Source organism: Phocoena phocoena, chromosome 6, assembly GCF_963924675.1.
Source record: "Phocoena phocoena chromosome 6, mPhoPho1.1, whole genome shotgun sequence".
NCBI classification, from domain to species: Eukaryota; Metazoa; Chordata; class Mammalia; order Artiodactyla; family Phocoenidae; genus Phocoena; species Phocoena phocoena.
The window spans coordinates 28,500,008-28,788,365 of NC_089224.1; the positions used below are offsets into that span (position 1 = coordinate 28,500,008).

At 38.5% G+C, this 288,358-nt stretch overlaps 1 protein-coding gene across 1 annotated transcript; it reads right to left on the bottom strand.

Moving 5' to 3' along the window:
* Positions 1-44,021: 44,021 nt before the first annotated feature.
* Positions 44,022-182,281, bottom strand: ERCC6L2 (ERCC excision repair 6 like 2). The gene is made up of 19 exons (XM_065878831.1): positions 182,198-182,281; positions 176,943-177,367; positions 148,794-148,916; positions 139,189-139,382; positions 132,196-132,357; positions 131,588-131,795; positions 125,687-125,827; positions 124,562-124,675; positions 123,580-123,699; positions 117,273-117,344; positions 116,509-116,654; positions 105,674-105,769; positions 94,582-94,681; positions 85,913-86,065; positions 81,437-81,517; positions 78,854-80,015; positions 73,369-73,523; positions 51,439-51,620; positions 44,022-45,099 (listed from the first exon to the last, which is right to left on the bottom strand). Exons 1-19 carry the CDS (start codon positions 182,274-182,276, stop codon positions 44,136-44,138), a joined length of 4,677 nt encoding a protein of 1,558 aa, XP_065734903.1. The 5' UTR covers positions 182,277-182,281; the 3' UTR covers positions 44,022-44,135.
* Between the last annotated feature and the right edge of the window lie 106,077 nt (positions 182,282-288,358).

Sequence of the window (288,358 nt, forward strand, 5' to 3'; positions counted from 1 at the left end):
TTCTGATTGGTGTTCAATTTTCTCTGCTCTTAAAACTTTAGTTTTAAGTTCTCCCAAGAGGCTAAGGTTTGGCAAACACTTAAACCTTCCAGGGGAACTTCTTAAAGGATCAGTCTAAGTGCAGGGCATCCTGTTTGCCACCTTCCCCCTCTCGCCATCCACCCTCACCCTCCCAACTGACCCCGTCCTAGGAGTCTGGCTTGTATGGATTGCGTTCTACAGCTGCCAGGTCCTCAGGCTTCTGGGTGGGCTTGGCCAATGGGGGCCCCAACAGGAGATCAGAGGGAGGGGGAGAGGGGTTCAGGGTATTCAGGGTATTCATGCTCTGGCTTCCTCCCTGCAAAGTCACCTCGCAGGAAGGCATCCTACTCACAACTCTCTCCTTCCAGGAGCCCATAACTTCTCCTTTCCTCATCCCATTGGGTCTGGTGGTAATAACAGCTCCACTGCTTTAGCCTACACCTTGTAAATAGTACCTTTGCAAAGGCACCCTATTCTAATTATTGTAATTTGAGTGTGCCTTCTCTTTCCTGTTGGGTCCCTGTCTGATAAAGTCTGCAGGGTTCAGGCATCATTTGACAGTAGATTGCATCCTTCCTTAATTTGGTGGCTAGAAGCCAGTGGAGGCTTTGCTATTTCTTTCAAGGGCTCTGTGAATTAAAGATAAGGACACACAAAAGAGGAAGGGCATCAAGGATCCGGGTGCTAGACAGAAATGGCAAAGCCATCAGCGATAGAAGATCATAGTGATTAGGCGTGTAAGCTTTGGTGCCACACTGCCTGCATTCAGGTAAAGCCCTGTGCTCACTGTGGTAACCAGACTCGAAGATGGCCTCCAGTGACCCTGCCTCCTGCATTCTTCCCCTGTGAAATCCTTCCCTTTGAGAGTGGGAGTGTGTGACTTCTAACTAACAGAATATGTCATTTTTGTGATTATGTTGCATTAGATTGTAACTTCTTTGCTAGCAGACCCTCTCCCAGGTGGGCTTTGATGATGCAAGCTGCCATGCTGTGAGTCATCATAAAAAGAAGCCCATGAGGCAAGGAAACGAGGTGGTATTTGGCCAAAAGTCAACAGGGAACTGAGGCTTTCACCCCAACAGTACTCAAGGATCTGCCACCTCCAAAAACCCTGTGAGTTTGGAAGCAAATCCTTCCCCAGTCAAGTCTCCAGATGAAACCCCAGCCCTGGCTGATACCTTGATTGCAGCCTCATAAGACACCTTGAGCCAGATCACTCAACTAAGCTGTGCCTGGGTTCCTGACACAGGAATAATAAATAATATCAGGTAATAAATGAGATAATAAATGAGCTTTGTTTTAAGCGACTGACTTTGTGGTAATTTGTTAGGCAACAAAAGATAGTGATATACTTACTAACTGTGTGACTGCAGGGAAGTTACTAAACCAGTTTATGTCTTAGTTTCCTCATCTTTAAAATTGGAGTTAGGATAATAATTATACACTTCTGCTTTGTAGCGCTGGGGTAAGAATGAAATGGGTGAGCTGTAACATGCCTAAAGCAGCACCTGTCATAGAGGTGGCTGATCACATAAATGTTGGCTATTATTTTTAGAGCAGACCATGTAGTCCCTTCAGGGATATGCCACCTTCCCTGATAATAAGATTCAGTTGACCCTGAGCCCCAACTTTCCTCCCTCATTTGTCTCTTTGCTAAGTCTGGCATTTAATAACAGATTTCCACAGAGCAGAAAGCTTTTGCAACTTTGCAGAGCCCTAGAGCATGAAAACATTGCCCTGAACTTTTTCTGAGACTCAGTCACCTGCTCTGTCATCCTCTCTATGGATTCTTCCCTGCTGTGATTTCTGAATTCCTTTGAAAATCAGCTGGAGACACAGTTTGGCTGACTTGTGGAGCTCTGGATCAGAGCACAAATCTGGATGTTTGTTTGGTGGCATTTCTTATAACGTATCCCTCTAGGGGCCAGCAGAGCATCAGAGACCCGTGGCATTTGGACACCAGAGAGGAGGGTCTTCAGCCCTGCATCTCCCAAAACAAAGTGTTCAGCTCCTAAAATGCATTTCACTGTTCTGCCCAGACCTTGGATCCTTCTCTCTTCCTGCGTCTGATAGACTTAAGATTTCAAGGATCTTTTCCTGTCAGTCCCCTTTCCCCATATCTTCTCTCCATACACTCCAAACTTTCAGATCCATCTTCTTACCCGAGTGAGGCCTAGGCCTCCAAGCTCCTTCCCTTCTCCTTGTACCCACCCATGCTCCTTTTTCTTCATAGAATTTTACCTTTCCATCCAGTAAGCCCTCTCTGATCCAGATTCACTTTTACCTCCTGTTCCTACCTACCTAGATTTGGTGGACACAGGTTTTCCTCATTGTTCCAAAAGCCACCCCCCCCAAATAAACACACATAAACCTATGCACATATGTGGGATATACTGCCCCACATGCTGTGGGAGAGCAAACAGACCAAAAGAGGAAAAATCACTCTTCAAATTAGCCTCCAGCTAGTGGTCATCACCCCAGGAGTAAAATCCAGGTGTCCTGACCCAGAGTAGATACTGTCAGACAACAGAGCTGACCTGTCAGCTGGGTCTAGTCAGCTGTGCGATGGTTTTGGTTATTTTTGACCCCATGAGGTAGGGGCAGAGCTGGATGTGGGCAACACTCAGGAAATACGGGCTGACTCAGAGGGCAGGGAAATTAAGTAGTTGGAGCTCATTTGGAAAAACAGCCCACACTTTTGGGTGGAGCCTTTCTGGGAGGTGCATTTCATGCATTTCACAATAGGTGTTTACCTTTTAGTGTGCTGCCAGCTCTCAGGGACTCCACTGCATGTGTTCTGTTTCAGTGCCAGGGAAAATGATTCTCTTCATTGCCAGTCGTGGTTTTTTATTTATTTTATTTTTTATTATTATTATTTTTTTGTGGTACGTGGGCCTCTCACTGCTGTGGCCTCTCCTGCTGCGGAGCACAGGCTCAGGACGCGCAGGCTCAGCGGCCATGGCTCACGGGCCCAGCCGCTCCGCGGGATGCGGGATCCTCCCGGACCGGGGCACGAACCCACATCCCCTGCATTGGCAGGCGGACTCCCAACAACTGCGCCACCAGGGAAGCCCCAGTCGTGGTTTTTTAACATGTGAGTAAGCAGCTCCCCTGCATCTTTTAAATCTCCCTTCACTGAGTGCTGGGCTGCAACACAGAGGAGAGAAAGGGGGAAACATAGAGGGGGTTTGTCCACAGGGATAATTTATTATTAGCAGCAGCACTGCTTTCTTCCTTTTACCACCCTTTTTTGTGGGGTGGTGGGTAGACACTACAGTCTTGTGTGTGGGTGGGCAGATGAGTGAGTGGATAGATAGACGGAAGAGGGAGTTTCCTTCTTGGGATTCTCATAATCGGTCTGTGGTTTACATCCCATTCATCTGGAGGGCACCGGGATTAATCAGAAACAGCTCGAGCTGAAACTGCCTCTACTGTCACAAACACGCTGAACTCCGGCAGGGTCTCTTTTCTCCTTCCCACCAATCAACTCCTCCTCTATTTTAAACAAAACTTCCTCCAAGTGTCCTTAATCTCAGGTAACCACCACGTACAATGCTCATTATTTAAACTAAAAGCAGTACGTACATAGAGTAACAAAACAAAACAGTACAGAGAAGTGTACGATAAAATCCCAGTTGTTCCCCCCAAAAGAAACTTTCAGAGATTGGACATTTACAGAAAAATGTCAGCTCCTAAACCAGGAAAAATTATATCCTTTTTATTTATATCAAAGGAATTTCTCTATATCCACAACCCTGGCCCTTGCTGATTTTGCTTTCTACACATTAGAGCTCTTTCAAATTAGCATGTGATCACTCTAGCTCATTCTTTATAATGGCTGTATTGTATTCCATCATATGGTTACATCTAATTTATTCAATCAGCTTTCTGTTTATAGTTGTTTTGGTAATTTGCAGTTTTCACATGGCAGCTTCAGTGGCCGAAGTCTCCTGACAGGAATGCGGGCCCTGGCGGTCACTGGCACGCTGGTCCTGCTTAAGGAGTCTGCCAGCCAGGCGCTGAGCCCACGGACTCTCAGAGATGTTCCCTCCTGCAGCGAGGCCTCACCACAGGAGGGACAAGGCCCAGGCACATCATGCTAAAGAGGTGCAGAAAAAGGTAATTGGGCTCCAACACACAAGACCTCCAGAGGGAGCAGGGAGAACATTCTCTGGGAGCCTGAGCCATGGGCTCTGGTCCTACCGCTACGGAAGAGTAAGAAACACAAGGGGCATGGGCCAGCCACTCATTGTGCTCTGACTCTGAGCCAGCCACTTTGCACAGGCCTTTCCTCCTCATCACAGGCGGAGGTATCATCAGCCCCTATGGGTGTGGGGACTGAAGCACCGTTGCTAAGTCGCCTGCCATGGGTCAACACTATTTTTGTCCTAGTGGCACATGCCAGGGATCGCTTCTCTGTTAATTCCAAGTTTGAAATTCTCTTCTTCCCAACCTCATTTTGCTCTCCTTTTAGCCACTCTTCTTTTCTTCTGCCCTCCCTTTTCAGGATAAACTAAATGAGGCCAAGAAGTTATTATTGAGCACCTACTCTTTGCAGAACACTTCTTTTTCTCCTTATCCTGTAGCTTTCCAAATGGGAGGCACAGTGGTCTAAGAGATTCCATGGTCTCAAGTCATGCCCATTGGGCCGCAGACTCAAGAAGTCTGTCTTCTTGATGCTCAGCATCACTAATTATCAAAGAAATGAAAATCAAAAGTACAATGAGGTACCACTTCATACTGGTCAGAATGGCCATAATTAAAAAGTCTACAAATAACAAATGCTGGAGAAGGTGTAGAGAAAAAGAACCCTCCTACATTGTTGGTGGGAATATAAATTGGTGCAGCCACTATGGAAAACAGTACGGAGGCTCCTTAATAAACTAAAAATAGAGTTGCTGTATAATCCAGCAATCCCACTCCTGGGCATATGTCTGGAGAAAACTCTAATTCGAAAAGATACATGCACCCCAATGTTCATTGCAGCACTATTCACAATAGCCAAGCCATGGAAGTAACCTAAATGTCCATCAACAAATGGCATGGATAAAGAATATGTGTCCATACACAAAAATAAGCTCAAAATGGATTAAAGACCTAAATGTAAGGCCAGAAACTATCAAACTCTTAGAAGAAAACATAGGAAGAACACTCTATGACATAAATCACAGCAAGATCCTTTCTGACCCACCTCCTAGAGTAATGGAAATAAAAACAAAAATAAACAAATGGGACCTAATGAAACTTCAAAGCTTTTGCACAGCAAAGGAAACCATAACCAAGACCAAAAGACAACCTTCAGAATGGGAGAAAACATTTGCAAATGAAGCAACTGACAAAGGATTAATCTCCAAAATTTACAAGCAGCTCATGCAGCTCAATAACAAAAAAACAAACAACCCCATCCAAAAATGGGCAGAAGACCTAAATAGACATTTCTCCAAAGAAGATATACAGAATGCCAACAAACACATGAAAGAATGCTCAACATCATTAATCATTAGAGAAATGCAAATCAAAACTACAATGAGATATCATCTCACACCAGTCAGAATGGCCATCATCAAAAAATCAAGAAACAATAAATGCTGGAGAGGGTGTGGAGAAAAGGGGACACTCTTGCACTGCTGGTGGGAATGTGAATTGGTTCAGCCACTGTGGAGAACAGTATGGAGGTTCCTTAAAAAACTACAAATAGAATTACCATATGACCCAGCAATCCCACTACTTGGCATATACCCTGAGAAAACCAAAATTCAAAGAGAGTCATGTACCAAAATGTTCATTGCAGCTCTATTTACAATAGCCAGGACATAGAAACAACCTAAGCGCCCATCATCGGATGAATGGATAAAGAAGATGTGGCACATATACACAATGGAATATTACTCAGCCTTAAAAAGAAATGAAATTGAGCTATTTGTAATGAGATGGATAGACCTAGAATCTGTCATACAGAGTGAAGTAAGTCAGAAAGAAAAAGACAAATACCGTATGCTAACACATATATATGGAATTTAAGGGAAAAAAATGTCATGAAGAACCTAGGGGTAAGATAGGAATAAAGACGCAGACCTACTGGAGAACGGACTTAAGGATATGGGGAGGGGGAAGGGTGAGTTTTGACAGGGCGAGAGAGAGTCATGGACATATACACACTAACAAACGTAGTAAGGTAGATAGCTGGGGGGAAGCAGCCGCAAGGCACAGGGATATTAGCTCGGTGCTTTGTGACAGCCTGGAAGGGTGGGATGGGGAGAGTGGGAGGGAGGGAGACGCAAGAGGGAAGACATATGGGAACATATGTATATGTATAGCTGATTCACTTTGTTGTAAAGCAGAAACTAACACACCATTGTAAAGCAATTATACCCCAATAAAGATGTTTAAAAAAAAAAAAAAAAAAAAAAAGAATATGTGGTACATATATACAATGGAACACTACTCAGCTATAACAAAGAATTGAAATAATGCCATTTGCAACAACATGGACGGACTAGAGGTTATCATACTAAGTGAAGTAAGTCAGAAAAAGAAAGACTCACAGGCATAGAAAACAAATTTATGGTTACCAAAGGGGAAAGGGTTTGAGTGAGGGAGAAATTAGGAGTTTGGGATTAGCAGATACAAACTCCTATACAGAAAATAGATAAACAATAAAGTCCTACTGTATAGCACAGGGAACTATATTCAATATCCTGTAATAAACCATAATGGAAAAGAATATGAAAAAGAATAGTATAGGGCTTCCCTGGTGGCGCAGTGGTTGAGAATCCGCTTGCTGATGCAGGGGACGCAGGTTCGTGCCCCGGTCCGGGAGGATCCCACATGCCGCGGAGCGGCTGGGCCCGTGGGCCATGGCCACTGGGCCTGCGAGTCCGGAGCCTGTGCTCCGCAACGGGAGAGGCCACAGCAGTGAGAGGCCCACGTACTGCAAAAAAAAAAAGAAAAAAAGAGAATAGTATATATATGTATAAGTGAATCACTTTGCTGTACACCTGAAACTAACACAACATTGTAAATCAATTATTCTTCAATTAAAAAAAAAAAAAGAAGTCCAACTTTCCAAGGTCTCCTTGGGAGGAAATCACAGGATGCCCTCCTGACGTATAGGACAACTGGCTTGAGGAGGGGGGCTGGTAGTGAAGTGGGTCCTCTCTGCCTTCCCGGGTCTCCTGCCAATGCAATGAGCCCAGGGCTTCTCCAGGCTGCACTCTGAGTTTCAGTGCTGAGTGTATCAGAGGCTGGGATGCTGGAGGCTGCACCAGGGCCCAGGCCACAGGGGCCTTGGAGAGGAGGGAACTTAGAGGTCCCTGGGGCAGGGTGAAGACAGCATGCTAGTTTCTCCAGGGGCTGAATCCTGAAGGAGGAAGGATATGCAGTCAGAAGTCAGACACCCACGTCCTGTCCCCACCGCCACCCCACCAACGCCCATGGGAAACGGACTCTGAGAGGTGGATTGACAGCAAGTAACACAGCCCCAGGCCCCCTGCTCCCATCAAACTCCTGGGTTGTTAGCAAGGCTATGGGAGCTCCCCAAAGTGCTTCAAAGTTTGAATGAGGCAGCCATTCATTGGGCAGTTTCTGAGGCCAGGCACTGTCTAAGCCGGGCCCTTTTCTAAACCCCATAACAGCCCTGCAAGTCAGCTATCAATACTCACATTTTACAGATAGGGAGACAGAAGCTAAAGTTAGTCAACTGTGTGTTCCAGAGCCCAGAGCACGTATAAGGCAGGCAGACAAACTGTGTGAGCCCAAAGCAGGGAGGAAACCTGGGTGGCAGCCTGCAGTGGACAGGAGGTGGCTCTGGCTGGGGCACGGGAAGCAGCGGCATTATAAGAGCCCTTTGGGCCTTGTCTTCCTTGAAGGGGGCTATTTCCCGGTGAATCCGTAACACTGGAGCAGATTGGATTCTGACAAATCCCTTGGCAGGCTTTCCCTAATGGAACATCCAGAGAGAAAAAGTCCCCTGTCTTTCTACATGTCCCTTGTAACCTCCTCCCCACCACAGGGACCTTGTTTGCTCTGGCAGACAGGGAGCCCATTCAGAGTCCTGGGGTGGCACAGGTAGAGTCTTTCCTGGGAGCCTGGACCCCACGCCTGCTTAGGGGGGTTGGAGTGGCCTCCGGAAGCCTCCTTTGGCTCGAGTGGGGGAGGGCGCTGACCTTATTCTGGCCGATGAGAAGGACTGACTTTACGGTTCTATCTTGCCCCATACACCAGAAAGCCACTTCGAGCTGGTGGAACGGGGCCTGGTGGGCGGGATGGTGGCTGGCTCGTGGGGCCGTGGTCTCTGCTGGCTGCAGGGAAGGTGATTCTAGAGCCATCAGCAGCCCCAGAGGGTGCCAGGCTGCGTCCACGGGGACAATCTTAGCTGTACCTACTTGGGACACCCACAGCTACCCAGTTTAGCCTTTTATTTACGCTGCAATCATAGAGCTTTCTTTCTTATACAAGGAGGGGCTTCCCAGAGCTTTTTATTTTTCCAAGGGTGGGAAAAACAACCTTACCTTAGGCTCAGACCACATCTGATTATGAAGGGGCTGTGAGTGAATTACACTCAAGCTGCCACCCAAACACCGCCCCCCCCCCACCCTGCCTTGGAGGCCTTGGAGGCAGGACAGGCCCTCATTCCCAGCTCCAGGCACAGGCAGCTCAGCCCCGCCCAGGGCCAGCCCCTCAGAGGAACGTCAAGGTCACTGTGAGGAAGGAACGTTCACAGCTTTTCCCTCTCCTGCCTTCTTGCTGGCCACAACTGTGCACGACTAGCTGAAGCTTATTATGTTTAAATATTCGAAAATGCTTCACTAAATACGGCGGCTTGTTTGCTTTTGCTGACAGTAACAGTCTACCCACAGAGCCCTTTCAAACCTCAGCGGTGTTTGGGAAAGTGGACAAGGGACTCATTCAGTGACGCACAAGTTTGACCGGAGCCAGGAATGAAGCCTGGATTTCATGAAATGAGGAGTAGCCTCAGACCACACACAGAGATGGTTCTGAACCAGCGGTGCTGCCCTCCCCCCTGCCCCCATCACACACACACACACACACACACACACACACACACACACACACACACTCCCTCCCTCTCCTCGCCCTGACAGAGGGCCCCAACTGACAGCGGGAAAGCTCATTGGCGTCCACAGCTGAATGTGAAGGGGTGTCCTTGGCTTAGGCGGCCCTTTGTTAGCAACAAGCTGATGAGAAACATGGATTACTACAGTGTGTGCACCCCATCCTAAAGAGAGCTCACACAAAAGCCAGCGCCACCTAAACACAGCTGTTAGAGAGGAAAACGGAGCCGAATGGAGTTGTTGAAATCAATTTTGTGTGGGGAGTCAAGAAACACACAACTTTTTCCCCAGAATGAGGTCCATCCTGTGAAAACTTGCCCTGTGTTCAGCGAGTCCAGGGGATGCCCCTTCCCCCCGGCCCCACTTCCTGAGATGTGGGCCCACCCAAATGAGATTATGAGGACTCTAGGAGTATGCTTCTTGCGGGAGACATCAGGGCAAAATTATTGTTGTTTCCCTGTCACTGACTGCACACTTCATGCAGGGTAAACTGAATCTGACTAGGGCCCTGCTTGAAGTTTAGAAGATTTAGGCTTTCTTTTTTTCCCTTTTGAACTTTTATTTAGACATAGGTTCCAATGCATCCAAGGAGCACGAGGCAGTTACACCCAAGAAGTATTTATGGCGCTTCAGTGAACGGAGTGGGTTAGAGGCAGAGCTGGGCAGGGTGAGGGAGGGCAGCCCCAGCCCCCACCCCTAGTCCTGGTCCTTACGAAGGGAAGCTGGGCCCAGACAGACATCACTGCCACATCTAGCTTGGCAAAAACTGCCACGCTTTTTCACGGTTTTTGTTTTTCCTTCACCATCCACTACCCACCCCCTCCCCTCCGCACACTGTGGAGTGGCTGTGCCGGGGGCGGCGTGGGAGGCAGATTGCTGGCGCCTTCTAAGGTTGTCCCTGCTTGCCTCTCACTAGGGTGCTTCAAGGAGAGTGACCTGGAGAGAAGACTTGTGGACTGCCTTCTTTCTTCTTACACTCACACTTTCTGAAAGGAGAAAATGATTTTGCCAAGAATAGGTACGAAGTTGGAAGCCCAGGGGTTCTGGTTTGGTTTGGAACGGGAACCACACAGTTCCAGGATGTCTTAATGGGGTACACAAATTCTTAACCTCAAGCAGTGCAGACAGTCAGGAGAATGAGTTCTCTCTTCCGAGCTTCCTTGGGGTTTTCCTGAAGCTTCCTCTTAGTCTGTGACCATGCTAGTGAAATGACTGACCTCGGTTTCCCTAGCCCAGAGCACAAACCACAGAGATGGAACAAGGGCCAAAGGTTCCTGGCTGAGTGGTCACTTCGCATCCAGGAAGGTTTCCTCCCTCCATCCTGGGTTGTTAGAGCCAGCTACCACTTCAGGCCATGGTGTCACCTCCCACAATAAACTCACTCATATTTTAACTCAAGAGCTGCTCTTTAATCCTTCTGCTCTGTACCGCTGGGAATTCACGTCCTTGTTCCCTTGCTAAATAGACACCCAACCTTCTACTCCCCTGGCATCTCTGTTCCTGCACCTCCACCCCTCCCATTCCTGCTGCTGTTGCCTCTGGAACACCAGGTAAACAGGGGGCCGGGCCTATAGCATCCACATGTCCTCCTGGAGAGCCAGCCTCTCACCTGTGGCCCAGGGTGTCACACCCAGGTCAATCCTCCTCCACAGGCCTCCCAGGAGGGACAGAAAAATACAGCTTCCCCGAGCAGTAAAATAGAGATCATGATTCTGACCTTGCAGGACAATGTGAAAAAAGTAAGATCCCCCCTTTTTTAAAGTCCACCAATATTTATCAAATATCTATTACATTCCAGGTACAGAAACATTGCCAGCTCCCAGTTATTTGGTAAATACTCTGGAACACATTAGCAGAGCAAGGAGTAACAGTTTTGAACATTATAACTAGGTGTGGCAGAGACTGTAGCGCTCACCAATCAATACCTGATTCCTGTGACCCTCTCTCCCCGCTGCGCACACCACTGGAATACAGTCTCCGCCTCCCTTGCTGTCAGGTGGAGCCATGTGACTGGGTCCCAGCCAATGAGATGTGAGCATGTGATGTGTGCCAAGTCCAGGCCCAGCCCACAAGAACTTCCCACACTTTACAAAAATGAACTCAAAAGTGGATCACAGACTTAAATATAAAATTATAAAACCTTTAGAGAAAAACATAGAAGGAACTCTTTGGAATCCAGAGCTAGGCAAAGAGTTCTTAGGCTTGACATAAACTCACAAACCATAAAATGAAAAAAATCCTTTAGACTTCCTAAATTAGACTTCATCAAAATGAAAGCCTCTGTTCAGAGAAAGACTCTGTGAAGAAGATGAGAAGACAAGCTACAGACTGGGAGAAAATATTCATAAACCATATACCCATATGTCTAGAATACATACAAACCTCTCACAGCTCAGTAGTCAAAAAGCAAACAATCCAACTAGAAAATGGACAAAAAAACATGAAGAGAGACATTTCGCTGGAAAGGATATACAGAATCAAATAAGCACATGAAAGACGCTCAGCATCATTAACCATTAGGGAAATGCAAACTAAAATGGCAATGAGATAACCATACCAGAAAACAGTTTGGCATTTTCTTAAAAAAACAGAAACAAAAACAAAAAAATGAAACATGCAAAGATCTTCTACCCCGGCGATTACACCCCTGAGCAGTTACCCCAGAGAAATGAAGACTTATGTACTTATGTTCACATAAAAACCTCTATACAAATGTTTACAGCAGCTTTATTCATAGTAGCCAAAACTTGGAAACAGCCCAGAGCTCCTTCAGTAGGTGAATGGTTAACAAATTGTGGCACATCATACCATGGCACACTGTTAGCAATAAAAAAGAACAAACTATTGCTCCATGTGACAACCTGGAAGACTCTCCACAGGAATTATGCTGCTGAGTGAAAAAAATCCAGTCTCAAAAGGTTACATACTGGAGCTTCCCTGGTGGCACAGCGGTTAAGAATCCGTCTGCCAATGCAGGGGATACAGATTCGATCCCTGGTCCGGGAAGACCCCACATGCCGCGGAGCAACTAAGCCCGTGCGCCACAACTATTGAGCCCGCGCGCCACAACTACTGAAAACCACATGCCTAGAGTCCACAATCACAACAAGAGAAGCCACCGCAATGAGAAGCCTGTGCACCACAGCAAAGAGTAGCCCCCACTCGCAGCAACTAGAGAAAGCCCGTGCACAGCAACAAAGACCCACTGCAGCCATAAATAAATAAATAAATTTTAAAAAAAGATTATGTACTATATGATTTCACATATACAATATGATTGAAATTATAGAACTGGAGAACAGATTAGCTTGCCAGGGATTAAGGAGGGGATGAAGGTGGGAGGGAAGCAGGTATGGTTGTGAAAGGGCAACATGAGGGATCCTTGTGTGATGGTACTGTTCTCTATCTTGACGGTATTAATGTCAGCACTGGCTGTGATATTGAACTAGAGTTTTGTAAGGTGTTACCATTGGGAAAAACTGGGTGAAGGGTCCATGGGTTCTTTCTGTATTATTTCTTACAACTTCATGTAAATCTATGGTTTGGTTACTGGACCCCCCAAATAGCCCTAAGACACATGATCCAGTGATCTTTCATCACTGAGAAAGATTAACAGAGAAAGGCAAACCCCAAAGTGTCCCTGAATGGCCGTGTCCTGCAAAGTCACTCCCTCAACCTCCCATACTGGGCTGAGACATAATCAAGAAAAACTTTTCTTGTGTTAAAGCACTGATGTCTGGGGATTTTTGTTACTGCAGTCACTTCTACTTACCCTGACTAATGACACATTGAGGATCTGGGACTTTAACCCAAATTCGGGTTCCACAGGGAACTGACAAGTTGCGCTGACTTTCCCATGAAACTATTTTGGTCTCTAGTGCTGAGAAATTACCCCATCTTTCTGTCTGTGTGAAAACCAGGGATCGACTCCCACTTCGGCACTTACTGGCATTTGGAGTTTAAGTCACTGGACTTCTCTAAGTCGCATTCTCCCCCACTGCAAGACTAGGGAGCAAAGAAGTGAGGTGCATATACGTGTACTTACCTGCGCAACTGAGACTAGGGGTTGTGTGTCCAGCAGCCTCCTCCTTGTTCTTTGTGATCTGACTCTTCTGGTCTCCCGGTAATTCTCTGTCTTAGCTCCGGAGGGACCTTTTCTAAAAATGGACCTGATCATTTGCCTTGGTTAAAAAATAACAATAACGACAATGACAAAATGGTAGTGATGCTGTTATTAATAATGATAGCTGGGCTCCCCTGGTGGCGCAGTGGTTGAGAGTCCGCCTGCCGATGCAGGGGACACGGGTTCGTGCCCCGGTCTGGGAAGATCCCACATGCCGCGGAGCAGCTGGGCCCGTGAGCCATGGCCGCTGAGCCTGCGCGTCCGGAGCCTGTCCTCCGCAACGGGAGAGGCCCGCGTACCACAAAAAAAAGAAAAAAGAAAAAAATAATGATAGCTGCCATTCATCAAGCACTTATTATATTCCTAGAGACACTCATAAGCGGCCTCAGCCTCCACCCTAGGGTTTGTGCTGGCATTTCCAAGCCAGCACCTTCTGAACTGCTCTTCCCCCAATCCTCCTGGGCAGGTCATGCTCCACCAGGCAGCAGTTCTTCCCCTCAGTCCTCCACAACTTGCTCTTGGGGCATCGTGTCCCTCATTTGAGGCTGTGATCTCGGAAACACGTAGGTGGGGCCTGGGCTTTACCTGCTCCAGAATGGCTTTACATGCCAGGCACTTGGCAGAGTTCTCGTGTACATCGTCTTACCTGGTTATACAAAATGTCCTTCTGTAGAATGGGAAATTCTGACAGGCTCTTTCTAGGATGGGCTTCTAAAGCTAGGGGGCCCCCAGACCTCAGTAAGCCATGACGAAGTTTCACTGGTTGTGCTAGTTTTCTATTGCTGCTGTAACAAATTACCACAAACTTAGTGGTTGAAAACAACATGAATGCATTATATCTTGCTGTAGGTTCCAGGTCTCACTGGGCTAAAATCCAGGTGTCAGCTGGGCTGCGTGTTTTCCTGGAGGCTCTGCAGGAGAATCCCTTCCCTAACCATCTTTCCAGCTTCAAGAGGCCGCCCTCCTGCCTTGGCCCACGGCCCCTCCTCTGTCATCACAGCCACAGCAGTGGGTGGAGGCCTTCGAATATGGCATCACTCCAACTTCCTCTTCTGCCTCCTTCGTCCATTTAAGATTACACTGGACTTGTGATTGCATTGGGCCCACCTGGATAATCCAAGATAATCTCCCCAGTTTAAGGTCTGTTTGGGAGCAAGCTTAATCCTATCTGCTACCTGAATTCCCTTTTGTCAGATAAGGTAACACATTCACTGGTTCCAGGGATTAGGAGGTAGCCATCAGACCTAACACACTGGTCCACAGCAAAATGAGAAAAATAACAATGTAGTGATTTTCCTATGAAGCTATTTTTTTTAAAAAAAAATTTGTAATTCTGAACGTATGCCTTTGTAATTTGAGGGAGAGGATGTTAAACAGTATGAAATGTCCTTTTGAGAAGAAACGAAAAGTTGGCAAACTGACATTTTCCTGGTCCATGAAGTTCCAACCTGTGGAACTAGTAGTGGAACCTGTGGAAATAGCCCCATGGACATGCTCCCCCAGAGCATCGTCTGCATGGCAGTCAGAGGCTGGCAACCTCAGGGTGCTACTGAGGGGACCAGGTGTCCTGAAGGATGCAGCCCAACTGAGAATCATGGAGATGTGAGGGTGTCAACGACAGGGGCTTATCATCCCATTCAGATGGGCTCCCTGATTAGTACTTGGGTTGGGCTGAAGAGTGGGGGCCCCAGGCTGTGAGCAACCACGGGATGGCTGCAGGAGGCAAGCTGACATAACATGTGTCACGATCCTTAGCTGACAGGTGTTTGTCTAAGGCTAACGTGGGTCCATGGATGCAATCAGAGGGCTGTGTGGCTTTTGAGAAGCCACTCAACCTCACTCAGCCTGTTTCCTTGTCATCAATTAAATAAAGAGCATAATACCTTCCTTCAGGGCCTTATGAGGCTAAATGAGATCCTATACAAGAGGAATATGTGTGGTCCACACACTTATACTATACAAGCAAATAAACAAATACCAGTTTTTACCTTACCTGATAGAGAATACTCTTGATAGTTTTGAGGGTTAAAGATAACTGTAATCTTTAACAAAATGTATTTCTTGGTTTTTGCCGTTGTCATTTGTCTTCAGAGAAACAAGTTAAACCAGACAACTTTAAAATAGCTTCTAAGGCAGCATTTCAGTTTCAAGATGTTGGGAGACAAATTCACTCAAGAGATGGGATAAAATCCAGCCATTAGCAAGCAGATGTTCTGTGTTTATAATATTTTGAAAATGTTTAATGGTCTATTAGTTGCGCAGGTAAGGATTTACCTACTGGTGAGGGCTTTTAAAATATTAGCAAATGATTTGAAAGATTAAAAAGAAAGGAAAAAAAAAGGAGAAAAAAGGAGAGAAAAAGTTTGGTTTTGGTTGATTACCTTAAAAGTCATATAAATGGCTTTTTTACAGATAGTAAAATTAATATATAGATATTGATGGATATATAAAGAGATTATATAAAGGAGAAAATAATAGTCACTCTTATTCCTGTGACCCAGAGCCTTGCTAACATTTTGTTGTATTCCATTCTGTTGTTTCCTTTTTAACGGGCAGGAATAAAGTGATTTTCATACTGTACTGCTATCCCACAGAATCCTACCAGCATAGACAAATGACTTTAGCTCAACAACAGAAAACCTTGGGGGTTTTTCTAATTATGACAGAATCTATATTTACCCTCCAATATTTCTAGATGTCCAGCAATATCTACTTGGATTCCCCCTATATTTTCCATTTTTCCTCTCTCCTAGAAATTCCTTGAATCTTTCAGTACTCTCTACAGCACTGGTCTAAATGAACACAGCTTTTAGAACCACACTGGGGTTCATCCATGGCCACAGATGCTGAGGAACCCAAGGGGAAGGAAGGTAGGGAGAGAAGGAGACACAGGTCCCGTTTCCCTTCTCCCTGTCCTTAGGCATTTATCTCATGACCACCGTGGTAGCATGGTGGCTGGGGCTTGGCCCTTTGTCCCACCTTCTGCTCACTCCTGACCTGCTGGGGCCGGGGCACTAAACAACTTTACCAAACTCTCTTGTACCTGAATGTTTTCACATGAGTTCGAGTTGACCACTCAGATCCATCTGTGACAGGCTTGGAAGCGAGGCAGGGTTGACGTCTGCGGTTTCTGCAGGCTTGTGGACATCAGGAGCCATGGGCACCTTCCATTTAGCTGGGGTAGCTGGTAGCGAACAGGTGTGATTTCTGGAGCCTGCCTCTGTAGTGGCTGTTTCTTGATTACAGAAGAGGCAGCAGCCTTTTGGTGGCTCCATTCTGCAGGGTGGCTTTGAGAATCACCTCTGAAATCTCTCCCTAGAGGTGGTTTCAGAATCACCTCCCACTGATTTTACAAGCCATTTTGCTTAATTAAGCCCAACTCACTTACACTAGCTAGAGTGGATTCTATTCTCTGCATCTGAGCCCCCACTGGTACAGCTATTCTACAGGATCGATCTATTTTGAGCATCTGCTATGAGTTCACATTGAACTAGGCAAGAAGGAGTCCATCAGAGAAGCACTAGAATGGTTCGCAATGTGCTGCACCAAAGTTACGTTAATCCTCTCCATTGCCTTACGAGCAAAGTACAGGGCTTCCCTGGTGGCGCAGTGGTTGAGCGTCCGCCTGCCGATGCAGGGGACACGGGTTCGTGCCCCGGTCCGGGAAGATCCCACATGCCGCGGAGCGGCTGGGCCCGTGAGCTACGGCCGCTGAGCCTGCGCGTCCGGAGCCTGTGCTCCACAACGGGAGAGGCCACAACAGTGAGAGGCCCGCATACTAAAAAAAAAAAAAAAAAAAAGAAAGAAAGAAAAAAAAGCAAAGTACTATTATCACTCCTATCATACAGAAGAGGAAATAGAGTCACAGGTGAATTAAATAACTTTCCTGAGAGATTTTGAAACCTGAACTCAAACAAGGGACCATAAATCTCTCCCATTATGTTTTTCCACATAGTCGGGCTCTTTTCCACCCCTCCCTTACACCATCCCCCAGCAGAATGATATTCCACAAGATGTCTGTTTAGCTCTTAGAAACTGATTTCTTTATGTCCTGCATTTGAAGTCTGGAATATTAACCAAATAGTGCTACTGCAAAAATACATTCTCAGTCTGTTCCTAAAGGGGGCTGGAGTGTGCACTACATAGTTCTTGCTTTCTTTGTAGGGGAGATTAGCAGAGGGGGATTGCTCTTCTTTTCACTCCTCCACAGAGATAATTTATCACTATTTGAAGAATTGTATGTTTCTGTGGTTTCTTGGTTTGGAACTGCAACAGACACTGAGACTTCTGCAAACTTCCAGTTATTTTCTGCGTGGAATGCAACTGAATGCACTGATGTCTTCCAGAGAGCAGGTCAACAGGAATCATTTTCTAATAATTAGTCCTGTGAATAACACAATTCTCGGAGCCCACTTTCACTCAAGCCCTTCCATTGATGGTTTCAGTAGCTCCAGGTCAGGATTTCACTTTACACATCTAAGGTTCCCCGCCTCCCCACCCCTGTCCTGCTCCATCCAGCATGCAAAGAGGCAATGCGAACTTGACGGAAATGAAAATGCCAAAACCACACATAAGAATCTGGCTTGGGTGTAGCACTTATCTGCTAAGTAAGAAATCTTTCCCCTGAGTGAGTCCTCCACAAACAAGGTCAATCGCAAAAGCCCACACTACCTTAGCCAGGGAGGGGCCAATGGCGCCATTAAAAACTCTTGCCAGCGGGTTACCTCAGACAATGTAAATACAAAACTGGTGCTTGTGTTTATTTAAAGTCACTGGCATTGGGCTCATTCGTGGTAGACAAGGATAATCTTGTTTACAGCAGCATCAGATGACGGACACGACTCTGTATAACATAAATCAAACGATGCGGGGTGGTGTGGGGCGCATAGTTTAAACGTGCCTCCCCCCCCCACATAACAACTAGGGGCATAAACAACTTCCCTCAAGCAAAACAAATTCTGCCAAGATCAAGCTGGAATTCATTTATTATACAGCTTCAAGTTGACTCGTTTCAACATTAAACAACTGCAAAAGCAGAGGGAAAAGAACTGATATCCAAGACCATTACAAGCCTGTCATTTTACTCCTGACATTTTTTGCAAAATGTGTTTTTGGCTTTGCTGTGTGTTTGTTTGGCAATATTCACTTTCCTGAAAATGCTGCCACTCGTGTCACTTCACAGGGGAGGTGTGGCTGTGGACTACGCATGTGCATAGACAGCAGAAAGGGGCAAGGGGGCCACCCGAAGAGTTGCCATTGTCCTTTCAGAGGCATTTGGCCTGGCGGATAAACCTGGACCTGGGAACCTTAATGAATTTAACGATGTAGAGACAGATATTAGGATTTCAGGGCAAATGTACAGAGCTCAAGTAGGGGTCAAAAGTTGGCGATGAGCTCTGCCTCCTTCTGGGGTTCAGACCTGCTAAAACTGATGGCGAGGTCTTGCTGAGATTTACTCACATGAGGAACTACAGGGCCTCCTGGGAAAGACTCATGTCAGTGAAGATGGAATCTAGCAGACAAGCCAGTCCAGAGAAAAGAGTGGCCTACCTGGTGACTCAGTAGCACAGACTCTCAGCAGGAGGTAGTGCCTGGGGAGCACAGCAACCCCCAGAAAAAGAGGGTGTGGCCAGGAGAAGGAAGAACAGCAGTGGTGGTGGCACACGGTGTGGGAGGGGCATCCGGAGATAAAGAAACACTGTGTATGGGAGGAGGAAACAGGATGTGAGGAGGAAACAGGATCCTGCCTCTGTAGGGAGAACAGTAAGTGAATGAAGAGTCCTCTCATCCCAGCACAGCACATGTGACACAGGAATAGGAGGCAGACCAGCTGGGAGGGGCTGGCGGGACTTTGTTTCTCTGAAGCCCAATTCCCATTCTGGGTTTTTCTCCCTTTGCTGTCTGTTTCTCCCCTAGGTTAGGACACGCCTTCATCTCAGTGTCCCTGGTATCCTGCAGATGGTGGGATTCGACACTGGGGATGACTCCATGCCCATCTGTGGCCTGCTCTCTCCTGGCCGCACCATCTTCCTTGCAGCCCTCTTGGGGTGGGGGCATCCTGAGTGCCATCCTTGGCTCTGCACAGGCTGTTACGGTTCCACTCTTTGGAAAAACCTCCCTGAAGCCTCAAGCTACCCAGAGATGCCACCTTTATCCCCTGTCACCTATTGGCCTGACACTCTGGCATGCATGTTAAGATCTTTGGCATCTGAAGGTAGGTCTTCCTCTCCACCTTAAGTCCTGCTTCTGTCCTGACTGCCTTTGCTGTCCATGAACCTTAACTCCACTGTCCTCAACTTTCCTTAACCTTCACCCTGTCCATCTGAACATGTTCTCCTCAAACAAGAAATCCCACTGTCTGACTCCCCTACACCTCACCCCCTCACCCCCACTCCTATACATATGCTCTTTGATTCCTCCAGGCCTGTGCCTTCTCCATCACCTCACCTGAGAGGCGCTTCCCAACCCTACTTCATTCTATTCTCATGCCACTAATGACCCTATTTTCCTGCCCCTTGACCTCTACCAGGGCCCACCTGCCAAACCCTGACCCTGGATCCGTCTCAGTGTCTGCCTTCTCTGCTCTCACACTTGGGCAATATATTGGTTATCAATTATTAATAACAAATTACTCCAAAGCTTAATAGCTTAAAATAGCAAACACTTAGTTTTCTTTATTTAGTCTCTGTGGGCTGAGCTGGGTGGCTGTGGTTCAGGGTCTCTTGGGAGGTTGCAGTGAAGATGTTGGCCAGGGTTGCAGTCATCTGAAGACTTGACTAGGGCTTTGGGGTCTGCTTCCAAGGGCTCCCTGTGTGGCTATTGACAGGAGGCCTCAGCTCCCGCCACAAGGACCTCTCCATAGGGTTGCTTGAGCATCCTCAGGACATGATGGCTGGCTTCCCCCAGAACAAGTGATCCAAAAAGGAGAAAGAGAAAAGGAGAAGCCACAGGTCTTCTGTGACCTAGAATTGGAAGTCACACACTGTCACTGGCACTTCTGCTACATTCTATTCCTTAGAAGCAAGTTGCTAAGTCCAGCCCACCCTCAAAGTTAGGGGAATTAGACTCAACCTTTTGAAGGGAGGAGCGTTGGGAGCGTGTGGACATTTTTCAAAAACCACCACAAATCACTTCATTCTTTTCCTCTCATGACAGCAATCACTCCACTTTCCTGCCCCCTTGACTACAGTCAGAGCCAACTTGTGGAACCTTAACTGGGCTCAATCTTGTCATCCACCTTCTCTTCTGTGCATGGGCAACTGAGCCGTGATGAAGAAAAATCTCACAAATGGGCGATGGGGTTCATGCTGACGCATTTTCTCCAGCCTCACTGGGCTCTTCCTGCTTCTGGTGCATCTTCTCTGCCGCCCTAGGTGACTCTCACTGCTGTTTCTTGGTGGCACCTCCAAAGTCTGCCTCCCTTCTCCGGACCCTCACACCACACGCTCTCAACAGGCAGTTGTCACCAGCTTCATTGAGGGCATCAGCTTCCTCCCTCTTTCACAACTGAACCTGTATCATAAACTGCCTTCCCTCCCTTCTTAGGGGAAAAGGGGCTTCTCTCCCTATTCAAGCTTGACCATTCCCAATCCAATGCCCTATTCCTCCAGCGATCAGCACAGATTCCTCTCAATCTTTCACCTTCCTACTGGGTTCCCCTGCCCCCCTCACCCCCAAACTAAGAACAAACTCATGTTTGTTCCAACCTTTTTTTTTATAAGTTGAGACAAAATAACAATCCACCCTTGGCCTAGTCTCTCCCCTACCACACAAGACACCCATAGTTGGACGGTCTTTTGTCTCCTCTACCTCACAGTTGAGCTTCTAGAAGAGTGGTCTTCACTCTTGGTCTTTTCTTCCACCCTTCCCACCACCACCCACCTCTCAACCCTTGGCAACCTAGCATTCCCCTCCCTGGCTTCCATGATGCCCTGGGGGCCACCACACAGCCAGCTCCACAGATTATCCTGTCTTGTGTGGCCTCCACGTAGCCCTGGACTCCCTGTTGATATGTCGTTCCCTCTGACACTCTCTCCTCATTCTCCTCTGGCTCCTTTCTTCCTAGAATGTTCCTGGTCTCTCTGAGGTATCTCATCAAACTCACGTCACCTTCGCCCTGGCCTTCTGTAGCTGCATTTCTAGCCCTGTCCTTGTTACGGAGAGCACAACTTACTGCCCAGCAGTCCATGGCCCTGCTCCGCCTGGATGTCACATGCGAACCTTAACCTTGACACGTCCAAACCTAGATTGATCACATTTCCTCCCAAACTCGGCATCCCTGTCCACCTGGTCACTGAATCCAGAATGTGGGAGCCTTCCGTCTTCACCCCCATATGACCAATCAATTAAGTAATCTTGGGAAACAAACAAAACAATAATAATTACAAAAATGGCTGAGGCCATACTGCTGGGGTTCACAGCTGCCTCGGCCACCTCCTGACCTGCTGGCATGGGGCAAGGCCCATCACCTCTGTGCCTCTGCTTTCTCCTCAGTAAACTGGGCATAATAACAGTATATACTTCATAGGGATGTTGTGCTGGTTTTCGTGATGAATACACGTAGTGCCAGAGAGTAAGAGCTCAGTAAAGTTTGACTCTGACCACCACTGCTCTTCACCCCAAGGGATAGACATGGCCTAGGAGTGCTACTCAAGGTCTGGTCCACAGACCGGGGCCAGTTTGGGAAATACTTGTCATTGGTTTGCAACGAGATGAGTTCAGAAGTTGAGAGTAAGCGTGTTAAACTGTTTTAAACTCTTTTAACCCTGAAGTGTTCTAAACTGTTATAGGGTCTGATGGCTAATTTTATACAGGTTGAATCTAATGATGAGAAATTGGGGCTTCATCTCACACCCATTGGGGCCACTATCAAAAGACCAGAAGAGGGCTTCCCTGGTGGCGCAGTGGTTGAGAGTCCGCCTGCCGATGCAGGGGACACAGGTTCGTGCCCCGGTCCGGGAAGATCCCACATGCCGCGGAGCGGCTGGGCCCGTGAGCCATGGCCGCTGAGCCTGCGCGTCCGGAGCCTGTGCTCCACAACAGGAGAGGCCACAACAGGGAGAGGCCCGCGTACCGCAAAAAAAAAAAAAGACCAGAAGATAACAAGTGCCGGTGAGGATGCGGAGACATTGGAACACTGTGCACTGTTGGTGCAGATGTAAAATGGTGCAGCCACTGTGGAAAAGAGTATTGCAGTTAGTGAAAATATTTTTAAAAATTACCATACAGTGGCAATTCTACTTCTGGGTATATCCCCCAAAGAATTGAAAGGAGGGATTGAACAGATATTTGTACACCCATATTCATAGTATCATTATTCATTAGCCAAAAGATAGGTGAAACCCAAGTGTCCATTGTAGGATTAAAGGATAAACAAAATGTAGAATATTATTCAGACCTAAAAAGGAAGGAAATTCTGCCACATGCTACAACATGGATGAAACCTGAGGGCATTACGCTGGGTAAAACAAGCCAGACACAAAAGGACAAGTACTGTGCCATTCCACTTGAATGAGGTACCCAGAGTAGTCGAAAGTAGAAGGGTGGTTGCCATGGGCTGGGGCAAGAGAGAATACAAGGTTGTTTAATGGGTAGTTTCAGTTTTGCAAGACGGAAAAGTTCTGGAGATTGGTTGCATGACAGTGTGACTGTACTTAACACTACTGAACTATATATGATGAAAAATGGTTAGGATGGTAAATTTTATGTTGTGTATATTTGATCCCAATTTAAAAACTGTTTTGATAAAAAATTAGGGCTTATAGTTTGTATGTTCTTTTAAAATTTCACTTTCTCTGGTAATATGTTTTATAAAAGTATCTGTCCAAGAAGGATTGGAAACAAAACAAACGGGTCCTCCAGTGCATACTACAGATGCTTCCAGAAGTTCTGCCCTGGGTCAGGTTCTCCACCCTTCCTTACTGGTTTGCCTGCCTGCACGCTCACCCCTCTCCAATCCATTTCTCACCCTGTGGCCACACTGATCTTTCTAAAGGGCAAGTCTAACATCGTGTCTGTCTTGGGCAAGATTGTTCAGTCATCCTCTGCTTGCTTTGAGAAAAACCTCCAACTCCTCAGCTGAGCATACCTCTGGGCTCCAGTCTGTGCCCCTGCCCAGCCCCACCCATGGATGGACCTGCCAATCATCTGAGCATCCCAGGGGGCTCTGCATCTCCTGGTGGGGGCACTGGCTGCTCTTTTGCTTGTAATGCCTTTGCCTCTGTGTCCCATCCACCTAATTCTGGCTTGTCTGTCAAAGGCCATCTTTTCCCAGAAGCCTCCTCTGAAAGTCTAGGAAACCACCAGGAGTATGACTAACCGTAGGAAAATGAGCTTCCTTGGCATGGACACGAATTTAAGAAGCTGTAAAGTAAGAGGTCAGGCACTTTGATGTGCTATAGGAGGGAAGCTTTAGGCAAGCCACTACTTGACATTCCCCAAATGATGCCTGGAATGTCCTCTGCCACTTGCCATGTGTTTTTGTGTCTCTCACCGTTTCCTCCTCCAGATTCTTTAGCAAATCAGGGGTTCTTCAAAGCCAGCGGGCTCCAGGCAGGTGGATGGTGTCAGACAACAGGGCCCTGAGGGTGTGAACCTCTGGGGACTCCCAGCCGGGCCCCGCCCTGTCCCCACCCTGCGCCGCATGGAGAGGGCAGGCAGTGCAGAGTCCCCTGGGCCTGTCAGGCCCCTGAAGGTTGCTGTCTTTCCTTTCAACTTGGGAGAAGAGAGAGAGGCTTCAGGACAGGTTTCTGATGTGCTTCCCAGCAAGTGGGGAGCGGCCTGGGCAGAGCTGGCTGCCACAACCCAGCAGCTGGGCTGTGCGGACAGCTGGCCCTTCCATGGCTCCATCCCCCTCCACCGCCCCGCGAGGTTCTGCAGTGGCCTTGACCTCCCTGCTCCATCCTGCATGGGGGTTGGGGCTTCCTGCCAGTGCTGGCCCGCACCCTGCTTGGGGGCGCCTAGATTCAAACCATGTGCCCAAACCCACAAATACATTTTTGTAATCTGTCCAAATGATAACTGCAGACAGAAAGGGGCATCTCTTTTATTTTGTGATGGCTACAAGAAGGGGCAGTGTCCTCCCAAGGCCAGCATTCCTTCCCGGATACCTAGTTCCCAGCCTCTTCCTGTGTGGGATGATTCTTCAAATAGCAAAAAAAAAAAAAAAAAAAAAAAAGAGAAAAAGAAAAATTATTATATGAAGACCCAAAGTAGAAATTAGGAATTATCTATGGTTTCCTGTAATCCTCTCAGGTATAATATGTCAGATTCAAACTGGAAACTATGTCTGGGATGAAATCCTACTTGAAATGTTTTTTTGTGGTTCATAGTAATGACTAGGGACTGGCAGGTTTACACAAACAAAATGAATATTATAATTTTGTGGGTAAGCAAATAAATTACTTTTACAGGATTTAGGCACTTTCCATGGAAGCTTTATCTAAAAAGGCACTTATGCATAAAGGTTGCTAAATAGCCAACTTGTGACCCTTGAGGCCTGGTTCTTTGATTAGACAGGAAGTGGGGGCCGTGCCTCTGCAGGCCTTCTGATTAAATAGGGAAATACAGAATGCTTGACAAGTAGAAAGATTCTTGCTTGATTTGTAAGACAGCTGGGAGCCTTGAGACTTTGACCTACATACAAGGGAATTGCCCTTTTCACAGGCCATCAAGTACCTGATGGAGTTTGTGGAGGACAATGACATTTTAGAGGTGGTCAGCACTGTATCTTGGCCACAGAGAAGCTCTCTCTGGCTCTCCATGAGATTTCTGCTGGTTTTAAATTGCTGCAAGGTATAATGGGGTCCTTTCGAGTTTTCATAGCTCTGAAGCATGACATTACTGACATATAAAAAGGCTCCGGGGCTTCCCTGGTGGTGCAGTGGTTGAGAGTCCACCTGCCGACGCAGGGGACACGGGTTCGCGCCCCGGTCCGGGAAGATCCCACATGCCGCGGAGTGGCTGGGCCCGTGAGCCATGGCCGCTGAGCCTGAGCGTCCGGAGCCTGTGCTCCGCAACGGGAGAGGCCACAACAGTGAGAGGCCCACGTACCGCCAAAAAAAAAAGGCTCCGGAAGGATGGCTATCAAAGCTGAAGGGCTGTGTTTGTATGAGTACCCAAACAAACCCGCCAGGGAGATATATGGTGAGAGACAAACTTGGAATCTGAGGCAAAGATAAACAAGCCAGTTTCAGCAACAGAGCCCAATTACCGCCGGGGCTCCTAGGAAATGTTCTCTGAGGAGCTGTCACTGGCACAAACCCTCTGAGGAGAGAGAGGCTGTGGAAAAAGAGCCTGAGTGAGATGCTACGTGCAGGTTCCACTCAGCCGGCCTCGCTCGGCCCAGCTCCCGTTGCCCCAAGTGAAATGGACCTGCTCTTTCCTGGAGGCTCCAGTGGGAGGCATGCTCAGATCTGGGGTCCCTGGCTCTTCCTTGGTGAAGGGAGGTATGTGTAGCGCTGGCCTTGGGGCCCAGGGCATGTGTGGAAGGTCCCCAGTGCGAGATACCGAGGCCCAGCCCGGGAGCTTTGAGGAAGGGGAATGTGGAAGCCGCCAGCCCCTCTCTGTCCCCAGGCATACGCATCCCTTAGCTGCAGGCCCCTGGACAGACCTGTATCATGTCAATGACCCGTATTGTGCCACTGATGAGTCGAGGGCCCTGAGATTTCATTGTTCTACCCTTATTTGATTCAAATGTTGTCCAAAGTCAGTTGGATTTTAAAAAATAACTGGTGGAAATGTTGCTTGCTCTTAATGTGGATGGTGGATGGCCAGCCTGCCCTTCCTGGGGTGGGCCTGGGGCAGGGGGCAGGTGGGAGGGCAGTCAGGTCTGCAGTGGCCAGGGAAGGCTCTTGTCAGTGCGGAGCTGAACCAGGCAGTGGGTGCCCAGGGATGGAGAGCAAAGAGGGCTCAGGGCTCTACACAATTCCTTTCTATTTGCAAACAGTTATGTAAACACATACGCAAGCTGGTTGCTGCCCTGAGGGTTTGGGCAGCTAGCCCAACCATCCCCTGGGTCCTGGTGCTTGGGCACCTCAGCTTTATAGCATTTGGAAGGCAACTTGATTGGAGCAGGCTGTGGACGTTGCTGATGCAGGTACATTATTTTTTGTTGGATTCAAGCCCTCCTTTGCTTGTTGAGAAAATTTGTTCTGGATGAGTATTGGCAACAATACGTCATTCTGGTTATTTTCGATGACTCCAGGCTCCCATCACAGATCTCTGGGTGCCCTTGGTATACAATCGTCTATTCAGACTCTGGGTCAAGTGTCAGCTCCTTAAGGGGAGAACTTCTCTGACCAGTCTTCCTAAAAAACAAACAAACAAAAATCAAACAACATAAAATGACCCATCCTGGCCTATTTCATTCATACCACCTTAACTCTATCTGGAAATATTTATTTCTTTGCTTGTTGATTATCTCTGTCCCATTAGACATGAGCTCCATGAGAGCAGAAACCTTGTTTGTATGGTCACTGCTCTATCCTTGGCATCTAAAACTATGCCTGAAATATAGCAGGTGCTTAAAAAAAAATTGTGGAATGAATGAATGTGCTTTGAGATGTACACAGGATTTGTTTTTTATCAGGTCGGTAAGACATGTGGAAATGACTGCCATTAAAGAAGAAGTCTATACTCACAGATCCCTAGAAACTGGAGGCATAGCAGGGCCATGTGGGGGAGCACCAGGGTCCATCAGGAGGCAGAAAGAGAGGGTAAAGCATGGGCACAAGCCTTCATTGTGACTTTTGTGGGAAGGGATGGATGAGGTAGGGTGAACAGCTGAGCAGTCTCAAGATTGAATAGTTTGAATAATTTCTGTAGCTCTGGGCTATAGGGGTGGTCCCTCCCTGTCTAGTATTTTGTGATTAGGGCAGAGGATCTGGCCTCGAGGAGTGTAAAATCCAGATAGAGGAGGTGGTTTGGAGTGTGGGCTCTGGATGGGTTAGTTTGCATCTGAAAGATAATGTAGGCAAGTTGTTTGCTGCCTGGAGGAATTAGCTAATCCTGGGAGGGGCAGTCCCTCACTGGGTCCCCAAAGCCCTGAGATGTCAAAGTATCATAAAATATAGACAACATAAAACAAGATTAATACAGAATGACCCTTTGACATGCATAAAAATGTAAAAGTTATGGGTACAGATGTTTAGACAAATGTGATAACCAAACACAGAGTGAGCTAAGACAACTGGAGCTATCATATTGGAGCTATCATTTATATTGGTCCTGAAATCAACATGTTCCCTCTGGGTGGTTTTGCCAATGGAATTGTCAGTGGGGAACGATCTTTTCTAACAGCACCCCTCCAAAATTTTTTACTGGAGTATAACATACATACAGAGGAATGCATCCATCATAAGGTACAGCTCGTGAATGTTCACAAAGTGAGCACACCCAGGAAACCAGCCCTCTTGTACCCTGTTCATTTCCAATGGCAACCACCATCCTGACGTCTAATAGCATTAGTTAGTTTTGCCTGTTTTTTTTTTTTTTTCTTTGCGGTACACGGGCCTCTCACTGTTGTGGCCTCTCCCGTTGCAGAGCACAGGCTCCGGACACGCAGGCTCAGCGGCCATGGCTCACGGGCCCAGCCGCTCCGCGGCATGTGGGATCTTCCCGGACCGGGGCGCGAACCCGTGTTCCCTGCATCGGCAGGCGGACTCTCAACCACTGCGCCACCAGGGAAGTCCTTGCCTGCTTTTTACCTTCATAAAAAAGGATTCATATTATGCCTCACTTTTTTGTCTAATTATATTTGTGAAATTCATGAATATTATTGCCCATGTGGAAGACGGTCCATTCTCATTGCTGTACGGTGTCCCATTGTAGGGATACACCACAATTTATTTATCCATTCAAATGCAAGGGGTGTTCGGGAAACTTCCAGTTTGGGACTCTGGCCCCTCCACTGACTTTTTGCCCACTGGTGTGTCAGGCAGCATTTCAGTTTTGACCAACAGAACTTACACTGGACAACTTGGTTCAAAAAGGTGGGTTTATTGGAACCATTCTAAGGAGCTCACAGAATAGAAGGAAGAGAGGGAAAAGCCAGGCTTTGAAAAGGATGTGAGTCAGGTCTCCCCCTACTAGGGGGGGATTTTGGTAGGGAGAACTTGTGGATGACCTCTTTAGGTGGAATTGTTAGTTGCCCCACCTGCATAGAGCAAAGTTTTCTACCTGCCGTGTGAACACTAGTGGTCTACAGGAATTTTATAGCGTCGCATGGAAAAAAAAAAAAAAGGCCCTGTGGCTAAGGCAGCTGAAAAAAGTGGTTAAAAAGGTTATGCTTCTCGGGACCTTTAATATAAGAGAGTATATTTTAACTTTCCAGGAGAGCAATAGTTCTCAAACTTGACTTTTTTCATGGCGCATCAACTTCTATCTTAAGGGACACTAGTGTTCCAAGTAAGAGAGCTTTGGGATATGTTTATGCAGAGCAGAGTGTGAATGAATGGGGTAGTAGAAAATACAATTTGGGCTGAATTTTTAATGCAAAGAGGGATTTGGGTAAAGTTACATAAAGTTCTCTAGAAAATAGAGAACTTTGAAAAGTGTTATAATAACAACATTATTTTGTGTGAGTTTTACAGTTTACAGAGTATCTTCAAGTACATTACCCCAGTCAAATCTGAGGTGGGAGTTATTAGTCCAGATTAGAGAATTGATTATTGATGCAATGTGCTCTGAGGAAACTGAGGGTTGGAGGGACAGAAGAGGACTCAGGGTCATGTGCAAAACTGAATCAAGCCGTCCTCTGACTCTCTTAGAGTTGCCAATTTGAGACTGGGTTCTAGAGCAGGATTGTAATTTAAGTCATGGGTGTGGGTGAGATCACCTGGGAGAATGTGGAGCAGAAGACCTAAGAGTAAGGCTTGGACGATACCCATGTAGAAAGGTCACGTGGATGAAGATGAACCTGCCAAGAATCCTCAGAAAGAACATCTAGTGACATCTCAGGTAAACCAGGAAAATACTGAGATACAGAAGCCAAGGCAAGGTAGAGTCTCAGAAGAAGGGACGGGTCAAAAGTCTTGATGTTCAGAGAAGTCAGGTGAGATCAAGGCTGGAGGACGACCCTGGGTTTATTGCCACAGTGGCCATGGTCACATGTCAGTACACCACTCAGATCCCCCTGCCAGGGAGGACCTGGCCCAAGGAGTGCAGTTTCTGACAGCCTCTAGCTGTGGTGCCCTCAGGATCTGCCTCAGCATTTGAACAAGGCCTGTTCCTCCAGGGCAGCCCTCAACCAGTGGCTGACCAGAGTGGTAGTGCTAGGGCTCTGACTCCCCGAAGCCCAGTGTCCTTCTTACCCTCTCCCCTTCCTGCCCTCTCTTCTTTACAGGTGTCAGATCCACATCAAAGTGTGGTAGGGGGCTCTCCCTGCCTGCTCCTTCCCCTGCCTCCTTTATCTTTCACAGGTGTTAGCCCCAATGAAGCACCTCTAACCCTACAGGTGTTAGCCCCAGTGAAGCACCTCTAACTCTATCTCAGAGTCTGCTTCTAGAAGCACCTGAATTGACACAGTGGCCATTGGTGACTTCAGTGAGAGATGTTTAGATAGAATTATGAGTCTGGAAGCCAGACTAGGGTGAATTAATATTGAGTAGAAATTGATAAAATGGAACCAGAGTGTATAAACAATTTTAGGAGGCTTGGATGGCCCAAATGCTTTAGGCCATTCGAGGACAGAAACTTTTTGTAAGTATCCTGTAGTCCTCAGAAGAGGTGAGAACCATATAAAAGAAAATCAAAGTAATAAGGATGAATCATTTTCTCTTTTGTAGGTACATCTTTCTCAAAGCTGTATTTTTTTTCTTGATGTCTTTGCATAAAGGACCACCCAAAGAAAAGCAAGTTGATTAACATTGTCTCCTCTTTTCCATTTATTGGAAAGTCTTCAATTCCTCACTTTCTTTACCACCCTTATCAGATGATACAAAAACTGTTCAAAAGCCCTTTAGGATATGAAAGAATCAATAAGGTGCTGAAATCAGCACTTTTCAGAAAAAGATAAACTTAGGGTTTTTTTTTTTTTTTTCCCCCGACAGAAGCTAACAAAAGGAAATTCTGGGATGCACTTCAGATAGAGGGAAAAAGGGATGGACGGTCAAAGAAGCAATAAGGATTGATGAACAAGGAAAATAAAAATATGGGCATAAATGTAAACAGAATTACCTGTATCAAACCCAAACAATAATAACGTTCTGTGGGGTTTTTAAAGAGATAAAACATAATAAAAAGAGCACACTATTTGGGAAGGGAGACTCAGAGTTAAAATTTTCTAAGGTCCATGGATTTAAGGAGGAGGATGAAAATATTGATTACCCACAGATTTGGTCTGTTTAGTATGCAGGCTAAAATGTTTAGGGAAACAAAATAAGGGAAGTAGCGTGTTCAGCTTTTACCCAAGGAGAGATAAAAACAGAAATGATAAAAATACTCCACTGGGGCTTCCCTGGTTGGCGCGGTGGTTGGGAGTCCACCTGCCGATGCAGGGGACATGAGTTTGTGCCTCGGTCCAGGAAGATCCCACATGCCACAGAGCGGCTGGGCCCGTGAGCTGTGGCCACTGAGCCTGTGTGTCCGGAGCCTGTGCTCCGCAACGGGAGGGGCTACAGCAGTGAGAGGCCGGCGTACCGAAAAAACAAACAAACAAAACAAACAAAAAACACTCCACTGTTTCCAAGGCTCAGGCAGGTCTCTTTCCTGGAGCGTACACTTGATATATGGACTCCTGGGCCTGAGGGGTGGCCAAGGGGTATGTATTCGGTGGAACTAGAAGTTATATGCACAGAACTGGGATGTCCACACCACTGCATGTGAGGCCCCTCTCAGTGACTAATGGAGCCATGGGCAGGGAGAGAAGGAGGGTAGGCTGTAGGCTGGAGCCTCCACATGCAATGCTACCCAGGCCCCACAAGTGTTAGGAAAGAAAGGAAAGAAATAACGAAGGAAGGAAGGAAGGAAGGAAGGAAGGAAGGGAGGGAGGGAGGGAGGGAGGGAGGGAGGAAGGAAGGAAGGGAGGGAGGGAGAGAGGGAGGGAGGGAGGGAGGGAGGAAGGCCATCTAAGAGTGGCAGCTCTGAATACCACTCATCTTGACCTGGAATGGAACTGCAGGGTCAGCCATTGGTTAAGAGCCACAAGGGCAGAGGAAGGTCAGACACTGCTGACTCTGACTCCTAAGTGCAGGAGTACGAAATCCAGGCTCTCTGGCCTCAGGTTACAATGCCTGTGAGTATAATTTAGCCTCCAGAGTCCCCAGCAAATTCAGATTGAAGCTACATCCACTGGATGCAGCCTGAAATCGCATCCTTGCTTGCCTTCCTCCCTCTTCCCCCTCCCCTGGTGGCACTTCTTTAATATATCACATGCAGACCAAACCTTGTCCCAGACCCACTTCTGGGGAACTGGACCTAGGCTGAGGAATCTCATGAGCAAAAGCATGGTGTATGTGTGGTGTGTGTGTGTGGCGTGTGTGGCGTGTGTGTGGTGTGTGTGTGTGTGGTGTGTGTGGTGTGTGTGCGTGCTGTGTGTGGTGTGTTTATGTGGTGTGTGTACGTGCTGTGTGTGTGGTGTGTGTGTGTGGTGCATGGTCTGTATAGTATATATATGTGTGTGGTATGTGTTACTAAGTCTGGCGTGTGAAGTGGGAGGAGATGGGCTTGGGGCAAAGTCAGCCCATCTGACACTGTTTGTTTCAAGGGTATTCTATATTCTCTCCATTCGATGCCCCAGAAGAGGTGACTGGAGAGAACTCTCCCACCTTCTCCCATTGCTACGTCTCTTCCCCTGCTCGTGATTCCTGCTCCCAGTCTCCCTTCTCTTTGCCCTTTTCCCTTGTGCCAGTTATTAAGTTCCCAATCCACCCAACTCTGCTCTGCTCTGTCCTGTGGGACCATCATAGGACTCTGACCCTCCTCTCTGTCAGTGGCACCGTTGGCTCTGCCAATAGGGGGCACTAGAGGGAGACTGCAGAGCTGGAGCCAGAAGCAGACCATGCTCCCTTCCTTGTTTTTAATTTAAAAAAATATTTTTTTGACATCTTTATTGGAGTATAATTGCTTTACAATGGTGTGTTAGTTTCTGCTTTATAAACATGTGAATCAGCTATACATATACATATATCCCCATATCGCCTCCCTCTTGCATCTCCCTTCCACCCTCCCAATCCCACTCTTCTAGGTGGTCACAAATCACCAAGCTGATCTCCCTGTGCTATGCGGCTGCTTCCCACTAGCTATCTATTTTACATTTGGTAGTGTATATATGTCCATGCCACTCTCTCACATCCCAGCTTCCCCTTCCACCTCCCAATATCCTCAAGTCCATTCTCTAGTAGGTCTGTGTCTTTATTCCCGTCTTACCCCTAGGTTCTTCATGACACTTTTTTTCCCCTTAGATTCCATATATATGTGTTAGCATACGGTATTTGTCTTTCTCTTTCTGACTTCACTCTGTATAACAGACTCTAGGTCCACCCACCTCACTACAAATAACTCCATTTCATTTCTTTTTATGGCTGAGTAATATTCCATTGTATATATGTGCCACATCTTCTTTATCCATTCATCTGTTGACGGACACTTAGATTGATTCCATATCCTGACTATTGTAAATAGAACTGCAATGAACATTGTGGTACATGACTCTTTTTGTACTATGGTTTTCTCAGGGTATATGCCCAGTAGTGGGATTGCTGGGTTGTATGGTAGTTCTATTTTTAGATTTTTAAGGAACCTCCATACTGTTCTCCATAGTGGCTGTATCAATTTACATTCCCACCAACAGTGCAAGAGGCTTCCCTTTCCTCCACACCCTCTCCAGCATTTATTGTTTGCAGATTTTTTGACGATGGCCAATCTGACTGGTGTGAGGTGTAGTTTTGATTTGCATTTCTCTAATGATTAGTGATGTTGAGCATTCTTTCATGTGTTTGTTGGCAATCTGTATACCTTCTTTGGAGAAATGTCTATTTAGGTCTTCTGCCCATTATTGGATTGGGTTTTTTGTTGTTTTGTTATTGAGCTGCATGAGCTGCTTGTAAATTTTAGAGATTAATTCTTTGTCAGTTGCTTCATTGGCAAATATTTTTCCCAATTCTGAGGGTTATCTTTTTGTCTTGTTTAAGGTTTCCTTTGCTGTGCAAAAGCTTTTAAGTTTCATTAGGTCCCATTTGTTTATTTTTGTTTTTATTTCCATTTCTCTAGGAGGTGGGTCAAAAAGGATCTTGCTGTGATTTATGTCATAGAGTGTTCTGTCTATGTTTTCCTCTAAGAGTTTTATGGTGTCTGGCCTTACATTTAGGTCTCAAATCCATTTTGAGTTTATTTTCGTGTATGGTGTTAGGGAGTGTTCTAATTTCATTCTTTTACATGTAGCTGTCCAGTTTTCCCAGCACCACTTATTGAAGAAGCTGTGTTTTCTCCATTGTATATTCTTGCCTCCTTTATCAAACATACCATATGTGCATGGGTTTATCTCTGGGCTTTCTATCCTGTTCCAGTGATCTGTATTTCTGTTTTTGTGCCAGTACAATAGTGTCTTGATTACTGTAGCTTTGTAGTATAGTCTGAAGTCTGGGAGCCTGATTTCTCCAGCTCTGTTTTTCGTTCTCAAGATTGCTTTGGCTATTTGGGGTCTTTTGTGTTTCTGTACAAATTATGAAAGTTTTTGTTCTAGTTCTGTGAAAAATATCAGTGGTAGTTTGATAGGAATTGCATTGAATCTGTAGATTGCTTTGAGAAGTATAGTCATTTTCACAATGTTGATTCTTCCAATCCAAGAACATGGTATATCTCTCCATTTGTTTGTGTCAACTTTGATTTCTTTCATTAGTGTCTTATAGTATTCTGCATACAGGTCTTTTGTCTCCTTACGTAGGTTTATTCCTAGGTATTTTATTCTTTTTGTTGCAGTGGTAAATGGGAGTACTTCCTTAATATCTCTTTCAGATTTTTCAGCATTAGTGTATAGGAATTGAAGAGTGCATTAATTTTGTATCCTGCAACTTCACCAAATTCATTGATTAGCTCTAGTAGTTTTTTGGTAGCATCTTTAGGATTCTCTATGTATAGTATCATGTCATCTTCAATCAGTGACAGCTTTACTTTTTCTCTTCCGATTTGGATTCCTTTCATTTCCTTTTCTTCTCTGATTGCTGTGGCTAAAACTTCCATAACTATGTTGAATTATAGTGGTGAGAGTGGACAACCTTTTCTTCTTCCTGATCTTAGAGGAAATGGTTTCATTTTTCACCATTGAGAATGATGTTGGTTGTGGGTTTGTCATTTATGGCCTTTATTATGTTGAGGTAAGTTCCCTCTATGCCTACTTTCTGGAGAGTTTTTATCATAAATGGGTGTTGAATATTGTCAAAAGCTTTTTCTGCCTCTATTGAGATGATCATATGGTTTTTCTCCTTCAATTTGTTAATATGGTGTATCACATTGATTGATTTGCGTATATTGGAGAATCCTTGCATTCGTGGGATAAACCCCACTTGATCATGGTGTATGATCTTTTTAATGTGCTGTTGGATTCTTTTGCTAGTATTTTGATGAGGACTTTTGCATCTATGCTCATCGGTGATATTGGCCTGTAGCTTTCTTTCCTTGCAACATCTTCGTCTGGGTTTGGTATCATGGTGATGGTGGCCTTGTAGAATGAGTTTGGGAGTGTTTCTCCCTCTGCTATATTTTGGAAGATTTTGAGAAGGATAGGTGTTAGCTCTTCTCTAAATGTTTGATAGAATTCGCCTGTGAAGCCATCTGTTCCTGGGCTTTTGTTTGTTGGAAGATTTTTAATCACAGTCTCTATTTCAGTGCTTGTGATTGGTCTGTTTATATTTTCTATTTCTTCCTGGTTCAGTCTCGGTAGTTTGTGCTTTTCTAAGAATTTGTTCATTTCTTCCAGGTTGTCCATTTTATTGGCATATAGTTGCTTGTAGTAATCTTTCACGATCCTTTGTATTTCTGCAGTGTCAGTTGTTACTTCTCCTTTTTCATTTCTTTGCTTTTTTTTTTTATAAATTTATTTACTTATTTATTTTTTGCTGTGTTGGGTCTTTGTTTCTGTGCGAGGGCTTTCTCTAGTTGTGGCAAGCGGGGGCCACTCTTCATTGCATTGCGCAGGCCTCTCACTGTCATGGGCTCTCTTGTTGTGGAGCACGGGCTCCAGACGCGCAGCCTCAGTAGTTGTGGCTCACGGGCTTAGTTGCTCCACGGCATGTGGGATCTTCCCAAACCAGGGCTCGAACCCGTGTCCCCTGCATTGGCAGGCAGATTCTCAACCACTGCACCACCAGCGAAGCCCCTCCTTTTTCAATTCTAATTGTATTGATTTGAGTCTTCTACCTCTTTTTCTTGATGAGTGTGGCTAATGGTTTACCATTTTTTTAATCTTCTCAAAGAACCAGCTTTTAGTTTTATTGATCTTTGTTATTGTTTCCTTCATTTCTTTTTCATTTATTCCTGATCTGATCTTTATGATTTCTTTCCTTCTGCTAACTTTGGGTTTTTTTGTTCTTCTTTCTGTAATTGCTTTAGGTGTAAGGTTAGGTTGTTTATTTGAGATTTTTCTTGTTTTTTGAGGTAGGATTGTATTGCTATAAACTTCCCTCTTAGAACTGCTTTTGCTGCATTCCACAGGTTTTGGGTCGTCGTGTTTTCATTGTCATTTGTTTCTAGGTATTTTTTGACTTCCTCTTTGATTTCTTCAGTAATCTCCTGGTTATTTAGTAGTGTATTACATAATAGTTCAAGTATTACATAATTGTTCAGTTCACAGAAATAAAAAGCAGGGATTCACTGGAGCAAATGGTAATCAGATGGTTCCTGTTTACCATCTCGGGTGTCTGCCCATCTTACCTAGGTCATAGAAAGGCCAGTGGGGAGGAATCACCCCTAAGTCCTAGACAGGAAATGGGGGCTAGGGACTCTCGTGGTACCAATGTGGGTCCTGGAAAGGGAGCAGGTGCTGTGGGTCATTCCGTCCCTGATAGGAAGGTCAGGGCTTTCTGCAGTGGTGGAGAAACTGACTGGGGGCCGCATGGGGAGTGGGTGAGGACTGCCTGACTCCAAATTGCCTCTGCTGCTCATAAGCTGTGTGATCCTCTGTGCCTCAGTTTCTTCCTTCATAATAATAGATAACAATACTTAATAATACCTATCCGGAAGGGTTGTTGGACAGTCAAATGACAATATCCACTTGAAGTGTTTAACAAATGACATAGTAAGCGCTCAATAAATGTGAGCCAAAGTCCTCAGAACATTTATTCCCCAGCCCAAGCACCCTTAGCCTGCTGAACAGAGGAAATATGCGGTTTACCACCACTGGGGTCCCCTTGTGCTTCAACAGGCTCTTGGAAGCAGTGTGAAAAATGGATTAGGGAGGGAGGAGGAGCGAGACTAGGAATCCAGGGAGAAGTCTGCAGGCATCCAGATGGGAGGTGGAGGGGCGGGACCTCGGGTCCTTGGCAGTTTGAGTCGTTATTTTGGAGAAATAATCTCTGGGACTTGATAACAGGCAGGGAAAAGGCCCTTGGCCAAGCACCAGGCTTGGATGGTGGGAGGAAGATGGAACGTAGGGAGGGCAGGTGCAGGGACGATCTTGGGGCGGGGGTGGGGGGGGGTGCGACACGTGCGGTTTGGGACAAGCAGCGGGCCCAGAGGAGGCAGGGAGTGCAGGGATGGAGTTAGGGCAGGAGGTGGAGTATTTTTGCACGTTGGGGGCCTGCTTCCTGAAGCAGCTGGCTCTGGTCTAGGTGCTGTGCAAGTAGCTGCTAGGCCCGATTTCCTCCCCGACCTTCGCCTTCGCAGCTGTCGGGTGTGCCGGACGAGCTGCCCAGGAGCACTCGCAGGTACCGAGCTTGGGACCCGCTAGGAGGAGTTCCATCTAGCCGCTGGCTTCCTTCCTCCCTCCCTCCGCACCTCACCGTCCTCAGTCAGAGCTCCTATTCCGCCCACCCCCCCTGGCGTCTCCGCCCTCCTGCTTCGCTTGACCTCAGTTAGACGCGCTGGGGATCAAGCTGAGGCTGATTTTTCAGCCGGCCTCCAGCCAGACCGCAGAAACCGTCGCCCTTCACACCCGGTGGCCGCGCGCCCTCCGCGGCCAGGGCGGGACGGGTGCGGGCGCCGGGGAGGGGCCCCTCTCGGCTGGATCCCCCAGCCCCGGCGCGGCCGGCAGAGGGTCTCGCCTTTCACAGCCCGCAGAGTGCTGACCCCGCCGGCCCGAGCGGTGTCTGCGTGCTGGGCGATCGCAGGCTGCGCGCAGCTGTGGCGTGTGCGCGCTGGGGGAATTCACGCCGCCGCCAGCCCACATCCCTCGCCCCTCTCTGTCCCCGGCGGGGTCGCAAGCTCCCGCCTGGTCCCCCAGACCAGGGCTGGGGATTATCAAGCGCTCCCTGCACCCGAAGCTCGAGGGTAAGCAGGACCCCACAAAGGGCCGACCCTCCGCCTTCCTTGCCTCACTTTTCGCGGTGGACGAGACCCCGGGGCGCGGTGGACGAGACCCCGGGGCGCGGTGGAGATCGACCACCCATCGTTTCCTGCGCACAGAGGGGCTCGGGGACTTTCCTGAGGCTTGCGGCTAGTGGAAGATCACGCGACCTCGAGGCGCAAGTCCCTGCAGTTTGTTTTCATGTTTTCCATCAATACAGCCAGAGCGTAATTTAATTAGCTTTCCTTCTTTTTTTCCCCCCAAAGGAGAAGATAAACCTGATTCGGAGAAACAGATTGCCTCCCCTGCTTGGGGGCGGTGAATCCCTTCTCCCGTTTTGTGGCACTGCAGCGGGGGTTTCCAGCGACGATCCTCAGCGGCGGCGGGTGGCCTTCTGGAAACTCGCTGAGGAAAATTCACATGAGCTTTACTTGAAGCAATTTCTACATACACTGTCTAATATTTGCCTGCCGGGCGGGATGGGAAGGCGGAGCCGGGAGTAAGGTGGATTCCCCGACAGCGCTCCTGGGAAAGGGAGTGCAGTCAGGGGAAAAGCGGGGGCGAGGGGTAGAGCAGAGTGCGCGCTCGCGCTTGGGTCCGCGGTCCTACCCCGCACCGCAAGCCGCAGCGCGGCTCCAAGTGCCCGACACCATCCCACAGAGTAACAGGCGAGGGAGGAAAAGCCAATCAGCCTCGCCTTGCCCAGAGACGGAAATCTGCGAGGTGCTGCCAGTCCCCTGACACTCAGGACTTGCAGTCATTGACACCCGAGCTCTCAGTCTCCCCCTCCGCCCTTTTCCCCTCCGCCCCTCTTACATATTTTGGAGGTTAGGTTAGTCGTCAGAGCATTTTTATGTTTGGCAGTCCAAAGCTCCAACTTCTCTACTAGGCCCACGTTCCTGCTCATTTAGGGTTTTAAAGGCCAAGGGAGGAAGTGATGTTCTGGCCTTCCCATTCTTTCACGAGGTCTGGCCACCAACCCATCTCCAAATCATGCTTCACTCAGAGAGCACCCGTCATTTGTGCCTGGGTTCCTTGGTGGCTCTTGTTCTCTTACCCACATACCTTCCTAGGGGACACTCCAATCTTCCTGAGACCTGGCCGTCCTCCCCAACATCCCCCAGGACACTGCTGTGCTCTAGGGTGTCTCTTAGGACTATAGGAGCTGTTATGCCTTGCAGGGCAATGTGGCAGCTCTGGGCCATTTCAGGTGGTGAATGGCACCTCTGCAAGGGCCCCACTAACTGGATGGTTTTCCCTTTTCATGGGAGGTCAGTGAATTGCTGCCTCTTGGGTTGACTTGCCCGGTGATAGGGCCTCTGCAGTGTCCCAAATATGACATTCAGAGCTCCTTTGCTGATGGCATTTCCCAATATGTGAAGCCGGAGGGTGAGGTATCTACTAAATAGGGAAATTGGGGAGTTAAGAGGTCTGAGATGCAGGTTTGATGTAGTGTTTGAGGAAAGTGGGGAAAGCTGATTGAGGAGGGGAAGCTATTAGGTTGCTGGGCAGGGTATTAGGGGCTCCACTGATAACTGGTGAGCAGGATACTTGGGGGCAGGGAGGGGTGGGTAAGGACTGACCTGGAAAAAACCTGGGGTTTTGCCAGGCAGTGCTGAAGGGAGGCCACTCAGGGCAGTCACTGGGTCAGGAAGGCGGTGAGTACTGGCTGAGACAGTGAGACAGAGTTGACTGTTGGAAGCATAGTGAGGACGCTGGCAGATGGGCAGGGCAGGCAGACTCTGATCATGTAAAATCAGAAGTTCCCATGACCACATGTTGACATTTATGTTTTGAAAAATTAAGATATTTTGTTGTTTTTATCAATACTTTTATAATGGCTTTAGGAAAGAAGAAAATATATGTGAATTAGCTATTATAAGGCTTCTTTTGAAGTCCATCTTTCAGTCCAGAGGCATGCCTCACTTTACAAAAAATAAAGAAAAACCCAAAGTTAAAAGATATGGGGAGGGGGACAACAACTCATATTTGACAAGAGGACTCACTGGAGTTTCCTTAGAGATGTATAGGAAATTCCAAGATTTCCTATACATCCAAGATGCACACTTTCCCCCTTGCTTAAATATATAAACAATATAAATTGAGTTTCAGTTATTTCTTTCAATGAGAGGAAGGGGCCCCTAAAAGACATCTGTAGAAAGAGGCATTCTTTTTTTTTTTTTTTTTTTTTGCGGTACGCGGGCCTCTCACTCTTGTGGTCTCTCCCATTGCGGAGCACAGGCTCCGAACGCGCAAGCTCAGCGGCCATGGCTCACGGGCCCAGCCGCTCCGCGGCATGTGGGATCCTCCCGGACCGGGGCACGAACCTGTGTTCCCTGCATCAGCAGGCAGACTCTCAACCACTGCGCCACCAGGGAAGCCCTAAAGAGGTCTTCTTGATTTTTAACTATGAGAGAAAGCAGTACAAAACCAAGAATGTCCATTGGGCATTATCCATGTCAGTGACATACGGGCATCATGCTCATAGAAATAAGATTGGTCTTAAATTTGGAAATTTAGGGTATAAATATTACCACAAAAATTGTTAAACTACAGTAAAAATAAATAAAGTACTTTTGGTAAAGTTTAATCAGAGAAACAATTCTGTGTGTGGGTATTTTTATGGAAACATAACCACCACTTTGGGGCCTAGAAAAAATACAGGATGGCTCCAGTGTGAGTTCAGTTGAATGCCCACTGGCTTCACATGGGTTGGGGGGCTCACTGGAGAGGTCAGGTGAGTCCTGTCCAGCAACAAAGTCTCAGACAAAACAACATATCAGAATTATTGTGAAACTTTAAAAATAAAAATGGGTATCTATGCTGAATTCTAGACCTTCTGAACTAGAATCTTCTGGGGAGGGACCTGGGCACCCGTGTGTGGAAAAGCCTCTGCAGGTAGTTCTGACTTGCCACTTCAGGGCTGGGGACCACACAGACTTAGACTTCTGAAGGGAAGGTCAGTCTGAGTCTCTCCCCCTAGGGGCAGAGAGTAAACACCCAAGTGGCTGTTTTCATACTTAATACTCTGCAAGATCCTGTGAGGCAACGGTGTTCTTTCTACCTGCCACAAACACCACATGGAGCCAGCACTAGGGGAGGTGTGGAGACAGGGCAGTGCGTGGGGCTGTCACCCAGGGCAAATGCAGTGTCACCAGTGCCAAGACCTGCTCCTCAGCTTGCGAACCTTCCCTTTAAGGCCCTCCAGAAGCGCTGGGTGGAGGATGCTTTGCAAAAGAAGGTGCTGACAGAACTGGGAAACAAGACCACATCAGTGATGATTAAACGAGAATTAGGTGAGAAGCCTAAAAAGTGCTCTGCACTCTGGGCTCTTTGAAGGCAGATGCATCTTATAGGATCTTATAGGTTCACTGACATCTTTGGTGGGTTCTAGACCCACTGTTAACTGGGTTTATGACATAGTGACCGTGGAGCTCTATTGCCTCATATGTGAAAAATGACCTTTGAGGCCGACAGTGAACCCATTCTTTTCGATTTTATAGACTAGTAAATGTCAAAACTTGGGAACTGACATATGGTTATCAATTTTTGTATCAAGTAAGGACAATGAAATAGGCGAAAAATTATGATATGCTATCATTTCATAAAAGATGACTATTTTATATCATGAAGGAAGGATAACTTCAGAATCCTAAAACTGCACATTCAACTTTAAAAACAACCCTATACTGTCCTTGGCTTTCTCATTTTCTATGGATGAAAAGTTTATCACCAACTCATCTCTGCAAACTAAGGCTCTTTCACCTTGAACACTTAGGGGCAGCCGCACCGCTTGCAGATAATGTTAATTTACTCAAAGAAGTGGTTTCAGGGCTTGAAGATAACTCTGAAGAGTTCAAGTGCAACGGTCTCACAGAATCTTGCCTCAGTTTCCAATATTGATAATTATGTTTTGAGTGCCAGCAGCCAGAAACTCTATTGTTGCTTTGAAGAGAAGTAAAAAATACAGATTGTGGCAAATAGATTCATGGAATCTTGAAGTTGGAAGATTTTTTAGCAATGATCTCATCCCTGTCGTTTTCAAACTAATGCTCCATGGAGCCACAGTGGTGCTGCTTGAATCAACAGACCTCCATTTTAATTGTTATAAATAATTGAGCCTCTAATTATGGTAGAGTTCATTTGCTTAAAAAAATGAACACTAATGATCCAGTCCATCTCAAATTTAAAGGGGAAACTGATGCTGAAAGAAGCCCTGGGATTTGCCTGTGGTCACCTTGTTAGTTGGGAGAACTTGGTGGCGTGACACTAGTGGAGTGGGGAAGGAAGGATTCTTATGACAGTGTCTGTTCTCACATTCATCAATAGTTGAACCAAATCTTCCCACTGCTCCACTACAAGGAAGGTCAACCCTTACAGTTACCCTTCTGGAACGTTCCGACTGGCTCCTTTCTATACTGAACCTCATACTCTGCTTGGCAAACCATTCCTACATGATAATTATGACAAACATTTCACTGACATCTGTTGGAAACTAATTTTTAAACTCCAGATCTGTACTTCTGCTCCCATTTTGACCAGCACTGAGAAAAATCTAAAATTAAATAGCATTTAATTACATTTGAAGAGTATAGGGCTAATATTTGTATGAACATCATTTTATGTTTCTAAGGTCATGTGTATGTAAAAAAATTAAAAGGTACTTTATTTTATGAAAGATACACTTTGATTAAAATGACTGAACCCTACTGTCTGATGAAGATGCATCTACTTTCTTTCTGAGCTCCTCGTACAGCTGACCCCACAGCAGTCCAACAACATTTATATGTCAAGTCTATCACACACTGCACAGCACATTCATTTTGTAGCAAGATCCTGGTGGTGAAATGTAGCATCTAATAAGTCTGGACACAATTCAGCTGCGAGCAGCCAAAAAAAAAAAAAAAAAACTAAGTCTATATAACCTAAAACAGAGAATTTTTTGAACTGTGGTTCCCAGTCATTAGTGGGTCATGAAATCAACTTAGTGGGTTATGAAAGCATTAAAAAACATACATACATAAGAGCCAAAAGTACAATAGAAGAGAATATACCAAAATATGTTGCATGACTTAAGGGTAAATATTATTTCATAAACATTTTATTTCATTCATATATATGTATTAACACATGTACTGGGTCATGAAATAATATATATTTCACAGCTCTCAACACTGCCCTAGAGAAAAACATACTTGGCCATTCAGTCCCTTAAGAAAAGATTTTCTTTCTTTTTTCCCCATTTCTGAGCAACGGCTCCACACTGCAATGGCTGGGTACTCCAAAGGCCCCCTCCCCTCAATACAGTAACAATTCACAGTGATCTCTGAGCACCACCATTTCCTGGTTCACTGCTATTTTCTGGACATTTCCTCCCATCATACCCTGCCGGTTCAACTGAGGGAAAGTTGCCACAGTGTATCTGCGTGTGGGTCAGTAGAAGCCTCAGGTCCTGCTACCATGTGCCAGGCATGATGCCGGGGGCTTTACAGACCCGACTCTTTATACATATGGTTTCCTTTGTTTTACTGGTAGCAGTGCCTCACCTGTACATCTCGAGCTCCTAGCACAGCACCCATAGGGGCTGAGTGAATGTTTCCAAATAAGTGAATTCAACAACAAGCACATTCCATTGGTTATAAACTATATAAGTTAAGTTCAACAAAATATAAGAGTTTTAAATAAAATCAAATGTTTTCTCATTGATTCATACTTTAAAAAGTGCAAAAGTACTATACAAAGCTTTATATAGTTGTACAAAAAGTTGACACATTGGTGTTCTGTGGCTAATGATAATAATTGTATTACTTCAGCATCATATATCATAAAGTTATACAACTTACCCCTTTGATTTTGAGCAGTTTATAAGCTTACTATTTTAATATACATCATGTATTCAGTACTAGTTATTACTTTTGTATAAATAATTTCTTAATAGTAGTACATGATACTGAGGGAAAATAAAACAGTTAATAATTTTCCAAATGGTGGTAAGAAAGAAACTCATTAGTATACATTTGATTTGGGGGCTGAGTATAATTTGGGCTATGACTTAATGGAATCTAGGAGAGTGAAACAAACCTTTTTTAAACTGGAAGGACGCTCATGTGGATCAAGTTCAAGCCCTTCATCTTTCATATTAGGAAATGGCTGCACACCAGCCAAAATGACTTATCTAAGGCCACATAATTATACACTAAGAGAGATACCCCAGGTCTCCTGATAACAAATCCAGAATATTTTCCATTTCATACAAGAGGTTTATACTATAATACAATCATATTTTTTTAAAAGATCAAATCAGCTATCAAGGAAAACCAACACATGATAACATTTTAGACTTAAAAAGAAAGCCCTAGAGCAAGAGTTTATTAAAAATATATGTTGACAACTGTGTAACATAATTAGTATGGAATACGGTATTGTAAACATTGATGGCAGAAGTTCACTGGTTGTGGTAATTTATTTGTGTGTTTATGTATTACTCTTGGGTATTAGTTGTGCTTTCATCTGTATCACTGGAGTTAAATTTTTTCCACAAAAATTTCTCATTTGATTTCCAAAGAGGAGCTTCAAGATCCTCTTTCCTTTTGGAGGATGCAGCAGAAGGCACTTTTTCACACAGAGTCTCTATTACTGCCAAGTCGGTGAGTTTACTAAGACTCTCGTCATTCTGTTCATTCAAGATGTCCCAGAAATCTTTTGGTCTCTGTTTTGCTTTCTCCACGGGCCCTGAAAGAACGTTCTTTGGCAGTCGTGTGGGACTGTTCCCGTGACTTTTAAAGAGGTCATCAAGAATAGAGGTGTCACCAAGTAAGCTTACCACAGAAGTGTTTTCTAACACTGGATTTTCTATCTTTTTGTTTTCCACTTTGAAAAAGGGTCCATTTCTTGAAGCACCCAATCCTGTGAGATCCTGTCGGTTTTTCATGGTATTTTCCAACTCATACGCTCCAGACTTACTGTTCAGGAAACAGGATGCTACAGTATCTTTGGATGCTTGGCTGTTTTTCCCACTGTTCATCTCTTGGGTAGAGCTTACAGGTAATTTCTTAGTTTCCACATCATTAGAAAGCACCTCTTCTCTATGGAAACTGTGATTTTGAAACTTAGTCGATTTTTCTTTATATATTTTTGGGCTGCAAATTTGAGAAAATTTTTTGGTACAATTTTTAAATGACGAAGTTACAGAATCTGACACCCTTTCTTTTACAAGAGACTCTCTTTTTTCAGACAGATTCCTGACTCTCTCTCCTTCCTCATGGGCAGATTTAATGAATTCTGAAGGGGAATCCACAAAAAATTCTTTCACCTCTGGATAGTGAGAAGCGTAGAAGTCTCTTAGCATTTTCTGTCGTTCTTCTGAGGTGGCATTAGTTATATGTTTAGCAAATTCCTTTACAGAAGACAACTTAAAATAAGAAGCCATTTCTTCAAATTGTTTTCTGAAGATTTAATGAACAAAACCAGTGGTTATTTTTATTACATTTTATTTTTAAAGAGCTTGTCTTCAGTGTTATGCTTTGTAACAACAAAGCAATGTAATAGTATTCCTTTAGCATATATTAGCTTAATTCCATAATGAACATGCATTTTGCACTTAGGAGAATGTGATCTCTTTCCTTACACTACTGAAAAAAATATTCTAGCTCATGAAATTACCAGCTTTTTAAGTTATTCTGACTTATACTATCAGGTATTTCCTGGGAATTGTGTGATCCCAGCATGCTGCTACTCCAGTCAGCCAATTTATGACTTACATGAGAATCATAATTTATATAATCTGTATTTGGAAATCTATATTGCATTCAAGATCCATGAAATAAAACTGTCAAAGAAGGGTCTTAATAAATAGAAAAGAGAAAATGCTGAAAAATTAAGACAGGAATTTTTTTCATCTATCTCCTCTTTTCTCCTTCCACAAGTATCGATACAATATAGAAATTTCACACAACTTTTTGATGAGCCTAAAGGAAAGTTCTAAACTGATGAACCTAGATTCTTTTTCAGTATTGATCTGACTTCAGTATAGATAGCTACACTATAGTCAGATGCTATCTGAAGAAATGTGTTTCAGTCTTAGTATAAGATATTAATAAAAGCTGTTATATGCATATGTGAGGAAATGAGCCTTCCGAAACCCTGCTAAGATGGAAGTGGAAAGGTTGTTTAGGACCCCTGGGCACTAGACTCTGCTCCTTTCCCTTGGTGAGGGTTCTATGGACTGAACTGTATCCTCCCCCCAAATTCATAAGTTGAAGCCCTAAACCCCAGTGTGACTGTATTTGGAGATGGGGCCTTTAGGAGGTAATTAAGGTTAAAAGAGGTCATAAAAAGTCACCAGAGAGCTCTCCCTCTGCCATGAAAGGACACAGTGAGAAGGTGGCCATCTGCACGCCAGGGAGAGAGCTCTTGCCAGGAACCAAATCAGCTGGCACCCTGATCTTGGACTTCCCAGGCTCCAGTACTGTGAGAAGTAAATTTCTGTCTTTTAAGCCGCAGTCTGTGGTATTCTGTTACAGCAGCCCGAGCAGACTAAGACGGGCTCAGAGGGTATTGGTTTGCTGATGCTGAGTTTAGGCCGTGAGTCAGGAGAGCCCAATGCTTATAAATGTTCTTTTAAACAAAAGCCATAGATGGTGCTGCAGCATATGACTAAAGGTCCCCAGATTGTAGCATTATATCTATTTTTATATAATATTTCCTTACAACATTCATGTATCCACTCAACAAATATTTATAGAGCCCTCTTATTTGCTAGGCACTGTAAAAGAAACTATACAACAGTGAACAAACCCCAGTTCCCTGTTTTCAAGGAGTTTATAGTCTAGTTGGGGGAGACAGATACTTGAAAATCAAACCAGAAGGGAGTGATAAACCCCAGGATGGAGGTAAATACGGCACCCTGTTGGCATCCACAGAAGGGGTACCTAAGCCAGTGATTGGTAGTGGGCAAGGTGGCAGGGAAGGCTTCTCTGCTGTCACCACAAGCCAGTCAGGTAAAGGTGAGCCAGGAAGCCTTCTAGGGAGACAGGGAACGTGCATGGGCCCAGTTGCAAGAAGACTTGGTGCACACAGGGGCAGGAGAATCAGTCAAGAAAAAGGCTGAAAATCATGAGGGATCCGTATGCCGATTTCAGAAGTTTGAATTTTATCCTGTATACAACAGAGAATCCTGGGGATAAAAAATGATTGTTTTAAATGTATGTAATAACCAGGAGCTTTATTTAAAGCCACTGTTATTTTTGCCACTCAGACCAGGTTATATAAAGTTTGTGTTTCCTTTGATTTTAGTGGCAATCCATGCTGCAAATCCATGACTTTCTTTTGTGGCTTCAGATGAGTACCCCGGCTTCTAGTCCTCCCCACACTGGTCCTGTTACGTGTTCCAAATCCAGGTACTATCTATGCCTGATCAACAGCCACTCTCATTGCCAACAGAATAGTTAATAACACAAAAACAAGGTTCCAAATTTCTGTCCTGGATATGGCCAATGTTCTTGGCTGGAAAGCAACAAGTATGTTCTTAAAAGGTTCCAGTTTTAACTTCACATGAAGTAATGAAGTGTCATTATTTTGTTTATTAATCATCTCTGAATCATTTTCATGGCCTTTCTCATAAATATTTGTGCTGTGAAGATTAAGTTATTGGCAGGGTTACAGGCTGATGTCTTTTATTCATCCAAGACTTGGTAGTGTTTCAGCAGTTGCCAAAGTACTTTCACCTTTGCTGTGCTGACCTCACCCATGACCCTGAAAATCTGTCACCTCTGGGAGGAGAGGTGCTTCAGACCTTATTCTACCTGAGTAGTATGTAAGTAAACTGGGCTGTGTGGTTGCCCTTTACAGGATGAGCTATGATTACAATTCATTTTATTTTTGCCTTCTAAACTTGCTTTTGTAATTCTTGGTCTTTCTAAACACTCAACGAATTGCAAGGTACAACCAGGGGATACAAGCTAGCCACCACTTTGTGAAGAAAATTTTGTAGACACTCATAATCCATTTAGAGAAAGGGGCAGTGGTGGGGCAAAGGAAGTCAAAGTTAGGCATCTTTCAGTCTTTCAGCAAGTGCATCAAGAGTATTTATGTATCACGGAAAAAATTCAATTTTTCTCCTTTTTTCTCGAGGAACTGAAGGAGAAGGGATGGAACACAGCTAAAACCATGTTCTTTCTGTCTAAGCTTTCTGAAGTGAAGGTAGGACTGAAACTTCATTCAGATAATCCATGGGGCTACAGCATAGTACAAATTCTTGATTCACATAAAGTTAGGATGGTTAGCAGGAAAGAGGTGCTAGCAGTTTGGACACCGATCCCTAGTTCAGATGTTGGCATTCTAATATTAGACACCCTTCACCTTTTTATTTAGCATGAGGCATTTATCCCTAGGATAAGTAGAGGAAAAAAAAAGAGGCAAAAACTAATCACTGTTAATACTTTTATTTTTATATACAGTGCTAAAGGGGATAAGACACTTGTGCTTAAAGACTGGTAAAATGTATATGGTTGGTCTCCTAGCAAAAATAATTGCCCAAAGAAAATTACTCTCAATTTACCCAAAATCATTGTTGTAAATCTGTTTGTGAGGAGTTGTGTTGCTATAGCAGTGTGGGGTGTTCACCTTTGTGGGCAACGGTGGGCACCTGAGAGGCATGCTCCAATCTGCCACACCAGCACCCGAGGAGCTAAGGGACAGGTTGCCTGGGAGTTGCCAAAACCCGAGGGAAGCATCTGGAACACGCAGAGCAACCACCATTTTCCTATTGTCCGTAGAAGTCATCAGGACCAAGTGGACCACGCCTCCTCTCCCTGCTTACCTCAGTCACTACTTCTCAGTTACACATAACCACTGGCTTCTCATGCCCCTGCTAGTGTCTACATCCCTGATCTAATCCAATCCCCCATCCTTCCAGACCATTCCTCGGTGCCCCTGGAACCAGGCTATGATCTACTAACTCTCCTGTGTCTTCTGCCCAAGGGGCCCTCTGTCTCCTCCTGATACTGCCTCCCCACTGCAGCCCTCACAAGCCAAGATCTTATACCTCACATCCTTAAGCCTCAGGGTTCATGCTTCCCATTGCTGCTTCCAGATCGTTTTTTCTTAAAAACCCCTTCCCCTCTTTAAGGTTTATGCTATCCAGCTTAACCATTCTCACCCCCACCCCACCTTGTTAACTGACTTCCTAGTTGCTTCCTGACAGTGACTGAACACTCAAGATCCTGGATTAATGTTGTTTGCTTTCCCATCTCCTGCTATCATTCTTGATAACATCAGTATCCATGTGGATGTCCCACCCAACTCCTGGCCCACCAGTTTCTTGACCTCACCTCCACAGACTCGATTCCATGTTAGGCCCCATTCCCAAAGTCATATACCACTAATGTCATTACCATTAACTGCACAACCTCCAAACCCCTGAATTCAGTCATATGCTCCAGTTCAACTGCTCAATTATCCCAATGACAGCAATGCTGGAATATACCCTTCATCTCATCAAGTCCTCCAATTTGCTGACTCTTCTGCTTTCTCACTAACATCAGCCTCCCCCTTTCCAGCTTATGTTCAATTTTATAATCGCTTCTTTGCAAACATCCTTTAGCTTCCTTGCTTCTCTCTCCTTCTCCTGGTAAAACTCAGCTGTTTCCCTATTCTGTGTCGGCAACTGAACAACTGAAGCTTGCTGAATGAAGTCTGCACAACTGCACAGATGGTTTTACTGGAATTACTCTCAGATAGGAACTTAACGTCACCCAGGAAATTTAGCCCCACTAAGCTTGCTTTCCCACTTTATGACTTCCACTAATGACTTCTTTCATAATTTCTCTCTCCCCAAATCTCTTTCCCTCTGTACTGATGACTTTAATTCTCAATTAATTGAGGAACTATCACTGTATCTGTGCCCTTCTTTATCTCTTTCTCTTAATACTTCTCAAAGACTAGATCTTCCGCCTGTGGTCTGGATCCCACCCTCTCCTGCCTCCAGGACTTCACTTTTTCTGTTATCACCTCTCTGGCGTGATCTCGTTTTTTCCTATTAGTCTTTTTCCTCAACACACAAACAGGTTCTATTATCTTCCCAACTTAAAAACAAACTACACTTCATCCCACAATGCCCTCCAGCTACTGCTAGTTTCCACATCCAAACTTAAGGAGCAGTCCCAGGGGCTTGCCCTTTCACTGCTTGCCCACCTCACCCTGGCATCTGCCTACTTCTAGTGCTCATGGAAAGGTGACCAAAGAGTTCTTCAGCTCCAGGGGCTTTCCCACTTCTTCGGATTCTGGTTCTCAGCAGCAGTCAATAAAGTTAAGTGTTCCCTCCTTTTCGAAACTCTCACTTGTCTTGGACTTTAGGACCTTGCACTGGGGCCTCCTACACAGTAGGCCACAGTCACTCTCCAGGCTCAGTACTGGGGTTTCTCCTCTCCTCTCCGTGTTCTGTTCCTAAGCTGTTCACACAGTCTATGGCTATAAAAACTATCTGTAATCTATTTATAATCTCTATGCTGATAATTTCCAAATTTAGACCTCCAGTCTCCAAATCCCAGAGTAGCATATCCACTGCCCATGTGACATTTCCCTATATCCTCAAATTTAATATGATCAAAAGAGAACTCTTGATTTTTTTTTTTTACTCCAAACTTGTGTCTCTCCTAGTTTTCCCCATTCAGTGAATCCAGTCTGCTGCTTAAGGCAGAAAATTGGGAGTAATCCTGTCTTCTCCCCTTCCCAAAAAAACAGTTCAACATCAAACTGAATTTATCCATTCGGCTGTCTCCATGGCAACTACTCTATTGCAAACCACCATCACCTAGTTCCTTATGGTCTCCCCTAGTCCACTCTGCCCTCTTCCACGCAGAAGCTGGAAAAATCTTTTAGAAACATACATCAGATCATGTCATGCTTCAACAGCTTTCTACTGCAGTTGGAACAAAATCCAAATTCTTTTCTATAATCTACAAGGCTTGGCATGCTCCAGCCCCATCTATGTCTCTCCCTTCATCTCATGCCATTCTCTGCTTGATTTATTATGCACTAAGTACACCAGTCTTCTCTCAAAACCTCCTCCCTCTTCAGAAAGTTCTTACTTTGGTTCTCTGCTTCATTACCCTTCAGGTCTTAACTTAAATGTCACTTGTATAGAGAGGTCTTCCCTGACTACCTAGTAGAAAGGGAGTTATATCCCTCCCGATCCCATTACTCTCTATAAAGGAGGCCTGTCTACTTTTTTCCTATAACACATCATTTTATAACTATTTATTTATAAGTTTTTTTACTTTTGAAAATTTTATGGTTTTATGTCAACCCCCATCCCACTGTACTGTAAGCTCTATGTCTATGTCTCTTTTTTTACACTGTATATTTAGCACCTAGCACAGTGCCTGAGTGCATATTAGATGCTCAATAAATACTCAATGAGTGAATGAATGTAATGCACTTAAGTATTTCACTTATATAAAATAATTTCATTTTTTATCAATTTGGGGATTAGCCTTCTTAAAACATTTGGGAATTTTTTTCTTTTTTTGGCCGTGCTGTGTGGCTTGTGGGATCTTAGTTCCCCAACCAGGGACTGAACCCAGGCCACCGCAGCAAAAGCGCTCTAACCACTGGACCACCAGGGAATTCCGGGATTTATTTTTTAAAGTGTACAAATTCATATTTCTCTGAAATATTCAGATGCCACATATAGTTAAAATTCAAATAATTTGTGTATTTTACTAGGTAGTTATATTTCTTTTGAGAATCATTCATAAAGTCCAATGTTGTTATAGATGACATACCTGCGGATCCCTTTTGGTGTTTCTCCAATTATGAAGGTGGTCTGGCCTGTTCGGTAGACATTTTTCTTCTTCTGGCTTACAGGGTGTGAAATGTAAAGGGGAAAGGAAATGCTGCCTTCACTTGGTTGTTGGCATTCCTTTGTATGTGTCGATGTATCTCCCTTCATTTTTTCCTTATATGTCTGAAAAAAGGATGAAAGCAAAAATTCTGAAAAAACAGTCATTTCTGGTCAAATAAGGAGACTGTCTTACTTTTTCCCAGTATTCTTTACAATCTAGTATATCATATTCTCCAAGTAATATCATTGTCAGATCTTGTTAGACCTTTAAAAAGATATTACTTGTAGCAGTAATGCGATGTTTCTCTTTTCATTGTTTAAGATATATGCTAAAGATATACCTTTCTTAAAGTTACAATAAAAGTAATGGTAATATGATGTTTCTACTGTCAAGACTATGGGTATACTGATACACATGCTGGCATCCACTCTCCTAAACAAGGATAAAAATTAATGATTATATAAATAATGGCATAAAAATGGGATGTTTAAAAAAATTAATTCAGCAATTTCTCTCAATATTATTAAGCAGACTTTCGGTTATTTAATCTTATATAAGCAAACTTTTAAGAAATAACAACCTTTATATAATAATGCAATACACTAGTTTTGTAAATCCTACTTCAATCTCCAGTGGGTTGCAAGGATTACTTAGTGATTGTTAAGATGTTAACTAGAGGTGGTTGAAATTACAGATAGAATCACATTTATTTTACAGACTAAGGGTGTCTTGCATAATACAAATTGTTAAAAATAGTGACTCAAGAAAAAAATAATTTTAAACTGTATGGTTCCATTTTCCCTGACAAAATGGTAAGGTGAGTATGTGGAAAGTCCCCGTCTTATTCCAAAAACAGAAATATTGGATGCAATTTGACAACAACAACAAAATTATATTTGAGCTCAAAAGTAAGAAAGGAAAATCTCTAGATGCCAAAGCCAAGTAACATAGTGGTAGGTGGGAGCTGAAGCTCAGCAGTCCCAGGAATAGGGTCCTAAATTCTAGTCTGCAGGATTCCATGTGTAGAGGGGAAATGGAAAGGATTTAACTCTCTGAATTAAAAAACAAACAAACAAAATAAAAACACAGCAGGAATTAAATGGATATCCAGTTTTCAAATTAAAGCTAGGAAAGCCCAAACTGGGGGCACAGGATAGAAACAGGCTCCCTTGTTACTCTAGATAGAATCACTGGTGAAAACATGGAATGCCCAGCCTGTGCCATTTGTGGAATCTGATTTTGTAGCACTTGCATTGTATGGAAAAATCTAAGCTAAAAACCAACATAAAAAACTGGCCCAGAACCAGTGAAAACCATAGATCTCAATGAGGGGTGAATACAAAAATATAACATAGGAACACTTTTTAAATCTAGAGAATGCTGTGATTCCAATGTGGGGGGCGGGGGGGAAGCGTTCAGTTAAAAATTATAAAGAACACACAAAGCCCACTGCCATGAAAGTGGACAGATACAACAAATGTGAGAATCCATATCTGAGGAATTATAGATAACAAAGCAATCTGAAAGAGACTTTAACTCATTAGCATATCCAGAAAGATAAAGGAAGAACTGGGTATTGTAAAATACCAGATCTGAGAAAGAACCAAATACAAATTCTAGAAAAGAAATATAGGTTTGAAAAAAAATAGACATAGAAACAAAGTTAAAATATGGGTTAAGCAGCAGGCTACACAGCCTTACAATGACAGTTGATAAATTGGTAGAGTAAAATTACTCAGAATGCTAGGGGGAGAGAGAGAGAGAAAGGAGGAAAGGAGGGAAGAAAGGAAGAAAGGAAGGAGGAAAGGAGGAAAAAAAGGAAGGCAGGAAGGAAGGAAGGAAGGAAGAAAGAAAGAAAGAAAGAAAGAAAAAGAAAGAAAGGAAAGAAATAAGGAAAGAAAGAAAGAAAGAATGGAAGAAAGGAAGACAGACAAGAAAGAAAGACAAGAAAGAAAAATTAAGTGACAGAAGACATGGCAGAAAACATACCAAAATTTCTAAAATATTAGAAGGAGATAACAGAAAATGGAAGAGATAATGTCAAAGTAGTAATGGCAGAGAATTGAAGAAGGCATGAATCCTCAAACTAAAAAAGGAGAATCTCTAGTGTGAAAAATGAAAATAAATCTGTACCTTGTTATATCACAGATAAAGAGAATATCTTAAAAACTACCAGAGAAAAGTAAGCTATCCCACAAAGAAATAATAATCAAACTAAAGGCAGACTTCTCATTACCACTACCACCATCACCACCACCAAGAGAAGATAATGAGAGTATCTTCAACATGCTGGGAGGGAAAAACCATCAACCTAGAATTCTAAACCCAGTTAAACTATCACTTAAGAAATTTGCAGGCATACAAATACTACAAAACAGATTAGTAATTGTCAATGAGACAGTGATTTTTTCTTTTATAGGAGTTCAATGGGATTCAAGTGGCACAAATCACTGAATGTTGGTAGGGAACGGCTTTCATTCCACAAATATTTACTAAGCACCTATTACGTTCCTGCCACCGTGCTATGCAGTTGAAAAGAAAAATATTTACATATACAAAGAGGCCCCTACTCTTAAGGGGCTTAAAAAAGCTGAGCCCCATCTCCCTCCCATTTTTAGTTTTTTCTGTTTTTAAAATAAATCATTTATCTCTTTAATTTATATTCAAGTTCATTTCATTGAAATAAAATGAACAAAAGACATAATTATATGTTCTTTAATAGCAAACCACTTCTAATGAAAAGAAATTGACTTCTTCAAAATCTAGTGTGACTCACGTGGACAAACACAAAATGCCAGGTTGCCATTTTGAACCAGGGCTTTGCTTCAGTCAGTAGTGCTGAAAGTACTTTCCTCAAAGACATCATTTCTTAAAGCTTAAAACATTATTAATAAAGAGAGGAAAATGCTGATCTTTAAAGATAAATTTGAAAGAGATTTGATGCATTTATTTCACATCACAAGAAAACAAGATGAATGTTAAAAGTTTCTAATAAAATAGCTCATAATCTCTGATGATTCCCAAGAAATAATTATCCATTATTATAAGGAGGGATGGGAACGTTTACATGGGGATAAAGGGAGTAAACTGAAAGAGAAGGAATGGGGCCAACCAAGAACACTCCCTCCTCATATACTGCAATTTCTGAAGCCATGGAGAAAGCAGGCCAGGTCATGGAAATTTTCAATTATTTACATGATTACTCTGGGTCTTTCTGACCCTGGCAGCATTACAAAGCTCATATTTCGAACAGATACATTTTTTCTCAAGTTGGTTTTACAAATTCTTCAGGAAAATCCAACTTTTCTATTCATAGCTATCAGACAGGTGGATCTTTAATTTATGCCACATATTATACACTTAAAAACCTGATTATTTTAGATAATAATAAAAAGAGAAAAGCATTTTTTCTCTCACACTGGCTCAATATCCCATCTTTTACTTAAAAAAAATCTAGGTTCAGTTTTCCATTTTAGTAGGGTAGTTTAACACTTACTGAAACAAGGCTGTGAAACAAAATTTTGTTTACTAATTATTTTAATAAACATTTTGATGCCCTTCTTATAAAAGCTGGTTTCACTATAGTAAAATAGTATCTTTTACAATAGCTGATATAAGGAAAATAGTGACAGTGCAGTTGCAATTGAAGGGACGGTTATAATTTATTATAAAGCAAAGTACAATGCCTGTGGCCAAGATGAAAAGATTCCAGACCATGTGAAATTGGACGCAACCTCTTTCACTACCGCTTACGTCAAACTTGGGAAGTCATATGACACTGAGGCAACACTATGAAGTAGCAATAGTAATGAAGGGTCAAGTAATGAAAAATTCAGTAAAAATGAGCTGGACTAGGAAATTAAAAGATAACATTATCGCTCCTTAATATTATGGTAGAGGGTGAGATTGCTTGCTCAAGAAAGCAAAATAAACCCACTCTTCTTTCCACCAGAGAACAGAATGGCCAACAACTGGAACACTATGTCTGTATCTGATAGGAAATTTTGAGATCATAACATGAGGAAAGCAGAAAGCCCAGTTTCTGTAAAAGCCCCTAATTGCTCCTAACTTTTTCCTAGAAACTTTCTTCTAAATTATCCAAGATTTGCTTTGAGAAATTACTTCTATACTCCGTGATTCTGATGAAGGTTTCCTTCCTCTTAAGATTTATGGTTATAATGATAAGGAGGGAATTATGAAGACAAGAACTTTGTGCAGTATTTGTATAGTATAAATATGACTGCTAGTAAGTATTTTAGAAAGTTTGACACTGTTAGAGTTTAATTTATAACTTAGCAATTGCTATGTTCATGATTATCTTCATAAATTATTGGATATTGTTAGGTATTTCTACTATGGTATATTTATGAAAGTAATCAAGTTCAACTTATGGTATCTTTATTAAAAATAAAGTGTAAAGAGTATAGTAATTATTTCTAAATAACATAAACATACAGTTAAAAGATCCATTTGATGATGAGATTAATTGAATGGAAATGTGAGGTTACTTAAGAAGCTGAATTTATCAGAGGATATTGAAATAATAATCCTAATTTATGAGTGGTAATATGTCTTCCTCCTTTGCACGTATATGTACTATGTGGGGCAGCCAGCTGAATGTTGAAAAAGTAGAGGAAAACCCTCCCCCTTCAGAGTTAAACAGGTCTAAAAAGGTAAAAGGTCGGCCACGGCTAATTATGTTAAGTCCTAATCTGATTTATATAATTAAACATTTAAAACGTAACATGTTATTGTCAGAAAAGTAAACATTTGTCATTAAAAATAAAATTCGGAATATAAAAAATTATTTAATTCAACAAAAACATTAAATATGTATTATTTCTATAAGTGGTAATTGTTTTAATATATTTTGGCCAAAACAGTCTCCTCACCTATCCACAATCAAATGTTTAATGTGGAAATGGCTCACTTCAAAGACTTCATAAATAACTGCTTTTTTAAAAATTGAAGTATAGTTCATTTACAATATTATATTAGTTTTAGGTATACAACATAGTAATTCAATATTTTAATAGATTATACTCCATTATTCTTAAATTATTACATTATTATAAAACAAAGGCTGTATTTCCGTGTGCTGCATAGTAGTATATGATGAACATCTGTTTTGACTTAATTTTGATAAAGTTATAAAATCATTATTCATTTTTCTAATGTCTCTATAAAATATATTTAAAAATACATCATAAAATTACTATTTAAACGTGTATAAAGTATACAGTCTGTAAAATAAAAGCTGTAATTTTAAGTTGTAAAAGATATACATTAGGATTACAATAAATAAGAGGGCACTTTTGTAGGGAAAAATTTCTTCTTTTAGAGTAGCCAAAATGAATTTACACTAGACCTAGTCAACTGTACATAATCCTGTACAACTTATTTCTTACTGTAAACTTTTAGGTTTATATTGGTTCTAGAAGGAAAGTTTATTTTTAGATCAATAGTATGAGACATTCAAATGACCTTTGATAATAAATACTTTCTTTTTCCTTTGGACTCAAAGTGTACTGTCTGTATTTCAAGGCATTAGACCTAAGCCAAATAGCAATATTAATAGCAATAGCCAATTAAAATATTGAACCAGTAGTTATTTTTTAAAAGATATAACTGAAAAAAGATAAGGTATATATAGATTTTCAATATGAAAGAGTAAGAAAAAATAAAACTGACTCTTATAAAGTTTGCAGATAACAATCTTTGATGTCAGTGTACTGAGAAAAGGAAAAAAAGGAATATTCCCCCTACCTCACAGCCATATGATTACATTAGCATTTTTCTTTTTTCTCTGCTACATATGAAATTTATCTTTATATAATAGAAAACTTCATTGGAATAGTGCACAGAATGTTTAAGGAAAAATACCCTCTTTCTTTGAAGTAAAAAATTTTGGAGGCAAATTACTAAAGAACTATAGAGGGCGCCTAGGTAGGAACAGCAAGGAAATGAGAAAAGTTGATAGGAATCAGTTTTTCCCATACACACCCACCTGTGGGCAACAAATGGGGCAGGAAATATTACAATCCAGGAGACGGAGTTTCAAAAACAACCATGAACAGCCTCTAGTTCCCATTTTGGCAGGAGAAACACTATCGTAATCTCCACCATCTTTCTAAATCTCTTTGGGGCTAATTACTGGAGACACATCCACAGGTGGTACAGATAACGCTGATTCCTTTTCCTCTGCTCATCTGTATCCCCCACAAGTAGAGGAAGCTTGGAGGGGGACAATGTACAATGAAGAACAGCCTGATAGGACGGGTAGCCTGTCTATGATAGGCTACCAGGATGTAGTGAAATCTTTATTAAGCAATTTTGGAATGGATCTGTCTGCTGAGCCGGTTTCTCTAGAAAACACCTTACAGAGGATATACCAGAACAAAGAGCAATGTATATTTAACAGCCATATTCACTGTTTTCTCCATAACTGGATGATCAGCCTTGACTGGTCACTGAGAAAACTGGAAACCAGGGAGATTTTCAAAGGCAATGGAAGGTCCCAATGGTTCTGACTTGTTGAGAAGCCTGAGTTTGGATTCTAAGATCACCAGAGGATCTGCCCATCACAGGAAAGCTCTTTGGTTTACGCCTTGCTCCTGAGAATAGCACAGAGCTTCACAAGCCAGTCTATGGTCATGGCCACAAGTGGGCACACCATGTAGCCAAAGCCCCTCACATTGGCCTGAACACACCAACTTTGTCATAAAGATTAAAAAAAAATCAAGTGCTCTTTCATTTTTTTTCTTCATTAAACCTTAAATAGTTAAGTCTGAGAGGCAGCAATGCTTTTGTTTACACATCTGTTCAAACAAAAGATTAAAAAGAAATCTCCCTTTGGGTAAGGGCCAAACCCTATAAACACATAAAAAGTCATAAACTTGCTTGTCTTTGCAAAGCAGGGAATCAGGAGTACCATAAAGACATATAGCACATGTAAATAAATTCATTCAAATGGCATCTGAGAGTCTAAAAGGACAAAGACCTTTAAGGATCTTTGCGCAAGTGTGAAAACCCCTTATCTTTGAAGTAATCATTCAAGATTTCTGCCTGGAGGTAGGAAATATTACTGTAAATGCAGTTTTCCAACACTTAACAGAAACCTAAGGCAACTAAGAGTTACCCCTGAATTGTCTTCACTCAGCCTCTGGAGAAAAGCCAGCTGGTTAGAGGACCCACCACGAATATACACTGAAGTATAATTTTCTGCATATGTTTAAAAATGTCATTCAAGTCTGAAAAAACAAACACTTAGATTCAAATCTAAAACATTTTTTTTTTTTGGTGGTGAAGGGAGATTAAAGTTTGTAATTATGGTTCTCTTTTCCTCCTGGAAGGAGTAACCATTACAATTCAGTTTTTTATATATATAGATATGTATTTTCTTTTTTGATAGTACTTTGCTTGCTGAGTGAGCCACAAAAGGACAACTTTATACTGGCTTCCCTGAGCCTAGTTCCCTTTTTGTGTGCACAACAGTCCATTTCTCATTGTACAAGAAACTCATCTATCTAAAGGAACAAAGTGATAGCCTCGGGAGTGCAGGTGAATACTGTGGGGCACACACTACAAACAGAAATACAAAAGCCCTATCCCCTTGGGATTTGGGAACATGAAGGCAGTGCCACAGCAGTCAACCTGGGGGAAAAGGCCAGGTGAGATGGTGCCAACTACCTTTAAAAAAGCCTGCAGACCAGCAACAGGGAGTGTTGGCTAGTATTCCCTCAGTCCTTCACGGGAGGGTGGTCAGAGAGTAAATTCCCCTTAATACCTCCTACAGACAAAGGCAAGGCCTTTTGGGGTAGCTGTCTGAGCACTGCACTCAGCGCCACAAGCCCTGGTTTCTACTAGTCTTTTTAGGATCTCCAGTAAGTAGTAATGAATAGGTCCTTGGCATCTTGAGCCCTGACTCAGTTTTAAATCTTTACATATATTATTTATATTACTGTAAAAATGTCTCTAAAGACTACTTGAAGGTCCTATACTAAATAATACCTGTTAGTGAAAAGATCACAGAAGGGTGGTGCTGATGGAAAAATTTTAATTAAATTCTTTCTTGGCAGGCACCCGCCCCTGCTTGCCTTCCCAGTGGCTGGCACTTCCATGGGGAGCTTAGGCTCTTACTTCCTTCCTCCAGGCCTCCAGTTGGAGTAAGTGTAGGCTTCTATGCAGGCTGATTAAGTGACAAGGCCATGGATGGCTCTTCAGTGTCTAGGGAAGAACATTTCAAGCACCCTGCCACAAATAACACTGGGACATTGTAACTAGTTGTGAAGTTGGATGCAGATTATTGTTAATAATAAAGTACTGAAATCTGTGAATAATTCTCCTTTTTAGTAAATTAGAGTGGATTTCCTATAACCACATCATTTTCACTCTCTTCTATTCTGATATGCTTTCTTGAGTCATGTAGAAGAGGAAGTAAAGCTTTCCAACAGAGAAAGGCCAACTGAAAGTATGTTCCACTAGAACTGAATTTAATGATCAAGTGACCCCCTTCTTATGGTCTAAAATGGCAGTTCTGAAACCTTTTGGTCTTAGGACACCTTTACAGTTTAAAAATTATTGAGGACGCCAAAGAGATTTTGTTTATGTAGGTTATATCTATTGAAAGTTTAAAATAATTAAATAACTCTTTATCAGCAAAAAAGTTTATATTTTCCAAGGCAAACAAACAAAAAATTAGCCAGAAGAGCGGCTACGTATTACATTTTTGCAAATGTCTTTGATAGCTGGCTTAATAAAAGATAGCTGGAATCTCATATCTTCTTCTGCATTCAGTCTGCTGCAACAATGCTGTTTTAGTTGGAGTATATGAAGAAAATCAGCCTCATACAGATACATAGTTGAAAAAGGGCAGAATATTTTCATAGCCTTTTCAGATAATTGTAGATATTCTTTTCTGATACTTTAACAAAATTCAATTAAGGTTAGTTTCATGTAATATTTGAAACCATATCAGTGAACTTTTTATATTGTTAAAAGTAAAATTCATTGGTATATTTTGTACTTTGGCTGGATTTTTTCCCCATGCATGATTTTGTAATATCATTCACTGGTCATTTGGAAAATATTAAGTCAGTTATACAGATCTTCAAAATGTTGACACATTCAATTATACAACATTGGAAAACCATATTTGTTGTTATTACCACCTATGCATCAGAAAAAATCTTTTTAAATATTGGGAAGGGGTCATGGTCATGGTGGCAGACACAAGGTTTTCGATATTCTAATTTTCACTTGAAATCTTGAATTTTATCGCTGGCAACAAGAACTGTTGTCTTCCTTGAAGTGACAGAAAGTATCTACCAAATACACAAGTCTAAATAACCATAGTTTGTCAGTCATTCTTTCAAGTATTGATACAAATTGTGTTCCATAAAAAGAAGTGGCTACTTTAGTCCACAGTTCAATTATACAAGTGCTTGTGTACACTTCCTATTTCATCAAACAGAATACTAAAAAGATGAGTACCAGGGATTCCCTGGTGGCGCAGTGGTTGAGAGTCTGCCTGCTGATGCAGGGGACACAGGTTTGTGCCCCGGTCCAGGAAGATCCTACATGCCGCAGAGTGCTGGCCCGTGAGCCATGGCCACTGAGACTGCGCGTCCGGAGCCTGTGCTCCGTAAACGGGAGAGGCCACAACAGTGAGAGGCCCGCATACCGCAAAACAAAACAAAACAAAACAAAAAAAAGATGAGTACCAAAGGGTTGAGATTTAAGAAAATTAGTAATTTTTATTGATTCATCAAGGATATTCTTTTTTTTAAAGAATCAATTTTCTTTCTTTATTTTTTGGTTGTGTTGGGTCTTTGTTGCTGCACACAGGCTTTCTCTAGTTGCGTCAAGTGGGGGCTACTCTTCGTTGCGGTGCGCGGACTTCTCATTGTGGTGGCTTCTCGTGTTGCAGAGCATGGGCTCCAGGCACGCAGGCTTCAGTAGTTGCAGCACGTGGGCTCAGTAGTTGTGGCACACAGGCTGTAAAGCACAGGCTCAGTAATTGTGGCGTACGGGCTTAGTTGCTCTGTGGCATGTGGGATCTTCCTGGACCAGGGATCAAACCTGTGTCCTCAGCATTGGCAGGTGGATTCTTAACCACTGCGCCACCAGGGAAGTCCCCATCAAGGATATTCTTAAGAGAAACTAAAAGTAGTTTTCTTTTCCTGAAAGTGTGTGGTGGTAAATACTAGTGGCCCAAATAATTTTTATGAACAAAATGAGAAGTTCTTTCTCTTAAGGTATTCATCTGGCCACAGCAACGGGATAGCCTTAAATACTGAATAAAAGTAGGATATGGCTTTCAAATTCCATTTAGAAGCAGTTAATGCTAAATAGTCATGAAAGTTGTTTACAGATTAATTGAAATTTGATTCCGATAATAACTTGGTTACAAAATGACTGACACCTTTAAATAAAACATCAACCTACCAACAATTTTGCCGTAAATGCTGTGAGAGCTGACTCTGGTTATGTTAAGAGGGATTCTATCTTCATCAGGAAACTTGCAAAAATATCACAACTTCCATCTTAGATCAAGGATCATAGTTCAAACATATTTATCCTGCCTAAAGCTAATCTACTACAAAAGAATTCATGCTTATACTAATAAATTAGAATAATTCTCCACATTTCTCTGTATAGAATCTCTTTGGTATCTACTAGAAATTCAATTAAAATCAGTAAGCTCTAACTGAATATCTATGTAGCAGGTACTTTTTTTAGGTCCTGGGAATAAAAGATAGAGTAAGATTCACTTCCTAATGCAAAAGAGTTTCACAGTCTAACCAGGAATACAGTGCCAGACACTGTGGATGGCCTACTAACAGCCACTGCCTCCCTCTTTGTTGTCTGAACAAAACTGAGGTTCTCTTAGAAATGTGCTCAGGGAAGGTAGATTGCCCTCTCAGTTCTTAGGGGATAAACAAATTAGTCAAGCCAATTATGTTCTGCCAGAAAGATTTTCCTCCCCAATAAAAGGAGAGATACAGGAAAAGAACCACGCCTTCCTGTCTTTGGATACATTTGTATGAGAAAATATGTTCTTGAGATGCAGTAGTCATCTTGTAACATAAGGCAAAAGGCCTCATGGAACTAAAAATTAACTTACTGAGGATAGTGGGGCAGAAAATGAGAGAGCCTGAATTCTTATGATGTCATTGGACTGTAGTAATACACCTGGACATACCTCCCTCCAGATTTGCTGTTATGTAAATTAGCTCAACAGCCTATTGTATAGGCCATTTTCAGATGGTTATTCTATTCCTTGCAGCTGAAAGCATCGTGTAGATACTTACTTATAAAGTATCACATAATACAATGTGATCAGTGCTATAGCAGACATACATGCACACACATACACACACACACAAATAAGTAAAGATGAACTTGAGGAAAACATTTATACTGCTTTGGAGAAGACAGGGGACAACTGTCACTGATGATACAAGGAATAGGGGTTCAACAGGCAGACACAGGTGAAATGGAATTTTAAACAAAAGAACCACAAGAGCAAAGACATGGAAGAGTAAAAGTCCATGGTGTGCTTGGAGACTGATTTATAAACTGAAGGCTGACTAGGAAGAGCTCGCTCATCTTTCTATCCCCAGAGTCTAGCACAGTGCCTGGCACATAGTGTCAATAATTCTGAATGAGTGTCTCAGAATGAGACTGGAAAAGGAGATTAGCACCAAATTGAGATAGGCCTCATGTGCTATGGAAAAGAAACACAATAAGATATTTTACAGAACTCTGGAAGAGAGAAAATTATGCCCCAAAGTGACTGTTCAGATTTGTTACTGCTAAGATGAAGAAAGCTTACAAAGTCAAGCATGGGTAGGGATATCTTTCTGACACCATTCTCCATGTTCTCCCTTCTCGAGTGGGTGTCTTATACCAGCACTATGGTCAAGAGATGACAGATAATGAGTGAAGATGAAGAATACCAGCACTTATGCTGCTCTAAAATAAGTAACATCTTTACATTATCTGCCAGTATATCCCCTTTAACATTAACTTGTGGAGCTAAGAGTTAAGGAGCCTTTACTCATAGTGAAAATGGTTGTGGGGATCTGCCTTATGTAGTACTTTCTTACAGGAATTACCAGTAACAAATGTTTTCTGAACTTCCACTCTGTGCTGCCTGTTGCTAAGTGGTGATGCTTACGGACATGTATGTCATGTCCTGATCCTTAAGCAGCTTGCCACATACATGAGAAGAGAGCAAACATTAATACGGTGTCTGCCACGTCTACAGTGATGACTGGCACAGAGAATGGGTGTGAAAGGGGCTGGGAAAAGAGTGATCTCCGAAGACTGAGGCTTCATATAAGAAGTGGAACTTGAATTGGGAGTGGAGGATCAGCCAGTAGATGATTTACTTGGAGGTGCAGATTGAGTAAATTTATCGAAGACCATGAATGCCAGGCAAACCTGAGACTACTTCTAATTCAGATAAGGAGGGACTGTCTCCCTTGGCTAATTAAATATATTCAGTAGTAGCTCTGAACAATGTCAAGTCATTGCCAGAGGATTTTCAGGAAAACTATGAAAGTTGTTCATGGAAAAGACAGTTTAAGCCACTTAATTTTCAGAAGATAGTGATTGGGTTCATTATACGCTGACAACAACTGAAAACCTAAATTATTCAAAAAGTATCAATTATGTACAAGACACTACTTTAGGTCCCCAGAATTATCAAATGTGAATCAGAGATATATTGTGCCATTTTTTGAAGTCCAGAGTTTATAGAAAAGAAGAAAAAGATGTATACTTACATAACTATGATAAATACATGGAAGTCATATGTTAGAATAATAGGCCACATAAAGTACTATTGGGAGAAGCAGAAAGGGTGTAGGGAGAAGGACAGCTGAATTGGGGCAGACTTTGTGAAAGAGTGACACATCTGAGGTATATGCTGAAAGGTAGAGAGGTTTGGAGATTTGGGAGGTTAGAAAAACTAAGGCTGAAGGTTATTTGTGGTAGAGAAAAAGCATAAGTAAAGAGAAAAAAAGTAAAAAAATTATGTCTTTGCCAAAATACCTTTGGCAGAGTAGATATTGTAAACAGTCTTACTATATTTCTTGAGTACAGATAGTTTTAACTCTAAAAAAATATTTTTTAAAGAGAAAGATGCATTCAGTCCACCTGAATTTTTTGTTTAACTGCTAAAGTGATGGTAATTCTTCACAGGCAAGTTATCTTGGAAAATTAGACTGATTTGTCATATTGGAAAAGCAAAATGGAATTTTAAAAAAAAGTAAAAACCTTCAAAGTAAAATAGAAACAAAAGGAACTGAGGGAAAAGCACAAAAGAAGACAGAAAGATTGAAAGACTACAGGGATTTAAGCTGACTGCCACTGCTGAGCTGAGGGAAGTCACGTACCCTCTCATTTAAAAAATAAATCAGTAAAATATTATGTTTGCATTAGTCTCCAAGAATCCTTCACATTATGACCTTATAATTTTGATTTATTCGTCCTATAAAATTCAGAATTCATATGTATACAGGCAGGATTCTCAGATGGCAAGGCAATAGGTGTTTCCATTAAGTGGCCATGTCCAATTGATACCATGGTTCTCAATAGAGGGATAAAATACAATTTGAAAAGGGCTGTTAAGTGCTTAACATTCTCTAAGTCGCTAGGTGGAGTCAATCAGAGTTCAACGAGGCCTTATATCTTTAAGCTTTTATATTGTTACTTAGAAGGCATTATTTGAAGAAATAGTTTTTCACGGTACGCGGGCCTCTCACTGTTGTGGCCTCTCCCATTGCGGAGCACAGGTTCCGGACGCGCAGGCTCAGAGGCCATGGCTCACGGGCCTAGCCTCTCTGCAGCACGTGGGATCGTCTTCCTGGACCGGGGCACGAACCCGTGTCCTCTGCATTGGCAGGCGGACTCTCAACCACTGCACCACCAGGGAAGCCCGAAGAAATAGTATTTTTAAGCTATTTATAATCTTCCAACTATTCTAAATGGAGAAACTGTTCAAAGAAGCCATATCAATCATCTATGCAATTGGAACAATGACCAACTAGGAGAAGAGTTAGAATCAAGCTACTTCCTAATAAGCAAAGAATATTTTTGTCAGTCTAGGCCATGATCAAATTAGTTTTTTATAAGTACTGTCAAATACAATTTTTTTCTATAGTATATTCATTCTGATAAATCAGGCATAGTTCAAGGTGGGCCCTTCATCTATAAAATTTGAGGACTGGACTAGATATCTTTTATGGTATTCTAACATATTCTATTATTGGTACTATTAACAACAAAAAGAATAACAGGTCATTGCAGAGAATAACAAAGAGTTTCACTCATCACCCCTACTAATAAGCAATAATCATAATTACGATAATAAAAATGTATGCCTTTCTTGCAAGGAGTTGAATGTGTTTGTACACATCAGCTCATCAGTGGCATTATTAAGCCTGGTAATGTCACTGTGAGGAAGGATGCCACAGCTTCTCATTGCCACCAGCTACGAGGGGAACAGGTATAGGTGCTTATAGTTAACACCAGATTCTCATTCCTCTGACGAGGTAACAGGTGTTCTTCACAAATGACACACTATCTCTCTGAATCAATCCTAGTTCTAAGGATAGAAACACAACAGCCTTTTTCATGCCAGCACTGGTCACATAATTTCATACATATACACACACAACTTAAAAAATCCAATCTCTACTAAAATCCCTTGAAAGAATAACTTTCTGATACAAAAGCACCATAAAATTAACGTAGCTATAGAAAGAAAAATCATAAGACCATGAAAAATCCCACCCAGTAAGAGTTAATTCCGCTACATGCTGAAACCATAAACCTTACTTACTGGACTACTTCATAAACCAGTCATTTGTGAACAATTACTTTAAACCATCATGCCATTCACTATCCCGAAAACTAGGCTAATGGAATGCTATATCTCCCCAAAGTCTGCTCATTGTAAACAGTCCATCCCTCCTTGCTGACTCTAAAAGCTGTATAAACATACTGCAACTAAATCCACCATAGCTCATAGAAATCCTTTCTTTAAGTAATCTACAAAATGCCAATCTAATACAAATACAAGAAAGAGAAGTTCTAAGACAACATTTTGTATTTACAGTATTCTGAACAGTGCTTAAACCTGCACTGGTTATATAAAAGGCACTCTCTCCCCCATGCCACCCCCGCCTCCAGGCTGACGGCATGCTTAGTTCTCTCATTTACACCACACTGCAATAACATAAAGAATGGTTTACTATTAATCCAGGTTCTACTACAAAGCAACCCGTTATTTCTCTGTCAAACACTGGCAAGAGTGCCAAGTGTCTGTCATCCAATTCAGGGGATTAAGTCTTCTTTTATAGTCTGATACTTGTACCAATTTATAAAAATACAGATATAGTTTCTTCGAGTTGGTCACAGTCTATATTTTGGCTTGGATTCAGGCAGCAGAGGTTGACTATGACAGCTGGCAGGAAACTGAGGGGAGAATACATCCTCCCCCTTTCAGTCACCACGTCTCAGTTGCCATAGTGATTAATCCTTAATCAAATGCTGTCTTTGTACAATTCTTTTCAGAAAACTTTAAGTAAACTTAAGTTGAAAACATGCAGTTGATTGAAAAAATGAGGTACCATATCACACACAGGTATAGCTAAGTTTTATGACATACTTCCATATATTAAAAGAATAAATTAACTCTAATGAAGTTCCTTCCAATGCTTAAAACATTTCTTTTTGGTCTAAGCTTAAACCTAAATCACACAGGTTTTCCCCCTTGTTATCAAACATCTTGTCTTTTAAAATAAGCTGTCTTCAGAAATGGTTCTAAAATATCCAAGTACAATTGAAGGCAAAGCAAGTTCTTATTTTATATAGTTTGTATTGCTAAATTAAAAGGGTATAATTAGAAATTATTTTAGGGGAGATAGGTTTTAATTCAAGACATTTATCAAATATGTTCAAATAAGTAGAAATTATTTTATAAAAGTATAAACTATAAGAAACCAAAGGAAATATGGAAAAGATAGTATATTTTAGAACTTTTCTTAATATATGGGTGAATTCCATTTGATTCATAGCTTTTGTCATTCTGGTTACCAATAATTACATCAAAGGACTGAGAAACTCTGAAAGACCATAGTACGTTATCTATAATTGTAGTGTACATTACTTCTCTTTTGTAAGTTTTCCATTTAGTATATTCCTTTGTAATTTAGTTAAAGGCTCTTACTTAGACTCAATTACGGTATTCCTTGGAAAGTGAAATACTTGCATATTGTGGCCACTGTTAATCTTGTGTTGCCTTCATACAAATAAATAGGACTTGTTTTGTTTTCTTAGGAATTGAGGCAACACATCTGCATCTGGCTGCAGACACACAGACACACACAGAGACCACACACAGGCATATACACACACAAACACACAAAATCTTTTCAAACACAAAGGTCTCTAATAAAACTTTGGTGACAGACATGAAGCACTCAAAAGAATTCTCAGTAATCAGAAAGATGCTGGATGTGAGCCCCAGATGAAAGATACTGTACTGTAGCTGGGAGGTCTAGGGATTTCTGGAGATTTCAGAAGAAGAGGGTTGTCAATATTTCTAACACTATGGCTGACTCTTTCTGCCTTCATCTTGCTTCATTTACCTTCACCTTATTCTCTTTTCTTCCCATAACGGTTTAAAAGTTTTCCCCAAACTGCAAATCCACTATTGCCAGCCACCACCACAGGGAGAGCTGCAAAATCTCTCAGTGAGTGACATATATATCTCTAACCAAAGATGATGGTGTGGTTCAATGATTTACTCATTAAAGGTGTTGAAATAAATACTATTGACCAGATATGATGAAATCAGTGATTGTGATCATTTTTTTTCCTTAGAAATTCTGTGAATGGCTTTGACATGTCATCAATATCTCATTTATGTAAAATAATATTTTTAAATTTTAAGTCTTCAGAAATGCTTAATTTAACCATCTTTACAAATAGCTTTAGTAAAGAGAAACACAACACTACCATCATTCCATCTCACTGATATTATTAAAGTAGTTTCTAGTTTCCAGAAGAATTATAATGAGGAGAACCCAGAGTAATATGTATAGAGATGCAAAAGGACTAGTTTGATGGCAGAGTGCTCTCTCACTCATTTGAATGCCTGTCAGCAGCTATGGAGATATCATGAATTAGAAGTAGTCACAAACTAATGAATCTAAACAGAAAATAAATCTATCAGCTTTAAGGAGAAAAGTTACTAATAACTTCTACTCTAACACAGAATATCCTAAAATAAAATTAATATAAAGTATTGAGTGACTTTGTTTTCATAAACAAAAACAACCGTCACATATAAAAATTTGAAAAATAATCTACCATAAACATTCTTGTTTTGTTTTTAAGGAAATTCAAAGCCCCAGATGGACTAGTACCACCCATTCTTTTACTTATAGTTAAATATAGCTGCATACAACTGTTTATAGATTATTTGTTCTTGATCCTCACCTTCCAGGGGAGTTAGAGACCTGACATCAGTCTTATCCATTGGTTGTAATAACAATACTTATTATTCATTGAGTGCTTACTTTGTGTCAGGTACTGTTCAGAGCATTTTACAGGTATTATTACCTCATTTGGTCTTCACAACAACCATTTGAGGTAAGAAGTATAATTACTTGTATTTTAAGCACAAGGAAATTGAGGCACAGAGAAGGTAAGTAACTTGTTCATGGTCACACAGGAAGTATCAGGTAGAGCTACAATTCAAACTGACAGCCTGAATAGACTTCATGCCATAGGCTAGTTATAACAATCAAAAATTTCTTCTGCCTCTAGAATATTAGAGTTCAACAAACTGAACATGAGTCTTATTATATGAGTTCTTTTATTCATTTCTAGTTAAACTAAAAGGAGGAAAGCATGACGTATGTCTCAGGGGTTGCAGTTTTATGTCAAAAATGTAGTAGGTTTAGTTTTTGATGTTGGTGAAAAACTAAGAACAACAAAAATATGTATGATCACTAACTATTTTGAAAACTGATTTTTAAAAAAAATTTATTTACTTTATTTTTGGCTGTGTTGGGTCTTCGTTGCTGCGTGCAGGCTTTCTCTGGTTGCAGTGAGCTGGGTTGGGCGGGCTACTCTCCGCTGCAGTGAGCGGGCTTTCTCTGGTTGCCGTGCATGGGCTTCTCATTGCGGTGGCTTCTCTTGTTGAGGAGCATGGGCTCTGGGCACGTGGGCTTCAGTAGTTGTGGCATGCGGGTTCTAGAGCACAGGCTCAGTAGTTGTGTCACACGGGCTTAGCTGCTCCCTGGCATGTGGGATCTTCCCGGACCAGGGCTCGAACGCATATCCCCTGCGTTGGAAGGTGGATTCTTAACCACTGTGCCACCAGGGAAGCCCTGAAAACTCTGATTTTCATATACCAAGACTTTTCTTTTTATTTATTTAACTTTTTATTGGAGTATAGTTGACTCATAATGCTGTTAGTTTTAGGTGTACAGCAAAGTCAATCAGTTATACATATATTCACTCTTTTTTAGATTCTTATCCCATATAGGTCATTACAGAGTATTGAGTAGAGTCCCCTGTGCTATACAGTAGGTCCTTATTAGCTATCTACTTTATATATAGTAGTGTGTATCCAAGACCTTTCTTTTTTGATGGTAAGTTTATAATACCATCCCCAAGTGATTGTTGTTTATAGGTAATACATTTCAGCTTTCAAGATGCTAAAGTACAACTATATTATTAACCTGATGTATTAAATGATATAGGTCAAATCTGAGGGATTGAATCTTATTCTGTCAGAATTTTACTGTATCAAGTATTGATTTAAAGAAGCTAGCCACTGAAATAAGTATGTTTATATGGACTGTTCTATAATGCCTGCTAGCATTGGTGGCATGGGACTGGACTTCCTGCTTAATGGCTTTAAAACTTCCCTGAGTATTTTATACCCACTGTGATTTAGTCATTAAACACCAGATTTCTTCATATTCCCTGAAAAAGGTCTACGAAATTGGTCTATGTGTGACTGGGGAGATATATGGCCTCAAAGGACATATCAGAAACTCCAGGGGCTGGGTATTCCAATTTGTTTCCTGGTAAGAAATGCCCCTCACTCTGAAAATCACTGTGAAAAGACAAGGTTTCTGATGAGACTGTGCTGTTCATCTCAAAAATGCTGGGGCTGAAAAAGGTTGAAAACTACTGGCATTGCTAATGTAAAGATAAAGGAAATCCCTTCGCACACCCACCCCTCCCCAACTAAAGGCAAAGTATACTTCCAGCATTTTCATCTTTACAATTTTCCTTACGAAGGTTCCAAAGGTACTTTTTATTGCTTCTAGATCTAGGGGTTGCTTCTTGGGTCCGTTTTGGGAGGTATTACATGGCTGTAAATTTCTTCTCTGAGAAATATTTAAATAAGCTAGTGACCAATATCCAGTTAAATTATTGCATTAACATCTACTACAGAGTTTGCCAAATTTTCTGACCTTTCACATTAAAATTTGTTTGGAAAAGAGCATGGTTTAAAAAAAAGGCATGGTTTAAAAGAAAGAAAAACCTAATAAAAAATTAGCTGTCTGTTTAAAAGATTCTGATATGCTCTTCATTTTAATACAGTATATTTCTGGCAAACCCGGCACATTTCTGCCGACTTTTTTCATATAGCTCCCACAGGTAGTCAAACTATAGAAATGCTATCTACAGCATTGGCTGAGATATGGTATACTCCCAGATCAAATGAGAATATAAAAAAGTGGCATACTTGGGCCATGAAAGTGCTTTCATGAGTTGCATTTTGGAATTGGGCCTTTGGATTACACTGAAAACTGCTAAAAGCACAGCCTTTCAAAGTTCAATATTACATTTACTCTAAGGATATTATAAGACAAGTGACAGTTAACTAGATCATTCAGCGGTCCCCATTTAAAATGCCAGGTGACAAATTTCTTTCAAATTAAACCCTAGGAAAAGCTTTGCTCTTCCTTAGAAGAGCTGTTTTTCTTTTTTCTTAAGGACAATCATTTAGCTCAGTGTTTCTCAGCAGGGTGTCATGGCATTTTGGGCAGAACAATTCTCGGCATGTGGGATGCTCCCCCCACCCCCTAGGACAGCCGTTTAGTATCCCTGGCCTCCAGACATTAATGCCAGTCAGGCACTTGGTCATTGTGACCACCCAAACTGCCCAACATTTCTAAATGTACTAGTTGAGAGAACACTAAATACATTGTTCACTTCCTTTGTTTTGCCTACCAGGAAACTCAATCAAATTTGTCATTAAAAAAATGTATCTGGGAAAGTATAGTATATCCTATATACCTGCCTTCTAACTTTCTCCCAGTCTTGAACTTCCGTCTTAATTTATATTTTCCTTGGTCATGAACTTAATTTTGTATTCTGATTTTATTAAGACAATCCCAAATCTTTGTCAAACCAGATGAGGTACAAATAAATGAAGATAGCTTTGATCTTGGGTGGCCTAGGCCTGCAGTGGCTTGAAGCGGGGTTTCGGTTCCCGGCCAGTGACTGAGGTTGGGTCGTGCCGGTGAGAGCACCGAATCCTAGCCACTAGACCAGTGGTCAGTGACAAGGCCCTGGCTTGTACGGCTTTGCAGAAAAAGAATTCCCACAAAGACGGAAAGTAGTGAAACAAGTATTTATTAGGCGAGAAAAAGAGTTATGTGTGGATAGACACATGGGTGGGCTCAGAGAAAGAGTAGTGCCCTCGTGGCAGTTTGAATCACTTTTATGGGGCATTTCTTCAGGTTTCCTTTGGCCAGTCATTTTGATTTGCCTGGTTCAAAGTCCATATTTGGTATAGCTCAGGATTTTCCCATGTGTGCACATGCATCTCTTGGCCAAGATGAATTCTACGGAAGAGGCCTTTGGGTAGGTTTGGACACTTGGCATCACTCCCCTTTTGACCTCCAAGGAGGCTTTCTGTCCATGTGTAGTCTGGGAGGTCTCCTGACTTCAAGAATGAGGAATAAGTGGTCTCTTATCTTCCCTCTGGGCAGGGTCCAGCCTCCTCTCTCAATTGTCCTGTTATTCCCATCTCAGAGTACCGGTCCACAAGGAACAAACACAAACTGTTTGCCCTGGGGGCCCATCTATCTCCTGTCTCAGCTTGACAGTTCAGATAGCATTTCCCAACCCCCCTTCATTCCCAAAAGTAGCACTAACTTGAAACAAAGTGTCACTGTTATATACAATACCAATTTTTCACTTCTACACATAAAGTGGTAGAAAAACTACTCCTCAGACACCTAGCTCTAAGGAATTAAGAAAGAATAAGCCAAAGAGAAGAAAGTATTTTTTAAAACTTTTGACAAAAGTGTATAAATAAAATATCACTTTTATATAAGCCTTATTTCTATATAACAGCAAATGTAAATGAGAAGAGCCCATAGGAAGTATTACTTTTAACATTATAAAAATCCTTTTGTTAAAAATATAAACTCTATATGAAGTTAGTTTTTGTGTGTGTCTTCATTTTAGATGAAAAATTATGGAGGTAAATCTAATGATACACTTTCCTTTTTCCATATGAAAAGTATTTTTGGTTCTGATTTAAGTGATTCCCTCAGATTCCTCATTTTTGGCAGACTTTCACTGAGGGAAACTATTAAGCAACTCAACATTATTAGGCATTTAGATATAGATTTGTCTTTTAATATAAAACATTTTTAGTGGATATAGTGCCCCAAATGGTATTCTGTTTTTTATACTTATTTGTAAGTCATTTATAGTCTTGTTGGGACTTTTGAGGGAGTACTTACAGAAGATCCTATTGAGGAGCTTCAGTGAAAATGAGGTAAAAACTAGAGATACATTATCCTATGTTCTACTTACCTTAGAAGTACAAACAGCTATGTTAGCAGGAAGCTGGGAAAACTGCTTCAATTCAAATACATCACGTGCTGCCCATCGGCTCATGTGATTTTCAGCTTTGCTTGATCCAATCACATTCTGGTTTGAATGAATGTAAGCCACTTCCTGAACACCACCTAAGAGGTAATTGATGTTTATTAAGTGATGTCTCATAATGAAGCAATATGGTTCAAGGTATACTTTAAAAATTAGCGGCAACACATTAAAAACGGGTTACGCTTATTTTATTTTTAATCCTCAAGAAAAACATTGTTTGTATGTCAATATCACAATATTCTTTTTTAAAACAATTGAAAAGAGAAAGAGTCCAAATATATTGGTCTAGGTTAACTTAGAAATGACTTTTCCCTCTCATCAATATAAGAACTTCTGAATCAGGTAACAATTTTTAGATTTAAGCCTGAATGAGAGTTTTGGCTAAGAGGAAAGCCATAGTGGAAGGTTGTCTCTATGAATTTGTTGTCTCTGTTGATGTAAAACAAAAGTTTACTAATTTAAAAGCAGTGCTAACCTCACCTGTTCCTTTAAACATGTATTTGATTACAGTGACTAAGTACGAGCATGGGGTTTATGACCAGGGAGTTTTGTTTGGTTGGCTTTGTTCAGTTTTACTGTTTGTATACTGTCTTTTTTGTACATATGCCCAGATTTGGAGGTTTTTAGGAAATGAAAAAAAATTAACTTACACCTTTTATCTGAAAGAAGTTTAAAAAATGGCTACTTTTTTTAATTGCTTTGCTTCTGGGCACCTATAATTTACTTTTAAATTGCGGTCATAAAAAAGAAGGCTCAAATTGAGGTCTATAAAAGCTCCCTCAAACAGCTCTGGAAATGAAACTCAATTATGACCTTCAACACTTGTGCTGTTTTAGTCCTGAACCTTTCTCAACCAGAATTGCCAATCATGAGAAAACAAGATGTTGTTAAATAAGCTGAGTAAAAGAGTAACCAAGATAATATTCGCCTTAAATTTCAAAATATCAGTAGTAAGTATACCAACAGTTTTAAACCTTCAAAAGGATTCTGGTAGAAAATTTACTCAGATTTTTCTTAACTTTGATGACACATTTTATGCATTATTCAAAATAGAACGAGTTTCACACAAACTATTGACACCTTTTACACAGTAAAAAACAAAAACAAAAAACAAAACTTAGCTGCTCTTTTAAAAAAGTTTATGCAATAACTCCTCAAACCTAAAATCTAATTGTAGCACAGAAACCAAAGGATAGTCCAGTACTGGTATCCCTTAGTTCTTGAAAGTTTGCTTTACACCACTTAGCTTTTCCAAAAGACCTACGTTAGTACCTGTTTTCACTCTAACAGAAAGAAATCCAAAGAGAGTTTTCACTTTTGTGAAAAAGGGAGAAAAGTGAAGTGTTGCAGTGTTTGCTTTGCAGCAAGCCCTTATAGAGGCAGCACACAGCCCAGCCGCAAGCGTGGCACCACCAAGCTCCTTCCCCAGGAATGACACTCAGCATCTCAGAATCAAGCCATCATAGCTTTGGACTGTGTCTGTGAGCATCTGTGCTTTATCTGGATTTATTTTGTGTAACCATTAACAAGATGTGTCCTAAGGTAATTGCTTCTTTGCTTTACACCATTTCAGCTTACAAAGTTACACAGGAAGGCTCTACTTTCGGAGAGCAGGGTAAACCTGCACTTAATTACAAGGGTATCAAAATATATATCATAATGAACTTTTAAATGACACTACTAATAACCACAAAAGAAAGCTTATCAAAATAAAAGCTTGCTTACATATCAGATTCTTTCATGTAGTTTTTTTTGGAATGAGTGAGACACTTTTGAAGGCAATGCTAACTCTTAAAACTACTAATCAGATTCTCAGCAGATGGTGGTAAGGGGAAGCAGTTTTTCAATCTCTCTGAATCCCCACATGAGAACAACAACTAGACTGCAAAACCAAAAGCAAAGGACAACACTTACAACAAAATTAGATGACAAGATACTCCCATTAGCCCTAAAATACAAGAGTGTAGGTATAACCCACTAATAGCTACACACTCTGCATGGCATCAGGGTCTGTGTGAAGGAAGAAGGAAATGACAGGGTGGCATCTGGATCAGAGAACAGGAGACCCTAGCACAGTGGGTTATTTGGACATCAGTAGCTGGATCTGGGAAGGTTCTGCATTCTCTAAAGCTGAGTACAGCATACAGGAGGCTTGTGGTAAGAAGGCCTGAGGGGCTGGGGCAAGCTAGCCCTAAGGAACTCCCCAAGCTAACCCACCAGGGCTCCCAGGCCAGGGCCATACAGTGACGAAAAACTGCTGGGATGGAGTCAAAATGAGCAGAATAGGAAGAACAGGGATGAGGGAAAGAGATGGTCTAGAGCAAAGCAGTGGAAACAGAAACAGGAAATCCTATCATAGTTTTGAACACTATAGAAAAATAACAAATATGAATCTCTGTGAAATTAGAAAAGATGTTTTAAACTCTGCCTCATTTAAAAAAAGTCAGGGAAAAGAATTTCTATAAAAATGAGCAAGAGGGTCAAATCTCATAAAAATTATAAGAGTAAAGAGAATAAGCAGCAGAATAATATCCCTACAATGAAAATATGCCAGAAAGATATGCTTACAAAACAACAAAATTGTAATTGATTTCAAAATTAGGTAAAACACCTTAAGAAAATGATAAAATATAGGAACCAACAATATAAATCAGAATTAGAATAACTCAGAAATGAGTGGCAGAACTCAGAAAGACATAGAAATTTTAAAAAAAATTCAGAAATGGAGACTAAATTAGAAGGAACATAAGAGAGAATAAACACAATAGATATTGATTTAAGAGAAATAAAAGGACATTTTTAAAAAGCAAAAAGAAATGAAAAATAAATAAAATAGGATTTGGGAGAATGTGACAAATACTGAAGACAGGCAAGGAAGACTGAACACTTGAATAACATAAATTCCTGAAGAGGAAAGTCAAAGTAAAGGAATAGAACAAGTAACTAAAAATACTAGTACAAATAAGCTTTCCTTAAATAAAAACTGAGTTGAAACTACACTATGAGAATACTGATACAGACTACTATGGACTGAATATTTGTGTCCCCTCAAAACTCATATGTTGAAGCCCTAATCCCCAATGTGATGGTGTTTGGAGGTTAGGCCTTTGGGAGATAATTAGGTCTTAAGGGTGGAGCCCTAATGAATGAGATTAGTGCCCTTATAATAAAAGACATGAAATAGATGATTTCTCTCTTGACCATGTAAAGACAGCAAGAAGGCAGTGATCTGTAAACCAGGAGGAGGGCCCTAATCAAGAACCCTTCCTGATCTTGGACTTCCAGCCTCCCAAACTGTGAGAAATAAATGTTGTTTAAGCCATCCAGTCTATGGTAACTTGTTACAGCAGCCTGAGCTAAGACAAACACCAAAATATAATCTAGTAAAATTACTAGAAAATAAGGAAAAGAAAAAACACACTTTGGGCATCTAAGAAAAAAAAAAGAACACATAGCACAATACTTCATGCCAGAAGAAAATGAAGCTACATATTTAAAATACTTAAGAAAAGAAAGTATAAGCCAAGAATTTTATATCCAGAAAAAATGACTTTTAAGTATAAAGGGCACAAACTGCTATCAAAAGGATCTCAGGGAATATTACTCTCATGAGTACTTCCTGAGATCTAATAGAAATAAGGAATCTACTAGAAAATAAGCTTCAGACAACCAAAATGACTAGAGAGACATTGACATAAGAGACATTGACTAATGAGAAGCATTAAATTTATAGTTACCTGCAAACCAAGAATAAATGAAGTCTAAGAGGAGAGAGTATAATGCAATATTCATGTGTGTTGACAATGAAGACATAATATATCCATTTTAAAAATGGGCAGAAATGGGAGAGTATATACAAAAAAACCCACCCCCAAACCTTAATGTTTCTAGGAATTATATTATAATAATATTTTTCTTATTTGACTTTTGTGTAACATGGATAAAACATGAGTAATTATGGAACATTATAATTAAATCGTTCCCTATATGCCAAAGAACTGGTATTATCAGCAGAGAAGAAGTGGTATGTAAATATGATAGAGAAGAGGTTAAAGCTCTATACCCCCAAAGTAAGTACAAATATGGAAATATCAATATGAATTCATGAAATATTTTATCATATATAAAAATACATACATGTACATAAATACATATATAAACTCATAATATAAACTCATGTATACCTATATACACACACACACACACATATGTATAAACATACGTAACACAATTTATCCACCGAAAAGGCCCAAGCGAGTAGTAGCAATGATCATTCCTAGCACCAGACTGTGGTCTTGAAACACACTTTCTCACTAAAAGAAACCAAGACTTCTTAGAGAAATGACTGATTTTAGGTCTGAGGCAAAAAATGCATGAAGGAACATCCTGTAATACCTGATAGGTATCAAAGATGATTAGCATCATGTTAAAGATCTCAGGAATCAAAATGCTCATGTTTAAAGGCTCCCACTGTCCAAAGATGGGAAAATTGAGCCTCAATAATGATATTAATTGAAATGGATTTGGACTCATTAAATGTGTTTGAATCAATTAATTCATAATGATTTTAAGAAAAGAAATCGATGGGAAATCAATTTATTATACTAAAAGCTGTTAAATAAATTATTTTTCCTGCCTTCTCTATATGAACTGTACTGGGTAAGTAATAGTAGATGAGAGGAAGTATCTCCTTACAGAAGCATCCTAACTAACAAATGAAAAAGAAATGAGAGAAGTAGAAAATGTCATTTTGCTACTCTGAATGAATAAATAATTCTAGGCATTAAGCATCAATGGCTGCTAAGATCACAAAGAGAGAAACCAGCATACATTCTGTCAAACACTAACTTTTGTTTTGTCAAAGGGATTGAACCTGAACTTGATATAGTGTCAGACGCCAACTGCTCATTTTCAGGAAATATAGAGGGCGGAGAAATATGTTCAACTGCACCAATCCGTAATATGCAAGTTGCAGAAAACAACTGGCCTGGTTTCTTCAACAGAGAAATCATATAAAGGGATGGAGGAGGAATCCTATACATTAAGCTATATAAAATTTTTTTAATGAGTGAGGCTAAACTATAATGTCTAGGGATACACATTTGTATCAAATGTATATACATTTAATAAAGCCATAAAAATGCAAAAAAGTTAGAATAATTAGTGTATGGGGAAGGTTGTGATTCAGATGGGCCACATGGACGGGGTCCTGGTCTAGATGACAAAGTTCTCTATCTTGACCTAGGTGGTCTTCCCCTTTATCCTGCCACCACCCACTTCCTCACTGTGCCTCAATGTAGCATCTTGATTGCAGAGCTAATTCAAGTTAATTCAAGAATCTCTTGAGGAACTATTTGATTGCACGAAACAAATATGCAAAGAAAAGTTTTCAGAATATATCTGCAGTTACCTAAAAATTTATCCATTGATTCACACATCTGATCTTGATTGACAATGCTCTTATTTGGAAATTTCATCGGTTTTCTTGGTATGAAAGTGCTATTTTTCTCATGGCTAGGTAATTTTGAAGAGAAACTGATTCTATCTTTTATAGTTTTTGGTCTATGGCTCTGTTTAGAGACACTGATGTGGCTAACAGATAAATCATCATCTGAAGATGTAAAATCATCAATAGCCTGAGAGGTACAGTCTTCATCTGTTGCACACAGTTGGTTTGTTTTTTTCATTGTTTTTGGAAAAGTGTAAAGTTCCCTTTTATTTTCCTCTTTTCTCTTAAACCTCAGAGAACTAGTAGCTCTTTTCTTTCTTACTCTTGACTTGGAGGAAATTTCAATGTCATCAGATTCGTCACTAATATCACTACTGCCTTTTCTTTTTGTATTAGATTTTAGGGTCTTGTTCTCAGGATTTAATTGTTTTGAAATTAGTCCATTTCCTCTGACACTGGTCTTTCTATTATCACCATTATTTCTTATATTTACAGGGTTTTCTGTTTCAGAATCTTCAGATCCATCCACAGGTGGCTTAAACCTTACCCTCCTCTTGAGGAATCTTTGAGTTGTGTACTGTGTGGGTAAGATGATATCACTATCTTCTGATTCTGTGACATTCTGTGAAATGCAATGGTGGCCAACTGTATTTTTAAAATTTTTCTCATCATCAGACTCAGAAGAAATATTCTGTTCTAAAATCTCAGTTTTATCAAAAATATATTTTCCATTTGGATTTAGGATGTTAGTGAATTTCTGATGCTTTGAAGTACCAAGAGAGTCTTGACTTTTCCGACAACCAACATCTTTGGCTTCTGTTGAAAGGCATGTGGGCTGTTCATCAGAACTTTCATCGTCAGAGGTAATATTTCCATCACTATCCTCAACTGCTTCACATTTTGTCTCAAACAATTTAGAGAAACCACACTGGAGTAAGGTAAGCTGCCCAGGAGAACCTGAAGCTTTACTTGAGTCAGATGCTTTGTTTTTAGCAGTCTTTATTATTGAGTTTCCTACTGATTCATCTTCACTAAAATCACTGCAGAGATCACATGCTTCTTTTGCTAGTGGTTCTGCAGGCTGTTCTGGACCTTTGTGTTCTTGACAGTCAGGCTCCCTATCCTATATAGGAAGCAATGGTGGAAACATTAGAAAACGTCAAAATAAGGATATCAAATCTATCACACTGGAGGGGAATTGAATTTGGGCAGATAATTGATGTACAAGTATATTACCTGGTATTTTCTAAAAGTAAAACATTTATTGATAGTAAACAAACATAAAGGATTTAATATTACAGTCTGGTATACTCTTTTAAAGTTGACTAACTTTCCAAATAAATAAAAGTTAAAACTAGAATATCAAATGATCAAATTATAAGGAAGGAAAACACAGAGCAGAGCTGTTAGCTTCTAAGATGCAGACTGATTCTGGCCTCAAAGTGAAGAGCACACAACTTATTGCTTATGACAGTCCAGCAGATACTTTCAATCATGCGTTAAAAACACAACAAATTTGTAGGAGCTAAAGAATTCCCAACTGGAAAATGTTTCTAATTGATTAAAAACAGATTGGATAGGATCTTGACCACCATAAATAAAGAAAATATTGAAGCTATTTTGAAGTAAAATTTGCTACAAATTTAAATCCAATATTTACTTTTTTCACATTAATTAGAGCTAAATATATTCTCAGTTTCTGAAAACTGAGGCTTCATTAGTAAAACATTTTGGGAAAGTATTATCTGGTTATACTTCTGCCAACATTTGATACTCATGTATTTCTATAAATTTAGAAATATATTCACCCCATACTTGGTTATATAAATTTATAGGGGTGTTATAAATTTATAGTTATCATTGCATATAGTTATCATACAGTTATATGATATACTGTTATATCATATATATATGTTATATCATAATATAGTTGTCATATAGCCCATTATATCTTTGGGCTAGTACAAAATTACAGTTAAATCCCTTAAAAAAAAACAACAAGAAAAAAATAGCAACAACAATTAAAAAAATCTTCTACATATATTCTTTACTTTTAAAAAGACTTTATGATGACAATATAGATTTTGTAGTATGTGAGATGACAAACTACCACAAGACAAAGGACTCAAATGAAATATCTGCTTGAGTCAGAGAATGAGTTTGGTGTTTGAATTTAATAATTTTAAATATACATTGATTGCTATTTTTCCATCTAATTTGTTGTTTAGTAAAAAAAAAAATATTTAGGTTGGATTGGTTACCTATACAGTGCATTTAATTTTGGATTTACACTTTGGCATAGTTAAAATTCCAGTTTGGATGTAAACACCTGGTGACTGCTCCTGAATTTTTTTTTTATGATATGATATGAAATATTAGCCTATATTATTAATTTTACTGACAGTCCTCTGACTTTGTATCCTTGACTTTTTAAAAAAATTTTTCTTTACACATTGAAAAATGAAGGAAAAGGAAAAGAAACTTAAAATCTTCACATACATGTTTCCCAGGAGTTTCTAGGCTACCGATTCAAAGATTGCTTACTGTTTCTAGTTTGTGTACTGGAGGTTCCTCTTTCAACCATGTTGTAGCTGTCATGATCCCTGCTTCCACTTGGCCTTCTCTCTATAAAGAATGCAGATAACTGTAAAATATAGGGTAGAAACAACCAGATAAACAACAGCAATGGCATGCTAAAACTTAGAGTTAAGAAAATTGAGTCCAGGGAATTCCCTGGTGGTCCAATGGTTTAGGACTCTGTGATTTCACTGCCATCGGCCTGGGTTTGATCCCTGGTCAGGGAACTAAGATTCCGCAAGATGCGTGGTATGGCCAAAAAAAAAAGAAAATGAGTACAGCCTGCTTTAACTCTCTTAATGCTATTTTTCAATTTGCTAATTAAGGAATTCATATATATTTTTAAATGCTCATAATTCTTAGGTAGTATAGAGGCACAGTGGAAGCCTGCTGGGCTCATAAAAAATTCTTACTTCTTATCATAAGCTTACTTTTTCTGATAGAAAACTAATAACATTTTTCAGCAAACTCCACTAAAAGCCCTAGTAGGGAGGGAGAGTGAAAAAATGTTAAAAATTTACCCAGTAGTGATAGCCATAATAACTATGTCTATATGATAACTATATAACTATTGTATATGTGTAAATATTATATAATATTGCAATAACTGTAAGGACATATTATCAACATTTTAAATACCACAGATAATGTTGGGTATTGGGCACTCGATATTCTAGCTTATATTGCTAGTGTGTTTATAGTTCATATTCATTAAAATATGTTTATTGATTCCTTCAGTGTAGTAGACACCAAAATGAAAATATCCATCTAATATAAAACCAAAAAAATCTTAATTAGATAATAGGCTTGCTACATCTTTAAGGAAAGTATGCTTTTATAGCTTTTGGTATATCATTTAGCAGAGATATTTAATGGCCTAGATTCTAGAATATTAAATTCTTCTTCAAAAGGAAATAAATTTATTTCTCTTTTCAAGGCTTTATTTGTTGATAGAACAAGGGGAAATAATACTATCATCACCAGAGTTACAAATATCCAACTTACGAATACACCAATATTCATAGTATAGCAATGGCATGGTTTCAGTTACCTGGTATCCAGGGCAACAAGTGAGAATCACCCCTAAAGAACTTGAAAGAATGATAAAGAGTTCCTGAATTGCCATGAGATCTTTTCTTCCAGTGCCTAGAGGCTATTACTGTAAGGGAATGGGAAGCCTCTGTCCGAGAACTCCCTTTTATCTCTTCAACAGAATTCAAATGGCTACAACAGATGCAACTGGCAGCAACAGAAATCTACAAGCTGTCAGAACCCCTTTGTGATAGGTAAATGACAACCCCAGTCTTCTGTTGACTTGGAGTCATCCTTAACTCCTGTTTCTCATATCCTATCAGATGATCCAGCAGCAAATCCTGTCAGTGCTTCAGGGCATCCACCACTACCCTCTGGCCCAAACCACCATCTCTTGGCTGGATTGTTGCAGTATCCTCCCACCTGGCTTCTTGCTTCTGCTCCTGTACTTCTATAGTCCAATTCTTAACATTTAGAATAGATAGTACAGATCAGACTATGTCATTCTGCTGTTCAGAACTCTAATTGCTTTTTTTTTTTTTTTGTAGTACGCGGGCCTCTCACTGTTGTGGCCTCTCCCGTTGAGGAGTGCAGGCTCCGGACGCGCAGGCTCAGCGGCCATGGCTCACGGGCCCAGCTGCTCCGCGGCATGTGGGATCTTCCCGGACCGGGGCACGAACCTGTGTCCCCTGCATCGGCAGCCGGACTCTCAACCACTGCGCCACCAGGGAAGCCCTCTAATTGCTTTTGTTATCACTCAAGTCAAAGCCAAAGTTCCTGTAGGATCTGGTTTCCTGTCATTTCTCTGGCCCCATCTTTTGCTCTTTTGATTACTCCACTCCAGCCACTTTGGCTTCCTTGCCATTTTGAAATCATGCTGGGCATGCTCCTCCCTCAGGGCCTTTGTTTGCATTTGTTCCTCTGTCTAAAACACCTCTTCCTTTCTTGTCTCTTCAAAGAATCAAATGCAATCTCACAGTAGCCTTCCTTGGCTACTCCATCTAAAATTGTAATGCTCTTTCCCTGACAGTCTCCCTATTTCCCTTCCTTGCTCTATTTGGTTTTTTTTTGAGATATAATTTACATATAATACTGTGTACGTTTAAGGTCTACGAGGTGTTAATTTGATATATTTATATACTATAATATGATTATTATCATAGCTTTAGTTAACACCTCTAATGTGGCATATAATTATCAATTCTTTCATGTGGTGAGAATATTTAAGAACTAGTCCTTTAGCAGTTTTGAGGTATATAATAATAGTATTGTTGACAATATTCACCATGCTGTGTAGTAGATCTCTAGAACTTACTCAACAACTTGCTCTATTTATATCCTTAGAATCTATCATCATAATATACTAACTTCAGTTATATTTCTCTTTATTACTTGTTTCCCTCAAATAGAATGTAAAATTTTGTAGGCAGGGCTTTTTGTCTATTTTATTCATTTCTGTATGCCTAGTCCTATGATGTATAGTATTGGACATTTAACATATACTCAATAAATATTTGTGAAATTAGCTCTCAGTATCTATCTCTAAAGGGAAACCATTAAAAGAAAGTCAATGAAAAATAGAACTAAATTGCCCAGAAATCATCAGATTAAAAGTGTTCTATATATTCAAATTTCTACATCTTAAAACATTTTAAAAGTGATTTTTCTACAACCTTTAAAAATTAAAAATGTATCATAGGAAGTAAAATACTTCTTTTACTTTATAATGTATGTTTCCATTATGCAGAGCTTGGACTAATAATATTTTAAAACATCGTTTGGCCAAAAGCACAGTATGAATCTACCAAATTCTGATTGATAACAAATGAGCAATTTTAATTCAAAATTTAATTTAATAATAAGATAATTTAATAATAATTTAATAATAAGTAAGTTAATAATAAATAATAATAATTTAATAATAAGTGCCAATGATGTGCCTAGCAAGCAGTTAAGCATATTTTACTCTAAACAAAATATAAGATATGGAGGGTCCTGTCATTAATAAACAATCCTGGAGGAGAAACAACATATATTTAGGACAACCAGAGAATAAGAGAACTTTCCGTTTAATAACTTGTCATATGGAATGTCTTACCTAACACTTTTTAAACAGAGGAATAGGTGGCTATTCTGATAAAAAAAAGAGAACAAAACTATTTGATACACAGCAGAAAACAGGACAAGTAATATAATACTAATACATTTTACAGATAATGATTTGAAATTAGAAACATGAATATACCCAACGTCGGAGGTAGGATCTGAGGGGGTCCTGGAGGACAAACAAGGCTATTTACTGATTAGAGAAGAGGAATGGGAAAGAACAAGTCAATCAGAGAAATACCATATTCAAAACAAGAAAGAGACAGAGAAAGGGAGACTTTAAATAGGTCACTCAATTCAGAATCAAATAGTTACTATAAAATAAAAACTGAGCAATATACATCAGGCATTGTATAACAGTTGTAATATTCACAACATACAAATCATATATACCTTCCTCTTCCCCAACCACTGATGATCACGTTTGAACTGATACTAAACTTGCTTAACATATGCTTACTGATGTTACGTGTTCAGTATGTAAATGTTCTCTTCCACCTCCCATAAAGATGGTCTAAGTTCTTTAAGGACAGGGACCAATTGTTCCTTTAACTGTTTTTATGGTACTATTAAATAAATGAAGTATATTAAGGTTTTACTACAAAGTCCTGGAAGTTAAGGGAAATATCCTTAAGTTTTCCAAGACTCAATTTCCTCAACTGTATGATGATGGGATTGAAAAAAACGAGTCCAGGATTTTATAATACTGATACCAATATTAACTAAAAAATAGGTTAATATTCTTAGTACTCTGGTATATTAAAGAATTTTAAAGATTTTTTAAAGGATATAAATATCCTGTTAAGAATAAGAAACATCTGTATCCTGAGGATGAACACAACTGGGAGAGTTTGAAATATTGCTGTGGAATTTTTATTGGGAACAGAAAACAAAAATCTCCATGAGACATGAGAGTGCATCTCAGGGAGTATTTGGTAACTTTTAATCAAAACACATTTTATATTTTTGTTTATTTAGGAAAGTCTCTTTTTTTAGTTCCTGACTTCAACAGCTATTTTCAAAATAATAAATTTCTCTTTACCATCTGAAAATGGCCTTGGAGGTCATACTGTCTTGTATATGTATCTGAATTTGTGTATGTATATTATTTATAACTATGCATGGGGAAAATCTTAGTTCAGAGGTACAGTAATTCATTTCCTATTTCTATAAAAGTAGAAATTCTAAACATAAAACATTTTTTAAAAAGAAAACCAAAAATTTCTCTGAAAAGGCACCAGCAATTTTCCTGAGGGAGAAATCCATGTTTAAAATATTGAAAAAAATCAGAGAAAAATTTCACACCTCCAGGATGTCCCTTGTAAGACAAGACCCTTGGGATCTCAGTTTGAAGAGATTATAGACTCCAAAAAGCTCTCCTCGATGCTCTTTTGATCCTTGAACTGCTTCAAAATACCGCTTGGCATTTTCACTTCCAACCACCACACAGTGAAGTTGCTATAACAGAAAAAACACAAGATGTTTTGAAGTGTCCGCTCCAACAATATGTCAGAATTTCCTGGCATTCCCTGTATATACACAGCTTTAGCTGGAGCAGGCAGAATCTCCGTAGGGAGGAAATTTTATTTTAATTTCCCTGGCAGATGTTGCCATTATGGTGAAATAATAATAATCTGGCCAGTTTTATTAAAGAAGAAATCTTACATTTCCTATTTTATCTGTTTTCTAACAACTGACTCAAGATCATATCCGGATGGACTAGCCACCTGATGTAAAATGTAAAAGGCATACATTTGAATACACTTTTCTCCTTTCTAGACTCTTATTTCAATAGAAACTACTAAAACTGGCAGAAATAGTCGCTACATCACCAAAGTTAAATTATAATCTAAAGTAATTATATAATAACCACGTTGGTATCAAACTAATTGTGGCCATGGTTACATTGTCAACTAAGAGCAAAAATCCAATCATTGTTTAGCAACATTGCATCTCTGAAACAATTCTGAATACAGAAACAACACTGACATGGAACCCTTAAGGACATATACCACTTTAGTACCAACGTAATGTAATCTTTTTATTTACTAGATACTTTATTGTATATAATGTATATACAATTTGATTAACCCATGTACACTCTAACATTTCTTGAAACAAAGAATGAGAAATAACTTCCATCTATTGCTAATGGCAGGATTAGTAAGAAGCGATACTTTTTGGTGATTATCATCAGATTGATTTGCACTATAATAATTACTTTACGCAAATAAAATTATTCTTATTAATAATAGCTACTATTTATTGAACACATGTGTAGCATTTTTACATTCTCATTTAATTCCTACAATCCTATATTATCATCTCCCTTTTAGAAATAAAAGAACTTAAATTCAGAGAAATTAAGTGCCTTGTTCACAGCTGCCTCACTAGGAAGCATCATTTCTAGAATTTTTACCTGAGTTTGGCTGAATTCAAAATTTATACTTGTATCAATTTCTCATATCCAGATGTCCCTCTTAAAACAAGACCCTTGGGACCTAAGTTTGAATAAGTTATGGATCAACATACCAACTTGATTAGTTTTATATCAACGTCCCAGAAATATGGGCTATAGTCCTGGAAATACAGAATCACAATAGCAACTGATGTACTTGATGGCCCAGTTACCTATGATTTTACCCTCACTACTGACTCTTCCTTAAACACTGTATTGTCAGACTGCTATACTACTAAATATAATCACCAAAGTAATTTGTAAGCATTAATCTAAATCTTTATAAGTCTCCTACCAAAGTTTTGTCACAAAACTTATAAAAGGCACATTATTTTGTACTTAAGTTTTCCAAAGTGGCTCCAGTAAAAGTGAAGGCCAGATGCATCCATCTGTAGGGTAACTATAACAAAATCATGTTAGAATTCAAGAGGGTAGGGGAAAAAATCAGTATTTGGAAAATGTAGCTTAGTTTCTAGCTTAAGAAGAACCCATATAAGGCTATAAAATGCTTAGATTTCTTCACAATATACAAGATATGCAAGGAGCAAAAAAGGAATATTCATCATGTTAAGAGTTAATGACCACTTCCTCCATCTTCAAGGCCAGTAATGAGGCATCTTCGTATCATTCTCTGACCCTCTGCTTCTGTTATCACATTGCCTTCTTCTTTCCTTTTTCTGACCCTACTGCTACCCCTCCATTTACAAGGACCCTTGTGATTACACTGGGCCCACTCACATAATCCAGGTCAGTTCAGGGAATTAGGATGTGGATATCTGTGGGGGGCCATTATTCAGCCTACCACAGTAAGGAAGTGCAATAAGCATGATGAGGGCTTGTCAAAATGACGCAGAAGCCCCCTTGAAGGGGTTCTCACTGGTCAAAAAATGAGAGTTTGAACATAAAAATAATTGATATTCAGTGGGTTACTAAAATCCGTTACTAAAATACTATCTCATGAGTCCACACAGATTAAATAAATGGAAGAGAAGGGAAAGCTCTTTTTTTATGGTAGAATGCCAACAAATATAAAGGAAGTAATAATGGAAATAGAAAAATCACCGTCTGACAAACCATCATAGTAGTAGCCGATTCAGGCGGGAATCATCAATGAAAGCTAAGGCTGATGAGTACAAGCTTGATGAGGAACAGGATACAGCTGTCCGTCGTCCCTTGGTATCGGGGGGATTGGTTCCAGGATCCCCACGGATAACAAAACCCATGGATGCTCAAGTCCCTTTTATTAAATGGCATAGTATTTGCATATAAGCTATGCATTATTTCCTATATACTTTAAATCATCTCCAGATTACTTATAATATCTAATACAATGTAAATGCTGTGTAAATAGTTGTAAATACAATGTAAATGTTAGGTAAACAGCACACAGCAAATTCAAGTTTTGCTTTTGGAACTTTCTGGAATTTTCCTTCTGAATACTTTGAATCCATGGTTGGCTGAATCTGAGGATGCAGAACCCATGGATACAGAGGGCTGACTATATTAGCATAGTCTCTGATGATCTCCCCATAAAATATATACTATTTTACAAATGAAAAAAGTGGTGACTCTGCAGTGCAAAAAGCTGGCAGACACAAACTTGACAGGTGATCAAGGTTAATATCACCAGTGGTGGATCAGGTCACCACCAGGTGCCTTCTGACCAATGCAATGAGAAGAGCACAGCATTCTTTCTGTACCACTCTTGCCAAGGCTTCTTGTCTTGAGTTGGAAGATGAGGAAACATCAAATGGACATATGTTGAGGGAAAGCATACACTAGGAAAGGCTTTATTTTTTAAAACTGTCAAGGTCACGAAAGACCAGAAAAGCCTGGGTAACTTAAGGTTGAAGAAAACTTAAGAGACACAAAAAGAAATGTAATTATGATCCTGGATTGGATCCTGAGCCAGAAGGAGAAAGGAGACATTGCCAGGAAAGCTGATGAAATCTGAATGGGTTCTATGGATTACAAGGTGATGCTGTATAAGTGTTAGTTTCTTGATTTGGATAACTGCATTTTTTTTTTTTTTTTTTTTTTTTTTGCGGTACACGGGCTTCTCACTGTTGTGCCTCTCCCATTGCGGAGCACAGGCTCCGGACGTGCAGGCTCAGCGGCCATGGCTCATGGGCCTACCCGCTCCGCGGCATGTGGGATCCTTCCGGACCGGGGTACGAACCGGTGTCCCCTGCATCGGCAGGTGGACTCTCAACCACTACGCCACCAGGGAAGCCCATGGATAACTGCATTTTTGAGAGGAGAGTGGTGGTGGGGGGGGCGGTAAGGGAGAAGCAAGTTGCAGAACAATATGTAAAATTGAGTGTTTATAATGCATAAAGCTATTTTTATATGTACATATAAATAGGACGGTGTCCTTATTTGGGAGAAAACAAAGAATTTAAAGGTGATAAATCTTCAACTTCCTCTAAAACGGTTCAGAAAAAGAATAAAGATCATGGCTGAGAGAAAGAGAAAGCAAATGTGGTAAAATGTTAACAACTGGGGAATTTGGGTGACATTAATTGGGAGTTCTCTGTACTGATCTTGTAACTCTTCTGTAAATACATATTAATTTCTAAATAAATTACATATATATGAAAGATGAATTTTTGAATGCCAAATTTTAGATTACATGCAATGCTCCAAACCTAAAGGAGCGCAGTTGCTATATAAGCAATATTTTTAAAGTATAAAATATATTTTATGTTGTGAAGGCATTATCACAACAAACATAAACAAAAACATTAAAGGGCAAGTCCCCCTTGAACAACACAGATCATCCCTTATCAGTCTAACCAACACTGTAATGTTTAGGTTTATCCTTCCTAGATCTTTTTCAATGCAGTTAGAACTATTTATATATACATGTAGAAACAGTTTTATAAATAAACACAATTGATATACTTGTTCTGCAAGTTACTTTTGCCCCACTTAAAATGTCTTAAAGATTGTGCCACATCAGTACATTTGCTCTATAATCTTTAAAAAAATTTTTTTGCTGTATATGGGTATATCAGAATTTATGTTAATTCTGTTACTATTGGACATTTAGGCTGTTCCTTTTTTCATTTTTTGAACAAATACTAACAATTCTAAATATAAATCCTTGTCATCCTTCAATGTGCATATGTGAGAATATTTCTGCCAGGTAAATAGGGAGAAAGTGCATTTTAAAAATGCTGTTAAATTAGCTTCTAAAATAAGTGCACCAAGTTGTATTCTCAAAAATACTATATTAACACCTCTTTAAAAATATCCCCAACAACAATGAGCAACGCCAATCTCCTCACCTCCCTAAAAAACCCCCACAGAACAAAACAAAAAAGTCTTTTGCAGAACGTGCAGAACACGATCTTATTTTTTACTTCTCCATTACAAGTGTAGTTAAGCATCTTTTCATATACATGTTAACTGTTTGTATTTTTTCTTCACTAAAATGCCTAATCAGTCTTTTTATTGGTTTGTAGGAGTTCTTTATATATTATAGATGCTTATTATACTTATGGCAAGCATTTCCTCTGGTCTCTCCTTTAATTTGGCTTATAGTTCGTTTGTCATATAGAAGTTTCATATAAAAATGTAGTCAAATTTACAATATTTGCCTTAGAGGCTATATCAGTTTCCTAAGGCTGCTGTAACAAAGTACCATAAACCAGGTGGTGTAAAACAACAGAAATTTATTCTCTCTCAGTTCTGGAGGCTAAAAGTCTGAAATCAAGATATTGGCAGGGCCATGCTCTCTCTGAAGGTTCTAAGGGAATATCCTTCCTTTCCTCTTCCTAGTTTCTGGTGATTGCTGGCAGTCCTAGGCATTCCTCAGTTTGCAGCTTCATCACTCTGATCTTTGCCTCTGTCATCACATGGCAGCCTCCTTCTGTGTCTGTCTGTATCCAAATTTCCCTCTTATAAGAAACCAGTCATTGAATTAGGGCCCACTGTTATAGAGTATGACCTTATTTAACTTGATTACATCTGCAAAGACCTTACTTCCAAATAAGATTCCATTCACAGGTACCAGGGGTTAAGGACTTCAACATATGTTTTTTATTTTATTTTTTTGGGGGGGGCACAATTCAACTTCTAACAGAGGCTTTGTTAAAGACTTTTACATTTATGTTCATGAGACATATTTGTCTATAATTTTCTGTTCTTGTAATGTCTTTGCCTATTCTGGCATCGGGATTCTTCTATCTTTCTAAAGTAGGCTAGAATTGTTCCCTCCTCTGTTCTCAAAAAGAATATTAAATGTTTGATAGAACTCACCACTGAAGGAAAAATTTCCACCACTGTGGAAAAGTTTTGAATTAAAAATTCACTTTCTTTGACAATATAGAGCTATGATTTCCCCTCATTTGAAGTTACTGCTCCGAAATATCCAGTATTGCTATTAAGAAGTTAGCTATCTATTTAATTCTAGTACTCTTGTAGACAATTTTTTTTCTCTCCATGAAGTTTATCTCTGGAAATTTTAAGGGTTTTATAATTATAGAAAGACAATGTAAGTGTGGATCTATTTTCATTCATCCTATTTAACACTTAGTGGGGCTCATAATCTGTGGACTCTCATCCTTTGGGACTTCTTCCTTCTCTTTCTTCTGTTCCCTTGCTCCACTGTAAGACTGATATTGGAACTTCTACATCTAGCATTCATTTCTCCTAAGTTTTCTTACATGTGTTCGTTCTACCTCTGTCTTTTTGCTCTGTAATCTAGAAGAATTGCATGGCTCTTTCTTTTACATGAAAACTTTGTTCTTTGCTATTCAGCCAATTGCTGGAGTTTCTCGTTTTCTGGATCTCTAATGGATTTCTTTTCTAGTAGTCGTTTGTTGTTCCCAGGATCCTACAACCTCATTTACCTTTTGAATAGTGATATTTCTTTAAAAATCTTTTACTCTTTTCTATTAATTTTGTTTTCTCTGATGTTAATTCTTTTTTAGTGCCTATATGAGTTCCTATATCTCGTAATAAATTATCATAAACTTGGTGACTTAACACAACAGAAATGTATTCTCTTATAGTTCTTATAGGAGGCTAGAAGTCTGATATCAGTATCACCAGAATGAAATCAAGTTTTGGCAGAGCCATGTTCTCTTCATAGGCTCTAGGGGAGGATCCATTCCTTGCCTCTTTTCACTTCTGGTGGCTGCCAGCATTCCTTAGTTTATAACTACATAGCTCCAATCTCTTGTCTCTGGGGTTACGCTGGCTTGCCTTCTGTCTCTGTCAGATTTCCCTTTGCTTCCTACTTATAAGAATGCTTATGATTTAGGGCCCACCTGGACAATCCAGGCTAATCTCCCCATCTCAAAAATTCTTAATTTAATCACATCTGCAAAGACCCTTTTTTCCATATAAAATAACATTTATAGGTTCCAGGGATTAGGACCTGGTATCTTTGAGGGCCATTTTCATAGTGTTTATTTTCCTAAACTGTTCAATACTAATTATTGTTTTGGAGGGGTGGGGGGGAATATTCATCTGTCTTCAAATGCCTAACGGGCTTATCTAGGCCTACTGCAGTAATTACTCAAAGCAGGCAGCAGGTGGAGGGGTTTGCAAATATTTATTATCTTGGACTTTCTTCTTGATTTCAGCAAAAATTTAGAGCTTTGTTTTCTTCCTTCCAGTAGTTCTACTTATTGTTCCTACTTGAGAGCAGACATTTCCATTGTCTACAATCTGGTACAATGGGGGAAAGATCATAAGGGTTAAACCACCTTGTTAGATCACTAATAAGACCCAAAGAGGGGGCATCACAGTTAACCCAAGGCTCCTTTCTATTTTTAGTATCTGTTGACTCTAAGCTTGGAATATTCACAAGTTGCACCTACCTTTTCCAGTAGTCTTCTCATGACTGAGTTTAGCTTTGTTTCTTCCTTCAATCTCATCTCAACTGCCCTTTGTCTTTCAGGGTTCCTTATCATTTTTGGCCCACAGAGAGAACTCTTTTTTCTTTCCAACATTTTTACAGAAATTTAAAACATCATTTTGGATTGTTTTCCTCCCAAGAGATTTGAGGAACACTTGTGAGGCTAGCGTGTGTTTGCCATTTGCACCCTTGGTTCAAATTCCAATCAACGTTTAAATCACATTTATGCCATTTCCTCATATGATTGCCATCTTATCTTTATTTGTGCTTATCAAGTTGTATGGCTGAATGTTCCTTAAGTGGCTTATTTTAATAAGCAATTAGATCATACAAAGTTCTGAAAACTTAAATTACCCTCATCTTCTGAAGCCTTTTTATTACCTATTATTATATATTATATAACAGGCCATTTTATTTCATTAAGTGAGTCAGATGAATAGGCAAAAAGGAAATACATATAGTAATTACTATGTGATTGAGGAAAGGCTCTTACTTGTGACAAGTCAAAGATAGTATACGAAATAGCTGCTCCTAAGATGAAAAAATAATATCCTACTTTTTTCCAAGATTAGTTAATGTCTGAAAAAATAATTTTCAAGTAGTTGTGCTATACCTAAGAACAAAAAGATTAAAGGTTTCTTACAGAGCTAAATGCTTTAAGAAAAATAAACACTGCTGTGTACAATTCTATTTTTAGAATTAAGAAAATAGCATAAATTTAAGACTGGATCACTCTTAGGTTAACTACCACCACATGTGGCAGATGTTTGCTCTTAAACAGATTCCAGCTGAATATATAGGGAGTAATTCAAATTTAACATTTATAATTAAACTTGAACCTCATTCCAGATCTTCTCAAGTGGGCAGTTACATACAGACTAACTAAACTTTATTTAGAGGCATATTAGGAGTAGTAATTGATACCCTAAGGATATTAAAGAGTTAACGCAATTTTAATGAATATTAAAAGCATCAGCACAGTAGTTAGTGCACTTGAGTTCTATTCCTATAATTTCATTTACTGGGGTGTCCTGGATCCCAGTTTCATTATATACAACATGAAACATTTGTATTAGATATTGCTAAGGTATTCCTCTCCAGTCTTCTTCATGCACACATAGATAATGGAAACATGTGAATATCTACTCGAAGAGGAAGTTACTCAAGGCTGGAAGCTGGCTTAGATAATCTTGCTGCCCAGAGAGCTGTAGGATGTCTGGGTGCACCTGTACCCCATCTGTGGCATACACTTACATCTTGGCCCACAGTTTGGGGAGCTGTGACCTTGCTACTCAAATTGTGATCTGCAGACTAGTAGTGTTGGCACTTCCGGGAGCTTGTTAAAAATGCAGAATCTTGTGCTCCACCCAGAACTACTAAATCAGAATCTGTATTTTAAAGATCCCTAGGTAATTCATGTGTACATTAAAGAAGTACTGCTCTAAGAAACTTTCAGCTCTAAAATTCAATGAACCTAAGATCTAATCTGTTTTATAGAAGTGTATTCTACAGTATATTTCATAATCTTATTAAATTCCTTATTATAGCTAGAATAAAATAAAAAACATATTTTTACACAAATTTATTATTAATTTTTAAAAACTGACAAGTGTTTACTTTTAATTAGAAAAAAGGAAATATATTCACCTGCTTGTATACCTGTCGTAAGTACATGATCTCCTCCACAGTTCCCAAGGATATCAGCCTAAGCACTTTGACATCTCTGCATTGCCCAATCCTATATGCTCTGTAAAAACATTAAAAACAAAAGGCAACCAAGATCAAGTGAAACAACTTTGGGTTCAGGAGGTAACTTTTGGATATAAAAATGAAATATTGCTAAAATTTTAATTTCAAAAGAAATATCTTATGTTTGATATGCTATATTATTTAATAATAATGTAAAAACAGGCCAGTCATTGAGGAGGAAAGTATTATAGAAAAAATATACATACAACTTCATTTGTTATAAACATCACCTTCTACTGTGTAAAAACTTTTCCTAAATTCAGATTTTTCTTTTATGGCAGTCTTAAGCTTATGCGTGATTCCATTTATATAAAACTCTCAAAAACGCAAACTAATCCACAGTGACAGGAAGCAGATCAGTGGTTGCTTGGGGGGGGCCTGGGAGGGGCAAGATGAATGGATTACAAAGTAGCACAAGGAAAATTTGGGGGGTGATGGATATGTTCACTCTCTTGATTGTGGTAATGGTTTCATGGTGTATACCTACAGCGAAACTTATCAGCTGTACACTTTAAATATGTGCAGTTTATTGTACGTTAATTATATCCCAACGAAACTGTTAAACAAACCTTGGAGGTAAAGCAGTAATCAACTGGCAAGCCTATGGAAGTGCAGATTTACAGCCTTCATCCACAGAGACTTCCAAGCAGTCTGTCTGACTGGATCACTCAGATGATTAGTACCCCAGGTGTTTTGATATGGACTGCAGTGCTAATTAAACCTCTAACCTGACTCACCACACTGATTAACTATAGGTCCAGTCCCTGTAGCTTCTCCCAGGTGGAGGTTTTATTGGATGTTCTGAATGAGGTCATCTGTTTCTAAATACCTGTTATAGTCATGGGGGATCAGGGGCAAAGCCATACTGCTTCATGCTTGAAAATGTTACAATTTGGGGGAAATTTAATTTTGACCTTATGAAGTCACACTGTATTGTTATATTTGGTGCTCCTTCTGCCTCCTTCACCCATTCCTCCTCACAGAGAAGGGCTTTTACTAGAGGACATCTTGGTACTGAAAATCTTGCATTCCCAGAAAAGAATGGGGGCTCCTGTGACACAGCAAAGCCAGGGGTAAGTTACTGCAATTCTCACTTCCATCCTGCAGCCTGGATAGAGAGGGACTCATAATCCCTTTCTCTCCCACAATGGATTTGGGTCTAAAAAAAATAAATATGTATCTAAGGAAATGTCTTTTGGGTGTAAGGCAATTGTTTGCTGAATGGGATAGATTCTGTCAGAATACATATCCTTGAATCTTTACAGACAAAAACCTTACAACATGTTACACTGGACCTATGCTTCATCATTTTCTAGGTCTATCAAGTATGGATATGTAAATGGTCTTTTATCATGCAAAGACAAGTGTCGAGAAACTGTTATACAGTGTGGAGGTCAGTATTTTCATTTCTCTTCTTTGCTCCTCCTGTCAGAGTAAATGGAAGGAGAGGAAGAGGAATTCTGTTCATTTAGTTTTACTGTCAACTAACTTCCACTGAAAGCCAAAGCACAGTGAACTGTGTTTCGAGGGAACACTGGGATAAATAAGTCTTGATGGCCTAGATGAAAAAGAACAAAATTACAACAAAATGTTGTTAAGACAAAAAGAAATGGATATTTTTCTGTGGTTTTCATTTGACTATTTTCCTGGGCAGTTGTCACTGGCAAGAGGCTGGTTAAAAGTGCAGGCTGCGGGCTTCCCTGGTGGCGCAGTTGTTGAGAGTCCGCCTGTCGATGCAGGGGACACAAGTTCGTGCCCCGGTCCGGGAAGATCCCACATGCCGCAGAGCGGCGGGGCCCGTGACCCATGGCCGCTGAGCCTGAGTGTCCGGAGCCTGTGCTCTGCAACAGGAGAGGCCGCAACAGTGAGAGGCCTGCGTACCGCAAAAAAAAAAAAAAAAAAAAAAAAAGTGCAGGCTGCAAGTCAGACTGTGTGGATTCAAATTTATTCTATCTTAAATTGATACCAACTTAATTTCAATTGCATTAAAAAATTTTCCTTTACAGCTCTGCTTTCACCTTTAATCTTATTGATGTTATAAATTATATCTTTATATGTCATGTATTCATTAGCAGATTTATAATTAGTTTTATGCATTTGTCTTTTAAATCCTATAGAAAACAAGGAGAAGAATTATAAGACAAAATTATAATAATACTGGTTTTGATATTTGTTTATGTACTTACCTGTACTGGAGAACTTTATATTTTCCTATGACTTTGAGATACCATTAGAGTCCTTTCATTTGAAATTGAAACTCTCTCCTTAACATTTCTCCTTAGTATAGATCAACAGAACAGAATAGAGAGCCCAGAAATAAACCCAAGCACCTATGGTCAACTAATCTATGACAAAGAAGGCAAGAATATACAATGGAGAAAACAGTCTCTTCAATAAGTGGTTCTGGGAAAACTGGACAGCCACATGTAAAACAATGAGAATAGAACATTTACTCACCAACTACAAAAATAAACTCCAAATGGATTAAAGACCTAAATGTAAAAATTGAAACTATAAAACTCCTAGAAGAGAACATAGAACAATCTTTGACATAAATCTTAGCAACAGTCTTTGGATCAGTCTCCTAAGGCAAAAGAAACAACAGCAAAAATAAATAAATGGGACCTAATCAAACTTACAAGCTTTTGCACAGCAAAGGAAACCACTGACAAAACAAGACAACAACCTAAAGAATGGGAGAAAATATTTGCAAATGATATGACCAGCAAGGGGTTAATATCCAAAAAATATAAATAGCTCATACAACTCAATATAAAAAAAAAAATGTCAAAAAACCCAAACAATCCAATCAAAAAATGGGGCAGAAGAGCTGAAAAGATATTTTCCTAAGAAGACATATACACAGCTAACAGGCACAGGAAAAGATGCTCAACATTGCTAATTTTTAGAGAAATGCAAATCAAAACGACAATGAGCTATCACCTCATACCTCTTAGAATAGCTATCATCACAAAGACCACAAATAACAAATGTTGGCAAGGATGTGGGGAAAAGGGAACACTTGTACACTGTTGGTGGGAATGTAAATTGGTACAGCCACTATGGAAAACAGTATGGAGGTTCCTCAAAAAACTAAAAATAGAATTATGCTATAATCCAGCAATTCCACTTCTGTGTATATATCTGGAAAAAATGAAAACACTAATTTGAAAGATACATGCACCCCAATATCCAGAGAAGTATTAATTACAATAGCCAAGATATGTAAGCAATCCAGTGTCCATCAATCAACATACAAATGGATAAAGAAGATGTGGTACATATATAGAATGGATTATTATTCAGCCATAAAAAAAGAATGAAATTCTGCCAACTGCAGCATCATGGATGGACCTAGAGAATATTATGCTTACTGAATTAAGGCAGACAGATAAAGAAAAATACTATATGATATCACTTATATGTGAAACCTAAAAAATAAAACAAGTGAATGTATATAGAAAAACAGAATTACAGATATAGAAAACAAACTCATGCTTACCAGTGGGGAGAGGGAAGCAGATGGGGATGAGATACAGGTATGGGATTAAGAGATGAAACTACTGTATATAAAACAGATTAGCAACAAGGAGATATTGTATAGCACAGGGAATTATAGCCATTATCTTGTAATAACTTTCAATGGAGTATAATCTGTAAAAATACTGAATTGTTATGCTGTACACCCAAAACTAATATATTACTGTAAATCAACTATACTTCACTTAAAAAATACTATAATAAGTCAGTTATATCTCAATAATTAAAAATGCAGAAATACAACTTTAAAAGTACACTAGAAGGAATTAACAGTTGATCATATGATACAGAGCAATGGATCAGTGAGCTGGTAGACACAGCAGTGGAAATCACTGAAGGAATAGATAAAAGAAAAACGAATAAAAAGAAAGGAGGACAGTTTGAGACTTCTGGGACTACATCAAGCATATTAGCATTCACATTATAGGGGTCCCAGAAGAAGAGTGAGAAATGGGCAGAGACCATATTTGAAGACATAATAGCTGAAAACTTCCCTAACCTGGAAAAGGAAAGACGTCCAGGTCCAGGAAGCACAAAACAGAATCAACCTAAACAGGAGCACACCAAGAAACATCACAATTAAAACTGCAAAAATTAAAGATAAAGAGAGAATATTAAAAAGCAGCAAAAGGAAAAGCAACAAGTTACATACAAAGGCACTTCCATAATGCTATCAGCTGACTTTTCAGGAGAAACTCTGCAGGGCCAGAAGTGAGTGGCATGATATACTTAAAGTGATGAAAGGGAAAAACCTACAACCAAGAATACTCTATTTGGCAAGGCTTTCATATAGATTTGATGGAGAGATCAAAAGTTTTACAGACAAGCAAAAGCTAAGAGTTCTGCACCACCAAACGAGCTTCCAAGAAATGTTACAGGGACTTTTCTATGTGAAAAAGAAAAGGCTACATCTAGATATATGAAAATTACGAAAGGAAAAATATCTCATTGGTAAAGGCAAATATACAGTAACTGTAGTAAATCAACCATGTATAAAGCTAGTAGGAAGGTTTAAAGACAAAAGTAGTAAAATTGTGTATGTATATCCATTATAAGTAGTTGAGGGCTACATAAATCAAAAAGATGTAAAATATGATGTCAAAAACAGCAAACATGGCGGGGGAGGAGAGTAAACATGTAGGGTTCTTAAGTGTATGTGAACTTGAAAGATCAGCAATTTATGTTATCCTTTTGAGGAACTTTTGGTAGCCACAAACCAAAAATCTAAACACATATGAAAAAGAGAAAGGAATGCCAACATAGCACTAAAGATAGCCATCAAATCACAAGGAAGAGAAGAAAGACACAAAAATAATTACAAAAACAACCACCAAACAATTAACAAAATGGAAAGGAGAACATAGCTATCACTAATTACTTTAAAAATATATGGACTAAAAATATATATATATATATATATATATATATATATATATATATAGACTAGATGCTACAATCAAAAGACACAGAGTGGCTGATTGGATACAAAAACAAGACCCATCTATATGCTGCCTGCAAGAGACTAACTCTTGAGCTAAAGATACACAGACTGAAAGTGAGGCAATGGGAAAAGGTATTCCTTGAAAATGGAAAGGAAAAGAAAACTGGGGTGGCAATACTTATATCAGAAAAAATAGACTGTAAAACAAAGACTATAATAAGAGACAAAGAAAGACATTACATAATGATCAAGGGATCAATTCAAGAAGAAGGTATAACACTTGTAAATGGATGTGCACCCAGCATGGGAGGACCTAAATACATAAAGCAAATTATTAACAGACATAAAGGGATAGAGTGACAGTAATACAATAATAGTAGGGAACTTTAACACCCAACTGACATTACTGGACAGATCATCCAGACAGAAAATCAATCAGGAAACACTGGCCTTAAACAACATATTTTATCAGATGGACTTAACAGATAAATATAGAATATTCCATCCAAAAGCAGAAGAATGCACATTTTTTTCAAGTTCACATGGAACACTGTCCAGGATAGACAATATGCTATGCAACAAACAAGTCTTAGTAAATTTAAGATTGGAATCATATCAATCATCTTTTCTGATACAACAATATGAGACCAAAAGTCAACGATTAAAAAAAAAACCTTCAAAAACACAAACACATGAGTTTAAACAATATGCTACTAAACAACCAATGGATCACTGAAGAAATCAGAGAAGAAATAAAAATATACCTGGAGACAAATGAAAATGGAAACACAATGATCCAAAATCTGTGGGACTGAGCAAGAGCAGTTTCAAGGCTTATAGCATTACAAGCCTACCTCAGGAAACAAGAAAAAACCCAAATCAACATCTTAAACTTACACCTAAAGGAACTAGAAAAAGAACAAACAAAACTGAAAGATATGAAGGAAAGAAATAAAGATCAGAACAGAAATAAATGAGAGACTTAAAAAAAAAAGAAAAGGGCTTCCCTGGTGGCACAGTGGTTGAGAGTCTGCCTGCCGATGCAGGGGACACAGGTTCGTGCCCCGGTCCGGGAAGATCCCACATGCTGCGGAGCGGCTGGGCGCGTGAGCCATGGCCGCTGAGCCTGCGCGTCCGGAGCCTGTGCTCCGCAATGGGAGAGGCCACAACAGTGAGAGGTCCGCGTGCCACAAAAAAAAAAAAAAGAAAAAAAAACAGGTCAATGAAACTAAGAGCTGGTTCTTCAAAACGATAACAAAGGTTGATAAACCTTTAGCCAGATTCTTCAAGAAAAGAGAGAAGACTTAAATCAATCAAATCCGAAATGAAAAAGTTACAACTGATACCACAGAAATACAAAGGATCATAAAAGATTACTACAATTTTATGCCAATAAAGTGAACAACTTAGAAGAAATGAACAAATTCCTAGAAATGAATAATCTCCCAAGACTGAACCAGGAACAAACAGAAATTTTAAACAGACTAATTACCAATAATAAAATTGGATCAGTAATCACAAAACTACCAACAAAAAAGTGTAGGACCAGACAGCTTCACAGTTGAATTCAACAAACATTTAGAGAAGAATTAACAATATCCTTCTCAAACTATTCCAAAAAAATTGCTAAAGCACACTTTCAAGTTCATTCTATGAGGCCAGCATTGCCCTGATACCAAAACCATACAAAGATATCATAAAAAAATAAAGTTACAGGCTAATATCACCGATGAACTTAGATGCAAAAATCCTCAACAAAATGTAGCAAACTGAATTCAACAGTACATTAAAAGGATCATAAACACCAATCATAAGCAATGAAATTGAAACTGTGATAAAAAATATTCCAACAAAAAAAGGCCTAGGAACAGAGAGCTTCACAGGCGAATTCTATCAAATATTTCGAGAAGAGCTAACACCTATCCTTCCCAAACTCTTCCAAAATATAGCAGAGGGAGGAACACTCCCAAACTCATTCTACAAGGCCACCATCACCCTGATACCAAAACCAGACAGATGTCACAAGGAAGGAAAACTACAGGCCAATATCACTGATGAACACAGATGCAAAAATCCTCAACAAAATACTAGCAAACAGAATCCAGCAGCACATTAAAAGGATCATACACCATGATCAAGTGGGGTTTATCCCAGGAATGCAAGGATTGATCAATATATAAAAATCAATCAATGTGATACAACATATTAACAAACAGAAGGATAAAGACCATATGATCATCCCAATAGATGCAGAAAAAGCTTTTGACAAAATTCAACATTGATTTATGATAAAAACTCTCCAGAAAGTAGGCATAGAGGGAACTTACCTCAACATAATAAAGACCATATATGACAAACCCACAGCCAACATCATTCTCAATGGTGAAAAACCGAAACCATTTCCACCAAGATCAGGAACAAGACAAGGTTGCCCACTCTCACCGCTATTAGTCAACATAGTTTTAGAAGTTTTAGCCACAGCAATCAGAGAAGAAAAAGAAATAAAAGGAATACAAATCGGAAAAGAAGGAGTAAAGTTGTCACTGTTTGCAGATGACATGATACTATACATAGAGAATCCTAAAGATGCTACCAGAAAACTACTAGAGCTAATCAATGAATCTGGTAAAGTATCAGGATACAAAATTAATGCACAGACATCTCTTGTATTCCTATACACTATTGACAAAAAATCTGAAAGAGAAATTAAGGAAACACTCCCATTTACCATTGCAACAAAAAGAATAAAATATCTAGGAATTAACCTACCTAAGGAGACAAAAGACCTGTACAGAAAACTATAAGACACTGATGAAAGAAATTAAAGATGATATAAACAGATGGAGAGATATACCATGTTTTTGGATTGGAAGAATCAACATTGTGAAAATAACTATACTCCCCAAAGCAATCTACAGATTCAATGCAAACTACCAATGGCATTTTTCACAGAACTAGAACAAAAATTTTCAAAATTTGTATGGAAACACAAAAGACCCCAAATAGACAAAGCAATCTTGAGAAAGAAAAACGGAGCTGAAGGAAACAGGCTCCCTGACTTCAGACTATACTACAAAGCTAAAGTAATCAAGAAAGTATGATACTGGCACAAAAACAGAAATATAGATCAATGAAACAGGAGAGAAAGCCCAGAGACAAACCCATGCACATATGGTAACCTTATCTTTGATAAAGGAGGCAAGAATATACAATGGAGAAAAGGCAGCCTCTTCAGTAAGTGGTGCTGGGAAAACTGGACAGCTACATGTAAAAGAATGAAATTACAACACTCTGTAACACCATACAGAAAAGTAAACTCAAAATGGATTAAAGACCTAAATGTAAGGCCAGACACTATAAACCTCTTAGAGGAAAACATAGGCAGAACACTCTATGACATAAATCACAACAACATTCTTTTTACCCACCTCCTAGAGAAGTGGAAATAAAAACAAATGTAAACAAATGGGACCTAATGAAACTCAAAAGCTTTTGCACAGCAAAAGAAACCATAAACAAGACGAAAAGACAACCCTCAGAATGGGAGAAAACATTTGCAAATGAAGCAGCTGACAAAGGATTAATCTCCAGCTCACGCAGCTCCAATATCAAAAAACAACAAGAACCCAATCCAAAAATGGGCAGAAGACCCAAACAGACATTTCTTCAAAGACATACAGATTGCCAACAAACACATGAAAGGATGCTCAACATCACTAATCATTAGAGAAATGCAAATCAAAACTACAATGAGGTATCACCTCACACCGGTCAGAATGGCCAACATGAAAAAATCTACAACAATAAATGCTGGAGAGTGTGTGGAGAAAAAGGAACCCTCTTGCACTATTGGTGGGAATGTAAACTGATACAGCCACTGTGGAGAACAGTATGGAAGTTCCTTAAGAAACTAAAAGTAGAACTACCATACGACCCAGCAATCCCACTACTGGGCATATACCCTGAGAAAACCATAATTCAAAAAACACATGTACCCCAATGTTCATTGCAGCACTATTTACAATTGCCAGGACATGGAAGCAACCTAAGTGTCCACTGACCGATGAATGGATAAAGAAGATGTGGCCCATATATACAATGGAATATTACTCAGCCATAAAACGAAACAAAAATGAGTTATTTGTAGTGAGGTGGATGGACCTAGAGTCTGTCATACAGAGTGAAGTAAGTCAGAAAGAGAAAAACAAATAGTGTATGCCAACACATATATACATGGAATCTAAAAAACAAAAAAATGATTCTGAAGAACCTAGGGGCAAACATGAAAAAAGACACAGACGTAGAGAATGGAATTGTGAACACGGGGAGGGGGAAGGGTAAGCTCGGAAGAAGTGAAAGAGTGGCACTGACATATATACACTACCAAATGTAAAACACAGCTAGTGGGAAGCAGCTGCATAGCACAGGGAGATCAGCTCGGTGCTTTGTGACCACCTAGAGGGTTAGGATAAGGAGGGTGGGAGGGAGATGCAACAAGGAGGGGATATGGGGATATATGTATACGTATAGCTGATTCATTTTGTTATAGAGCAGAAAGTAACACAACCTTGTAAAGCAATTATACTCCAATAAAGATTAGAAGAAAAAAAGGGAAATGGAGAAAAAAACAGTAAAAAAAAAAAAAAAAGGATCATACACCATGATCAAGTGAGATTTATCCCAGGGACACAAGTATGGTTCAATCTCTGCAATCAATCAATGTGATATACCATGTTAACACATTAAAGAATAAAAATCATAGTATCATCTCAATAGATGTGGAAAAAGCTTTTGAAAAAATTCAACATCAATTTATGATAAAAACTCTCAATAAAGTGAGTACAGAGGGAACATACCTCAACATAATAAAGGCTATATATGATAAGTCCAGAGCTAACAACATACTGAATGGTGAAATATTGAGAGCATTTCTCTAAGATCAGGAACAAGAGAAGAATGCCCACTCTGGACACTTTTATTCAACATAGTATTAGAAGTCTTTGCCACAGCAATTAGGCAAGAAAAAGAAATAAAAGTATCCAAATTAGAGAGGAAGAAGTAAAACTGTCAGTGTTTACAGGTGACATGACACTATACATAGAAAATTCTAATGATGCCAGCAAAAAACTACTAGAGCTCATCAATGAATTTGGTAAGGCTGCAGGATACAAAATTAATAAATAGAAATCTGCTGCATTTCTATATGCTAACAATAAACTATTAGAAAGAGAAATTAAGAACATAATTCCATTCACAATCACATCAAAAAGAATAAAATATCCAGAAATAAATTTAACTAAGGAGGTAAAAGAACTTTACTCAGAAAACTATAAGACACTGATGAAATGGACTGTATAAGAAAGCTGGGTTTCAATGCTTTATGATCTGGTCCAAACATCCACTGCAAGAACCTTTTGTCAGCCTCATTCCCCACTTACTTATAAAATATATGAAATGATTCTTTCAGATTTGATCAAGGAGCACATGTTATAGGTTAATCCCTCTTTATGTACAAGATGTGGAAGAGGAATTTGTTTTAGAGTCAGCACATTAATTAATTTCCCATAAGGATGTACTTTAGTCTACTCCCATATCCTGAAGTTGCTGAACCCATGCTTGAATTTCTCTGTGCTCGCCTGTTGACTTGGGATTATTGCTTTTCTCTGCTGGTTCCTTCATCATAAAAATTCTCCCACGAGTTTCTCAAAACTTCTGATCTACTAGTAGTGACCTTTCTATTTTCCTGCAGTACTGGGGATTTATTCTTTCTTCTAAATTAATCTTGTCACAATAATGGGATTTTGAGATGAATGGAAAATTAATGGCTATTATCAGCCTGCCATTTGGATTCAGAAGTTCAGGGTTATCTTAAATAAATGCTTAAAATTTTTTTTACAAGGTCTTCCCTATCTTCTAATGACAGTCATATTGTAAGCAACCTAAAAAATTCAGGAGCATTTTTAGATTAAAAGTATTTGCAGGTCACTTTAAATTCTGTCACCATTGTACCTGTCAATTGCTTGAAGATCATTGGCTGGATTCCATGTAGGATCAAATAATATCACCACATTGGCACCAACAAAATTGAGGCCTAGTCCACCAGCCCTGGAGTAAACAGAAAAGAGCACATTAAAACAGCAAAAATAAATTTGGCTTTCTAACTCAATTATGCCAGGTTTCTATAACCAAATCAATACAATATTACATTAACATTATAAAAGTAAGGTGATTAAAACACAATATGCCACAAGTAAAACAGCTATGGAACAATTTTTTTTTGTACCACTCTAGAATATCCCTAAGAAATTTGAGCATTAGAGACCATGTAAGTAGGTTGTGCTGGTTTTTACATTTTTTTGGATACTCAAATACTATTCTCGAAGATTTTCCTAACATAAGTTTTAAAAACTGCTAGTATACTCCAGCTAAATAAATATACACACTTTAAAAAAATGTGCTTCTCCTTATTCCTCCCATTAAGTACAGCTAAAAACCCTGGGCATTATATATAAAATAAAACACAAGATTATGAAAGGTAGAGAGAACACAGATTGGCTAGAGACCACAAAAACCTAAGGAATGACATGGCAGTGAGTTCCCTGGCTTTATTTTTGCCTAATATATCCCACATTGGGTTCTGGAGAAGCCAGTGAACTGGAAATGCCAGCAGCCAACAGTCATAGACCAAAAAAGCCCCAAGAAAAGCCTTCTTCCTTTAGCCAAAGAACCAGGAAAGATACAGAGTTTTAAGACAGAAAAATGTTAGATAATGAACAGCCTATTCTTTCTTGCAAACACCACAGAAAAAAAATCTGTGGCTCCAACCCTAACCTGGTCAGCAAAGGCTAAGTGAGGAGACTAAATTCCACCTTTGACAGTAATGAGGTACCTCTCATTCTCACTCGGGTGGTGTCAGAGAAGATTGATTGAGGAGCCAGAACTTTTCATTTCTGCCCAGCTATAACCAGGCCCCTCTGTAGTGTGGGTGGAAGCCATGGAGAAATAGCAATGAAGTGCCTCAAACTCAGGGTGTCAACAGAGGCCAAGCAAGAGATACGGATTTCCAGCCCATGTGGCTGGCATGGTGTCTGGGTAAAACAGAAGTTTTAAATAAGATACAGCGTTTCATAACATAATACTCAAAATGTCGAGCATACAATAAAAAATTACTAGTCTTACCAAGGTCTAGGAAAATCTCCATTTCTATAAGAAAAGACAATTAACATACGACAACACTGCAAAGAAACAGATGTAGGAATTATCTGACAAGGATTTTAATGCAGCCACAATAAAAATGCTTCAAAAAATAATTACAAATATGCTTGAAACAATTAAAAATAGAAAGTCTCAGCAAAGAAAGAGAGGATACCAAATGAAAATTTTAGAATTGAAAAATTACTGAATTACAAAACTTGCTGGATGGACTTGATAGTACAGTGGAGATGACAGATAATAGAATCAATAAACATAAGAGCAGTTCAATACTATTGATATTTACCCAATCTGAACAACAGAAAGCAAATATACTGAAAAAAAAAACCCACATTCTTAGAGGCCTGAGGGACAGTAACAGAAGAGCTAACACTTCTATCATTGTAGTCCTGGGAGAAAAGAGAGAGTGAGACTGAAAAAATATTGAAAGAAATATAACTGAAAACTTCCCAAATTTGGGAAAAGAGATAAACTTACAGAATGCAGAAAGTTGCATGAACTCCCAGAATGATAAACCCAAAGAAACCTATGCTAAAATACAGCATAATTAAACTTCTGCAAACAAAAGACAAAGAAAAACTCTTGAAAGCAGTCAGAGAGAAATGATACACAACTTTTAAGGTAACATCAAATGACAGTGGATTTCTCATTAGAAACCAAGGTGGCCAGGAGGAAGCAGTACATTTTCAAGTGCTCAAAGAACTATCAACCCAGAATTCTATATCCAGCAAGAATATCCTTCAGGAATGAAAGGGGAATCATGACATTCTCAGATTAAGGAAAACTAAGAGAATTTGTCACCAACAGACTTAGAGGAAAGATAAAATAAAACAACTAAAAAGTCAACCAATATCTAGTCCTGTCAAATTTACCTCAAAAATGTTTTTTTCACGAGTCCTGTCTCCATTCCTATTTTCACTTGCCCTAGGTCAAGCTTTTATGTCACACCTGTATGTATTACTTCAGTGGCTTCCTGTCTTCCCTTACCTCAGACCTTAAATCCATTCCCACATTACATAAAATAATTCTAAGCACAGAATATAGAAAACTAAGTATGCCATTCCTGTTTAAAACCCCTCAATTCTTTGGAAAGCCAAAGCTTTATCTTCATTTAATTGACCTGTGGTTAAAAGATATAATGAAAAGAAACCACGAAAGATATATGTATATTTTGACAGTTTTTAAAATATGATATTGCTTAATGGATTTGATAGATTCATTTTTCTATCAGTCAAAACATGTCAGAATACAAATAATTCATTTTGGAATGAAGTTTATTTCTAAAGATATCTTTTCTAAATGTATCTTTTAGCAAAACTGAATACATAAAATGCTTGTCTACTGAGTTAAAGATTTCAGCTGCCTGCATAGCATATTAGATTTTACCTAAAAATAACTGTTATCTTCTCATGTTTTGAATTTTCTGGGTCTAAACACCGTACACTTAATAATTATTTTTTTATATAATAATGATAAAATTTTGTATTTTTTAAAGGGAAGGTAAAATTAAAATCCAATAATAAAATCATTTTCTTTGTTTTTCTAATCTCAATCTTCAAAGCCTTCACTGAGGCTTTCTCTTGCTGATTTTCCCTTTTCAGATGCTTAGACCATCATGTAACTCACACTTAGATAATGCTTTACACTAGATACTAACCATCCAGGGAGGGAAAATGTTAATAATCTTCTCTTATACAGTTTCTATCAAAATAGAAAAAAAATTAACATTTATTGAGCATCTACTATATACCAGGAATGGTGCAAGATATTTTCATATATTCTATTCTTTCATCCTCAACACAGCTCTATGAGCTAACTATTATTCTCATTTCACAGATGAGAAAATTAAGAATCTGAAATACCGATTAACTTACTCAAGGTCTCTGAGGTGGCCAGTGTCTGGATTCAAACCCAAGTATCGTGACTTGTTCAATATTCAATAGAAATTGAATTTTCTCCTTTGGAAAATTATTTATTAGAGGCAACAGCATAAAGATGTCACAGAGACTTAAACTCAAAGAAAGAAGTTAGGTGGGATAAAGAGGAAGTTTGGGAAAGGATTAAAAAAATGGGTAAATTACGGGAGTGGGTGGGATTTAGATACCCAACAAGTAGAAGAGAAGTTAGAAGTTTATCTGCCTACTATGGTGATGGGGAAAATTCTGAAGAAACAAGGTTCATAAGATTATATAATTAGACTAGTTATGTGAAAAATCAACCAGTTATAATCAAAATAAAATTGGAAATCAAGAAGTATTTTCTAACACTTAACACCAAAAGTAAGTCTAGTCAACTGTTCAGTTAGCTTCTTGTCAGTAACATATGCATGAATTTATTTCAGATGCCCTAAATGAGTCACAGGAAGGTCACCACTTGAGGTAACAATCTTCAAAGATTTTCTGAAGTTACAACTTAAGACTGTCCGAGTTAAAGCAGAGGCAATGTTTCCTTTAAAGAAAAAAATAATCTCTAAACTCTATCTCTAGAGATCAGATGAGTCTCTATTTGACGATAATACAACTCAGAATCATAAACTTTCAAACATATCACTCCTCTCATATGGATAACAGCAAAGGCTTACTCCTTAAGCAATAAAATATTTAGACTATAGCCCTGTTCAAGCTGAAGAATGGTATTAAGATAGATTGCTAATAAACATGCAGGCTATTCATTCCTTAAGTCTTCCACATTCTATTTTGTGTCAATAAATATGTAAAAATATATATTTTAACCATATCTTAATATTCCACAAAAAAATTCTGTCAATGAATTAAATATTACTGTTATGTATTAACTAGTATAAAAGGTCGAATGAAGTAGTCACTTGAACAAATACTTCTGAGAAACCTAAATATAAGAGATACCATGTTCGTAGATAGGAAGGTTCGATAGCATTAAAATGTCACTTTTCTCCAAAGTCATTTATAAATTCAGTGATTACAATAAAAATCCCAACCCAAGGAAAAATGCCAGATAACACTTCCTTAATTAATTGAATGAGATGATTATGGAAAGCAAAGCTTTAAGGTGTTGACATTTCAGAATAAAGATAATTCAGAGAACAAGGGCTTAAAAAAAAAAGGACAAAATCAGTTATTTAAAATAAAATAATAACATCAGAAAATGACATTTTTCAGAATATAGAGCAAAAAAGATAAAAATATGAAGTAAGAGTCCAAGTTCAGAGGTTTAATGAATCATTGTAGGGGAATTCCCTGGCTGTTCAGTGGTAAGGACTCCGAGCTTTCACAGAGAAGGGCCTGGGTTCAATCCCTGGTCGGGGAACTAGATCCCATGAGCTGCATAGTGCGGCCAGAAAAAAAAAAAAAGAATCATTGTAGGAGCCCTAAAATCAGATAACCTAGTGTCTGAGAGAAATACCAAAGGAAATGGAAGAGAAGCCATCTCAAAGAAATAATCAAAGAGAATTTTCCAGAGTTGAAAAATACAAGCCCTCAGATTATGCCCAGCAAAATAAATGAACTAAAACCCCAGACCAAGACTCAAATATCACTGTGAAATTTCAGAATACAACAGATGAAGAGAAACTCTTGTGAGTTCACAAAGAGGAAGGAGAATCAGATTGGCAATAGACAAAAATTCAGCAACACTAAATACCAGAAAACAATGTTGTAATACCACAAAGATCTGAGAGGAAATTATTTTCAATCTAGAATTCTACAGTTGGCCAAAGTAGCAAGTGACAGAGCACATAAAAGACATTTGCTGATATTCAAAGATAACATAAAATTTACTTTCTATATATTCTGGCGTACAAAGTTATTTGTTAAAATAGCTGACAGACGAGGGCTTCCCTGGTGGCGCAGTGGTTGAGAGTCCGCCTGCTGATGCAGGGGACACGGGTTCATGCCCCGGTCCGGGAAGATCCCACATGCCGCAGAGTGGCTGGGCCCGTGAGCCATGGCCACTGAGCCTGCGCGTCCGGAGCCTGTGCTCCGCAAATGGAGAGGCCACAACAGTGAAAGGCCTGCGTACCGCAAAAAAAAAAAAAAAAAAAAAAAAGCTGACAAATGATATGTACAGGTGACAAGAGTAGAAGAAAGGGTGGATGTGTGCTAATGCTAATACCACACATTACAAGTACTTAAAAGATACTGTAGAAAGTTGCTGGACTAAAAATCAAAGATTGAAGTATATTATTTCAGGTTAAAAAAGTAATTTATAGACAAATAATAAAAATAAAAATAGTAAAGAGTGTGTGGAAAATGGGGAGGGAGGAGTGTAAGTAAACGAAATCCTCCTCTAACATAACAAAGAGTCCAAGCTGTTTAAAGCTGATAAACTAAAAGATAATGAAGAATTAGGATTCTGGCAAAAATGATGGGCTGAGCCAGTGTGAAACTCTTTTGTTTCAACACCTAGAAATTAAATATAAATTTTTGCAAAACAAGGAAAACAAAAACTGAGCATATGTCTTTTGAAAAACATAGCTAAAGAATGGATTTATTATGTCTTGTAAGGTTCTTTAGGTAACAAATGTAAGGACTTGGGTAACAAATCACTCTTTGAATTCAGTCACAGGGAAACAGGAATCCAAAACTTCTCTTGTCCTGCTTGGGATGCCTAACAAAGAAGTTAAAGTAAAATCACAGTAATGGAGAACTCCTACAACCAGTCTCCAAAAGATTTCCACAGAGGAAAGAAGCCCCACTGAAGATAAGCTCAAAATAAAAAATTACAAAATGTGTGAAGAAACCATCTACCATAAGCAAAAGCCAGAGGGAAGAACAAATAGAAGGATTAGCACCCCCCAAGCACAGGAGTTAATAGAACAAAAATACCATTCAAAAAGATATTTTTAAAAATGACTAAAATTACTAAAGAAATAAAAAAGCTAGAAACCATAAAAAACAAAATATATGTAAAACTGATCAGCTAGATTTGAAACATATAAATAAGACTTTTTAAAAAATTGAATATATTCCTATGCTATACATTGCATTGCCATGACTTCTTTATTTTGTACCTTTCAAACCCCTTCACCTATCTCACCCCTTTCCCCCGGCAACCACTAGCTTGTTCTCTGTATCTATGAGTCTGTTTCTGTTTTGCTATGTTTGTTCTTTTGTTTTGTCTTTTAGATACCACGTATAAGTGAAATCATATGGTACTAGTCTTTCTCCATCTTATTTCACTTAGATTATACCTCTAGGTCCATCCATGTTGTCACAAATGGCAAGATTTCATTCTTTTTATGGCTAAGTAATATTCCATTGTGTATATATATGTGTGTGTGTGTGTAATCTTTATCCACTTCATTTATCAATGGACACTTAGGTTGCTTCCATATCTTAGCTATTCTGAATACTGCTGCAATGAACATTGGGATACATATATCTATTCAAATTAGTGTTTTGCATTTTCTTCAGGTAAATGTCCAGGAGTGGAATTGCTAGATTGTATGATAGTTCTATTTTTAATTTTTTGAGGAACCTCCATACTGGTTTCCATAGTAACTGTATCAGTTTACATTCCCACCAACAGTGCACAATGGTTCCCTTCTCCCCACATCCTCATCAACACTTGTTATTTCTTGTCTGTTTGATAACAGGCATGAGGTGATAACCTCTTTTTGATTTGATCTGCATTTCCCTGAAGATTAGTGATGTTAAGCACCTTTTCATGTGCCTGTTGGACATCTGTATGTCTTCTTTGAAAATGTCTATTCAGGTCCTCTGCTGATTTCTTAATTGGATTGTTTTTTTTGATATTGAGTTTTATGAGTTCCTTATATATTTTGAATATTAACCCCTTATTGAACATATCATTTACAGTTATCTTCTCCTATTCAGTAGGTTGCCTTTTCATTTCATTGATGGTTTCCTTCACTGTGCCAAAGCTCTTTAGTTTGATGTAGTCACATTTGTTTATTCTTGCTCTTGTTGTCCTTGCCCAGACAGATCCAAAAAATATTACTAAGATCGATGCCCAGTAGTGTACTACTTATATTTTCTTCCAGGACTTTCATGGTTTCAGGTCTAACATTAAAAGTTTAATCCACTTTGAGCTTATTTTTGCATGTGGGGTTAGAAAACGGTCTACTTTCATTCTTTTTCATGTATCTGTCCAATTTTCTCAATATCATTTTTGAAGAGACTGTCTGTTCCCCACTGTATATTCTTGGCTCCTTTGTCATAGATTAATTGACCATGTAAGTGTGGGTTTATTTCTGCGCTCTCTACTCTGTTCCATTGATCCATGTGTCTGGTTTTGTACCAGTACCATGTTGTTTGATTATTATAGCTTTGTATACCAGACATTTGATTCTGAAATCAGGAAGCATAACACCTCTAGCTTCGTTCTTCTTTCTCAAGATGCTTTAGCAATTTGGGATCTTTTGTGGTTCCATACAAATTTTAGGACTATCTGTTCTGTGAAAAATGCCATGGGTATTTTGATAGGGATTGTATTGAATATGAAGATTGCTTTGGGTTATATGGACATTTTAACAATGTTAATTCTTCCAATCCATTAACATGGTATATCTTTACATTTATTTGTGTTGTCTTCAACTTCTTTCATATTTGTGTTATAGTTTTCAGTGTACATATCTTTTACCTCCTTAGTTAAAATTATTCGTAGTTATTATATTCTTTTTGACACAACTGTAAATACAATTGTTTCCTTAATTTCTCTGATAGTTCGTTATTTGGTATAGTAATGCAACAGATTTCTGTATGTTAATTTTGTGTCCTGCAACTTTACTGAATTTATTTATTAGTTCTAATAGTTTTTTGGTAGTGTCTTTAGGGTTTTCTATATGTAGAATCATGACATCTGCAAATACTGACAATTTTGCTTCTTCTGTTCCAATTTGTACGCCTTTTAATCTTTCTTATCTGATTTCTGTGGCTAGGAATCACTGTACCATGTTAAATAGAATTGGTGAGAACTGGGCATCCTTCTTTTGTTCCTGACCTTATAGGAAAAGTTTTCAGCTTTTTACCATTGAGTATATTATTAGCTGTGGGTTTTTCATATATGGCCTTTATTATGTTGATGTATGTTCCCTGTATACCCACTTTGCTGAGAGTTTTTATGGTAAATGGATGTTGAATTTTGTCAAACTCTTTTTCTTCATCTATTGAGATGACCATATGATTTTTATTCTTCAATGTGTTAATGTGGTATATCACATTGATTGATTTGCAGATATTACTTTAAAAAAACATTATTTAAAAAATAAGAATGCTTATGTGTGTCTTATAAAACTTAGCTCAAGACAAGATTCTATGTCATTTAATACTTTGTATTTAAGGACTTATGTGTGAAATTACTTCTTGAATTCATTCACAGGAAAATGGAAATCTAGAGCTTCTCTGCTTGGGCCTTAGTTGCAAGAATTCAAGAATTTTAGTGCTCAACAGTTAAGTAGCTCACTCATCATATATAACACTTGATTCCTCATTTTAAGTAATTTTTTTTTCTTTTTTCTTTTTTTTTTGACCATGCCGTGCAGCTTGTGGGACCTTAGTTCCCTGACCAGGGATTGAACCCAGGCCATGACAAAGAAAGTGCCAAGTCTTAACCACTGGACTGCCAGAGAGTTCCCAAAGTAATTTTTATTTTGACTTAGTTTTCCATTTTTTGTATTTTATATGTTTATTTTAAAAGTCCCTTGAGATTACTTTCTAAAATATACAAACAGCTTATACAGCTCAATATCAAAAAACAACCCAATCAAAAAATGGGCAGAAGATCTATACAGACATTTCTCCAAAGAGGACATACAGATGGCCAACAGTCACATGAAAAAATGCTCAACATCACTAATTACTAGAGAAATGCAAATCGAAACTACAATGAAGTATCACCTCACTCCAGTCAGAATGGCCATCATCAAAAAGTCTACAAATAATAAATGCTGGAGAGGGCATGGAAAAAAGGGAACCCTCCTACACCGTTGGTGGGAATGTAAATTGGTACAGCCACTATGGAAAACAGTATGGAGGTTCCTTAAGAAACTAAAATAGAGCTACCATATGATCCTGCAATCTCACTCCTGGGCATATATCCAGAGAAAACTATAATTTGAAAAGATACATGCACCCCAGTGTTAACTGCAGCACTATTTACAATAACCAAGAAATGGAAGCAGCTTAACTGTCCATCAACAGATGAATGGATAAAGATGTGGTATATATATATATATATATATATATATATATATATATATATATAATATACACACACAATGGAATATTACTCAGTGATAAAAAAGAATGAAATACTGCCATTTGCAGCAACATGGACGGACCTTGACATTATCATACTAAGTGAAGTAAGCCAGACAGAGAAAGATAAATATCATATGATATCACTTACATGTGGAATCTAAAAAAAAGGATACAAATGAACTTTCCAAAGAGAAAGAGACTCACAGAGAAAGGGAGGGGAGGGATATATTAAGACGATGGACGATGGGATTAACATATATATGCTACTAGAGATAAGACACATAACCAACAGGGATCTACTCTATAGCACAGGGAACTATACTCAGTATTTTGTAATAACCTATAAGGGAAAAGAATCTGAAAAAGAATATATATATATATATATATATATATATATATACACACACACATATATGTGTATATATATAACTGAATCACTGTGCTGTACACTTGAAACTAACACAAATGACACTGTAAGTCAACTATACTTCAATTTAAAATAAATAAATAAATAAATAAATAAATAAATAAAAGTCCTTTAAAATTCTTTTTGAAAGATAGTGGAAGCACATCTAGATGTTGAAAGTTACAGATTTGTTACCCCCCAAAAGGGATTAATCTTAGGTGTTTATATCAAATCTTTCTCTAAAGTGAGTGTATTTCTTAAAAAGTTTATTGAGAGATTCATAAATAGGTGTTAGAACTGATTTAACTTCTATAAAACCTATAAATGTTGAGCTGCTCTGCTTGAGACCAGGTAGAGACAGAGGAGGGAAACTCCTGGCCCACTAAGCACTGTGGGTTCTCAAGAGCTCCCTGATCACAGTTCGAAAACCACTGCTACCTATCATTCTCAGCTATTTGATTAATAACTTGATTATGCAATTAAGTCTGATTGCTCTAACCACAAGACATGAGTCAAAACAGTACAGAAAATTTCTGAGGAAACATCCATTTTTTGGATTTAAAAAAAATAAAGCCAGGGCTTCCCTGGTGGCACAGTGGTTGAGAGTCCGCCTTCATCGGCAGGAGACACGGGTTCGAGCCCCGGTCCAGGAGGACCCCGCATGCCGCAGAGCGGCTAGGCCCGTGAGCCATGGCCGCTGAGCCTGTGCATCCGGAGCCTGTGCTCTGCAACGGGAGATGCCATAACAGTGAGAGGCCCGCGTACCGCAAAAAAAAATAAATAAATAAAATAAAGCCAGACATATAAAGAGAATTCAGTGATAAGGGAACTGAGAGAAAAGTTTAGATAAAACTCAAGATATTGTTATTTCAGTCAAAATTAACAGCATTTTTGTTGCTTCTTCTTAAAGCTAAATGAAACAAAGCAATACAAGCATAACCACTGAAAATCCAGTAATAGTTTAAAGATTACCTTAAATCTTAAAAGCAATTAGATAAAAATCAAGTTATCAAATTTTATTTTCTTACATTGTGGAGACAAGGCAAATGTTAACATCTTGTGTACTGTTGAACTCTTTCACAATCTTGATTCTTTCCTCTGATTTTGTATTTCCATCAAGTCGTCGGTAATCAAGCCCAGATGCCATACAGTATTGCTGCAGCACATCGAGCAACTAAAGGAAAGATACAGAGACGTGCAAAGACAAATTCATGGTTTAATAAGTTTCATACCATTATAGAGATGAGCTTTACTAAGTATTAATATTGCTGGTCACAATTTCTTATAATTAAAAGAGCAACAAATACTTTTCTAATTTCTGACTCACATATATCTTCCCATTATACTGAAACTGACTTTAGTGTTCAGTAACCTTTGTTTTAAAAAAAGAAAAAAATCAATCTTTCAGGGGAAAAAAATCAATTTTTAGTTTTTTAAATTAAAACGGAATAAAAAGAAAAGTATTGGCTAACTCATTTATGTAAATATATTACATTATTTTTGCTATTTTCCACATTCTAAAATTTCTTAAGTGTCTTAAAGGACACTTTAATTATTAACAGAAACATCAACAGAGAATTAGAAATCTATCTTTGAGTTTGCTATTTGACAATAAGCAACTCTGATATAATTGAAATTTTAGTATCTCTTTTAAAATTTCTTACCTCATTACCATTTCCTACAGAAGATACATAAGATAGTAAATGTGGCTGGATGCTGTTTTATCTCTTAGACTTTATGCCTCAGGAATTAGGGTTGAGCCAATCAAGAATATGCTTCAGACAAAACTCACCTTGGTGGAAAAGGAGAAAAGAAGAACTTTATCTTTGTTTTGCCTACAACGGTTTAAAAGCTGCTGAAGGACCTGGAAGGGAACCAGAGAACATCAGTGAACCAGTTTCAACAAAAAGTATACTATATACATATAAACATCACTTGAAATTTCCTTAAAAATTACTTTTATACAATATAATCTCAGTTATCTTTTATAATTCCCTTCATATTTTCCAAGTTAGAGAAATAAAGTATTAGATATTACATGAAATTCATCATCATATTGTTAATAATGAGGTAAAGTTCTCAAAGACTTTTATTTCATCTCATCTGGTTTTAATAAAAAGGAAGCATTTTAGATTATGGGATGCATTTAAATGGATTAATTTAATTTCCAAAATACACTTTATTTATACCTACAATATGTTCAGAAACTAAATTACAGAGCAGCATTCCTTTTAGGAAGTATTTAAGTTTTCTCTAGATAGATATAATAAAATGTGTTTAATTTCACCTAGGTTCTAAAAGTTCTGATATTTATTTTCTCAGAATAATCAGTCAGATATACACCTCTTCTCATTTTCTCCCGTTTCTCTATTTACAGTAAGCCCTGAATTCCAGATGTGATTTTGACCTCAAAATGCCAATAATTTGCCCCCATATGCAGCGCTTTTAGGAAGGAAACAAATAATCCAAAACCTGTGTATGAGAGTAGTACTGTTATTTTTAAAAAGGCATTTCTACTCTGGCAATGACAGCTCCAGAACACTGTGGAAAAGCAAACCACAAAGGAAAGAAAAGGAATTTTCTCTACTAAGTATAAGGTTTTACTGAACTATACAATAAACAGCTAATTTTATTTATTAAATGATAAACAAACTTTTAAATAAAAAATTTATACTCAATATAAAATTCTTAATAGTTGAGCAAGAAAAGACATTGTGCTAACTCTGACCTCTACGCAACAATCTCTCAAAAAAAAAAAAGCTGTGGAGTTAAAAAAAAAAAAAAGCTACTCAGACAACCAAGCAAATGGTAAATAAAAATGTCACAGATCAGGTAAACATTATTTTGATACTTGGAGAACATATAAAGTAAATTTTAATTGTATTAGCTTTATTTTTTAATAAAATAACTGAATAAAGCATGTGCATTTGAATTTCACATAATTCATTAACATTTTAAAATTAATATATTTTATATTTTAGAGCAATTTTAGATTTACAGAAGAACTGAGTATACAGAGAACTCCCACAGATTCCCTCCCTCCCTCTCCCCACTTCGGCCTCTTCCCTGAACAGTTTCCCTTATTATTAACATACTGCATTAGGGTGATATATTTGGCTGATGAATAAATACTGATAAATTATTATTAATTAAAGTTCATAGTTTACATTAGGGTTCACTTGTGTTGTACAGTTCTATGGGTCCTGACAAATATATAGTGACATGCATCCATGACTACATTATTATACAGAATAGTTTCACTGTCCTAAAAATTCCCTATTCTCCATCTCTTCTTCCCTCCCTGTAAATTCCTTGCAACCACTGATTTTTTTGTTTCTCTATAGTTTTGCCTTTTCCAGAATGTCATATAGTTGGAATCATACAGTATGCATGACTGGCTCTTTCACTTAGCAATATGCATTCAACGTGCCTCTGTGTCTTTTTGTCGCTTGATATCCTGTTTCTTTCTATTGTTGAATAATTTTCCATTGTCTGGAGGTACCACAGTTTGTTTATCCATCCACCTATTGAAGGACATCTTGGTGCTTCCAAGTTTGGGCAATTACAAACGAAGTTGCCATAACCATCTGTGTACAGGCTCTTATGCAGACATAAGTTTTAAACTAATTTGGGTAAATACCAAGGAGCATGATTAGTGGATCGTGTGGTAAGAATATGTTTAGCTTTGTAAGAAACTGCCAAACTGTCTTCCAAAGTGGCTGTACCACTCTGCATTCTCACCAGCAATAAGAGTTCCTATTGCGTGTTGTCAGTGTTTTGAATTTAGCCATAGGTGTCTAGTGATATCTCGTTTTAATTCCTAATTCTCTAATGACATATGATGTTGAGAATTTTTTCATATGCTTATTTGCCATCTGTATATCTTCTCTGGTGAAATATCTGTTCAGATCTTTTCTGTATTTTAAATTGGATTGTTTATTTTCTTATTGTTGAGTTTTAAGAGTTCCTTGTATATTTTAGATACCAGTCCCTTATTGTTTTGCAAATAAATTCCTACCAGTTTGTGGCTTGTCTTATCATTCTCTTACAGACATTAACATTTTAAGACAAGGATATGATGCACAGAAATCCACTCTGATTGTTTGAGGGTATCATACCTATTACAATTTCAGGTATTCTTGAACATTTTATAGTAAAAGCAAAAAACAGTAATAAGGAAAGTGAATGTTTTTGAACTGAAGGTCTTTATTAGGCTAGTTAAAAAACAAAAAGAAACCCAAAAAAACCTTACTAGTTAAATGAATAACTATAAGCTAAGATCCCTTACTAAAAATTTCAGAAATAACACTGTGGTCACTATAGTTGGAGTCTTAATAATACAGACCCAATGTTTTGTCACTCAGTTGTCCTCCACAGAACAAGACAATCCACCTGTAGGGGAATCCTAAATTTGAGGATGTTCACAGCTAATGAATCTTAGATCTAATTTTTCTCAAATTAGTCGGCCTAGAGATGAACATGACCCTTGTATGATTCCAACAGCACTAAATTGGGTTTCCTAGTCTTGTTTCCACCCTCCACAATAAGACTCTGTGGCATTTCTCAAGGGAATTAAAGGGAAAATGAGGATTCTCATCAGGGGAATGAGTATAACTTTGTGCCCATCCCCTTAAATAGTAGTTGAGGTCAAAAACGACCTTGGCACTTAAGAGAAAGAGCTGGAGTTCATGAGTATAGCTTTGAGGCTATGATGGGTACAGTAGGTATTATGTCCACAAATAAACTGCAGTTGCCAGCTAACCTATAATAAAAGAAGCAGATCTAGGATCGTTTATCACCTGAATTCAAGAAGTACATGCAATTTGGAGTTCTTAACCCCACAGGAAATAATTCCATTATAAGCCTGTAACTTTTGTATTACTAGATCATGAAATGATGTTGCTAATCAAATGATGAAACACAGTCTTGAAAACATATCCCTAGCTTACTACCATCAGTCTCTGTTTTATTGGTGTTCTCCCACAAAACAAGTAAAGTACAGGCTTCCTTCTCATATAAAGACACACACACAGCCTCTGGCAATAATTCCCTTCTAAATATCATAATAAAAATAAATGTAATAATTATCTTAATCAAACACTAGTATTCCTAAATAAGTAACTCTAACAGTATGTTTTAAATCATATAGTTAATGGATATATAAGAATATAAAGTACAGAGTAATAAAATTCCATTTAATTTCAAGAGTGGTAAATTTTTAGTGAAGAATCACAATGAATAAAATTTAAATAAATAGCCATGAATAATGAAGTTTTCAGAGAAGGCCATGATTTCTGGAAATATTCTATTGGCTTAAATTATAGGATTATAAGTGCTCAGTTCTAAACTAACTGGGCTTTTTACATTTCTCAATTTAAAAATAATTAAATAAAAGTCAATATGGATGACAAAAATATTGTTAGGAAATATTGTTAGATTTGAATTATTTGTTGTGATAATAAATCATAGGACGTTCTCTCTAACACAAACTTACTTATTTTAAAAATACACAATTTTTATGAAGTGAGCATAGAGGGAACATACCTCAACATAATAAAGGTTATGTATGATAAGCCCACACTAATATCATACTTAATGATGAAAAACTGAAAGCTTTTCCTCAAAGATTAGGAACAAAACAAGGATGTTCACTCTTGCCACTTTTATTGTACTGGAAGTCCTAGCCAGAGCAATTATGCAAGAAGATAAAAGGCATCCAAATCAGAAAGGAAAAGTAAAACTGTCACTATTTGCAGGTGATATGAGATTATATACAGAAAACCTTAAAGACTCCACCAAAAAAAGTCAGAATATATAAATTCAGTAAAGTTGTAAGATACAAAATCAATATACAAAACTCAGTTGCATTTTTGTAGATTAATAAAGAACTATCAGAAAGTGGAATTAGAATCCCATTTACATTTACATCAAAAAGAGTAAAATAACTAGTAATGAATTTAACTAAGGAGGTGAAAGATCTGTACACTGAAAACTATAAGACACTGATGAAAGAAACTGAATAAGATACAAATTAATGGAAAGATATTCCATGCTCATGGATTGGAAGAATATTGTTAAAATGTTCATACTACCCAAAGCAATCTATAGATTCAGTGCAATCCTTATCAAAATTCCAATGACGATTTTCACAGAAGTAGAAAAAAACAATCCTAAAATTCATATGAAACCACAAAAAACTCCAAAAAGCCAAAGCAATCCTGAGAAAGATGAACAAAGGTGGAAGCACCACACTTTCTGATTTCAAACTATATCACAAAGCCAAAATAATCAAAACAGTATGATATTGGCATAAAACAGACACGTAGATCAATGGAACAAAATAGAGAGCCCAGAAATAAACTGTGCATATATGGTCATTTAATTTACAACAAAGGAGACAAGAATATACAATGGGGAAAGGCTCTCTTCAATAAATAGTGCTAGGAAAACTGGACAGCCACGTGCAAAAAAATGAAACTAATCTTGAAAAGATATCTGCACCCCCCCAGATTCACTGTAGTATTATTTACAATAGACAAACTATAGAAATAATATAAATGTCCATTGACAACTGAATGGATAAAGAAAAGGTGATACATATGTGTGTGTGTGTGTGTGTGTGTGTGTGTGTATAAAATACACAAGGAATATTATTCAACCACAAAAAAGAAGGAAATCCTGCCATTGTGGCAACATGGTTAGACCTTGAGGGCACTGTGCTAGGTGAAATAAGTCAGAGAGAGAAAGACAATTACAGTATGATCCTACTTGGTGGAATCTAAAAAGAAAAAACCTTCATAGGTACAGAGAACAGATTAGTGGTAGTCAGAAGCAGGGGGTGGGGAGTGGGTAAAATGGGTGAAGGTAGTCAAAAGGTGCAAATTTCCAGTTATAAGACAAATAAGTTCTTGGGGATGTAACGTACAGTATGGTAACTATAGTTAACAATACCACATTGATACCTGAAAGTGGCTAATATTAAAAGTTCTCAGCCCAAGAAAAAACATTGTAAATATGTATTGTGATGAATGTTAACTAAACTTAATGGGGCAGTCATTTCTCAATATATACATATATACATTGAATCATTATATTATACACTTAAAACTAATACAATGTCAGATGTCAATTACATCTCAGTAAAAAAAATACACAAGTTTTTATGGTACTCTTCCTAGCTTTTATTTTATTTCATTGAATTTAGACGTCCAAGCAAACTAAACTATTGTATGCTTATGTACATTATGTTTTAAGAATATGTGCATTTTAAGGGGAAAAAACCTATTTTAAATTACTTCCTTTTTATTTTTTGCCAAAAGAAATAATTTATTTTTTCTTAATTAAAACATAATAATTGGGAATTGTTCTGTAAAAATCTGAATCCATAAATAAAGTTTCTTGATAGTTATTAAAGGGTTAAACAAACAAATTCTATTGCAAGGTGGCTTGAAGCTGTATTTCACACAGCTGTCACAGGAAATGCCCAAAGGCCTGGACATGTTTGGAGAACCTAGCCTTACTTTTCACACCCCTCCCTCAGTAATACACCATCAAGAGCAGCACCAACAGGTCAGTTTTCTGGTATACAGCAAATGTCCACTTGCCACAAATGAGATTTAGCAACCTTACAATCTAGGTCGGCAAGTAAAAACAAGAGCCAGAAAATTCAGTCTAGACATAGAGGGCCTGTCCACCTTGAACTCTTCAAGTAGTTAGTTCCTTTCTCAAATTTGGAACTACTGGCTATCCTCATCCTCTTATTTGGCACTAACATTTTTATTTCTGGTAGATTACTTCCTTAAACATTTGAAGACAAGATATTATATATGTGGTGACAGCATACATTTTTAACAGGGCATGAATCCAATACATCAATAAGGAAAGTTTGAAGTACACTTGATATAACTACTACTAACTGAGAAATCTATCATACGCAGGGTTCGTAGTGAGCTGATAAAATTATACCAGTTGTCTTTGGTCACTATCTCTTCTGAATGATTGGGCATCTGTTCTGATAAATTGGTGTCCCTGTCATACCATTTAATAAATATATTGTATATCATCCTTGCGTGTATGCAAACTGAAAGAAGAATACTTACCTTCATTTTTCCACTGTATTTTGGGTCAGAAAGTGTTTCAAAGGCTGCATCTTTGCTTTTCTGCACAAAATCTGGGAATTTGGAAAATACTTGATCACATATCTTCTTGATAAGTGTTTCCTTAAGGGGGAAAGGAAGGAGAAAAGAAATCTCAACACAATTTAAACCTGTATAAATTGAAATCATTTAAGAAAAAAATCTATTTAGAAGGAATATATATTCCTTCCTAGGTTGAAGATTTTACCTTTTCTAATTCAGAAAACCTTAAAGTGATATGTTAATCATATATGGCTTTGATGAGTTCTGAGATAGTGATATAGCTATCAATTTTGCTGTTAACTTTTTTTAAAGATTTCCAAAATAAGGAACTGAATACTTCCCAGAGAGCAGTCTTTTAAAATTACATTTGAACAGCCTCAAGCCTATCACACAAAAAGAAAATGTAAAATCATTATATAAAAAAGTTTTAAAAAGATCTTTTTTATTTACATTGTGCTTTAGAATAAGACACAATTGAAATGACTAAAGTAAACGACTGCATGTATACCTAAATTTTGAAATTACTGATTTTTGCTAGTTTGGGAAGCACTCCTAATATTTAATATACAGATTATTATAAATCCTCATTTTAATCCAGTAGATAAGATAAATGTAATTAGACACATTATTAGTGGAATTAGGACTGATTCATCAAATATCTTTAATTAGTAATTATACCAAAAGATGTTAGGAAAATAAATATATCAACATTATCAGAGGCATAAAAAAGTTATTTTAATATAAGGTTAACTTTTCTCACTTTGATTAAAATTTTAAGTGCATATACTTCTTTGACACCTAAATTAAAAAAACAAGCAAGTCAGTTACCTCTTAAATTTCATACAAAAATAACTTAAGGGTATTTGGCTAAGAAATTTTATACCAAATATAGAATACTTATACCAAATAGCATCACAAAGAAATTTAAAAAGCCAACCCAAACCTGTTGTTTGGAGGTGCTAGCAGCCTGCAGTAATGCAACATGGTTAGCTACCTTCTGAAGGACTGCAAGGTAACTGAAATACAAGGTTCTCACTGTTTCGCCATGTGAATTGGTCTGTAACCAGAAAAGTACAGAAAATAAAAATAAGCAACGGACTAACATGGCTATGTAACTACTTACATCACAAAATATGCCACTTACAATAATACTTATTATCCAGTTACTATTGGCACAATACGCTCTGAGAAAATAATGGTCAACTGATATACAAAATATCCATGAATCACTAATGTGGAATCGTAGTTTTGGTGAAACATACACAATGATGTTTTTAATCAAAGAGGGGAGAAAGTCCTCATTCCAGGAAGTATACACAGTGATAGAAATGCTGCCATAAGAGGTTCCTGGTCATAAAACTCTACAGTGTGGTGATGGTGTTACATAGAAGCCTTTACTCTCTCCGCTCACCCATTCCAGTTTTCTAGAAAACTGTGCTATTACAAAAATGTGAAGTGGTTAAGTCAGCAAAATAAATGAGATATGGAATAAATACCAATCTAGATAAATATTTACTTATGAAGTCCCTCTATGCATGTGGATATGAGTTGATAATAAAGTAGCAAGGTGAAGAAAGGGCAGGAAATACATAGATTTTTTTAAAAAAGCATAAATGAATATTTGTTTCCAAATAAAAATAAAATACTTTACTGTACTGATACAGTTTCTTTTAAATTAACATTCACTCTCAGATTAGAATATTTTAAGTCTGCTATCAAAGAGGAAGTATTATCCATTGATAATGAGAAATTTACTGGAAATGAAATGAAATTTCAAGATTAAAGCAGGATACTTCCCAGTAACAGTTGAAAGGGAAGATATAAAATTGGAGCTACTTTTAAAAACTAGTTTTTTGAAAAGATACTGAATATTGTATTTTGCTGTGATTACTATTTGATATTGTAAAATCTTTTGGAAAATTATTCCCTTTTCTTAAATTACAGCTACTAAAACTAAAGAACCATGTGAGGAAAAGTTATTTTATCTGCTACTTACTTTGATACTATCAGAATACAGTACTCTGTAATCAAAAGCAAGATAGTAAAGATATCATACGGAAATGCTTACCTTATAACAACAATTTCTCCTTTTTCGGCCACTGCTGCAGGTACAAGGCTCAGAAGATTGAAGTATCAAAGACACATCTTCTGTTTCTAGTACTGTTTGATAGACGGCTTTCTGAAAATCTGTCAGAGAACAATATACCATCTGCCAAGATAAAATACAAGGTAACTATTAGTATCTTTTTAATAGCAATAATACTCACAATGCACATCAGGTTTCATAGACTGTAATAGTGAAAACTGCTCATAAATTTATATTTTTTCTGGATACATCATTATACATAGGAGAATATAAGAAAATTTCTCCTAATTCTCCCATATTCTATGCTACAACCCTACCCTAAAGTATACAAATTATAACTTACTTTCCAAATAAATCTCATAGTTTGTTCTTTAATTAAAAAAATCAAAATATGAAAAAAGTATGTAATTTCCTTATAAATTTCTCAACATATTATTGTGGGTCTTTTCAGGGGTCTATATTATTAGCCCATCATGCAAGTAAGTGATTAAAGTTTAGGTCAAATAAAAAAACTAGAAAAGGAAAAAGGGAAGATTTTTAGAACAATGGTATGGATAATACTTACTGAATTACTTGAAAATTTAGAAAAAAATTAAAAACTTCCTATTACTGAAAACAGGATAAAGCATTTGCATTTGATATCTTGCTATAAATTCCCAAGATTAGTAAAGATAAGAATTAAGTAAATACACATAAAAGCAAAACTTGTAGAAGTTGCTACTTTGTGCCCAAATTCAAGAAAAGAAAAAAATATAAGAAAACAATGCCACAAAGTTATAGTGGATACAGTTTGCCTTATATTTCTGGTAGTACTGGAAATTGGTAAAATTCTTCTACATATAGCTGTATGTAACCAAGGTCATAAAACTAAATATATCCATATCAGGACTTTGAGGAATGTGAATAGGGGAAAAGCCACCTATTTTTAAATATTTATATGTGTGTATCACTATAATAGAATATTACTGCAAAAAAAAGATGCATGGTGCATATGAGAATATTGAAGATGGGGTCAACGATTAAGGTACAGAGGGAAATTCTGAGTTATTATTTTCCTCCAGGTTTACTAAGATATATTTGACATACAACATTGTGTAAGTTTACAGTGTACAACACTATGATTTGATATGTGTATTTATTGCAAAATGATTACCACAGCAATAAGGTTAGTTAACACATTCATCACTTCACATAATTACTTTTTGTATGTGTGGTGAGAACACTGAAGATCTATTCTCTTATCAACTTTCAAGTATACACAGTATTGCTAACTACAGTCACTATGCTGTACATCAGATCCCCAAACTATTCATCTTATAACTGGAACTTTGTACCTTTTGACCAGCATTTCCTCATTTCCCCTAAACCTGAGCCTCTGGCAAACACCATTCTACTCTCTGTTTCTGTAAGTGTAGCTTTTTTTTTTTTTTAACTCCACATATAAGTGAGATCATACAGTATTTGTCTTTCTCTGTCTGATTTATTTCAGTTAGCATAATACCCTCCATGTTGTCACAAATGACAGATTTCCTTCTTTTTTATGGCTGAATAATATTCCATTCTATATACATACATATTTTCTTTATTCATTCATCTGTCAACAGACAGTAAGGTTGTTTCCGCATCTTAGCTATTGTGAATAATGCTGCAATAAACATAGGAGTTCAGGTATCTCTTCAAGAGTAATTTCATTTCCTTCAGGTACACGATCATCCCTCAATATCTGCAGGGGATCGGTTCCAGGACCCACCTCCCCTATGTTTAACAAAATCTGTGTATGCTCAAACCCCTTATATAAAATAGTGTAGTATACTTGGTCCTCTGTATCTGCAGATGTGGAACCTGCAGATGCAGAGGACTGACTGTATACCTGGAAGTGGGATTGCTGGTAATTCTATTTTTAATTTTTTGATGAATCTCCATACCATTTTCCATAGTGGCTATACCAATTTACATTCCCACAAACAGTGCACTGGGGTTCCCTTTTCTTCACATCATCACAACACTTGCTACCTCTTGCCTTTTTGATAACAGTCATTCTGACAGGTGTGCACTGATATCTAATTGTGGTTTTGATTTGCATTTCCCTGATGATTAGTGATATAGAGCATCTTTTCATGGGTCTGTTGGCCATCTGTGTGTCTTCTTTGGAAAAAAGTATGCTTATTAGGTCCTCTGCCCATTTTTTAATTGGATCGTTTGGTTTTTTGCTATTGAGTTGTATGAGATTTCATATATTTTAAATGAGTCCCTTATCAAATATATGGTTTGCAAATATTTTGTCCCATTCAATAGGCTGCTTCTTCATTCTGTTAATTGTTTCTTTTGCTGTACAGAAGCTTTTTAGTTTGATGTAATCTCACTTGTTAATTTTTGTTTTTGTTGCTGTGCTTTTGATGTCATATCCAAAAAATCATTACCAAGGACTTCCCTGGTGGCACAGTGGTTAAGAATCCGCCTGCCAATGCAGGGGACACAGGTTCAAGCCCTGGTCTGGGAAGATCCCACATGCCGCGGAGCAACTAAGCACGTGCGCCACAACTACCAAGCCTGTGCTCTAGAACCTGCAAGCCATGAAAGCCTGTGCACAGCAACAAAAACCCAACACAGCCAAAAATTAATTAATTAATTTTAAAAAATCATCGCAAGACCAATGTCAAGGAGGTTTTCCCCTATGCTTTCTTCTATGAATTTTATAATTTCAGGTCTTACATTTAAATCTTTAATCCATTTTGAGTTAATTATTATGAGTGGTGTAAGACAGGAGTCCAATTTCATTCTTTTGCATGTGAATACCCAATTTTCCCAGCACCATTTATCAAAAAGACTGTCTTTTTTTTCTCCATTCAGTACTGGCTCCCTTCTAAAATACTGGTGGACTGTTTACACATGGTTTATTTCTGGGCTCTGTATTCTATTCCACTGGTCTATGTATCTGTTTTTATGCTAGCACCATACTGTTTTGATTACTGTAGCTTTGTAATATAGTTTAAAATCAGGAAATGTGATGCCTCCAGCTTTGTTCTTCTTTCTTAGGATTTATTTGGCAATTTGGGGTCTTTTGCGGTTTCATACAAATTTTAGGATTGTTTTTTCTATTTCTGTGAAAGATGTCATTGGAATTCTGATAGGGAGTGTATTGAATCTGTAGATTGCTTTGGGTAGTGTGGACATTTTAATATTAATTCTTTAAATCTATGAATATGGAATCTTTCAATTTATTTGTGTCTTCTTCAGTTTCTTTTATCAATGTCTCATAGTTTTCAGCATACGTGCCTTTCACCTCTTTGGTTAAATATATTCCAAAGTATTCTACTGTTGAGTTGTTACTAAAACATGTAGTAATATTCACTGAACACTGCTTACATGTCACATATTTCAGAGCAACCATGTGAGGCAAGCACCATTGTCATCATTCCCATTTAAAAGATAAAGAAATCAAGGCTTCCCTGGTGGCGCAGTGGTTGAGAGTCCGCCTGCCGATGCAGAGGACATGGGTTCGTGCCCCGGTCCAGGAAGATCCCACATGCCACGGAGCGGCTATGCCCGTGAGCCATGGCCGCTGAGCCTGCAAGTCCGGAGCCTGTGCTCCGCAACAGGAGAGGCCACAACAGTGAGAGGCCCGCATACCGTAAAAAAAAAAAAAAAAAAAAAAGATAAAGAAATCAAGTTTTGAGAGATTTAACAAATTGCTCAAGGTGATAAAACTAGTAAGTAGGGGAGCCAGGATTGAAGCCTATGGTATTTGATTTCAGAGACCAAGTTCTAAACCTCTGTGCACAACTCTTTCTTCATATACTTAAATTTTATTATTCCTACTAGATATATAACTAAAATTACACAAAACATTTAAAAAGTGGGGTTCAAAAAATAAACAAATGGGACCTAATGAAACTTAAAAGCTTTTGCACAGCAAAGGAAACTGTAAAAAAGATGAAAAGACAACCCTCAGAATAGAAGAAAATACTTGCAAACGAAGCAACTGACAAAGGATTCATCTCCAAAATACACAAGCAGTTCATGCAGCTCAATATCAAAAAAAACAAACAACCCAATCCAAAAATGGGCAGAAGACCTAAGTAGACATTTCTCCAAGAAGATATACAGATTGCCAAAAAACACATGAAAAGATGCTCAACATTACTAATCATTAGAGAAACGCAAATCAAAACTACAACGAGGTATCACCTTACACCAGTCAGAATGGCCATCATCAAAAATTCTACAAACAATAAATGCTGGACAGGGTGTGGAGAAAAGGGAACCCTCTTGCACTGTTGGTGGGAATGTAAATTGATACAGCCACTATGGAGAACAGTATGGAGGTTCCTTAAAAAACTAAAAATAGAACTACCGTATGACCCAGCAATCCCACTACCAGACATATACCCTGAGAAAACCATAATTCAAAAAGAATCATGAACCACAATGTTCACTGCAGCACTATTTATAATAGGCAGGACATGGAAGCAACCTAGATGTCCATTGACAGATGAATGGATAAAGAAGATGTGGCACATATATACAATGGAATATTACTCAGCCATAAAAAGAAATGAAATTGAGTTATTTGTAGTGATGTAGATGGACCTAGAGTCTGTCATACAGAGTGAAGTCAGAAAGACAAAAACAAATACCGTATACTAATACATATATATGGAATCTCAAAAAAAATATGTTTCTGATGATACTAGGGGCAGGACAGGAATAAAGACACAGACGTAAAGAAGGACTTGAGGACCCGGGGAGGGGGAAGGGTAGGCTGGGACAAAGTGAGAGAGTAACACTGACATATATACACTACCAAATATAAAATATATAGCTAGTGGGAAGCAGCTGCATAGCACAGGGAGATCAGCTTGGTGCTTTGGGACCACCTAGAGGGGTGGGATAGGAGGGTGGGAGGGAGATGCAAGATGGAGGGGATATGGGGATACACGTATGTATATAGCTAATTCACTGTTATACAGCAGAAACTAACACAACACTGTAAAGCAATTATACTTCAATATAATGTTAAAAAAAAAAGTGGGGTTCATGAAGTATTCCAATTGAATGATAATATATGCTTTAGATCAAAAAGTCAAATGTTGTATCAGTTTCCCCAACTTGCATATCAAGATCATATTTTCCTTTCAAATCTATTTTTAAAAATAAAAATCAACAGGATATCCTAAGATTAGGGTATTTGATAGGACTGCCCCTATTAAGGACAATATTAATTAGATTTAATTCACAGTAATTTTTAGAAACTTTATTCCATTGCCTGAGCTAGAAGAACCACAAGATTAAAAACTATAAAAGACCACTATATTTTATAAAAATTTTCTTAAGGTTAACACTTCAAATTTTCTTATACAATTAACAGAATTTAATTGTAATTTTCCTACAATTTCTTAAAATTAGGTTAGTTGTGTAACTGTACATTGCATTCTACAAGAGATGTACCTACATAAAAAAAGCTTTTAACAACTTTGTTCTGTAGTTAGAATTAAATTACCAAAGAGTATACTGGGTTGTAGATGGTACACGGTATAGGAAGGACAAAATATGAACAGAAAACATTACGGAAAGAAGTTCTTCTTCTTTCACTGAGGAAGAATTATATCAAAACCTTCTTGTTCTAAAATAAGAGAAATGAGTTTAATGTATATTAACAGTAAACCTGTTAGATAAAATGTTAGTAAAGTTAGTGAGGAAGATGACTGGGCTCAATTAATATTTTATGAAATTCTGCATATAACTTTTTTTCATACTGAGTAAAAGGCAAAAATCTATATTCATAAAATACCACAGGAGATAGGTTTTCTCTTCAAAAGGAATATTTTTAGAAAAAATGAAACACGACAAGAAATTCATAATGTACACAAAAGCTGTTCTCACCCGGTCTTCCTTCTTAGGCAACTGATCCTTGATTAGAGTCTTGGTACGCCTGAGAAACCATCCAGACATCTTTTTTGCAAGCCTTTGCATGGCCTTTCGGCCAGTAGCTAGTTCTCTTTTTGTTGCTGTGTGTCTCTGACCATGTTCTACTTGGTCAGAAAACTCCTTCTTGAAGTGGATCCTGCTACCTAAAAGTCCTGGCACAGCCCTTTATAAAGGCAATAAGAAAAAATGTTAAGGCTTTATTAAACTATCTAAATAGGAAATCACTAACTTCTTTTTGCTTTTAAGAAATATACTAAGTCACTTGTTTATTAATGATAACAATAACAAAAGGCAAGAAAGCAGAATGGTCTTTATGACAATTTTAGTGAACAACTATAAGAAGATGATGGAACTGGTAAATTAGTTCAGATATTTACTTCAGGGACCAAGAATAATAAAGATAGGCTTTCATGGGACACTATACTCTGAATACTATGTTTGGGATCAAACACTTCTGTAAACAGATAATTCTTTTTCAGAAACAAATAATTAGGAAACACGGTAACATTAAGTTAAGGAAGTATTAAATAATTTTCCAAAAAATAAAAAGTGTTTTTACTCACCAGTCCATAACACACCACAATTCTTTCATGTTGTTCTGAAGAATGGTTCCAGTGAGGCCAATTCGGACATTACATTTTAAAGCTTTCATAATTTCAGTTACTCTAGCCTTTGGATTCTTGATTCTATGAGCTTCATCTACAATGACAGCTGACCATTCCAAACTATAAAGTGAGGAAAAAGGGAGGAAAGGTTGAAAAAACTTTCCTTTCTTAGTCTATATAATTTTTAGAGTGCAGCTTTCTCTACCAAAGTTTTGCAGTTTTTTTCCTCTACTCCTTGTTGATTCCACAGAATTCTCACCTCCTTATTTAAATGATCACAGCTTTGGACAACCCATGAAAATTAAATGTGTAGGAAGATATAAAGAAATAGAGATTTTGTTTAGTAACAATGAAATGAAATAACTCATTTAAACATGACTAAAATGACAAAAAAGGAATCTTCTAAAAGTAATAAAACAGAGAAATAAATATAAAAGAAGCAAAACTTACCATGTTAATTACGAATGAAAAAATATCAATATAAACTCATGATTTTTAAAAGTTGTACTACATAGCTCTGTCTGCTAAAAAGGTTTAGAATTGATTGTTACCCCAGTAGCAATGAACAACCATAGTGGTCAATCCACTAAAAGGAAGCAGATTCCCATGGTGAAACAGTCGATTTCAGGTGTGCAGCAGGGGAAATACTGGAGAGTGAGAAAGCACAGATGTATTCAAAGACAAATGGGGGCATGTCCAAAGGACACAGGAGCCAGACTAATTAGAAAATTTAAGCATGACTATAGGATAGTATAAAACACTGAATAAATAAAAACCCAGGAGTTATATGAAAAAATTTACTTTAGACCTTTACCTCACACCATATACAAAAACTAACTAAAAATAGATCACAGACCTAAATATAAAGCTAAAACTATAAAAGTTATAAAATGTAGGAAGAAATTTGTGACTCTGGGTTAGGGAAGAATTTCTTAGATATGACACCAAAAGCATGGTCAATAAAAAATTTTGTTAAGTTGGACCTCATCAAAGTTAAAAACTTTTGCTCTTCCAAACACACAATTAAGAAAATGAAAAGACATGCCACAGACTGGGAGAAAATATTTGCAAATCATAACCTGATAAAGAACTTGTATACAGAATTATATAAAGAACTACTACAACACAGTTGAAGTTAAGACAATCCAATTAAAAAGATGGGTAGAAGATTTTAATAGACATTTCACCAAAGAAGATATACAAAGGGAAAATAAGCACATAAAAAAGTCATCATTGGACTTCCCTGGTGGCGCAGTGGTTGAGAGTCCGCCTGCCGATGCAGGGGACACAGGTTCATGCCCTGGTCCGGGAAGATCCCACATGCCGCAGAGCGGCTGGGCCCGTGAGCCATGACCGCTGAGCCTGTGCGTCTGGAGCCTGTGCTCCGCAACGGGAGAGGCCACAACAGTGAGAGGCCCATGTACAGCAAAAAAAAAAAAAAAAAAAAAGTCATCATTAGAAAAATGCAAAAAAAACCCAAGAGATACTACCGAAAACCTATTTGACTGTCAATCAAAAAAAGACTGACAATATTAAGTACTGGCAAGAGAAACTGTAAACCTCATACACTGCTTTTGGGAAAGTACAGCTATATTTCTAAAACAGCATAGCTGTTTCTTAAAAAGTTAAATTTCCTCATACCACCCAGCAATTCCATTCCTAAGTATCTATGCAAGAGAAATGAAAATTTACATTCACACAAAGGCTTGTACGTAAGTGTTCAGAGCAGCATTATTGGTAATAGCCCAAAAGTGGAAACAATCCAAACGTCCATTCACTGGACAAACAAAATGAGATATATATATATATCTATCTATATATATATATACACACACAAAATAGTACTGTTTAGCAATAAAAAGGAATAACTCCTGAAACATCATACATGATGAACCCCCAAAAACATATTAAGTGAAAGAAGCCAGACACAAAAGACTACATATTGTATGAAATTTATATGAAATTTCCAGAAAAGGCAAATCTAGAGACAGAAAGCAGATTAGTGGTTGCCTGGAATGAGATGGGACCAGAGATTGACTGAAAACAAAAAACTTTTTGAGGTGATGGAAATGTTCTTAAACTGGATTGTGGTGATAAATGCCCAACTTTATAAATTTACTAAAAACCATTCTATGCTTAAAATGGGTACATTCTATGGCATGTCAATTGTACCTCAATAATCTATGAGTCTATAGTGATACTCAAAAAACAGGGGTTGGGGAGTGGGAGAGAAACTTTGCTATCATTGCGAATGACCATTGTACCAATTTGTTAGTCTGAAAATTGGAAATTAAAGCAAAAGAATCAAGCATCGCTCACCTTGCTTTGCCGGTTGAAATTATAGTTAATTTCTAATTATAGGAGAATGCTGTTAATAAGTGTAGAAGAAATGATAAACTTAGAAAATATTATTTTGCAAAACCCAATAAAATAACTGATTCAGGCAAGAATAATTTCTGTATGCTAATACCACTAAGTAAAAGGATTGAGGGACCAGGATATTCAAATGCTAGCGAAGCGTAACCCACAGAGTACTTCTAATTGTAAAGGGAGAAACATATCTTTACAATGGAGAGATCTGATGATCACCTCCTTAGCCTATGGGACAAACTTCGCAACATTAATAGTAGAACAACTTGACATTAATATCTCCTGAAATAACGTAATATGAAGTCCACAGCATCATTTATGAAGTATTCTTGTCAAAAATGTCTGACCTGAAGCTAATTAAGTCTTTAGAACAAAATCAGCTTACAAAACTACATATGTTAGAGGAATACGTAACTTCTTGAGAAAGCAATCAGACAAATCTAATGTGAGACATCCTAAAACACAACTGGCCTGGTCCCCTCAAAATGTCTTATAATAAAAAAATAAAGTTGAGGGAATGTTCTAGATTAGAAGAGACTAAACAGACTTAATAGTCAACACACACACATTAACTTATATCTTGCCAACATATATACACACACACACACACAACTGGTGACTACAGGTGTTGAGTATATAGATGTTCATGTACTATTACTTCAGTTTTTCTAAAGGTTTGATCATTTTCTTAATATAAAGTTGAAAAAGGATAAGAGATCAAGAACAAAGGAAAAGAGGAGAAAACAATCACAAAATTTTAAAAGCAGGGAAGAAGATGAACAAGACAACTTATAAAAACAGAGGAAGGAGGATCCCATGCCAGTAGTAAAGAAAGCCAAGAAACAATCTGATTCACACTATTGAGCTCTTTCTTAAATGGTAGCACCAGATGCTTCTGGAAATTGGAGTTAGGTAAATGTTCAACAGTCTGTTTAAGAAGTTGTTGGAGCTCCTATATACTATTCGTTATCCCACAAAATAGCCAGCCAGGACACTGTAAAGTAAGCAAAAGAAGGGCAAAATACAGCAAAATCTTCATTTTTCCTTAAGAGGAAATCAACAAGTGATGTTAAAAACTTAAAGGATAATTTTTAAGTTGCAGCATAAACATGTTCTTTGAGATATAGAAGTAAAAACTAGGAAGATAATTTAAAGAGTTGAAGGTGACTGTCTCTGAAGAACAGCTAATGGGGGTGGCAGACAGGAGTGAACTGTGTTCATATTTGGCTCTTTAAATAATATGCATATATAACTTTGATAAAAATAAAAATGAAGTAAAACATAACAGTAATAACAAAAAGAGATACAGCTCACTCATAGAGTGTTTATCTACTCTATGGATTATCTATGATAAATGTTTAATCCTGGTCTATCATATAGAGCATTTTCACAAAAATTACTTAATATTTACTCAGATTGAATATAAATTATATTGAATATTGTTAAAAATAAAGACATTCAAACAAATAAAGGAAAACTAAATACAACAAAAACTGTAACATTTGATTTTTCTAATTTTGCACAGAAAAGTCAGAATTCTTATTTAATAACAATCACAGAAAATAACCACTTGACACTATTATATGCTAGAAGTGTAATAAGCACTGAAATACAGAAATTATTCTATATCAAAGACCTCAAAGTCTAAAGGAACAGTTAAACAAAAATTAAAATGACTGTTGCTATGATAAATGAATTTATTACATTTATCTAACTATAGAATATCTCTTACATAATACATTGCATAAAAGCCCAAAGTCAAGGTTTAAATCTCATGTCCACGACTGACTTAGTTGTTGTAGGCTTGTTAACTTCATGCCTCAGATTGTTCCTGTCTCCTGACAGCATCCAGGAAATAGTAACAGGCAAACTTATGAGCTTGTAAGTGTAGCAAAATAAAATCCTAGAGCTTACAAAAAATGGTAGCTCTAAATCCAACTTTACAAAATAATTACATTAAATATAAATGGACTAAACACTCCAAATAAAAGGCAGGGATTATCAAAAAGGATAAAAATGTAAGACCCAGCTATATGCTAACCACAAGACACTCACCTTAAATATAAGGAATCGATAAAAACAAAAAGTTGGAAAATGATAAACATACAGTAAACATAAGAAATCTGTATTGTCTATATTAATACCAGATAAAACTTCAAGATTATTAGATATGAAAAGGAACATTTTTAAAGATAAAAGGATCAATTTATAAGGAAAAAAATCCTAATCATCAATGTGTGTGTACCTAATTACAGAGCTTCAAAATATATGAATTGAAAATTGACAGAACTGAAAGGAGAAATAAACAAATCCATAATTATAATTGAAAATTTCAACATTCCTCTCTCAGAAATTGTAAGCCAATTAGAAAGAAAATCAGTAAAGACAGAGAATACTTGAACAACACCTAACCAAACTGACTTTACTGATATTTATAGAACATCACATCTGACCATGGTAGAAAAAACACTTTTTTCAAGTGTACACAGATCAGAAAAATGCAAATTACACTGCAATGGGATACCACTACACATGCTAAAAACAAAAAAGGTGACAATACCAAATATTGGTGAGAATATGAAACAAATGAAATTTAATAGGTTGCTAGTTAGAGTAGAATAGTACAACCTCTCTGGAAAATGGCTTATCAGTTTCTTCTAAAGTTAAACCTATACTTACCATATAACCCAGAAATCCCACTCCTACGAATTTACAGAAGAGAAATCAAAATATATGTCAAAAGAAGGCTTATATATAAATATTACTTAAATTTTTACTTACAGTAACCAAAAACTGGAAAACCCAAATATCTATCCTCAAATGAATGGATAACAAAATGTGATATATTCATAAAATACAATACAATTCAGCATTAAAAAATGATCACTGATACATTCAATAACATAGCGGAATCTCAAAAACATGATGATGAGCAAAAGATGCCAGACACAACAGTTCTGGAGGCTCAAATTCCAAGATCAAAGTGTTGGCAAGTTTGGTTTCTTCTGAGGTCTCTCTCCTTACAGATTGCTGCCCTCTGTGTACATGAGTTCCTCGTATCTCCTTCTCTTCTTCTAAGGACAACCAGTCAGATTGGACTCCCAGATTAAGCCCCACCATAATGGCTTCATTTTAATTTAATTACCTTAAGTTACATTCTGAGGTTCTTGGAGTTGGGACTTGAACACATGAATTTGGAGGGGACACAATTTAGCTCATAACAAGCCTCCTAACTGGTCTTTCTCCATTCAGTTCGACTCTGCACAGAGCAGCTTCGTTACTTATAAAATGTAAATATAATCATTTTTATCATAATAGTAATCTCCTGAAAACACTTCAGGGACACTCTGCTGCTCTAAGGATAAAGACCAAAATCCTCTAAGAGGCTTTCAGTATTCTTTATGATCTGTTCCTTGCTTACCACACTGGTGTTGTCTTCTGGCCACTTCCTTCTTACACTCTAGGCTACAGTCATTACATGCAGAAAGCAGCAGAACTGTTTTCATTTATTAAAAAGTGCTGTGATCTTTGTTGCCTGAAGGCCTCTATAATTTTGTTTATAAGCGATAAATTTATTTATTTATTTTTGGCTGTGTTGGGTCTTTGTTGCTGCACGTGGGCTTTCTCTAATTGCAGCAAGCGGGAGCTACTCTTGGTTGCGGTGCATGGGCTTCTCATTGCCGTGGCTTCTTTGTTGCGGAGCACGGGCTCTAGGCACACTGACTTCAGTAGCTGTGGCATGTAGGCTCAGCAGTTGTGGCTTGCGGGCTCTAGAGCACAGGCTCAGTAGTTGTGGCACACGGGTTTAGTTGCTCCGCGGTATGTGGGATCTTCCTGGACTGGGAATCGAACCCATGTCCCCTGCATTGGCAGGCAGATTCTTAACCACTGCGCCACTAGGGAAGTCCTCTCTGCAAATGTTGTTTGTTCCCTCTTCCTGGATTATTTTCCTGCTCTTTCCTATTCTTACCCATCCTTCAATTCTCACTCAGCTCATAGGTCATCTTCTCTGGGAAGCTCCCTGACTACTCTCCTCACTCTGCAGCAGTCAGGCTCCTCATGTGCTCCTATAACATCCCCTGTTTCATATTATAGCATTCACATGACTTTATAATTGCCTGTCTCTAGATTCCCCACTAAAATCTTAAGATACAGTTCATTTCTTTTGGGTACTTACAGTCCTGGAATAGGGGTTCTCAATATGTATATGCATTTTTTGCCACTCTAAATTCACAACAGACTCCCATAATTAAAATAATTCATGAAAATCACTGTTTTAGTCCAGAGGTATCATACACATAAAAGGTTGTACATGAGATTTAGGACAAGTCCTATGCATTAACATGCATTGTTTGGATAGGTAATAGAGGAAATTAAATAAGGAACTGTATAAAATCTGACTCAGGATTTTCTTCTTAGAAAATAAGTTAATTATTATAAACTGTCTATTTCAATAATCCTGAAATAAAGTTAAATCATGCTAAAGAATATTTAGAGCTTTAAAAAAATCACAATATAAAGGGATAAATACAATTGACATAAACAGAATACTAATGCAATCATTTCCATTATTTCGATTACCTGTTAAGTTCATCCAGACATAAGCGCAGTGTTTCATATGTTGTTAGAGCAATTTCACATTTCCTCTGTTTCACACGAGTCAGTTCACTGTCTTTTTTGTTACCATGTAAAGTAGTGACTCTGAAATATCCCCAGGTGTCCAGTTCATCCCTCCAGTTGTAGAGGACAGAAAGAGGAGCAACTATTAAGAACATCTATAAAAAGAAGAAAAAAAATTTAATGATATAATTTTTTAAATGAAAAAGAACCCCAAAGTTAAATCCAGAATATCAATAGTCCTATTCCTTGATTTTTGACACTGTAGTTAATAAGTATAAATACAACTGAGAAATTGAATATATCTGGACTTAGAAGTCCATCAAAAAATACTGTTGTTTACTTAGCACCTTATTAGGAAAAAAATAGATACCCAACCTTGTCCAAAGGAGCAGCTATTTTTTATTTTCCCCCCAAAAGGAGTTGAGAGATAAGAAAAAAATAATTCTCCAAAACAAACAAAAAAAAGAGTATAATCAGGATCCCAGTAATAACTTCAAGGGCCATGTGGGTAATAGAAATATGCAAAGCAGGCCAGGTTTTTTATTGAAATGTATGGTCTTCCAGAGCTCTCTTTCCTTTTCACTTTCCTAGTCCATTTCCTCTCCCCCTCTCTCAGATACTATCAGTTGATAACCTGGAAAATTCACTGGAAAATTGAAGCAATTAGAAGAAAACCTCTTCTCTTATCACTAGATCAATAACCTACCTATAATTACTTCTATATATTCTGTTCTCCCATCTATTACCATGGGTGAACTGTCCATGTTCTTTTCTAAAGACAAACCCTGAACTTATATAGTGGCTCCAATCACTTCCTGTCAACCTGAAGTCAATGATGAAGAAACTGTTCCCAATCTGCCCAACATGATTACATTTTGCTTTATAATGGACCGCATACAACCCCAAGCAAACACATTCTAATATATATTTCTCAGCTTTAAAAAACAAACCTAACAAACAAAAAAATTCCTTCTTAAACCTACATCTCTCTCTAGCTATCCCCCATTACTTTACTTTCTTTATAGAAATGATCCTCAGGAGTTATCAATACTTGCTGTCCCTACTTACTCTCCTCCTGTTCTCTCTTAACTCATGTAAGTGGGACTTCTGCCCTAACCCATTAAGATTAACAATATTTCTGTTTAATCTTGAAATAAATGTTTTGGGGTTTCACCAACCTTTCCTGTACTAATCCCAAATCCTGTTGTCATCAGCCATTTTAATTTTTAATGTTTTTATCTCTTACTGTTACCACTATTCCTAAGCTATTATCTTTAATAGGGTTTTAAGTAAGTTTCTTTTCTGCAGTTTTATACTTGTCCTACTTGATAAAGATGAGCCAATTACACATACATACAAACAAAAAAATAAAACAACAAACAAAAAAATAATACAATACTACTCTAAATCCTACACTCTCTTCTATGAAACATTTCAGCTGGGCCATTTGTCAGCTGTAAGATGTCATATCTGTGACTTTGTTTTAGAAACAGGAAAAAGAAAAAGAAGAGAAGATTAACCTACTAAATGTGAGAGTTCCTTTTTTCTACCCCAGCATCAAGCATATATAAGTACTTTTTTGTCATACGTGATTCATCTCAAATAGTTTCAGCTTCTGGCTCGGAATTTATCCTACGAATTCCATTTTTCTCCTACTACCTTCAAATAAAAAATTTGGGCTCCAAGTAGTAAGCCCAGTTATTGTCTCTGCCCAACCCCCCAACCTTTTTACTTTTTAATATCATAAGATGAAAATGTTATCCAAACTCCATCTGAGCACTTTGAGCAGTTTTCCACTCGAGGGGTCATTCATCAAAGATGTCAACGAATCTACACTTTGTTGTACAGCAGAAACTAACACACCACTGTCAAGCAATTATACTCCAACAAAGGTGCTAAAATAAATAAATTTTTAAAAATCCCAAACATAAAAAAAAAAAAAAGGTGCCAATGAACCTAAAGATTCCTAGAATTGGCCCTAAGATTCCAGAAGTTGTTTAAAAATTAAGACATTCCTTATAGACATTATTGGTCTTCAAAGTTGTAAAAGGTAAATCAAATGGATCAATAACTCATTTTAATACTAAAAGAGGTAAGAGAACTGAGTTATGCCATTTAACAGACATTAACCCAAGGACTTCACATAAAAATGCTATAAAGTAAAAATATTTATTATTTCCTTTTTAGAGATGAGAAAACTAAAGTATAGATGTGTTAAATAATATGCCCAAGGTCATAATGCTATAAAGTGGAAAAGTAAGTATTTGAACCCATGTCTGTGTAATTCCAAAGCTCTTAACCAACAATGATATATCATGTTAGCACCTTAAATCAGAAAGCCTATGACCTTGAGATGCATAACATTTTTATTTGCCACTGTAACTATGGTACTTTGTGCTGTGATTAGAAAACAAAGGTGTTCAGTTGATAAATGAAATAATGAATAAAAGCATGTGTCAGTGGCAAGGTAGGAATAGCACTGTCTATGCAGAGGACAATGACAGACCACCAGAGCCAAAGTAAAAATTTCACATTGGAGGAAGTATGATATCAAGCTGAAAAATAAAATGTACCTATATTGAGAGAACTTACAGACCATAAAATTGGAATTTTTGCTATTTAACTCAAAACTCTAAAGCATATTCCCTGTAATTAATTCTACAATCTTAATGCTTTCAAAAATGCCAAATCTAATTAATTTACATCCTAATTGTGCATAACTGATAACTTTTCCTTTGATATATTATGGCTATTTAATATACGGAAATTTAAGTTGAGAATCCACTCTAGGAGCCTCTGCAAATCTGTTTTAGAAAAGCAGCATAATAGTAATACCAAAACTTGATAAACAGTCTAACAAAGTAGAAAATTATAGACCAATATCACTTAGATCAATGGAGAGCAAAACAATAAATATCATCTCTTCTAATTAAACAAAAGTAAATAAAACATGAGAATGGAAATGACAAGTAAAATTATATTTTCAGAAAACATAAGTAAAGCAAATAAATGAACAGTAAATTAACTAACAAGAATATCAAAGAATTAAGAAAGTCAAATTTAAAAATATATGTGGCACCTCAAATAACTTAGACCAGATTGACTTATAACTTATATACAAATGATTCCAAAAGCAGCAGAATGTATTCTTAAGTTCACATGCGACATTCTCCAGGATAGACCATATGTAAAGCCACAAAAAAAGTCAATATATTTATGAAGGTTGAAATCATATCAAGCATCTTTCCTGATGACAGTGGTATAAAACTAGAAATCAATTACAAGACAAAAACTCGAAAATGCACAAATTTGTGTATATTAAACAACATGCTACTGAACAACCAATGAGTCAAAGAAGAAATCAAAGGAGGAATCAAAAAATACCTTAAGACAAATGAAAATGGAAATATAATGTACCAAAATTTATTGCTGCAGCAAAAGCAGTTCTATGAGGAAAGTTCATAGTGATAAATGACTACCTCAAGAAACAAAAAAATTCTCAAATACACAACCAAACTTACACCTCAAGGAACTAGAAAAACACAAACTAGAAAATGAAGCCTAAAGTTAGTAGAAGGAGGAAAATAATAAAGATCAGAGTGGAAATAAACAAAATAGAGACTAAAAAGATGACAGACAAGGTTAATGAAACTAAGAGCTGATTCTCTGACAACACACACAAAGTTGGCAAACCTTTAGCTAGACATAACAGAAATAAAGATAGAGGGCTCAAATAAAATCAGAAATAAAAGAGGAGAACTTACAGTTGATACCACAGATATAAAAAGGATCATGAGACTACTACTAACAATTTGATGCCAACAAATTGGAAAACTAGAAGAAAGGGATATATTCTTAGAAACATACAATGTACCAAGACTGAATCATGAAGAAATAGAAAATCTGAACAGAACAGTTCCTAGTAAGGAAATTGAATAAGTAACCAAAAACCTCCAAATAAACAAAAGTTCAGGACCAGACAGCTTCACTGGTAAAATCTATCAAACATTCAAAGAAGAATTAATACCAATCCTTCTCAAACTTTTTGAAAAAAGAGAAGAGGAGGAGATGCTTCCAAACTTATTTTATAAGGCCCAATACCAAAACCAGACAAGGATACCACAAGAAAGGAAAATTATAGGCTATATCCCTGATGAACATAAATATAAAAATCCTCAATGAAATATTAGCAAAATGAATCCAACAATACATCAAAAATGATCATAAATTATGATCAAGTGAGATTTATTCCATAGATGCAAGGACGATTCAACATATGCAAATCAACTGCATGATACACCACATTAACAAAATGAAGAATAAAAACCATACGGTCATCTCAATAGAGCAGAAAAAGCATTTGAGGAAATTCAACATCCATTTATGATAAAAACTCAACAAATTGGGTACAGAGACAACATACCTCAACATAATAAAGGCCATATACGACCAGCACAGTTAACATCATACTCAATAGTGAGAGCTGAAAACTTTTCCTGTAAGACAAGGAACAAGACAAAGATGCACACTTTCACCACTTTTATTCCCATAGTACTGAAAATCCTAACCAGAGGGGGAAAAAAAATCCAAATTTGAAAGGAAGTAAAACTGTCACTATTTGCCAAAGACATAGAAATACACGGAAAACCCTAAACATTCCACCAGAAAACTGTTAGAATTAATAAAGAAATTGAGTAAAGTTGCAGGATACAAAATCAATACAAAAATCCATTTTATTTTTACACACTAACAACTATTAGAAAGAGAAGTTAAGCAAACAATCTCATTTACAACTGTATCAAAAAGGATAAAATAACTAGAAATAAATTTAAACAAAGAAATAAAAAACCTGTATACTAAAAATTATGACACTGATGAAAAAAATTTTAAATGTCACAAATAAATAGTAAGATAATCAATGCTCATGGAAGAATAAATATTGTCAAGATATCAATAAATGGTGCTGGAAAAACTGGATAACCACATGCAAAAGAATGAAACTGGGTCACTGTCTTATACCATACACAAAAATAAACTCAAAATGGATTAAAGACTTGAAATTAAGACCTGAAACCATAAAACTCCTAGAAGAAAACATATGCAGTAAGCTCCTTTACATCTTGACAATGATTTTTTTGATTTGACACCAAAGGCAAAGGCAACAAAAGCAAAAACCAAAAAGTAGGACTACATCAAGCTAAAAAGCTTCTGTACAACAAAGAAAACCATCAACAAAATGAAAAGGAAATCTACTAAATGGGAGAAAATATTTGCAGACCATGTATATAACAAGGGGTTAATATCGAAAATATATGAAGAACTCAATAGCAAAAAATCAAACAAGTAGCATCATTTGCAAGATAATAAACTAAAGAAATAGTGTACAGTAAATAAAATACTGGAAAATTTTTTGTTTAATCACCATTGAAATTGTGTCTGATGCTGGTATTATGACTGCTAGAAAAATCCTCCCTCTCTGCATTAATACTGATTATGAATTTTACACAGAATCTTTAAAGTTTTATTATACAAGATAGTAGTATTTTTAAAAGAATTTACTTTGATTCATTTTCATAAAGACTGAATTCCAATCTTAACAGCCTAAATCTAAAGAATCATTCCAAGAATATTTGAAATGTATAGTTTGTATCTTTTCCTTTAGGAATTTATTCTTGGCACAAAACATCTATTTCACACATTCTTAGATGATTTATTCACACTTGAAAAGGTTAAAAATATATATAAGATGCATTGTGTATCACACATACATACCTCAAACCCATCACTCCTTAATTGATAACATTTAAATTCATTAAAAGGATTTTTTCAAGTAGTTTGAACATTAATTTTTCAATATTCCATTTCAATTTTGGCATTAGCATAATAAATATAAAGAAATTTATTTCTCTTCTAGCTATTTAATAGACTATCTTTTAAATTTATTTATTTATGGCTGTGTTGGGTCTTCATTTCTGTGTGAGGGCTTTCTCTAGTTGTGGCAAGGAGGGGCCACTCTTCATTACGGTGCATGGGCCTCTCACTATCGTGGCCTCTCTTGTTGTGGAGCACAGGCTCCAGACGCACAGGCTCAGTAATTGTGGCTCACGGGCCCAGTTGCTCCGTGGCATGTGGGATCTTCCCAGACTAGGGTTCGAACCTGTGTCCCCTGCATTGGCAGGCAGATTCTCAACCACTGTGCCACCAGGGAAGCCCAATAGACTATCTTTTAAAAATGCACTGAGGTTTTAAATGGATCAAGACAAATTTATCTTTTGTAAATTTCATCACACAAAATTATAAGTTTTGTTTGGATTTGCTTCTGGGGAATACTGTAGGACGTCACTGGTAATCTCATTAAAAACATTCTTTATAGAATTCCAGTTCAAATGATTAATTAAACACATGCATTTATTGATGCCAATAAAACAAAAGGACAAATATAAAAATAAATCCATAATAGCAGTAAAATGCCTGGAAGGGCACTACTGGATGATCAGAACACTACAAAAACAGATGAGAACTGACATACTTGAAGACCTGAGGAATCCATCCTTTACCTACATAAGAGAAAACTTCCAAAAAAAAGAAAACCCACAAAGTGAGTTTTCCTAGAAGAAACTTAAATATGACAACAATCAACAAAATAAAACAACAACAAAAAACTCAATGAAGAACAGGCAGTTGGAAGGACTAGGTCATGGAAACAAATGGAACATTAAATGTAAATAGATTAAAATCTCCAATCAAAAGACATAAAGTGGTTGAATGGATTTTTTTAAAAAAAGACCTAAACACATATTACCAACGAAATTCACTTCAGCTTTAGACACATATAAACTTAAGGTGAGTGGATGGAAAATGATATTCCATGCAAATGGAAACCAGAAGAAAGTGGGGATAGCTATTCTTAGAGACAAAGAAGGTCATTAGATCATGATAAAAGGGTCAATTCATCAAGAGGATGTAACAGCTGTAAATATTTATACACCCAATATCAGAACACCTACGTATATAAAGGAAATACTAACAGATGTGAAGAGGAAAAAAATGACAACAATAAAATAATAGGGAACTTCAATACTCCACTTTCAACAATGGATCACTCAGACAGAAAATCAATAAAGAAACACTGAACTTAAACTACACATTGGATCAGATGGACCTAGTGACACATACAGAACATTCAACAGGAACAGAATACATATTCTTCTCAAGCACATATGGAACATTCTCCAGGACAGATAAAATGTTAGGAGACAAGACAAGTCTTAATAAACTTAAGAAGACTGAAATCATATCAAATATCTTATCACATAATGGTATGATATCAATCAAAGGGGAAAACTAAAAAATCCACAAATATGTCGAGATTAAATAATATGCTCCTCAACAGCCAATGGGTCAAAGAAGAAATCAAAAACGAAATCAAAAAATACCTTAAGACAAATGAAAACTGAAACACAACATACCAAAACTTATGGGACACAGCAAAAGGAGTTCTAAGAGGGAAGTATATAGTGATAAATGTCTATATTTAAAAAAAAAAGTCATATATACAACCCAACTTTATACCTTAAGAATCTAGAAAAAGAAGAGCAAATTAAGCCCAAAGTTAGAAGGAAAGAAACAACAAAGATCAGAGAGGATAAATGAAATAGAGACTAGAGAGATAATAGAAAAAATTAATAAAACTAAGGGCTGTTTTTTGAAAAGATAAACAAAACTGACACCCTTAACTAGACTAAAAGAGAGAAGGCTCAAATAAATATAATTAGAAATGAAGAGGAGACATTACAAATAATAACACAGAAATACAAAGGATCGTATGAAATTACTCTGCACTATTATACACCACCAAATTAGATAAACTAGAAGAAATGGACAAATTACTATAAACAGACAGCCTACCAAGACTGAATCATGAAAAAACAGAAAATCGGAACGGAACAATTACTAGTAAGGAGAGTCAATCATTAACCAAAAACCTCCAAACAAACAAAAATCTAGGACCAGACACCTTCACTGGTAAATTCTACCAAATTAACACCAATTCTTCCCACATTCTTCCAAAAAACATAGAAGAGGAGGTGATACTTCCAAACATTTACAAGGCCAGCATTACCCTGATACCAAAACCAGACAAGAACACCACAAGAAAGGAAAATTACAGGCTAATATCCCTGATAACCATAAATCCTCAGTGAAATACTAGCAAACTGAATTCAACAATACATTAAAAGGATCATACACCATCGTCAAGCGAGATTTATTCCAGGGATGCAAGGATGGTTCAACACATTCAAATCAATCTGAAAACAAAGCTAAAAACAGTACTTGAACTCTTGAAAACTTAAAACACATTAAGAATTATAATGCTTCTTTAGGATCAAATTTAAATTGACACTAAGAATGGACCTAGGGCTTCCCTGGTGGCGCAGTGGTTGGGAGTCCACCTGCCGATGCAGGGGACGCAGGTTTGTGCCCTGTTCTGGGAGGATCCCACATGGCACGGAGTGGCTGGGCCCGTGAGCCATAGCCGCTGGTCCTGCGCGTCCGGAGCCTATGCTCCGCAACAGGAGAGGCCTGCGAACCGCAAAAAAAAAAAAAAAAAAGAATGTACCTATGCTATTGAAAATAATAGGAAATTTAAAGTAATAAGATTTTTTAATACCTTAAGCCAATACTTCTCAAAATTTTACACTGAAATGCCCTCAATCATAGACAAGAGTAAACTTGGACTTCTCAGCAATCTTATATATAAGAAATATGTAAAAGACACTGTTTAAAAACGTGCAGAAAGTGGATCATCAACATAATATGGTAAGGATTTCACAAAATCAGTTAAACTTTATTTCTATCCAGTTTCCTGGATGCTGAGGACAATATAAAAGTCAGACACATACCTACAGTACACCTTTCTTTTTTGCATTTCATTTTTTTTTAGAAATCTTTTATTTTTTATAAGAATTATGTATAAGATATTTATAAACACACATTTACAAAGGAGAAAGCTGAAGAATGGATATGAATAGCATTAACAGTCACATGGGCAGAGATAGTGACAAGCCTAGACCTTAGCCTTTCTGATTCCAACTTTGATGTTCCTTGTATAGGATGGATTTGTTTCATATATTCAGGAGGTAATTATTCTGCTATGCAACTTTATCATTGAGGCACCTGTGTTAGCAATATCTACTACTGTCTGTATTTCATTCTCACATAGATAAAAAACAATACAATGGACTTCAATTAACTTTACATACACATTCATGGAAATTTAACAAATTAATCAAATTAAGTCATGTAAATCTTGCCAAGCAAAAGATTGAAAGCCCCAACCCACCCCCAAAATTCAAACTGAAATTACATTTTGCTATTTTCAGAGTCAATCATATCTAACTTGAGGACAAAACTGATAATCCTTCAGAAATTAGGTCTATGAAAGAAATGTTTAAATAATGTCTTTAAATCCTTATGTTTTAAATTTATACTATAATGTATAATGTTTAAGAGTTTCCACTTTTGCAATACCAGCTTCATGAACTGTACATTTCTAGATATCTTACCTTTTTTGCTGTAGAAGAAAGGGGTTCCTTTTTCATACTTCTTAGTAAAAACTCTGGCATATTATTTTCAATATCTTCACGAGTTCCCTTTTTACCCAAAACTGCAGCCAAAAATGAAATAACCTACGGAGAAAAAATCCAATTTTTTCAATCACTGTGTATTGTGATGGACAAAATTTTACTGTTTACCTGAATACTCAGTAAGTGACAATTTGAGTATGTACAAATAGATTTGCTGGGAGGAAACACAATATGAACCACTAGTATAGGTTTTCTTTATTTGTATTAACAAACAAATCTATAATATAAAAGTTACCCTTGAATGCAATAAAAAAAAAATTAAAATTAAAATTCTCACATTGCCATCTCTTCCATGATAAGTTCTACTCACTCAATGAATTCTTTTTTGATCTCATCAGTTGAGATATCATATTCTCTATTACAGTAAACTGTGTACATTCCTTTTTCCTTGTAGAAAATAAACTCATTAAAGGGGTAATACTTGGCTCAAAAATTTGTGCATTTTTCTGTATCCAATACATATAGGTGGAATGACAGAATGTTATTTTAAGATAAACTAAGGCAATTCATCATTATACACACCATTCTGAATAACAGCTATTCTCCAAATATCAAATGAGAAAGACAAAAAGACATAGGAAAAAAGGAAATGTAACTTCATACAATGAAAAGCAAGAGATATTTAAACTAGACCTTGGTTCAAATTTCAACCTAAGTTGCTTGGCAGATATGTGAACTTGGGCAACTAAGTTAATCTCTTTGAATAACTAAAATTATATGAAAATACCAAATATAATACTGGAAGAGTTGTTTTAAATATTAAGGGGAAAATTTATGAGGTATACATATATATGGGGGAAAATAACTGATCATTACTTTAGAAAAGTAAGTTATACAAATATTAAAATCTAAAGAAAAAATAGAGAATTAGAAAAACTATCAAAAAATAGTGTTTTCAACATGGTGTAGATCCTACAATGTGAATCTCAAATGATAGAAGAAAAAGAATGGTGCAGAAGTATTTGAAGAGATAAGGGCTAAAAGCTTTCAAAAACTGATTTCAAAAATCAAGCCATACACAGAGGTTAAGAATCCATCTGATAATGCAGGGAACAAGGGTTCAACCCCTGGTGCAGGAAGATCCCACATGCCGCGGAGCTACTGAGCCCACGCACCACAACTACTGAGCCTGCGCTCTAGAGCCCATGCTCCACAACAAGAGAAGCCACTGCAATGAGTAGCCCGCGTACTGCAACGAAGAGTAGCCCTCACTTGCCGCAGCTAGAGAAAGCCCGTACACAGCAAAGAAGACCCAGCACAGCTAAAAATAGATTAAATAATTTTTTTAAAAAGCCACATATTCCATGTCGACTAAGAACATGAAGCCAAAAAAAAAAAAAAAATCCACAAGTAGTTCCTGCAGGGAAAAAACTGCTCAAAATTTGAGACAGAAACATATTAAAAGTGGTCAGAGGAAAAAACAGATTATCTATTAAGCAACAACTAGACAAATAGCTGCTCTTGCAGCAAAAACAGTGGAGACACTATACAACGGAGTGATATTTTTATTTAGGTCTTTAATCCATTTTGACTTTATTTTTTGTATATGGTGTTAGAGAATCTTCTAATTTCATTCTTTACATGTAGCTGTCCAGTTTTCCCAGTGCCACTAATTAAAGAGACTGTCTTTTCCCCACTGTATATTCTTGCCTCCTTTGTCATAGATTAATTGACCACAGGTGCATGGGTTTATTTCTGGATTTTCTATCCTGTTCCACTGATCTATGTCTGTTTTTGTGCCAGTATCATATGCCTTTGATTATTGAAGCTTTATAGAACAGTCTGAAGTCAGGGAGCCTGATTCCCCCAACTCTGTTTTTTCTTTCTCAAGATTACTTTGTCTATCTGGGGTCTTTTGTGTTTCCATACAAATTTAAAAATTTTTTGCTCTACTTCTGTGAAAAATGCCATTGGTAATTTGATAGGGATTGCATTTAATCTGTCACTGCCTAAATGTAAAAAACTCCTAAAGAAAAACACAGGCAGAACACTCTGACATAAAACGCAGCAATATCTTTTTGGATCCATCTCCTAGAGTAATGGAAATAAAAATAAACTGGGACCTAATTAAATTGAAAACCTTTTCCACAGCAAAGGAAACCATAAACAAAACAAAAGACAACCTACATAATGGGAGAAAATATTTGCAAATGATGTGACTGACAAGGGATTAATTTCCAAAATATACAAATAGCTCATACAACTCAACATCAATAAAACAACTCAACCAAAAAATGGGGAGAAGATCTAAATAGACATTTCTCTGAAGAAGACATAAAGATGGCCAAAAGGAACATGAAAAGAATGCTCAACATCACTAATTATTAGAGAAATGCAAATCAAAACTACAACGAGGTATCACCTCACTCCAGTCAGAATGGCCATCATCAAAAAGTCTATAAATAATAAATGCTGGAGAGGGTGTGGAGAAAAAGGAACCCTCCTACACTGTTGGTGGGAATGTAAGTTGGTACAGACACTATTGGGAACAGTATGGAGGTTCTGTTCACAATATGTGTGCCACTTACACAAAAAACATCTACAACAAGAGGTAGAGAAAGACCATTCAAACAAAAACCCAATGAAAGTTGATATAGCTATATTAATATAATACTGAGGCAAAAAGCATTACTATATTAAAGAGGCACACTTGATACTGATTAATTCATTTGGAAGTTATACGAAGTATAAATTACTAAAGAAGAAACATTTACTGAAACAAAAGTAGTCAAATTGATAAGCACAATGGTAGATTTTGAAATAACTTTGTAAGAAAAAAACAAAAAAAAACAGTAAAGATATAGAATATTTAAATAAAATGGTAAGCAAACTTTATCTAATAAACATTTGATAGACCACTGTAAACTACAGCAAAACATAGTTTCACTTAAAGTACACATAAAATATTTACCAAATTTGACATGAAAGTCATAGAGCAAATCTTAATACATCCAACAGACAAAAATCATACAGAATATGTTCTTTGGTCACAGTGCAAGAAATCAGAAATAACAGAAAATCCCCAAATATTTGGAAAGTAAGGAATATATTTCAAAGTAGAACTCACAGTGGAGATTAGAAAATATTTAAGTTGAATACTAATGAGTAATAATTACATATTAAATTTGTGGAATACACTTAAAGCCATGCTTTATGAACTTAAATGCATATATATTAGGACAGAAGAGAACCAGCTAATAAAATATTTAAGAATCTATCTGAAAAATATATAAAAATAACAGAAAACTTAACACAAAAATAGAATTATAAAGCATGAAAAAGCATAAAATAAAAAAGACTGACAAAGCCAAATGATCCTTCTGTTAAAAGATTTTTAAAAGTGATGACCCCTAGAAAATTGATTTAAAAAAAAAGAAACTAAGAGAACATGCAAACACACAAAAAAATATGTATAAGACATAATAAACATTGTTATGCCAATAACTGTGAAATTTTAGGTGAAATGGAAAAATAGAACTTATCAACACTGAAACAAGAAGAAATGGAAATTTTACATATTCAAATAACTATATAGAAATCGAAATACATAATTACAAACCTTCTACAAAGAAAACTAAGGGTCAAATAGCCACCAATAAAGTCTACCAATGCTAAAGAAAGCTATAATGCCAGTCTTAGACAAACTCCTCCAGATTTTAGAAAAAGGGAGAAATGTTCTCAACTCATTTTATGAGTTCAACATAACCCTGATAAGGAAATCTAACAAAAATATGGGAAATTTACAGGCCAATTTCTCACACTCACATAGAAGCAAAACTCTTAAAATATTAGCAAATGGAACATAGAAATGTAAAAAATAAATATATACTAACACCAAGTTTGGTTGACTCTGGAAATGTAATGTTGGTTTAACCTTCAAAATTTAGATAACTAGTATCTTAGGTATTACACTTAGCTTTCCTAACTCTTAGCTTCCTTAAAATAAAAATAAATTAAAATAGGACAGTCTATTGGGTTGGCCAAAAGGTTTGCTCTGTTTTTTCCATAAGATGGTTCTAGTAGCACTTAGTTGTCTTCTAACTTCATTCAAAACAATTTGGTTAGATTGTATGTGACAGCTGTCATATCAGTGTGCATTTAAAAAAAAAAACATCAAAATTGGTTAATTTTTGTGTAGCCACTTTAATATTGAAGATGGAAGAAAAAAATGATGACAGGGAGAAATCTACAACCAACATTACTCTACTGAGCAAGGATCTCATTCAGATTTGACAGAGAAACTAAAACCTTTACAGACAAGCAAAAGCTAAGATAATTCAGCACAACCAAACCAGCCTTTCAACAAATGCTAAAGGAACTTCTCTAGGCAGGAAACACATGAGAAGGAAAAGACCAACAATAACAAACCCAAAACAATTAAGAAAATGGTAATAAGAACATACATATTGATAATTACCTTAAATGTAAATGGGTTAAATGCTCCAACCAAAAGACATAGACTGGCTGAATGGATACAAAAAAAGACTAGTATATATGCTGTCTAAAAGTGACCCATTTCAGACCTAGGGACACATACAGACTGAAAGTGAGGGGATGGAAAAAGATATTCCATGCAAATGGAAATCAAAAGAGGCTAGAGTAGCAATTCTTATATCAGACAAAATAGACTTTAAAACATAGACTATTACAAGAGACAAAGAAGGACACTACATAAAGATTAAGAGATCAATCCAAAAAGAAGATATAACAATTGTAAAAATTTATGCACCCAAAATAGGAGCACCTCAATACATAAGGCAAATAGTAACTAACAACCATAAAATGGGAAATCGACAGTAACACAATCATAGTAGGGGATTTTAATACCCCACTTTCATCAATGAACAGATCATCCAAAATGAAAATAAATAAGGAGACACAAGCTTTAAATGATACATTAAACAAGATGGACTTAATGATATTTATAGGACATTCCACCAAAAACAACAGAGTACACGATGTTCTAAAGTTTTCACGGAACGTTCTCCAGGACAGACCATATCTTGGGTCACAAATCAAGCCTTGATATATTTAAGAAAATTGAAATCGTATCAAGTGTCTTTTCGGACCACAAGGCTATGAGACTGGATATCAATTACAGTAAAAAAAACTGTAAAAAAATACAAACACATGGAGGCTAAACAATATACTACTTAATAACCAAGCGATCACTGAAGAAATCAAGGAGGAAATCAAAAAATACCTAGAAACAAATGACAATGAAAACAAGGTGAACCAAAGCTTATGGGATGCAGCAAAAGCAGTTCTAAGAGGGAAGTTTATGGCAATACAATCCCACCTTAAGAAAAAAGAAACAACTCAAATAAACAACCTAAGCTTACACCTAAAGCAATCAGAGAAAGAAGAACAAAAAAACCCCAAAGTTAGCAGAAGGAAGGAAATCATAAAGATCAGATCAGGAATAAATGAAAAAGAAATGAAGGAAACGATAGCAAAGATCAATAAAACTAAAAGCTGGTTCTTTGAGAAAATAAACAAAATTGATAAACCACTAGCCAGACTCATCAAGAAAAAAACGGATAAGATTCAAATCAATAGAATTAGAAATGAAACAGCAAAAGTAACAACTGACACTGCAAAAATACAAAGGATCATGAGAGATTACTACAAGCAACTATATGCCAATAAAATGGACAACCTGGAAGAAATGGACAAATTCTTAGAAATGCACAACCTTCCAAGACTCAACCAGGAAGAAATAGAAAATCTGAACAGACCAATGACAAATACTGAAATGGAAACTGTGATTAAAAATCTTCCAACAGGGCTTCCCTGGTGGCACAGTGGTTGAGAGTCCACCTGCCGATGCAGGGGACACAGGTTCATGCCCTAGTCCGGGAGGATCCCACATGCCGTGGAGCAGCCAGGCCCGTGAGTCATGGCCACTGGGCCTGCACGTCCGGAGCCTGTGCTCCGCAACAGGAGAGGCCACAACAGTGAGAGGCCCGCAGTATTGCACAAAAAAAAAAAAAAATCTTCCAACAAACAAAAGCCCAGGACAAGATGGCTTCACAGGCGAATTCTATCAAACATTTAGAGAAGAGCTAAGCCCAATCCTTCTGAAACTCTTCCAAAATATAGCACAAGGAGGAACACTCACAAACTCATTCTACGAGGCCACCATCACCCTGACACCAAAACCAGACAAAGATGTCACAAAGAAAGAAAACTACAGGCCAATATCACTGATGAACTGAGATGCAAAAATCCTGAACAAAATACTAGCAAACAGAATCCAACAGCACATTAAAAGGATCATATACCATGATCAAGTGGGGTTTATCCCAGGGATGCAAGAATTCTTCAATATACGCAAATCAATCAATATAATACACCATATTTACAAACTGAAGGAGAAAAACCATATGATCATCTCAACAGATGCAAAAAGAGGTTTTCACAAAATTCAACACCCATTTATGATAAAAACTCTCCAGAAAGTGGGCACAGAGGGAACCTACCTCAACATAATAAAGGCCATATATGACAAACCCACAGCAAATGTCATTCTCAATGGTGAAAAACTAAAAGCAGTTCCTCTAAGATCAGGAACAAGACAAGGATGTTCACCCTCACCACTATTATTCACCATAGTTTTGGAAGTTGTAGCCACAGCAATCAGAGAAGAAAAAGAAATAAAAGGAATACAAATTGGAAAATAGCAAGTAAAACTGTCACTGTCTGCAGATGACATGATACTATACATAGAGAATCCTAAAGATGCCACCAGAAAACTACAAGAGCTAATCAATGAATTTGGTAAAGATGCAGGATAGAAAATTAATGCACAGAAGTCTCTTGCATTCCTATACACTAATGATGAAAAATCTGAAAGAGAAATTAAATAAACACTCCCATTTACCATTGCAACATAAATAGTAAAAAACCTAGGGATAAATCTACCTAGGGAGACAAAAGACCTGTATGCAGAAAACTACAAGACACTGATAAAAGAAAGTGAAGATGATACAAACAGATGGAGAGATATACCATGTTTTTGGATTGGAAGAATGAATATTGTGAAAATGACTATAATACCCAAAGCAATCTACAGATTCAATGCAATCCCTATCAAATTACCAAAGGCTTTTTTAACAGAACTGGAAGAAAAAAATCTTAAAATTTGTATGGAGACACAAAAGACCCCAAATAGCCAAAGCAGTCTTGAGGGAAAAAAACAGAGCTGGAGGAATCAGACTCCCTGACTTTAGACTATAGTACAAAACTACAGTAATCAAGACAATATGGTACTGGCACAAAAACAGAAATGCAGATCAATGGAACAGGATAGAAAGCCCAGAGATAAACCCACGCAGGTATGGTCAACTAATCTATGACAAAGGAGGCAAGTATATACAGTGGAATAAAGACAGTCACTTCAATAAGTGATGCTGGGAGAATTGGACAGCTACATGTAAAATAATGAAATTGGAACACTCCCTAACACCATACACAAAAATAAAATCAAGATGGATTAGTGACCTAAATGTAAGACTGGACACTATAAAACTCTTAGAGGAAAACATAGGAAGAACACTCTTTGACATAAATCACAGCAAGATCTTTTTTGATCCACCTCCTAGAATAATGTAAATAAAAAGAAAAATAAACAAATGGAACCTAATGAAAGTTAAAAGTTTTTGCACAGCAAAGGACACTACAATCCAGACGAAAAGATAACCCCCAGAGTGGGAGAAAGTATTTGCAAAGGTATTAAGGGACAAAGGATTAATCTTCAAAATATATAAACGGCTCATGCAGCTCAATATTAAAAAAACAAACAACCCAATCCAAAACTGGGCAGAAGACCTAAATAGACATTTCTCCAAAGAAGACATACAGATGGCCAAGAAGCACATGAAAAGCTGCTCCACATCACTAATTATTAGAGAAATGTAAATGAAAACTACAATGAGGTGTCATCTCACACCAGTTAGATTGGGTATCATCTGAAAATCTGCAAACAACATGCTGGAGAGGGCCTGGAGAAAAGGGAACCCTCTTGCACTGTTGGTGGAAATGTAAATTGATACAGCCACTATGGAGAACAGTATGGAGGTTCCTTAAAAATCTAAAAATAGAATCATATGACCCAGCAATCTCACTACTGGGCATATATCCAGAGAAAACCATAATTCAAAAAGACACATGCACCCCAATGTCCATTGCAGCACTATTTACAATAGCCAGGAAATGGAAGCAACCTAAATGCCCATCGACAGATGAATGGATAAAGAAGATGTGGTATATATATACAATGGAATATTGTTCAGCCATAAAAAAGAATGAAATTGGGTGACGTGGATGAAATTAGAGACGTGGATGGATCTAGAGACTGTCATACAGAGAGGAATAAGTTAAAAAGAGAAAAACAAATATTGTATATTAACGCATATATGTGGAACCTAGAAAAATGGTACAGATGAACTGGTTTGCAGGGCAGAAACTGAGACACAGATGTAGAGAACAAACGTATGGATACCAAGAGGGGAAAGTGGCGGGGGTGGTGGTGGTGGTGCGATGAATTGGGAGATTTGGATTGACATATATACACTAATATGTATAAAATGGATAACTAATAAAGAACCTGCTGTATAAAAAAATTAAGTTAAATTCAAGAAAAAAAAAAATTTAGTGTTCAGTACAGTAAAACTGAACAATGACACAATAAAAAGACTAGAATCAAGACTCATACATATATGGACAGCTAGCTCAACTGAAAAATGGGCAAAGGACTTGTATCTTAGTCACTTTGGAGTGCTGTAACAAATTACCATAGACTGGATGGCTTAAATAACAAACTTTCATTTCTCAGAGTTCTGGGGGCTAGGGATTTCAAAATCAATGTGCTGGTAGATCTGATGTCTGGTGAAAGCCCACTTCCTGTTTTGCAGATGGCAGTCATCTTGTATCCTCAGATGACAGAAAGCAGACTGAGGGGGTACTTCCTAGTAACTCTTCTTACAAAGCCACTAACACCATCATGAGGGTTTCACACTCATGACCTAATTGCCTTCCAGAGGCCCCATCTCCAAACACCATCACATTGGGGATTAGAGTTTCAACAAATGAATTTTCGGGAGATGCAAACATTCTATCTATAGCAACATGAATACACAACTCTCCAAAGAAGATATACAAAATGGCCAAAAAGCTCATGAAAACTTGTTCAACACCGTTGATCATTACAGAAATGCAAATCAAAACCACAGTGAGGTACCACTTCATATGCACTAGGATAGCTACTATGAAGAAAACAGAAAATAACAGTGTTGAGAAGGATGTGAAGAAACATGAAACCTCATACATTGCTAGTGGGAATGTAATATGGTGCAGCCATTGTGGAAAATGGTTTAGCAGTTGCACAAAAAATTAAACATAGAATTACCATATGACCTAGTAATTCCACTCCTAGGTATATATACAAGGGAAATGAAAGCATATGTCCACAAAGAAACTTATACACAAATGTGTATAACTGCATTATACACAGTAGCCAAAACGTAGAAACAACCCAAATGTCCATCAAAGGATAAATGGGTAAACAAAATTGTTGTATTTACATGCAATTGAATATTATTCAGCCATAAAAAGGATGAAGTACTGATACATGCTACAACTTGGATGAGCCTTGAAAGCATTACACTAAATGAAAGCACCATACACAAAAAGTCACAACTGTATTTCCTTTATATGAAATATTCAGAAAAGGCAAATGTATAGATGCAAAAGATCAATTAGTGGTTGGCAAGGGATGGTGGGAAGGGGAAAAGAAAACTGATTACTTAATGCGTATGGGGTATTGTTCTGTGGAGATGCAAAAGTTGTGAAACCAGACAGAGATGGGGGTTGCACAACACTGTGAACGCACTAAATGCCACTGAATTGCAAAAATTGAAATAGTTAATTTATGTTGTGTGAATTTCATCTCAATAAAAAAATTATACCTTACAGTTTTATGAGTATGCATTTATGTATGATATAATCACTATTATTTTAGTTCTTGAGAAAAAGAGGAAAAATATGTAAAATATCAAGCTAGTACATAAGAATGATTCAATAAACAAGAGCTTTTTTTTTTTTCTTTTTGCTGTACGCAGGCCTCTCACTGTTGTGGCCTCTCCCGTTGCAGAGCACAGGCTCCGGATGCACAGGCTCAGCAGCCATGGCTCACGGGCCTAGCCTCCTGGACTGGGGCACGAACCCACGTCCCCTGCATTGGCAGGAGGACTCTCAACCACTGCATCACCAGGGAAGCCCAACAAGAGCTATTTTTGTTAGCATCATTTCACTGAGGTAAGGAGGCTTTATGCCCTGAATACAATCTTGCATATCACAATAAACAAAGTAGATTTTCAGTAAATTATGTTATCTAAAAGATTGTAAAATAATGATAAATAAGGATGGTCAAAACTTCTGCTGAGTTTTAAAATATTCTTTAAAATCTGCATTCTGAACCCACATTACAAAAGGCAGTGTAACGCAGGAGCTATAGCAAAGACTTTGGAGTCTGACCAACCAACATTATACTACCTATGTGACCCTGTGCAATTTCTATAATGTCGCCATAAATTTCAACTTTTTCATCAATAAAATGCATGAATAATGCCTAATTAACATAGGTTTAATGGAAAATGTATATCGTAGAACATGGCACATAGGTTAGGGGTCATTAAATATATAACCACAGAAAGATATGATTACTCAATTCAACTTTAATTAATGCATTCAATAAAATATATTAATATACTTATTACCTACTACATGCCAGGTACTGTACTGGGCACCGCAAAAGTTTAGATGAAAGGCTTATTTCTATCCTCCAGCAGTTTGAAATCCATGAGTTGGCATGGGCGACTGAGGAGGTAATGGAGAAGAGTTGAAGAAGCATTGTTGAGAAAAAACTGATGAATAAAAATAAAGTTACTGAAAAATTCAGCAAGAGATTGGTGAGAGAAAAATGATTGATGTACTACATAGAACTGAGATTAAAGGAGACATAAAGAATGTTCCACAAATGACTGAGTTTTAAGCACTGGACAATTACTTTTTTTTTTTACTTAAGTATAGCTGATTTACAATATTTTTAGTTTGAGGTGTACAGCACAGTGATTCAGTTACTTTTTTTCAGATTATACTCCATTATAGTTTATTATAAGATATTGAATATAATTCCCTGTGCTATACAGTAAATCCTTGTTGCTTATCTATTTTATATATAATAGTTTGTATCTGTTAATCCATATTCCTAATTTGTCCCTCCTCACTCCCACTCCACTTTGGTAACCATAAATTTATTTTCTACGTCTGTGAGTCTTTTTCTGTTGTCTGGTGTGTGTGTGTGTATACACATAATTTTCTATGTTCAACACAGAAGTGGAACATAAGAATATCATTAGTATTTGTCCTTTTCTTTTTGACTTACTTCACTAAGCATAATGATCTCTAGGTCCACCCATGTTGCTGCAAATGGCAATACTACACACACACACCCCACATCTTATTAAACCAATCATCTGTTAATGGGCACTTATTGAAGATAAGGCACTTGGATTATTTCCATATCTTGGGTATTGCAAATAGTGCTGCTATGAACACTGGGATGCATGTATCCTTTTGAATTACTGTTTTCATCTTTTCTAGATATATGCCCAGGAGTAGGATTGCTGGATCATACCGTAGCTCTATTTTCAGTTTTTTAAGGAAACTCCATACTGTTTTCCATAGGGGCTACACTGATTTACATTCCCACCAAGTGTAGGAGGATTCTCTTTTCTCTGCACCCTCTCCAAAATTTATTATTTGTAGACTTTTTGATGATAGCCATTCTAACCAGTGTGAGGGAACACCTCATTGTAGTTTTGATTTGCATTTCTCTAATAATTAGCAATGTTGAGCATCTTTTCATGTGCCTGTTGACCATCTGTATGTTTTCTTTGTTAAAATGCCTATTTAGGTATTCTGCCCATTTTTTTGCTTGGGTTGTTTGCTTTTTTGATATTGAGTTGTACAAGATGTTTGTATATTTTGCATCTTAATCCCTTTTTGGTCACATCATTTGCAAATATTTTCTCCCATTCTGTATGTTGTCTTTTAATTTTGTTGATGGTTCCTTTTGCTGTGCTAAGCTTTTAAGTTTGATTAGGTCCCATTTGTTTATTTTTGCTTTTATTTTTTGCATTGGGAGACTGACCTAAGAAAATATTGCTATGATTTATGTTGGAGAATGTTTTGCTTATGTTCTCTTCTACAAGTTTTATGGGGTCATGTACTTAGGTGTTAAACTACTTCGAGTTTATTTTTGTATATGGTGTGAGAGAATATTCTAATTTCATTGTTTTCATGTAGTTATCCACCTTTCCCAACACCACTTGTTGAAGAGACTCTTTCCTCCATTGTATATTCTTGCCTCCTTTGTCGTAGATTAATTGACCACAGGTGCATGGGTTTATTTCTGGGCTCTCTATTCTGTTCCATTGATCTATATGTCTGTTTTAGTGCCAATACCACACTCTTTTGATTTCTGTGGCTTTGCCATATAGTCTGCAGTCTGTACAGGTTATACCTCCAGCTTTGTTCTTTTTCCTCAGGATTCCCTTGGCAATTCTGGGTCTTTTGCGGTTCTATAGAAATTTTAGGATTATTTGTTCTAGTTCTGTGAAAAATGTCACAGGAATTTTGATAGGGATTGCAGTACATCTGTAGATTGCTTTGGGAAGGATGGCCATTTTAACAATATTACTTCTTCCAATCCAAGAGCATGAGATAGTTTTCCATTTCTTTGAATCATCTTCAATATCCTTTACCAATGTTTTATAGTTTTCAGCGTGTAGCAGTGGTCCCCAGCCTTTTTGGCACCAGGGACTAGTTTCATGGAAGACAATTTTTCCACAGGTGCGGGGGGGAGGAATGGTTCAGGCGCTAATGCAAGCAATGGTTCAGGCAGTAATGTGAGCAATGGGGAGCAGTAGATGAAACTTCGCTCACTCACACACCGCTCAACCCCTGCTGTGCAGCTCGGTTCCTAACAGGCTAAAGCTCAATAACAGTCCATGGCCTGGGGGTTAGGGACCCCTGGCATATTGGTCTTTCACCTCTTTGGTTAAGTTTATTCCTAGGGTTTTTTTTTTCTCTTTTAATGCGAGTTTTAAATGGGATTTTTTTTTTTTACATTCTTCTTCTGATATTTCATTATCAGTGTAAAGAAATACAACAGATTTCTGTATATCAATCTTGTATCCTGCTACCTTCCTGAGTTCATTTATTAGTTCTAATAGTTTTCGGGTGGAGAATTTTGGGTTCTCTATATAGAGTATCATGTCATCTGCAAATAGTGACAGTTCTACCTCTTCCCTTCCCATTTGGATCTTTTATTTCTTTTTCTGGTCTGACTGCTGTGGCTAAGACTTCCAGTACCATGTTGCATAGAAGTGGTGAGAGTGGGCATCCTTGTCTTGTTCCTGAATTTAAAGGGAAGGCTTTCAGCTTTTCACAGTTGAGTATTACTTTGGCTGTGTGTTTGTTGCAAATGGTATTTATTATGTTGAGATATGTTCCCTCTATACCCATTTTATTGAGGTTTTTTTTATCATGAACGGATGTTGAATTTTGTCAAATCCTTTTTCTGTCTATTGAGATGATCATGTAGTTTTTGTTTCCTTTTGTTAATGTGGTGTATCACACTGATTGATTCACATGTGTTGAAACATCCTTGTGACTCCAGAATGAATCTAACTCGATCATGGTGTATGATCCTTTTTATGTATTGTTGGATTTGGTTTGCTAATGTTTTGTTGAGGATTTCTGCATCTATATTCATCAAAGATATTGGCCTACAATTTTCCTTTTTGTAGCCTCTTTGGTTTTGGTATCAGGGTGATGGTAGCTTCATAGAATGAATTTGGGAATGTTTCCTCCTCTTCAATTTTTTGAAATAGTTTGAGAAGGATAAGTATAAGTTCTTCTTGCATATTTGGTAGAATTTTCCAGTGAAGCCATCCAATCCAGGACTTTTGTTTGCAGGGAATTTTTTTTATTATCATAGATTCTATTTCACTTCTAGTGATCAGTCTGTTCTGATTATCTGTTTCTTCTGGACTCAGTTTTGGCAGGCTATTTCTAGAAACTTGCCTATTTCTTCTAGGTTGCCCGATTTGTTGGCATATCACTGTTCATAGTATTCTCTCATGATTTTTTTGTACTGCTGCAGTATGGGTTGCTATTTCTCCTCTTTCATTTCTTATTTTGTTTATTTGGGGCCTCTTTCTTTTCTTCTTGGTGAGCCTGGCTAGAGACTTGTCAATTTTGTTTATCTTTTCAAAAAAACAGCTCTTGGTTTTATTAACCTCTTCTATTGTGCTTTATTGCTATTTTATTTATTTCCTCTCTGATTTTTATTATTTCCATGCTTCTGCAGACTTTGGATTTTGTTCTTCTTTTTCTAATTCTTTTAGGTGGTAAGTTAGGTTGTTCGAAATTTTTAGTGTTTCTTGAGGAAGGCCTGTGTTGTGATGAACTTCCCTCTAAGAACTGCTTTCGCCATATCCAATAGATTTTATAAAGTTATGTTTTCATCTTTTTTATCTCAAGGTATTTTCTGATTTCATCGTTGACCCACTGGTTTTTTGGTAGCATGTTGTTTAGCCTCCACATTTTCATTATTTTCCTGTTTTTCTTTTTGTGGTTGATTTCTAGTTTCAGACCACTGTGGTCACAAAAAATGCCTGAAATAATTTCTATCCTCTTAAATTTGTTGAGGCTTATTTTGTGACCTTATATGTAATCTACCCTAGAGAATGTTCCATGCACCCATGAAAAGAATGTGTACTGTGGGGTTTTTGAGGGGTTTTTTTTGGAATGTAGTGTCCTTTAGATATCAATTACATCCAACTGGTCTACTGTGTCATTTATGACTTCTGTGGCATTACTGGTTTTCTGTCTGGATGATCTGTCCATTGATGTCAGTGGGATGTTAAATTCTCCTATTATTTTATTATTGTCAATTTCTCCCTTTATGTCTATTAGTATTTGTTTTATATACTTAGGGGCTCCTATATTAGGTGTGTATATGTTAACAAGTGTGACATCCTCTTTTTGTATTGATTGCTTTATCATTATACAATGCCCTTCTTTGTCTTTCTTCATGGCCTCTGTTTTAAAGTCTATTTTGTCTGATATGAATATTGCTACCCCTGCTTTCTCGTCACTTCCATTTGCATGAAATCTTTCCATTCCCTCACCTTCAGGGTCTGTCTCTTCTGCTCTGCAGTGAGTCTGTTGCAGGCAGCATATTGGAGGTTCTTGTTTTTTTTAATTCATTCTGCTACTCCATGTCTTTTGATCAGAGCATTTAGTCCACTGACAAAGTAATTATTGATAGGTATGTACTTATTGCCAATTTAATACTTGTTTTCCAGTTGTTTTCATAGTTCTTTGTTCATTTCTTTTTTGTTTTTCCTTTTGTGGGTTGATGAATTCCTTTGTAGTATGCTTGAGTTCCTTTCATTTTGGTTTCTATGAATCTATTATACATTTTCAATTTGTGGTTACCATAGAGTTCAAGTATGTTGAACCATAACTATATCTAATTGCTTTAAATTGACATTTACATTCAAACACATTCTGAAGATCTACGTTTTTATACTCCCCTCCCCCACATTTTGTGATTTTGATGTCCTATTTTACATCTTCATCCTTATCCTTTTACTGTTTATTGTAGTTGTAATCACTTTTATAATTTTTAAATTGGTTTTTAACCTACGTACTGGCTTATTTATATGATCTTCAATCCTGTTATATATTTGCCTTTCCTAATGTGATTTTCCCTTTCCTATAGATTTTTGCTTTTTTTCGATTTAGAAAAGACCCTACAATATTTCTTTCAGGGTAGGTTTAGGATTGCTGAATTCCTTTAGTTTATGTTTGTCTGAGCAATTCTTTCTCTCTCCTTCTATTCTAAATGATAATCTTGCTGCATAGAGTATCCTAGGTTGCAGGTTTTTCCCTTCCAGGAATTGGAATATATCATGCCACTCCTTTCTGGTTTGCAAAGTTTCTACATAACTTTATGGGGATTCCCTTGAAACTGACTCTTTGTTTTTCTCTTTCTTTAATATTTGCCCTTTTAATTATGATTTGTCTTGGTGTGGGTCTGTTTGGGTTCATCTTGCTTGGGACCCTCTGTGCTTCCTGTACATGGATATCTGTTTCCTTCTTTAAGTTTGGGAAGTTTTCAGCCATAATTCCTTCAAATACATTTACTATCCCCTTCTTTCTTCTCCTTCTGGAACCCCTATTTTGCATAGGTTGGCATGTTTATATTATTCCATAGATCTCATATGTTGCTTTCATTTTTTTTTTTTTTCATTTGTCTTTCTGTCTGCTGTTCTGTTTGGGTGATTTCCATTAACTAGCTTTCAGATCACTTATTCATCCTTCTGTGTCATTTAGCCAGGTATTCATTGCTTCCAGATTGTTTTTTACCTTGGCAATTGAATTGCCTGTTTTTGGTTGGTTCATCTTTATAGTTTCTCGTTCCTTGTTACAGTGAGCTGCATTTATATCGATAATCTTTCTTAATTCAGTTAGCATTTTTATTACCACCTTTTTGAACTCAAGGTCTAGTAGACTGATGAGCTCTGTTTCATTATTTGTTCTTTCAGGGGATTTCTCTCATTTTTAAATTGGGAGTAGCTCCTCTGCCTTTTCATTTTACTTATCTTTCTCTGTCACTATGAAGTTAGGAGAAACAGTTGTCTACTGTGGTCTTGAAGGAATGTTTTTATGTGGGAGTGTCCCTGTGTAGACTGTGTATCCAATGTTTTTGGTGCAAGGGCTGGCTTTGGTATGGATGCCGGCCACATCTTTCCTCAGGGTATGCTAGCCATTATCTTCTTGAAAGGGGGTGTGGTTGGTTTCGTCAGAGCATCTAAAGCTTATGAAGGTGTGAGGTGTAATGTCCTCTCTGCTCCGTGGCTGTTGCCACTCTGTCAGGGGTGGGGTTTGCTGCCCAGTTGTTGGAGTAGAAGCCCTGAGGGTCACGTTCAATCAAGCTCCATTGTCCTCGAGTGCATGCCCTGCCCCAAAGGTTGTCATTGCTGAAGCAAGTGAGGCTCACGTACTCCAGATTACCTGTGCATAGCCTGTGTAGGTAGCTGCAGCTCTGCTCAGAAGCAGCCCAAATTCACATCCCTTTCTCTGTTGTGTTCATCCCACATTTAGTGCAAGGCTGGGGTGTGGTGTGGGCTGGGGGTCAGGGCATTGTGGCTACAGGAACTCAGGTGGCTGTACAGCTGCAAGAGATCTGGGCTGCCTCTGAGGCAGTCTTCTCCCATGACCTGTCTGTCCCAGATCTAGCACTAAGCTGTGGTGTGGAGTGCGCAGAGGCAGGGCGTTCTCACTGTGAGATGAACCACTGCATACTCCTGAACGTACTGACAATAGCTACCACTGTCCTTCCCAGATCACACTTCAGGCCTCCCAGGCCTATCTGCTTGAGGTTTAGCACTTTGCCACAGTGTGTTCTTGTGGCACTGACCTGTGCAGGCCCTGACAGTGGCTGCAGCAGTCCTGCCTGCTGCCTCATGCGTGTGCTGACAATGGCCACCACCCCACCTAGATCACACACAGGCCCCCCCTGGTCTGTCTCTGTGTAGCAAGATTGAGTCTTTTCCCAGGGCTCGGTTGGCCACGCTGCAGTGTGGAGTGAACGAGGCTGGGGTGTTCTCCCAGTTCAGATGGGCAAGTGCATCAAAGTGGCAGCTATAAGTGCAAGGCTTTCTCCACCATGACTGCTGGCAAGCCAGCATGCGTGCATTCCCTGGAATACAGTCTAGATTTCTCCAGCCCTTCTGTCTGTCCCAGTGGTTTTTTCCACAGGCAAGGGAGCCTGTCTCCTCCACACAGGATGCCAGGACTGGGATGCCCAGATTGTGCTTCAACCTGCTTGCTCCTGAGGAACGGGTCTGCCCATGTGGACCTTCTCTTTCTTTCAGATCCTTCCCAGGCATGCAGGTCCTGATCCAATGCCATTTTTTTCCATCCTACCTGGTTATGTGGTGATCTTTCTTGCAGCTTTGCTTGTTAGTTCTTCTGCCAGTTTCCAGTTAGTTTTCCGTGAGAATTGTTCCACATGTAGATGTATTTTTTATGTGTCTATGGAGAGGAGGTGAGCTCCACATCCTCCTACTCTGCCATCTTGATCCTACCTCCTGAATATTTTTAATATAACCTGATAAAAGATCTTTGATGCATGCCCACTATTTCCACTTTATAATTTTTTTAGTCAATTTAAAGTTATTTATACTTTGCATTCAAAGATATGTAGCTAAAGTTTAGAATTTACTGAATTCACAGATGATGTAAGTATTCATAACACCTTGGGTTCTCAACACTTCCTAGAATATAACTTAAAACAGAAAAAATCATAGAAAATGTATAATAAAAAGTTTAGGCAACTGGGGTATTAACTGTAAAAGAACATGGGGAAACTTTCTACGGTGAGGTAAATGTTCTATACCTTGATTACAGTATTGATTACAAATATATATATACACACATATATATATATTTGTCAAAACTCATTCATCTTAAGGATGTGTACATTTTACTGTTTGTAATCATACCATCACACACACTGATACGTATATTCTTTTAAATTATAGGCAACTGGTCTTGAAAGGCTACTGAAAAGGCAAAAAAAAGATACCAATTAGATACCATATAACAGTTTAAATGAGGCAGTATAAGACCTAATCCATTGCTTTCCTCTTAACTCATCTCAGATTGTTTCACTACAGGAAAACTACACGCATACCTCATTTTATTGCACTTCACTTTATTGCACATCACAGATAATTGTGTTTTTTATAAATTGAAGGTTTGTGGCAACTCTGTGTCAAGCAAGTCTATCAGTGCCATTTTCCCAAAAACATTTGCTCACTTCATGTCTCTGTGTCACATTTTGGTAATTCTCACAATATTTGAAACGTTTTCACTGTTATTATATTTGTTACAGTGATCTGTGATCAGTGATATTTGATGTTATTATTCTAATTGTTTTGGGGTGCAATGAACTGTGCCCTCATACAGCAGCAAACTTAATGTCCAAATGTTGTGTGTATTCTAACTGCTCCACCAACCAGCTGTTCCCCTCTCTCCTTCTTTCTCCTCGCAACTCCATATTCCCTGAGACACAATATTGAAATTAGGCCAATTAATACCCTACAGTGACCTCTAAGTGTTCAAGTGACAGAGAGAATCACATGTCTCTCACTTTAAATCAAAAGCCAGAAATGATTAAGCTTAGTGAGGAATGCATGTGAAAAGCAAAGACAGGCCAAAAACTAGGCACCTTGTACAAAACAGCCACATTATGAATGCACAGGAAAAGTTCTTAAAGGAAATGAAAAGTGCTACTCCAGTGAACACATGAATGATAAGAAATTGAAACAGCCTTATTGCTGATATGAAGAAAGTTTTAGTGATCTGGATAGAAGGTTAAACAAGCCACAATAACTCCCTTAAGCCAAAGCCTAATCTAGAGCAAGGCCCTAACTCTCTTCAACTCTACAAAGGCTGAGAGAAGTGAGAGGCTGCAGAATAAGAGTTTGAAGCTAGCAGAGTTGATTCATGAGGTTTAAGGAAAGATGCCATCTCCATAACGTAAAAGTGCAAGGTGAAGCAGCAAGTGCTGACGTACAGCAAGGTACCCAGATCTAGATAACTAATTAATGATGGTGGCTACACTGAACAACAGATTTTTAATGTAGACAAAACAGCTTTATACTGTAAGAAGATGCCATCTAGGACTTTCATAGCTAGAGAGGAGAAGTTAATGCCTGGCTTCAAAACTTCAAAGGACAGGCTGACTCTCTTAAGGGCTAATGCAGCTGGTAACTTAAGTTGAAGCCAATGCTCATTTACCATTCTGAAAACCCTAGGGCCCTTTAAAATGATGCTAAATCTACTTACCAATGCTCTATAAATAGAATAACAAAGCCTGGATCAGACAGCACATCTGTTCACAACACAGTTGACTAAATATTTTAAGCCCACTGTTGAGACCTACCGCTCAGAGAAAAAAGATTCCTTTCAAAATATTACTGCTCATTGACAATGTACTTGTTAACCCAAGAGCTCTAATGGAGATGTACAATAAAATTAGTGTTGTTTTCATGTCTACTATCACAACATCCATTCTGCAGCCCATAGATCAGAAGTCATTTCAATTTTCAAGTCTTACTATTTAAAATATATACTACATAAGACTATAGCTGTCATAGATAGTGACTCCTCTGATGGATCTGGGCAAAGTAAATTGAAAACCTTCTGGAAAGGATTCACCATTCTGGATGTCATTAAGAACATTCATGATTCATGTAAAGAGGTCAAAATATCAACATTAACAGGAATTCGGAAGTTGATTCCAACCCTCATGGATGACTTTTGTAAGGTTCAAGACTTCAGGGGAGGAAGTATCCACAGGTGTGGTGGAAATAGCAAGAGAACTAGAATTACAGGTTGAAGATGTGACTGAACTGCTGCAATATCATGAGAAAACTATAGGGATGCGGAGTTGCTTCTTATTCATAAGCAAAGAAAGTGGTTTCTTGAGATGGAATCTACTCCTGGTGAAGGTGCTATGAAGACTGTTGAAATGACAACAAAGGATTTAGAATACTACATAAACTTAGTTGATAAAGCAGTGGCAGAGTATTTTTTTAATTAAGGTATGTACATTGTTTTTATAGACATAACACTACCGCATGCTTAATAGACTACAGCATAGTGTAAATATAAATTTTATGTGCACTAGGAAACCAAAAAATTCGTGTGACTTGCTTTATTATGATATCACTTTATTGCAATGGTCTGGAACTGAACCCACAATATCTCTGAGGTACACTTATATAGTCCTAATTATGATAATTCATAATTCAATCTGTTCATCTGTTATACAATCTTAGCTCTAACTTGTCAAATTCCATGAAACAAAGCTATATAAAATGTCTATTTTACTGAAAAATCTCATCTTTAGAAGAAGTTCCATAAAAGATGATTAAATTTGTAAGCTCTAATTATGGATTAGCTTTACTTAATTCACTAAATACATTAATGATTTTAAAGAAAAATTTTGCATCCCTTTAAAATAGTCTATACTACCTCCTAACAGATTATTCACCTACCTCCTAAAATGTAAGCTGAAGTGAAAATAAATTTGAATTTAGTTGAGAATACACACTAACTAGAGAGGCTAACTTAAAACCACTGACAAACTTTTTAGCTCATTATATTGGGGTAATGCTAGCAGTAATGTGTCAACATCCAGAAGAAAGACAGAGAGAGAGAGAGAATGCAAAGAATAGCACAGGTGGATTTTATGCACCAAGACTGTAAATAGCACTCATCACTTCCACCCTCATCTCTGTTAACAAGCCCAAGACATGAAAGAGGAACTAGGAAACGTATTCTTTGTCATTTGGCCACAACTCCAAGAAGGCAAAGGGAATACATAATTTTGGGGTAGATCTAGCCATCTCTATCACTCATACTAGCATAGGAGAGGTCTATCAAAATTGTAATTCACAGGAGAACAACGTATTTACAATGCAGGTTTACAAAACTAATCTGAAAAAAAAAAAACAGAACATGCTTTAATGTAGAATACAGTAGTTCTAAAATTATGGTTAAAGATGAAAAGAACAAAAAGCTATTTAATCAGCCACCTACAGAACAGTAAAAGGCCAAAAACTGCATTTCAGAAATGATATATCACTCTGGGAAAGCTTTGTTTTTACAGGCGTTCCTTTGAAACTGTCAGGCAAACATTTTTATAGACCATCTTTTCTCATACACAGTCAGCTCATGATATATAGCATAAGTCAGAGACAGGCAAATAACGCAACAAACCTCCTCTTAGACCAACAGAAGGCAGAGCAAAAATTGTTTATTTCTTACAGGATTTTAAAAAAAAAGCCTACTTTCCTTATTTTTCATCTCCCTGGGAGATAAAAAGGTAAGCAAGTACTTTGGAATCATACTTCAAAAAGTATGATGATTTTTACTTGCTTTAAACAACAGAAACAACAAAGTGCTGTTTTAAAATGGGACCTAGCCCATTTATCTTTACAAAGTTCTACTCCTAAAACCTGAAGTACATGCCAAAACAAGAAAAGCAATTTATCTTCAAAATGCTAAGACATTTTTGTTTCTGTGTTAAAGGCTTTGTGCCTCTGGAGGTTAATTCACCTTTCACATTGGATGTCATGGCATTATTTTCATTCTCCATGAATGAAAATAAAGACAATATGATTATTTTCTTTATTACTATATTACTGAGTGAACAACATGACTTGTGATCTAAAGAAATTTTAAATTTTAGTATAGCTTTTGAATCAACTAAAGATCATATTATCCAAAAAATAGTATTGACAATAACCTAAGAAAGCTATAATTATCAGCAATCCCACCATTTCTCTCAGGATTGAGGTTTACTATACCTATATTTTTAAAATGTATAGTAATGACATTTTTTACAATATCAAATAATATAAAAACAAAGATTCAAAGAAAATCTTTACAGTTTGCAGAATTTTATCTCTCCTCTGCTGCTCAAAAAGTACTAATACCATCTTCTTCACATAGCAGATGGGGAAATAAACATGTAAAACACATTTGTACTTATTTAATAGTAGTGTTTTAAGACTTTGTGCCTATGAAAGCTAATTACCAAATTAAGATTTTCAAAATCACTTTGATTCAATGAATGAGTTCTTTTATGATAAACCTTTCGAACACTGTACTAGAACTATGCCATCAGTGAAAAAAAGAAACAAAAAAAACCTCAACGTCCTAACTGATATCACTCAAATTAGTTTTAAATTTTGGTGAACTTTCAAAAGCAAACCCAACAAAAAAAGCAAAGGATGAAAATACCAACTTCCTGGGAAGCCTTCCTTGACACCCCCAGGCAGGATTGCTTTTCCACTTAATTCCACTGGAATATCAAACTGGGTGATGGCCCCTTAACTACATTTCTTTTCATCATCATTCATGAACTCTGTAAGGGTAGTGATCGTGCACATTTATATTAGGCTCTTCAGTGCCTATCACAGGGCCTGGACCACGCTAAGTGCTTAATACATGTCAACTAATTGAATGAATGAATACAGTTAATTAAAAACTGAACAAAAGGTTGCAAGATGGAGGCAGCAAAGGGAAGAGAAAGGGGGAAAAAAGTACTAGAATGGAAATTAAAATGGTTACTTCCTGTATATGTCCTTAGAGGGAAGCCATTTAGTACTCCTGTGCCTCAGTTTCTTCATTTAAAGAAGCTGAACAAGATTATCTCTAATATCATTTGTTTCTAAAATTTTATTTTAAAAATGAAATGGTCATCTTATGTATAAATATTCACATAGACTAAACACTCTCTTAATCAACCTTCACTGAACCAACTCACCAGATTAACAAGTTTTCCATCACCTCTGAAAAATGTATAGTCTGAGCAAAGGTTTTTAAACTTTAGTGGACCTCAAATTGCCTAGAGGGTTTGTTAAAACACAAATTGCTGGGCCCCACCCCCTGAGTTTCTGATTCAGTATGTCTGGGATAAGACCCAAGAATTTACAATTCTAACAAATTCCAGGTAATGCTGATGCTGTTGGTCCAGAAATGACACTTTTGAGAAACATGGCCTTATAGTAAATGCCCATTCAACTCCATTCCTATCATTTGAGCTGTTTGATTATCAAAGGTCAGTTTCCCAAACCTGTATATTCCAGGTGAAATTGTTTATTATAGTTACATTAGCTGTTTAAATATCATGTAAATATATAGTCATTTTCAAATTACCTTTGAATTAGGTGTGAGATTTCTGTAAAACACTAAGAAATTTTCATAAAAATCTAGGATTTTGCATTCTTTCCCAATTTAACTTCTTAGTCCAATTAAAAATTAAAAGTGAAAATAGTGGTGATAGAATTATTGGTGTTGAAAAAATCATGGGCACAAACAGACATGAGGAAACTTTTGGAGTGATATATTATTTTGATTGTGGTACTGCAGTGATCATTTCTTGGGTGCAAATATATGTAAAACATCAAATTGTATATACTATATATACTATATATATACTATAAATATATGTAAAACATCAAATTGTATATACTATATATATACTATAAATTTACACAGTTATTGTATGTCAATTATACCTTAATAAAATATGTAAACAACACACAAACTTACAGATATACACACCCAACAAAAATTTAATAAGACTGACAAAACCAAATTTTGTGAGGTCATTGAGTAACCATAACTCTGATACATTGTTGATAGGAATGAAAGAAAAGTGTTTTCAGTGTCAGTTTCATACAAAACTAAACACACATCACCTTATGACCAAGTAATTCCATTCCTAATTATTTACCCAAGAGAAAGGGATACACAAGAGATTGTTCAAGAAAGTTCTTAACAGTTTTATTTCTAACAGCTAAAAACTGGAAATAGCTCAGGTGTCCATCAGCAGGAGAATGGATAAACAGAATGCAGCATCCATACAACTCAGCAATACTACTCAGCAGCAACAAGAAACAAACTACCCATGCACTCAATAACAAGATGAATCACAAAATATTATCTAAGTAAAAGAAGCCTTATATAAGAATACATCTGTATGATCCCATTTATATGAAAAGGCAAAACTAATCTATGATATAAAAAAGCAAAACAATGATGTCTCTTGGGGGTGGCAGGAAGGAACGTGAAGACATCTTCTGGAGTTATAATGCTCTATATCCTGAAAGAGCTTACACAGTTTAGCCGGATTACACAGAGACATGTATTTGTCAAAACTCATGGAATTGTGGGTACATTTAAGATTTCTGCATTTCATTGTAAATCTTACTTCAAAATGAAAAAAAAGAATTATAATTAAATATTGAACCTTGGTAATGATATGCATGCTCAAGTGTTTGGGGATAAAACATACTAATGTATGCCACTTTAAAACTCAACAAAAGATGGTGGGATGGATGGATATGTTAATAAGCCATATATAATGAAATGTTAACAGAATCTAGGTGGTAGGTATGTGGGTATTCATTGTACAATTGTTCTAGCTCTTCTATGTGTTTTAAAAGCTTCATAACAAGATGCTGAGGAAAAATCAGTTTGTAAGGTAGTAGGGATTCCATTTTTTGCATATTTATGTATGTCTGTGTGTTCATCGACATGCACATATGAAGCATATACATGTATATATTTATGTATGTTGTATATGCAACTATTCGCTCTCAATCAGATCCTTCCGATTCACTTTAAACATACTCAAGTTCCCCCTATCCCCAAATGGTACAAAACAAACAAAATAGAAATCCCATCCTCCTTCAGCTACTACTAGGTCATATAAAGAGATGAGCATACTTCTGGTGTCCATGTCTTCACCTACTCCATTCTGGCTTGTGCCCCCAATACTCCAGCAAAATGGCTCTTACTCAAAGATTTCAATGATTTCCAAGTCAGTAGATCAAATGGATATTTTAAAATCCTCACCCTTTGAAGAATGTAAAATATTAAATTTACCCACTTTTCAATTTGGAATGAGGGAAGCAAACTTTTTTGGTATGTAAAACAAGCATTCTTAAAAAGAAGAGCTCAATTTCATACTACGGCCAAGTTAGAATATACGAGGGGAAAACTTACGGGATGAGATCAGAAAAAAGGAGAACAAAATGAAGAAGTTACTACTATAGTTCAAAGAGTAATTGCCAATGGTCTATTTTCATAGAACATTTTCACCTAATTCTACTACATTTTGAAATTCTAGTGAGCTCATTAACTATTGTCCACATTTCTTCAACTGGGTTAGTCATCCTATCTACAGAAGTTCTATCTTAAATGGATCTCCCCAAACCGCCTATTTATGTAGAAATTATTTTCTGAGTTACAAGAATAATAACCAGAGAACTAGGTCCTCAAGGATCAGATAAATCCAGCTATGTATCAAAATTAGTACAAAAACTATTTCCTAATCTTGAGAAGGTGAGCCCTCAAAGATATTCATAGCAGCACTGTCATAGCATATAATACAACTCAAAGCCTTCCAATGATTTCAGTGTGTCAGAAAATATAAAATTGTGCAGTAAAATCACTTTTAAAATAATCTTATAAAATGTAAAATAAAGGGAATTTCTTTGTGACATAAGCTTCCAAGATGAAAGCCTAAAATGTGCAGAAGAATTTGAATTGTATTTAGTAGGTTTAGGGTAGGGTTTCCCAAATTGCAGGTCACTTTTTGTAGTACCCTCATGTTTCTGATTTTGAAGATGAACAGGCATTGACTAGTCAAAGACATGTGGGAAAGAACATTCTATGTGGCAAAAACAGTAAAAGTATATGTAAAGACAGTCACAGAAGGGCTTTATTATTTATTTTCCTTTAATATTCATCTGCATATCTTGGTCACAGATGGTAGTTTCTAAAAGGCTCCTATCTTTATTCTTGGAACCTCTTCTCCTGAGAAAGTAAGTTCATTTTATTCCACAAGCAATTATTTAACACCTTCAATGTGGAAGCCTAGAACTATGTGCATTGCCTGAGATTAAAGGAAAATAGATTATGGCTAATAGAAACACACTATGATCACTGAGGGACTTAATTTTACCCTAGCTTTTTACACCAGAGCTTTATACATAGCTATTATTTGGCTATTTTCAAATGTTAAACTTAATTTTTCGCTTACCTTTGAACTCCACTAACAATGGAGGTGTCATGAAGAATAAAGTAGCTTAAATTCAATTGTAAAGATGGAAACACAGAAGGACTTAATCACACTAGACAAACACTCCTGAAAATCCAGAGAGATTGCTTAGTATAAAGTCTAGGTTCAGAACTCTAATCTTTTTGGATTATAAACCCTTGTGGTACACAGCTTCAGACAAGGCTCCCAATAATCCCCACCTCTTGGTATCCACAACTTTATTTAATGTCCCCCCTTCAGCCCAGTATGGGCTGAACCTCACAACCTGCTTCTAATGATGTGAATATGGCAAAAATGAAGGCTGTCTCTTCTGTGATTAGGTTACAAAAGACCATGACTTGTGTCTCACTAGTAGTGCTCTCTCTTGCCTGATCACTTGTTCTCCCTGTTGAAGCATGCTTCCACACTGTCAGAAGCACCATGAAGAGGTCCATGTGGTAAGGAACCAAGGAAGGGCTTTGCCAATAGCTCACAAGAAACAGAGGCCTCAGTCTAAGAACTCACAAGGAACTGAATCCTGCAACAACCACACAAGATGGGAAGTGAATCTTCCCTAGTCCAACCTTGAAATAACTGCAGCCTTATGAAAGGCAGAGCCAGAAGACCCAGCTAAATGGTACCCAGATTCCTGACTCACAGAAACTTTAATATGATAAATGTGTATTGTTTTAAGTCATTTTGGAATAATCTGTTATACAGCAATAGATAACTAACATAGAGCCTATCTGCAGAAGAGTATATACATATACAAATTCTGGCACACATTTTAGAGAAATAGGAGGCCTCTCTGAAGTCCACCAATAGAACTCCTAGTGGCCCAGAGATCCCAGACTAAGAAATTTATGCTATGATAAGCTCCCACAATATGCACAAAAGGCCTGCAGAAGTCAATTTAACCATGCTATGTAGCTTAACAAATGTCAGAATGCTTTCCTTCCATAAGGTATTACTAAGAAAGTTAAATTACTCTAAATATAATTGATATCTTAGTACTAGTATTACCAAAGGTAAAAACAAGTCATTATACTATAACATCATTTTAAATAATGTATTTCATAGGTACTAAATAAATACTGAAGATAAAATAATGACTAAACACTATCCTTAAGTACTGTGTGAGACAAACACACACACACACACACACACACACACACACGAAACAATTATAAGATCTGCGATACAAACAGAAATTTCCATATGGTATCCATTCATGTATGTAATATATATGATATAATATGTATGACTTTATTGAATTTTAATTATAAAGTAATTAAAATAAATACCTGTACTGTTTTTCCAAGTCCCATGTCATCACCAAGAATACACCCTCTTCCTTGGATGAAGTGTTCATAGAGAAACAGGGCTCCTTCCCTTTGGTAGTCTCTCAAATACCTATTAATAGTATAAGGAATAGAGTCTCCATTTTCAGATAATTGAAAAGCAACAGCAGATGATGGAAATTTTCTGTCTGGAAAATAAGGTTTTTCCAAATCTTCATCATCAAATATAAAATTCTTGGAGCAATCTTTAACAGATTTCACTTCTTGAAGTCTTTTAAGAGGTACTTTCCTTTCTTGAAAATCTGAATATAAGATGACTGCAAATGACTTCCCATTTTCATCCACTGTGATAGATTTTATGCTTGCTTCACAAAGTTTTTCATTATCTGGAGAAGGGGCGAGACATCTTTCTCCTGGATGCCATATATCTATAATAATAAAAAAGAAAATAAACTTGCCAAATCTAACTTATAAAGTAACACCTCATTTATCCACTGCTATGAGAAAAAAGTGTTCCTCACATAAATACCCTTTCCAAAATCTGAAACAAGATAAATTATACTTATAACATGTATAAATATTTTCCTAAAGTATATTTTCCTCAAGTACATTATCATAATAAAGGGTACATAATTTATTTCCAGTTTTTCTCACCTTGGCTGTGTGTCATAATCTCCCCATATATGCTTCGTCTGTTGATTCTGATTCAGTGGATATGGGCCATGGGCATTTGGTTTTATTATTGTGTTTGGTTGTTACTGCTGAATTCAAAAGGTGACTCTGATGCACAGCCAGGATTGAGAACCACTTATTTAAATATTCATGATGACTCATGAACATCAGGTATAACGTTCATGATATGGTAGAGTAACACTGAATAGGACCTGGTAACAGGTAAGCTAAAATCCTCTGAACAGCAATATTTTTGTGATTCTTCTGTCTGCTTTTTTAGTTACTCCACCTCCTTTCTCTGAAGACAGCTGTTTCTTCTCACTGTCAATATTGCTGCTTCTAAAATGTTGCTTGAATCTGTATACAACTAATCAAGGGAATCTCCCAACTCAACTAGAGTGATATGTACCAGCTTTGTCACAGCTTTTTCCCTTCCAGGTTTTGAAGAGCCAAGGTTTTTAAAAAAGAGATGAATTCTAAGATCTCTTTCTGCTAAGATTCTATTATTCTTTGAAGAGTCTGACTTGTCTCTATATACAAATTTATTCTGTGCTTAACTGTAGAGCTATTTTATTTTCTATTCAGAAAATAAAGCACTGTGAATGAGGAAGAGGGCCTCTACAGAGTATACTGTTGGTACAATTAAAAGGTACCAAATAGAGCAAATTAAGTAAAAATAATTTCCCAAATGGAATTTCTTATAGCAAGAATCCCAGAGGAATTGTATAGCTACAATTTTAAGGATACTAGGAATTATTTTTCTCACATATTTGTCATTGAGATCATATATCATTGGTAGTTTCCCAGGGACTTCCTATTGATGCTGAATTAGGCTTGTATAACATTCATGATTATAACTAGTACATCTATATTCTCTTCAGCAAGAAGAGCTCATTATACTATTCCTCATCAGTTGTTCCTCAAAAGTAAAACCATTATTCTAATTTTGATAAGGTTGTTTTTATATAACAATCAGCAAAAAAAATCTGTTCTCTCACTCTAATCTTTGCATCCAAACTGTTTGAGAATTGTTACATTATTCTAAAAGAGAAGAGTTTTAATGTGAAAATAAAACATTTATTCACTATACAGGGATAAAAAATAGGTTGATGGGCCCTATTTTCATAACAGTACTGTTTGAGCCTTAAAACCTACGTTTAAGCCTTGCAACAATTCTTAATACATTATTTGTTTCACATGCTTTGTCTACCTATCCAGCAAACGCCTTCTAATTTTTAAAGACTTAATTCATTAATTTATTTATTATTCAACATATATGATTTAACACTAATTATTTGCTAGAACTGTACCACACAGTTAAAATGAAGAAAACCAATGTCAAAAATGATAGTGATTAAACCTTGCTTAGAACTAGTCTTTCCAAACCTCATTAAAAGGCCATCATTGTCTAACCAACTTTTCAAGGTAGAAAACCTTTAGTCAGCCCTTATTCCTCTTTATATATTAGTCCCTACATCCTCTCCATCAGAATGTCCTGCTGGCTCTACCTAAAAAAAAAGCATCACTTTCCTCCATGCCACCATCACTTTGAAACAACTGTTGGTAAACTTTTTCTGTAGTCAGATTTTAGCTACTTGTTATTTTACATCTTGCAGGCTATACTGTCTCTTGCCCTTGTAACACAAAAGTAGCCACAGACACATAAACAAATGGGTATGGCTGTGCTCCAGTAAAACTTTATCTACAAAAAAACAAGTGTCAGGCTGAATTCGGCCTTGACTGTAATTTGCCAAACTTTGGCTTTCTCCTAAATTACTGCTACAAATTCCATTCTCTATCCTCCATTCTCTAACCATTCTCTCTGCTGACACTGTTTCCCTCTACAATCCATTTTCCACATAGCAGCAATAGTGACTATTTAAGAATATAAATTATTAGTAAATCTTTAATTTAAAATCTTTTAATAATGACCCACTGCACAAAGAATAAAGTCCAAGCTCCTTACTATGGCCTGTAAGACCCTGTATGATCTTCCCCTACTTACCTCTCCAACTTAATCTATCAATTTTTCCCTTGACTCAAGCATATTAAGCAGGTCTTTTCTCAGGTGTTTTTATGTCATCACCTCAGAGATTTTATCTCAGACCACCTTATTTAAAGTAGGGAACCCCACTATGCTGTACTATTTTATTGCCTCTATAGCACATATCACAATGTTTAATTATCACGTTTACTTTTTTTATCTGCCTCTCACTAGAGAATAATATCTTTTCCAAGAAAATGTCTGTATTCTTCAAAATTTTATCCCCAGGACCAGCACACAGTAGGCATTCAATAAAAGAGCTGAATTTATTAACAAAAACACATCCTTGATCTCATAGAACCTTGACATCTAATGAGAAAGACAAATACTCAAAAGTTCACACACATGAAATTGCTATAAGTGCTTTGGCAGAACAAAGGGCTGTAAGAAAGAGGTACTGAGGAAACAGTTTAAAAAGTAAGGAGATCTAGGGGCTTCCCTGGTGGCGCAGTGGTTGAGAGTCCACCTGCTAATGCAGGGAACACGGGTTCATGCCCCGGTCCGGGAAGATCCCACAGGCCGCGGAGCGGCTGGGCCCGTGAGCCATGGCCGCTGAGCCTGCGCGTCCAGAGCCTATGCTCCACAACGGAAGAGGCCACGGCAGTGAGAGGCCCGCGTACCACAAAAAAATAATTAATTAATTAATTAATTAATTAAATTAAATTAAATAAAGTAAGGAAATCTAAGAAGAGAATATCAGTCAGAGGACACATACAGCATGTGCAAAATCCTCATGGGCTTCACACAACAACTTGCAGAAGTCTATTTGGTTCCTGAGTTTGGGTAATTTCTAGAACTAAATATTAATAGTTTCAGTAAAGTTTGAGCAGGGCGGTTATCTCTCAGTATTCAAACTCCAGAACAAATAGCTTAAATTAGGATGATTTCCTATTGGACTGAATAGGGGTAAGGCTCCTTATGATCTGGTCCCTGTGCTCCTCTTTAACTTCATTTCCTCCCTCTCTCCTGATTTCATTCCAACCTGGCCTCCTTGCTATTCCCCAATCATGGTAAGCATACTCCCACCTTAGTCTCCTGAGATTTCTGTTCCTTCCGCCAACGCTCCTCCTAAATACCAAAGTGACCGATTCTTTCACTTCATTCAGGGTTCTGTTCAAATGGCATCTCCTCAGAGGTATCTTCTCTGACCACCCAATCTAACATAGCACTCCCCGCCACTCTCTCTTCCTTCACCCTGCTTGATACCATTTTCAGAGAAGAATAGGAACTGTCTGTTATTGTTTATCTCAACTTAAATATAAGTTCCCCAGAGCAGGGACTTGTGTTCACTGCCATATTCTGGGCACCTAGGACAATGTTTGAAACTCAAATACTTATCAAATTAACAAATATTTATATATAGCTAACATTTTGAGGGCTTATGTGTGCCAGGCATGCAATTTAGATGTAGTAGTTCATTTGAGCCTCACAGCAACCCTTTATGTAAGTAATATTATTAGTTCCATTTTACAAGTGGTGAAACAGATAAAGGTTAACCATGGTCACACAGCTAGAAAGTGGCAGAGCCTGGATTTGAACCAAGCTATCTGAACTTGTAACTAAAATGCTGTACCAGTTCACACGTGAGTGAACAATTCCTTGGAACTGAGTAGCCCTGCCCCTTTTAAGTGAGGTATGAGCATTCCAGTTACTATAATCTCCACTCAGCAGCTTCATCCATTTATTTCACCTGCCAGGTTTCTATAGGTATTTATATTTGTGGTCCCTGAGTTATAGTGTCATCAATTCCTAGCCGTCAGAGCTGAGGCTTGTTACTTAAACGTCTCTGAACTTTAGTTCTGAATCCCTCATCTATTTAATGAAATCAGTATCTTCCTCAAAGGAAAACATGTACATAAACAATTAGCATATTTCTGGGCACGGAACAAGCATTCAATATCTGGTAGCTTTTGTTATGTCACTATTAATAATGAAAGCTATTAATTTAGGGTCAAGAAGCCATCCCAGATGACTTGTGGCAGATAACCATACCCTCCTTAAACCCTCCCTTAGTGACCCATTAAAGGTGATCCTGACTCAGTACATCATATATTAAGCTCTTTGTGTAATAAATTGAACGAAATATCTCAACCTTTATTCACCTACTTAATAACAAATCTACCATTCACTAAGAACTGAGGCATACAAGAACAGAGAATAAAAATACCAAACATTTACTTAGGGTTTACTATGAGTCAGACACTGGGTCACATAAATGCTTTGCTTAACACCATCTCATTTAATAATCACAAGAACTCAGCAAAGATAGCAGTTTTACAGACGAGGAAACCACCCAAAGTTGCTCAGCAAATGACTGTCAGAGCCAGCACTAGATCCCAGGGCAGTCTGACTTCAGAGTGCAGGTTCTCAACTCTGAATCACAAAGAACTGTCCCAGCCCTAGAGGTGGTTCACAATCTGCAGCTGTCACTCACAGGAGCCGCAGGGTAAAACCGCAACCCCAAGGGAACTGGCAGGAACAGGTCCAACCCTACGCAGTAAAGACAGTTGTCTGGGGAGAGAGGGGAGCTCGGAGCTTATACCTTTGCTGTCGGTTTCCGCGCGGGGCTTCGGGACAGAGTCCATCTGGCCAGGGGGAAGGGCCTGGCAGCCTGGTTGCATTTAACACCTGACAGGCGGCGGAGGACCGCCAGGAGGAGGCTGGCGGGCGGACGGCGGCCAACTCCACCTGCCGCCGCCCTCTGTACATAGCCCCCCGCCCCCGAAGCCCGACGTCACGGGACGAGAGGGAGCAAAGGTCGAGCCTGACGGGGTCCAGGGAGAAGGGCCGGCTGCGTTCGAGACAGCGGCAGAGCCTGAGGGCGCTGTGGAAGCTGGCAAGGCGGCGCTCACCTAATCTTCTGGGGCTCCGCCGCCGGGGGAGGACAACAAGCAGGCAGGTCGACCCCCTAACCTCCCTCTCAGTAATAGGCTTCGCTCTGGGATCCACCACAACTTCCAGCCCTGACTCGGAAAATCCCGCGAGAACTGCCTCCCGAACTGTTTTCGGGATCTCACGAGAACAAAATCTTGGTTGACATGGGCGGAGCGATCTTCCGGCCGTCTTTCCTCTAGGAAACCGGTAACACAAAGAACCGCGATAGTTGCAAGTATCGCGAAGTTTCATATCGCCTGCTAGCCTGCAGCGGCTCTTGCGATTGCGGAGAGAGGCAGAAAGATGCTTGTGGGCGTGGGCCTGCAGTGGGTCTTTTAAGGACCGGTAAGGAGGATGACGGCCTGGCAGGATACCGTCGTCCCCGCGATCGTATCTTGTGGCTTATATTAGGCGCTTGGTTCCTTCGTCGAGTTGCCGGACGCCCAGGGACTTTAGGAGGGGAGCGGTTCCCGCTTGGAGTGCCGCCTCAGCCGTGTGGACACCGACGGCTCAGGACACCCTGAGGAGGCATATCTTCTTAGGTCATATACTAAAATGTAGTAAGTTATAAATAACTTTTCTGAGTACAGAACCTGCAACACATGCCCTAAGTAGAAGGCAAAGGTAAAGATACTATGAAAACTTGAAAGGGTTTTTTCGTGTACCATCCCAAGTGGTTTGTATAACACGTTATGGGTAAACACTAAGCAAACCATCAGGCTGTTTTGGTAAGCATCTTCAGGGCAGCATACCACTCAGGAATTAATGAATACTGCTCATCTAATACTTTTCCAGACGTTGTGTGTAGATTAATCCAGAAATGCTTCCTCACATGTTAAAATGTTTTTGTATGCTGTAGGATATTTCATTGAAGTAGATTAGCCCGCATGGGCCTGTATTAGTTTCCTATGGCTGCTGTAACAAATTAGCAAAAACTTAATGGCTTAAAACAGCATATAAGTGTTATCTTATAGTTCTGTAAGTCAGAAGCCCTACATTGGTCTCATTAGGCTAAAATCAAAGTGTCAGCTGGGTTGCTTTCTTTTCTGGAGGCTCTGCAGAGTATGTTTCCTCGCCTTTTCCAGCTTCTAGAGGCTATACACATTGCTTGGCTCATGGACACCCTTCTGTCTTCAAAGCCAGCAATGTTGCATCCCCCTGACCTTTCCATAGTCACATCTCCCTTTAATTGCAGCAGGGAAAGACTATTTGATTTTAAGGGCTCACATGATAAGATTGGGTCCACCAATAATCCAGGATAATCCTCCCATATCAAGGTCTATACGCTTTTTCACATCAACAAAGTCCCTTTGCCATATAAAGTAACATATTCATGGGTTCCAAGGATTAGCATGTGAATATCTTTGGTGGATCATTATTCTGCCTACCACAGGGTCTTAATGAGAAAAACTATATGGCTATTTGCTCTGTAAATAGGTATCCATTCTTTGACAGATACTAAAAATTAGCGTGTTTTCATAAAATGCTTCATCTAGAATAGCACTTGTTTCTGTTTACCAGCAGGTAAAAATCTTGTATGGAAGAGAAACATCTAATTCATCCATTATGTTGGTCCTCACACGTGGTTAAGAGGTTAAGTCATTTAACCCCACTGCTTCAGTGTCCTCACCCATGACAGATTAATAATAGGGTTATTGTAAAAATTAAATAAAATAAATAAAACACCTAAAACAATACCTAGTCACAGTAAGGATTTAGTATTGCAATATACTCTTGTTATCAATAGAATGCATCCACTTGAAAGTTGAATTCTGCATAGCCATTTCTTCAATTTAATATTTTGTCTAATAGTTGATAGTACATTAGTTAGATTAGAATTTTAGACTAGATTCTAACTTAAACACCATGGATTATAAAGCATATTTTCTAGGTGCAGCTGAAAAAAACTCATTGTAATTGTTACTCTTGATTTTAACATGCATCTTGATATTGGAAATTCTAAAATGTAGGGAAAAATCTTCTCGGAATTGGAATTGATGAAATATATCTGTTTTACTTAAATTCTGTTCACATTGTCCTTAAAATCAATAGCAATTGGAAATATCAGTCAAGCTTACTTTTTTTTTTCTGCAACTATCAGAGAAGAAATTTGATTTTTTTCCCCTATTGAAATGACTAGTTGTGTAATGTTGTCTTATTTTTTAATGTTGTCTAATTTTTCCAGAGGTCCACTGATTTAAGATGTTCATTTCTAAAGAGCTGACCTCTAAATAGGAGTGATCAGACAAATCACGTAGAAGTAAATATTGATTTAAATGAAAGAGATCATCTGGATGATGGAATACTCTTGTGACTAACAGAAGTGAAGGGGGCCTCAATTTCTGAGTGTCTCTTATTTAATCTCACCACCATGGTTATGATACATGGTGAAGCGAAATAATCATGACATAAAATATGTTTTAGTGACTTACATGCCTCACAAAATTAGACATCCTGAAACATTCCTTCCCCCATTTAACAGTAGCTTTTGTCTGAGCCCATTAGAGTGACATACTTGTCTAGGTGCTGATATTGTAAGCATCCAACACTGTAAAACTGCACTGCAAAGTGAAATTGAAAGCCTTGCAAGATATACAGGAATTACCAGAAGTCAATAAAAATGATATTGGATAACTAAGTTAGATGCAAAAACATTGGCAAAGTATGATCTAGTAAAGTTAAGCCTGTAAAATCTACAAAAAGAGAAAAAACACAGATGATGATAGCATGGGCCTTTTAAAAGAGTATTACTTGATTATCAAAGAGGCCCTTGAGAAAGAGGATTAAACCTTTTAATATTTTACAAAACAGTAGTCTTTATATTCACACTGCAGAAGTCAAATATGAATCTATCTGTGGTTCATAGACCTCCAAAATTGTGAGTTAATCCAGCAAAAAGGCTCAAGAAAAAAATAAGTATGTGTCTTAGTCCATTTCGGTTGCTATGACAAAATTCCACAGACTGGGTAGCTGTAGATAAACAGCAGAAATTTATTTCTCACAGTTCTGGAAGCTGGAAAGTCCAAGATCAATGTGTCAGCATGGTAGCATTCTGGTGAAGGCCCTCGTTCAGTTCATAGCTGGCCCTTTCTTGCTGTGTCCTCACATGGTGGAATGGGCTAGAGAGCTCTGTGGTATCTCTTTTTAAAGAGCATTAATCCTCTTAATGAGGGCTCCATCTCATGAACTAATCACCTCCCAAAGACCCCACCTTCTAAAACCATCACAATGGGCATTAGAATTTCAACATATGAGTTTTGAGGAAACACAGACATTCAGACCATAGAAGTATGAAAACATAAGACAACATAAGAAATTAAGTCTCAGAGTTCTAGTTAGCTGATTTTAGGTTGTAGCATTTCTCCCCTGATACAGTTTTCCAGCCATTGTATCAAGCAGAAGAAAGGAAGAACAGATGAGGGCAGGGTAGAGGTGATAGAAATAGATGTGTCCTTGTTTGCCAATAAGTAACCTAAACCTTAAAGTTTAATAGTCAATGTTATGCAACAGTGTGAATGTACTTAATACTACTGAACTGTAGACTTTAAAATGTTGAAGAAGGTAAATTTCATGTAATATATATTCTTTTACTCTCATTAAAAAACAAAACAAGGGCTCCCCTGGTGGCACAGTGGTTGAGAGTCCGCCTGCCGATGCAGGGGACACGGGTTCGTGCCCCGGTCCAGGAAGATCCCACATGCCGCAGAGCAGCTGGGTCCGTGAGCCATGGCTGCTGAGCCTGCGCGTCTGGAGCCTGTGCTCCGCAATGGGAGAGGCCACAACAGTGAGAGGCCCGCGTACCGCCAAAAAAAAAAAAAAAAAAACTTGGGTCAACAAAAGGACAATTTGATTCTTGAGTAAGGTGTAGTGAAAGATATATAGTGAATGGCAGGTTAGTGTTAGAAATGTGATGAGCATTATTACCTCTTGAACCTTCACCAATGTTGTTTTTACTTCATGGACTCATTATATATTAGAACTTGAAGAAATTTAAGGGATTCCTTGATCCTGTGCTTTAATTTAAAGACAAGAAAATAGTTTTGAGAAATGTTAGGTTATTTGCCCCTGGTCACAAATAGCAAATAAAATCAGGACTAGAACATGATTCCTGATACTCATTGCAATATGATAGGTATACAAAAATATTTCACAGAAGATACTTTTAGATTTGAAAAATTAAATCCTGTGATTCAATTTCATGTAATATTTCATATCACATGTCACATAGTAAGCCTAACAAATCAGCAACAAAACACGAGGAACTGCAGGTTGAAATAATTTTATAAAACTACTCAAAATGCATAGCAGACCTTGCAAAAAAAAGTATGTAAAATACTCATAGGCCAAAAGTAAGGAGGGAGGGCTTCCCTGGTGGCGCAGTGGTTGAGAGTCCGCCTGCCGATGCAGGGGACACGGGTTTGTGCCCCGGTCCGGGAAGATCCCACATGCTGCAGAGCGGCTAGGCCCGTGAGCCATGGCCGCTGAGCCTGCATGTCCAGAGCCTGTGCTTCGCAACGGGAGAGGCCACAACAGTGAGAGGCCCGCGTACCGCAAAAAAAAAAAAAAAAAAAAAAAAGGAGGGAGGTGAAAGCTAGCTTATTTAGCTGACACTTATGCCACTGCTGTCCTGGAAGCATTTGCCCATCTCAGTTACCAAAAGGTCTGAGTTTTAACCGTTTTGTGGGGACAGAAGACATGGTCTTAAGCTCTCATAAGGTCCCAAATTGGAACTGAGGCTCTCATTTGAAATCAGAAACCTTGAAAGGTAACATCCTCAGTGAAACAGTGGGCTAGAAGAAAACTCTGGAGAGCAGAAAACAGGGAGGATGAAGAAGAGAGACTTGTTTTTCTTGGCATGGGCTCTTTGGACAGGGTGTGTGTGTGTGTGCACATGTGTGTATTTCCTCTGACATTTTGAAACCACAGCCATGCCCCCAAATGGATTACAATTTGAATTCACATAATCTGCATGATCTAGGAAACCCCAAGCCATGATAATAGCATAATGTAGTGCCAGTTTAATTACATCCAGGTTGGGAGAAAGAAAATAGTATATCCTTTCTAAAAGAAAACACGTTAAAACAAAGACCCCTCAAAATTCTCAAGAGATAAAGCCCTATAAAACAGTTCACAGTCCCCAAACTGCAAAACACAAAAATGAGCCACCATGAACAAAAGCCAGTAGGAAAAACATGCAACAAAGATAGACCCTTAGTAGTTTCAGTTATTAGAAGTATTAGATAAAAGTTTGTGTGTGTGTGTGTATAGATAAAATACATACTGATATTTTTAAAAATGAAACAACATGAGAAAGAGAAAAGACACAGTCAAAAAACAGCAAATAGATTTTTTAAAAGAATTAGAACTTATGGAAATGACAATTTTAATTATTGAAATTAAGAACTCAATAGTAAGTTAAATGGCAGATTAAACACACCATAATATACCATACAACACAGGGAACTATATTCAGTATCTTGTAATAACCTATAATAGAAAAGAATCTGAACTGACTTTGCTGTACACCTGAAACATTGTAAATCAACTATAGTTCAAAAAAAATTAAAAAAATAAAAGCAGAATGGACATATCCCCCCTCCCAAAAAAAAGAAAGAAAAGAAAAGAAAAAACCCTAATATATAATTCATGACCTGTAAGATCTAAAGAAATGACCCCAAATGCAGGACAAAATGTCAAGTAGAGGGAAAGTACAAAAGAAAGGTTAAGAAAAATGGAGGCTAGAATTGGATTTCCAGAAGTAATGAATAGAGAGAATGAGGAAAGAAAATTTTCAAAGAAATGATAGCTGAAATCCTCAGATTCAGGAAGCACAATAAATTGGGTGCAATATTAAAAATATATATATGCCAGTAGTTGCACACATTGAAGAAAAATTACAAAAGAAAGTAACAGAGTCTTGAAAGCAGCCATTAGAAAAGACAGATTACCTATAGAATAGAATGACAATTTAACGGATAACACTAGACTTCTCAATATTAGAAAGGAAGCCAGGAGACAATGGGATAGTAACTTCAAAGTGCAAAAAGAAAATAACTGTCAACCTAGAACTTCATAGTCTGCTACACTATGGTGAGTGCAAAATAAGAATATTCTCTGACAAAATCAAAAGCCTAAAACCAGTGGACTCTCACTACAAGATCTTTTAAGTATTTTGAACTCGGAAAACAGATCTGAAATGTAAGAAGAATTATTAGCCTAAAAAAATTAGCAAACAACCATTAACTGTGTAAAACTATAGTAATGATGTAATTTAAATATATAAAAAATAAAGGAAAATTAAAATGCTGGACAAAAAACTTGAAAATGTGATAACAGTGAAAGAATCTAAGGTGTTTAAGATGTTTCTGTTGGAGAAGAGGAGAGTAGAGATACTGATGTTTTTGTTTTTTTTTTTGTGGTATGTGGGCCTCTCACTGCTGTGGCCTCTCCTGTTGCGGAGCACAGGCTCTGGACGTGCAGGCTCAGGGGCCATGGCTCACCTGATGATTTTTACTAAGTGAAATATTCACATTAAATGTCAGGGTATATGTAATGAAATATTAAAGGAACATATAAGTTCTTAATAAAAAAGTGGATAATCAATATAAAGCAGGAAAGGAGAAAAATAAAGCAAAAGCATGATTAATAGCTCAAAATAATAAAAATTGATCCATATATTTTAGTAAAAGCAATAAGTGTATTTAAAAGATTAATTTTCCTGGTAAAAGGTACTTTCTGATTGGATAAAAACTAAATCCAGCTGTATGTCACTTACAATACATACTCCTAAAAAAAGTAAAGACAAGGCTGAAAGTAAAGTAAAAAGATATAATAGAGAAATAGTGGAGGGATAAAAACAGAATAGCTCAGAATGTTAATATCAGACAATACAAGCTTTAATGCGAAAAGCCTTAAGGACAAAGAAATTAGCCACAGAAATTATAAAAGGCATAGTTTACCAAGGAGATAAAAAAAGGATCTCTACTTATAACCACCTACCAATAGTCTCAAATATACAAAAGTTGTCAGAATTTCAAGGAGTAACTGGTAAGGCCATAAGCATTGTAGAAATTTTTAATATTCTTCACAGTAATTGTCAGATTAAAAAGAAAGTAAAATCAGGGCTTCCCTGGTGGCGCAGTGGTTGAGAGTCCGACTGCCGATGTAGGGGACACGGGTTCGTGCCCCGGTCCAGGAGGATCCCATGTGCCGTGGAGCGGCTGGGCCCGTGAGCCATGGCCACTGGGCCTGCGCGTCCGGAGCCTGTGCTCCGCAATGGGAGAGGCCACAGCAGTGAGAGGCCCGCGTACCGCAAAAAAAAAAAAAAAAAAAGAAAGTAGAATCAAGTCACACAATTAACTGTCTTGATCTAATGGACATATATAGAGTACTCTGTTTTATTATTAGAGAATAAACATCTTCACAAGCACATAGGGAACATTTATAAAAATTGACTATAAACTATGTCATAAAACAAGTCTCAACAGCTTTCCATCAGTCTGCTTCAGACAGATCATGTTCTCTAGTCATATGAATTAAGTCAGAAATCAATATTTCAAAAATATTTTTAAAAGATGATATATTTGGAAATTTAAAAACACTTCTAAACTTATGGGTCAAAGAAAAAAATCATGATGGAAATTAGATAATAAATATGTAATAATTAAAAGGAACAAGTTATAAGACTTCTTCAGCTGAGGCCCTAAAATGACAAACCTCACATTTAATGTGAGACAGTCTTCCATATAAGATTTCCAAAGGAAGTCAACAACAAATTTTATGATCCTAATTCCTCATCTACATTGAGTATATGAAAGTGTTGGATGGAAGGGATTAGAGGATGAGGATGGGAGGTTAGAGGAAGAGAAGACAATGTTTTTGATAGAGCGATTGCAGAGCTAAGTTCACACCTCAAGACAAGCAAAAGGAGCTTCAGAGGAATCACTTGGAATATTTAATATGCATCCCTTGGAATTTTTGGAATATGGTGGACTATTTGACTCAAACCTTAAGAATCTGAAGGGCAAGTGCTGTGGCTGGCTAACTGCTCTGAAGTTGAGTAAGAAAGTTTAATGTGTTTGGGGCCACCTTACTCCCAGAGTTTATTGTGACAAAAGGATGCACATTTCCTCAAGATGTGGGTCTTAGGTGAGAGAAAGCCAGCAGAGACTTCAAGATGACCCCAAAAGGGAACCTGGGACAGCTGGATACATAGAGATAAAACAGTGACCCTGAAGAATACAGGAAAGCACCCTATGAAAGACATCCAAGGAAGGCCTCTGCACTCTCATGGCAGTACTGATTTAAAAGACCTTTCCTGTTTCTTAATTTTTCTCCTTTTCCCAAACAATTCTGGAAAAGTCAGGAGCAGCCTAGTAAGTATGAGGGAAAGGCAGAAACATATATAAAAGTAGTAATCACCCCTACTTTTCCCACTGCAACAACTCACCTGAAGCATGTGTAAGCTCTGCTAGCAGAAGAATTTTAAGTTTAAATGAGTATTGAATTCTGAATTTTAATATTACAATGGACCTATTAACTATCAAACCAAGACTTTTTGCTTATTTGTCTAGTGGCTAGAAGTGACCACAGGATTTTTTATTATTGAGAGAGACCAGAAGATTCCTGTGATTTCTCTGTACCCCTCCTTTCAAGGGTATGGAGAAAAACTAGCCCTCAGAGTGGGTTTAAATGAGCAGTGTAACAAATAAGTGAACTTATATTCTGATTTCCTCTCAGGAGTCTTGCTGTTTCAGTATCCATTAGAACTCAATAATAATAGAAATACTGCATATCAAAGCTTATGAGAAATTCATACTTAGGGGCACACCATCAAGAAGACCAACACACACACTTGTGGGAGTCCCAGAGGAGAGAGAGAGAAAGAGACAGAATAGTTGAAGAAATAATGGCTGAAAATTGTTCCAAATTTTGTGAAAGACATGAATAGAAACACCCAGGAAGCTCAACAAACTCCAAATAAGATGAATGCAAAGAGGCCCATACCAAGGCACATTATAATTAAACTTTCAAAAGCCAGTGCCAAAGAGAGAATCTTGAAAGCAACAAGAGAGAAGCAAATCATCACATACAAAGGATGCTCAAAATTATCAGTATATTTCTCATCAGAAACTTTGGAGGCCAGAAGAGAATTGGTTGGTATATTCAAAGTGCTAAAAGGAAAAACTGTCAACCAAAGAGCCTATTTCTGCCAAAACTGCCCTTCAGAAGTGAAGGGAGAAGTTAAGACAATGCCAGAGAAACAAAAGCTAAGTGAGTTCGTGACCACTAGACCTGCCCTGCATTAAGTGCTCAAGGGATTCCTGTATAGTGAAATGAAAGGACACTAGACAGCAACTTGAAGCTCTATAGAAAAATACACACTGAAAACTACAGAACATTCCTGAAAAAAATTAAAGAAGAAAAATAAATGGAAACACATCCCAAGTTCATGGATTAGAAAATTTAATATTGTTAAGATTTAGTACTACCCAAAGCAATCTACAGATTCAATGAAACCCTTAGAAGAGTCCCAATGATTTTTTTTTGCAGAAATAGATAAACCCATCCTAAAATTCAGATGAAATCTCAAGCACCCAGAATATCCAAAAATAATCTTGAAAAAGGAGAAGAAACCTGGATGACTCACACTTCCTGATTTCAAAACTTATTACAAAGCTACAGTAATCAAAACTGTTTTGTACTAGCACAAAGACAGACATAGCTCAATGGAGTAGAATAGAGAGCCCAGAAATATACCCTCACATATATGGTCAAATGATTTTCAACAAGAGAGCCAAGACCATTCAATGGGGAAAAGACAGTCTTTTCAACAAATGGTGCTGGGAAACTGGATATTCGCATGCAAAGGATGAAGTTGGACCCTTACAAAACACCAAAATGGATCAAGGACCCAAATGTAATACCTAATATAATAAAATTCTTAGAAGAAAACAGAACAAAACTTCACAACATTGGACTTGGCAGTAATTTCTTGGATATGAAAGATGTATGAATGGCCAAATAAGCACATAAAAAAGATGCTCAACATCACTAATCATTAGGGAAATGCAAATCAAAACTAAAATAGGTACCGCATCACAACAATTAGGAACACTTATATCAAAAAAATAACTTGTTGGAGAGGATGTGGAGAAATGTCACCCTTGAGCACTGTTGGTGGGAATGTAAAATGATACAGTCACTGTGGAAAACAGTATGACAGTTCCTCAGAAAATTTAAAATGGAATTACTTTACCATTTGATCCAGCAATTCCACTTCTGGGTATATACCCAAAAGAATTGCGAGTAGGGTCTCAAAGAAATATTTGTACACCCAAGTTCACGGCAGCAGAGTGGACAATAACTAAAATGTGGAAGTAGTCCAAGTGTCCATTGATCAACGAATGGGTAAGCAAAACATGATATATACAAATAATGAAATAGTCCACCTTTAAAAAGAAGGAAATTCTGCAATATGCTACAACATTGATGCACCTTGAGGACATTATGCTAAGTGAAATAAGACAGTTACAAAAAGACAAATACTATATGATTCCACTTATATGAGGTACTTAGTGTAGTCAAAATCATAAAGACAGAAAGTGTTAATGATGGTTGCCAGGGGCTGGGTGGAAGGGAGAATGGGGAGTTCTTGTTTAATAGATACAGAGTTTCAGTTTTATAAGATGAAAAGAGTTATGGGGATGGATAGTGGTGATGCTTGCACAACAATAGGAATGTATTTAATACCACTGAACTGTACACTTTAAAGATGATAAATTTTATGTGTATTTTACCACATTAAGATTTTAAAAACTTATTTAAAAACAATATGAGAATTCACATAAAAATAAGAGAATATGCAGATATTTTAGAATAAGAGAATTCAAATACAAGTGCAGTTTATAAAAATCAACTGCATTCCTATACACTAGCAACACAAAATAGGAAACATAATTTTTAAAATATACTATTTATAGTGTCAACTAAAAATATATAAGAACAGTTAATAACTATCTTTTAAAATGTATGCAAGATAGTTGTAGAAGGAATAATAAACTTTATTGGAAACATACATGGAAAAGAGATACACTATGTTCATGGTATAAAAATTTAATATGATAAAGATGTCAGCTTTCCCCAAAATTAATCTATAGATTCAATGAAATTCACTATCAAATTACTGGCAGAGCTTTTTCCTGTGGACCTTGACAAGGGGATATAAAGAAAAAGTATAAAGTGCCAAGAATATCAAGACAGTTTTGACAAGATACCAAAAGGAAAGGAGGAACAGTTCAATAAGTAATTGTTCAAAACTGGAACAATTGAGTTTTCACAGGGGAGAGAAGTGGAGTTGAATTTGTGTCCAACATTATACATAAAATTAAATTAAATTCCAAGTAAATGAAAAACCAAATGTAAAATGAAAAACTTTAAAATTTTTAGGAAGTTTTAAATTTAGAAAGAAAGAAAGAAAAAAAACCCCACCAACCCAACAAATTCTTTTCAGATATTCAAAATTTCTGGTCAGCCCAGCACAGCTATCAAACACCAAATGAGTGGTAAAGTAATAGAATGATAAACGAAGTGGTATAATTATACCATTTGTATGACTATGTACAAGGCAGTTGCCTTACTAGACATGCCTTTATTCTAACTCTTCAGACAACTAGAACAGCATTTTATTGTTTACTTGTCAAAATTTGCATATTAATGATGCATATATAGTTATATTTGAAGTATTTCTTTTAGCATACTTTTATTTAACATAAAAATTTAATTATATCATATATGATTAGCTTATTCTGAAAACAATCAGCATAAAACTAGTATATCCATGTAAGAACATGCTACTCAACTTTATCATTATAAAAACAAAATAAGTTGTTTAAAACTTAAATGTAAATTGATAGGCTAGTATTGCTTTAAATAAATACAGCAATTAGAGGCTTAATTGTAATGATATTGCAAAACTAACTTTTAAAAACTAAATTGAAAATTGAATACAATTTTAGATAAAATATTGAAAAACAATACTTGGACTTAATCCATATGTTCCTTCCCTCATATTTATCCAAAAGTGTGGTAGCATAAAAAATTAACTAATATAAGTATCATAGAAAGACTTTGTGCCCAACTAAAAAACTAGTAATGAAGATGTAGTTTTCCAAGGAATTAAGTAAACTCCAAAAATTCATTACATATTCATAATGCGATTCTCTTTTCCACAAAAGATTGTAGTCAACATAATGGGAATTACATTTAAATAACATTTAGATAGTGCAAAAAATGTAGATTTGCCTTTGCTAAGCAGGATAGAAACATTAAATATCTGAATCACTTAAAATAGATGAAAGATGTTTTCAATCCTTACCATGGGCTCCCCAAATGATTTTCAGATTACATGATCTGTAGTGCCCATTTCAAGTCTAAACTTCTGTGTAACTTCTGTTAAAGGTAACTTTTCCTCAAGTTATTTTAGCCCACATGGCCTCATTGTTGGTGACTTTACCTGCATTTTCATTGCTTAAATTCTTCAAACAAGGCAACTGTTTCAAAAGGGAAGATATATAGACATGGTTTAAAATGTTAAAGTTCAGATTTTAAAGTATGCCTGTATACTTTGTAAAGATCGTTGCCAAAGTTTTAATTTTCAAATATGTTCCCAGATGGAATGATACCTTAGGAACCATGAAACAACAGTAAAAGGGAATTCTGTGGTCATTGCAGGATGTGCAGACTTGAATAGAGGTTTATTCTGAAAGCAAATATATTATTATACTTCCTTTATGAGAATCATTTTTATCACCTTGCTCTACATTCATCAATATATTCTAATGAAATAGCATGGGCTAGGAATAACTTGAGGAACTAGTTAAGACAGTGAAATATGAAAAGCATGTAAAAGTTAAATGAGTTTATTTTTAAACTGATTACTATTATTTAAAATATAAGGCAACTCTGCTCTGTCCAATTTATGCATATATTATTTGACATACTGGTTGAAATATCACATACCACTTTTGTACCTACTGTGCAAAATCCAAATAATTCATATTTTCAAGTCTGTTAAAACCTTCTCAAATTTCTGTAATTCATTCAAGTTCTGTAGAAAAACATAGGCTTTTTTTTTTTACTGTTAGTTATTCATACAGTTCAGTGTTACAGATTCTAAATATCTAAAACCCTGCAAGAATTCCACCATCCAAAGCATATTCTTAAGATCTTTTTGCATTTATCACTGTTGTCACAATAATGTCTTTTGTGGCTGTGAATTATCATTAGACTTTCTATATTCACGACCATGAGAATACCTGTCTTTTCTTTTTCTATCAACCTTTTTATTAATTTTCTTCAGGAAAGATTATATCTGTTTCTAAATCTGTGACAACTTTCAAATGTATAGGACTGTTAAAAGTGGATATTACTGATATTATTTTATTTTTATTTATTTTTTAACATCTTTATTAGAGTATAATTGCTTTACAATGGTGTGTTAGTTTTTGCTTTATAACAGAGTGAATCAGCTATACGTATAGATATATCCCCATATCCCCTCCCTCTTGTGCCTCCCTCCCACCCTCCCTATCCCACCCCTCTAGGTGGTCACAAAGCATGGAGCTAATCTTCCTGTGCTATGCAGCTGCTTCCCACTATCTATCTATTTTACATTTGGTAGTGTATGTATGTCAATGCCACTCTCTTACTTTGTCCCAGCTTACCCTTTCCCCTCCCCGTGTCCTCAAGTCCATTCTCTACGTCTGCATCTTACTGCTATTATTTTAGATGGTAGTTAAGAGAAGCAGAGAATATGATGGTGGGGGCTTACACATGGTTGTTATCATTAGAAAAAAATCATACCACTAAGCATAATAAGCTTAGAACCATAGCAAAGATGATTTAAGAAAGAATGTCCCCCATTCTCTCTTCCATTCTGTTTTCTTTTTAACTTAGCATTCATTGATATAAGTGAATATTCTTTTTTAATTTATTGAGATGTAACTGACATACAACATTATATTAGTTTCATGTGTATGACAAAATAAATCGATATTTGTACATATTGAGAAACAATCACCACAGTAAGTCCAGATAGCATCCATCACCATATAAAGTTACAAAATTTTTTTCTTGTGCTAAGAACTTTTAAGGTCTATTCTCTTAGGACCTTCTAAATATATACAATGGTATTATCAACTATAGCTACCATGCTGTACATTAAATCCTAAGTGGATATTCTTGAGGGAAAAAAAGAAAACTACCACTTCTTTCCACTTTTAAGTATTTAAATTATCATAAAGTGGTACATATCACTAGTCTAAAGAAGTGCAGTACAAGTCTTGTCATATACAGTATTCCTTCAAAAACAGGTTGTCCCTCCAAGTTGGTCACAGTTTAGTAGGGGAGGAAGGGCTGTAGACCAAGTACAGTGTGATAAGTGACATGTACAAAGGGCTGCTGCATTTATGATTGAGACTTCTATCTTTCAGGCTCCAGATTTGTGTAGAAGCCAGTCATAATTTGCATGGTCCTTTTCCTGACTATGTATTTCTTATATTTCATATAATCCATAGATCATTTAATGGAACTAATTCAGTTTACTGTTAAATTCTATTAAATGTCTATTTCTTACATTTCTGCCATAAAAATTCCCTAGCTATTGAGATAAATTACAGAAGAAATATTAATAAATTTTATAGAATCTTAGGAAAATTGGCAGTTCCCTTAGTATCTATCCATTTAGTCATTCATTCATTCATTCATTCAACAAATGTTTATTTAGCACACCTGTCATATGCCAGGAACCCTGCTTGGCACTGAAGATAAAGCCAAGAACCAGAAAGACATGCCCCCTGCCCTCATAAAACTCAAAGTCAATAACATGCCCAAAATTAATACTTTAAAACATGGAGATTACATAGACTCTCACACAGTTAAATAAGACAGATTGCTGTTATTTGGATAATTTTCATAGTTTGCCTTATTTTAGTAAAATTTAAGAATATCAAAATTAAAGAAAAACTTCCAGAGTGAAAAAACAGATCACTCACATATGACCAGGCAATATACTCATTTTTGACATTTCAAAAACTTCTGTAAAAAGATAACTGAGTTATACATTTTAGTATTGTAGGGGAGACAAATTTCTGAAGCTAGAATTTTGCACTTATCCAGATCATCATTTAAATATGAGAGTACAATAAAAAATCATCTCCGCCATTTAAGGCCTCAGAAACATTGCCACACACAGACTCTTTTAAAAAAAGCTCTTTGCTACAATAATAGTAGAGGACTTTAATAGCCCACTTTCAATAATGGGTAGAAGAACTAGACAGAAGGTCAGTAAAGAAAGCACGGACTTGAATAACGCTATAGATAAATTGGACCTAACAGACATATACAGAACTCTCCTTACAGCATAATATACATTCTTCTGAAATGCAGAAGGAACATTCTCCAGGATAGACCATATGTTAAGACCACAAAACAGTCTTAATAAAGTTTAAATGATTGAAAACATACCAAGTGTCTTTTCTAATCACAGTGGAATGAAACTAGAAATCAACTGTACAAGGTAAACTAGAAAATTCATAAATATATAAATATTAACACACCAATATGTCAAAGAAGAAATCACAAGGGAAATTAAAAATTTCTTGAGAAAAATAAAAATGAAAACACAGCATATTTAAACTTACGTGATGCAGCAAAAGTAATGCCAAGTGGAAAGTTTATAATTGTAAAGACTTACATTAGAGAATATAGGTCTCAAATCAACAACCTAACTTTACAACTTAAGGAACTAGAAAAAGAAGGACAAACAAATCCAAAGCCAGCAACAGGAAATAAAGATTAGAGCAAAAATAAATAGAGAATATAAAAATGATAGAGAAAATGAAACCAAGAGTTCTTCAAAAAGATCAACAAAAATGACAAACCTTTAGTTATATTGACCAAGAAAAAGAGAGAATACTGAAATAACTAAAATCAGAAATAAGAAAGGGGGCATTACTATTGATTTATGGAAATAAATAGAATTATAAAAGTGTATCAATAATTGTACACCAACAAATTGGATAACCTAGATGAAATGGACAAATTCATAGAAACATACAACCTAGCAAGACTGAATCATGAAGAAGTAGAACATCTGAATAGACCTATAACCAGTAAGGAGATTGAATCAGTAATTTAAAATGTCAATAAACAAAAGTCTGGACAAGATGGCTTCACTGGTGAATTCTACCAAATATTTAAAGAAGAATTAAATCCTTATGAAATACTTCCAAAAACTTGAAGAAAAAGGAACACTTCCTAGCTCATTTTAGGCCTGCATTATCCTGATATCAAACTCAGACAAGAAAAGTACCAACATTGTTCCTTATGAATATGAATATGAAAGTCCTCAACCAGATATTAGCAAACAGAAGTCAGCAGCATAGTAAAATGATTATACACCATGACTAAGTGGGATTTATTCCTGGAATTCAAGGATGGTTCAACATACAAAAATCAATCAATGTAATACACCACATTAAGAGAATGAAAGACAGACCAAAAAACAAAATTAAACATGATTATCTCAGTTGATTCAGAGAAAACATTTGACAAGATTCAACACACTTTCATGATAAAAACAATAAACCTGGGATAGAAGGAAATTACTTCAGCATAATAAAGCCTATTTATGGAAAACCCACAGCTAACATCATACTCAATGATGGAAGCCTGAACATTCTTCCTCTAAGATCAGGAACAAGGCTAAGATGCCTGCTTTCACCACTTCTATTCAACATAGTTCTGGAAGTCTTAGAGCAATAAGGCAAGAAAAAGAAATAAAAGGCATCCAAACTGGAAAAGAAGAAGTAAAATTATCTCTGTTTGCAGATGATATGATATTGTATGTAAAAATCCCTAACAACTACACACACACAAGCTGTTAGAACTAATAAATGAATTCAGCAAAGTATCAAGATACAAGTCAACATGCAAAAATCAGTTGCATTTCCACACACTAGCAATGAACAATCTGAAAACAGTCCATTTCAAAAATGGGCAAAGGACCTGAATAGATGTTTCTCCAAAGACAATATGTGAATGGCCAATAATCACATGAAAAGATGCACAATGTCACACATCATAGGGAAATGCAAGTCAAAACCTCACTTTACACCCATTAGGATGGCTATTGTAAACAAAAAACAGGCAAAAAGAACACACACACACACACAGAAAGCATCAAGTGTTAGTGAGAATGTGAAGAATTTGGAACCCTTGTGCATTGGTAGGAAGAATGTTGATGTAAAATGGTGCAGCTGCTAAGTAAAATGGTATGTCAGTTACTCAAAAAGTTAAATGTAGAATTATCATATGATTATAGAATTAGCATAGATCCAGCAATTCTACTTCCGGTTATACACCCAAAATAATTGAAAGCAAGGACTTGAACAGATATTTGTACACTCATGTTCATAGCGACATTATTCAAATAATGAAAGATGGAAGCCACCCAAGTGTCCATCAATGGATAAACAAAATGTGGTATATACATACAATTAATTGAATACCATTCAGCCTTACAAAGGAAGGAAATTCTGACACATGCTACAACATGGATGAACTTTGAAGACATTATGCTAAGTGAAATAAGCCAAACACAAAAGGACAAATACTATATGATTTCACTCATACGAGGTACCTAGAGTAGCCAAATCCATCAAGACAGAAAATAGAATGGCCATTGCCAGGGGTTAGAGAGAGGAGGGAATGGAGACTTACTTTTACTGGAGTTTCAGTTGGGAAGATGAAACAAGTTTCTGAGACAGAGAGTTGTGTTGTTTGCACAACAATGTGAGTGTACTTACACTACTGCACTGTATACTTAAAAATGGTTACAATGGTAAGTTTTATGTTATGTGTATTTTACCACAATTTAAAATAGTTAAAACTGTAAATGTTATGCCTTGTATATTTTACCACAATTAAAAAACACATGAAAACTTCTAGAACTCTAATAGAAATAAATTCAGTATGATATTATAGAAATAGGGGAAGAAAGAATGGACAAAAAATTTTTAAAAATTATTGTTGTCTAAAAATGTGAGGACAAAAAATAAAGAATAATAAGGGGAAAATGACAGAAAATGGAGAAAAACACATTTACAATTGAATTTCCAAAACTGAAATTCTAGATGCTGTGAACCAAAACACTTCAGGGAGAAACTAAAAAGAGATGAGAGAATTCTAAATCATTTTTATTGTTTGAGGAAAGATATTGATAAACTTGGGAAATAGAAAAATATGAAAAAGTGTAACAATCAGTCTTAATAAGTTAAGGATAACCCATTAAAAGAATAAAACTGGAATGTAAATCTCAATTTTTGATATTTGAAGATATTTGAACAAATTTTTATCTATGTGAAAGAAAGAATAGGAAGAAGAAAAAGCAGCAGCATAGCAAAGGGAAATATGAAATGCAGAAATCTGATATAACAGTAATTACAGTAAATATAAATGTTACTCATATTGTATAACAAAACAATATACTAAATGTAAAAACAAGAGATTTAAAACAAAAAGATACAGAAAGATGGAAATTTAAATCATTAATAAAACATACTGAAATATAAACAACAGTAAAAAGGGCTAGAGTACCAATCTTAATATCTATCAAAAGAGAATTCAAGGAAAAGTATTATAAAAGCCAAAGAGCAATATTATATATGGATATTATAACAACTCAAGAAGGTAAAACAAATCAGGAAGTTCAGCAAAGATGCTGGGTATGAGATCAGTTTTTTTTTTTTTTTTTGTGGTATGCGGGCCTCTCACTGTTGTTGTGGCCTCTCCCGTTGCGGAGCACAGGCTCCGGATGCGCCGCCTCAGCGGCCATGGCTCATGGGCCCAGCCGCTCCGTGGCATGCGGGATCTTCCCGGACCGGAGCACGAACCCGTGTCCCCTACATCGGCAGGCGGACTCTCAACCACTGCACCACCAGGGAAGCCCACGAGATCAGTTTTTAAAAGTCAGTTAACAGTTCTCTATACCAGCAATGATCATCTAGAACAGGGGTCCCCAACCCCCAGGACTTGGACCAGTATCGTTGCTCTGCCTGTTGGGAACTGGGCTGCACAGCAGGAGGTGAGTGGCAGGCAAGCGAGCAAAGCTTCATCTGCTGCTCCCCATCACTCCCCATGGCTCGCATTACCACCTGAACCATCCCCACCCCCCATAGAAAAATTGTCTTCCACAAAACCAGTCCCTAGTGCCAAAAAGTTTGGGGACCGCTGATCTAGAAAACAATAGGAAACATAGAGCAGTAGAAAAACTATGAAGTACCTAGTAATAAACTTTTAAAATAATATGCAAGACATCTATGGAGAAAGTTTTAAAACCCAATTACAGGACATAAAGATCTAAATAATTAGAGAAATAGGTTATCCTCATGGATAAGATAATTTAACATTCTGAAATATATTGAATATATTAAATGCCTGTATTCATGGGATCATTTTAAAGAATATTCAACTTATAGCAAGTGAGGACATACGCAGTCTAGGGTTCTTATGGCCATTTTTTTCTAGTCTAGTCTCTTAAAATAAATGTTTATTAAGGAATTTGTCTTTGTATTTGCAGTTCCTTCAGCCTGTACTATTATTTCCCTAGATAGTCTCATGGCTCATTCATCCAAAGTAGGGACCGTGGATCCATATATGACTTACTCCTTTCATTGGCTACTTGCCAGGGGATGGATACCAGATCTAGACCACTGAGATCTACTAAGGAAAGAAAGGGAGAGAAGGTACAGTTGGGACTTTATAGCACTTATCATTACCAGATGTCACATTTTATGTGTTTTATGTGTTTGTTGTTCACCTCCCTTAAGCACAGTGAGGGCAGCGACTTTTTGTTATTTATGCTCTCTGTTATGGGCACAGCATTAAAAAAAAATTCCTGGACATAGTAGGCACTCAATAAGTACTTGTTAAATGAATTAATTGAACACAAGAATAATTTGTTCCTAGTGGGCAAATATATTCAAGAAGACTATCAGCTAAAATTAAGATTGGAAAATTGGTAAATTAGCTTTTAATAAGTTTTCAGAACGTTGGCCTCCTCTTCCAGATACCATACCTCAAGGGCTTACCAGCTCTCTAATTCTCAACTTAAATGACTAATTAAATGGATGAAAAATCTCCTTTTCTGGCTTTAATTCTTTTCTGTATTATACATAATGATTCTCTGATGCAAGGTGCTGTACATTTTACTGTGTCTTTTTGTAATTGAATTTGTGCCCTCTGGGCCAGAAATATATCTGCTATATATAAAAGTTTAATTTCTCCCCAATGTCTAGTTAAAAGGTGGATCTTAAAAAGACTAAAATGTTGCCCTAAAGCAAATACTGTGCATAGTCAAATCAAACATAAATAAACATTCCACTTTTATGTTCTTTTGAGAAGAGCTTAAAGAACTAACTTATAAATTGTAATAGATTTGTAATTAGTTTAATTTGCAGTCACTGAAACATTCAGACATTGGTTTTCCAGATATTCATAGTTTGGATTAAAAATTTCACAATTTTTTATAGACTATTTTACTTCATGACACTCATTACACGTTATAGAAATAGCATACAGATTTCCCTCACACTTCACTGGTACACTAAAGAATTTAGTTTTTATAAAAAGCATTCATTCTAATATATTCATAATATATATTATTATTCTAGAAGCAGACAACCAGTTGTTTAGATAGTTCTAAGATTTTAACTGCATATTAATACAGTTTAACTGCATATTAATACATTTAATATTAAGTTAAAATCAAACAACAGATAATACTAAGAAAAAATGATGGCACACTGACAGGAAAAGAATAATTTTTAGAGTAGTATGCTACATTCTAAATGAAAATGTTTGGATAAGAATACAAAGAGGTTGAATATGAATAGTATGATTCAACTGGTAAATGTACAGTGTATGTTTTTCTAAGAAATCATAAAGCACAGGAGAGTGGTCTCACTAAATGTATTGCATTTTATGAAATTAGAACGATTTATTGGATAAGGCCAAGATTTATTGGATAAGGCCAAGTCTTATGTACATGTGATGATAAAAAAGATCAACATAAGTGAGTGTAGCTAGATCAAATGTTTAAGATGGACTTAAAGGACTCAACTGAGTTCACAGGAAATAGACAGGAGAGATGAACAAGTTAAATGGCACTATGAAAAAATAAACAGATTTGGAACGTAGAACATTATACAAAAACACTGGCCTGAACACTTTAAAAGTCCAGTGCCAAAGAAAAGAAAATGTGTGTGTGTTGAGGGCGGGGAGTGCTGGGGAGAACACTGTTCTAATTAAAAGAGACTAAGGAGACACACACAAACCAGCTATACAATATATGACATAAAATGTATTTGCGGAACAAATGAAGAAATTTGCATGTGGTCTGGGTATTAGATAATATTATAGAATTAATGTTAATTTTCTTGGGAGTGTTAATGATGTGATTCTGTAGTGGAATGCCGTTTTAAGGGGATGCAGCTAAAATCTTTGGGGAAGAATATCATCAAGTCTGCACTTAGAAACAGATTTGGCAAACTCACACGTACACACACACACAGGCACGCACACAAGCTTATATTGAAAAATATTAACAATTGTTGAATCAAGATGGTACATGTATGAGTGATAGGAGTGTTTGTTGTATTTTTCTTCCAAATTTTCTATATGCTTGAAAAATATTCATAGTAAAAAGTTGGAAAAACAAAAGTTATTTAAGCATTTATAATAAAAGACAGAACTTTTTAAAAAGAATCCAAAGGAATTCTCTATTAAATATACAGAGCTAAGCTCAAAAATGAACTAGCACTCTTTACAAAGAATGCCATTAACCTGTTACTAAATAAGTGCCAAGAAAATAATGGTAATCATCCTTAAGACAGAGGCAGCTGGCATCACAGTACCAGTTATCTGCGTTTCTAAATATGTATTCTCTCAGGATAAATATGGATGCTAATGGCCTAGAGCACTGCACAACTTGAAGCTCGTAGAGGTCAGTATATTTTTAATTATTTTCAGTATCACAGACATACACCTTCACATAAGTTTTAGATAGGCATTTGATGAAATTCTGACCTAATGTAAAATCTAACAAGTTTTGTAAGTAGAATGACTAAGTAGATAGTTTACCATTTAGCTAACATAGCACAAGAATTAGTTGAATTTACCTGAGTAAGTATGGATCTCACTGAAGTTGTGTCTTGGCATCTCTGTAATACTGCATTAATCGCAAAGCTTCCCAGAAGATGCTGCTTTTTTTACAGCCCAGGCTGGAGAAACAAACTTAGTAGCAAATTGGTTTATCTGTTAAATATAAAAGTGAAATATTGAGCTGAAGAAATATCTGTTAGTGTTGTGCAATGGTGATAAAAATTACTCCCTTAATATCTGGCATTGACATTTGCTTATACAATAGTAAGCAGTGTGATCAAGGATATGTTTCTTACTAATTCAGAGGCTTTTGACAAAATGTAAAGATAATCATATTAATTTAAAATAAGGTTTATGCATCAATTATGTCATATTCTATGACCTAAATTAACATGAAAAAGCTAAAATTAAATAAAGTTAAATAATTTTAATTATCCTTGCTATCACTCTGCAATTAATACTCAATTATTCTTTTTTTTTTTCCATTTATCTTGCTTGTATTCTACTACCCACGATACCTTTCTCTTCCCCTCACTTTTCCCCTTCACTTTAATACATGTGTTGAAAATCTGTCATGATATCCTGTGATTTCCAACAAACCCTGGGAACACCAAGTACTAAATTATGGTCCCTCCATCATATTCTCAAACCCAGTCCATCACTGAAGCTTCATCTTATACTAGAGCTCCCATAACTGTCAACCCCTTCTCAAATGCCTTGATGATCCAAGTCTGCTCTGAAATACACTATGAATAGTATACAAGGTTCTTCAGGGTGGTTAGGAAGATAGGATCTTAAAGCTAATATTAAATATTATAGCTTTCTAGTTACCTTCAACTGAATGTAGATTTCCACCTGGCATGCAAAACCCCACCTTTCAGTCTGGTACATTCAGATGACAGCTTCTTAGGAGGAATGTTCTTATTTTTTCTGAAAATCTGAAACAGGAAAAAGTTTTATTCTTGGGTGCCAAGTAAAATTTCTTTTAAAAATCCCTACAGTAACAGAAAATCGTTTTCTTCTACCATTTTGAGAGGTAGAACTTGGCAGCAGTAAGCACTTTACGTTAATAAGACATTCTGATCTCTCGAAGAGAAAGTTTTGCATTATAGAATTGATCAGTTGTTAGTTGTTGAGGTAAAGGCCCCCTGAAAGGAAACTCCTACACAGTAACTCATTTCTTCTACTGGAAGATGTCAAAAGTAGAAGCTGGTTAGTCATAGTGAGATTGCTTATCGCCAGTGAACATGTCGATTGAGTCATACAAGGAACATCTAAAATGGACTTTTGAGAAGTTGAAAGTGTTCTTTACTTGATCAGTAGTGCAGGGAAGGGAGAAATAGGCATTCAATGACTAACTGGTAAACACCCCTTCCCATAGACTCAGGACAGCTGAAGAAGCCCATGAATGAATAAATCAGGGAGAAAAAACAAAAAAAAAAAACCCAAAAAACAGTGCCAGTATAGAAGGTAATTACCTCTTCTTGTTTCTACGAAGAATGTCTCTGTCTGCTGTTCCTTATCACTGCAACAATCCAGAGAATAGAGGAAGTTACACAAAAGATTAAAGCAAAACTTTAAGAATTGCCTTAAGTGTATAATAATGTTTTTATAAATTTTCTATCTCAATTTGCTAGAAGTTTAGACCCAAGTCCTTTGCAAAATTTTGAAATAGGGGAAGTTTGTAACAACCTTTCCTTCTTCCTTGTGGTTGCTCTTGTAGACCCTCTTGTAGACCTCTTGTAGACCCTCCCTCGCTGGTGTCCCTTCTGGTCACTTCCTCTCTGTACTCTTCTCTGATTCCTTTGCCAGAACATCTGTGTTCTCTCAAGGATGCACTAAGTGGCTTGATAATCTACCCCACAGAGGATCTGAAACCCTCCATTTGTATTTCATGGCATGGTTGCTTATGGACTACATGAATTTTGGTTTGAAATAAAAACAGCAAAGCATATCTTTCAAGTGAATTCTATTTTGTGATGTGATTGTTGACTATCATTATAAAGAGATATATTTTCCTGGAAGTAATTTAATATCTGGATAAAGCTCTTAATACAACAGCTATTAAAATCACATATTTAAATAAACTATTATAGGTAAAAATATGAATGGTTCTCAAAAATATTAATAATTTCTAGAACATTAGGAAAATATCATCCAGTAATAACTGGAAATAAGATGTCCCAAGTGCAATATTTGTCAAGTACCTAAAGTTTGGTACTTTTCACACATCGTTCACTGATTGTGGCAATTCTTTATCTTTGCCTTTAAAACTTGATAGCAATTTAGTTCACTTTCTCCCAGCTTGAAGTGACCTTAAGCTTTTAAGCTTATTTTCTGTGTGAAAGCATGTGCCTTTTTGAGCACACTGAGATTTTTCCCTGCTTTATAACTGGAGCCCTGCCCCAGAAGATCTGAACAGCATCCTGATCCCATTTTAGATGAGAGGGAGGTTGGGTTTGACCCCTTTCTGGGGGATCTAGCTGTCCACATGAAAGACTCCTGAGTATGCATCTTCTCCTCCCACACAGGCCTACCTCATAGAAAGAAGGAATACTCTCTTTACACTCATCTTGGGGCAACAGGCACCTAGAATTGTAAAAATTACATTCTGATCCAAATATGAGCCTGCCTTATTTTCTTCTCATAAATAGACAAAAAAACATCATCTTTCTCCTGTTGTCTCCTCATACACTCTCAGGACCCTGACATAATATGATGACCACCACATGTCATTACAAAATGTCCTACATTCAGGATGTGCCTTCTTTGGCAAGGGCATGCTATTATCTGACTAAAAACAGACCATGGTGATAATGACAATTCCCTGTCTGCTCTGTGGGAACTCAAGATTCTCATATTCCTGCCAGATATTTTGGGCAGCTGTTGGAAGACACTCATTCCCCACTCCTGAGGTTTCCAGGTCGAGGACAGCTGTTTGTGTGGCACAGTGCTGCCTCACTCTCCTCCTCTGAAAGGTAGCACCTCATCTGAGTAGGGAGCTTCAGATAATGAACTGGGCACTTACGGCTTAGCTCCTCCCTCTTTCTTTATTACTGGTGTCTGCTTGCCTGCAGAAGGCATGTGTTTTAGGCTGCTCTTGATCATGAGGTAAATGATAAAGGCTTTGTCATTGCAGGGGAGCAGGGGGCTGTGGTTTCCCAGCACTGCCTCTAATTCTGACGTTAAGTATTGGGAATCTAATTCTTCTCATGTTTCTATACCTTCTTCTCCCATTGATCTATTAATAATGAGGCTGACATTTGCATTCCATCTGTCTGGTTCCACTTTCTATCTCAAAGGGTTCAGAACTCTAGTGCAAAAGGGCATAAATGCATTGACCTCCTTGTGTGACAGCAGTCTTCAGAAGGAGTGGTCTCCATGAAGTGGTTCTCTTGGACCCCACAAAGTAGCCTCCATTTTTCTCCTCCACCTCAGTGGTGAAATCTCTAGTGCCTGTAAATATCAAAAACAGCTGTGATTCCCCCAGTGTCACAAGAACTTTAACTAATGGTGCCGCTCCTGCTATTGATGTGGGAATCCAAGCTGCAAATGCCTGAAGGTGAGGACACTACTGTCTATACAGAGGAACCTTTACATGGCTGCTGGCTGTGCTACCTCCTGTTATTACCAAAGCTGCTGACACCTTGGGATCTCAGTGTCCCATAGGATTTCAGCTGATGAGCTCCATCCTGGGACCCAGGCCAAAGTATATGAGAACCAGGCTGAAGGACACTCTGAAGAAAAGATTCCATGCTGTATAGTGAAGTGCACATATCTTAAGTGTACAGCTCAATGAATTTTATATATGAATACACCTGTGTAAATATCACCCACATCAAAATATAGAATATTTTCAGCACTCCAGAAGATTCTCTCATGCTTCCTCTTAGCTCAATCTACCCCCCAACCAAAGGTAATCATGATACTGATTTCTATCATGTTCTTAAACTTGATGTAACAGGAATAATAAAATATATACTCTCGTGTCTTTTATGTGAGACTCGTCTATGTTGCATGAGATGTAGTTTGTTCTTTTTCATATTCATATTAGTATTGCATTGTGTGCAGATGCCACCATTCATACTATATTCTGCTGCTTTGATTGTTACAAAATATGTCTTTTGATGAGCATATGTATATTGTTTTGTTTTATTAGACTTTTTTTTTTAGAGCAGCTTTAGATTCACAGCAAAATGGAGCAGAAGGTATAGAGATTTCCCATATATCTCCTGCCCCACCACATGCACAGCCTTTCCACTATCAACATCCTCTACTAGAGTTGTACAATTTTAAAATTGATGAACCAATAATGACACATCATTATCACCCAAAGTCCATAGTTTACACTAAGGTTTACTCTTGGTGTTGTACATTCTGTGAGGTCTAACACATGTATAATGACAGGTATCTACTATTACAATATCATACAGAATAGTTTCACTGTCCTAAAAATCCTACATTCTCTGCTTATTTATTTATTTTTATTATTATTATTATTTGCAGTACGCGGGCCTCTCACTGTTGTGGCCCCTCCCATTGCGGAGCACAGGCTCCAGACGCACAGGCTCAGCAGCCATGGCTCACGGGCCCAGCCACTCCGCGGCATGTAGGATCTTCCCGGACCAGGGCACGAACCTGTGTCCCCTGCATCGGCAGGTGGACTCTCAACCACTGTGCCACCCAGGGAAGCCCCTATTCTCTGCTCATTCATCTCTCCTTCCTCCCTAATCCTTGGCAACCCCTAATTGTTTTATTGTCTTCTAACTTTTGCCTTTTCCAGAATGTCATATGGTTGGAATCATACAGCATGTAACCTTTTCCAATTACCTTTTTTTACTTGGTAATATGCATTTATTTCCTCCATATTTTTTCATGGCTTGTGGCTATTTTCTTTTTAGCACTGGATAATATCCTATTTTCTGGATGTACCAGTTTATTTATCCATTCACCTACTGAAGGATATCTTGGTTACTGCTAAGTTTTGGCAATTACAAACAAAGCTGCTATAAACATCTTTGTGCAGGTTTTTGTGTGGACATAAGTTTTCAATTTCTTTGGGTACATACTAAGGAGTACAATAGCTGGATTGTATGGTAAGAGTATATTTAGTTTTGTAAGAGATTACCAATTGTCTTCCAAAATGACCGTACCATTTTGCATCCCCACCAGCAATGAATAAGAGTTCCTGTTGCCCCATATCCTCACCAACATTTGGTGCTGTCAGCGTTTGAAATTTTGGCCATTCTAATAGGTGTGTAGTGGTATGTCATTGTTGTCTTAATTTGTATTTTCCTAATGGCTCATGGTCTAGAGTACCTTTTCATATGCTTATTTGTCATCTGTATATCTTCTTTGGGAAGATGGCTGTTTAGATCTTTGGCCTATTTTTTAACCTGGATGTTTGTTTTCTTATTGTTGAGTTTTGAGAATTCTTTCTTTGTATGTTTTGGATAACAGTCCTTTATGAGATCTTTCTTTTGCAAATAATTTTTCACAATCTGTGGCTTATCTCCTCATTCTCTTGAGTGTCTTTTGCAGAACAGAAATTTTTTAAATTTTTATGAAGTCAGCTTTTGCCCTATGTATTTTGCAGCTCTTTTCTTAGGTGTATACATGTTAAGGATTGTTATATCTTCTTGAAGAACTGACACTTTACCATTATGGAATGCTCATCTTAATTCCTGATTACTTTCCTTGCTGCAAAATCTGTTCTGCCTGAAATTAATGTAGCTACTCCTGCTTTCTTTTAATTAGTGTTAGCATGTTGTGTCATTTTCCATCCATTTATTTTTCATCTATATATGTCTTTAAAATTAGGGTGGTTTTCTCTTGGACAATATATAGTTGAGTTTTGGTTTTTGATTCCTTCGACAATCTCTTTTTTAATAGTATATTTAAGCCATTGATGTTTAAAGTGATTACTGATGTGGTTGGATTAATATCTACCATATTTGTTACTATTTTCAATTTGATGTTTTTGGTTTTTGTTCCTTTTTTATTGCTGTATGCTTGATGTATAACATTATCAAAAATAGAACTACCATATGACCCAGAAATTCCACTCCTGGGTATATATCTGGAAAAAATGAAAACACTGTTTTGAAAAGATACATGCACTCCAGTGTTCATAGCAGCATTATTTACAATTGCCAGGATATGAAAGCAACCAATGTATCCATCAACAGATGAATGGATAAAAAACATTATATATATATATATATATATATATATATATATATATGTATACACACACACAATGGAATACTACTCAGCCATAAAAAAGGATAAATTTTGCCATTTACAGCAACATGGATGGACTTGGAGGGCATTATGCTAAGTGAAATAGACAGAGAAAGACAAATACTGTATGGTATCATTTATATATGGAATTTTAAAAATACAGCAAACTAGTGAATATAACAACAAAGAAGCAGGCCCACAGGTAGAAAGAACAAACCACTGGTTATCAGTGGGCAGAGGGAAGAGGGGAGGGCAATATAGAGGATTAAGAGGTACAAACTATTAGATATAAAATGAGCTACAAGGATATATTGTACACAGATGAATGGATAAAGAAGATGTGGCAAATATATACAATGGAATATTACTCAGCCATAAAAAGAAATGAAATTGAGTTATTTGTAGTGAGGTGGATGGACCTAGAGTGGGCAAAGGACTTGAATAGATATTTCTCCAAAGAAGATATACCAATGACTGATAAGCACATGAAAAGATGCTTACGTCACTAGTCACTAGGGAAATGCTTATCAAAACCACAGTGAGGGGGGCTTCCCTGGTGGCGCAGTGGTTGAGAGTCCGCCTGCCGATGCAAGGGGACACGGGTTCGTGCCCCGGTCCGGGAAGATCCCACATGCTGTGGAGCGGCTAGGCCCGTGAGCCACGGCCGCTGAGCCTGCGCGTCCGGAGCCTGTGCTCTGCAACGGGAGAGGCCACAACAGTGAGAGGCCCGCGTACCGCAAAAAAAAAAAAAAAAAAAAAAAAAAAAAAACCACAGTGAGGGGCTTCCCTGGTGGCGCAGTATTTGAGAGTCCGCCTGCCGATGCAGGGGACGCGGTTTCGTGCCCCGGTCCGGGAAGATCCCACATGCCGCAGAGCGGCTGGGCCCGTGATCCATGGCTGCTGAGCCTGTGCGTCTGGAGCCTGTGCTCCGCAACGGGAAGGGCCACAACAGTGAGAGGCCCGCGTACCGCCAAAAACAAAAAACAAAAAACCCACAGTGAGGTACTGATTCACACCCATTATGATGGCTATTATTTAAAAAAAAAAAAGATTAAACAGCAAGTATTGATAAGGATGTGGAGAAATTAGAACCTGTGTACATTGCTGGTGTAAATGTAAAAAGGTGCAGCCACTGTAGAAAATAGTTTGGCAGTTCTTCAAAGAGTTAACACAGAATTACCATATGATCCAGCAATTCCACTTCTCAGTATATACTCACAAGAATTGAAAGCAGAGACCCATTTACTGTACACCAATGTTCATAGAAACATTATCCATAATAGCTAAAAGATGGAAACAACCCAAGTATCTGTCAATAGGTCAATGGTTAAACAAAAGGTCTTCTATACATACAATGGATTATTCAGCTGTTAAAAAAATGAAATTTAGATACATGCTCCAACATAGGTGAATCTTTAAAACATTATGCTAAGTGAAATAAGCCAGACACAGAAAGACAAATATTGTATGTTTCCATTTATGTGAGGTATCTAGAGTAGGCAAATTTATAAAGATAGGCAGTGGAATAGAGAGACTGGGGAGTAGGGTGGAGGAAATGGGGAGTTGTTATTTAATGGGTATGGAGTTTCTGTTTGAAATGATGGAAGAAGTTCTGGAGATGGATAATGGTGATGGTTACACAACAATGTTAATGCACTTAACACTACTAAATTGAACACCATACAAATGGTTTAAAGGGCATATTTATCTCATGTATATTTTGTCACACACACACAAATACCCCACAGATTCCTGGGTCCTATTCCCAGAGGCTCTGACTCTGGGCTGGAGCCAGAGAATTTACATTTCTAACAAGTTTCCCAGTGATCCTCATGCTGCTGGCCTAGAAACCACACTTGAAGAAACCTCTCCTTTAAAGACTAGTTTTTCCCACCCAAGAGAAGAAATTCAAAAGAGGATTAAAAAAAAGTTGAAGGTACTAGATACTGGAAACTCAGTGTTAAGAAGGATTCTTGAGTCATGTCCAATCTCGATGGAACAGAGCTCTAGGACAGAGTAATAATGCACACTGTAGGTACAGGAGGAGCAACTGACAGCACATGCCACATATTCATCATCCACAGGTTGACTGGTTTTAATCTTGTTTATAGTACAATCTCACTCTTATACTCAAGTTTAATTCACATCACAGAATTATACCTCTTTGGTATAAGGCTTCGGCAAAAGTTAAGTCAGAGTGACCCACCCAGGGTGTTGGGTTTTTCTTTTTCTGGGAGGGGGTGAGAAGTGTGAGGTAGGGAAATGGAGGAGGAGAGGAAAGGACTAGAATAAAGTGAAGGAGGCACAAGGGCAAAACTGACAGAATCAAGTTGGAGAAGAGAGTGGCAAACAGAAAAGTGTGTGCAAAGATTTCTTGTTGATTCCCAAGTACTCAATTAAAAGTAATCAATTAAGTACTCAATTAAAATCAATTCCTAATTAAAAGCAGGCTGAAGCTTGAGAACTGGGTTGAAGGCTAAAGACTGTGAAGCGGGTAAGGGTGGTCAATGCATTTTTCAGCCAGCCCCATCACTGGCGCAGAATCTCTTAGACATGGCTCCTCTTAGGCAAGTTGTACCGGAAGCCCAAGTTTCATCTGGAATTCAAGAACTCTTCATGTTTTGAATATGGCCCAGAGCAGGGGTCCCCAATCCCTGGGCCGTGGGCTAGTACCAGTCCGCTGCCTGTTAGGAACCGGGCTTCACAGCAGGAGGTGAGTGGCGTGCCAGCGACTGAAGCTTCATCTGCCGCTCCCCATTGCTTGCATTAGTGCCTGAACCATCGCTCGCATTGCCACCTGAAACATCCCCCACCCCCCCACCCCCATCAGTGGAAAAATTGTCTTCCACAAAACCGTTCCCTGGTGCTAACATATTTGGGGACCACTGGCCTAGAAAACACATGTGGTCCACAGGCTGCATTTTTGCCACCCACGACTTTGGGCCACATTTACAGGAGCCAGTGAATGAATCAATATGCTGAGTCAGAATAAAATCTAACACTTAAAAAATAGTATCCAAATACACATTTATAAATGTTACCATATTAAGCACTCAAAGGGTCCCATTAATAATAAACTCTTTAGACACAAAAGGCATTTACGTCACAAATTATGTTACAAGTTATAAATAAAAGCTGAGAATGTAAAGCCAGGAATCCTAAATTCTGTTACTAACTTAAGCACTGGCCTAAAAAATGGCGTTCACCTCTGTTACCAACCAGGGTTCTTTGTCTTTTTTTTCACTGTTGTGTCCTTGAAGCTAGGAAAGCCTCAATAAATATTTACTGAGTGAATGAATAAAGGCATTTAGATTTGTTATATTAAGGACCACAGTGCCATGATAAATTCTTTTTTTTTAAGCATCTTTATTGGAGTATAATTGCTTTACAAAGGTGTGTTAGTTTCTGCTTTATAATAAAGTGAATCAGTTATACATATACATATACCCCCATATCTCCTCCCTCTTGTGTCTCCCTCCCACGCTCCCTCTCCCACCCCTCTAGGCGGTCATAAAGCACCGAGCTGATCTCCCTGTGCTATGTGGCTGCTTCCCACTAACTATCTATTTTACATCTGGTAGTCTAACCAGGGTTCTTGACCTTCTCCAATCAATAGAAACTGACTAGAGGTCAGACAAGAAATTCAGGCAAGGCTTTATTTGGGTCCCTGCTGCAGCAGTGGGGAGTACTTGCTCACTCCCCAAGGGTGGGGCAAGCTTGTTTCTTACATGGGGTGAGGGTAGGGGTGTGTCCAAGGGTCAAGCCAGAGGGGTGGCTTAGGTGTTTTGCCCACCCGTTAGGTGATGTTGTGTGCAGGGGTCATGTGCAGTACCCTGCTTTTGCTCCCCACACCCTGTTTTTACTCCAGGCTCTTTAAAAGTGGCAGTGGGATTTTTTGGTCTCTGTATCTTTGGGGTCCAGAATTTGCCCCAACTGTGCATGCACACAATTATTTTTAGTCCCATACAATTTCTTTGTATTTTGTTGCTTGAGGAGAGATGCGTCCAGGTACAAGCGTTGCAGCACTGCAGCAAAGAGTCCCAGGTCCCAGCCTGTCTCAATTCAGTTCAGTTTAACACTTTTTCTCAAGTACCTACGAGGCACTTAGACAAATGATATAAGATCAAGTGTCTGTCTTGAAAGTGTTTAAAATCTAATAAAGAAGGTAAGATAAATACACAAATCAATAAATGCAAGACGTGGTAATAATTGACCAAGGTTTAAAAACAACGACAACAACAGTGAGTAAGGTATTAACTTCCCCATATTCCCTTAGACTACTCTTAGCACATTCAGTTCCCAGTACAAAGTAGACATTTGATAAATGGCTTTTTGAGTGAACTAAATGATCATGTCTCTTCCCAGGCCTAAACAGTCTGCCCATGGCTTAGTCTACAATTTATTCACTCTTGATTTGCATAAGTAGTCTCAGTATGGACTGCTGTGCCACAAAACCATGGACAGTTAGTGCTTTAATAATCACAAAATGCTTTATAGTCTTGGGCTCTTTTACTTAAGAATTAAATAAAAAATGATTCCAAAAGGGTCTTAAATAGAAGAGGATATTGAGGGAACCATGAATACAAATATAGTAAAGGAGGGATTAAAATCTGTATGTAGGGACAGTAAAGTTGGGGGAAATGATTATTTACGGTTTACCTCCAAAACTCACATTTGTTTCTACCAGAGAAGCATGGAATAATTCTTAAAAGAAGGTTTTCAGAAGTACTGAGGACTGTGTATGAATCAGTCATCCAAGTTTCTCTTAGCATCCAATTCATACCACATATTGTATCTGGCACACTGACCCATTTTTCTAGGAAGCCAAAGTGGAACGTTTCTGATAGTTGAAATCCTTTCATTTTGCACACTGGAGGGTAATTCCTGCAGTTTCCAGTGCCCTTCCTATGCTGGCAGTATGGAGCCTATGTTGCAAAGGAAAAGCAAAAGGAGTTGAGCTGCTTGGAATGTCTTGGCAGTGGAAAAAGGGTTTTTTAAAAGTGACTTCAAGGCAATGTTATCAAAAGTTAGGAGGTTCTAAACATCTTTTAGCAATTTTTTTTTAAAAAAGGAAAAGCCCGAGACTGATTAATTTCTGTTCTGCTGAAGAATATAATAAATATGTTATGGTTCTTAATCTTACTAGGCGAAATTAATCTTGCTAATTACATGAACAAACATGAGTACAGACAAGGCTAGTGAAACTGATGCAGCAAAGCAATGAATGGAGAGAAATCAGGCCTTTTGGCAGAATATTATGAGATAATGCTGTAATACAGGATTTTATTATCTGCTTCACAGTGTTTGTAATAATAAAATTATAATTCCTTTCACTTTTCTCTATAAAGCAGCATGTACTTAATGCATTACTATTTGACAACTAAGTGAAAGTCTAAGAAACTGACAACATAATATCACATCTTACCATATAATTTACTTGATAATAATAAAGCATTCCTTCAGCTGCTGACCCCGTGTCCACACCTAAGGATTTACCTAGTTTCTCTATTTTCTATTTTACTTTGTGTTACCCCAGAAACAGACACTAAAGAAAGGATTTGCATGCAAACAGTTCATTTAGGAGGTACAGGGAGTGGTGTCCTGGAGGAAGCTCATGATGACTGGGAGAACTGACAGTGCACATCTCTCCTCAGTTCCATGTTCAGTGATGTTGCGTTAGGAGCTTGGAATAGACCAAGTAGCAGTATTCACACCATGGAAATCAACAGGTGCTACACATCGGGGCTGTTTTTGTTGTTTTCTTTGTGTTTTGAGCACCAGTTTACTAGCACAACATTAGTAGAAGAAACACGGTAGCAGAGTGAAGTAGTAAAACAGGGAAGGGACACATTATTAAGGGCACATTATTAAACCAGTTGCCCCTAAAATTAAGCTGGAACTTAATTCTGTCGAGAAGCTGTGGGAAATATAACAAGACATACTGAAAAGGTGTAACACACTGCAAATGTGTAACACTGCTGAGGGTAGAGGGAGCTGGCGTATTTATACACCAACTGAAATCAGTCATTGTAAAGGGTGGTTGATTCCCCTTGGTAATTCTGTCTCCAGTGAGTGGGGAAGAGTAGCCTTGCCTATTTCCGACAAAGAGATATGGCTCTGGGTAGCGGGAAAGTGGCGGGCCGGCACTGAAGCGATAAGACCCTGTATGGGTGGGGCACAACAGCATCTGCTACAATTTATTTGCCTATAAAATAAAAATAAAAACACCTACCGTCTCATCTCACATTGACTTAATGGAAATATTCTATCATAAATATATATAAAATATATATGCTTTATATATAATTATATGCTTTTATACAAACTACTTGGTATTCCTAAAAGAAAGGTAAGATATTCATTCATTGTATTATAATCATTATAAAAATAATAATGAATAATATACCCCATCAATCTAGAAAACAAGAGGAATAAAAACAATTCCTTAGCAGAAAGTCTGGTTAATTTTTTTCATAAATAGAATGTTACTGCTGGAGACTGGCAGTCTAGGAAGCTGAGGTTGACAGGAAAAATAGTATACAATTTGGGGCATAGGCAAAGATATCTACTTAAAATTACCTTCTCCTCTGAACTATTCTGATGAAAAACATTTCCTCTACTGGTTCCCTCTCTGGTTTTGGAACATGAAAGGCCCTGGTGATGATTAAGTAGGTCATTTAAAATAATACTTGACAAAGGAAACAGTAGAAAAGATCAATAAAACTAAAAGCTCGTTCTTTGAGAAGATAAACAAAATTGTTAAACCATTAGCCAGATTCATGAAGAAAAAAATGGAGAAGACTGAAATCAACAGAATTAGAAATGAAAAAGGAGAAGTGACAACTGACACTGCAGAAATAAAAAAAATCATGAGAGATTACTACAAGCAACTCTATGCCAATAAAATGGACAACCTGGAAGAAATGGACAAATTATTAGAAAAGCACAAGCTTCCAAGACTGAACCAGGAAGAGATAGAAAATATAAACAGACGAATCACAAGCACTGAAATTCAAACTATGATTAAAAATCTTCCAACAAACAAAAGCCCAGGACCAGATGGCTTCACAGGTGAATTCTATCAACATTTAGAGAAGCACTAACACCTATCCTTCTCATACTCTTCCAAAATATAGCAGAGGGAGGAACACTACCAAACTCATTCTATGAGGCCACCATGACTTTCACATCAAAACCAGACAAAGATGTCACAAAAAAAGAAAACTACAGGCCAATATCACTGCTGAACATAGATACAAAAATCCTCAACAAAATGCTAGCAAACAGAATCCAAGAGCACATTAAAAGGATCATACACCATGATCAAGTGGGGTTTATCCCAGGAATGCAAGGATTCTTCAATATATGCAAATCAATCAATGTGATATACTATATTAATAAACTGAAGGATAAAAACCATATGATAGGGGGAGGCTTCAAAATGGCGGAAGAGTAAGATGTGGAACTCACATTCCTCTCCACAAATACGTAAGAAATACAGATTTACATGTGGAACAGCTCCTACAGAACACCTACTGAATGCTGGCAGAAGAACTCAGACCTCCCAAAAGGCAAGAAATTGCCCACATACCTGGGTAGGGCAAAAAACAAAGAAAAAACAGAGACAAAACAATAGGGATGAGACCTGCACCAGTGGGAGGGAGCTGTGAAGGAGGAAAGGTTTCCACACACTAGGAAGCCCCTTCGCGGGTGGAGACTGTGGGTCGCGGAGGGGGAGCTTCAAAGCCGCAGAGGAGAGCACAGCAACAGGGGTGTGGAGGGCAAAGCGGAGAGATTCCCATACAGAGGATCGGTGCTGACCAGCACTCACCAACCCGAGAGGCTTGTCTGCTCACCCGCCGGGGTAGGCGGGGCTGGGAGCTGAGGCTCGAGCTTCGAAGGTCAGATCCCAGGGAGAGGACTGGGGTTGGCGGCATGAACACAGCCTGAAGGGGGCTAGTGTGCCATGGCTAGCTGGGAGGGAGTCCGGGAAAAGGTCTGGAGCTGCCGAAGAGGCAAGAGACTTTTTCTTGCCTCTTTGTTTCCTCGTGCGCGAGGAGAGGGGATTAAGGGCGCTGCTCAAAGGAGCTCCAGAGATGGGCGCGAGCCGCAGCTATCAGCAAGCACCCCAGAGATGGGCATGAGACGGTAAGGCTGCTTCTGCAGCCACCAAGAAGCCTGTGTGCAAGCACAGATCACTGTCCACACCTCCCCTCCTGGGAGCCTGTGCAGTCCGCCACTGCCAGGGTCCCATGATCCAGGAACAACTTCCCCAGGAGAACGCACGGCGCGCCTCATGCTGGTGTAACATCATGCTGGCCTCTGCGGCCGCAGGCTCGCCCCGCATCCATACCCTTCCCTCCTCCTGGCCTGAGTGAGCCAGAGTCCCCGAATCAGCGGCTCCTTTAACACCGTCCTGTCCGAGGGAAGAACAGATGCCCTCAGGCGACATACACGCAGAGGCAGGGCCAAATCCAGGCTGAACCCCAGGAGCTCTGCGAACAAAGAAGAGAGAGGGAAATCTCTCCCAGCAGCCTCAGGAGCAGCAGATTAAATCTCCACAGTCAATTTGTAGCCTGCATCTGTGGAATAACTGAATAGACAACGAATCATCCCAAATTGAGGAGGTGGACTTTGGGAGCAAGGATATTTTTTTTTCCTTTTTTCTCTTCTTGTGAGTGTGTATGTGTATGTTTCTGTGTGTGATTTTGTCTGTATAGCTTTGCTTTTACCATTTGTCCTAGGGTTCTGTCTGTCTGTTTTTGTTTTGTTGTTTTGATTTAATTTTTTTTTTTATACAGCAGGTTCTTACTAGTCATCAATATTATACACATCAGTGTATGCATGTCAATCCCAATCGCCCAATTCAGCACACAACCATCCTCACCCCACCCCCGCGGCTTTCCCCCCTTGGTGTCCATACATTTGTTCTCTACATCTGAGTCTCAATTTCTGCCCTGCAAACCAGTTCATCTGTACCATTTTTCTAGTTCCACGTATATGTGTTAATATACAATATTTGTTTTTCTCTTTCTGACTTACTTCACTCTCTATGACAGTCTGAAGGTCCATCCACGTCTCAACAAATGACTCAGTTTTGTTCCTTTTTATGGCTGAGTAATATTCCATTGTATATATGTACCAGAACTTCTTTATCCATTCGTCTATCGATGGGCATTTAGGTTGCTTCCATGACATGGCTATTGTAAATAGTGCTGCAATGAACATTGGGGTGCATGTGTCTTTTTGAATTATGTGTTTTCTCTGGGTATATGCCCAGCAGAGGGATTCCTGGATCATATGGTAATTTTATTTTTAGTTTTGTAAGGAACCTCCATACTGTTCTCCACAGTGGCTGTATCAATTTACATTCCCACCAAAAGTGCAAGAGAGTTCCCTTTTCTCCGCACCCTCTCCAGCATTTGTTGTTTGTAAATTTTCTGATGATGCCCATTCTAACTGGTGGGAGGTGATACCTCATTGTGGTTTTGATTTGCATTTCTCTAATAATTAGTGATGTTGAGCAGCTTTTCATGTGCTTCTTGGCCATCTGTATGTCTTCTTTGCAGAAATGTCTATTTAGGTCTTCTGCCCATTTTTGGATTGGGTTGTTTGTTTCTTCAATATTGAGCTGCATGAGCTGTTTATATATTTTGGAGATTAATCCTTTGTCCATTGATTCATTTGCAAATATTTTCTCCCATTCTGAGGGTTGTCTTTTGGTCTTGTTTATGGTTTCCTTTGCTGTGCAAAAGCTTTGAAGTTTCATTAGGTCCCATTTGTTTATTTTTGTTTTTATTTCCATTACTCTAGGAGGTGGATCAAAAAAGATCTTGCTGTGATTTCTGTCAAAGAGTATTCTTCCTATGTTTTCCTCTAAGAGTTTTATAGTGTCCGGTCTTACATTTAGGTCTTGAATCCATTTTGAGTTTATTTTTGTGTATGGTGTTAGGGAGTGTTCTAATTTCATTTTTTACATGTAGCTGTCCAGTTTTCCCAGCACCACTTACTGAGGAGACTGTCTTTTCTCCATTGTATATCCTTGCCTCCTTTGTCATAGATTAGTTGACCATAGGTGCATGAGTTTATCTATGGGCTTTCTATCTTGTTCCATTTATCTATGTTTCTATTTTTGTGCCAGTACCATGCTGTCTTGATTACTGTAGCTTTGTAGTATAGTCTGAAGTCAGGGAGGCTGATTCCTCCAGCTCCGTTTTTTCCCCTCAGGATTGCTTTGGCTATTCGGGGTCTTTTGTGTCTCCATACAAATTTTAAGATTATTTCTTCTAGTTTTATAAAAAATGCCATTGGTAATTTGATAGGGATTGCATTGAATCTGTAGATTGCTTTGGATAGTATATTCATTTTCACAATATTGATTCTTCCAATCCAAGAGCATGGTATATCTCTCCATCTGTTGGTATCATCTTTAATTTCTTTCATCAGTATCTTATAGTTTTCTGCATACAGGTCTTTTGTCTCCCTAGGTAGGTTTATTCCTAGGTATTTGTTTCTTTTTGTTGCAGTGGTAAATGGGAGTGTTTTCTTAATTTCTCCTTCAGATTTTTCATCATTAGTGTATAGGAGTGCAAGAGATTTCTGTGCGTTAATTTTGTATCCTGCAACTTTACCAAATTCATTGATTAGCTCTAGTAGTTTTCTGGTGGCATTTTTAGGATTCTCTATGTATAGTATCATGTCATCTGCAAACAGTGACCGTTTTACTTCTTCTTTTCCAGTTTGTATTCCTTTTATTTCTTTTTCTTCTCTGATTGCTGTGGCTAGGACTTCCAAAACTATGTTGAATAATAGTGGTGGGAGTGGACATCCCTGTCTTGTTCCAGATCTTAGAGGAAATGATTTCAGTTTTTCACCATTGAGAATGATGTTTGCTGTGGGTTTGTCATATATGGCCTTTTTTATGTCCAGGTAGGTTCCCTCTATGCCCACTTTCTGGAGAGTATTTATCATAAATGGTGTTGAATTTTGTCAAAAGCTTTTTCTGCATCTTTTGAGATGATCATATGGTTTTTATTCTTCAATTTGTTAATATGGTATATCACATTGATTGATTTGCATATGTTGAAGAATCCTTGCATCCCTGGGATAAATCCCACTTGATCATGGTGTATGACCCTTTCAGTGTGTTGCTGGATCCTGTTTGCTAGTATTTTGTTGCGTATTTTTGCATCTATATTTATCAGTGATGTTGGTCTGCAATTTTCTTTCTTTTTTAGTATCTTTGTCTGGTTTTGGTATCTAGGTGATGGTGGCCTCATAGAATGAGTTTCGAAGTCTTCCTTCCTCTACAAATTTTTGGAAGAGTTTGAGAAGGACGGGTGTTATCTCTTCTCTAAATGTTTGATAGAATTCACCTGTGAAGCCATCCGGTCCTGGACTTTTGTTTGCTGGAAAATTTTTAATCACAGTTTCAATTTCGTTACTTGTGATCGGTCTCTTCATATTTTCTATTTCTTCCTGGTTCAGTGTTGGAAGGTTATACCTTTCTAAGAATTTGTCCATTTCTTCCAGGATGTCCATTTTATTGGCATAGAGTTGCTTGTAGTAATCTCTCATGATCCTTTGTATTTCTGCAGTGTCAGTTATTATCTTCTCCTTTTTCATTTCTAATTTTATTGATTTGAGTCCTCTCCCTCTTTTTCTTGATGAGGCTGGCTAATGGTTTATCAACTTTGTTTATCTTCTCAAAGAACCAGCTTTTAGTTTTATTGATCTTTGCTATTGTTTACTTTGTTTCTATTTGCTTTATTTCTGCTCTGATCTTTATGATTTCTTTCCTTCTGCTAACTTTGGGTTTTGTTTGTTCTTCTTTCTATAGTTCCTTTAGGTGTAAGGTTAGATTGTTTATTTGAGATTTTTCATGTTTTTTGAGGTAGGCTTGTATATCTATAAACTTCCCTCTTAGAACTTGCTGTATCTCATAGGTTTTGGATCATCGTGTTTTCATTGTCATTTGTCTCTTGGTATTTTTTGATTTGATTTCTTCTGTGATCTCTTGGTTATTTAGTAAAGTATTGTTTAGCCTCCATGTGTTTGTGCTTTTAACGTTTTTTTCCCTGTAATTCATTTCTAATCTTATAGTGCTGTGGTCAGAAAAGATGCTTGATATGATTTCAACTTTCTAAAATTTACTGAGGTTTGATTTGTGACCCCAGATGTGATCTACCCTGGAGAATGTTCCGTGTGCACTTGAGAAGAAAGTGTAATCTGCTGTTTTTGGATGGAATGTCCTATAAATATCAATTAAATCCATCTGGTCTATCATGTCATTTAAAGCTTCTGTTTCCTTATTTATTTTCTTTTTGGATGATCTGTTCATTGGTGTAAGTGAGGTGTTAAAGTCCCCCACTATTATTGTGTTACTGTCGATTTCCTCTTTTAGAGCTGTTGGCAGTTGCCTTATGTATTGAGGTGCTCCTATGTTGTGTGCATATATATTTATAATTGTTATATTTTCTTCTTGGGTTTATCTCTTGATCATTATGTAGTGTCCTCCTTCTCTCTTGTAGCATTCTTTATTTTAAACTCTATTTTATCTGATATGAGTATTGCTACTCCAGCTTTCTTTTGATTTCCATTTGCATGGTATATCATTTTCCATCCCCTGACTCTCAGTCTGTATGTGTCCCTAGGTCTCAAGGGGGTCTCTTGTAGACAGCATATACATGTGTCTTGTCTTTATATCCATTCAGCAAGCCTGTGTCTTTTGGTCAGAGCATTTAATCCATTCATGTTTAAGGTAATTATCAATATATGTGTTCCTATTACCATTTTCTTAATTGTTATGGTTTTGTTTTTGTAGGTCCTTTTCTTCTCTTGTTTTTCCCACTTAGAGAAGTTGCTTTAGCATTTGTTGTAGAGCTGGTTTGGTGGTGATGAATTCTCTTAGCTTTTGCTTGTCTGTAAAGCTTTTGATTTCTCCATCAAATTTGAATGAGATCCTTGCTGGGTAGAGTAATCTTGGTTGTAGGTTCTTCCCTTTCATCACTTTAAGTATATCATGCCTCTCCCTTTTGGCTTGTAGAGTTTCTGCTGAGAAATCAACTGTTAACCTTATGGGAGTTCCCCTGTATGTTATTTGTCATTTTTCCTTTGCTGTTTTCAATAATTTTTCTTTGTCTTTAATTTTTGCCAATTTGGTTACTATGTTTCTCTGCGTGTTTCTCCTTGGGTTTATCATGTATGGGACTCACTGCACTTCCTGGACTTGGGTGGCTATTTCCTTTCCCATGTTAGGGAAGTTTTTGACTATAATCTCTTCAAATATTTTCTCTGGTCCTTTCTCTCTCTCTTCTCCTTCTGGGACCCCTATAATGCGAACGTTGATGCATTTATTGTTGTCCCAGAGGTCTCTTAGGATGTCTTCATTTCTTTTCATTCTTTTTCTTTATTCTGTTCTACAGCAGTGAATTCCACCATTCTGTCTAACAGGTCACTTATCTGTTCTTCTGCCTCAGTTATTCTGCTACTGATTCCTTCTAGTGTAGTTTTCATTTCCGTCATTGTACTGTTCATCTCTGTTTGTTTGTTCTTTAATTATTCTAGGTCTTTGTTAAACATTTCTTGCATCTTCTCTATCTTTGCCTCCATTCTTTTTCCAAGGTCCTGGATCATCTTCACTATCATTATTCTGAATTCTTTTCCTGGAATGTTGCCTATTTCCACTTCATTTAGTTGTTTTTCTGGCGTTTTATCTTGTTCCTTCATCTGGCACATAGCCCACTGCCTTTTTATCTTCTCTATCTTTCTGTGAATGTGGTTTTTGTTCCACAGGCTCAGGATTGTCATTCTTCTTGCTTCTGCTGTCTGCCCTCTGGTGGATGAGGCTATCTAAGAGGCTTGTGGAAGTTTCCTGATGAGAGGGACTGGTGGTGGGTAGAGCTGGCTGTTGCTCTGGTGGGCAGAGCTCAGTAAAACTTTAATCCACTTGTCTGCTGATGGGTGGGGGTGGGTTCCCTCCCTGTTGGTTGTTTGGCCTGAGACAACCCAACACTGGAGCCTACCTGGGCTCTTTGTGGGGATAATGACAGACTCTGGAAGGGCTCACACGAAGGAGTACTTCCCACAACTTCTGTTGCCAATGTCCTGTCCTCATGCTGAGCCACAGTCACCCCCTGCCTCTGCAGGAGGCCCTCCAACACTAGCAGGTATATCTGGTTCAGGCTCCCCTGGGTTCACTGCTTCTTCCCCTGGTTCCTGTTGCACACACTACTTTGTGTGTGTCCCCCAAGAGTGGGGTCTCTGTTTCCCCCAGTCCTGTTGAAGTCCTGCAATCAATTCCCACTAGGCTTCAAAGTCTGATTCTCTAGGAATTCCTACTCCCATTGCCAGACCCCTGGGTTGGGAAGCCTATTGTGGGGCTCAGAAGCTTCACTCCAGTGGGTGGACTTCTGTGCTATAAGTGTTCTCCAGTCTGTGAGTCACCCACCCAGCAGTTATGGGATTTGATTTTACTGTAATTTCACCCCTCCTACCATCTCATTGTGGCTTCTCCTTTGTCTTTGGATATGGGGTATCTTTTTTGGTGAGTTCCAGTGTCTTCCTGTTGATAATTGTCCAGCAGCTAGTTCTGATTCTGCTGTTCCTGCAAGAGACAGTGAGAACACGTCCTTCTACTCCGACATCTTGGTTCCTCTCCTGTTTGTTTTTTTAATATCGTTTCCAGTGCTTGTTATCATTGGCGAATTTGTGTTTTGGTTTTGTTGTTCTTTCTTTCTTTTTTAATGACTTTAAAAAATTTTTTTAAATAATTTTTTTATTTTAATAACTTTTATTTTATTTTCTCTTTCTCTTTCTTTCTTTTCTCTTCTCCCTTTTATTCTGATCCGTGTGGATGACAGGCTCTTGGTGCTTCAGCCAGGTGGAGGGCAGTGCCTCTGAGGTGGGAGAGCCAAGTTCAGGACATTGGTCTACTAGAGACTTCCCAGCTCCACATAATATCAAACGGCAAAAATCTCCCAGATCTCCATCTCAATGCCAAGACCCAGCTCCACTCAACGACCAGCAAGCTACAGTGCTGGACACCCGATGTCAGACAACTAGCAAGACAGGAACACAACCGCAGAGAGGCTGCCTGAAATCATAATAAGATTTCATAATAAGAAATCATAATAAGATCACAGACACCCCAAAACACACCACCAGACATGTACTTGCCCACCAGAAAGACAAGATCCAGCCTCATCCACCAGAACACAGGCACGACTCCCCTCCACCAGGAAGCCTACACAACCCACTGAACCAACCTTAGCCACTGGAAACAGACACCAAAAACCCGGGAACTATGAACCTGCAGCCTGCGAAAAAGAGACCCCAAACACAGTAAGTTAAGCAAAATGAGAAGACAAAGAAACACACAGCAGATTAAGTGCAAGGTAAAAACCCACCAGACCTAACAAATGAAGAGGAAATAGGCAGTCTACCTGAAAAAGAATTCAGAATAATGATAGTAAAGATGATCCAAAATCTTGTAAATAGAATGGAGAAAATACAAGAAATGTTTAACAAGGGCCTAGAAGAACTAAAGAGCAAACAGACAATGATGAATAACACAATAAATGAAATTTAAAATTCTCTAGAAGGAATCAATAGCAGAATAAGTGAGGCAGAAGAACGGATAAGTGACCTGGAAGATAAAATAGTGGAAATAACTACTATAGAACAGAATAAAGAAAAAAGAATGAAAAGAATTGAGGACAGTCTCAGAGACTGCTAGGACAATATTAAACACAAAAACATTGGAATTATAGGGGTCCCAGAAGAAGAAGAGAAAAAGAAAGGGACTGAGAAAAGATTTGAAGAGAATATAGTTGAAAACTTCCCAAATATGGGAAAGGAAATACTTAATCACGTCCAGCAAGCACAGAGAGTCCCATACAGGATAAATTCAAAAGAGAAACAGGCCAAGACACATATTAATCAAACTATCAAAAATTAAATACAAAGAAAAATATTAAAAGCAGCAAGGGAAAAGTAGCAAATCATATGCAAGGGAATCCCCGTAGGGTTAACACCTGATCTTTCAGCAGAAATTTTGCAAGCCAGAAAGGAGTGGCATGACATATTTAAAGTGATGAAAGGGAAAAACCTACAACCAAGATTACTCTACCCAGCAAGGATCTCATTCAGTTTTGATGGAGAAATTAAAACCTTTACAGACAAGCAAAAGCTAAGAGAATTCAGCACCACCAAACCAGCTTTACAACAAATGCTAAAGGAACTTCTCTAGGCCGGAAATACAAGAGAAGGAAAAGGTCTACAATAACAAACCCAAAACAATTAAGAAAAATGGTAATAGGAACACACATATTGATAGCTACCTAAATGTAAATGCATTAAATGTTCCAACCAAGCCACAAACTGGCTGAATGGATACAAAAACAAGTGTCATATATATGCTGTCTACAAGACCCACTTCAGACCTGGGGACATACACAGACTGAAAGTAAGGGGATGGAAAAAGATATTCCTTGCAAATGGAAATCAAAAGAAAGCTGGAGTAGCAATACTCATATCAGATAAAATAGACTTTAATATAAAGACTGTTACAAGAGACAAAGAAAGTCTCTGCATAACGATCAACAGATCAATCCACAAAGAAGATATAACAATTATAAATATTTATGCACCCAACCTAGGGAAACCTCAGTACATAAGGCAAATGCTAATACCTATAAAAGGGGAAATCGACAGTAACACAATAATAGTGGGGGACTTTAACATCCTACTTACACCAATGGACAGATCATCCAGACATAAAATTAATAAGGAAACACAAGCTTTAAATGACACAATAGACCACATAGACTTAATTGATTTTTACAGGACATTCCATCCCAAAACAACAGAATACACTTCCTTCTCAAATGCTCATGAAACATTCTTCAGGATAGATCATATCTTGGGTCACAAATCAAGCCTTCATAAATTTAAGAAAATTGAAATCGTATCAAGTATCTTTTTCGACTACAATGCTATGACACTGGATATCAATTACAGGAAAAACTCTGTAAAAAAATACAAACACATTGAGGCTAAACAATACACTCCTTAATAACCAAGAGATCACTGAAGAAATCAAAGAGGAAATAAAAAATACCTAGAAACAAATGACAATGAAAACAAGGTTACCCAAAATCTATGGGATGCAGCAAAAGCAGTTCAAAGAGGGAAGTTTATAGCAATACAATCCTACCTTAAGAAACAAGGAACATCTGAAACACACAACCTAACCTTACACCTAAAGCAATTAGAGAAAGAAGAACAAAAAACCCTCCAAAGTTAGCAGAAGGAAAGAAATCATAAAGATCAGATTGGAAATAAAAAGCAATGAAGGAAACAATAGCAAATATCAATAAAACTAAAGCCTGGTTCTCTGATAAGGTAAACAAAATTGATAAACCATTAGCCAGACTCATTAAGAAAAAAAGGGAGAAGACTCAAATCAATAGAATTAGAAATGAAAAAGGGGAAGTAACAACTGACACAGCAGAAATACAAAGGATCATGAGAGATTACTACAAGCAACTATATGCCAATAAAATGGACATCCTGGAAGAAATGGACAAATTCTTAGAAAGGTATAACCTTCCAACATTGAACCAGGAAGAAATAGAAAATATAAACAGACCAATCACAAGCACTGAAATTGAAACTGTGATTAAAAATCTTCCAACAAGCAAAAGCCCAGGACCAGATGGCTTCACATGCAAATTCCATCAAGCATTTAGAGAAGCGCTAACACCTATCCTTCTCCGACAGTTCCAAAATATATCAGAGAGAGGAACACTCCCAAACTCATTCTATGAGGCCACCATCACCCTGACACCAAAACCAGACAAAGATGTCACACAAAAAAAGAAAACTATAGGCCAATATCACTGATGAACGTAGATGCAAAAATCTTCAACAAAATGCTAGCAAACAGAATCCAACAGCACATTAAAAGGATCATACACCATGATCAAGTGGGGTTTATCCCAGGAATGCAAGGATTTTCAGTATACGTAAATCAATCACTGTGAGAATATATATGGACAACCTGAAGGAGCAAATCCATATGATCATCTCAATAGATGCAGAAAAAGGTTTTGACAAAATTGAAAAGCCATTTATGATAAAAACCCTTCAGAAAGTAGGCATAGAGAGAACTTACCTCAACATGATAAAGGGCACATATGACAAACCCACAGCCAACATTGTCCTCAATGGTGAAAAACTGAAATCATTTCCTCTAAAATCAGGAACAAGAGAAGGATGCCCAATCTCACCACTATTATTCAACATAGTTTTGGAAGTTTTAGACACGGAAATCAGAGAAGAAAAAAAAATAAAAGGAATCTAAATCGGAAGAGAAGAAATAAAACTGATACTGTTTGCAGAATGATACTATACATAAGGAATCCTAAAGATGCCACCAGAAAACTACTAGAGCTAATCAATGAATTTGGTAAAGTAGCAGGATACAAAATTAACACACAGAAATCTCTTTCATTCCTATACACTAACGATGAAAAATCAGAAAGAGAAATTAAGGAAACACTCCCATATACCACTGCAACACAAAGAATAAAATACCTAGGAATAAACCTACATAAGAAGACAAAAGACAGAAAACTATAAGACATTGATGAAGGAAATTAAAGAAGACACAAACAGATGGAGAGATATACCATGTTCTTGGATTGGAAGAATCGACATTGTGAAAATGACTGTACTACCCAAAGCAATCTACAGATTCAATGCAATCCCTAACAAATTCCCAATGGTGTTTTTCACGGAAATACAACAAAAATTTCATAATTTGTATGGAAACACAAAAGACCCCGAATAGCCAAAGCAAGCTTGAGAAAGAAAAAAGGAGCTTGGGGAATCAGGCTCCCTCACTTCAGACTATACTACACATTACAGTAATCAAGACAATATGATACTGGCACAAAAACAGAAATATAGATCAATGGAACAGGATAGAAAGCCCAGAGATAAAACCACGCACATATTGTCACCTTCTTTGATAAAGGAGGCAAGAATATACAATGGAGAAAAAACATCTTCAATAAGTGGTGCTGGGAAAACTGGACAGCTACATGTAAAAGAATGAAACTAAAACACTTCCTATCGCCATACACAAAAATAAACTCAAAATGGATTAAAGACCTAAATGTAAGGCCAGACACTATAAAACTCTTACAGGAAAACATAGGCAGAACACTCTATGACATAAATCACAGCAAGATCCTTTTTGACTTACCTCCTAGAGAAATGAAAATAAAAATAAACAAATGGAACCTAATTAAACGTAAAAGCTTTTGCACAGCAAAGGAAACCTTAAACAAGATGAAAAGACAACCCTCAAAATGGGAGAGAATATTTGCAAACTAAGCAACTGACGAAGGATTAATCTCCAAAATATACAAGCAGCTCAAGCAGCTCAATATCAAAACAATGAACAACCCAATCAAAAAATGGGCAGAAGACCTAAATAGACATTTCTCCACAGAAGATATACAGATGGCCAAGAGGCACATGAATGGATGCTCAGCATCACCAATCATTAGAGAAATGCAAATCAAAACTACAATGAGGTATCACCTCACACCAGTCAGAATGGCATCTTCAAAAAATCTAGAAACAATAAATGTTGGAGAGGGTGTGGAGAAAAGGGAACCCTCTTGCACTATTGGTGGGAATGTAAATTGATACAGCCGATGTGGAGAACAGTATGGAGGTTCCTTAAAAAACTAAAAATAGGACTACCATATGACCCAGCAATCCCACTATGGGGCATACATCCTGAGAAAACCATAATTCAAAAAGACACATGTACCCCAGCGTTCACTGTAGCACTATTTACAATAGCCAGGACATGGAAGCAACCTAGATGTCCATCGACAGATGAATGGATAAAGAAGATGTGGCACATATAGACAATGGAATATTACTCAGCCATAAAAAGAAATGAAATTGAGTTATTTCTAGTGAGGTGGATGGACTTAGAGTGTGTCATACAGAGTGAAGTAAGTGAGAAAGAAGAAAACAAATACCATATGCTAACACATATATATGGAATTTAAAAAAATGTTTCTGATGATCCTAGGGGCAGGACAGGAATAAAGACTCAAGTGTAGAGAATGAGCTTGAGGACATGGGGAGGGGGAAGTGTAAGCTGGGACGAAGTGAGAGAGTAGCATGGACATATATACAGTACCGAAAGTAAAATAGATAGCTAGTGGGAAGCAGCCGCATAGTACAGGGAGATCAGCTCAGTGCTTTGTGACCACCAGAGTGGTGTGATAGGGAGTGTGGGAGGGAGGCACAAGATGGAGGGGATATGGGGATATATGTTTATGTATAGCTGATTCACTTTGTTATAAAGCAGAAACTAACACAACATTGTAAAGCAATTATACTCCAATAAAGATGTTAAAAAATAAAATAAAATAATACATGAACCCACAAGCTTCACTGATATCCTTGCAACGATGATTTGCCAGATTACTGGATGCTAAGAAAATGGAGAGTAAAAGAAGGTTTTCCAGTAGAAGGTCAGGAAAAGTTCAGAGCCTGGAATGCTGGTTGAGGACAAGGCACATGCAGGATGGGGAAATCATAAAACAAATGGCACTCCATACCCAGATTTCCCCACAATGTCCCTGTCTCAATTTGCCCTCCTGCTAATTGGGTAACACTGCCAGGGCCTGGCCTTTAATATTAAAGTCATTTGGTGGTAACTAACTTTGAAATACCTCTCTTACTCTTTCTGATGCCTGAAATTCTACTGTTAGAACTTCATTTGGGGGGCTTAAAATAGAAATCCCATTGAGACCGTAAGCACCTGAGCCTTAACAGTAAGTTAACTGTTTGCGCTTGGGTGTGTGAGTGAGGCAAGAAGACAGAGGAGAGTAGAAAACTGAGAAATAGAAGATATCATGAGGGCACAGGATCCCCAGAAGGTCTGTAAGGTTTAAAAAAGATTTACAGAGAGAAGATGAAAGGAAGAGCACTAGGAAAAGAAGAAACAGACCATGAACCTGCTGTAGGTGTGTGTTCCAAAAGGACTAAAAGCCAATTTGGCCATATACCACTGTTAGGTTCCCTTTGGTCTTAGATAACAGCAGCTGAGGAAGAGCTTTTATGTGGATAAGGGTTAGTAACTTAAGCACAACCTTACTATCAGGTTATTATGGAAGCAAGTCTCAAAAAATTCTGCTACCTTACAAACATTTATCAAACACTTGCTCAGGTAAACAGGCCCTAAACACTTCTTATCACCTGTTTCACAGGCTCCACAAAGTTCCAGCTTCTTAGCCTCTTAATACACTGACCACTACATTGCGTGGAAGGCTCGCTGGAGAAAAAGCAGGGCAATGTTCCAGAAGCAAGATTTTGTTACCCTTATTAGGTCATTCATCAGAACCTTAACCAATGACAGGACACAGGACTCCTTGGGGATCAAGCGTAGATGTTATGGCAAAGTACAAAGGCTACTCGTTAGATTCTTACATCCCTTACATTTGAGGGAGGGAAGTTTAAAAAAATTTAAAACTTTTAGTTTATTTGTGCATCCTGAATACCTTTAACTTCAACATTTAGAGCTTATGTATAGTGTCTATCATGATAGTCAACAGGCCACTATTTTCATCAATAAAAACCTGTTTTCAACATTCACTACACTAATTAGAAAATCCCCAGGTGTTGGTCAAGGAGTAGCCCCTGAGTTTGGCCTTTCTGGTAGAATGAAGCTCACCATCTTAGGTTATGGATATTTGGTTAGAGCAATTGATACCCCCTGACTCTGCACAAGTATTTTGTAGTCAATTGTAGACATCATAATCTTTTGCATTTGGAGGGGGCAGGGAAGAAAGGGCACATAAAAGACAAAAGCCACATACTTTACAATTTTTAGTAAAACTAGCCAACTGACTGAAGTTTCCCAACCAAACACTTTTCTGTTATTTTATTAAACACATCCTATCAATTGTGATTCCTCAGGCCTTGTATTTTCTAGGAAAATAATGCTGTTGGCTGTTCCCCAGCAAAGAAAAATGTTTACTCTTTTCTTATCACCACTGAAGACATGCATTTTTCTTACCTCACTCCTCCAGTAAGCCTACAAGATAAAAAGTTGAAATGATAACAGACTTCAAAGAATATATTTTAATCTTACCTCCTGCTTAGATAGCAATTGCTGGTTAACTAGCTGATTTTTATAAAATCGTCTGTAACATATCTTTCAATAACAATTTGAAATTAGTGACTATTTTTCATTGCTGTGCCTTCTTGGAGTTAACACACCGAAACTGCAGAAATATCATGCTGAAACATGCCAGATTGGAGGCATTCTGTATAAACAATCTTCTAAACCTTACTAATTTGGGCAATGGTTCTATTAATGTTCTACCAATAAATAATATAAATGGAAAAACTAAGTTAGGAATCAGAGGAGGAGTAGTCAGAAGGAAACACTTACCCAAATTCATGTGTAATCACAAAGTAGTACTGTTCATTAGCAGAGAAGGGCAAGGAGACTTACTGTCACCTCTCATCAACAGATCAGATTTAGGGATTACTTATAATTAGTCAATAAACTGGGCTGCAAAATCATCAATTAGTTCTTAGAATCTCCTTGAGTGTTCAGGCTCCTAAGTCTAACTAATCATATAAGTAGAATAAATACAAAGTTTAATGAAACTAAAACAAAGTGAGGGTGTCCTCAAGTTCATAAAACTTATTTGGTGGAGCAAAGAATTCATGAGCCTCAATTTGGCTGTTTTGTGGGAGAAGCTTCTTTGATAGTCACGTTAATGGACAGTTTAATAGAGAATGTAAAACAAACTGTGACTACCCCATGCCTGGCTAGCCTGTCCTTGATTTAATAGAGACTGCTGGAACAAACAGTCTGGCTAAGTAAGAAGTCTTAAATAAAACTCTCAAAAATGAAGTCCACTTAATTTTGAAAATAAACTAGTTTTTAAAAAATGGAGGTAAATTAAATCTCAGCAGGAGACAGCCACATAGGCCACCAATGAATGAAGACTTGGGGACACAGTGGTGCATGATAGGGATCCCATGTGAGATTCAGTTTTCATAATTAGAGTTGGATAACTCTCTCCTCAGCCCAACCTCAGTACAAATATTATTAGTAATAATTTGGAAAATGGCACTCAGTGAAAATCTTTATGCCTCCAGAACTGTTTAAATCCTTCTATGGACCTTGATTTTTAATAATTACTTATCATAATGAGGAAGCAGGTATCACTCCTTCAAGATGGACTCAATCATATTTTCAGAAGAGGTACTCTCTGTCTTCCTCAATCACACATGGCTCAGCGTTTCCTCACCCAAAGCTGTAGTTGTCTCCATCCAATATTTTGTATGAGGCTTGAGTGGACTAGTGGACTTCATTTAGTGACAAGTTTCCTATAGACCTTTTCCATACTCAGCTTTTTCTTACCAAGAAGATGGTTGAAATGTTTCTTAGTATTTCTTAATCTGATGCCACAGACTAAGCCATATGATCTCAGAAGACTCTAGACTACAAATATTCTGTCAAAGCCTGTGTTGTAAAACCACAAATATAAGCATGCAGAACAGAATAATAAAAACCAGATTCCAATTTTAAGTGATATAAAATAGGATACTGTCCTAGCTCTTCTTTCTGTTAAGCTTAAATCTATATAATGATACAACTTGTCAATGTCACGGTTTTTTTTTTTTAAGACTTTTTGGATGTGGACCATTTTTAAAGACTTAATTGAATTTGTTGCAATATTGCTTCTGTTTTATGTTTTGGTTTTTTGGCCGTGAGGCATGTGGAACCTTAGCTCCCCAACCAGGGATCGAACCCACACCTGCTGTGTTGGAAGGCGAAGTCTTAACCACTGGACCACCAGGGAAGTCCCAAGGTTTTTAATAGTATAATCCAGTGGTTATGATAAGAAACAATAAATTTGAAGGCAGAGTCAAGATGGTGGAGTAGGAAGACACGGAGTTCGCGTCTCCTCACAACTAGGGCACCAACCAGGTGCTGATGAGTGACCTCGGACACCTAAAGGGATGGGAAGAATCCCCACGTGACTGGGTAGGACTTGGGGGGCAGAGGGGGCGGAGGAAAAGTGGAGGCAGGACTGGATCAACACCCTTGAGGGGCGGCGGGGGGAGGGGAGGGGTTCCCATGACCAGAGAGGCTAACACATGGTGTGAAGATTGGTGGGGAAGGGGAGAGACATTCGGGGGATTGGAGGATCAGAGGGGAATGCGGCAAGTGGCTCCCCGCCCACTCGGGCCCCGGCGAGCCTGCTGGGGTCCCAGGCCTGATCCTTAGCCCTCCAGGGCCCACTCTGGCCACAGGGGTCCTGAACCTAAGCCCCCATACCCTCCCCAACCCTACCCCTCCACCCCATTACCACCCACACACTCCCCACAGGACCTTTTCTGGCCATGCAGGTCTTGAGTCTATGCCACAACACCAGGGCCTTAGCTGTCCTGAACCTAAGCCCCACTCCCCAACCAGGGCCTTTTCCAGCTGCAAGTGTCCCAGTCCTGAGACCCACCCACCTTCAAGGCCTTTTCTGGCTTTTTTTTTCTTTTCTTTCTGCTGTTGCAGTGTTAATGGTTCTGTTTTGCTTTGATCTTGTTGTTGTTACATTAAAAATTTTTTTTCTAATATATTTTTTATTTTACTAATTTTATTTTACTTTTTATTCCTTGTTATTGTTCTGCTCCTTTTTGTTTGTTGCCTTTTTTTTTCCTACCGCACCATGTGGCTTGTGAGGTCTTGGTTCCCAGGCTGGGTGTTGCACCTGAACTCCTGCAGTGGGAGTGCTGAGTCCAAACCACCAGACTAACAGAGAACCTCAGAGCCCAGGGAATATTAATTGGTGTGAGCACTCCCAGAGGTCGTCATCTTGGCACCAAGACCTGGCTCCACCCAACTACCTGCAAACTCCAGTGCTGGATGACTCAGGCCAAACAACCAGCAAGATAAGAGCACAGGTCCAACCATCAAAAAAAAAATGAGATGACAGAAAAATATGGTACAGACAAAGGAGCAAGATAAAAACCTACAAGACCAAATGATTGAAGAGGAAATAGGCAACTTACCTGAAAAAGAATTCAGAGTACTGATAGTAAAGATGATCCAAAATCTCAGAAATAGAATAGAGGCATGGATCGAGAAAACACAAAAAGTGTTTAACAAGGACATAGAAGAATTAAAGAACAAACAAACAGTGATGAACAGCACAATAACTGAAATGAAAAATACACTAGAAGGAATTATTAGCAGAATAACTGAAGCAGAATGAATAAGTGAGCTGGAAGCTAGAATGGTGAAAATAACAGCTGAGGATCAGAATAAAGAAAAAAGAATGAAAAGAAATGAGGACAGTCTCAGAGACATCTGGGACAACATTAAATTCACCAACATTCGAATTATAGGGGTCCCAGAAGAAGAAGACAAAGAGAAAGGGTCTGAGAAAATACTTGAAGAGATTATAGTCAAAAACTTTCCTAACATGGGAAAGGAAATAGCCACCCAAGTCCAGGAAGTGCAAAGAGTTCCATACAAGATAAACCCAGGGAGAAACACTCCAAGACACATATTAATCAAACTATCAAAAATTAAGTTCAAAGAAAAAATGTTAAAAGCATCAAGGGGAAATCAACAAATAACATGCAAGGGAACCCCCATAAGGTTATCAGGTGATATTTTCAGCAGAAACTCTGCAGGCCAGAAGGGAGTGACAGGATATATTTAAAGTGAGGAAAGGGGAAAACTTACAACCCTGGTAGATTACTCTACCCAGCAAGGATCTCATTCAGATTCAATGGAGAAATCAAAAGTGTTACAGACAAGAAAAGCTAAGAGAATTCAGCACCACCAAACCAGCTTTACAACAAATGCTAAATGAACTTCTCTAGGCAGGAAACACAAGAGAAGAAAAAGACCCACAAAAGCAAGGCCAAAACAATTAAGAAAATGGTAATAGGAACATACATATCAATAATTACCTTGAATGTAAATGGATTAAATGCTCCAAACAGAAGACACAGACAGGATGAATGGATACAAAAACAAGACCCACATATATGCTGTCTATAGGAGACCCACTTCAGGTCTAGGGACACATACAAACTGAAAGTAAGGGGATGGGAAAAGATATTGCATGCAAATGGAAATCAAAAGAAAGCTGGAGTAGCAATACGCATATCAGATAAGATAGACTTTAAAATAAAGACCGTTACAAGAGACAAAGAAAGTCTCTGCATAATGATCAACAGATCAATCCAAGAAGAAGATATAACAATTATAAATATTTGTGCACCCAACCTAGGAAAACCTCAATACATAAGGCAAATGCTAACAGCTATAAAAGGGGAAATTGACAGTAACTCAATAATAGTGGGGGACTTTAACATCCCACTTACACCAATGGACAGATCATCCGGACAGAAAATTAATAAGGAAACACAAGCTTTAAATGACACAATAGACCAGATAGACTTAACTGATATTTATAGGACATTCCACCAGAAAGCAGCAGAATACACTTCCTTCTCAAGGTCACATGGCACATTCTCCAGGATAGATCACATCTTGGGTCACAAATGAAGCCTCAGTAAATTTAAGAAAATTGAAATCATATCAAGCATCCTTTCCGACTACAAATGCTACAAGATTAGAATACAATTACAGGAAAAAAAACTGTAAATAACACAAATACATGGAGGCTAAACAATTCACTACTAAATAACCAAGAGATCACTGAAGAAATCAAAGAGGAAATCAAAAAATACATAGAAACAAATGACAATGAAAACAATATAACCCAACACCTATGGGATGCAGCAAAAGCAGTTCTAAGGAGGAAGTTTATAACAATTAAATCTGACATCAAGAGACAAGAAAAATCTCAAATAAACAATCTAACCTTACTCCTAAAGCAACTAGAGAAAGGAGAACAACAACAACAAGAAAACCGCAAAGTTAGTAGAAGAAAAGAAATCATAAAGATCCGAGCAGAAATAAATGAAATAGAAACAACGAAAACAGTAGTAAAGATCAATAAAAGTAAAAGTTGGTTCTTGGAGAAGATAAACATAATTGATAAACCTTTAGCCAGACTCATCAAGAAAAAAAGGGAGAAGACTCGAATCAATAAAATTAGAAATTAAAAAGGAGAAATTACAAGGGACACTGCAGAAATACAAAGGATCATAAAAGACTACTACAAGCAATTATATGCCAATAAAATGGACAAATTCTTAGAAAGGTACAACCTTCCAAGGAAGGTTGTACCAGGAAGAAATAGAAAATATTAACAGACCAATCACAAGTAATAAAATTGAAACTATGATAAAAAATCTTCAAATAAAAGTCCAGGACCAGATGGCTTCACAGTTGAATTCTATCAAACATTTAGAGAAGAGCTAACACCTATCCTTCCCAAACTCTTCCAAAAAATTGCAGAGGAAGGGACACTCCCAAACTTATTCTACAGGGCCACCACACCCTGATACCAAAACCAGACAAAGATACTACAAAAAAAGAAAATTACAGACCAATATCACTGATGAATATAGATGCAAAAATCCTCAACAAAACACTAGCAAACAGAATCCAACAACACATTAAAAGAATGATACACCATGATCAAGTGGGATTTATCCCAGGGATGCAAAGATTCTTCAATATATGTAAATCAATCAATGTGATATACCATATTAACAAATTTAAAGGTAAAAAACATATGATCATCTCAACAGCTGCAGAAAAATCTTTTGACAAAATTCAACACCCATTTATGATAAAACCTCTCCAGAAAGTGAGCATACAGGGAACCTAGCTCAACATAACAAAGGCCATATATGACAAACCCACAGCAAACATCATTCTCAATGGTGAAAACCTGAAAGCATTTCCTTTAAGATCAGGAACAAGCCAAGGATGTCCGTCCACTGTAGCCAACATTATTCCACATAGTTTTGGAAGTTCTAGCCACGGCAATCAGAGAAGAAAAAGAAATAAAATGATTACAAATTGGAAAAGAAGAAGTAAAACTGCCACTGTTTGCAGATGACATGATACTGTACATAGAAAATCCTACAGATGCTACCAGAAAACTACTAGAGCTAATCAATGAATTTGGTAAAGTTACAGGATACAAAATTAATGTGCAGAAATCTCTTGCATTCCTATACACTAACAATGAAAGATCAGAAAGAGAAATTAAGGAAACAATCCCAGTCACCACTGCAAAAAGAAGAATAAAATACCTAGGAATAAACCTACCTAAGGAGGTAAAAGACTTGTACTCAGTAAACTATAAGACACTGATGAAAGAAATCAAAGGTGACACAAACAGATGAGAGATATACCATGTTCTTGGATTGGAAGAATCAATATTGTGAAAATGACTCTACTACCCAAAGCAATCTACAGATTGAATGCAATCCCTATCAAATTACCAATGGCATCCTTTACAAAACTAGAACAAAAAAAAATCTTAAAATTTGTATGGAGACACAAAAGACCCCGAATAGCCAAAGCAATTTTGAGGGAAAAAAACGGAGTTGGAGGAATCAGATTCCCTGACTTCAGACTATACTACAATCTACAGTAACCAGGACAATATGGTACTGGCACAAAAACAGACATATAGATCAATGGAACAGGATAGAAAGCCCAGAGATAAAGCCATGCATCTGTGGTCAACTAATCTATGACAAAGAAGGTAAGGATATACAATGGAGAAAAGACAGTCTTCAATAAGTGGTGCTGGGAAAACTGGACAGCTACATGTAAAAGAATGAAATTAGAACACTCCCTAACACCATACACAAAAATAAAGCCAAATTGGATTAAGGACCTAAATGTAAGACTGGATACTGTAAAACTCTTAGAGGAAAACATGGGAAAAACACTCTGACATAAGTCACAGCAAGATCTTTTTTGACCCACCTCCTAGAGTAATGGAAATAAAAACAAAAGTAAACAAATGGGACCTAATGAAACTTAAAAGCTTTTGCACAGCAAAGGAAACCATAAACAAGATGAAGACAGCCCTCAAAATGGGAGAAAGTACTTGCAAACCAGTCAATGGACAAAGGATTAATTTCCAAAATATACAAAGAGCTCATGCAGCTCAATATCAAAAAAAAAAAACCCAATCCAAAAATGGGCAAAAGACCTAAATAGACATTTCTCCAAAGAAGACATACAGATGGCCAAGAGGCAGATGAAAAGATGCTCAACATCACTAATTATTAGAGAAATGTAAATCAAAACTACAATGAGGTATCAGCTTACACCCGTTAGAATAGGCATTATCAGAAAATCTACAAACAACAAATGCTGGAGAGGGTGTGGAGAAAAGGGAACCCTTTTACACTGTTGGTGGGAATGTAAATTAATACAGCCACTATGGAGAAAAGTAAGGAGGTTCCTTAAAAAATGAAAAATAGAATAACCATATGACCCAGCAAGCCCACTATTGGGCATATACCCAGAGAAAACCATAATTCAAAAAGACAAATGCACCCCAGTGTTCATTGCAGCACTATTTACAATAGCCAGGTCGTGGAAGCAACCTAAATGCCCATCAACAGACAAATGGATGTCCTAAATGTCCAACGACAGATGAATGGATAAAGGCAATGTGGTACATATATACAACGGAGTATTACTCAGCCATAAAAAGGAATGAAATAGCGTCATTTGTAGAGACGTGGATGGACCTACAGACTGTCATACAGAGTGAAGTAAGTCAGAAAGAGAAAAACAAATATCATGTATTAATGTATACATGTGGAATCTAGAAAAATGGTACAGATGAACTGATTTGCAAGGCAGAAATAGAGACAGATGTAGAGAACAAACGTATGGACACCAAGGCGTGGTGGTGGATGAATTTGAAGATTGGGATTGACATATGGACACTAATATGTATAAAATAGAGAACTCCTGTATAAAAAATTAAATTAAATTAAATTAAAAGAAAAAGGGAATGAAGGGATAAATTGGGAGTTTGGGATTAATATATGTGTCCTACTATATACAAAATAGATAAAAAACGAGGACCTACTGTACAGCACAGGGAACTATATTCAATATCTTGTAATAACCTATAGTTGAAAAGAATCTGAAAAAGAAGATATATATATATATATATATATATCTGAACCACAGTGCTATATATATATATATATATATATATACATATATATATATATATATATATCTGAATCACTGTGTTATACACCTGAAACTAACATGATATTGTAAATCAACAATACTTTAATAAAATAAATAAAAACCTACATCTCCACAGTTCTGAACCCAAGTAGAAACTCTGAATTGGTACATCATTCTTAAAGCTTTTATCTCTCTTTTTGGGGATTTCACTCTTAGAATTACAAAATACTTCTTTTGCAATATCAAAAATAAAACCCCAAGGTGTAGTCAATTAAGAATTTTAAGAATGCCAATGCCAATAATAGAAATTAGCATGCAATAATTGAAGTTAGAAAAGAGGGAAGATTCCTAAAATACTGTTGATTTTGAAAACTCAGCCTCTGTGTACTGGTGCTGAAACAAATCTCAGAGACAGAGTTTTAGATAAAGTAGAAAGAATAACTTTATTGCTTTGCCAGGCAAAGGGGACACAGCCGGTTCCTGCCTTTGAAACCTGTGTGTCCCAACCCAGAGATTAGGGTGTGTGCAGGGCCTGCACTCCTTTAATCTGGCCTCAGGTTTTCTTCTCTGGAATGAGGAATGCTAACTCTATTTGTAGGGGGTTTTGATTCTGCAAAGGACGCAAAGATATTGTTGTGTGTAAGAGAAGCAATTTCTAGCCTAAGCCATTTTGAGATCTAAGCCTGGCCACAATGCTGGTCCATGAACAGGTCTCAGTAATTAATGAGCTTAAGGGAAAAAAAGAAGGCAGAAACAAATAACTGTTATCAGGCAAGAGAAGTAAGAATAGCAAAGATAATATGTCAGTTATAACGACTCCCAGTTTTGTTTCAATGGTAAAGATCAGCCTGATAATCAGCCTGAGATAGCATCTTGGTTTGGCTTCCTCCCTTATGTTACCCGAAAAACTGGATTCACCTCTTGGTGGGTGTTGAGCCGAAAGACACAACCAAGCCAAAGATCAGGAGAAGGAAGGATTTAATTACTTGCAGCAAGTAAGGACTGAGGCAGAACTAGGACCCTGCCCCAAGGCTGCACTATTGTTTCTTGGCTTATCCTTCTTTGTCTCAGCATCCCCTCCTTTCCCTGATTAGCAACTGTTCGAATCTGCCCTTTGATTTTTTTTTTGGCGGTACGTGGGCGTCTCACTGCTGTGGCCTCTCCCATTGTGGAGCACAGGCTCTGGACGCCCAGGCTCAGCAGCCGTGGCTCACAGGCCCAGCCACTCCACGGCATGTGGGATCTTCCCAGACCGGGGCACGAACCCGTGTCCCCTGCATCAACAGGTGGACTCTCAACCACTGCGCCACCAGGGAAGCCCTCAAATCTGCCCTTTGGAACTCAGGGAAGGTCATGGAGGCTGGAGTCTGTTCCCTACAAACAAGGAACGGGGGACACATGAGGCCCATGGGGTCCTGCTCAGTTTCAATTTAAAAAAAATAATCTGTTTTATGTAAGAGTCATGTGCCCAGAATGTAAAATTCAGGAAAAGGCCAAGAAAAGCAGACAACAGATTTAAAGAACATAATCATCTACAGTCTGTAAAATCCATACCCCTGAGGGGTGGTTTACATGGAAATTTTGATTTGGAGCTACAGGGGAAGGTGTCTGAATGTGTTTGCATCTTGTGGTCTCAGAGTCTCTAGAATGGGTTAAGGAAAAACTGAGAAGTTGATAATATTTTTAAAAGCATAGAGCTCCAGAAAATAGGACCAATGAAAATTCATTATATTTAGCATAGTTTTCAGGAAGCTCTTCAATATAGCTCCTGCTTACCTTTCCAGTCTCACGTCTCCTTCCACCCTTCCCAGCCTTTGTTCCAAGGATGTCAACTCATTTACAGACTGCATCCTTTGTTGCTTTGTATCTCCAAAGCTTAGTGATGCCTGGACCATAGAAGGCACACAATAGATATTGGATTCGCCTCTTAGTGAGTTGAGCCAAAAGACACAACCAAGCCAAAGATGGGGAGAAGGAAGGATTTATTACCTGCAGCAAGTAAGGAGAACACTGGGCATCTTTCCCAAAGCAGCGTCTCCCCGAACAGCAAAATTGGAGGTTTTAACCTTAGGGTTACACGCATATTCATGAAGGGGTTTGGGTGGTCGACAGAATCTAAGCTTTAGTTGATTCAAGCCTCGAGGGTCAGCAAAGGCCAACATCATCCTCCCTTAGGTTCCAGTTGATCTGAGCACTTCAGGCTGATCTTTACCATTGAAACAAAACTGGGAGTCTTTACAACTGATATATTCTCTTTGCTATTCTTACTTCTCTTGCCTGATAACAGTTATTTGTTTCTGCCTTCTTTTGCTCCCTTCATATCATTAATTACTGAGACCTCTTCATGGACCAGCACTGTGGCCATGCTTAGATCACAAAATGGCTTAGGCTAGAAATGGCTTCTCTTATGTCAAGGAAGCCATGCCTGGTTCTCTTTCTCTGGGGACCCCCTACCCTATCTGTTTACACTTACTGCCCTGCTTCCATCACTCTTGACTGGTCTCCCTGTGAGCACTTCCTTAGTAAATCCCTCACACACAAGTCTTCACCTCAGACAGTAGTTTCTGGAGAACCTGACCTTACAAGAGTGTTTACTAAGTGGGGGATATGAACGTGCATAAAAGGTAGTAACAACTCTCAAGGTGTTTTCAACCAAGTTGAACTTAATTTGAAGCTGTATATGTATTTCTGATTGGAAGATAAACTTCCAATAGGTTTAGAAACAGCATGACTATCTAGACATTCTTGGTATCTTGAGGACGATCCTTCTGTTTTTGTAAAAGGTTGCCTGCCTTGTGCATGGCAGTAGGTTTGACTATTTGGCCTTGCTTCACTAAGTTAAACAAGAACAAGCATTATCAAATGTTAGATTTACTGGAGCCTCTGGCTTCAAGTAACTTCATGAGACGTTCCCAACAAGCCCACAAATATTACGGCCATAACCTTTGTGGTGGTATGGTGGGTTTCCTTAGTCTTATCTTTAGTCTAACAACACAAGCAATGCTGGCCACACTAATTAAAACAAGTAAAGAGTTAGCCTTCAAAATGACTACAGTCCAGATGGCAGCATGGAAGCCATCAGAGTCATTTAATCTTCCAGAGAATTTATCACTGCAGTAACCCAAGTCTTTCATGTGGGTTTCTGCCACAATCCTTAATGCGCACACACAAGAAGACTCTGGTGTTCATGGGTATGACATAGCACCACAAACGTGGATTTGTACAATAAACAGGACGCTTGGGGCAGAATGGCTGCCAGAAGAAGCATGCAGCCTCTGCCATCGGGCTTTGTGCAGATGGTCATGTTGGTGACAAGGATGCTCAGAGCTCTTGGTGTTACTTCACAATCACCCACTGTTCGCTCTCGCTCTTTCGCCTTCTCCTGTCCTCACTCTTAGCTTCTGCCAAATGTATCCTGTCAGCTATATATTCTCCTTTCTTCCGGTTCTGTCCCATGCTCTGTTCAAAAAGCCTCAGTTTCCCCTCAAAAGATTTTCCTCAAGAATTATCCTCTCCCCACAAACTCCCTGCCCAAGAAATCCAAAGCCGTTTTGTCCCACATTGTTGCACTGAAAGCCTGGAAAGAAGGACCTGTATGGGTTGCCTGGCTCCCTGGCACGAAGGCAGCGCCCTCATGTCTTCACACTCAAACCTCGTTTTAGTCACTCCGAAACCATGTTTAAGAGCTCATTCTCTATGGTCATGAAATTGTACAGACTGCTACAGAGAGTTGAATTTAGATGATGCAACCACTTTATTTTCAGTACAATGTATTTTTAGCTGAAGGGGGTTTTCAGAGGAAAGTCGTATCTTTTATAGGGTATCATGCTTGTCAAAAGCAATTAAATACCATATAGAATCCTCAAAGAAATGTTCAAGTGTAATCTGGATATGGTTTGGGTAACTGAATAAATATAAATTTGACCAAACCCTTTTGTATATGAAATATAGCCTAAAACATACTACTTTTGAAAAAAATTGAAGTTATTCAAATGGCTTTTTTAAAATTTATTTTATTTTATTTATTTATTTTTGGCTGCATTAGGTCTTTGTTGTTGTTCTCGGGCTTTCTCTACTTGCGGCAAGTGGGGGCTACTGTTCGTTGCAGTGAGCAGGCTTCTCATTCCGGTGGCTTCTCTTGTTGTGGAGCATGGGCTCTAGGCGCGTGGGCTTCAGTAGTTGTGGCGCACAGTCTCAGTAGTTGTGGTTTGCGGGCTCTACAGTGCAGGTTCAGTAGTTGTGGTGCATGGGCTTCGTTGCTCCGCGGCATGTGGGATCTACCCGGACCAGGGCTCGAACCCATGTCCCCTGCATTGGCAGACGGATTCTTAACCACTGTGCCACCAGGGAAGCCCTATTCAAATGTTTTGATTTAAAATTGCTTCCACCAGCCATTGATTTAGAAATGTCATTTGCCATGTAATTCCAAATGACTTTACAGACTACAGAGCATGGAATTATTGTGTTAAAAGGAGACTTTAATGATCTTACATAAGCCAGAAAGACTTCATTTAAAATTTATATGAAAGATGTATCAATTGTTGGCCCAAGAACCCCTTGTTTCAGACACCTGTCATTTAAACGACAGGATTTAAGCGAGAGAGAGGCATGGACATATATACACTACCAAACATAAGGTAGATAGCTAGTGGGAAGCAGCCGCATAGCACAGGGAGATCAGCTCAGTGCTTTGTGACCGCCTGAAGGGGTGGGATAGGGAGGGTGGGAGGGAGGGAGATGCAAGAGGGAAGAGATATGGGAACATATGTATATGTATAACTGATTCATTTTGTTGTAAAGCAGAAACTAACACAACATTGTAAAGCACTTATACTCCAATAAAGATGTTAAAGTTACACTGTTGAAAAAAAAATAAAAATAAAAAAATAAATGACAGGATTTAAGAGAATACATGACATTTCTAGCAACTGGACCGAGGTTATAGCAATCAAGTATTAGCTTGTTTCTATAGTCAAGTTATTTCAAAGCCATGGTACACATTGCTCATTCCTATGAGACATGATCTTAGACCCATTCACACCATCAAGTCAGCCCAAGTCAAAGTTATTAGTCTCATTGTCTATTGCTGCATGACCAACTCTCCCAAACTTACTGGCATAAAACAGAAACTATCCGACTATGCTATGGATTCTGTGGGTAAAGAATTTGGAAAGGGCACAGCAGAGCTGGCTTGTCTCCACTCTGTGATGTCTGCAGCCTCAGCTGAAAAGGCTGGAACAGCCGAGGCTGGAGGATTCACTTCCAAGATGGCTTCTTCATTCACATGCCTGGCTCCTGGGCTGGGCTGCTCCAAGCTGGGCTCCCTGGGGCTCTTGACTAGGGCACCTTTATGTGGCCTCTCTGTATGCCTTGGGTTTCTCAGAGTGTGGCTGATAGGATCTAAGAGGGAACATTCCAAGAGCAAGGGTTCCAAGAGAACCAGATGGAAGCTGTCTGGCCTTTTCTGACCTAGTCTTGGAAGCTACACAGCATCACTTCTGCCATGCTCATCATTTAAAGTACTCATAAGCTCACACAGATCCAAGGGGAGGGGTTAATGAGAGGAGGGTCCAAGGATATGGTTTTGGCAAGATGGACAAAATGTGAGCTTGGCTTTGAGTCCTGATTCCTCCGTTTCTAAGTGGGTGACCTTGGGCAAGCTTACTTGACCTCTTTCTTTACTGTACAAACTCAGATTGTGATCAATCACAAGGTTGCTAGAATATGCACAAATCCGTGTTAGAGTACATTGGTGTTCATGAAGAGCTGGATGACTTTAAGCTTCTTTTTTCTTTACCACATTTACCTCCCTTCTCAGGCAGGAGAATCCTCAATCTTCCTCCCACAATTCCACCAAAATCTGCTCTCAAAGCCATTGTCCAGAAGGTGGAATCTCCCGGTTGCCCCTCAGTGGCAGAGAAAGGACATGGTGGAGTGCCCAGGGAAGCTGTACCTTACAGAGGCCACCTACCCTACTACTCAGTCATGCCTAAGAGCCCACCCCTGCCTTCGGGTTTGGTTAGAATTTCAAATCTCCCCTCTCACGACACCTGTAGAAGCCATTGAAAGACATTCTTTAAGCCCTCAGGACTTTCCTTTTCCTTTAAAGAAAATGAAATGGAATTCCAGTTCAGAGACCCACAGGACAGAATTTTTATGAAGTATGTGTTCCTGTTCTTTCTACTTCCTGTCCCTGCCTGATGTCAAATCAGTTGAGGCAGGGGCGTACTGAGAATGTAAAGGGCACTTTCAGCCTGGCTTCTCCTTCTGCCCAAGTTCTTTACCCAAGCACATTACTGCTCCAGCAACCAGAGCAGTTTCATTCATCTCCAGAGCCGGCGAACACATAGAATAATACGAATGTGAGGGGTGGTGAGGACAATATTGTATCCAATTATGGTTAAAGAATGCCATACTGAGTTATTTCTTTATAGTCATTGCTATAATTCTTTAGCAACCTCACTGACCTCCGTGTTGTCCTTCTTGGTTTTCCCAGGCTCTTCTCCACACGGTCAAGAGCTCTTTCTAGAACCATGTCAGGCCCCACACGTACCTACTTAGAACCCGTGATGCCTTCCTATTGCACTAGGAGTAAAATCTAAGCAATCTGCAATGTCTTACAAGGCCAAGCACAATCATCCATAGGTACTTCTGAGATCTCATTTCCCACCTTAGACACAGCCAGCCAGGCCCGCTGTTGTCCAGGCCCTGAGCTTAGAAGTGCCCCGCTCTTGGTTCAGTGCTCTGCTAATGCAGTTTTGAAGGTTTTCATAATTTTTGAACCAGAGGCCCTGCGTTTTCATTTCACACTGGGCCCTGCATATCGTGTGGCATGCTCTGACTCCAGCCCCACAAGCCTCCTCCCATCTTCAAATGGGCCTGACACACTGCCACTTCTGCCTAAGGAACTGGCCAGTTGCTGCTCCTTCCCTCTTCTGAGAAAGCTCACTTGGTAAGATGTTTACTTGCTGCTTCTCTCCTTCACTCGGCCCTCCCCAGCAGAGAAGCCTTCTCTGACCATCATGTCCTTGGTGTCACCCCTCCCCATACACTGAAGCATTCCTGCAAAGCACCCATCTCTGCCTGGTGCTATGCAGTATATTTACTTAAGTGCAATTGGTTCTTGTTGTCCCTGTAGAAGTTCCTCCAGGGCAGGGACATCACCTGGCTTGGTCATTTCTTTGTCCTTGGGACCTAACACACTTCCTGGCACACAGATATTTCTCAGTACATTTTTGTTGAGTTAACATGTTCCTCAGTAATACCGTGAAAGTTGCCCATCTCACCAGGAGCACATTTTAATCCTCTGAACCTGGTTATGAGAAGAGTTTAGAGGACACATTTGGAGATGTGCTGCTTTGCTTTAATTGTGGTCCCCTGGCTTTTCTCAGACTGCCACATATTCCCACTCATCTTAATCTCTCTGCCTTTCCCCCTCTTTCTCTTTCTCTGGTTTTCAACAACTCTAGTTCTATGCTTTGAACATTCAAGATATGGAAAAGTTGAGATGAATTTTCTAACTGTGGAGAGAGAAACAAGAAGATAAGTCTTAGGAAATCTCAAGATAATCCCCCAATTCACCCTGAACCGGACAATCTCAGCTGGAGGAAATGGCAACAGACTTGTGTCCTGACTGCCAGCCCCAGGGTCCTGCCATGACCCACATGGCAGGATAGACATCAGAGCCCAGAGGGGCCTTTGAGATCAGCTAGCCCAAACTCATAACATTTCGTGTTCTTTCTGGGTGGAATGGATGTTTCAGGTTAGAGGTTAGAAAAGAAGAGAGGAGGGCAGGGGAGGAGACCATAAAAGCTATACTTGAATTATTCTGCTCCTGAGAAGGAATTAATTTCTTGAGATGACAAGACTAGTTATAGGTCAGGTGCAACTACACATTTTCTGACTTTCTCTTTGATATTAAATGTCTTTTAATTGAAGGAACTATCACTGACATTTCAATTTCCAAAGTAGTCTGGTATTACTATCATTCTCCACATTCATTTTCAATGAAGTTTTCTACCATTGCTCATTTCCCAGTTTTTAGTCAAGGACTGTGCTCTCTCTCCATGGGGGTACCAGTGGCCCAGCATGTCAAGAAGGCAGCAGACGGCAGGTGCCAGGTCATCAGGCTGCACACTGAAGGCTCCAGGTAAGGTAAGATGTTCAGATGTAAGAATGTTCAAAGCCTAGGTGTCCTAGAATAGGGGCGCCTTGGCAGAGTCCTGGCAACATCACATCTTCTATTTTCTTGTTCTTTTTGTACCTCAGGTGGACAGAAATGAATGAATTATAATCTTGATGTACTCTTATCATTGGTCCATGCATGCCCCTTTATGGTTTATATGTAGATCTTTTTGTTTTTAATAATTTTATCAACACCCATGAACTCACCACCTGACGCAGAAACTAGAACACTGACAACACTGTAGACGTCCAGGTGGTCCCGCCCTTCCTGGCCCCTCACCTCCCCAAACCCCAAAACTTCGGTAGCCACACGCTATCCTAAGTCTTGTGTTGTTTATTCCTTTTGCTTTTAAACAAATACCTTTTTTTAAAAAGTATGACATTCCTATATGTGTTCTCAAAAGCATATGTAGTTTGGGTTTTTCTTAGCAGTGTACAAATGTATCAAATTGTAAGTAATTTTTTGGGACTTGCTGAGAAAGGGGAACTGACCTTCTGACCTTGTGCCAGGACCAAATCCTTCTGCACCAGCTTGGATGGAGAGAGTTCTCAACCAGTAGCTGGATCTGGCCCTACAATGACCTACCGAGATGGAGAGGCCTGCAGGGCCCCTCTTCCTTGTGCAGAGGGGAGCTGACAGCACCAGAACACTCCAGCCTCTTCCTGGGTTTGCCTTTCCTCCGGTAGCCCACCTGTGCTCCAGGCAGGGCTTCCAACCACCCGCTTTGTGGGGTTGCTGGATCCCCCACCTGTGCAAACACAGGGCTTCCTGTCACCACGTGGCCGGAGCTGTGCAAAGCTGCGGATGCGGAGCTTCACGTTTTTAATTTCCTAACGAGAACGATTGTAGACCTGGAAAACAGCTGTTATCCCAGGGGCCACGGCACAACATAATTCAATTGCGCTTTTATGATTTCTGTCTTGTCCTTCGCAATTTCCCACAAACCCAAAACATGTTTCGCTACTCACTTTCCATGTCACGGCGATCATAGGACTTGGCCCTTGGGGACACTCTGCAGCATGAAATGGTTTTTACTTCATAAATCCCAAGTGGAAATAAGAGGATATTGACTGACTCACAAAATCATGGTACAACATAAGGACACTGAGGTTACAAGGATAGCCCAGTCCTAAGTAGGGTCCCCTACTATGTCCTCTGTCACTGCTATGATTAACCATTATTAAAAACAAGAAGTCGATGTGTCATAGTAGAAAGAACATGGATTGGGATTGACATATATGCACTAATATGTATAAAATGGATAACTAATAAGAACCTGCTGTATAAAAAAATAAATAAAATAAAATTGAAAAATTCAAAAAAGAAAGAAAGAAAGAAAGAACATGGACTTGGACATCAGGAAAAAAATTAATTCAAATCCCACCTGTGTCATTTGCTCCTCATGTAACCTTGAACCACTCAGTTAGTTTCCTGATCTGTAAGATGGAGCCAGATACATACTCCATGGGGTGTCGTGAAGGTTACCTGAGATAAGGTGTGGAGCTCACACAGCCTGTAACATAGATTACAGCCAAGGTGCTTAACAGCTGGTAGCCTTAGGCCAGGTTCCCGTTTCCTTACCCTGAGTCTGCCATAGCCCCTAACTCCCAAGCCTCGCTCCATCTCGATTCTTATCAGCCACACACCACGGTCAGATGAATCATCCCAAAGCAGCACTTGTATATATCACACTTCCTCCTCTCCCCTAACCAAACCCACAACCCTAAACAACAACAGAAACCTCTGTGCTTTCCCAATGCCTTCAAGATGTTCAAATGCCTTCAGTTGGCATTTCAGCTCGACCACTGTTTAGAATAAATATAACCCTTCGCAGTTGTCTTCTATTATTCCACATGTGAATCCTGTGTTCTAGACAAACCTGTTGCTCTCTGAACATGCCAGATGCATGTCAGGTCCATCTCTGCCTCTGCTCCCACATTCATACTCTCCCCCTTGCACAGACAGCTTGCCTCCTCCTTTTCATTGGTATACATTCTATCCTTTCTTGCAGGTGCGAATAAAGTCCCCACCTCTCTACATGCCCTCCTTCCCTTCATGTTGGCTATTTAATGTATCTCACCTTGCTTTGTCGTCAGTCATCTGTGTATGTGGCAGCCAGCACCTGGCTCAGGTTCTACAGAAGATGTTCAGAAATGTGTGGTGATGATTGCAAATATAAAAGCACAGATTTCAAAGACATATCCAGTTAGAAATGCCTTCTTAAATTCACCTGGAATTCAACTCATAATAATTTATTTCCAATTTTTTCAAAGTTTTTATCAATAACCAGATTGAAATGATCAGGCTTTGAATCTGTATATTGTTTTTTTGCACGTTTCCGTTTTTGTTCTTAGGGTGTGTATGTGTGTTTGTGCACAAGTGCACGCACGTTTGGGTGGTTTAGCTTCACTTCAGACCCTAGTGGGAAATAGTTACTTCATTCCCTTCTCTATGGCTGCTCTGAGCTGATAAGCTTTCATCAGACCACATTGATTGTTTAAACATCCAAAATCATACTGGAATTTGGGAAAAATAACTGAAGTAAAAATGAGCCTGACAATTGTTGACCAGTGTCTGCCCTTTAAGTTTTCTCCCAGCCTCCTGGAATGGTTTAATCTTGTAATAAAATATGCCAAGGTGAGTTGTCTTCCCAGAATTCCCTGAGAGCTGGGGGGGGGGGCCGGAAGGGCGGGGGGCAGTGGGGGGTATCTGGCTCTGTTGGCAGTAACAGGACACTGGGGAAGGGGATTCTGTTTAAGCTCTAAACTTGGCTGTTCAGATTCCAGGCATTCTCAGTAAGCGTTATACCTAAACCTGAACTTGGACAAAGACCAAAAGATTATGCGTTAATACCAAACCCAAAATATTTGAGGATTCTGTCAAATTGAAGGTTGGCCAGTATCCATGTGCAATAGTGCAGCATTCAAATCCAACAATATTGGATTTGAAATGATTAAACAGTGGTATCTCGAGTTAGAGCATTTTGTTGGTTTGTTTTAGGAAGCTGTGAATTGGCATCCATTTTTCTGCCTAATGTAGGAAGAGTTTCAAGTCTGAACTCCAAGAAGGAAGACACTGATCCAGCTTGGAGATTTCCAGTCTCTTCATTGTGCAGAAGATAGGTAAATATTCTCAGGAGAACACTTCCAACAAGGAGAACACTGACACGTGGGGCCTTCTCAGGTTAGACTTAAGGAAACTTGCTGTGTCACATAGCCAGCAGCTCTTGCAGCCCATTGAAGGGATTAAGACTTGCATAGCAATCCAAAGTTATAAAACTGGCACCGAAGTCCCATTAAAGATGGCAGATCAAACACACACATCAGACTTAGCAAACAACGCGCCCAGATGGAGCCAGTCAGAAAGCTCTGGGGATATTTCTTCAAACAAATGAAACTGATTGCATCCCAGTTACTTTTGAATGTATTTAGAGGAGATCATGCAACAGTGTTTAGGTCTGAATTAATGATAAGTCAATGGGAAGCTAGGAAAATGGAAAAAAACCAAAATAGTTCAGTATCATCTCCAGGGGGGAAAAGTGTTATTCAAGAAAGGATAAAGCATGCATAGTGCACTGCAGAGGTCAGTTTTATATACCATTTGCATTATTATAATTATATAAACACTAAATATCTATCTATCCAAAATGACAATGTAACTATTTTTGGAGCATGGAGGGGTGGGTGGTAAGTGTGCATCTCTATGGTAAGTGTGGGAGAGAAGGAGAGAGTGGAATATTCATCTTCCAAACTGGAAACTCAATTAGTAATGCCTAAAGATAAGATATCAGATAGAAGTATGTTATTTAAACATGTTGTGGTTGCTTTTGGGAAAAAGAAAAGAGGATGGGCAAGATTGTCCTTTTTTTAAAAAAAAAAAACAACAATAAAAAACTAGCTATATGGATGAAGGTACAGCCGGCTTTAACAACAAGACCCCAAAATACAGAGGCTTAATTAAATAAGATAGGTATATGTGTCTTGTTTGATATGGTCCAGAGAGAAAAAATCTGGGTTGGAAGGTTGGCTTTATAACCTTCAAAATCTAACTTTCATCTCTGGGACCAAGGCAGCCAGCCATTCTAGTTTTTGTCTTCCCAGCCAGTCGGAAGGGGGAACAGGTCAGGGGAGCACATGTACATACTTTGGCAGGAACATGTCCCAGAAGCAGCACATAGCCATTGACCCGACTGTGGGCACATGGCCTTACCAAGCTTCAGGGGAGGCTGGGAAATGCAGTGACTAGCTGTTGGCCATGTGCTCAGCTAAAACTCAGAATTCCTATTATTAAAGAAGGTGAGAACTGATGTCAGTGGTCAAGCAGCACCTCTGTCAAATAAGCTTTGTAGAATTATTTGATTTTTTTCAACCAGGTGCATGCATAACTTCCATACAAATAAAAATTAAATTTAAGACCCAGTGCTTAAAGATCATCTTTTGATCAACTGCATTAGTGATTGAAAGCTAGAAACTGGGGTCCTGAAGCAGAATGCAGGCACCCGCAGAAAAGACTGTGCAGATGGTGTGGCGCTGAGAGGATTTAGGCCTGTTTGATACTATACTTTAGGTCCCTCTATTTCAGGATGCTTACAGCCCCTTTCCTGGTATGAATATATGTTACACATGCTGCAAGGATGTATGGGCACCCTTGCAAACCTCTAATTTTCAAGTAAATTTTTCCAAAACAACAAGACTCTGAGATGGAGATTAGTGCCTAGAAGGCTTATTGGGGAGCACTCTTGGGATCAATACCTGTTGGCAAAGAGGGAAGCAGGACTGTGGTCGGGGGGGAAGCTGGGAGTTCTGGGGCTGGGATGTACTGTCAGAGGTATTGTGGCAAGGAGGCCAGACCTTCATATCCCACTATTGATCAGTCTTGGGATGCAGATTGTCCCAGGAAATTGTAACCTTGGGGAGTAACCTTGGATGACGAAGCATGGGCAATCCCCAGGGCAGGGGCACGGCAAGGACAGAGCTGATGAATGAGGTCGGCTTCCAGCAGAGCTCCCAGCAGCTCAGGGAACAAGTCTTTTATTTCTGAAGGGGGATCTGAGCAATGCACCACCACATCTGCTGTGTATTGATCCAAGTAGCTTGTCTCTGGATCTCTGTAAAATCAATCATTTGAATTTGGATTCCACCAGTGGTGGCTTTTGGGAGAAATTCAGTGGTGCCAATCTCATTAGGAAGATAGAGGGGTTGGGAGGGGCTAGAGGATTTACATGGAGGCTGCATATGGATAGTTAGCAAGCATGCTATTTGACTTAGGTTATATTTTTACTGGAGGTTGCTTTAGGACAGCTGTTAGGGATTAAAGGGAGGGGGACCTAAAATACAGGCAAACCAGATGATATCTATGTTTATACTTTACTTTCATCTATGCCTTAGGGTGATTAGTCAACAGTTGTTGGTTAACATATAAAGAACTCTTATCAGGAATTTAGGCTCCAGAAGAGACCAAGGCAAGGGCTTCAAATAATCCTATCTCCATCTGCCTCAGAGGGTTTATTAGTTACCACAGGGAGTCTCAGAAGTAGGTTTTCACTGGAGAAATGACTAGTGTTAAGGCATGTGTTTGCCTAAGATTTCCACTGGCACTTCCTCCCTTGATTTGACAAACCCAGTGGCCCAACACCTTTGGAATGATGCCCTAGGGATAGAATTCTGTCCTATGGTTCCCCACCTATTGGAGGGTAGCCTCTGTCACCTCTGTCACCTGATCCTGATGTCAAAAATTTAGTTGTGATCACATCTAACTGAATATTTCCTGCAACAGGCTGGTCACAGTCCTTAAAAAGACAAAAGAATAGAGGAAAGAGGTTGAATGAGTATTTTTGTGCCTACCTGCTAATACATGTTCGTGGGTATGTGGCAGAATTTGATCTGAGATGTGCTTTCATTTAAACATATGTCCTGGTGGTGAGTTGGATGAGGGAGAGGACATAGATCTCTAACTGCTAGAGGCTACCAATATTTTTCAAAGGAACCTCATAACTGTGAACAGCCAAATTAGCCTAGAGGCGAAGACGGTGAATGATGTCTCATCATATTGCTGGTCAGATAATGATACCTGGGAAAAATGTGATTATCAACACGTTAGTTTAGTGCAATGATTCATCATAAAAATAAGTTATCTTGCCTTAGATATTCAGTGCATGATATACAATAAAGACAAGAAAGTAAACCTGAATTGGCTATTCTAGATACTCATTTGACACTTATGTGGTCTCCTCTATTGGACTTGGTCTTGGGGCAGACTCAGTATATGTCTCTAGAGTGAAGTCTTTCATGTGCTTGATGGCATGGCTGTGGAATGTCTCTTAGGTGTGAAAGGCTAGAGAATTCTAATGGGAGAACACCACAGAAAAGTAAATCCAAAGTCTTGCCTTGGTTGATGTGGTCTGGAGGAGGGACACTTGGGCAATGTAGTTGGACAAGATCATACTATCCAAATACTGAATACAAGAGTATTAAAAGGAGACAAAGAACAAAAACCACTGTGAATGTGGTAGGAATCTGCAGCTCCTGGAGCTCCTTCACACAAATCCCCCACTCAGACAAGGCTCTCCTCCTCTTAAACCCCCAAGGAGCTGCCCACAGATTTACATCTTGGCTCATGAATCTTTGATTGCCTTTCTCTATTCACATACCCTCCCACCCTTCAACAGTCCCTTCCTCATATACAAAGATGCCTCTCCAGCTTTGTTGGCCAACGTTGATCCCTTTGTCCAAATTCCCTTAAGTTTGCCTCTTGTGTATTTCCTGCTTTTTCTTCTTGAGATCCTAAGTCCCAGGAAAATTTACTAGGGAGGAGCTTGTGGCCTTTGTCTCGTCTGTCCAAGGCATCTTTGTAGTACCTAGCATAGAGTTGAGAACTGAGAAGATCCCCAATTAATTCTTGTTAAGTCTAACGGGGTGTAAACTCAGAACACTTGGGGGGTAAGCAGGGAGCAGACAGGCTAAGGCAAACTGGAGAAGGCATTCAAATTCAAATTATTTTTTAAAGAAACTGTGCTAGAAAACAATACTGTAGTTGATTTGCATGCATCGGAGTTGCAATTCCTGGTCTCTAAGTCATTAGCAAGCAAGTTCTGGCTACCTACGTTAGGAAAACAAATTGGCAACTGGAATAGCAGAGAAGCATTATTTGCTCCATTCTGGACTTCTCCCCTGAACCCAGGTTTGTTTCTGTGCAAAGGGACCACCCTCATACTGTGCAAAGGCATCCCACTATAAAGGGGCCATTATGCTCAGGGAAATAGTTTCTTCAGGTTTCACCTTGACCCTGAGCCCAGCTCCTTTCCCTTTGGAGCCTATGCCAGGCTCTGCTTGGACGTGGTCTGCCATGCAGCTGTGGGCGTGTGTTGGAGGGCAGGTGGGTAAAGGGTGGAAATAAGTGGACCTTTTCTCTCCATACTGTGCTGTTTGGAGGCAGAAACCCACTTGTGCTCCTCTCCTGAGAATTCGGGATGGGTATATTGGCATTTGGGAGAGTAGAGGAATCTAGGTCAAAAGCCAGTTGAACAAGAAGATAGAAGTATCCTTTTTCTGAAAGAAGGCTAAATGTGGAAACACACCCCAAAGACGTGAGGAAATGGGAGGTTTATACTTGGTGAAAACAAAGAATGAAGATAATTGAAAGATGACTGCAAATTATTTGTGAACTTGCTCTTTTAAAGATGTTCATCTAAAAACAAGATCACGCGGAGGAGAAATGACATGTCTGACTGTTGCCAACAGCAGCCCTTTGGGGGCAGGAGATGTGAAGGAAAATGAGCTCAGAAAGAGATTTCTCTCTGAGAACAATTACTCACTGCCGTGCTGGCAAGGTCACTGAGAGTTGGAGTTTCACTGCTGCAAAGCTGTTTACATACAAGGATACACAGGGACAAAAGGTCATGGGAGGTAAGCAAGCCTGGAGTCCTCAAAGTCAAAAGACAATAAACACACCGGCTTTCAAGACTTTTAAAGAAACACAGGTGGGCCAAGCAAATTCCCACTTTGGATGCAGATTCAAACATCTTGTTACAGATGAAAACTGAACGGGGGGGGGGGGGGGGGGGGGGCAGGAGTTGGCTCAAAATGAAGTAATACTAAGTTTATCACAACCAAAACAGGCAATGGAGGGTTAAGGCCTGGGGTGGTACTTCAAACGTGTCTGAACTAGAATTAAAACTGAACTGGCATTGAGGAGAGGATCAAGGTCAGGAGCGAGATTACAGGGAGACCACTAAGAACCAGAGAAAGAAAAAACTTTTTCCGAATATTCATGAGGTGTAATGAGTTGCTGCTCTGATGTAACGCAGAGAACCTTTGGTGATGTGACTTTGTAGTGGATTCGGGGTCCAATGTGTAGACTCCCAACTGTGACCTGAGCAGGTATTTCATCAGCAAATATTTGGGTATATTTAATTGAAATGCATTTGTACCAAGTCAACTCTTACAAAATATTGTTAAAATATTCTCCCCGGAAATAACACAGTGTTTTGTCCTAAATTTGACTACTCGTATTAAGCAGTCTGAATAAATATGGTGGGACTTGGTACCCTCTGAGGCATTGTTTGCTGAGAAGAGAATGCTTTTAAACCTCCTAGGACACTGAGAAGAGGTACAGACCCCTTGGCTTCCTGGAAGCCTGGTGTCCCAGCCAAGGCGTGTCCCACTTCCTCTTTTTCACTCACCATCAGGCACTAAAATTCTTCATAAGTCACAAATGCAAATCTGATTCACCTCTTTCTTACTGAGCAATCACAGCAACTAGACTTTGAAATTCAACTTAAAGGAAAAGAGAAAAGTCTATTTTTAATCAGAGAAAAACCTGAAGCTGAGTGAAAATCCCTTCGTGGGTCCTGTTGAATGTAGACTAAAACCACTTTTGAGGTGATCATTAATTTTATGGAAATGATATACACCAAAATCAACTTCTATCCCACTTCATAATCCATCAGGTAATCAGCAAGTCTGACGGAAGTGTGAGTGCTTTGCCTTCTCTCTGGTGCTCTGTGAGGTTATGGGAGAACAGAGTATCACTGCATCTTAAGTGAATGGTCAGGGCTGGTTTCAAGTAATTTTAACCACAGAACTGAAACTATCAGGTAGAGGGAAGGAAATGCAGAATGACTTAAACAGCTGCTTCATGAAAGGAAAACATCCAGTACCTGTTTCAACGTCCTCATCTGGTGGTATTTCTTAAGGATTGTGGCAAATTATGATATCTTTGAGAAAATCTTTAAGTTAAAAAAATTTTACACAATATGTGTGCAACTAAAGAAAAACACTCAGAAATGCATTTTGTCCACAGTGTATTCATTTTATACATTTTTCCTGATATCATTATGAATTAATACATATATTTTTCAAAAACTTCTCTCTAATATATTTTTTTAAAACCCTAATTCTAGATTATCACACTTTGAAACAACTTTCTCTTCCTGAGCCTATTTCACATATCAGAGCAAAAGTTTTCTTGCACAAGCGTCATTTCTGTTAGACTAGAAGAGTGAATTTATAAGTTGTGTTAAAGAAACAAACTTTGAAATTTAACCACCTTATCTGTTGTTGTTAAGACTATAATATGCCATAATTGGGCTTTTAAAAGTAACATTTGCTTGTTTTCTTTAATGTATAAAACTATAAAGATGATACTAATAATGTTCTATAACCCTACCCATAGATAACCTCTGATAACACATTTTTAAAAAATTAACTCAGGTACGTAAAGAAAAATTCAAGCAGTACAGAAAGTTGTAAAGTGAAACATAATATTCTCCTTCCTCATCTGGTCACTCTTATCCTGTTATCGGCAGTGTCTTATAGTTCTTTCAGAAAACATTTTGCTCATATATCAAATGCACTGTACATACACAAACACACTCACACATGCACATATTTAAATTTTTTTCATAGAGGGCATCACACAACTAATACCCATAGTGTCTCATCTGCCTTGTTTTCACATGATAAGATATCTTTAAATTTATTTATTTATTTATGGCTCTGTTGGGTCTTCGTTTCTGTGCGAGGGCTTTCTCTAGTTGTGGCAAGTGGGGGCCACTCTTCATCGCAGTCCGCGGGCCTCTCGCTATCGCGGCCTCTCTTGTTGCGGAGCACAAGCTCGAGACGCGCAGGCTCAGTAATTGTGGCTCACGGGCCCAGTTGCTCCTCGGCATGTGGGACCTTCCCAGACCAGGGCTCAAACCCGTGTCCCCTAGCATTAGCAGGCAGACTCTCAACCACTGCGCCACCAGGGAAACCCACATAATAAGATATCTTGAAGAACTTCCTATTTGTGCTAACAAACTTCTATTTGTTAGCGCAAATAGATCAACCTCATTCCTTTTAACAGCTGCAGAGCATCCAGTTCTGTCAGAAGCTATATATCTCCAATATATTCTACGATATATTTCAGTAGCCCTTTATTAATTGGTGTTTAAGTAGTTTCCAGGGTTTTTTTTTTTTTTTTAATTAAAGAAAATGCTGACTGAAGATCCTTTTATAGCTTGGCTTTTAAATATATATATATATATATATATATATATATATATATATATATGTAGATTATATTCCTAGAAGTAGAATTTTTTTTTAACCAAGTTTTCTTTTTCAGCCTATTCTAACCTTTTATGTTACCTACAATCTAGAGGAAGGAAGGCTTTCTAATTTTGCTTAGGTTAGGAAGAAAAATATTTGAAAACACTGGTGACAGTGCACTGGCCAAACGACTTGATTCATTTCAAATGCAAGTGTGGAGGTGCTTATCTTGAAGAGACGCTTAGACTGAGGTGCAAAACAATGTTCTTCTCATTCTAGAATACTACTGAGCAAGCCATCAAGTGAGTAGCATCTCCCACCCAGCAGGCTGTTCATTAAGAAATATGACCATTTAAAAATTGATACTTGATCACGTCTTTGTGATTAAGTCACACTGTCAAAAATATTATTAGCCACACAGAACACACAAATGCTGACTGAAGGGAAGATCCACCTTGGGTCTGTCTCAGATGAGATTTATGTGAAGCTGTTAGCTCTGGACCACAACTGGAATCACTAAAGAACACTTCTTTGGATAAAATAGCTGACTCCTGTATACCATCTAAGTGGTCCCTGAGCCATGTACAATTCTATAAGACCTACATGTTACAGAAACCAATTTTTAGAATCTTGCTTTCATTAAATACAGAATGTTCATTCTACTGGGAAAAACTCAACTCCTTTTGCCAGTATTAGCAGCCAGACCAAACCTTCCGTATATCAGCACCATATGACAATTCAAATTATGCCTAAGTCCCTGGGGGTGGGGAGAGTTGTGTCTTTAAAAAGAACAAAATTGCCGATGTAAGTCTGAATACAGAAGTTTCATTTTAGGGGAAAGAGAAACTTCTCTGGGTAAGGCTAGATTTGCTCCATAAATCAAGCCAGGCAAATGTCCACAAGGTCAGGCCCTTTGGTGATGTTTCTAAGGGGAGCGGACCTGGTGCCCCTGAACCTTTGCCATCCCTCTGCATTCCCTCCCTCTGTAGCCTGGAGGTGTCAATAGGAAGGGGGCCACATGCCCACTAAAGCAATCCCACCCTGTTTGTGAGCACAAATGGGGTCCCCTAGGTGATTGTCTTTAGGACATTTCTGGGAGTTTGAGAAAACTGACACTCCACAAGTTCCTTTAATTTAGTTGTGAGTAGGAACAATTCTTCCACAGGTTTTCTGTACTCTTAGTAAATGAATAGTGAGAATTTGAGTGGATAAAAAGGTAGGCAAAAAATATGGTCAGTGATGTATTTCTGTCCCTGAGATATTTGCACTGGAAATTAGATATTGATTTCAAGTAGCTAAAGGGAATAAAAAATGAAACAAATGGGAAATTGCAGAAATAGATGGAGATACCTACAGAGCATAGCAGAAGTGAGCTGCTTTCCTTAGACATGCCCTTCCATTTTATAAACTCACCCCTTTAACAAGTATTTTGAGCACCCATGCACCAGACTCTCCTAGGTATAGGTGTATAGAGATTCTGTACCACAAATAGTCCAAATAACGCTTTGAGTTTAAAATGGTTTCCATCACAACCACTGGAGCACAGTAGTGAGCTGTGTGAATAGAGCAAATACAGGGGAAAAGACCCACCAGATATATGCTAAGAAAAAGAAATAAAGCTGGGCTTTTGAAATATGATATAAATGAGTACTTATAGAATCTGGAAAAAAATTACTTCTCTGGTATGACAGTATACTGTTTTCCAAAATCCAAGGAACATTTATAAAATTAACCATATCTCAATTAATGTTAAAAACGACTTTTAAAAATGTAGATTACATTCTCTGATCACAATGCAGTAGGTGGAGGGAAGGGGAGAATCACTTTAAAAAAATAGAGCCAAAGCCCATACAACTCTGTGAACCTCTGGATTGAAACATACCTGAAGACAATTCAACTCTAGGGTTTTTGGTTATTTCCACCAGAAACCCCCTACCCCTCTCTTTGTAAACCAAGTTTTCTGCCACTCACAACAAAAATATTCTAATACTATTATCTGGAAATTCTATACTCAGTCTAATTATAAATTAAGTGTGATGAAATAATGAAAATATTTTCAGACCAAGTTTAGCTGTCATAGGGCCTTTCTCAGGCAGTTATACCAGGATCTGAAATGTAGTGAACTGAACCCAGGAGAATGACAAAGGGAAGCTCCAGAATGCAGCTGTGCAGCAACCTAGAAAACAACTAGTGTTAGGAAGCTAGGTGTCCAAGAAGGAGGTATCTTGGGAAAGGAGATTTCATACATTTCATAGTATTCTTTGGAGAATGGAAAAAATATTTAAGTTGCAATAAAACCTGCAATACCAGAATAAATAAGCAATTAGAAGCTCCACAAGGAACAAGAAAAGTAAATATAAACATAGCACGTTACTTGGATCTACAGTGAACAGTATTTACATGGTCATAGTACCATAAGGATTTAATTGAGTTTCAGCTTTTAGAATCAAAGTATTGACACAGCACAGATGCATTTACCATTTCAGAGTAGAATATAAATAATAAATACCATCAGTCTTGACAATGTGGAAGTTGTCGAGTTTGTTCAATAGATGACAGAAAGTGGAAAGGGAAAGGGGAAAATGAAAGCAGAGGGAAACATTCTGAGCCTAAGATCCTTATGGTGGTAATTGACAAAAAAGAAAGAAATATGTAAGTATATTATTCAAAGTTACAAAAGCAACTGATAAAGATAAAAAGAATGACATGACTATATGGAAGATAGGAAAGAAGATGAGCTAAGTACAGTGGCAGGAAGTCAAGAGATGGCTTTTTAAAGGGATACTTCAAGAAATAAGGATTTAGATATGTTATTTAGAGGTATTGAGTAGATTTAAAGATATTGAGAATCACACAAACAACTAAAATCAGAAAATGTTAGAAGAGTAACACGGTTGCCCCAGGGAACAGGACTGAGATGGGGCTAGGGACAGATGATTTTCATTTTAAATTCTTACGATCTAATTAAATATTTAAACCATGTGTAGATTACTTTGATAAAAATAAAAGATCAATGCTGAAAAATGAAATCATACTCCACTCCACTCAGAATTAAAAGAATTCAACCAAATTACTTTCAATTTGTCAACTTTACAAAAACGTGAAAATTTCATGATTCCCAAGGTAAGCCAGGATGTAGGGAACAGATAGGAGGCATATTCAAAATAATTTAACAATGAATATAGTACAGACACCAACCTCCCAGAACCGATGCCAGCCATAAACTACCACGTGTGCATCCAGTGCCTGCCACCTGAATATCAGTCAAGGGGGCAGGCGTGATGGGAGGAACTTCAAGATGGCGGAAGAGTAAGACGCGGAGATCACCTTCCTCCCCACAGATACACCAGAAATACATCTACACGTGGAACAACTCCTACAGAGCACCTACTGAACGCTGGCAGAAGAACTCAGACGACCCAAAAGGCAAAAAAGTAGGGCAAAAGAAAAAAGAAAAAACAGAGACAAAAGAATAGGGACAGGACCTGCACAAGTGGGAGAGAGCTGTGAAGGAGGAAAGCCCCTTCGCAGGCAGAGACGGGGGGTGGCGGGGGGCAAGCTTCAGAGCCAAGGAGGAGAGCGCAGCCACAGTGGGGCGGAGGGCAAAGCGGAGAGATTCCTGCACAGAGGATCGGTGCTGACCAGCACTCACCAGCCCAAGAGACTTGTCTGCTCACCTGCAGGTGCGGGTGGTGACTGGGAGCTGAGGCTCGGGTTTCAGGAGATCAGATCGCAGGGAGAGGACTGGGTGTGGCTGCGTGGACACAGCCTGAAGGGACTAGTGCGCTACAGCTAGCTGGGAGGGAGTCCAGGAAAAAGTCTGGACCTGCCTCAGAGGCAAGAGACTTTTTCTTCCCTCTTTGTTTCACAGTGTGCGAGGAAAGGGGATTAAGAGCACCTCCTAAACAAGCTCCAGAGACGGGCGCAAGCCATGGTTATCAGCATGGACCCCAGAGACGGGCATGAGACACTAAGGACACTGCTGCAGCCACCAAGAAGCCTGTGTACAAGCACAGGTCACTATCCACACATCCCTTCCCAGGAGCCTGTGCAGCCCACCACTGCCAGGGTCCCGTGATCCAGGGACAACTTCCCCGGAAGAACACACGGTGCAGCTCAAGCTGGTGCAACGTCACACTGGCCTCTGCCTCCGCAGGCTCGCCCTGAACTCCGTAGCCCTCCCTCACCCCAGCCTGAATGAGCCAAAGACCCCTAATCAGCTTCAACTTTAACCCCGTCCTGTCTGAGTGAGGAACAGACGCCCTCAGGTGACCTACACAAGAGGAAGGGCCAAATCCAAAACTGAACCCCAGGAGCTGTGCGAACAAAGAAGAGAAAGGGAAATCTCTCCCAGCAGCCTCAGGAGCAGAGGATTAAATCCCCACAGTTAACTTGAGGTACCCTGCATCTGTGGAATACCTGAACAGACAACGAATCATCCCAAATTGAGGCAGTAGACGCTGGGAGCAACGATATATATTTTTCCCCCCCTTTTTCTCTTTTTGTGAGAGTGTATGTGTATGCTTCTGTGTTTGATTCTGTCTGTATAGTTTTGCTTTTAACATTTGTCCCACGGTTCTATCTGTCTGTTTTTGTTTGTTTGTTTTCAGTATAGTTTTTAGAGCTTGTTATCATTGATAGATTTGTTTTTCGGTTTGGTTGCTCTCTTCTTTCTTTCTTTCCTTTTTTTTTTGTAGTATGCGGGTCTCTCACTGTTGTGGCCTCTCCCATTGCGGAGCACAGGCTCCGGACACGCAGTCTTAGCGGCCATGGCTCACAGGCCTAGCCGCTCCGTGGCATGTGGGATCTTACCAAACTGGGGCATGAACCCGTGTCCCCTGCATCGGCAGGCGGGCTCTCAACCACTGAGCCACCAGGGAAGCCCTCCTTTCTTTTTTTCTCCCTTTTATTCTGATTTGAGTGGATGACAGGATCTTGGTACTCTGGCCGGTCGTCCAGCATGTGCCTCTGAGGTGGGAGATCTGAGTTCAGGACGTTGGTCCACCAGAGACCTCCCAGCTACACGTAATATCAAATGGTAAAAATCTCCCAGAGATCTCCATCTCAACGCCATGACCCAGCTCCACTCAACGACCAGCAAGTTGCAGTGCTGGACACCCTATGCCAAACAACTACCAAGACAGGAACACAACACTACCCATTAGCAGAGAGGCTGCCTAATATCATAATAAGGTTGCAAACACCCCAAAACACGCCGCCAGACGTGGACGTGCCCACCAGAAGGACAAGATCCAGCCTCATCCACCAGAACACAGGCAGCAGTCCCCTCCACCAGGAATCCTACACAACCCACTGAACCAACCTTAGCCACTGGGAGAAGACACCAAAAACAACAGGAACGACGAACATACAGCTTGCAAAAAGGAAACCCCAAACACAGTAAGTTAAGCAAAATGAGAAGACAGAGAAACACACAGCAAATGAAGGAGTAAGGTAAAAACCCACCAGACCAAACAAATGAAGAGGAAATAGGCAGCCTACCTGAAAAAGAATTCAAAATAATGATAGTAAAGATGACCCAAAATCATGGAAATAGAATGGAGAATATACAAAAAACGTTTAATAAGGACCTAGAAGAACTAAAGAACAAACAAACAATGGTGAACAACACAATAAATGAAATTTAAAATACTCTAGAAGGAATAAATAGCAGAATAACTTAGGCAGAAGAACGGATAAGTGACCTGGAAGATAAAATAGTGGAAATAACTACTGCAGAGCAGAATAAAGAAAAAAGAATGAAAAGAATTGAGGACAGTCTCAGAGACCTCTGGGACAACATTAAATGCACCAACATTTGAATTATAGGGGTCCCAAAAGAAGAAGAGAAAACAAAAAGGGACTGAGAAAATATTTGAAGAGATTATAGTTGAAAATTTCCCTAATATGGGAAAGGAAATACTTAATCAAGTCCAGGAAGCACAGAGAGTCCCATACAGGATAAATCCAAGGAGAAACATGCCAAGACACATATTAATCAAACTATAAAAAATTAAATACAAAGAAAAAATATTGAAAGCAGCAAGGGAAAAACAACAAATAACATACAAGGGAATCCCCATGAGGTTAACAGCTGATCTATCAGCAGAATCTCTGAGAGCCAGAAGGGAGTGGCAGGACATATTTAAAGTGATGAAAGGGAAAAACCTAAAACCAAGATTACTCTACCCAGCAAGGATCTCATTCAGATTTGACAGAGAAATTTAAAACTTAACAGACAAGCAAAAGCTAAGAGAATTCAGCATCCCCAAACCAGCTTTACAGCAAATGCTAAAGGAACTTCTCTAGGCAGGAAACACAAGAGAAAGAAAAGACCTACAATAACAAACCCAAAACAATTAAGAAAATGGTCATAGGAACATACATATCGATAAATACCTTAAATGTAAATACATTAAATGCTCCAACCAAAAGACACAGACTGGCTGAATGGATACAAAAATGAGACCCATATATATGCTGTCTGCAAGAGACCCACTTCAGACCTAGGGACACATACAGACTGAAAGTGAGGGGATAGAAAAAGATATTCCATGCAAATGGAAATCAAAAGAAAGCTGGAGTAGCAATACTCGTATCAGACAGAATAGACATTAAAATAAAGACTACTGCAAGAGACAAAGAAGGACACTACATAATGATCAAGGGATCAATCCAAGAAGAAGATAACAATTGTAAATGTTTATGCACCCAACATAGGAGCACCTCAATACATAAGGCAAATGCTAACAGCCGTAAAAGTGGAAATTGACATTAACACAATCATAGTAGGGGACTTGAACACCCCACTTTCACCAATGAACAGATCATTCAAAATGAAAATAAATCAGGAAACACAAGCTTTAAATGATACATTAAACAAGATGGACTTAATTGATATTTATAGGACATTCCACCCAAAAACAACAGAATACACTTTCTTCTCAAGTGCTCATGGAACATTCTCCAGGATAGATCATATCTTGGGTCACAAATCAAGCCTTGGTAAATTAAAGGTAATCGAAATCATATCAAGTATCTTTTCCAACCACAATGCTATGAGACTAGATATAAATTACAGGAAAAAATCTGTAAGAAATAAAAACACAACGACCCAAAACCTATGGGATGCAGCAAAAACAGTTCTAAGAGGGAAGTTTATAGCAATAAAATCCTACCTTAAGAAACAAGAAACATCTCATATAAACAACCTAATCTTACACCTAAAGCATTTATAGAAAGAAGAACAAAAAACCCCAAAGTTAGCAGGAGGAAAGAAATCATAAAGATCAGATCAGAAATGAATGAAAAATAAATGAAGGAAATGATAGCAAAGATCAATAAAACTAAAAGCTGGTTCTTTGAGAAGATAAACAAAATTGATAAACCATTAGCCAGACTCATCAAGAAAAAAAGGGAGAAGACTCAAATCAATAGAATTAGTAATGAAAAAGGAGAAGTAACAACTGACACAGCAGAAATACAAAGGATCATGAGAGATTGCTACAAACACCTCTATGCCAATATAATGGACAACATGGAAGAAATGGACAAATTCTTAGAAATGCACAAGCTTCTGAGACTGAACCCAGAAGAAATAGAAAGTATGAAGAGACCAATTACAAGCACTGAAATTGAAACTGTGACTAAAAATCTTCCAACAAACAAAAGCCCAGGACCAGATGGATTCACAGGAGAATTCTATCAAACATTTAGAGAAGAGCTAACACCCATCCTTCTCAAACTCTTCCAAAATATAGCAGAGGGAGGAACACTCCCAATTCATTCTACGAGGCCACCATCACTCTGATACCAAAACCAAACAAAGATGTCACAAAGGAAGAAAACTACAGGCCAAAATCACTGATGAACATAGATACAAAAATCCTCAACAAAATACTAGCAAACGGAATCCAACAGCACATTAAAAGGGTCATACACCATGATCAAGTGGGGCTTATCCCAGGAATGCGAGGATTCCTCAATACACGAAAATCAATCAGTGATACACCATATTAACAAATTGAAGGAGAAAAACCATATGATCATTTCAATAGATGCAGAGAAAGCTTTCTACAAGATTCAACACCCATTTATGATAAAAACCCTCCAGAAATTAGGCATAGAGGAAACTTAACTCAACATAATAAAGGCCATGGGCTTCCCTGGTAGCACAGTGGTTGAGAGTTCTCCAGCCGATGCAGGGGATGCGGGTTCGTGCCCCGGTCTGGGAAGATTCCACATGCCGCAGAGTGGCTAGGCCCATGAGCCATGGCCGCTGAGCCTGAGCGTCCGGAGCCTGTGCTCCACAACGGGAGAGGCCACAACAGTGAGAGGCCCACGTACCACAAAAAGAAAAATAAAAATAAAGGCCATATATGACAAACACACAGATAGCATCATCCTCAATGGTGAAAAACTGAAACCTTTTCCACTAAGATCAGGAACAAGACAAGGTTGTCCACTCTCACTACTATTGTTCAACATAGTTTTGGAAGTTTGAACCACAGCAATCAGAGAAGAAAAAGGCATAAAAGGAATCCAAATAGGAAAAGAAGAAGTAAAGCTGTCACTGTCTGCAGGTGACATTATACTATACATAGAGAATCCTAAAGATGCTACCAGAAAACTATTAGAGCTAATCAATGAATTTGGTAAAGTACCAGGATACAAAATTAGTGCACAGAATTCTCTTGCATTCCTATACACTAATGATGAAAAATCTGAAAGTGAAATTAAGAAAACACTCCCAGGGCTTCCCTGGTGGTGCAGTGGTTGAGAGTCCGCCTGCCGATGCAGGGGACACGGGTTCGTGCCCCAATCCGGGAAGATCCCACATGCTATGGAGCAGCTGGGTCTGTGAGCCATGGCTGCTGAGCCTGCGCCTCCAGAGCCTGTGCTCCACAACTGGAGAAGCTACAACAGTGAGAGGCCTGCATACCACAAAAAAAAAAAAAACAAAAAAAACCCAAAACACTCCCATTTACCATTGCAACAAAAAGAATAAAATATAGGAATAAACCTACCTAAGGAGACAAAAGACCTGTATGCAGAAAATTATAAGACATTGATGAAAGAAATTAAAGATGATACCAACAGATGGAGAGATATACTATGTTCTTGGATTGGCAGAATCAACATGGTGAAAATGACTCTACTACCCAAAGCAGTCTACAGATTCAATGCAATTCCTATCAATCTACCACTGGCATTTTTAACAGAACTGGAAAAAAATTTTCACAGTTTGTATGGAAACAGAAAAGACCCAAATAGCCAAAGCAATTCTGATAAGGAAAAACGGAGCTGGAGAATCAGGCTCCCTGACTTCAGACTATACTACAAAGCTACAGTAATCAAGACAGTATGGTACTGGCACAAAAACAGAAATATAGATCAATGGAACAGGATAGAAAGCCCAGAGACAAACCCATGCACATCTGGTTACCTTATCTTTGATAAAGGAGGCAAGAATATACAGTGGAGAAAAGACAGCCTCTTCAGTAAGTGGTGCTGGGAAAACTGGACAGCTACATGGAAAAGAATGAAATTAGAACACTCCCTAACACCATACAAAAAAATAAACTCAAAATGGATTAAAGACCTAAATGTAAGGCCAGACACCATCAAACTCTTAGAGGGAAACATAGGCAGAACACTCTGTGAAATAAACCACAGCAAGATCTTTTTTTACCCACCTCCTAGAGAAATGGAAATAAAAACAAAAATAAACAAACGGGACCTAATGAAACATAAAAGTTTTTTCACAGCAACGGAAACTATAAAAAAGATGAAAAGACAACCCTCAGAATGGGAGAAAGTATTTGCAAATGAAGCAACTGACAAAGGATTAATCTCCAAAATGTACAAGTAGCTCAATATCAAAAAAACAAAAAACCCTGTCCAAAAATGGGCAGAAGACCTAAGTAGACATTTCTCCAAAGAAGATATGCAGATTGCCAAGAAACACATGGAAGAATGCTCAGCATCGTTAATCATTAGAGAAATGCAAATCAAAACTACAATGAGATATCATCTCACACTGGTCAGAATGGCCATCATCAAAAAATCTACAAACAACAAATGCAGGAGAGGATGTGGAGAAAAGGGAACCCTCTTGCACTGTTGGATGGGAATGTAAATTGATACAGCCACTACAGAGAACAGTATGGAGGGTCCTTAAAAAACTAAAAATAGAACTACCATACTATCCAGCAATCCCACTACTGGGCATATACCCTGAGAAAACCATAATTCAAAAAGAGTCATGTACCACAATGTTCATTGCAGCTCTATTTACAATAGCCAGGACATGGCAGCAACCTAAGTGTTGATCGACAAGATAAATGGATAAAGAAGATGTAGCACAATGGAATATTACTCAGCCATAAAAGGAAACGAAATTGAGTTATCTGTAGTGAGGTGGATGGACCCAGAGTCTGTCATACAGAGTGAAGTAAGTCAGAAAGAGAAAAACAAATACTGTATGCTAACACATATATATGGAATCTAAATATTATGGTCATGAAGAGCCTAGGGGCAGGATGGGAATAAACACGCAGACCTACTAGAGAATGGACTTGAGGACATGGGGAGGCAGAAGGGTATGCTGGGACAAAGTGAGAGAGTTGCATGGACATATATACACTACTAAATGTAAAACCAATAGCTAGTGGGAAGCAGCCCCATAGCACTGGAAGGTCAGCTCAGTGCTTTGTGACCACCTAGAGAGGTGGGATAGGGAGGGTGGGAGGGAGGGAGACGCAAGAGGGAAGAGATATGGGGATATGTATATATATAGCTGACTCACTTTGTTATAAAGCAGAAACTAACACACCACTGTAAAGCTATTATACTCCAATAAAGATGTTAAAAAATAAAATAAAATGAAATAAATGCTATGGAAGTGAAAATACAAAAAAATAAAAGGTGGGGCAGGCGTCCTCATACACTATTGTTGATGATGTAAGTTGAATTTATGTTGAATGCAATCTTTCTGGAGGACATCAGTCATTGCCTTTTTTTTTTCAAAGCCATTAAAAACTTTGCTGAATTGAATTGTCATCTAAGAAAAACATAAAAAGGGTATAATTTTTGTAATAGCTTTATTGAAATATAATTCACATACCATACATTTTACCCATTTATAGTGTACAGTTCAATAGATTTTCGTGTGTTCCCGGTGTTGTGTACACATCACCACAATTGATTTCAGAACATTTTCATCATCTCAAAAAGAAACTCCCTGTCTTCTAGCTATCGCCTGCCTATCTCATCATTAGCCCTGGCTAACCACTAATCTACTTTCTGTATAGATCTTTCATGTAAGCAGAATTTATTTCCACATGAATTTTCATTTCCATATGATTTTTTTTTCCATATGATTTTTAAGAGCAACTTGTCAATTTTTATAAAGAAGCCAACTGGGATTCTAATAAGGGTCGTGTTGAGTCAGTTTGGAGAGTTTATTGACATTATGCCGATGCCTATGGTGTTGGATCAAACTGAATGTTCTAAGCTCTCTGAGATGTACCACTATTTACCTTGATTTCCTGTCTGGGCCACAGACTAGCAAGAGCTTGGTTGGAGAGAAAAAGACCCCTTTCTAGTCTCTGGGACTGGGGGCATGGTCTTGGACCCTCGGTCAAAGGGAATTGGTCATGGGCATGTTTTTTGATTGGAGGCAAGTTTCCCTCTGCAACTTGTTTATGTAATTTTACATGTAGTGGCTTAGCCTCTCAACTCCTTTTTTGAGCGTCTTTTCTTTTTTCCTCACCATGAGGATTCTTTATAATGGTGAAGGCAAAGAATTAATCTTGTAAAAAATAATTGCCCCCTTTTTCCTCACACCTTTTCAATCTCTCTCTACCCATTCTCTTGATTCTGAAGCACAAAAAGCCATAATTAGGGCTGGCAAATACAGAATCTCCCTAAAGTACTGTGGAAGAGGAAAAGCAGAACAGGAAAGACCACACTTCTCTTTGGGTCTGGGATAGAGAGGTTGCTAGGGCTCCCCCACATCAGGGAATCTTGTCTCTATGACACTAGCATAGCATATGGGACCTTTCCTATCAAAGTTCTTGATAAGCACAAGTGTTTTCTTGCTTCTTCTGCCTTTGGACTGTGAGTTCCTTAAGGCCAGGGACTTGTTTAGAGTTGTTTCTCCAGTACTTAGCAGAGTTTGTGGCAGACAAACAGGCATTCAAACATTTGTTGCTTGAATATTTTCATGTTTCAAATGATAGTACCTCATGTAGTTATAATGGCCATCAAATCAGATGATACATGGGAAAATGATAATAATTTTAAGGGCCCACATTAGTTTTCAAAAAGAAATTTTTTAGAGAAGCAAAACATGAGTAGGATATCCCCTGAATTTTCTGATGCTGTTAGAGACACTTCCTCTGAATGAGAAATAAGAACACTAGTCCAAGTGAAATATGATTATAAACATATTGGACTCAAAATTTTAGTGGTTCCTATGATGCCTCTTGCAGATCCCCAACTTGAACATGTTGTTTAAGTAAGTGACAGGAGATCAGATCTTTTATGATTAAACATTTATGACAATGTATATTTTAAGTCTTATTTTCTCCTCACTCTCTTTTCACACACGTTTGTTTTTATTGGACCACCAGTGGCAAATTCCTGCAATTTTAGGGCCATGTGACATTGTTGTCATTGCTTTTAGCAGTGGCATCTGTTAGCAAAGAGACCAAAAGTATTCTCTTATGAGTCATTAATACAGTTGCCAAAACTAATTAAACTAGTGCCAAATATGACAAGTCACCAGAAGACTTTTAACAATTTACAATATTTTTGCTGGGGAAGGGAAATAAAGAAGAGAGAGAAGTAAATTTGCATAACACTTTATTTTTCTGGTGAGCTTCAAAAATTATAAGCATTGAAATTAAGGAATGCTGACTGTATTATTTCTTCTGGTGTTTTTAACACTATAGACTAAAGACATAATTGATATTTTTCGTGGTCGGTCCTTTCCTTCTCCACCGTACAAAATATGTCTTGTTCTTCCTGAGCTGGAATTGCTAACCAAACATGAATGAACAAAGTATGAAAGAAGCAATGGCTGGATTTTAAGTTTCTGAATAATCACAAGTTGGCCATATATTTAACAGGCAATAAGGTAAACTAGCAATGAATTTCTGCATATGAAACAGATTGTGGGCAGGAAATTTATCTCAAATAAAGGCTTGGGATAGAGGAAAGAGGACCACCAGGAAGTAGGTTCGTATCCTCACCTCACCAAGTTCAAGAGCAATAACTAGTTGGCAGGACCTTTAGGAATGGGATGTCTCACTAAATGTAAGCCTTAAAGGAAACAGCATAAATTGATCATAATGTGGAATGTAAAAACTAGCAGACTCCCTGATTTACTTTGTATCTTCCCACTGAGATCTTTGTAGACTCAAGTGGAGAATTGGGGCAGTTATTCTGACAAAATTGGGGCTCTACTTTTTTTCCAAAATATTTTTAAAATAGAGGAAAATATATAGTCAGTCTGAAAAAACAATGCTTAACTCCTAATTTTATTTTACCTGTGAAAGTGTGGCTTTTCTTGGTGTTTTTCAGGTAATCCATATGGGAGAAGCAATTTCTCTAAAAGGCAAATTCTTCTAAGAAAGATTAGCTACCATATCTTACAAATGAAATATTATGAACATCCATAAGAAATGTAAAATAAATGTCTCAGTCTTAGAGCTTATACGTGAGGACCTAAGCCTATCAGAAATGATGTTTTACTGTTATCTTTACAACATTATTAAATAGAAATCCAGTGATTCACATATCAAGGAATCATTTGATGTGTGAGGAAGGTTACTCTAGAAATTTTTGTTAGGGAGCTAAGAAATGGTCATCTTTTAACTTAAAACATAATTTATTAAAATAAATGTCAACACAAGTTTCCTTCCTGATTTATTACTGACCTTCAAAAAAAGCAAGACCTTAAGTTTGTAATACCATTTTAGCCTATAGCAGATGGAAATTTAAATTTCCACATCAGACTTGGAAATATTTATTTTTAATTTCTCTTTGGTAAATATACTATGTCATATCCTTAAAAAATGATATACGTCTGGTCATTAAATTGATGCTATAGAAAATTGTTTATGGCATGGAAGGATATTCATGATGTATTGTTGATGGGAAAAAACACATTACCACAGAATAAACAGTGTTATTACACACACACACACACACACACACACACACACAAGTGGTATTTACCAAAACATTAACGAAGGTTAAACGTACAGGTTACTAACTATGGATACTGTTGATTGCTTCCCAGTATCCATTTCCCCTATCTTCCTTCAGAATAGCTTGCTGCTTTTTAAAAAATACCTCCCCAAGTCCCATTTATTCATATGTGTCAGGGACAACTGACCACCCCCATAGCTTCAAAGGCTTGGAAAAGAATGTTGTGCCCCTTGTAAGTACTGGTTAAGGAGTGAGCTTGTCACCCAGTTCTGGCAAACAGGGTTTGAGGAGGAGTCCAATAAGTTTTACGAGAAGTTTTCTCATTTTTAAAAGAGATGAGGAAGTCTCTCTCCTTTCTTTCTGGATGTGACACCCTGAGCTACTGTTGCCATCATCTTGCCACAAGATTGATGATAAATCCACACTGAAGATGGCAGATCAGAGAGAGAAAAAGAATCTGGATTTTTTAAAAATTGAAGTATAATTGACATTTAACATTTTATTAGTTTCAGATGTACAACATAATGAAGGACTCTAGATTTTTAATGACATCAGTGGGCCAATGGATACACCAGCCCTGAAACCTACCCTTCCCTGGACTCCCTGTTATGTCAGGAAATTATGATAGTTGTTGTTTAAGCCAGGGTTTCTTCTTCTGGAGCTGAAACCCACAAACGGATATCATGGATAATTTAAATTTCTTCTTTTTTGCTTATATGAATTTTCTAAATTACTTTGCATGAAAATGTATTTCTTTTGTAATGTGAAATAAAACACAAATTATTTCTTTAATATAAGGGGAAAATAAGAAGAAATGATAACTTTTCATCTTCCTACCAGTGAGGTATCCCTTTCCATTTCAAGTCAAAAAATCAGCTGAATTCCTTTCATTTTATTGCTACGCAAAATGGGGAAAACGTTTTCCGGTTAACCAGACCCACACATGGACATTTCATGAGTTAGACCCTCCCAGTGCCTAAGCTACATTAGAGAAAAAAGTAAGGTGGCTGCGTGGCTACTTATGGCTGTCCTGCCAAATGATGGCTCTCAGGTCGTATTCAATAAGGTCTCCAGGTCCACATGAAGCGCTGAAATGCAGAAGCCACCTTGTCAGGAGCTCTTCAGATTCAACTATTTATTACATGCATAGTATGTGTCAGATACAATGTTACTCTTACATTTATTTACATAGTTAAATTTCTTAAAAAGACTGTCTACACTCACCAGCTCTAGTTCTTAACCCCTCATCAGTTTTGGAGGCTGGCTCTGACACACTATTCTTTCAAGACCTCAGATGATCTTCTTACTAATAAATTTCTCTTCTCAGTGAACAAAATCCCCTTGATCAGCACTGTCCAACAGGAATTTCTGCAGTTATGGAAATATTCTCTATCTGTGCTGTCCAAAATGATAGTCACTGGCTACACATATCTATTTAATACTTGAGATGTGGACAGTGCAACCGACTGTCCGACTTTTTTTTTTTTTTTTTTTTTTTTGCGGTACACAGGCCTCTCACCGCTGTGGCTTCGCCCGTTGCGGAGCACAGGCTCCGGACGCGCAGGCTCAGCGGCCATGGCTCACGGGCCCAGCCACTCCGCGGCATGTGGGATCTTCCCGTACCGGGGCACGAACCCGTGTCCCCTGCATCGGCAGGCGGACTCTCAACCACTGCGCCACCAGGGAAGCCCGCGACTGTCCGACTTTTAAATTTTATTTAATTTTAACTTGTTTAAACTTAAATGGTCTCCTATGAGTAGCAGCTACATCTTGGACAGTGTAGCTCTAGATAATACCATCCATCCCAAGTCTATCCAGCCTACAATGCCTTCCCTTTTCTAGAGTTCTATAAACAATGGCACAGAAGGTATATCACTTGGATGACCCGCAGGTTCCTGAAATTAACCATGCTCCAATGGACCAGTCCAGATTGGACTCAATGTTTTCGCCCTCTAAGCCTCCTCTTCCTGAACTGCCTCATCCTGCAGAATGGCATCATGGGCTGTCCAGCTGACGACATCTCCTTCATCTCCCCAGATTTAGATGACAACCGATCAGCAGTTTTGTGGAATGGAGTTCTTAATAGCCTACAAACTAGCTCTCTTCTCTCACTGCCCAGCCACTTCCATGATTCATCTTTATGACATTTTACCTGGATTTTTACCAAAGCCCTCTCACTGGATTTCTTGCCTTCAACCTTATCTCCATGCAATTCATGCTGCACATATTGTCAGAGATCTTTCTTTCTTTTTACAACTTTATTGGGATATAATTCACAAACCACAAAATTCACCCAAATAAAGTGTACCATTCAATGGCTTTGAGTGCAGCTATCATCACAATCAATTCTAGGACATTTTCATTACACCAAAAGACACCCTGCATCCCTTAGTCATCACTCCCCTACAGATGCTCCCATCTCCCCAAGCCCAAGGTAACCACTAATATACTTTCTGTGTCTATAAAGTTGCTTATTTGGGATATTTAATATAAATGGATTATATAATATGCAGTCCTTTGTGACTAGCTTCTTTCACTTAGCATGTTTTCAAAGTTCATCCACACTGTAGCATGGTCAGTATGCTGTAACATAGATTTATTTATGTTTATCGCTGAATAATATTTCACTGTATGGCTATAGCACATTTTGTCATAAATATTCATCAGTCAATGGACACTAGGGTCGTTTCTACCTTTTGGCTACTGTGAATAGTGCTGCTAAGAATGCTGATGCAAAAGTTTTTGTTTGAACACCTGTTTTCAATTCTTTGGGGTAGGTACTTAGGAGTGGAATTGCTGGATCATATGGAACTCTGTATTTAACCTTTTGAGGAACTCCCAGACTATTTTCTACAGCAGCTGCACCATTTTACATCCCCCCCCCAACCAGTGGTGGATAAGAATTCCAGTTTCTCCACATCTTTGGCAACACTCATTATTCTCTGTCTTTTTTATTATGGCCGTCCATCCTAGTGGATGTAAAAGGGTATCTCATTGCAGTTTTGATTTGCAGAGATCTCTCTAAAATGCAATTTTCATTGTATGTTTTAGCTACTTCAAAATCCTTTAATAATTTCTCATAGTTTTTAGAAAGCATCCAAAGTTCTTTATAGAATGAGATGGAGACAATTTAATTTTCTAGGATTCCTAGAGACTGCTTATCAGACCAGCAGGTGGAGAAGGTTTACCTATAGGGGCACGAACCCTCCGGGTTTATCTGGGATTGAGGATGCCCACGAGATGGGATTTTTCAGTGCTAAATCCAGGAAAGACCCAGGGACACAGGGACAGCTGGTTAGCCCACTTACCTTATAAGAAGACAATAGCATGGAGTTAGAGATGGTAAGTCATGGTTGAGTGGTAGTTGGGTCTACATGTAGGAGACACAAGCTTTCGGGGAGGGAGTAGAGAGTATGAACAAAAGAGCCAGCAGGATGGCAACAGAATGCTGTGTGATGGACATTATCCTTCCCTTCATTGAACATCCTCGTACCTTTAGTAGTAAATCAACCATGGCATGTGTGGCTCCAGTGGATTTTTTTCATAGAAACCGGCTCAAGGAAGAGCCAAGAACCTAGCAAACTTGTGAACCTGCTGTTCTCACAGGCCTCTGATTACAAGCCCTTCAAAAATTAGGAGAAGAATGAAATATAATTCATACACATTCACAAATTATCATTCCAAGACGGGACAATTTGATTCCAATTTGGGGCATCTTCTTTCTAAAACTTATTTCAGAAAGTTAGTGTTTATTTTGCCAAAAGGAAAAATTAATATTTCTTATAAGAACTGAAAAAAAGACTAACATTTATTGAGCATTTCTATGTGCCAGGAACTATACTAAGTAGCTTTATGTAAATTATCTCATCTTATCCCCATAGCAATCTCATGAGTTAGGTACCATATTACCCTCAGTTTACAGATGAGGAATGATAATATTAGAGGAATAATAAACCAATGAATTTGTGCCTCCAACATCAGGAGCCATGCCTGGTGGGCTGAGATTGTAGAATCTCTTCCACAATGTAGGGAAGTAAAGCCACACGGAGAGCCCACCAGAATGAAGAACTGGAACTCACCATCTTTGCGTGGGGAGAGTTTTGGGTTGTCTCTGGGCCACAGCGAGAAAGTAAGCCATACTGACTTCCACTGACAGCCATATGACAGGGTTTGAGGGTGTAGAGCAGCTTCAAGATAAAGGGAGGGAAAGAAACTATTATTTTAAAGACCAAATTACCCACTCACCTCCAAAGAGACTGTTTAAATGAGAAGAAATGGAAGTACAAAAAAAACTGGCAAATGAGTAGCTCCCACCACCTCCCTCCTCTCCCTGCAACCCATCCTTCTAGCAAGGTGAGGACTTGCAAGGAAAATCAGATCCCTTAAGAAAATAAAGAGGTTGTACCTTTCCTGTTCATCTGAAATAGGGTACGTAAATTTGAGCCCCACAGGATAAGACCTACGGAAGTCACAAGAGTGCAGCTGGATTTGAAAGTAGGCAGTATAACTCTGAACCCTTGCTGGTTACCACTGCTCTATTCTGTACAGGGTGTAAATATCTGGCCTATGTGCTGCCTCTCTCCTCTACGGGGACCTTTGGCAGGCATCACTGATTGACCATCCGACTTTGTCCTTCTGAGCCCAGACAAGGCCTCAGAAGCCTTGTCTGAGTGCTTCATAAAACCACTACCAACTGATCAGGGATGGAAAATAAGTGGAAAACTACTTACAAACAGCAATTTGATGAGCACCAGGAATCAAGATTCTTACTTCCATGTCTTATCAGAAGGTCTCTTCTGGAGGAGAGACTCCAAAACTCCTTCTAAAGGATACCAGCACTTCTCCAATGCAGGGAGAAAAATGTCTGGACTCCAAGTTTTGCTTAAAGAACCTGGGTTTTCATACTGACTCTTTCTTCCAGCAATGAGCAGGTCTTTTATTTCTCCTTCCTCCTGCCTTGTTTCCAGGCATCAGAAAGCACACAGGGTAAGCTCTTCTTCAGGGCTTTTCAGCTGGTTCCAGAACCGTACATAATACTGCTGTTTTTAAAACACCTCGCTGCAGCCAAAAGTTTAGCCTTCTGGTGTGGGCTTTCCTTGCCTTTCAGTGTGGTTGAACATCTGACAACCATTTGGTGGAATAAGTGAAGGGATTAGAACAAGAAACACAACCTTTTGTTGACTTTTCTGCTGATCCATTGGAAATTCATTTAGGCCCACACAAGTTTGCCGATGCTTCCCTTAATATAAAAAATTGCATTTCTGCGTAAGCCGGTTCCCATCTTAGATGTCACAGATGGCTGTCAACACAGGATTTCTAAAGAGGAGTCCTCTCTCACCCTCGTCTCTGCCCTGCCACCTTTTAAAATTATCCCAGCATTCTTGAGAAAATGCCAAATGGGTGGCCTCAGCCAATGATGTCATTTGTTCACCGCCAGGCTGGAACTGCTCACCAGGCACTGTGTCACCACATGGAAAGCCACCTTGTTCAAGGAAGCAGTCACAAGACCGCCTCCAGGTAGGCTCAGGTCCGAGGGAGGCTGATTCGACCAGGCCAGAGGTCTTGAGCCGTCTACATTGTGAGCATCCCGGACAATTGGCCTCTTCTACCGCACTCCCTCCCCTTACCCCCTCTGATGAAATCTGCAGAAGTTCTGCAACCCGAATTGCTAAGGTGCTGAGCGCATTAAATCTGAATTTCTTTATAAATCTCCTGGCCCTTCTATAACTCTGAAAGCTGGACACGAACTTAGTACAGGTTGGGGAGGGCGGGACTTTCCCAACCAAAGTGGCCTGTCCTAGAAGACAGGCGGTGCCAGAGGAGTCTAGAGCAGCCGCTGCAATCAGGCAGGTCTGAGTCAGAATCTCAGCTCTGTCACTTCTCGCCCTGTGTCCTTGGACATGTTTCTGAATCTTTTGGAACCTCAGTTTCCAACATCTCTAAGAAGCAGGGCAGTAAAACGTGCTCCTCGGGTTTTTAGGATAACTGAGAAAAAATGAGGGGAACGAATCTCTTTTTACGGTACTTTGCTTCCCTCTTCTCCCACCCTCTGCACATAAACACAGGGCAGAAAACCCTGGATCATTTCGCGTCGCTACTTTCTGGATCGGAAGCAGGCATTGCTGTGGGGTGAAAAAGATATGTTTGCAGGAAAACGGGCAGCAGAACTTCAACCTCTGGAGCCGGCTCAGGGCACGGCTGATAAATCACCGCCGGCTTCCTAAGCCCCGCAGCCTCTGCCAGTGGAGCTTTCCCGGGAGCTGCCCTAGAGGAGGGGCACCTCCAGCCCCACCCACCCCGGGAGCGCAGCCTGGGCAGCAGAGATCGCCGGGCCGCGAGGCAGCCAGGGAAACCTAAGATCGGGTGTGCCATCGAGTTCTGCTGTGGGATTTTCACACAGGCCGGGTAACTACCGACCTGGGAGCGGGTTGAACCGGTGACCCAGCAGCGCGAAAGGCCCGGATCGCATGACGCCTCCCCAAACCTCCGCTGGACACTTCACCTTCCTCCCGCTCCCGTCCCAGTGTGGCAAGCACAGCACCGTTCCAGTGGCCCTGGCTGAGGGCCCCTGGCTTCCGCCGAAGGGCAGTGGGGAGAACAAGGGAAGGCAAACTTGAAAAACTAAAGTAAAAGAATCAGTTGATCCCTAAGTGGATTTTCAGTGCCGCTGTCGTCTTGTTTAAAGCGTACATACATTTACAACCTTGGAAAGGTAGAGACTCAATTGAGTGGCAGGGTAGGTGGGTGGCAGCTGCTGGGCCCCCAGTGCATGGTGTGATGCACACGGGGCCTGGTCTCAGGGATGCTAAGTGCTGGAACTGGAGACCGAGGGGAGAGGTGATGGAGACCAGATGGTACAGCTGAGACACAAAGGGCTGAATTAGTAGGGGAGTGGGGCCTGGGACCCACTGCCTGCTTCTCTCTCCTGGTCCCTTTCCACAGGCATTTCTCAAAGTGTGCTCCATGGAGTATGCACTGCTGGTGAGGGATGGAGAGAGACCTGAAAAAACAGACCTGTGGTCCAACGGCTGCACATTAATGCTGTATCTTGGGATAAACGGGTGCACCTTCATATAAAAAGAGGAACGGGTATTCAGAAGCTACTAATCCGGCCTAGCCATATACTGAGAAAAGCTGGAGTAAACAAAAGGAAAAGGTGGCTACTGTAAGCTGCATTCCATTCCCAACCAGCAGTGGCTCAAACCATTTGGACAGTTGTTGACATTAACAAGATTATGGTGGTGGGCAGCTCTGGGGTAAGCTCAGCTGCTCTGCGGTATCTGGTACTAGATTGGCATCTCCTGTCTCAGTTCTCAGGGTCCTCCCCTCATGGTCACAAGATGGCAGCCACGGCACCAGGTATCATATTCTCTCATACAACCTCACACAAAAGCAGAAAGCTAGGAGGTGTCAAAAAAGAAGCACCTTCTCCCTGTATTTCGCTCTTTATTTCCAGAGTCCCCAAAGTAAGTCTCATTGACCAGAAGGACTGAGTCACATGCTGGCAAAGGACTGATCATCCCTGGCAAAGGAGATCACAGGTTCTGTTATTGCCGTAGAAATATTGTGATTCATTTCCTGGAGCTGGGCCCATTATCTCTCAAACAAAATCACAATTCTGATGGCAAAGAAAGGAGGAATGGCTATTTGGAAGCTACTTACGGGGTCTACCATGAGAGATTTCCTTACTCCAGGACTTCTGAAAACTTTTATATGTGAATGTACACTGTTTATCTCAAGAGGCGGAGTTATTGTACAGTTTCCCAAACTAATCTGGTCACGGACCTCCTTTGTCACCAATCATCTCATGAGACTTGGGTCCTATGGAACACACCTTGGGAAACACTGTCCAACGTACCCCCTCAGCATTTCCCTTCTTAAATTTGCATGACATCACTTAGACTAGACAGAAACCTTCTCCTGAGCCTTGAGTAAATACAATTTTCACAGATTTCTGTCTTCCTGATGTTTTCTTTAAGTCACTCCCTGTCCAAGTCAAACCTGGATCCAGAATGACAATTTTTCTGTCTCTGCCAAAAGCCTTGTATGTAGACATTTATCCTAAAATGTTTTCAGTCCCCACAAAACTCTTCAAAGTTAAAAAAAAAAAAAAAAAAGCAAGATGAAGCCCTGAAGCCTAAATTCCAGCAGCTGTTCTAAAATGTTCTAACAATTCCATCCACCCATGAATACAATGTTCACACTGGTGTATGTTCCATATATCTCTGTCTTTTCTCTCTAACTAATTAGCTGGTTAAGATTCCTTTCCTCCTGGAGCCTGATCATGGTGTACACTCAAAAGTAGTTGCTAAAAGCTCTATAGTTCAAGTTTAAAGGAAAACTTTGGCTTGTACTGAATTTACAAAATTTTCTCACCTTCTGTACAATGGTTGTGAACCATTGCAGCTACCACTTACCAAGTAGTGCCCAGAAACAGTGTTAAGCGCCTCCCCTGCATTAGTTCCATTCTTACGCCGAGCTGTGAGTCAGGGAGTACTGCTGTCCCCAGTTTTACAGATGAGAACTCAGAACTGGGGGAGCCCACACCCAAGTCTGCCTGACTCCAGAGCCTACACTAATCGTAAAGCCTACTGGCTCCCTGGAAGGAGGATCTGCCGGTTGTTTGGAGAGATTCTGGCTGAAACCTTTTCGGTTCAGAAGTGAACCTGGGTTTGCCAGCTTCCTTGATGAAGCTGTAACCTGACTAGTAAAATGTGCTCATTCTTTATAGAACATCTTTTTTTTTTTTTTTAATGGCTGGACTTCGTACAAATTGCAAAACGTATAACCAAGCTCTCCTTGGGGAGATCTGGTGTCTGTGTATGCACGTGTATTAGGGAAGTGAGGTGTAATCACATTTTTCCCCATTAGGTAAAACCAGCTTAAAACTTTTATTAAAGGTAATCTTCAAAATAGAAAGAATCTCTAAGAGGGGAGCTTGTCTGATATTTACAAAGCAGCAGAGCACCAATTCCACCTATGAATAAAATTTAAAAAATCAACATTTTTCCATACATCTCCTACATGGGAGACACAGTGCTATGTGCTTTACGTGCTTTTTTTTCAAGTTCTTACAGTCATCTTGGGAAGTGTGTGTTATTGCTCCAGTTTAATAAATCAGGAGACCAGGGTTTCAAGAGATTAGTTAGCAACGTGAAGTCACAAAGCTAGATTTGGTGGCAACTGTGGAGTTGAGAAATAGGAGATGATTACAGGCAGAGGAATCTAGGCCCTAGTAGCTAAGGCCACCACCTCCTTCTCCTGCCAGGGGAGGTGGCCTGCATGGGGCGCTGGCCAGCAGCTGGACAGTGACGCTGTGGTCCCTCAGCTTGGGTGAAGACTGAGCAGGATCAGGCTGGCCTGTAACATTCCTGTACATTCAGGCCAAAGTGCCAGCAGCTTGAGGCCATCACTTGGGTCCTCAGTTTCCGGTCTGCACAGAAGGGCAGTCATTGCTGCTTGTTCAGTCAGTTGACGAGGCGTTTGCCTGTGAATTAACAACGCTTATGAATCACCGTGAGCTCCTTGGAGAAAGGTTCTGTTCCACCCAAAGCATTGTTGGACTATTACTCTTCTTGCTTTTATTATATAGCCTGTATTATTAAAATATAATCTGAAATGTCCATTTGAATTGGATTATTCCTTTCAGTGGCTCTTCGGAAGTGACCATTGTCTTGATTTCTGGAGGAGTTTCATCTGTGCCACAAAATCTCTTAAAAAAAAAAAAAAAAAAAGCCGGAAAGTAAATTCAACTCGACGTGGTGAGATAAAAGAGAAGGTCTCTTTCATATGATCACGCTTAGGCTTGGCTGCTTTTAAGATGTTTCAAGGGATTTTCTTTCTTTTTTTTTCTGCCTCCCAAACTACCTTCTTTGTTTAGGGATCCCTATTTGTCCTCCTGCCTTTTCTACAGTGTCACTTCACTTATTGCTTTGTGAGAGACTTACTGCATGTGAGGACACAAAGGGACAATGAGACTCGTTACCGGAGGCAAGAAGCCACCTGCACGCATTTAGAGAGGCTCCTTCTCATATATCTTGGGAGGTTTGTACCGAAGGCATTAACAGAAGGGCCACCACCCAGCTCTCTTACTCCGGGTGGATGAGGGAGGGGTTATCCTCTCGGTGCTCCCAAACTGATGAGTTCCCAGGAAGCCAGGGGAAAATGCACTGGAATTATTCTTATTATTGTGGTTATTGATTCCATCCTTTTTTTTTTTTTTTTTTTTTTTACTACAAAGAGACAGCAGGGCAATGGACCTATCCTGATTCACATTAAATGTATCTGATTATAACCTATCAATATTTTTAGGCGGAAAGAAACCAGTGCCACTTGGGCTAGACTGAAAGGGCAGATATGTGAAGTGACCTTCCCAGCTGTTACTCACCACATTTACCCACTATAACCTGGAAAGTCAAAACAATGTGAACAGGTTAAGATGTTTTTTTTCCCAAGGGGTTGAATTAGCTAAGGAGATAGCAGAAAGTTTTGTTTTCAGCTGAACAGTTGGCTTCATTTTGCCCTTTCATTCCTTATTATCTCTCCTCTTCACTCAGTGCCAAATTCTACAGAAATGAAGAAGTAGGCAGAAAACATCGCACGAAAGGCACGCACTAAATATATTCATAACCGCTGCTTTCAAAGGCCAAATATAAAAGAAGCGTTAGCAGGACAGCTAAGTCTCAACAGAATGAAAGACCCATCTGGGCCGTGACACGTTATCCGCATCTTATAACAGGGAGGAGGAAGAAGCAAACTACGATTGTTGACATGGAATAAACAAATGAACTATTTCTGCATCCAGCTGAGGAGAAAGACGTGCAGAGAGAAAGTCTGTGTTTGCTTGCTTCAGATTTTGCCAAGCATGAAACACACCTGCGAGGTCAAATCATGAGGGGCGTGTGCGTTGGGTCAGGGCAGGTGGTAATGGCAAGCCGCTCTCAGCCTAAATCGCACGGGGGAGACTGCTTCCAGCACAGGCCCTCTGGCCCCCGTCCAAGGTGCCTAGTTACTGAATTACCAGAAGGACTCCTGATCAGGCAGCCTCTTCTAAAAGGTCAGCTGTGGTGCAACCCCAAGGATGGTGTAACAGCAAGACCCTATTACTGCTTTCGGAAGCTAAGTTGTTTCCCAAATGACTGGAGTTTAGGATGAATCAATGACCAGAGGGCCATATGGTGTCTGGTTCATAGTCGACATTTCATATTTATTGAATGAATGAATGAGTGAGTCACCACAACCTCAACTGTGACCTACCTGCTATATGCTAAGTGGCACAAAATTTTAAAAGAAGGAAGAAGGAAGGGTGGGAGGCAGGGAGGGAGGAAAAAATATTACTCCAAGTTGTTGAACAAAATATTGGGTTCAATTTCCCCAGCCTAGGGAAGGGGGAGGGGAGCCTACCCCGGCAGTCAATCCAGTAAGCTGGTCCATGAGGGGCCAGGACTCTCTCTTACTTATAATCAGATTAGGGCAGAGCCTATGGGGAGAAGCCCAAACAGGCAATTCAAGCCTGAGACACCAAAAGCCATATATTAAGACCCAGGCACAGACCTAGACAAAAACAGAAAGTAAAGAGACTAGGAAATGACAGATGGGGGAGGAAAAGGAGTTGGGGGTAAGGGACAGTAAGCTACAATATGAAGAATTAGAGGAGTTCTGTATAAAACTTGTGGAATTGAGTAAAGGGATGGGAGAAACCAAAGTTCTCAGGTCAGACATGCTATGACCTTTAAAAATAGTTTAAAAAAATAATTGATTTTTTGTATTCCCTAACCCTATTTTCTCCCAACATTTTGTTATAAAAATTTCAAATATGTAGAGAAGTTGAAAATTGTACAGTGAACACACCCACAACATAGATTTTACAATGATCACTATATTTGCTCTATCACACATCAGTTTATCTACCCATCCCTCTCTCCTTTCATCAATCCATTCTATTTTTCTTTATATTTTTATTCCCAGCATTTTCTTATGAAAACTGCTTTTTTGTTAAATGCTCATGATTTTTGTTGATATCTATATCAAGGTAAGTGTAGCTGGGTCAGCTATATGTCCCACAATATATACTCTCTTCTCTCTTTGTAGCAGAAATTGAAAATATGTATATGAAAATTTAACACAAAGGTTATATTTCCCAACCTCCTTTGCAGCTAGGTGTAGCCATGTGGCTAAGTTCTGATCAATAAAATATAACAGGAAGTGCCATGTGACAGTTTCCAGGACCCTCCCCTAAGAGGCAGTCCTTATGCCCTCTCTTTCATCCCTGCCTCCATTTCGCTGCCTGGGACACAGATGTTGCCATCCGGGGACAGGAGGCTAAGGACAACAGCCTAGGGATGGCACTATGGAGCCATGAGTTGGATGAAGTCTGTGGTCCTGAAGACTCCTGGGAGCAGAGCCACCACAGAAGACTGCTTACCCCTGGACTAAATTTATGTAAGGGACATAAACCACGTTTTTGTTTACACTATTGTTAATTGTGAGTAGAGTGTCATGAAACTAAAGCTAATTCTAACAAATGCAGCAAGACTTAAAAATCAAACAGCACAGAGTGGCTTATAATGAAAAGCAAGTGACATACCCTAAGGCTGCTTTAGTCCCAGCTGATCTCCCCAGAGGTACACTTTTAATTGGTTACTTCCACATCTCTAAATAACATTTCTATTTTCTTTCTCTGTTTATCCATTTTAGACCCCATCTGTTGACTTCAGCTCACTTGAGCTCCTCCTCCACCTCTTGCTTCTTCCTGTCAATAAGGTACATCACTATTTTGGTTTCTTTGTTATTTGTGTTTGTAAATGCAATTATTTCTTTTTTCCATCAACTAAAGATGAAATCTCTTGTCTCCCTGCTTTGTAAGATGAGGTCGTCTGCCCACCTACCTCCAAGTCTTTCCACTTCTCCCCTGTCTCGCTGTCATCTCCCTCTCTATTGTTTTTATGTTTCCATTGTCAATGTCATTGTAAAGCACCATTTACATGCTTTGACTGACAGTTTCACTATTGAGTGAGGGGAGCCTGCCTTTGTTCTTTTGAATCCTGAAATGCCAGAGTGTAGAGGGCTTTGATCTTGGGCACCAAATCCCACCTTTGGGATTGTAGACGTAGCCCTACAGCTTTCAATCTACAACTCACACAGTATACAGTAATTATGTGTTTACAGGTCTATCACATCCAACCCTTTATCCTTAGCAACATGTAAGTGTCCGGTACTTGGAGCTATGATGAACAACCAAAGTTTTTTTGAGTGACAAGGTTAAACCAGAAGCCAGGTAACTTCATTCATATCCATTACTCCTGGAGATTTCTTGAAAAGTCAGTGCTCAAGGATCAATATGGCAGGCCCACATTCTCCTGTAATTCACTAAGCTATATAGCTTCTTGGCAGACACAAGTGAAGTTTGCACAGACACATTTAGCATGTTTCTCTTTCTCCAAGCCTCAGAGGCTCTAGCAACCCTCTGGGCACCCTGGATGCACCATCCGTGTCTAAGCCGAGGAACCACATCTCTGTAAAGTGAGGTTCAAGCTGAGAGCAAAGAATGCCCACCATGAATGCCTATTTGGTGGCTCACAGACAGAAGCTTTTTTGTTTTTTTTTTGGCGGTACGCGGGCCCCTCACTGTTGCAGCCTCTCCCGTTGCGGAGCACAGGCTCCGGACGCGCAGGCTCAGCGGCCATGGCTCACGGGCCCAGCCGCTCCACGGCATGTGGGATCTTCCCGGACCGGGGCACGAACCCGTGTCCCCTGCGTCGGCAGGCGGACTCTCAACCACTGGGCCACCAGGGAAGCCCAGGCAGAAGCTTTTGAAATCATAAGATACTGCTCCAAAGGAGTTGTTGGTTCAGTGCATGATTTCTCCACAGAGAAACAGATGAAAATGCAAGAACACATGTTCACATGCATTTAGCTGGGAAGAATGGCAGCCCTGTCATATGTATTCTTGGCACAAAAATCCAAACCACAATAAACACAAGAAGTACATCTTTATAAGGATCACTTTTAGCTTGGTGCTATCATGTTGTTGAAAATGAGGCTGGAGATGAGAACTTTAAAATTAAAATAATATACACTGATATACCTTCCCTACATTGTTCAATACAAGTTCAAATCTATCTGGCTCCTTAGACTGAGTTTTCACCAGCTCAATTAGTGGTCCAAGGATTGCAAATTTGGAGAAGATCATGAAAGGGGATCACATCCTTCCTTCTCATC

What these genes read in the sequence shown, in the direction of transcription:
- ERCC6L2 (XM_065878831.1), bottom strand. Translation starts at nt 182,276, where the DNA reads ATGCAACCAGGCTGCCAGGCCCTTCCCCCTGGCCAGATGGACTCTGTC. An exon ending in TTTCTTCTACAGCAAAAAAG is followed by an intron (nt 139,383 to 148,793) that starts GTAAGATATCTA and finishes TTCTTTTTATAG; the next exon opens with ATGTTCTTAATAGTTGCTCC. An exon ending in TTGTGGTGTGTTATGGACTG is followed by an intron (nt 131,796 to 132,195) that starts GTGAGTAAAAAC and finishes GCCTTTATAAAG; the next exon opens with GGCTGTGCCAGGACTTTTAG.